This window comes from Bacillus rossius, chromosome 7 (assembly GCF_032445375.1).
Source record: "Bacillus rossius redtenbacheri isolate Brsri chromosome 7, Brsri_v3, whole genome shotgun sequence".
Classification (NCBI taxonomy): domain Eukaryota; kingdom Metazoa; phylum Arthropoda; class Insecta; order Phasmatodea; family Bacillidae; genus Bacillus; species Bacillus rossius.
The window spans coordinates 42,187,619-42,446,482 of record NC_086335.1 but is presented as its reverse complement, the minus strand read 5'-3'; the positions used below and the strand labels follow the sequence as shown (position 1 = coordinate 42,446,482).

Sequence of the window (258,864 nt, the reverse complement as noted above, 5' to 3'; positions counted from 1 at the left end):
ATTTTACTGCGAACACTGTTTTGTGGTGATACAGTTGTTTTCATTTAAATGTACAAATAATTGTAATTTACATGAATATTTCCGTTAAATTTACTAAAAAAAAAATACAGTGTAGAAATCCGGGTTGTTACTCGTCTGTATATCATTGAGAATGCACTATTCATAAAATAAAAAAAGTTTAAAAAATACACGTTATATCTGCAAAGTAGCGTACACAGAAAAAAAAACAATTATTCAAAAGTGTGGACAAAATGAAATATAAATTAATACTTAGAATACAACCAGAAAACACAATTAGAACGAACAATAATTAGTTTTTGATTGCTTTATGAAATACCGCTGGTAGCACATGTTAATTTAATACTGAGAAGCATATGAAAATTTACATTGTTACAAAATAATGAATATACGGTACGCATCGTAGAATTAATTTAAAAAAAATAACATGATAACGCTAACATTAAAAAAATTCTTTTTTGTGTATAATTATTTTTAAAATAATTTTACCATAGTGTACGAACTGTGCACTTGTGTTCCCGCAAAGTCGTAACTCAGCTACTCACACAGAGCAAGTTCCCGACGCTGGCGGAAGGAAACGGGAAGCCTTCTTTTCACAGACGAGAGAGCCAAACGCCCGATCATGCATCTTCGGGTTTTTTTTTTTTTTTGTTCATTGTAAATAAATATGGCGGTGTTGATAAAAGGAAAGACCATAAACTAGGCAACGGTATTTATTTGTACGCCACCATATTTTTCGTTTGTCGTGTTACCGTGAATGTTTATTTTGGACAACTCATGATAACTAATGGTAAATTAGGTTAGATTAGCTACATTATAAATAAGTTACTTTAAAAAACATTGTGGAAGGTTGATTTGGTTAGGATAGCTACATTAAAGATACTGTGAAATCATGAAAACTGTTTCCTAGCGCTGGATAGCTAAATATTAAAAAGTTATTTGCTAAGCAACCATAAAATGATTTCACAGTATTTTTAATGTAGCTATACTTACCTAATATAACCAACCATCCACAATGTTTTAAAGTATTTATAATGTAGCTAACCCATCCTAATCGACCGCAAAATTTAATGCCACACCGGTTTATACAATGAGATAGAACGGCGTATGACGTGTGAGTAAGCTACATCCCAAATAAATACACCTGTTGTGGTACAGGAAAAAAATGCGAGCATGAACTTCAGGGAACTCCAGGTGTGGCTCTCTCGTCTGTGAAATGAAGGCTTCCCAAAGGAAACAGCTTACGCGATCACGAGGCTTGCCGCGTTTTATTTTCCTCGTTCGCTTCCCGGAGCGCCGCACGTTGACGCCTGTCGATACGGTATCGACAGATCGCACTCGAGTCCGTCCCCGCGGCGAGAACTCCCCCCTCCCCCTCCCAGACGACCCGCTAATCCGACATCGACAGGTCGCGACAAGCCGGGAGACGCCCCTGGGCGGTGGTGTCCTTAACTAACTTCCTTCTAATATTTCGCATTCTCGCATATTATTTTTAACAAATCAGTCATACAATTATATAATATTATCCGATTGAGTTTGAAACTTTGCAAACTTCGAAACTAGAGGGATGTCACTATCTAGGTGAGATTTCGATAAACCCAACCCTAAAAGCAGAATTTAATTATTTTTGATGAAATTTCGTCATTTTATTGGTGACGCTTTATTCCTCTGCATGGCAACGGGCTTTTTCATTGTTGATGCCTTCTAAGTATCCATGGCAATTTAATATGACGCTTGAGTAGTATCATATAATTACTAATAAGTATTTTATGATAGTTCCTCTTTTCTATGGTACGAATACTAATGGTAACACACGAGTCGAGAGAGAGATAGAGATAGATAAATATGTAGATATAGAATGACATATAGTGAAATAGAGAAATAGAGATAGAAAAAAATTCAGAAATAGAGGTAGAGATGGTCAGATTAAAATATAGATATAGAGGGATAGATGGAGATATATGGGGGGAGATATAGATAGAGTACAGAGAGAGAGATATGAATAGATATATACAGCTAGAGTTAGAGCGATATAGGGACAGATATAGAGATATATAGGGAGGTATATAGAGATATATAGAGATGCTTTGTATATGTGTACCTACTTAAAACTAATTACAAAAAAATGAATGAAGCATTGCAACGCATGCCGCGTCGGTCGTTTTCATACATATAGTGGCTCAAGACGAAGGTTGCAGTACTCTACAACGAATAATTCAGATGTTTAGAGATCCAATTTGACTATAAACTTTTCAGGACTAAAGGAATGCCGATCTTCAATACAGATCCTGATGGCATCGTCATCGCCGTAGTTTGCATTATCAGTAAAGCCCTCCAGTTTCCAGTGTAGCTGAGTACCACTTGGAGGTCCGACAGATACAAGAAGATTTTTCCCGACTCCACACAACTAGTTCCGGCATTTTATTGTGTGCCCTCTTGCATTATCAGATATTAAAGTTACAAAGGTGCAGGTTTCCATCAAAATGGTGATTAAAATCTCCTTTAACTAGGGTTGTCGTCTAGTATATTAAGGCCTATTTTAAATACATACTAGCCGCCTTAGAATCATATAGTAATTGCTAATTATTTAATAAATTTAGTATATTTTAATCATTTGTATTTTATTAAATGGAAATCGAACTATATGGACCTGACCAATAACTTTATGCGTAGGTACATAACACACCTAATACATACAGTACTGGTTTCAATAGCAACAAGCTCACACTCGCTCTCACACATTCAGTGGCGTGCTAGCTGGAATAACCGCTTGGTAAGTTCACCAGCAGCATCATGCCCTGATGCCAACGAGGGAAGAGAGAGATATCCACAGCAGAACCCGAAACCAGATATTGATCTTCGAGAATTACACCTGAGAAATATAATTAAAAATTATATATAGCTTAGTGATCCCATATTCTGAAAATCCAGGACAACGTTTTTTTATGAATGTTATTTGGCAAATTAAAAAAAAAAAACCTTTAGTAAAACCTAATAAATTCAGGGCAATATATATCTTATATTAGGCTTGTTGTATAGGTATTTGGCTTGCATGTAATGCTCATTAAGTGATTGATAGTATCCTATGTAATTGCATTATTGAGGTTGAACGTATTTACAGCTCGCAGCGCGGGCCAAAGCGATCAGTGATCATCGATGAATGCAATGCACACGAGTTGGGCAGTCGATGGTGTATTGGGTAAGGGAGAGGGGAAATAAATACAGTAGAATGTCGGACGTATGTAAAAATTACTTGCAGGTTATCGTTGACATGTTTGTTCAAATTATGACCTGTGGACCTCTACTGTTTTGTTTTGTCATTCAAGTAAAGTTTAGAATTTTTTGTTTTATTGTTCAACAGGAATTTTGAAGCGCGAAGTATCACATCTAACTTACGTGGTGGTCACGCAAAAACAAAAGCAAAAAAAAAATAATAATTTCGGTATATATATTACAAAATTTAATTAAAGTGGACATTATTATATCAGTAAGAAAAATACTTTAACATGGTGACAATAGAAGTGTCACTAAATATAAATTTATAACGTATTGTTTGATATTCCATTTCATGTCCTATATTTATATTGACGTACAGAAGAAGTGCATACGTAAGGAAATTTAAAGTCTGCTTAAATTTCCTTTAAGTGTCCCACATGAAAGTTTGCACTAGTTCGTACTCGGATACAATACTGATAAAAAAATGTAACAGACCTCCAACCTTAAGTACGAAGTTTCCAGTCTTACGTAATAAATTTACTCAAAGAAAAAAATAATTCGCGAAGCTATAATTATCAGCTAAACTAGTACAACAACAGATCGCGGTCCAATTTGATGTTCACGTAAAGACAATGTTAAACCTGTCTCTTTCCTCGCGAGTAGCTTCGAGGGAAAATACCTGCAACAGTTTAAGTTCACAAAGTCAAGTGTCAAAACTACCCAAACACAAACAGGCACGTAGTAAGTCTATTATTGAAATGGGTGGTTCGACAGTTATTCCTCGCACGGAACTCGCACCATCCTCCGGGTTGGCGACCACCGCTCCTCGAAACGCTATGCGGTGCTCGTTCATCGCACACGGAGGCCTACACTTACCTCGCGAAGTGTGGAAGCAGAAGTCGGCAGCCATGTCACTCCGTCTGCTCCGTCGCCGGGAGCCAAGTCCCTGGCATAGATAAATAGATATAGAAGTGCGACTCTTACAGTGGAAACTGAAACCATGTTAAGCGCGACACGTGTCGCTATCTGTTAGGGGAGCCTATAACTACTAGCAAAACCTAGTTAGGTGTTATCTTTATTAAAAACATTTAACAACTTGGTGACTAATTGCTTAGTAGAATAAATTCAAAGTTAATACCGGTTCGTTCAAATAAAATATAAAAAAAAATCTGCTTTGCCACAACACAAAATATGTGGCTACCAAAATATAATGAATTAATTGTTCACTGGTTTGTTTGCCTGATAACATTTGAGGTATTAGTTTTCACAATAAATGATAGCTATGTTAGTAATATATAAGGAAAGCCAATGTCTAGCGGTTGGGCCCAGAACTACTTCAAAAACAAAGGTCTCAGATTCTCCCCCGTGGTCCCTGGGGCAGCAGAAGCTCTCTGTTCGGTGTTCGCGCGAGACAGCGCTCCCGGCGGCGAAGGCGCGCAACTACAGACATTTCTCCCGCAGCACGCCGCACGCGCCTCAGAGCAAAGCTCCCCAAACACCCACCTTTTTTTTTGTAAAATAAATCTTCATAAGTAAAGTACCATATTAAATTTAAAAAATATATCTAAAAGTTTTTTTTAAGAAACAAAACTAGTTGTTTATTTTATTGTTTTTATTCTATCATTAGCAGTTACAAATTAATTAATTTATAACAAAACTAAATTATATAAATCTTTAAAAAAAAAAGTTATATCTCGCCCGGTTCCCGGATACGAGCGTTTGCCGTGGGACGTGCGTGGATTGGAGGAAATGGCGGAGGAGGGAGGGGGAGTTTATGATAAAGGCCTCGGTCATTCGGGAGGCCAGGCACCCTGCTGACAGTTGCTGACGGCCTGAGTGCCACTGCAAGACCCTCGAGGTTGTTCTGGCGATCGGCTCATTCTCCCGTTACCGCTGTTTCCACTCTGCGAATATCACGTGCACTGACGGGGCGGCGGGAGCAGTCACACGGGCCTCTTGAAAGGACAGTGTAAAGGATGTAACGTGCTAGAACTTCAGGAAGAGTTCTCAAATAATTGTCATGGCGAGGGGAAAAAAAACGTAGCGAGTGAACCCGACCCTTAATATCAATAAATTATACAACTGCGACTTGAATTTAAGTTGTTTCCATGCAATACAGATAGTGTTAATATCACCCTCTTTCCGCAGAGGTGTTCAGAAGTTGAAAGATGAGATGATGGAGAAAAAAAATGGGGGGGGGGGGGGGAGAGATATCCGTGGAGTTTCTATCCATAATTAAATAATAATGATAAAACAAGACAAAACAAGATAACCACACCATTCTAGTCACGTAAAATTAAGAGAGATGATTTCCAAAAGTATTATTGTAATTCTTACTGGACTTTATAAATGCAATTCATCTCACATTTCTGTACTTCGACAATCTTCATACACAGTCGCATGAGTAATATGGTTTCCACGTAGTGTAAATTTGAAGTTTTCTTCACGTGTTACTGTAAATAAGTTGTTCATACAAATTTGACAATTTTTTATTTATTCAATAACATGAATATGCATGATTGATGAAATGTTTACAAGAAATAATCAAACAACTGACTCAATACGATAATATTAAAAATAATAAAAAAAACAATAATTCAGTTTTCTTTTCACAAGCTTAATTTTTACCATCTACGTGTAGATGATTGAGTTATTTTAAAAGTCTTCTATTAAATTATATTGTAGTGTAGTAATCTATTTTCTTTTAAAATCCCATTATGAAGAAAACTAAGTCATCGACAATTTTTTTTTTTTTATATTTGATAGACTGTGCTTACTTTACACATTCCTGGCCGCATCCCTGTTAGTGGTAAAGGAAAAATGGGCGGGGAGGGAGGTGGAACTGGCAGACTGTGTTCCAGAATAGTTGTATCACAAATATTTACTTGGCACTTCTATACGACTAATACGTCCCATGATGTTCACGTTAGCGAATATTCACAGGCTATGCCGCCACAGGTGGTCGGCTGACTGGACGACTCAGGGCAGAAACGAGCACGTGTTTTAGATTTCATCATATTAAACTTCCATCCACTATGCGGGCGCACTTCATCGTATTTCCATTGCTTACGAAAATTTCACATTCAAAGCACCGAAACAATTGAAACATAAACAAAAAATAAATAAGTAAACAACTGGCCAAACACAAAAGTTGTCTAGCAAAAAAAAAAAATAATAACGCGATCTGATTTATTTTACGCAAATGAATGGCGATACGGAATGATTGTGTAGTAGTGCGGTAACTTTAAGAACGCTATTTTAGACTCATTCTAATAAACGATTCGAGTTGTCGGCGATTGTCTCTCGTGGTGCACGCATCTCTCTCGCGGGCTGTTGGCCGGGAGTTCCCTGCGCCCTATTGGGTAACCGAAGGCTGGCGGTGCGCGGGGGATTTGCGGGCCGCCTGGATGCTACTTGGCAGTGCCATCTGCTACCGACCGCGTCCCGCGGGTGGCGGATACGGGAGCCCAGCTGAGAGTTGCAATCTCGCTGGGGTGGCTGTGAATAGCCAATAGCAAGTAGTATAGGTTAGTATGTTCTGGCACAGGCTTCCAGGCTGTGGTGCTGTGTGTCCTTTCCGCCATATTGGATTGTGACGTCACGGCGGCCATCTTGGATGACCTTGACCTTGACCTTTGACCTTGACCTTTAATTTGATCCTCAAAAATCGCCAAAATCCGCCAAAATTGGGCAAAATTTGCCCAAAATTCCTCAAAATTCGCCAAAATTTCCATTTATGTGGAAAAAAATTCCGCCAAAAAATCTCAAATAATTCCACAGTTCAAAAATTAGGATTTCGAAAATCCTCAAAAGTCGCTTTGCCCTAGAAAAAACGAAAACTCCTAAAAGCGGCTTAAAACTCCTAAGAGCTAGCCGCTTATAAGCCGCCGACCTTGAAAATAAGGATGTCATGGCAGCCATATTGGATGATGACGTCACCGTTGCAAATTTTGTTACGGCCGCCATCTTTAACTTTTTTATTTATTATCCGATTTTAATGAAAAAAAATTTAAAAATTATAAAAAAAATCCATTTATTAATATTTTAATAAAAGATTTATAAAAATTATATTTTTACGACACGAAGTTCGGAGTCCTCGGTTCGAACCCGGCGAGGGCAAAAAAATTAAAAATGGCGACCGATCCTTCCCCCCGTGGTGTGTGCTAGCAGACTGACTCCCACCACTTTTTTTCAAAGCATATAGATCGTCATCTAGTATGACGTCATGTTCGCCATCTTGTCTTTGATGCTGGAAGCCATCATCAATGTATCGTCGGCGAGAGTGCGCTCACGCCATGTTAGTTTAGTTCTTATCCGATAGAGTGCAGTAATCATTTATTACTGTGACACCCGCCATCTTGAAATTTGGCCGCCATCTTGAAAATCCGTAATTATTTAGCTAGAAATTCGGGAAAAGTTCCAAAATTCATTAAATAAATCACTCATTAATTTACATATTGATTCGATCGATTCACGTCCTCGGTTCGATACCCGATCGATGCAATAATGTTTAATTTTATGAAAAAATAATAATTTCAATAAACCATGTTAAACTTTCGTAAAGAGACTTTAAATCCTCTACTACCATCATCCTATCAGACGTCAAGACTACCATATTGGAAATTCGTAATTTTAATGCTAGAGATTCGGGAAAAAGTTCAAAATTCATTAAATAAATTTGTAATCAATATACTGATTGATTGGATCGACTAAGGTCCGTGGTTCGATCCCTTGTCGATACAAAACAACATTAATATTTTAAAAAAGTACCACTAAAGTGTAAGGTTTGAGAAAATAAAAAACACCGCAAGTTCTTTTAAAAAAACTTTTATTTCATACATACTACACTACTACAAGTACAAAAAAAAAACACTGACAAATTACTAAAGTTTTGTGGATTTCTCGATTCAAACAGTCTTCTTATTGTACGGACTAAGCCTTTTACATGACTTTAAATGTCTATACGATCCGTTCATCACCACAGCCAGAGACGGACTGAAGTTCATATCACTTATATAGTCTCATTAGCCGGTACAACACATGAGTCGAAACAATAACCATGTTCATTATACGTCTCGGAGCATTTTTTATAATGACGATGTAAGCTATCGAGACGTGAAATTAGTTTATTACATTTTATACGCTGGAATTGTATTCTTTGAACATTATTAGAACAACCGCTCCTTTCATGTCTGCGCGCATTTGAAGTTCTAGTAAATGATGCGTCACAATATTTGCACTGATGCGATGCACGCTCTTCATGAATTGAAGTCTGGAATGCAGATGGTGAAACTTCAGCTGATGGTGGAACAGCACATATCGAAGTCTCCTCCAGCATTGTCAGAGGCGTTGCCAACGGGATCTGCTCCAACATCGTCGGCGCCGACGTCATGGTTCTCGTAGTCGATGGTACATCCTCCATCGAGTACGACGTTTTAAAGTCGGTAAAGATGCCATCGAAGTCTCAAGAACAGGCAATTACGCGACTTATACACCAGAAGAAACAAACTAGGTGATCCGTACACCGTCAACGGCAGTAACAAAATAAGCGTCCTGCTGTATAGGACTCGTTTATATACATTAACCGGTTTGAATAATACGCTAGTCAAATCAAGAACAATTTACTAAAATACTAGAGTCAAAACAACATTAAAAAATAGAAGCACCATCAACAAAAAAGGAAGCACATTTGGAAGCACCTTCAAAAAAGGGAAAACAATAGGAAGCACCGACTACGAAAAAACAGCAAATTTGGAAGCACCGACAACGAAAAGACAGCACATTTGGAAGCACCGTCATCGAAAAGGCAGCACATTTGGAAGCACCGACTACCAAAAGGCAGCACATTTGTAAGCACCGACTACGAACAGACAGCACATTTGACAGCACCGACAACGAAAAGGCAGTACATTTGGAAGCACCGACTACGAAAAGGCAGCACATTTGGAAGCACCAACTACGAAAAGGCAGCACATTTGGAAGCACCGACAACGAAAAGGCAGCACATTTGACAGCACCGACAACGAAAAGGCAGCACATTTGGAAGCACCGACTACGAAAAGGCAGCACATTTGACAGCACCGACAACGAAAAGGCAGCACATTTGGAAGCACCAACTACGAAAAGGCAGCGCATTTGGAAGCACCAACTACGAAAAGACAGCACATTTGGAAGCACCGACAACGAAAAGGCAGCACATTTGGAAGCACCGACTACGAAAAGGCAGCACATTTGGCAGCACCGACAACGAAAAGTCAGCACATTTGGAAGCACCGACTACGAAAAGGCAGCACATTTGGAAGCACCGACTACGAAAAGGCAGCACATTTGGCAGCACCGACAACGAAAAGGCAGCACATTTGGAAGCACCGACTACGAAAAGGCAGCACATTCTTAAGCACCGACTACGAAAAGGCAGCACATTTGGAAGCACCGACAACGAAAAGGCAGCACATTTGGAAGCACCGAAAACGAAAAGGCAGCACATTTGGTAGCACCGACAACGAAAAGGCAGCACATTTGGAAGCACCGACAACGAAAAGGCAGCTCATTTTGGATACACTATCATAAAGGCAGCACATTTTGGAAGCACCATCGAATAAGGAAGCACATTTGGAAGCTCCATCAACAAAAAAAAAAAAAAAAAAAAAAAAAAAGGCAAAAAGGATGCAAAATTTACGAGATCTAAGTCTTAGTTAGAAATCAGAATACAAGAAATAAAAACATTAAATTCTTATAACTTAAATTATTTATTTTATTTCTTTTCATTATACAAATGCAAGTAAAACAAGCCATTATTGTATGTAGCCAGCTTCCCTCAGTTCCTTGAGTATGAAGGATATTTCTTTGATGCACGAATAGTTTCCTGCACAAAGCGAACCATGTAGAATTCTTAACCGGTCAACCAATATGTTTGGATCTTTCCATGATGTGTAATCATTCTCTTCTATCACCATCTTCCTTGCACCTTTATAATAAATATTATGGTCTCTTGTTTCTTCCGTTTTACCACCAACCTCAGGGTAACTTTCATGTTTGAGACGGTGATCAATACAAGCTTGATCAGATTTATTTAATATATCACGTCGTTTCCAACGTTTCGGTCTCAGGACACCGCCACATTCTTCGATCTTGGCAGCTTTAGGTGCTTCATCATAGGCTATGTCTTTGTCAGCAGCCTCAGAGTCACTGTAACAATCACCGTAGAAGGAATCGTCTTCACCCAATTTACCATAATAATTCGATGTTGATGATGTTGAAGTGTCTTCATCGTCTTCATGCTTCCTTTTTAGGAGTCCATCATTTTTACAAAGTAGGAAAGAACTACTTGAATTCGGCTGGAATATATTCTCACTTTTCACGTTAAGGATTCTTCCATTGTCTTCATTCTTCCGTAAATCATCATCCTCCTTCAATTTTAGTTCTTTGTCGAGATCGGAAGAGCCAAGAAAATTATTGTCGTAATGCAGATCACTCTTCCTTAGGCTAGTAGATTCATCGTTGTCCTCTAGCTTGTACGCAGGCTTGGCGCTACAAGTTCTGCCATGTCTTTTTAGGCTCTCTCTCCGCGTAAACGACTTGCTACATCGAACACAACTTATCATATTGCGCAGTGGATTTTTAACACAGTCATTCTTCTCGTGTTGTCTTTTATTCTTTCTCAAGATAAACTCTTTACTGCAAAACTTACACCTATGTTCTTTCGATACAGCGTCAGATCCCAAATCGGAATTCATATTAGTTACTGAACTAATGTCAGATGCAAACTAAGAGTTTTAAATTAGATATATTACTTAAATATAATTTTTTAATTATTTCATCAGCGATAATTAATATATCTCATGCAAAAGTACTTTATGCATGTAGTTCTGCTTTTCAACAACAGATGTCGACACATGTTGCTTGCAGGTAAATAATATTTAGTTCTTTTATGCGGGATGCCTGATGCTCACTAACGATCGCAAAAGAAGGATGGCTCCGATAGACTCCAAGGAAAAGGAAGTTCGTCTTGCATGTTGGTGCTCCACAGATGTCTCATGGCGTAATATTAATTTGACTGAGTAATGATATTTGACAATTCCACCTGATAAAAAAAAATTGCAAGTTTTGATTTAGTAGCAGAAATTATCGAATTAAATGTAACTCCAATTAAAATGACATGTCTCATTAGACAAAAAAAAAATCCATGCAGAGAGCGGTTCCTCAGAATAGTCAGAAACACTTGAAGAAACCACAGGAATGATTGCAAGAACACGGGAAAAACCATCAAAATATTGACATTAATAATCAGGAGCACACGGAGAAAACCATCATAATATTGGCAAGAATAATCAGGAGCACACGGAGAAAACCATCATAATATTGACCAGATTAATCAGAAGTACTCGGAGAAAACCACCACATGTTTTCCTTGATATCATAAAATTACAGGAAAAAATATTTAAAAATAAAAATAAATTAAAAAAAAAATAAAAAAAATGCATAAACAGTTTCTGATAGCTTGTAAACTTATCATTGATGAGCAAAGATAGAGTTCGTGTACAAGCCAGAAATTTATGCAATTTTTTTATTTATTTTTTTAATTTATTTTTATTTTTAAATATTTTTTCCTGTAATTTTATGATATCAAGGAAAACATGTGGTGGTTTTCTGCGAGTACTTCTGATTAATCTGGTCAATATTATGATGGTTTTCTCCGTGTGCTCCTGATTATTCTTGCCAATATTATAATGGTTTTCTCCGTGTGCTCCTGATTATTAATGTCAATATTTTGATGGTTTTTCCCGTGTTCTTGCAATCATTCCTGTGGTTTCTTCAAGTGTTTCTGACTATTCTGAGGAACCGCTCTCTGCATGGATTTTTTTTTTGTCTAATGAGACATGTCATTTTAATTGGAGTTACATTTAATTCGATAATTTCTGCTACTAAATCAAAACTTGCAATTTTTTTTTATCAGGTGGAATTGTCAAATATCATTACTCAGTCAAATTAATATTACGCCATGAGACATCTGTGGAGCACCAACATGCAAGACGAACTTCCTTTTCCTTGGAGTCTATCGGAGCCATCCTTCTTTTGCGATCGTTAGTGAGCATCAGGCATCCCGCATAAAAGAACTAAATATTATTTACCTGCAAGCAACATGTGTCGACATCTGTTGTTGAAAAGCAGAACTACATGCATAAAGTACTTTTGCATGAGATATATTAATTATCGCTGATGAAATAATTAAAAAATTATATTTAAGTAATATATCTAATTTAAAACTCTTAGTTTGCATCTGACATTAGTGTCAGTAACTAATATGAATTCCGATTTGGGATCTGACGCTGTATCGAAAGAACATAGGTGTAAGTTTTGCAGTAAAGAGTTTATCTTGAGAAAGAATAAAAGACAACACGAGAAGAATGACTGTGTTAAAAATCCACTGCGCAATATGATAAGTTGTGTTCGATGTAGCAAGTCGTTTACGCGGAGAGAGAGCCTAAAAAGACATGGCAGAACTTGTAGCGCCAAGCCTGCGTACAAGCTAGAGGACAACGATGAATCTACTAGCCTAAGGAAGAGTGATCTGCATTACGACAATAATTTTCTTGGCTCTTCCGATCTCGACAAAGAACTAAAATTGAAGGAGGATGATGATTTACGGAAGAATGAAGACAATGGAAGAATCCTTAACGTGAAAAGTGAGAATATATTCCAGCCGAATTCAAGTAGTTCTTTCCTACTTTGTAAAAATGATGGACTCCTAAAAAGGAAGCATGAAGACGATGAAGACACTTCAACATCATCAACATCGAATTATTATGGTAAATTGGGTGAAGACGATTCCTTCTACGGTGATTGTTACAGTGACTCTGAGGCTGCTGACAAAGACATAGCCTATGATGAAGCACCTAAAGCTGCCAAGATCGAAGAATGTGGCGGTGTCCTGAGACCGAAACGTTGGAAACGACGTGATATATTAAATAAATCTGATCAAGCTTGTATTGATCACCGTCTCAAACATGAAAGTTACCCTGAGGTTGGTGGTAAAACGGAAGACACCAGAGACCATAATATTTATTATAAAGGTGCAAGGAAGATGGTGATAGAAGAGAATGATTACACATCATGGAAAGATCCAAACATATTGGTTGACCGGTTAAGAATTCTACATGGTTCGCTTTGTGCAGGAAACTATTCGTGCATCAAAGAAATATCCTTCATACTCAAGGAACTGAGGGAAGCTGGCTACATACAATAATGGCTTGTTTTACTTGCATTTGTATAATGAAAAGAAATAAAATAAATAATTTAAGTTATAAGAATTTAATGTTTTTATTTCTTGTATTCTGATTTCTAACTAAGACTTAGATCTCGTAAATTTTGCATCCTTTTTGCCTTTTTTTTTTTTTTTTTTTTTTTTTTGTTGATGGAGCTTCCAAATGTGCTTCCTTATTCGATGGTGCTTCCAAAATGTGCTGCCTTTATGATAGTGTATCCAAAATGAGCTGCCTTTTCGTTGTCGGTGCTTCCAAATGTGCTGCCTTTTCGTTGTCGGTGCTACCAAATGTGCTGCCTTTTCGTTTTCGGTGCTTCCAAATGTGCTGCCTTTTCGTTGTCGGTGCTTCCAAATGTGCTGCCTTTTCGTAGTCGGTGCTTAAGAATGTGCTGCCTTTTCGTAGTCGGTGCTTCCAAATGTGCTGCCTTTTCGTTGTCGGTGCTGCCAAATGTGCTGCCTTTTCGTAGTCGGTGCTTCCAAATGTGCTGCCTTTTCGTAGTCGGTGCTTCCAAATGTGCTGACTTTTCGTTGTCGGTGCTGCCAAATGTGCTGCCTTTTCGTAGTCGGTGCTTCCAAATGTGCTGCCTTTTCGTTGTCGGTGCTTCCAAATGTGCTGTCTTTTCGTAGTTGGTGCTTCCAAATGCGCTGCCTTTTCGTAGTTGGTGCTTCCAAATGTGCTGCCTTTTCGTTGTCGGTGCTGTCAAATGTGCTGCCTTTTCGTAGTCGGTGCTTCCAAATGTGCTGCCTTTTCGTTGTCGGTGCTGTCAAATGTGCTGCCTTTTCGTTGTCGGTGCTTCCAAATGTGCTGCCTTTTCGTAGTTGGTGCTTCCAAATGTGCTGCCTTTTCGTAGTCGGTGCTTCCAAATGTGCTGCCTTTTCGTTGTCGGTGCTGTCAAATGTGCTGTCTGTTCGTAGTCGGTGCTTACAAATGTGCTGCCTTTTGGTAGTCGGTGCTTCCAAATGTGCTGCCTTTTCGATGACGGTGCTTCCAAATGTGCTGTCTTTTCGTTGTCGGTGCTTCCAAATGTGCTGTTTTTTCGTAGTCGGTGCTTCCTATTGTTTTCCCTTTTTTGAAGGTGCTTCCAAATGTGCTTCCTTTTTTGTTGATGGTGCTTCTATTTTTTAATGTTGTTTTGACTCTAGTATTTTAGTAAATTGTTCTTGATTTGACTAGCGTATTATTCAAACCGGTTAATGTATATAAACGAGTCCTATACAGCAGGACGCTTATTTTGTTACTGCCGTTGACGGTGTACGGATCACCTAGTTTGTTTCTTCTGGTGTATAAGTCGCGTAATTGCCTGTTCTTGAGACTTCGATGGCATCTTTACCGACTTTAACGTCGTACTCGATGGAGGATGTACCATCGACTACGAGAACCATGACGTCGGCGCCGACGATGTTGGAGCAGATCCCGTTGGCAACGCCTCTGACAATGCTGGAGGAGACTTCGATATGTGCTGTTCCACCATCAGCTGAAGTTTCACCATCTGCATTCCAGACTTCAATTCATGAAGAGCGTGCATCGCATCAGTGCAAATATTGTGACGCATCATTTACTAGAACTTCAAATGCGCGCAGACATGAAAGGAGCGGTTGTTCTAATAATGTTCAAAGAATACAATTTCAGCGTATAAAATGTAATAAACTAATTTCACGTCTCGATAGCTTACATCGTCATTATAAAAAATGCTCCGAGACGTATAATGAACATGGTTATTGTTTCGACTGATGTGTTGTACCGGCTAATGAGACTATATAAGTGATATGAACTTCAGTCCGTCTCTGGCTGTGGTGATGAACGGATCGTATAGACATTTAAAGTCATGTAAAAGGCTTAGTCCGTACAATAAGAAGACTGTTTGAATCGAGAAATCCACAAAACTTTAGTAATTTGTCAGTGTTTTTTTTTTGTACTTGTAGTAGTGTAGTATGTATGAAATAAAAGTTTTTTTAAAAGAACTTGCGGTGTTTTTTATTTTCTCAAACCTTACACTTTAGTGGTACTTTTTTAAAATATTAATGTTGTTTTGTATCGACAAGGGATCGAACCACGGACCTTAGTCGATCCAATCAATCAGTATATTGATTACAAATTTATTTAATGAATTTTGAACTTTTTCCCGAATCTCTAGCATTAAAATTACGAATTTCCAATATGGTAGTCTTGACGTCTGATAGGATGATGGTAGTAGAGGATTTAAAGTCTCTTTACGAAAGTTTAACATGGTTTATTGAAATTATTATTTTTTCATAAAATTAAACATTATTGCATCGATCGGGTATCGAACCGAGGACGTGAATCGATCGAATCAATATGTAAATTAATGAGTGATTTATTTAATGAATTTTGGAACTTTTCCCGAATTTCTAGCTAAATAATTACGGATTTTCAAGATGGCGGCCAAATTTCAAGATGGCGGGTGTCACAGTAATAAATGATTACTGCACTCTATCGGATAAGAACTAAACTAACATGGCGTGAGCGCACTCTCGCCGACGATACATTGATGATGGCTTCCAGCATCAAAGACAAGATGGCGGACATGACGTCATACTAGATGACGATCTATATGCTTTGAAAAAAAGTGGTGGGAGTCAGTCTGCTAGCACACACCACGGGGGGAAGGATCGGTCGCCATTTTTAATTTTTTTGCCCTCGCCGGGTTCGAACCGAGGACTCCGAACTCCGTGTCGTAAAAATATAATTTTTATAAATCTTTTATTAAAATATTAATAAATGGATTTTTTTTTTATAATTTTTAAATTTTTTTTCATTAAAATCGGATAATAAATAAAAAAGTTAAAGATGGCGGCCGTAACAAAATTTGCAACGGTGACGTCATCATCCAATATGGCTGCCATGACATCCTTATTTTCAAGGTCGGCGGCTTATAAGCGGCTAGCTCTTAGGAGTTTTAAGCCGCTTTTAGGAGTTTTCGTTTTTTCTAGGGCAAAGCGACTTTTGAGGATTTTCGAAATCCTAATTTTTGAACTGTGGAATTATTTGAGATTTTTTGGCGGAATTTTTTTCCACATAAATGGAAATTTTGGCGAATTTTGAGGAATTTTGGGCAAATTTTGCCCAATTTTGGCGGATTTTGGCGATTTTTGAGGATCAAATTAAAGGTCAAGGTCAAAGGTCAAGGTCAAGGTCATCCAAGATGGCCGCCGTGACGTCACAATCCAATATGGCGGAAAGGACACACAGCACCACAGCCTGGAAGCCTGTGCCAGAACATACTAACCTATACTACTATAGCAGTCCGCGGAACACTGGCCAGCCTGGTGGAGTCGTTAATACGGCTGTCGGCGGTGAAAGGTAGCCTGGATGCAGCTCGGCGCGTGGCAGGAAGCAGTTTCGTCGGCGAAGGCCCGCAGGGGAGCTCGAGGTGCCTAAATGTGAAGTGTAGACGAACTGCGGGCTGGAACTTGCGGAGCTGTGAACTGCTGCGCGCGCAACGGAATTGAAAAGCATCGGACCTCCGAAGGAAGACTTCAGGAACCTTCGGCTGGGGCTACTGTATGCTGGCAGTATTAGTAGCCTCGAGCTGCGCGACCTTCAACCGCCTCGGAGATTTTGGGCAGCGAGGTTTCGGACACTCCCCCCACCCTGGCTTGAAAGGTACACTGCTGTCGACTGGAAGAAGGAAGATGAAGATGGAGGATTGCCGGGCTGCCTGGCACCCCGTGCGCCCGCAGTTCGAGCCGGTTCACTGGCTCGTCTGCCCACCGTCGAGAGCACTTGTGCTCTGGGCCATCGCGCCAGGCCTAGCTGCCGGCGAATCAGTGGGTTTACCCGCTTGCGGGGTTTTCCCTGCCGCTATCTGGCGCTGTGAATATTGCTAGAACCGAGGCTGTCCCGCTGGCCTAGCCGCGGCTCCGGCGCTAGGGGAAGGAAATATTTACAGCTGCCCAATTATTTTTACAGGTGGCTGCCTGGGCAGCTGGGCTGGGCTGACGAGTGATTAAGTCGCCCGCCCCTGGGGGCGCATGCGCCCCTGGCTAATAATAACCCAGGAGTGCCCAACTTTAACAATGTGGGACGCAAGGCCCACGCACCCAATCCCTATATGGTTGATTTTTCAGCCCCGCCCAACTCTTCTTACCTGGACCCTCTTTCCTCTTGTCCAGTAGTTACCTGCTTGCTTAATGCATGATATTCCCTGTGTCTATGCAGGTTTTACCTGGGTCACAATAGTTAGCTTTTAAGCTAGACTTTCAATGGGGCGTCAGCCATGGCGCCAATCGCAGCCATGGCTAACCAATAAACCCCACTTAGCACATGATGCACGCGCCCTTGTCCTGCATGGTTAAAAACCCACATGGTAGAGTGTATAGGCTTCGGCCTGGAGACACAATTAGCTCCTCCCCTAACCTGGACCCTCCCATTACACACTTAGAAAAACTTAGGCTAGGAAAAAAAATCGATTCGAGTTGTAAACAATCGATTCCCGTGCAACCTCCTGACAAACACGTCCTTCATATTCACTTAAACCAGGTTAGTTGTGCCGTGCGACCGTGCAAGGAATTTTAGTTTCAAGAAGCCGAGCCCCGTAGGGCATAGTGCTGAAGAGCCAACACTCAGGTGGGAGCAGGTCCTGGGTTTTATGCAGGGACAAGGAAGAGCTTTGAGTGACGTTTTGATTGTAAGGTCGAATTACGTTTGTTTTGTGGACTCTCCCTTCCGATTGGCATGGTGACATAAAACCGCGGGTGTTAAAAGAGTCCAATCGGAAGAGCGTCCACAAACATGCGACGCGTAAAAAAAAAAAATTCTTGGGGGTGTTCGCGAGTCATTAGCGCTGTCCTGATTCAGCAGTGCAGGTAGGCGGAAGCGCTTAAGCGAAAGGGGAGAAAAAAAAATAGGTACGGTGTTGTGGGGGGTGGGGGTGAAGCTAATGAACAATAATAAAAGACGCCGTTCCCCCTCCACCGACGGGGTCATGGAAAAAAAAAACCTCACAAATATGATGAATGGGCGTGTGGGTTGAGGGTTTATTTATTTTTCGCGCGGGTCACCGACCACGCATACAATCCACGAAGGCCTCTCAACCCCTCCCCGATTTTTTTTTTCTTCCTATCCGGAGGCGGCGGCGGCGGCGCACACGTGTGTGTGTGTGTGTGTGTGCTCGCGCGCGTGTGCGGGTCGAGTTATCGACTGGGACCTCTTGGTATCGGGCCGACGCGCGCATGCGCGGGGAACCCCCCTCCTACAGCCACGACTCGCAGCAGCATCCCCTGGTGGCGGCGGTGGGCCCGCCGTGGTTCTGGTACGGCGTCACACAGTTCTGGTGCGCACCATAAAGTACGCGATTGCATCGAAATCTTGCCTTCACGTAAAAAAAAAAAGTAAAAGAGAATAAGAAAGATAACGGTGGCCAAAAATTAAAAAAAAAATACATGAATAATTAAAATAATGCATAGCCTCAAATACTTATTTCGATTTCGTTTTCTTTGTTTCAATTTCCAATTCGCATGCTTTAGCAAAACATGGATTTTTAAAATGTTATAGTGTAAGAAATTTCATTGTTTCTACACTGTTTTGAAATTACAGTAAATTTGCGGACTTTTCATCAAATAAGTTTAACTGAAATAAACTAAGAGGTGTCCATAATTTTAAATAACTTAATCTTCGTAGAAACTTATTCCGTGCTTCGACATCCGAGTTGTTTGTTTCGTTCTAAACAAAGGTACAACACGCACGTGAAAAAAAAAATTGTATTCTTGCTGTGGGCTTAAAAACATTTGTTTGAATGTTTTGTTGATGTACCAAGAATATTCTTTGGGATTCATGCCAATATCCCTGGATTATTTGTAAACCGTGTTCTTCGTGATATGAAGGTGAAACATTTTTAAAACAGTGTAGTTCGGAAACTGCTCACCGATCTTCAATGACATTTCACATTTGGCGGGGGTTGGTTTTTTTTTTTTCTTGAAGCACGTCTGCACGTTGTTTTAAATTTTTTTTTTTTTCCCCTCTCCGAGGTGCGATAACGCGGACTGCGGCGTGCCGTAACTTCGGCGCGCCGTACCGCAAAGCCGGCGCCGGGGCGAGCGGCGGTCCCCTGCAGGGTTCAGTGATGGGCAGAGCGGCGCGCGGGGCGGCGGGCCTCCGTCAGAGTCCGTGAAGGCCGAGGCGTCGTCTCTTCCGCGGGGGGTGGTGGGGGGTCGGGGGCGGGCTAGGGGGGCTCCGCGTCGATGCGCACGGACCAGGGCCTGGCGCCGCCTCCGGGGGCGGCCCGCAAGCCCGCCGCCCACGCCGACCACCTGCTGAGGCCCGAGGACCTGGACCTCATCGAGAGGGCGTCCGAGGACCAGATGACCGCCTTCCGCCACCAGGTCAGTGTCCGTCACCGCAGTAGCAGGCCAGCCCCGAGCTCCCCGATACAACAACCATGCCTTTATTCTGCAGAGCAACCAAGAAGACACGAAAAGAAATTTAAATAATTAAAATACCCTTCTGATATTATAAACGGAAAATTAGCAGAGTTCACGAAAAGGAATCCGTGTTGACGCACTTTCGCTGCTCACCGCGTCTCATGCCGTTTGCTGGTACTCAAAATTTTAAACATAGTATTTGAAAAAAATATATATATAATTAAGAAACATCTTTCATTTAAAGATAATTTCGATTAAAAATATGACGCTATGTTCGCTTTCGGGCAAAATGCACTCTTAATCATAAATCTGACCATCGTTTGACGTTATTTCTAGTGGCATACAATGCTAAGATATACGATATGTAAACAAAATTCACATATTTTTGGTAGAAAATAGTTGAGTAAATAAGTGAGGTTCTCTTTAAATTTTTTTTAAACTGCTCTCATGAAAAATATGGTTTTTGTGACATAGTGTCTTATGCAAATTAGGTTCAGATATATTATATGTATATATACATTATATATAATATTTTTCATTGTATCTTTGAGAAAATGATGGCTTTATAACAGTGTCTGCTGACAACTAATTGTACATAAAGGCCAACATAGATGACTTATAAACGAGAACCGGGCATCGCTGCACGAGACAAATGTATCGCATTACTTCAATGAAACGCAGGTAAAACACGACTACACTCAGGTGTTCAGAAACGCCAGCAGTGCTTCAAGTACCTCGACAAAAATAAACTAAGATGTACGATAAACTTAAACATTTAGTTTTGCCTAAATAACTGATTCTTATCTTTCGTAAATACATCGCCCAAGAATAACTTTTTTTTTGTGCCGAGACAGTGTTGTGAGGGACGATATTTCAAGTTTTTTTTTATTACTAACGAAACTGGCTCCAAATATTGTACTTTCAGAAATCAATCAAATTCATCTAGAGAAATATTTTTTAGTAATAAGAGCCATTCAATTGTAGTTCCTTGGTTAAAAAAAATCTTGAAATTGCACAATTTTAAAAAGCAATAAAGTTATCTTTTAGTGAAATAAAGAATCTGAAAATGGGAACATAATGTCATTATTTGCGGAGCTTTGTGTGATTAGTGTTTTGGAATGTCCGCTGGAAATGTCCTAACATAAAACTACACGCGGATAACGTATAAGCGTTTTTCTTCTCTTTTGATATTAATTATGTCTGACCTGAAGGATCCGTTCACAGGAGAGGCCAAAAAGCCAGCGCCTGTAGTACACAGTGGTCAGTGACGTCACAAGTTATATTGTTCTGCTGTACCCGGAGCTGTTCCGAGCACTGTGTTAAGAATAGATTTCAGGCTTCCTTGGCCATTGTCTAGTAAACTAGCCTGGCTTTCAACGCAAGGCTCCGGAGGAAGTGATACGATAAACAACTTCAGACGGCTGAATCTCTCAAGCCACTGATAGTCCACTTTAGTAGGAGAATCATCATCCTATAGCACGAAGAGAGAATTGATGTTGTGTGATTGTTCACAAATTACCCAGAAAGAAAAAAAAATAATTGAAGGGAATTCGTGTTCGTCCTACGATACGTGATAACGGCAGCAAAAGTACTTCATTTTTTTAAAAAATAACATCCACTTAGTGACTTCGAGCTTCTAAGTCGATTGTAGTATATCCATTGGGAGAGAATCGACCTACTTTGTCAAGTAAATGTAGCTAGTATATATTCATACGATAGCCACAAAAGAATGAAAAAGGCGGAACGTTAGTAAAAGCGGCAATCCGTTATCATAAAATTCGTAGGTTCTTCATGAAGCCACTTTTATCCCCAACTTTATTCCTCTGCAAGTTACTTTAAATAATTTAAATTACTTGATTGTCAAAATTGTTAAAAGATACTACGATTTCTGCAAGTGAAATTTTACTAGTTGAAAATTGAGATATTTAAGTTGTTTCTGATTGACGGATTTGCGACATGCGTTGATTATCAGTACTCAGAGCAGCGGATTAAACCTGCAATTTAGTAGGCGCACTTTAAAAATAAAACTAAAAAAAAAACTACTTGATTATAAATAACTGTTGAAATAACTCAATTCTATCGCAGCTTGGGGTATTTTGAACAGGTTTGCACTGTAATTTAAATGATAGAGAAAATCCCTGAAATATTTGTTTGGAAGATGTTAAAGACATTCGCCTGACGATGGAGACCATTTTAGGGGAAATGACTGAAAAACAATTCGGTAGCCATAGCCCAAGAGTTAGAAGAACGATTTACAACGCTCACTACGTTTCTAAGATCGGCTTGAAATAATCGGCGTGTGGTTTGTTCTTATTTATTGGATATCAAAACTTATTGATTGGATGCACCACTTCGATGTTTCAACTTCAGAGTTCGGCGTATGGGTTGATGATGCTCATCACAGAACAAGGAGGGAGATATATAAGTGCGTCTCTTACAGTGAAAACTGAAACCATGTTTTGCGCGACATGAGACGCTGGATGGGGCCCATAACTACTAGCAAGTCTTTCCCTGATAACACAAATTTATAACTTCGGCTAGACGTACGATAAAAATATGACAGTGGTGTCAAAATGTTAGGTCATAACTCAAGTATTTTTATTATAGGTTCGCAGTAGGTGCGCAGTGTCTGATGGTGTGGTGCCCAGGAACCCGGACATGATTACCAATCAGGAGAAAGCGCAGTGTGTCCTGTGGTACCACAAGACATGATCACCAATAACAGTGCAGAGAAACTTCCAGACCACATATGGAAAGATTCCCCCTGATGTCAAGAGCATTAAGACGTGGTATGAGAAGTTCAAGACCACAGGATTGGTTGCTGACCTTCCGAAGTCTGGTCGACCATCAACCTCAGCTGAAAGGGGGGAAGCTGTCAGACAGTCATTTCTGCGATGTTCGAAGAAATCTGTGAGAAGGGCCTCACGTTAATTACAGATGCCAAAAAGCTCTCTGCATATCTTACACAAAAATTTAATGTTTCGTGCATACAAAGTGCAAATCGTGCAGGCTCTGTTGCCCAATGACAGTACACATCGATATGACTTTGCGGTCGAAATGTTAACACGTATGGAGGACGATAATGGCTATCTCCAACGAATTGTCTTTTCTGACGAGGCAACCTTTTTTGTCAGTGGGGTAGTGAATCGCCATAACGTGCTCATTTGGGGTTCACAGCCCCCTGGCGAGGTGATGTAGTGTACCAGAGGAAGTTCAAAAGTGAATGATTGGTGCGCGCTATTGCATGACAGAATTATCGGGCCATTCTTCTTCGCTGAGTCAACCATCACATCTCCAGTGTATTTGGACATGTTACAACTTTATGCTGTTCCTCAGCTGCCTGATTATCACCGCGATGTCATGTTTCAACAAGATGGTGCACCACCTCATTGAGGTTTGGAGGTCCGTGCCTATCTTGATATGACCTTTCCTGGATGATGGATTGGTCGTGATGGACCAACAGTTCGGCCTCCACGCTCTCCTGACATAACCCCTTTAGACTTCTTTCTATAGGGTTATGTCAAGGACGAGGTCTACCTAACACACATACCAGATATTGCAACCCTGCGACAACGGATAACCAGAGTCATTGCATCGATCCCTCCAACGATGTTGGCTAATGTGTGGATGGAAATTGAATATTGACTAGATGTGCTACGTTCTACCAAAGGTGCTCATGTTGAAGTGTACTCATGTTTGAAAAAATCTTGGACAGTTTCTCGACATTTTATCACCAGTTTCATATTTTTATCTTACTTATAGCTGATGTTATTAATTTGTGTAATCAGGGAGAGACTTTTCGGACATTCTGTATCTCTCTCTCTTTTTTTTTTTGATCGTGACAGCGCCCCTGCGTGGTTCGCCACCATAACATGCAGTGGTGTGCTGCGCGGTTGCATATCACCCGAGAGCAGGCGAAATGCTATTACCGGCTTAGGATTCATCTGTTGTGCAACATACGCTTAAACGCGAGCACGTTATCCTGTACGCTTACTGAAAATAATCATTTACCTCCCGGACGAAGAGGAGCTAAACGCTAATTAAATTCAATTTGCAATTGGAACTAAGAACGAATAAAAATTAAAACTGAAAATTTCTTATTCGTCGTGTGGAAAATAATTAGCGAACTGGCAGAGAAAAATGAACGGTTAAAACATTTCAACTAACCACATGCTAATAACTGGTGGATTGAATGTAATTAACAGAAAATTACAAGGAATCGAAGTTAAATTAATTATTACACAATTCAGAGACGGAAGTTGAATAGTTTCATCGATTTTCAGTCGAATTTTAATATCATGTAGAAGTTATTACTGTGTATAAGAGTGTACTGAAGCTGGTCATAAAAATAACTTATGATCATCCGAATACGGATCGAGTATTCATACTGTTCAACCTTTAAACGCTTGGTTTCACAAAGTACTCTGACACACCTTTTAGAAACTACAATAAAAAAAGTAATGGTAATGGTGTTACTAAAACATTGAGTGAAAACAATGTAAACAACAAACCTGCACTATTTCAAAAAAATTAAATTAAATATTAATATGACCGAAATCTTTCGCTAGGACTACAAAATCACTTTGCCTATATTTGGCAAACGACTACAAGCGTGATCACGCAAGCGAGTCCAACAACACTTCATGTGTGCTCAACTTCTTTCTTTCCAATAGCGTATAACTTAAAAGATGACTACTGCAAAATTGTCTGAGAGGACACTTTTAAATCACAGTATATAGCAGTGAGCCATTTTTAAAGGGACGATTACAAAAAATACGAGGGAACTTGTAAATCCTGTTTTAAATATGTTACAGTAAATCATAAAATTAGGTTAAAATACTATTTGGCAATAGTGGAGAGAAATATATTGCTTTGACCTCATACCTGCGAATGCGTTCCTGTCATCTGAAAATAGAGATACGAGTTTCGGACCATCTGCTGCAGGGGCCATTAGCATTATAAATAAAGGTATTCTGTGCGACCCGAAATGGTTGTATTTCACTACCGGCTTCCTAGATGAACTACTGTTTCGCGCGCACTGGCTGTGAAATATCACAGCGCGAACGTGTTTCCCCCGAAACGCGCTCTTTCCTCGCCGCTTGAAATACGGCAGCCGTCCCCGAAAGCGCGGGCTTTAATTTCCCGAAATGTGCCGGGAGCATTGTTTGCGTCTGCAGAATACTGAATCAACAGAAACAGAACGGGCCGAGGAGAATTTTCCCTCTGCCAATAACCATCGTTTGCGATGACATGAATTATTTTTTGTACAGTCAGTCAAATACTAAAAAAACAGACGTTTCACAAAAAAAATTATTATTTTATCAAATGGCAGCTGTATCAGACAAAAAATATAATTGACGTAATATATCATTGTTTTACAAATTGATTTAGTCAGTTAAAAATATATGGCACACAGAAAAAAAAAATTCTGTAGTTTCACAAAAGATTAATTTGGAAACCAGTGGCCAAGAAATAGTTGGTTAATACTACAAGAAATATATTGTTTAGTTTGTACAAAACTTGGCTATGGTTATTTTTGCATATATAAAATACTTATTTTGAGATAATATTGAATATTTCTTATGAAAATTGGGACATAATTTTATATTTTAGTTCGTGTTTCATTTAAGTATGTTTTAAACGATGGAAAAAATAACAGAAAATTCAATAATAATACTTTATTTTGCTCCACTATGCTTATTATGTGCGCAGTTTATTCCGGAAAGCTATTCAGGGAACGGTTTACAAATAACTTTAACTATTGGAGGTACTCAGACAACGTAAGTAAAAATGCCCGGGTAAGAAATTCTAAAACAGTATTACTGCGAACACAATTCTGTAGTGATACAAATGCTTTGATGTAAATGTACAAATTTACAAATATCTTTAATCTTACATAAATATTTCTGTTTCATTTACAAAAAAAATTACAGTGCACTGGCCCGTTAAACGTAAACCCACCCGCCACACTCGTTAAACGTAAGTCCGCACGTCACACTCGTTAAACGTAGGCTAAGCCAGCACGTGACACTCATTAAACGTAAGCCCACCCGTGATATTCGTTAAACGTAAACCCATCCGTGACACTCGTTAAACGTAAGCCCGCACGTCACACTCGTTAAACGTAAGCCAGCACGTGACACTCGTTAAACGTAAGCCAGCACGTGACACTTGTTAAACGTAAGCCAGCACGTGACACTCATTAAACGTAAGGCCACCCGTGACATTCGTTAAACGTAAACCCATCCGTGACACTCGTTAAACGTAAAGAGGCACCAAGACTTGGCAGTGTCTGAATGCGTGGGCGGGGAGGAACGGGAGTACCAAGAGAAAACTCAACCAGCCAATGGGCGAGGCCACAACATCCCTCGCAATGTGGGGAACCGTGTTTGAGTTTCGTCGAGATTCGAACTCGGGTAAACTGCTGCGGGAGGCGAGATGCCCGACCACCTTAACAACCGCGGCCGCGACTGAGTCGATCAAATTGTTGGTTGTCAACGTAATTACGTCTGTTCGTCAAACATACGCCACTATTGCTAACACTTTTATTAGAAGGAACAAACCGTGGAGCTATTAGTCTATGGCGTGGGATTCTGCACCGTATTTGAAGTCAACTGGCTGATAATTGGATAGAGACACAAAATGTAGTGTTTTAAATGCTGATATTTTAAAAATTTTGTTTTGTATATCTATAAAAGAACTTGCAAGGAAAACTCGAAAAAAAATGAAATAATGTAGTAAATATTGCTAAACAAAACATGATGCCAACACAACTACAAGGAATGGGCGTTAAACTTAATTTTAACCGAAAGTTGTTTTGCTGTGCAGATATAAAACGGGGGTAAGGGGCAGTTCTAATATTTACTTCAAATATTAACATGGTTAAGATAGGGCCACGGTCATATAGCTAGGTCTGGCGACTTACTTTCATTCTGTGTCGACTTAGTGAAGCTCGCGGCGGCCTGCGAACTAACGGCGCTAGTAGCAGGTGTTCCCTTCATAAATATTGTGTTAAATGGAAATTCCGTTCATAATAAAACATTATAGCTAATTCTGCCTGAGTTTTTGAAACCTTTTTTTTTCAGGTTAATATTTTTTTCGTTCGTTTGGATGCTTCGTAAGAACCTAATTCATGCTACTACATTAAAATTTCATTGTTTTTTTCAGTTAAGCAGAAGTGGTACGAGAGAATGCACCTCTCTTGTGCCTGGTTGTAATGAAGTTTACGGCTCAAGCCTGTCATGTTTATGTCAAAACGTAATTTTTTTAAGCTAATTCATATCAATAAACTGGAATATTTTGGGGGTTCATTATAGATATTAAAAAAATCGTTGTTACGATTCGTATATAACTCCTTTGTACAGTAATCCACCCCATGTGTTAGCTTTCCTTACAATCATTCAATGGGTTAAAATTTTACAGCTACACGTAAAAGTAAAAAAAAATAAGTTATTAATAAAAAGTCTTTAAATTTCAACATAGGAGTCTCAAATTGAATTTTAATTTGAAAATCACATTCTGGGAAAAAAAAGTACAACTTGATAATGAATTAAAATAAAAATAGTATTCATTTAAAGATGGAAGATAATAAATTCTATTAATAATAATGATTAAACATTTTACTATATGAAAAACGAAGCTCTTGAGTATAAACGCTAAAATACGATAAGTATACGTTTACCTTTAGGTTATATGACCAAACAAAAAGGAACTTCTGCTTACTTACATTAAAAATAATTACTGGGTCTCAAAAATCACATATGAATTACACTTGATTGAAGATTAAAATGTATAGCAAACGAATCCAACATTTAACTAACAATTGCGGTAAAGTACGTGCTACTGCTACGCATTTAACCCCTACAAAGCTTCAAAACGAATTAAAAATCCTAAACTGTAACCGAAGTTCAAACAGAAACTAGGTTTTAAAAAATATGCCCACTTTAAAACGAAACTCTCATTTAAAGCAATATTAACAATGGGCTGAACCACTACTAGTGCCGTTAGTTCGCAGGCTGCCGCGAGCTTCAATAAGCCGACGTACAATGAAGGGAGGTTGCTAGACCTGCCTATATGACCGTTGATAGGACATACCAAATCCCTTACTTATTACCTCCATGGAACAATCCTTTTTTTTTCATTTCAAACGAGGTTAAATGCGTTTGAGTTGCTTGTCTAATATTCATGCAGCCATAATGTAATATTTTTCGTTTCATGACGATTTGTTCGTTTTTCGAAGTTACACTTCTTGAAGAGCGTTGAGGACTAAATTTACTTAAGTATTAAATGAAATGCGCGCAATCCTTGTAACGGATATTTAAAAGGACGAAGTCCAATGCGAACGTGCGTTTCGTCCAGTTGTGTTCAAACGCAAGATGTACAACGTAGCACGTTTTTTTCTTTTGTTTTCAAACGAATTAAAAATAATTTAAGTAACAAACAAATTTAAAAAAACCTATATATATATATATATATATATATATATATATATATATATATATATGAGTCTCTATTTCTTAAATGCTGAAAACATCAAATATATTTTCTTCAAGATTTTATCTTTAAGTTTTCAGCTTGATAATTGCCTTAGAACACGCACGGCGTTGATGATAAGTAACAGTTTGTTGTTTCTCTTGAATATTACGAGCGCTGAGCTTTAAATTGATTTTGACGTGTATTACACTTATGCTTTATTCTATTTTCATCATCATCATCATCATCATCATTCCGAAGAAGTGAAACCTTCCAAAGCACGAGCGTTAAGTACGTGCTTGAAAGTTACCCCACGCGCCTCGCTATCACGGGAAGCCTACAACTCTCGTAGGTTCGGTTCCCTGCAAGAATTTCCGAAGATTTCCGAAGTTTTGCGTTTTGGTACTAACGCCACTTCAGCCGCTAAATCAGAAGTTTCCAATGAAAACAAGCATGTTGTGACTGACCTAACCCAACCTAACCTAACCCTTCGATTTTTTTAAATTTCAATTTTTGAGAGAAATCCGAAGTTTCACGAACGTGGTAGGGAACCGAAACTACGTGAGTTGTAGGCTTCCCTCGCTAACACGCCGTGATCACCTGCGCTGTGCTTCTGTGGCGGTCGCGGCTGGCTCTCGGCGCCGTCGTCTGGGCTTCTCCAGGAGCCCCTCTCTCGGGCGTGGCTGCCGCACTCGACACCTCGCGGGTCTTGTCCCTCCCTTCTTCCCTGAGCTTTAGGTAGTCAAGACAGGCTTCAGGCTAACGATTAATACCTCTTTTTTATAATAAAGATCTCAGGGTTTCTCAACTACGTTCTGAAGTTTCTTGGCTTGTGAATTTTAGCCACGCAGAGGGCGAAATTGTAGTCACCGTCATCAGGGTAGCATCCTCCTTTTTTTTTGGATGAAATTACTGTGAATGTTTCTTAAGTGATATATATATTTACATGTGGAAAATACTGATTATTCTCACAGCACAATATGGATACTTGATTCGGAATATAAAAAATACCCGTAAATTAGTTAACGAAATAAACTAAAAGTTACAGACAAGATTCCCATCACAAATTTATAAGGTGTGTGAATATATATGAATACGCCTGATTTAGGTGACTTATAAATATTAAAAGGGCCAAATATAAGTGGTTAATAAAAGCAAATACTTTATCTCGGATTCGAGTCGTCCATTAAAACAGTTTGTTTGAGTAATTTTTCATTAAGAGAGGGCCGGTGATAAATCGGAGTGGAACCGGCACTTAAAGATGAGCAGGATCGTAAAACGTCGATAAAAATTTATAGACTCATTTCCGATTCAACGCGCCGCTTAGGAAGCTGTTATCTGACTCCGCGTCTATGAATTTGTAAGTAATAAACGATAGGTACTTCTCATTGATCGAAACAATTAAGTCATTTCAGATACAGGTTTGCGAAAACTTAGGAACTACTTTGAACGTAATTTATGCTGAACGTGCACCACTATCATGATATTTATTTATCTAGATCAATCGCTTGATCGGACCAATAAATTCTTGTTGTACAGAACACACGAATGGATTTTTATTTAATATTTTTAGAAATTAATTTACGTAGACTTAAAATTCTTGAGGATTAGTTAAAATCTGTGTTGAAATAAACATCTGAGGAATTAACAGTGATAAGCATATATGATTGCCTATAAGTTAGATTAATTTTTAGTAGTTATTAAATACTAGGAGGTTGTAAGACGCATAAGGCGGCGGTTGAAAAAGGATAAATATAATCTGTGCTATTAATCGATAATTTTAGAAACAAGAAATTAAGTGAAATTAAATGACCACAAAAGAATAATATAAAAAAAATTCAAATGGGCAGAACTACAAAAAAAAACAAATCTGCCACAAAACTTACATACAAACATATACATACACAAAAATGACCAACGGTATTTTAATAAAATTATAAACTTGAAATATTATTTTTTAAATTTGTTTGTATCTTTAAAGTTTATAATTATATAAAAATAAAGTTTTTCGTAAGGACATAATAACAAAATTCCAAATATCATCAAAATATTCCCAGTGACACAAACTTAGATTTCCAAAATGAGAACATTTTTCACCGTTTTACGTTAGAGCTAAACTTTCTGAGATATAAGCCTTTTTAGTTGCTATAAGCATAGTAATTCGTAAGGCGCCTAAGGCGCGCATTAAAAAGTGACGAATTATTTTTAATAATTATGTAGCTGTATTTAAAATGTTACTCTATTGTTATACTTTCATTTTCTATTTTAAACACATCTCTATGGAGAAAACTAATATTTGTACTACATGAGATGCTTGTCTACAAGGTATACATATCTCTTTGGCGTTACAGAGATAGGATTTCCTAGGTTATACTGCCATGTAACAATGGTTAGTAGTGGTACGCTAGTATATTTCCTAGATCACCTTACCCAATTGCATTTTATAGGTTATACTGCCATAGAACAATGGTAGGCAGTGATACGCTATTATATTTACTATATAACCTTACCAATTGCACATGAGAAGTATTAACTAGGCTGAGGTGTATGGGTAAGTAGCGCTATACTTTCATTTGTAAGGTACTGGGTTAGAATCGCATTTCATTCTTCACGATTTTGTCTACATATGTTCATGGACTATTCCGTCCCCAATACATAAAACATTTTGTGTGTTTCTGTCTTTAATGAAGAGTTCCTAAGAATGTATAATTTATGCACAAATAATACAATTGTTTAATTGTGCATTGTAATATCAAGGCAATCGTATCAACACCGTAACTGTTTTTTTTTTGTAAATTTTACAAAATATTTCTCCGAAAAATAGTAAAAACATTATTTTGATATACAAATAAAAGAGCGTTAGTTGTAGAAACATTCCCGTGCAATGTACGTATATAACGGTTCATCTCTAAATTCCAGTAGTGAAGTCTTTGAAATTATTAGGAACATGAATTTAGAGCGTAAGTTTTGTTTGTCTCACATAAATGTCCTTTTAAAACTTTCACTACATATTTACTGCGTACGTGTGAACAATTTATTACTTGTTCGGAGGACTAAAATATCATGAAGTAACACTTGTTATTCTACAATTTTTCGAACATAATATTGCTTGCGTTAAAAATTTCACAACTATTTTAAATAAAAAAAAACATGAAAACTAACAGCTGCCCTAAAATTCGTATCATGTATTTGAGACTGGCTACACCGCTCTCAAAATTACTTTCAACTAAAGCTTCTTTGGTAGGGTAACAAGTCAAGCAGAAGCCCAATATTAGCAGTTAAATTACACAGCAGAGTAAACGTCAGTTTTATCAAAAGAAACATTATTTCATGGACCTTTCATTAACTTTAAAGATTATGTTTAGATTTACCAGGACATTTTCGTGCAATAAAAAAACCATCACGCTCCGTTCTAACATAAACCCTTCATATACGATAAGCAACTTTAACACAACATTTTACAGTTAAGGTTACAAACACCTATGAATACCCGAAGTAAATATATTTTAACGGTGGTCACCTATTCGTTATTATGCTCGGCTTGGTCTTAAAAAATTTTCAAGTTTATCTTTAAAGTGATCCACCTTTGAACCTTTGGCCCAGACGTAACTTTCAATGAATTGCCCGACCTCATCAAAGTTTTGTTACTGTTGTTGAGTCTGTCGAACGACGACCTTCAGACAGTCAAAATATATAAAAAACTTACTATTCATTAAAGACGAAAAGCACACGTTACATTCACACTGCACTTACTTTATTTAAAGGGAGATTCCCCATCTTCGTACTTAATGTCCACTGAATGAACGTTTTCCCATAATGACGATTTCCAACATGCACTATTACGGTACTTAATGTTGCCTCCAGCAAGCTCATCGTCCTTCCTAGGTCATTTTTCAAGCCAAAGAACCAGTTCTATGTGAACCTACAGGCTGGCCAGCACTAGCAATAAAGTCAGCTGACACACCTCCGAGGCAATCGTTACGGCCACCATCGCATTACATCCACGCGCATCTCCTGTCGCCGCACTAAACACAATGTCCATAAAAGAATGCCCCAGTTCCAAATGGTATAGCCATTATAACAATTTAATTTAGACTATTTACAACAAACCATACATAAAATTCAATGTACAGAACCTAGTTTTCCTTTAAAATGTCCAATGTAACGCAATTTTGTGTGCACCTACATTTATACGGCACACATCGATCCTGAAGTCCAATAATTCTTCCCACACTTAAACACGTCCGGAGTAATGGAAGCAAAGGCCTCTTCAATTCCATTTTTCAACTCTGAAAAATCATTAGGTAGCGGCGGAACGTAGACACGATCCTTTATAAAGCTCCAAAGAGTAGTATAGGTTATTATGTTCTGGCACAGGCTTCCAGGCTGTGGTGCTGTGTGTCCTTTCCGCCATCTTGGATTGTGACGTCACGGCGGCCATCTTGGATGACCTTGACCTTGACCTTTGACCTTGGCCTGGAATTTGATCCTCAAAAATCGCCAAAATCCACCAAAATTGGGCAAAATTTGCCCAAAATTTCAATTTTTTTGAAAAAAATTTCCGCCAAAAATTCTCAAATAATTCCACAGTTCAAAAATTAGGATTTCGAAAATCCTCAAAAGTCGCTTGACCCTAGAAAAAACGAAAACTCCTAAAAGCGGCTTAAAACTCCTAAGAGCTAGCCGCTTATAAGCCGCCGACCTTGAAAATAAGGATGTCATGGCAGCCATATTGGATGATGACGTCACCGTTGCAAATTTTGTTACGGCCGCCATCTTTAACTTTTTTATTTATTATCCGATTTTAATGAAAAAAAATTTAAAAATTATAAAAAAAATCCATTTATTAATATTTTAATAAAAGATTTATAAAAATTATATTTTTACGACACGGAGTTCGGAGTCCTCGGTTCGAACCCGGCGAGGGCAAAAAAATTAAAAATGGCGACCGATCCTTCCCCCCGTGGTGTGTGCTAGCAGACTGACTCCCACCACTTTTTTTCAAAGCATATAGATCGTCATCTAGTATGACGTCATGTCCGCCATCTTGTCTTTGATGCTGGAAGCCATCATCAATGTATCGTCGGCGAGAGTGCGCTCACGCCATGTTAGTTTAGTTCTTATCCGATAGAGTGCAGTAATCATTTATTACTGTGACACCCGCCATCTTGAAATTTGGCCGCCATCTTGAAAATCCGTAATTATTTAGCTAGAAATTCGGGAAAAGTTCCAAAATTCATTAAATAAATCACTCATTAATTTACATATTGATTCGATCGATTCCCGTCCTCGGTTCGATACCCGATCGTTGCAATAATGTTTAATTTTATGTAAAAAAATAATTTAAATAAACCATGTTCAACATTCGTAAAGAGACTCTAAATTCTCTACGACCATCATCCTATCAGACATCAAGACCACCATATTGGAAAATGCTTAATTTTAATGCTAGAGATTCGGGAAAAAGTTCAAAATTCATTAAATAAATTTGTAATCCATATACTGATTGATTAGATCGACTTAGGTCCTTGGTTCGATCCCTGGCCGATACAAAACAACTTTAATTAAAAAAAAATACCACAAAAGCGACAGGTTTGAGAAATAAAAACACCGCAAGTTCTTTTAATAAATTTTTTATTACATAAATTCAATACACTACTACAAGTACAAAAAAAAACACTGACAAATTACTGAAGCCTTTTTGGATTCCTCGATTCAAACAGTCTTCTTATTGTACGGACTAAGCCTTTTACATGACTTTAAATGTCTATCCGATCCGTTCATCACCGCAGCCAGAGACGGACTGAAGTTCATATCACTTATATAGTCTCATTAGCCGGTACAACACATGAATCAAATCAATAACCATGTTCATTATACGTCTCGGAGCATTTTTTATAATGACGATGTAAGCTATCGAGACGTGAAATTAGTTTATTGCACTTATTGCACCGAAATTGTATTCTTTGAACATTATTAGAACAACCGCTTCTTTCATGTCTGCGAGCATTTGAGGTGATAGTAAATGATGCACCACAGTATTTGCACTGATGCGAAGTACGCTCTTCATTAGTTGAAGAATCCAGTGCTGACGATGAAACATCAGCTGATGGTGGATCAGCACATATCGAAGTCTCCTCCAGTGTTGTCAGAGGCGTTGCCAACGGGATCTGCACCAACATCGTCGGCGTTGACGTCATGGTTCCCGTAGTCGATGGTGCATCCTCCATCGAGTTCGACGTTAAAGTCGGTAAAGATGCCATCGAAGTCTCAAGAACAGGCTTATACACCAGAAGAAACAAACTAGGTGATCCGTACACCGTCGACGGCAGTAACAAACTGAGCGTCCTGCTGTCTAGGACTCGCTTATATACATGCACTGGATGGAATAATACGCTAGTCAAATCAAGAACAATTTTTAATACTAGAGTCAAAACAACATTAAAAAAAATAGAAGCACCGACAACGAATAGGCAGCACATATGGAAGCACCGACAACGAAAAGGCAGCACATTTGGAAGCACCGACTACGAAAAGGCAGCACATTTGGAAGCACCGACAACGAAAAGGAAGCACATTTGGAAGCAGCATCAAAAATGGAAAAAACAATAGGAAGCACCGTCATCGAAAAGGCAGCGCATTTGGAAGCACCGACAACGAAAAGGCAGCACATTTGACAGCACCGACAACGAAAAGGCAGCACATTTGGAAGCACCGACTACGAAAAGGCAGCACATTTGGAAGCACCGACAACGAAAAGGCAGCACATTTGGAAGCACCGACTACGAAAAGGCAGCACATTTGGCAGCACCGACAACGAAAAGACAGCACATTTGAAAGCACCGACTACGAAAAGGCAGCACATTTGGAAGCACCGACTACGAAAAGGCAGCACATTTGGAAGCACCGACAACGAAAAGGCAGCACATTTGGAAGCACCGACAACGAAAAGGCAGCACATTTGGAAGCACCATCATCGAAAAGGCAGCACATTTGGAAGCTCCATCAACAAAAAAAAAAGCAAAAAGGAAGCACAAGTTACGAGATCTAAGTCTTAGTTAGACATCAGAATACAAGAAATAAAAACATTAAATTCTTATAATTTAAATTATTTATTTTATTGCTTTACATTATACAAATGCAAGTAAAACAAGCCATTATTGTATGTAGCCAGCATTTCTCAGTTCCTTGAGTATGAAGGATATTTCTTTGATGCACGAATAGTTTCCTGCACAAAGCGAACCATGTAGAAGTCTTAGCCTGTCAACCAATATGTTTGGATCTTTCCATGATGTGTAATCATTCTCTTCTACCGCCATATTCCTTGCACCTTTATAATAAATATTATGATCTCTGGTGTCTTCCGTTTTACCACCAACCTCAGAGTAACTTTCATGTTTGAGACGGTGATCATCACAAGCTTGATCAGATTTATTTAATATATCACGTCGTTTCCACCGTTTCGGTCTCAGGACACCGCCACATTCTTCGATCTTGACAGCTTTAGGTGCTTCATCATAATCTATGTCTTTGTCAACAGCCTCAGAGTCACTGTAACAATCACCGTAGAAGGAATCGTCTTCACTCAATTTACCGTAATAATTCGATGTTGATGATGTTGAAGTGTCTTCATCGTCTTCATGCTTCCTTTTTAGGAGTCCATCATTTTTACAAAGTAGGTAAGATCTACTTGAATTCGGCTGGAATATATTCTCACTTTTCACGTTAAGGATTCTTCCATTGTCTTCATTCTTCCGTAAATCATCAACCTCCTTCAATTTAAGTTCTTTGTCGAGATCGGAAGAGCCATGAAAATTATTGTCGTAATGCAGATCACTATTCCTTAGGCTAGTAGATTCATCGTTGTCCTCTAGCTTGTACGCAGGCTTGGCGCTACAAGTTCTGCCATGTCTTTTTAGGCTCTCTCTCCGCGTAAACAACTTGCTACATCGAACACAACTTATCATATTGCGCAGTGGATTTTTAACACAGTCATTCTTCTCGTGTTGTCTTTTATTCTTTCTCAAGATAAACTCTTTACTGCAAAACTTACACATATGTTCTTTCGATACAACGTCAGATCCCAAATCGGAATTCATATTAGTTACTGAGACTAATGCCAGATACCAATTGAGTGTTTTAAATTAGATGCATTACTTAAATAGAAATTTTTTCATATTTCATCAGCGAGAATTAATATATCTAATGCAAAAGTACTTTATGCATGTAGTTCTGCTTTTCAACAACAGATGTCTCCACATGTTGCTTTCAGGTAAATAATATTTAGTTCTTTTATGCGGGATGCGGGATGCTCACTAACGATCGCAAAAGAAGGATGGCTTCGCTAGACTCCAAGGAAAAGGAAGTTTGTCTTGCATGTTGGTGCTCCACAGATGTCTCATAGCGTAATATTAATTTGACTGAGTAATGATATTTTTTAATTCCACCTGATAAAAATATTGCAAGTTTTGATTTAGTAGCAGAAATTATCGAATTAAATGTAACTCCAGATAAAATGACATGTCTCATCAGACAAAAAAAAAATCCATGCATAGAGTGGTTTCTCAGAATAGTCAGAAACACTTGAAGAAACCACAGGAATGATTGCAAGAACACGGGAAAAACCATCAAAATATTGACAAGAATAATCAGGAGCACACGGAGAAAACCATCATAATATTGGCAAGAATAATCAGGAGCACACGGAGAAAACCATCATAATATTGACATGGATAATCAGATGCACTCGGAGAAAACCACCACACGTTTTCTTTGATATCATAAAATTACAGGGAAAAAAATATTTAATAAAAATAAATAAAAAAAATTTAAAATGAAAACAATTACAAAAATACATAAAATTCTAGCTTGTGAACTTCTCATTGTGTAACTAAGATAGAGTTCCAGTACAAGCCAGAATTTTATGTATTTTTGTAATTTTTTTCATTTTAAATTTTTTTTATTTATTTTTATTAAATATTTTTTTCCCTGTAATTTTATGATATCAAAGAAAACGTGTGGTGGTTTTCTCCGAGTGCATCTGATTATTCATGTCAATATTATGATGGTTTTCTCCGTGTGCTCCTGATTATTCTTGCCAATATTATGATGGTTTTCTCCGTGTGCTACTGATTATTCTTGTCAATATTTTGATGGTTTTTCCCGTGTTCTTGCAATCATTCCTGTGGTTTCTTCAAGTGTTTCTGACTATTCTGAGAAACCACTCTATGCATGGATTTTTTTTTTGTCTGATGAGACATGTCATTTTATCTGGAGTTACATTTAATTCGATAATTTCTGCTACTAAATCAAAACTTGCAATATTTTTATCAGGTGGAATTAAAAAATATCATTACTCAGTCAAATTAATATTACGCTATGAGACATCTGTGGAGCACCAACATGCAAGACGAACTTCCTTTTCCTTGGAGTCTAGCGAAGCCATCCTTCTTTTGCGATCGTTAGTGAGCATCCCGCATCCCGCATAAAAGAACTAAATATTATTTACCTGAAAGCAACATGTGGAGACATCTGTTGTTGAAAAGCAGAACTACATGCATAAAGTACTTTTGCATTAGATATATTAATTCTCGCTGATGAAATATGAAAAAATTTCTATTTAAGTAATGCATCTAATATAAAACACTCAATTGGTATCTGGCATTAGTCTCAGTAACTAATATGAATTCCGATTTGGGATCTGACGCTGTATCGAAAGAACATATGTGTAAGTTTTGCAGTAAAGAGTTTATCTTGAGAAAGAATAAAAGACAACACGAGAAGAATGACTGTGTTAAAAATCCACTGCGCAATATGATAAGTTGTGTTCGATGTAGCAAGTTGTTTACGCGGAGAGAGAGCCTAAAAAGACATGGCAGAACTTGTAGCGCCAAGCCTGCGTACAAGCTAGAGGACAACGATGAATCTACTAGCCTAAGGAATAGTGATCTGCATTACGACAATAATTTTCATGGCTCTTCCGATCTCGACAAAGAACTTAAATTGAAGGAGGTTGATGATTTACGGAAGAATGAAGACAATGGAAGAATCCTTAACGTGAAAAGTGAGAATATATTCCAGCCGAATTCAAGTAGATCTTACCTACTTTGTAAAAATGATGGACTCCTAAAAAGGAAGCATGAAGACGATGAAGACACTTCAACATCATCAACATCGAATTATTACGGTAAATTGAGTGAAGACGATTCCTTCTACGGTGATTGTTACAGTGACTCTGAGGCTGTTGACAAAGACATAGATTATGATGAAGCACCTAAAGCTGTCAAGATCGAAGAATGTGGCGGTGTCCTGAGACCGAAACGGTGGAAACGACGTGATATATTAAATAAATCTGATCAAGCTTGTGATGATCACCGTCTCAAACATGAAAGTTACTCTGAGGTTGGTGGTAAAACGGAAGACACCAGAGATCATAATATTTATTATAAAGGTGCAAGGAATATGGCGGTAGAAGAGAATGATTACACATCATGGAAAGATCCAAACATATTGGTTGACAGGCTAAGACTTCTACATGGTTCGCTTTGTGCAGGAAACTATTCGTGCATCAAAGAAATATCCTTCATACTCAAGGAACTGAGGAATGATGGCTACATACAATAATGGCTTGTTTTACTTGCATTTGTATAATGTAAAGCAATAAAATAAATAATTTAAATTATAAGAATTTAATGTTTTTATTTCTTGTATTCTGATGTCTAACTAAGACTTAGATCTCGTAACTTGTGCTTCCTTTTTGCTTTTTTTTTTTTTTGTTGATGGAGCTTCCAAATGTGCTGCCTTTTCGATGATGGTGCTTCCAAATGTGCTGCCTTTTCGTTGTCGGTGCTTCCAAATGTGCTGCCTTTTCGTTGTCGGTGCTTCCAAATGTGCTGCCTTTTCGTAGTCGGTGCTTCCAAATGTGCTGCCTTTTCGTTGTCGGTGCTTCCAAATGTGCTGCCTTTTCGTAGTCGGTGCTTCCAAATGTGCTGCCTTTTCGTAGTCGGTGCTTCCAAATGTGCTGTCTTTTCGTTGTCGGTGCTGCCAAATGTGCTGCCTTTTCGTAGTCGGTGCTTCCAAATGTGCTGCCTTTTCGTTGTCGGTGCTTCCAAATGTGCTGCCTTTTCGTAGTCGGTGCTTCCAAATGTGCTGCCTTTTCGTTGTCGGTGCTGTCAAATGTGCTGCCTTTTCGTTGTCGGTGCTTCCAAATGTGCTGCCTTTTCGATGACGGTGCTTCCTATTGTTTTTTCCATTTTTGATGCTGCTTCCAAATGTGCTTCCTTTTCGTTGTCGGTGCTTCCAAATGTGCTGCCTTTTCGTAGTCGGTGCTTCCAAATGTGCTGCCTTTTCGTTGTCGGTGCTTCCATATGTGCTGCCTATTCGTTGTCGGTGCTTCTATTTTTTTAATGTTGTTTTGACTCTAGTATTAAAAATTGTTCTTGATTTGACTAGCGTATTATTCCATCCAGTGCATGTATATAAGCGAGTCCTAGACAGCAGGACGCTCAGTTTGTTACTGCCGTCGACGGTGTACGGATCACCTAGTTTGTTTCTTCTGGTGTATAAGCCTGTTCTTGAGACTTCGATGGCATCTTTACCGACTTTAACGTCGAACTCGATGGAGGATGCACCATCGACTACGGGAACCATGACGTCAACGCCGACGATGTTGGTGCAGATCCCGTTGGCAACGCCTCTGACAACACTGGAGGAGACTTCGATATGTGCTGATCCACCATCAGCTGATGTTTCATCGTCAGCACTGGATTCTTCAACTAATGAAGAGCGTACTTCGCATCAGTGCCAATACTGTGGTGCATCATTTACTATCACCTCAAATGCTCGCAGACATGAAAGAAGCGGTTGTTCTAATAATGTTCAAAGAATACAATTTCGGTGCAATAAGTGCAATAAACTAATTTCACGTCTCGATAGCTTACATCGTCATTATAAAAAATGCTCCGAGACGTATAATGAACATGGTTATTGATTTGATTCATGTGTTGTACCGGCTAATGAGACTATATAAGTGATATGAACTTCAGTCCGTCTCTGGCTGCGGTGATGAACGGATCGGATAGACATTTAAAGTCATGTAAAAGGCTTAGTCCGTACAATAAGAAGACTGTTTGAATCGAGGAATCCAAAAAGGCTTTAGTAATTTGTCAGTGTTTTTTTTTTGTACTTGTAGTAGTGTATTGAATTTATGTAATAAAAAATTTATTAAAAGAACTTGCGGTGTTTTTATTTCTCAAACCTGTCGCTTTTGTGGTATTTTTTTTTAATTAAAGTTGTTTTGTATCGGCCAGGGATCGAACCAAGGACCTAAGTCGATCTAATCAATCAGTATATGGATTACAAATTTATTTAATGAATTTTGAACTTTTTCCCGAATCTCTAGCATTAAAATTAAGCATTTTCCAATATGGTGGTCTTGATGTCTGATAGGATGATGGTCGTAGAGAATTTAGAGTCTCTTTACGAATGTTGAACATGGTTTATTTAAATTATTTTTTTACATAAAATTAAACATTATTGCAACGATCGGGTATCGAACCGAGGACGGGAATCGATCGAATCAATATGTAAATTAATGAGTGATTTATTTAATGAATTTTGGAACTTTTCCCGAATTTCTAGCTAAATAATTACGGATTTTCAAGATGGCGGCCAAATTTCAAGATGGCGGGTGTCACAGTAATAAATGATTACTGCACTCTATCGGATAAGAACTAAACTAACATGGCGTGAGCGCACTCTCGCCGACGATACATTGATGATGGCTTCCAGCATCAAAGACAAGATGGCGGACATGACGTCATACTAGATGACGATCTATATGCTTTGAAAAAAAGTGGTGGGAGTCAGTCTGCTAGCACACACCACGGGGGGAAGGATCGGTCGCCATTTTTAATTTTTTTGCCCTCGCCGGGTTCGAACCGAGGACTCCGAACTCCGTGTCGTAAAAATATAATTTTTATAAATCTTTTATTAAAATATTAATAAATGGATTTTTTTTATAATTTTTAAATTTTTTTTCATTAAAATCGGATAATAAATAAAAAAGTTAAAGATGGCGGCCGTAACAAAATTTGCAACGGTGACGTCATCATCCAATATGGCTGCCATGACATCCTTATTTTCAAGGTCGGCGGCTTATAAGCGGCTAGCTCTTAGGAGTTTTAAGCCGCTTTTAGGAGTTTTCGTTTTTTCTAGGGCAAAGCGACTTTTGAGGATTTTCGAAATCCTAATTTTTGAACTGTGGAATTATTTGAGAATTTTTGGCGGAAATTTTTTTCAAAAAAATTGAAATTTTGGGCAAATTTTGCCCAATTTTGGTGGATTTTGGCGATTTTTGAGGATCAAATTCCAGGCCAAGGTCAAAGGTCAAGGTCAAGGTCATCCAAGATGGCCGCCGTGACGTCACAATCCAAGATGGCGGAAAGGACACACAGCACCACAGCCTGGAAGCCTGTGCCAGAACATACTAACCTATACTACTCCAAAGGAAAAAAAATCTTATGGCGTTATGTCAGGTGAACGTGTAGGCCAGCGAAAAAGAGCTCTGTCGTCTCGACCATTACGACCAATCCAACGTTCAGGGACTTCGACGTTTAACCACTCTCGTACAAAGAGATTGCAATGAGGAGGGCTGAAATTACAGAATAACTCTCAGCAAATTGCAGAACACAAAACGCTTTACACTCAGGAGTTGTCATTTTGGGTAGGTGGCGCTACAAGCGAGAAAACAACAATAAAGCAGTATACGTGCATGTGCTTATCATAAACTGTTTTGAATTACTCTTTAATTGTGACCTTAAACCAAAACTCTTAAATGCTTACAGTTGATACTATTAAAATGTATAACTGGGATATTCTTTTATGGACACACTTATGTCTGTCTCACGGTTATATGGAAGTAAATACTAAATAGTAAACAGCGAACACTGTTGCCAGATTGATACTACTCACGCTGTTGACGTAAAAATACTTATTTTGTATACCATCTTTAATCATAAGTTTTAATTTTTGTTTTGTTTTACTATTTCATTTTTATAATACCATAAAATAGTGTCTAATGATAGTTTTATTACTATTGTAGTCATTCTGACAGAAAAAAAATAATTCAATGCTAAACACAAATTTTTATTTTACAGGAGGAACAATTTGTAGCAGTCTGTCACTATTAATAACAAGGCCTTCCAGGAAAGCATATGCTTGACACAAAATATCCGATCTTTTATTTTAAATAATCAAACGTAAACAGATTGTTTAACAAAAACTGTTGAAACCAATATGGTGTCTTTCAACTACGTCTCCTTGGAAATAAAAAATGAAATTATTATATGATGCTGTTGATGAAATGCAACAGGAAAACGTATTCCCACAATTATAATTCTAAATTTTGCTTCACAAAATTCAATTTTTCTTTCACACAAAACATTTTTCGTTACATAACAAAGGTGTGTCTGAAAATTTTTGCGCTCAATGGCGTATATCTGGCAACAGAGCACAGCGATGATGGCAGCAAAGGGGAGGGGAGTAAAAGCCCATTTAAATGCACGCTGCAATGTATGGACGAGACGCGCTATAGCTCGTAACTTAACCTTTGCGACGAAGAGCTGGTCCGACGGTCACTCGCCAGCAGTGCTCCGATAGAGCGCGCCTCTGCGGCTGTTCGCCGAACTAGACTTCACGCTGAGTTATGTAGCTTGCCGACAGAGGTCACTCACTGTCTTGGTGAGTAATGTTCACAATCCTAGCCGCACCAAAAAATACGTATACATACAATACAAGGTTACAGAAACACAAATAAATAGTAATCTATATAAATAATATATATGTAAATAAACTATATATATATATATATAAATTTTGAGGACCAAAAAAATAATAACAAAAAGACGTAAGTCCGATCATAAACGGACACAAATATGTCGCGAGTGCGCTACCCCGTTACAAATATTTTAATCATCACAGAAAAAAGAGCGAGTCTTACTGTACTCGCATAGTGAAGTATAAACTCTAAACTCGGTAACATGTGTTCTCATGTTGTTCATGTTGCAAATAAACTTATAATACGAAACTTGGACACAAGATTTAAAGTAGAATTATTTAAAATGCAGACGAGCGTAATGAATAAACTGATAAAAAAAAATAGTCGCGTTTCAAATATACAAAATTTCTGGATGCGAATCACACACGTACTTTCTGCGCCCGCCGCTAGAATTCGCTGCCTGAATCGTAAAAGTCACTTGCCATCGTCAAACGCAAATAGCAATTAGCAATTAGCAGCACGAAACAACAGGAAATGTTAAACTAGTAGAAACGGCTCCCGGATTTGGGCCTGATTTTCTACAAAGAACTCATATTAAAATACTGCCCATCTTGTTAAAATAAACTAAACAGTTAAAACTATAAAGTTTCTGCTCACAATATATTTTATACTTCTATGGCATTACTAAAATATTACCCTGAAACATTTTAAAACACATATTATAAGACTAAGTATATGTTTTAATAATGGTTTTTGCTTAAACGACTGAACTCATTCTATAAATAAATACTTTATACAAAAATATCTTAACCTTATTGAGCTGATTCAACATTATTATATTATAATATTATTATCTAAAGTAAAAATAAATTCCAGTGACAAGATTTGAGTCTCGCCTCTTGAGGTGTTTGATTGACAAGTCTGAAATTATTACAATTGCGAACATTGTAAACACTACTGATTAAGATAAGGTCAATGTATTTAAGTATACACGCAGATAACACGTTAAAAGCGAAAATCATCTAACCAATTTGAAATTCAATGAATTATACAGCTTTTTCTTTTCCTTAATTTGTTTTTCTTCGGAGGGTGCTTACAAACACCAAAAAAATGAAAGCACACAGACGTAAGTTAAGTGCTTTCCCAACGCAGACTTCTCTCCATACGTAATGCGGCTCGGGGCTAACCGTCAATTTCGGCGCCCGAGGAGTTGCAGATCGCCCCGGCGGGGGCAGTAGCTCACGGGTACCTCGCTTGCCGATGGTAGTTTGCTGTCCCTTGCGCGAGATGTTAGCAGTTCCGCCTTGCGCGGTGTTGGATGACCCGCGGGGGGGGGGGGGGGCGGAGCGGGTCAGAGGTCAGCTGACCTCGCCCGCGGCCGGGGCAGATGAGCCGCTCGACCGCCAGAGCGATTACTACTGGCGACGGCGATTAACACATGACGCATTACACGCCGATCCGCAGAGCGTTTCAGCGGCAATTCGAGGAAGACCAATTCCACCCCCCCCCCCCCCGGCCGCCCCCCAATTGTGGGCGCACTGCAAGTTGGGTGAACCGTCCTGCGCACTCACCGATTCTTCAAAGGTTTCTTCAGGTGTCAGTCAGTTCGTAATCGATCCTTGGGTCGGATTGTGGCCAGTTGCCGGGCCACGATTTCTTTTGGCCGTTTTCGGATGAAATTTAAAATTTATTTAAATTAATAAACTTATGTATCACTTATTTGATATTTTAGGTAGTCCAGCTTTTTTAATATTTGTATGGTTAATATTTCAGATGAAAATTTTTTTTAATCTTTTTGGTTTTGCTTATACGTATTAAAGGAATAATATTCTTTAAGTTAAAAATATATATATATATAAATCGGGAATTTATAAACCGACGGAGTTTTGAACCCGTAATATTTTTTTAGCGTTTCTTTTAAGAATAAATTTATTTTGAATTACCAACTAAATATTTGCTGTGAGGCTAATAAAATCAGGTTACCACCATGCTTCTTGTTTATGAATTTAGGTGTTACTTGCAACTGCGCGTTTATCATAAAATTTGTTAATAATTTTATATGTCATGATTATTTTTGATAGTCACAAGATCAATATCACGCTTCTTAATTTTGCTTTGCCTCTGCTAATGTTTAGTAAAATCATTCCAAATGTTTATTTTAATACTAGCTGGCATGCGTTGCAACTGTTTTTTTTTTTTTGTAATTTGTTTAAAGTAGGGTCACATATATTAAGCACCTATATGCATATCACTAATTATCTGTCTCTTAATCTCTCTATGTTTATTTATATATCTTCATATATACCAACATCTCTTTATCTCTCTATCTCTCTCATCTTTACACCTATATATTGCTTCATCTCTATATATGTCATTCTATAGCAAGTAAAATATTAAAAATCTCTTTTTACCTATATATTTTTAACTATCTATTTACCTGCCAGAAGTGTCATATAAGTACATATATAAAAACACGCTCGTATTCGAATACAACGTTGTATCAAAATTTCATAGCAATCGGGGAAGAACGTTTGGAGAATATGGATTTCAAACGAATGAACATTTACAACTTTATTTATATGAATATTTGCCACTCCAGTGATAGAGAGAGAGAGAGAGAGAGAGAGAGAGAGAGAGAGACGGAGATATTCGTCTTTGCCGGCCGAGTTGGTGGAACGAGGGAACTGCGTACTTGTAGACACAGCCGTACACCGCGGAAGTGTCTTGCGTGCAAAATATTTTTTAGCGCGAAAAGGTATTTGTCACAATATCGCTCTCAAACAAACACAACACTGTGCATTTAACAAACTATAAAGGAAGAAGTACGAAAAGTTAGTGAAAGTAAGTGTGTTACAGCACTGTAAATGCGCTCAGAAACACATACCAAAAATCACTTTTTTCGTACTTTTTCTTGAGCAGCCATGATCATGCCTTTGTAATACAGAGTGCGGTCTATGTTTGAATGTAATATTTAACTCTGTAAAATATTAAAAATCTTTTTTTTTTGGCTCGGCCTACAGGCGCAGGTAAATTTAGAAGGTCAAAGTCATTTTAGAACATTCTGAACAAGTCTGGAAAGTTCTAGGGAACGTTCTGTAAATAGTACCCTTATATGTTCTCAAACATTCCAAATGTATTAATCGAACATTTTCGCACATTCCACGCAGCCAAAATGTTTCGAGTGTTTTATATTCATTGCATCCAGCATTATTGCAGAATTTCTAGCACAGTCTCTTAGAGAACGCCGCGCCTTGGAACGAATGCTGTTCAGAAGTGAAGGGCACTCGTCAGGAAAGTTGCTATTTCCAAGGACTGTGTTGGGTAATCTGCACAGTTAATTATTTTTTGGAGCATCCTGTGGGCGCCGCTGAGTCCGGAACACACTGTGCGCGGCCGACTGCAGGGGAGTTTAATGAGGAAAAATACACCGGCCAGAATTTCCAGTCCAATTCGTTTCGCGGCTCTGGCGAGTCCAGCACCCTGGAAAAAGGGGTTGCCGGAGGGCGGGGAGGGTCAGCTGGAAGCGGTGGCAAAACGGCTTGGTCACAGGGACGAGGAAGAAGAGGAAGAGAAGGAGAGAGAGAGAGAGTGTGTGGTAAAGGAGGAGAGGGAAGGATATGGTCGGGAAATATACGAGCACAGCGCGGCCGACATTCACCCACACCAACCCTCACAGCAGCGAGCGCGGAGGAAACCTTTTAGTAAACGCATCACCACCGCGAAGAAAAATCCCGCATCGAATAAAAGGTAAAAAGAAAAGTCAACTAATCTTTTAAGTTTTTTTTTCATACAACTCTTTGGAGACAAGCGGAGAGCTGGGATGACCTTCTAGCGGAACACGTACGGATTCTCGGTGGTGAGCTGCAGATGGGATATACGATCGCGACCACCTCCGCCCCGATGACATGCCACAAGATTGGCTGAACAATGCGGGCTTTTTCTTTTTTTTTTGTGGCAAGTACGCTCAAGCGAACAGTTGCTAATTTAGATTTAGTGGGTGCGAGACAGAACAAATTAATGAGGGTAGTGGGAATAAATGTTGATGGTTCTGGATTTGTTAAATTTTTCGCGTTAAGACTTAGCCACACTTACCACGTTGGATTGTTTACTTTTGTCTTTGCCAATCATCAAATGTTTGTAATGTAGATATTTTTCCTAAATATGAGAGTTCAAGTAAATTTGTAAGCATTCATAAGTTGCGAAAAATAAAAATAAGATTTACAGTGATTAGTCAAAAATAAATTAGCTAGGATAATTTCCCGTAACTGGTTTAAAAACAGCAGGTAACAAATATTATGTAGCTGGCAAGATCACTAGCTACAAAAAAAAATTTATCTTAAATATCAAAAATTCCGAAACAAAATGGATCTTGATATAAAATAATAATACGAAATTGCAATAATCCAACATGGACGGTAACATATAGTTTTAACTTTAGGTTCAATTTTCAGAGAGAAATTTTAAACTATGTACTGAAACGGCTCCAATAAAAGAAAAAAAACTTTTAAAATTCCTAAAACCCGGCTTTGGAATTGATTTACGACAAATAATTTTATTAAAATACTGCCCATCTTGTTAAAATTCATTAAACAGTTATACTATTAGTTTTCCTTCGGCTTTGTGAACCTCGGTTCGCGCCATCCACCACATATGACAGCACCGTGGTTACGTATTTTCCGTTCCATATAACTTATGTTCCATTTATAAAATTACTCCTACCAAATGCCATACTCGAGAGTTAAGATGTTACACATACAAATTGATATCTATATTAATGTCAAATTAGGGCTATTTTTTTTAATATCCGGTCTTAAATTTCAAATTAATCCACCAATACTATCTTGGTATGGTGGTAGAGATATTACAGAAAGTCTCGACTAAGTTCAGATAATATGGTTCACTTGCGAGGTGTTGCCTATATATAAGACGTATAAGGTATATAAAATGCACAGCATATTTTAAACGCACGTGTGTTCCTAGTCCTACTAGCGACATGATTGTTCGTTACATTTTAAACTATTTAACAGAATAAGGCAAGAATGCAGTCAAATTGGCCGTTATTTTGCCAGTTTTACTTTAAAATATTGCTATATCTTACGGAATGTTTATTTGAAATAATGAAGATTTTTAATGGTGAATAACTTTTTTTTTAAATCGTGTCAGTAGTTTTTGAGTTTACTTCTTGCAAATAAACTCACGCTCTCTCTCTCTCTTCATGATATTAGAATGGAAGAGAACATTATTTATGGAAGTACTTTGTCCCACAAACTGATGTTGACGCGGAATGTTTTTCTGCGGTCCATTTGACCACTACTCAAATCTGCGCCAACTCACTTTGCAAACGGCAACAAGAACGGATCGTTCTTGTTCAAAACTTGTGTTGATTTAAATTTTTTTTGTTATCATTGGTTTGACGTGTGCGATCTGAAGGAGTATTCCGGTCCTTGCATGCCAGTAAAATACTTTCCTTTGTTTTTTTTTTATACAGAAATGCATCTGCACTGCAATTTGCGTGAAGTGCGGCGGCGGTGTGGTTTTATTGCGAGGAGTCTTGTGCCGGTGGTAGAGCGGAGGTGGGAGGAGGGGGGAGGCGGAGACGGTCGTAAAGCTTGAAGCACTCGGCAGGTAATGGCCGCGCCATGCCTGCTGCTGGCGTCCTTCTCGGCGGGCAAGTCATCCGCGACGGAGAGAAGACGTGCTCCGAGTGGAAGATTTGTTTACCGCAGCAACACGTTTCTTAGGATGGCTGCAAAACCGACAGTCCGATAAACTCACGCTCGAAAAAAAAAACATGCGAGCGAGTCTTTTCGGTAACTCGCCAGATATTTGCAACATCTATTAAAAATCTTGGTAACGAGCGAATGCAATGTGTTTTAATGTCGCAAATGAAACTTGGACACGAAATCCAACGTAGAATTCTTTAAAATATACGCAAATTTCGTTTTCAACTGCGAATCACACGTAGTTTCCGCACCCGTAGGAACAGCTACGTCGACTATCGAACTATTCGATTTGTAGAGCAAAATTTCAGACCATATAATCAAACGGCTCCGATTAAAGCGATAAGACATGAGAAAAAAATATATACTAAAACTCGTCTTTGTGGTCCTGACGTTCAACAAGGAGTTTAATTGAAATACTGACCATCTAGTCAAAAATTGTATTTGTGATCTTTGGTTCACTCCATCCGTCACAGATAGCAGCACCGTTCCTTTACTTCCGTAGCATTCTTGAAATTACTCCCACAGAATGCCGTATACCGAGATCTAAGATGTTACACATCAATAACAATTTTGATGTACTGTATGTACCGAGGAGGTAAGAAGTTGGCGCGTGCAATATTTGCCTTGTAAGCGCTAATTCCTTGCTAATGTTCGGTTAACATCTTTGTTTTACGATGTTTACTTCATGTTGACACTTTTGAGATAATTCCTAGCGAGTGCCTTTCCAGAATTGCGCATCTACGGTTTGTTTTGCTTACTAATTAATTGATAACCACAGTGACTCCAACTTGAACTTAGCTCCACTCGATGAACTAACACCGCCGTGGCACGCCGTATATCCGTGAGCCTGTGATCTACGATAGAACCCTTTTGTCGCCATGGTCGATGTTTCATGTTATTCTTTACGTGGCGTGGTAGTACAGTTAAAAGGCCCGCCAGGTCTGGGGTGTGAACGTGTTGTTAGTGAACGGGGCGCAAAGTGCGACGCCCGCTGCTGGTTCTAGCGAGGTGTTGGGATCAACAAACAACACGGCAGCTATAGCTAGAGACCGGAAAAATTCGCGGATTCATTTCGTGATAGGCTGAAATTCAAACATGTGTACAATTCTGCTGGTTCTGCTATTGGCTTGCAGTTTAACTGGGGAGCTCTCTGGGCCAATGAGAGACTATCGACCAAAGAAGCGTCGAATCACACGCTACCCAGTGGAGATGCCTCACAATTTAGCACCCAATGAACACGCATGTTTACTTGAGAAATGCAGAGGATAATGGAGGCTATCCTAGAGGTCATTGAATCCGCGAATTTTTCCGGTCCCTAGCTATAGCCAATGAGTAGAGACCGGAAAAATTCGCAGATTCATTCGACGATAGGCTAGAATTCAAACACATATACCCTTTAGATGATTCTGCTACTGGCTTACTGTTCACCTGGACGAATCTCAAACAATTAAAAACTCTCAACCAGAGAAGGATCGAATCCCAGACAAACCAGCTGAGACGACTCACAAGTCGGCAGCCAATGAACTTGCGTTATTTGCCCAAGTGTACAGGGGAATGTGCAGTCTATCCTGAAGGTCATCGAAACCGCGAATTTTTCTGGCCTCTACCAATGAGCTGTCTATAAGTACATATGATCGAAGGGTCGGACGGATGTATTATATCTATGGTTCTGGCGGTGGAAGTCAATAATTGTAACCGGAAAACAAGCTTGTGGTGTTTGTACTTTAGGTCGTTCAGATGTTTTGTATAGTAAAATTGCGGTTCTTAAAACTTATGTCGAAACAATTGAATCACGACTCTGAATATTCCCGAGGAAATTCTAACACAATACGTACATAAACAGCAAAAAGCCTCTGTATAAATCTCCAAGGGATAAACATGGATAGTTGGCAGCACTTGTCTGACGGACGGATGACGGACGGAGGCGACGGGCTATTGTAAGTCCGGGAGCTGCGGATATTACGGAGGAAGACGGGGTTCGCAACCCAGGAGGCGAAGGCGCGGGCGTGGAAGTGTGCTGTCGTAACGGCCAATGGAGTAGACTGTGATATGTTTGGATTTCCGAATGGAGTTATAAAATCTGGCCGCACGGACGATGATAACGCGCGGAAGAGCAGGGAGGTTGGAAGATGTGGAGAGTTCCGGCATGAGGGGTCCGGCGAGGTTTCCCCAACAGCAGCCCTGAGGGCGGTGTGGAAGAAAATACGGAGAGGCTGCAGTTCAGACGTGTACCTAAGACGGGGGAACAGAAAAAGGAGAATTTCTAGGACATAGATCCGGAGTAAAAGTGATACGGGGTTTGTGTATAGTATTAGTTATCAAATATTTAGTGCGTTTAAAACCATAAGTACACGAACATTAAAACTAAAATTAAGTTTACCCATTATTTTAGTACTCGCCAGAGATGTGTAACATTTAACCTCGTTAAAGAGCAAATTTATGTGTTCCCATATTGAAAATAAACTTATAATACGAAAATATGATAAGAAATTTAACTTAGAATTATTTAAAAAAAAAAAAAAAAAAAATGCCGAGCGTGATAAATATACGCCAATTGTGTTTTCAACTAAACTTTTTGAAGCGAATCACACGTTGTTTCCGCACCCACCGCCGTTGCCGGAGAAGATACGTCGACTATCGAATCATTTGATTAGCAGACAGAAATTTTAAACTATTTAATGAAACGGCTCCGATAAAAACGACAAAGACTTGAAAAATTACTAAAACCCTGGCTTTGGACTTGATTTTCGACAAGGAATTTTATTAAAACACTTCTCATCTTGTTAAAAATTACATTAAACGGTTGATTCTACAGAGTTCCCCTTTGTCTTTGCAAACTTTGGTTGGTACCGTTCGTCACAAGATGGCAGTACCGTGGTTACACACTTCCGTTCCATTCACGCAATCAAACCCTTCCAAATGCTGTACCCCCAAACTCACTCATACTCTCTCTTTCTCTCTGTACAGTATGCATTATTAATCACAGACGTGAAGTGCGAAGGCACGCGAGGAAACGTAACGGTTTTTGTCGCGCGGAAAAGATTTCCCTCGGGCGGTTGGTCCACTCACGCTCGCGAATAGCCGCACGATTCCCGTCACGAACCAGGGCTGCCAATGATAGGGCGATAAATTGCTTTAAGCGCCGCGGGGAGATGGGCGCAGCTGGCTACCGACGTAAACCCCTTCTCCTCCCCCCTCACCCTCCCTCTGATTTTTACGTACGATTCCGGATTATTACCCACCTCAAAGGCGTGAGCTCAGGAAATGATTCCCCATCGAGTCTCCGCTAACAATTCCATCTCTTACGACCCACTCAAGTTCGAAACTCATTTAAATACATGGATCGGGGACTTGTTCTCCGCACTGTGTTGGGGGAACGACAGCAAGTTTCTAACGTGAATACATCGTGTAAATGATACGTTAAAAAAAAAAAACAAATTACAGCAGTTCCAATCAACTGTCTATATTTTAAATATCAATGCTATTTATTAGCTTTCGTTATTTAGTTTGGACCTTTCGGCCCCGGTAAGCGTCATTTATTTTGGAAATCGGCACAAGTTTTTCTTCCTTCTAATCGTCGGTTTTTGCAATTCCGATTGTATGAATTCGCCGTATGGTTCGACATGGTAAGTTTTTCGCACCATAATTCGTAATTTCGCATTACAGTTGTTATATCGTAAACCTTTTTAAAACGTTTCAAATGTTTTATAAAATATTTACCATATTCTGCACAACAATGAGTTTTATTTGATTCAAATTAATTGTTTGACGCGCGTATCCAATCGAACGTTCGAGAAATTTGCATTTTAATAGTATTTACCTGCAAATATACAAAAACATTTTATAATGGCGGATTCGTAAACCCTTAATTTCACTATACATATCAAACTCTAATATAATAAGCCTAGTTTATATATTATAACGGTTTTAAATAATTTCTATTTTCGTTACACTCCACTTTTCACACTGACATCCCTATTTGTATATGACGAATTCACGTCAAAAGAAAATCCACTGTCGTAAGTTAAATATTTACTGTTAAACACTGACTCAGTCAAAACTTACACTTAACTAAGACATCACTGAACATATAATGCATAAGATTTCTGAACAAATAGCTTACCATAGTATTATAGATTAAAATAACGTATTATAAAGTCACAAACCATATTTTATTCATTAATGTTATTTATTAAATGTTGCTTACCGATACTAAGAATGTTTTATCTGGCCATCCGGGGTCTTCTGTAAACCTATTCTTGATTTACAAGACCAATAGTTTCCACATATTTCCCCCAACACTGTTGTCTCTAAATTATTTCTTGCAGGTTATAGTGCTAATTTCTTGTCTTTACATATCACAAGTTCAAACTGTTTTTTTTCTCAGTTAAATGCCACTCATTTATTTCATATTTGGTGTGTAGAACCTTTAAATGTCAAGTTTATATAAATATTCCCTGCGCGATCCGTGCTTGATAGTATTTGGATTGTTTCGGGGTGGTGAGGGGGGAGGGAGGGAGGGAATTGCCTTTGTTTTGTGACGTGTCTCAACCTCGAGGGTAACAGTTAATCATCAGCGCCATCTTCTGAGACAGCTATCGTCCTACATCTGTAAGCATTTCCAGGAGCATCAGCGCACGTCTCGTATCTTCCCTCCTCAGCACTTGCTCCCACAGCTTCTCCTGTATCTCCTCCTCTTCCTCCCACACTTCTCCGCACTTCCTCCACGGAGACGCATGCTGTCACCACTTGAGATGCGTGTGGACTGACACGTCTCGGCAGGCGTCTGTGGAACAACGTTCTTCCGGCGTTGATCCCTGAAGAGACTTCGCTCGCAGGTGAAAGGCTTCACGCTCATCTGAGTCGGCATTCAACTGGTTTGGATCTCTAAAGACCGCCAGTAGATTATAAAATATAAATTGTTTGTTATAAATGGCTGATAAGAATTGCTAATTAGCGTTAATTCCTCTTAAAATTCACAGATAATACATGATTAAATAACTTATTATATTATTCTAATTGTGGTTATTATTTGTTAAACAACGTAAAATCAAGAGTTCTAGAAAAACTTCACTACAGAAAGAATTTATTTTTTTGGTTGGGGAAAAGAGAGGGGATTTAAATGATGTTTAGTTGGACAAAACTTATATCAAGTAAAAAATAAGTTACTTCCCGCAAATGTATGCTTTTTTTGTTAAAATCGTAATTTAAAATAAAGTTACGTAAACAGGTAGTAGTTCAGAAAAAAATATTTGCCACCTTGTTAAGGCTTTTATAAAATATCCTAAAAAGGCATCAAAAGATATTTAAAATTAGTTTTTAAAAGAATTATTGTGGCTAGTAAGCCATTTATACCATATAATAAAGGGGGATTAGGCCTTGCCATATTGCAATATCAAATATTTTGATACTGCTTGCAATAAAACTTCCGTGCTGAAATTTTTCATTTGACTTGGCATAGGACTTAACTTGTCAGCTTTTGTGAACTGGTGTGAATATCATGATAGTTGTAGTCCCCCACGAGAAATTATAAGTTATGTATTAGTTATTGTTTATTTCCTCTTACAGACTGGAGACTACTAGTAAACAATTGGTTGCAACAATGTATAGAAGGTCTGGGAGATATGACATGCCTTGACATGCCAAAAATTTAGATAAATAATTCAAAATTTGAGATACATAAAAAATATGGAAAAATCCAAGATGGCGTGGCCAAATAACCAGACAGGAATTTAAAACTATGTAATGAAAAGGCTCCGATATAAGCGACAAAGACTTGAAAAATTAATAAACCCTCTCTTTGGACTCGATTTTCGACAAGGGATTTTATTAAAACACTTCTCATCTCGTTAAAAATTCATTAAACCGTTGATTCTACAAAGTTTCTCTTTGTCTTTGCAAAACTTTGGTTGGCACTGTTCGTCACAAATGGCAGCACTGTGGTTACATAGCCACTACAGAATACAACAAGGGATAATAAAAGCTGACAACGGAAGCAAAAAACACGATACGATAAAATAAGACGAAAACGTGTTTATAGCATTTACTCTAAAGTGATTATTAATGGCATTATACGTAGCTCTAAATACAATTTTAGAACATTTTTATAAAACTATTTGCAGTTAAGCAAATAATATTTCTTATAAGTTATATTACACTTGCGAAAATATGGTTGAAAAATATCAATTAATTTAGCGCTTAGAGTTATAAAATTACACGCAAAAAAATCTCCATTCGCCGATGTTTTTTGGATGAACATAGTTTCCTGTATTTATTTTATAAATATTTATATAATTTAATTTGGAGTCATCACTTTAGAAAAATAATTGTAAATATATTTTGGTCTTAGTTTCTCGTAAGGAATCTCTTGCCAAAGGTTGTACGTGTTGTTTTGAGCCGGTAGCAGTCAGTATACCAAACGTCATTTGATCGAAACGTCGTAGAAACAAATATCGGTAAAATAATCATGTTAAAATGACATTTTGGTTAGATGACATTTGGCAATATGGCTTTTAGTCTAATGTCTGTCGGTTAGCTGCCAGTTGCCTGGGTTTGTACATCCCTCCCCTCCCCCAGAAAGATGACATCTCGGCTGTTTTGTCAAATGATTGTCGGGGAAAAAAACTTTTCGGTTAAATGACTTTCATAAAAATGACTGGCGGTATACTACTGTCGGTTAAAAAATTTCCTGCCTAACACAGAAAAAGGAGGGAGATATAGAAGTGCGACTCTTGAAGTGGAAACTGAAATCATGTTATCTGTTGGGTGGGCCCATAACTACTACCAAAAAAAACTGCGACTAATTTCTTAGTAAAGGTGATTACAACAGTGCGAAAAAAACACTTATCTAATGCTGTTTTGTAATAAAAAATTCATGTTATGTATATAGAGTAGGAGATACAACAAATTCTGGTATGCCACACCACAAAATATATGACTACCAAAAATAGAGTGAATTAATGTTCACTGATTTTGTTTGCCTGATAACAGCTTACGCATTACTTCTCACAATCGATGTAGCTATGTTAGCGGTATATTATGAAAGCTGCTATCTAGCGGACGGGCCCGACACTACTTCAGAAAACCAGGTCTCGGTCTCGGCAGTCAGAGTTTCTCCGCCCAGGGTGTCCACAGTTAGTACTTTCGTACTAGAGCTAGTACTTTTATAATACTTTTTTTTGTGGTCTAGTACATTTACGCTCAGATCTAGTACTTTTTTATTTAATGTAATAATATTACAGTAACTCCGATATGTTTTATTATTAAGCGTAATTATTTTTAAAAACTATGGAATGTATGTGTGTGGTGTGATATTTAAGTTAGAGCATTGCAATGCCATAATAACTTCCTAAATTGTTAAAACCAAAACAAATTATAATTTAGTACTTTTTTTTTCGAATCTAGTACTTTTTTCTCGCCTAAATTGGTACGAAATATTTTTTTTTTTCCTTGTGGACACCCTGTCTCGGCCGCGCGGTCTGCCGCCTGTCAGTGCGCGCTGTCTCGGACTGTCCGCTAGGGTACCTCGCCTGGTCTGCGGCAGTCGCGGCGCGCGGGGCGCAGGCCGGCCAACCCTCGTCACAGCGACGCGCCGCGGCTAATTAATTAAATCAGCGCCCTCTTTTGACGGCGGTTCCGTGCGCGGTGAATATGAAACGAACTACACTCCCCCCCCCCCCCCCACACACCCTTTGCCCCTGCGGAGTCACGTCCGAGAAGTAATTACAGAAACACCCTCAGCTACGCGGGAAACGGAAATCAAGGAAGATGGAAATGATTCCCCACAAAAGATCAACAGTTTTATCGCGTCTTTCTCAATGAATGGTGCATTAATTAAGCCTCTTTAAGCGTGCAAAAAAAAAAGAGTTAACTTGTCGAGAATTTTCTCTTAGAACATTGTAGTTGTTCCAATATGGGATCCCATTTCCTACTCAACAGTACGAGACAGCAGTTTCACTCCATTTTTTTTTTTTTAAGTGCACGAGAAATTCAAAACATCCCGTAGTTTTTTTTTTTCCTCTTTCCACGTCGTCAAATTAGAAAACACTTATCTCCCTCCCCTCCACGGCAGACTTCCTCCGCTAATTCCACTTCGTGTCGCGCGCGGGGAATCTCATTTCTGCTGAGAGTTCTGGAGCTGGCTCGCCGAGGGGTTTGTTTCAAGAGCGTCTCACTTAGCCTCATCTCGGGGCGGCTCGTTCCACTCCTCGGCCGTTAAAGAGGGCGTGGCCGCGACGTCCGTTCCGTAACGACGTGGCGGTGCGGCCGGCACGCGGTGTCAACACTTCCCCTCCGCCCAAATTACTTTCCTTAAAAAAACAAAACCACGTGAGCCAGTCTTTCGGTGCTCGCCAGTGATGTGTAACATCGGGGACGCACCACAACGCCGAAATGCTAAATTGACCACAACGCCGACAGCTAGAAAACTGCTGTGTACCACAACGCCGAATTACCACAACGCCGAAATACACTAACGCCGAAAAATGTCATTGCAGGACTGCCACAAAGGTTAGGTTAGACTAGGTTAGGTTAGACTAGGTTAGGTTAGGCTAGGTTAAGTTAGGTTAGGTTATATTACGCTAGGTTAGGTTAGGTTAGGTTTGATTGTGGTATTTCGGCGTTAAGGTACATTTAAGAAACACACACAAATTCATTCAGTTGTTATTTCGGCGTTGTGGTACACAGCAGTTTTCTAGCTGTCGGCGTTGTGGTCAATTTTGACATCCGGCGTTATGGTATTTCGGCGTTGTGGTAACGACCCTGTAACATCGTACCTCGGTAAAGAGCGAATTCATGTGTTCTCATGTTGCAAATACGCCCATAATACGAAACTCGGACTCCGAAATTTAACGTAGAATTCTTTAAAATAACGCCGAGCGTAATAAATATACGCAAATTGTGTTTTCAAATACATTTCTGGACGCGAATCACTCGTAATTTCTGCAAACGCCGCTAGAATTCGCTGCCACAGCAGCTACGTCGACTATTGAATCATTTCACTGGCAGGCCGAAATTTTAAACAATATAATGTAACGGCTCCGATAAAAGTGAAAAGAATGAAATACTAAACCCCAGGTTGGACCTTACTTCCGACAGAGAATTTTATCAAAATACTGCTAATCTTTTTAAAATTCACTAAACAGTTTATACTATAAAGTTTCCCTTTGGGTTTGGAAATAAACTTTGGTTCGCACCACCCTCCTCAGATGGCAGCACCGAGTTTGCGCATTTCCGTTCTGTGTGACTTCCGTTCCATTCACGAAATTACTCTTACAAAATGGCGTATACCGAGAGATAAGTTGTTACAGTTAAAAAAGAATATATTCTGATAGCTAAAGGCGTCTGCTCAAAAGGTGAGATTGTCTGAATATAATCAACGCTTAGCTAACTTTACAAGACGTAACGGAATAAGACTAACGCAGAGTGTTCTCGTCCAGAGTGTTCTCGTCAAAATAGTTTTTAAATGTCGAATATAGGGTTTCAATTCGCACCACCGTGCATTGAAAGGTTTAAAGACGAAGGGACTTTCATGACTATATCTGTAAATTTAAATGAAGATGTTGCAACTGCACAATTATATCATAATACCTGTTTGTTACTCGTATTTATGGGTGTATATCATAAAACATATTTATAGTTGTAGTGGCAACAACATAATTCTGTGGTCACTATAAATACGTTTTCTGTCCCCCAAAAACGCATGAGGATGAATATTCAATATGGTTTTGTATGGGCCTCGAACTCTTGGATTATTGTTACTTACCATACCACATCACATGAAACCCAATGCCATAAGTCATCATGACCCCGAAGAATATTCAAAAATGTTGTTTTATGTATGTTCTACTGTCTACAATCATTAAAACAAATTAACTTAACATAATCTAAGAAGAGATTCGGACAAGAGTTTACTTCCAACATTACGAAATACTTTTAACACTGCACAGTGATCAGGCAAAACGTTATGCAAAAAAGCTATATAAACACAGGATAACATGAGGCCTTACTTGAGGCGCTCGGGTTTAAAGCCAGAAATCGCAGCTGGGTAAAAAGGGTAAATGCAGTGAAAAGTACATCCCCTAAGCGGGAAAAGACGGCATGGAAAATAATTAAGTGCATCACTGCCTGTTTGCTATTTAATGTTACGACGTATACAGCTTGGTATTGGCTTGGTACATTGAATACAGGACAACTGACACAAATTTGCAGATCGCGATCTTGCATTCAAAAAAATACATCTAATATAACTAATCATTACAACTACATTTTACACTTAATTTTACAAACATTTAAGAAAGTTTAGATTTTCCCTAACAGCTCCGCTAAAAGTAATCATGGATAACGTAGTTGTCTTTAAATGTTTTTTGCACATCCCCAATTCTTTTCGTCAAATCGGTCTCTAGTTGTGACGCTATAATCCGTGCCTAACCCCCCGCACCACAGCATAAAAACGTCTAAGTCTCACTTGCAGTAAATGTAGTTTTCTCGCACAGCCCAACATGAAAAAGCAATATAGTTTAGTTCGCGGCGTTAACGATTTCTGATGCTATCAAGGTCTCAGTTTGTGATCACTATAGTGGGTCTCTTTTCGTTCCATCGAAAACTCAACCCGATGTCTGGTTGTTAATACCAAGTGCGTCGAGGCTTACTTTTTGTCCATGCGGCGTGGTGGATGACAGCCCGGGCTGGGCACTGCTCGAGGCGTTGGTGAATGGTATCCGTGTTTCCATTTGCTGCAGCCCAAGACGCTTGCTCCCGCAAGCCGATGTGCACTCCACCAGCCGCTAGCACCGTCCCCCCGCTAGTCAACCGCAGTAGTCCCCTCGTTCTCGCCTCCCCATGACGTCACACCGCTCCGCGCGCGGCGCGGTGTTGACTCGTGGAAACACAAATGCAGAGCCGCTAATGTCCGTAATGTTTTTAACCATACTTCAGGGCGAGTTTGAGACAAGCGCCAAACTATCTATAATATCAAATAATACAATCTAAACCAAATCAATTTAAAAAGACGTTAATAATACAAAAGACGTTAAAACTACAAATTAATTATAAAAGTTAAACTAATGGAGGCGTAGCAAACGCCTCAAACATTCAATTTCATCAAAATTGTTTTACGGAAATAATTCCACTGACGTGAATTGCAATACCAGCTGTAGAAGTGTAAGTTAGGGTTTCTACAAGCAACTATACACACGGCTCTGCATAAGTACTAATAATGCAACTAAAATCGAAGTACACATACGTCATCCTGAGGTTGGACCCCAAACGTTTCAATTTTACTATGATTTCCTGAGCAAGATGGACAGTGATAAAGTCTACCGAAACGTGTTTTATTCAGAGTCAAAACAGTGTTTCATCTCTGAGGGGCCATAAACGAACATAAACCTAGCGGTAGAATTTTGAGGGGGTCTAAAACAACAGATGAAATCCGTTAGTTTCAACACGATTGGTGGTTTCGTAGGTGTTCTCCATGGCTACATTATCAACCAATTATTGTTTCGTCGAAAAAAAAACAAAGAGATCCAATGTTTGTTTGAGTCATGGAGTTAGGAATTGTCAGGAGACGACATGATGTGACGTAGAAGTCACGTTTTTACCTCGTCTTCAAAATGTCGTTACACCCAAAACACTGCGGAAATGGAGCTTGATAACGTCTGATGATGGTTGGTAAGTATGAATTAGAATCTCCGTCGTTAAGCACAGCCACTTCCATAAAATGCATATATTTAAAACTGTTTCCACAATGCAGACACTATGCGTCAGCAATTGTTTGGCCGTAAAACTTAACATGGCGCAGACCATTAACTGAAGAAGAAAAAAAGGCTCCTCCCAGTTACCATGTAATCAAGCAGGCGTGGTCACCACGTGGTTGGACCTGCCTGACAGTTATTACTCACCAACTGAATAAAATGCAATCAGACATGATAAGGTATGGCCCTGAACAGGACATTTTGTGCTGTTCCCGGGTTTCTCGATGGCATCTTTCCCATTCATTCACCCACCCGTTCACCGGACCCTTTCCCGTGGATTATTTTTTATTTATGAGGAAATATATCAAAGAAAAGGGTTTTCTGCACACAGATTAAGAATATATATGGCCTGAAGCACAAGATTACGACTGCAATAAAAAAAAAAAATTTGAGGACCCGATGTGGACCGAATGTCAGGATGTGTACCATTTCGAAGTATTGTCGTGCGACCAAAATCTGATACATCAGTACAGACTTTGGAACAATCTTTACAACCGGAGAAATATACGAGCATATTGTTATCTTATTTTCATTTCGGTTTTATTAAGGGTCGGAGTCGTTTGCTGACGCAGACTGTTGGGAACATTTTCAGGCTTCCCACACTCATAGTTTGGACAGTTACCGTGAGATTTCTCTGTTTTACCTATTAAAAAAAAAAACATACATTTCCTGTCACACGGACTAAAATTGCAAGATAAAATGTATAAATCAAATTTAAAATACTCATCGAAAAAAAATTCAATCACTAATAATAAATTAAATGTCAAATTGGCCATCAAATAACTTCTCGCGCAATGCACAGATTACATTGCTTCAGACCTGGGCATGTCGGGCGGGACCCTTAACACGGCAGGGCCACGCTAGAGCTATTGTACCATACCGACGCACCTGTAAAGTAAAACGACTGTCATTAAATTGTAGAACCATATTAATTATATTACGTAAACACAGATTATTTAGATTTTAACAACGATAAATTTTTCTCTATTGTTATTATTTCTTTTATTTTAAAATATAAAATAAGTAAGTTTCTTGACACAGAAAAAATATATATAAAATGGCGAGTACATAACAGCAACATATGAATGTTTACATCTTTAACATAAACATAATACATAAATATGTGGAAAAAAAAGAATTAATCATGTACTTAGAAAAACATTATTTATTTGATTTGTTGATTTGTTAATTTAAATGGCGTAAGCAGTGCAGACATAAAATAAACTACACTCTGTCCTAAAATACTGAGAAAGTAAAAAGTGTTATGGGGGTTAAAAAGATTCTTGTAGTTTAATATTGTTCAATGTTTTAAAATATAAATAAACTTGCTGATATACTTGGCGTTGCCCGGGCTAAACACATCATAATATAAGGAACATAACTACCGAGTTTTAAGTCTGTAGGACATACACTTGAATAAAAAAAGAAATTTTGTTGTTAAAGACCCAATTATTGCACAGCATTAGCAAAACCGAGACACCAATCTTCAGCTTTATTTTGTGAGAAGTCAGATAACCCATTGGCAAGACGTGACGGACGCACTAAAAGATAGCGCGTTACAAATTCAAAGCAACGCCATCTATTAACGAAGTTCTAAACCAAACTGATATTAATGCTTTTAGTTAGCTATCAATCGCGAGATTCACTAATCGGATGGGTTTCGCCAAGGAGAAGGATAGGACGTTTGCCAGACCTTACTATATGACCGTGTGGCGGACAAAGTGAAACGACACAAACTCACTGTTTATGTGTCTACGGCCTACCTCTTATGATTTTCTATTATAAAACTGAATTTACCTCTTTTAATTCCCTCAGGAATGGAATTTCATATTTATATGTAGTCTATGTCATTCTCCTGTCCATAAACTATCTATGCAAAAAATCATGTCTATCCGTTTGCTCCGTTTCTGCGTGAAAGAAGGACAAACAGGCACGCACACTTTCGCATTTATAATATTAAGTCGGGACTAGCAAAACCACCGACAAAATTAAAGTTCCTGGTTGGTTTGAAAATGTTGATTTAAAGAGTTAATTTTTCAATTTTTTTTTTCCGTGAGCCCTCTTTTCTCTGGGAACTATTCTAACCTTAGGCATTTGCAAAAGAAAATGGCCCATGGTCCTGCAAAGTCCAGGGCCACCAGTGAATAATACAGTACTGATTGTGACCAGGTGAATGTCTACTGATATTTGATAGTCCTTCTAATTTATTAACCAATAAATAGTGGCACTTTGTTTCGTGGCACTTTGTTTCACCTATATGTAATCAATTAATAATGCCTTCGATTGAATGTAAATTTTTCATTCAAAAATATTGGTTTTAAGTCCTTAAAAGGCATTAAAAACTAGTACTCAAGTTCAGTAACTAACATTTTGTCAATTTCACTGTGTGTTCCAGGTTTTGAAGAAACCTTTACAATTCCCTGAATTTTGCATGTATTTTTTTCTCCAGATTTTCTCTGGTTTCACGAACCCTGATCTTAACATATTTTAAGCAAAACACGTGGAGAAATTTAACTAACTGGCTCCAACCCATCACACAGTTAGAAGCAAGTGTACAGTACACAAGGCTTTCCTTATAAGCAAGAGAAAATAAAAAGATAATGTGAAATATTTCTCTTTAAACTTAAATAGGTTTTTGTGACAATTACTTTTGTTAATGCGGAATAGGAAGTCAGTACGGTTGCCTCTATTATTCTGTCATCCAGCATAACCACCCTTTAATCAATAATCGATAGCAAAATTCCGTCGTTGAAAGAGACCAAAGCGTTCTCTAAGCATAGAGAAAACACGCATGCTTCAAGCGAACATAACGACGAAAACGCCCGAGAAAAGTGTGCGATTGCGTTTCAAACCACTCTAACATTATATTATCGATAGCAAACTATGAAGAGTCATGGACTATGCAACTGCCGATATCGGTTTTGACCCGTAACCTATACAAATGCGGGCAAGTAAACCTCCATAATTCGGCACTAGCAAGCTTCGTGCAGACAAGAATTTGACAAAGAGTACGAAAGTGTTGGAGCATGATTAGTCGTAAAGGCTTCGGCCTCAGACGCTCTTAGTAGTTTACCTAGTCCAGACCCCTCCCAAACAAATACACTTAGTTGTCGTTAGGTTTGGAAAATTAAAAAAAAAAAATAAACTCCACGGACTTGCCTATGAAGGCGAGAAGACGAGCTAGTATGGAGAAATTTTCCGAAATTCTCGAGTAGACATCCCTAAAAGAATAAGCCAGAGTATTACAGTCTGGGAAGGATTTTTTTTACAAAATATTTTTGGCCAAACGCCAATGTTGTAATAAGGCAGGGATGAAAAAAATTTCAAGTGGAAAGAAGATAGAGGAGGAAATAAATTCTCTTGGACCACATCACTCATATAAGCATACGTACGGCAAGGCTATGCGTCGGTTCAGAAAACTGGTCATCCAACATACCTACTTGACCAAGAAATAATTAGTTAGGAACAATAAATGTGAACACTTGCAAACGAAACGACTTGAATTTGCCTGAGTCATGCGACTACACATTACCTTTCCAAACGTAGTACGATCAGAAATCGTTCGGGTAAACATGCACTTCTAAGTGTATTTACAGGATTTCAACATACACTGCAACATTTAGTGGATGGATGGATCCTAGCTAGCACATGTGGATGGTAAATAATTTTGCAAGCATTGCCATCTCTGTTGCATCAAGTGCAACGATTTCAAGCCAATGTTTGAACATAGCAAAGAAGAATAAAGTGCCACTCGTTCAACGCTACAGCCCACTTTCAAAACGGCGCCTGAAATGCTTCCAACTTTCGTTTGGCAAAGCCCTGCGGCGTGAGAGATACAGAGAGCAAGAGAGAGAGATACAGAGAGCAAGAGAGAGAGATATAAAGTGAGAGAGAGAGATTTCTTCACTCTCCGCTTCAAATGGAACGCAGTTCAACTGCTGCTTTAAAACGTCCCTAGCTGGAATCTGTGTTTTTTCTCGTTCTTTTTCCTCGCACGTCGACTACGGCATCGCTCTGAAACGCAACTTTTTTTCTTTCTTTAGATACCAACCTCCATTTTCCTTTTCACCCCAGAAGAATGCTGCAGATTTACAACGACCACAAAAAGAAATGGCCGCTGCGAACAAAAGACAAGCAGCACGGTACTTCACATTTTGCGGGAAATTAGTTGAGGATAAGAACTGACGACAGTTCGAGCTTATAAATCCTTTGGGACATTATACACCAAACTCTCAATTTCAGTTAAAAACGGTAGTTTCAATAAGAATTATAAACAGTTAAATATATTTCTTGATATTCGTATAGGCATAGGCGTGCGCACGGTAGGTGCCACAGGTGCCTGGGCACCACCATTAGGGTCAAAGTTATTTTGTTTTTTACAAGCAGAAACAATACATACTTACAAAAATCCGTATTATTTCCAAAAAAATATGTTTTCCAATCGTGTCGAGTTACAGATATGTGTTCATAACACTATCAGTATATCAATTATCAATCGAACCAACTATACACACGGAAACAAGCCAGGTGCAATAATTACTTGTGTTGTACACGCGGGCCGCGGCTACGAAACTTCTGAAATGTAAATACTTCTCATAGTTCTCCTCGAATTACATAGAATGCGCGCTCGGTGTCCACTGTTCACTCCACTCGGCAGGCGCACGGAATAATAGCCGCCGTCCGCCAGGGTTTATTTAAAAAAAAGAGAGAGATTTTAGTTAGTTAAAAGGATAGGCTTACGATGACTTATATGCAGTCGCCGACAAAACATTTTTGTTGTATTTCAAAAGTTAAAACTTTTGCCCACTCTTATTTGTGTATTTTTATTATTTTATTATTTTACATATTTTAGGTATGTTACAAAAACTCCCTTCATTTGTTGATTTTAAAACTTAACATTTGAGAATGTTTTTTCTAGCATTTATTTGGCGTCTTCAGAAAACATATAAGTACGGTTTTTCAAAGCCACCAGCATGAATTCCGTGCAAACAATTTGTGCAATTTACTTTATGGCTCAACAAAGCCTAAAACTGTAAACAGTTTAGTAGTTTTCCTGGTGATAATAACGTTCAAAGCCATAATTTGTCATAAAAAATGTTAAAATTTTTACATCTGTGTATTTAGTGTTTTTCTTCGGAAACACCTTAAATAGACCCATTTTTCGCTTTCAAATCCAAATTTTTCCGGGGGAGGACCCCCGTACCCCCCGCTTTAGGCTCGGGGTCGGTGAATGACAGGGCTGTTGTGTAATCTGGCACCACCAATACTGAAGTCCTGCGCACGCCTATGCGTATAGGTGGTTAAAATTAATTAACTTTTAATATTATGATTACGCGTTGACAGTTGCAGAAACGGTAAATTATTAACAATAAAATATTCGGGGGATACATCAAGTTCTCAAAACCTAACCAAAAAACGTTAAAACATATGAAAAATTAAATGTACATGAGTAGTATACCAATGGCGGAACTAGATCTGGCGCCGGCGCGTGGATTGTGATTGTCGGTCCGCCATCTTGGATTGTGACGTCACGGCGACCATCTTGGAGGAGTGTAACGGGACACAGCGTAACGGGACAAGTTTGACCTTGACCTTAGACCCTCAAAATTCGTCAAAAATTCATTTCTGTGGAAAAAAATTCCGCCAAAAATTCTCAAAAAATTCCACAAATTAAAAATTTCTCTTTTCGAGGGAAAAATTCCCATTTCGAGGGAAAATTTCCCGTTTTTAGTCCTTTAAAATCCCAGCGGCTAGAAATGTCCTGATAGAGGCTTAAGCATCCTTAACTCAAGCCTCAGTTAAGCCTCTGACGTCATCATGGATAATTACGTCACCGTTGCAATTTTCGTTACGGCCGCCATCTTTACTTTTTTATTTATTATCCGATTTTAATGAAATTTTTTTAAAATTTATAAAAAAATTCACTTAATAAATTTATAATAAATTTTTTATAAAAAACATTTACGACACGGAGCTCGGAGTCCGCGGTTCGAACTCGGCGAAGGCAAAAAAAATAAAAATGACGACCGATTCTTCCCCCCGTGGTGGCTGCTGACAGACTGACTCCCACCACTTTTTTTCAAAGCATATATAACATCATCTAGTATGACATCATGACCGCCATCTTGTCTTCGATGCTGGAAGCCATCATCATTGTACCGTCGGCGAGAGTGCGCTGACGCCATGTTAGTTTAATTCTTATCCGCTAGAGTGCAGTAATCATTTATTATTGCTGTGACACCCGACATCATGAAATTCGACCGCCATCTTGAAATCATGTAATAATGTAGCTAGAAAAGCGGGAAAAAATCCAAAATTCATTAAATAAATCACTCATTAACTTACATATCGATTCGATCCGCTCCAGTCCTTGGTTCGATCCTCGATCGATGCAAAACATTTAATTTTATGAAAAAAAAATAATAATTCCAATAAACCATGTTCAACATTCTTAAAGAGACTTTAAATCATCTACTACCATCATCCTATTAGACATCAAGACCACCATATTGGAAATTCGTAATTGTAATGCTAGAGATTCGGGAAAAAGTTCAAAACTCATTAAATAAATTTGTAATCTATATACTGATTGATTAGATCGACTAAGGTCCTTGACACGATCCTGGACGAAGCTAAAATAAATTTAATTAAAATACCAGAAAAGTGTAAGGTTCGAGGAATAAAACACCTAAAAGTCTTTTACAAACATAATATTTATTACACAATTTCTATCCTACTACAGAATCACTTGCGAAAGACAGCAATCTTATAAAAATTTAGCCCTGCATAGACGTACAACGACTACTTCTTAGCTCCAAATGGCTCCAAATGCTCCAAACGGCCTCCAAATGGCTCCAAAAGCTCCAACAGCCTCCAAATGCTTAACACAGTTCGAAATGGCTCCAAATGCTCCAAACGGCCTCCAAATGCTTGACAGATCCAAATGTTTCCAGCAGCTCCAAATGCTCCAAATGCTTGACAGCTCCAAATGCTTCAAAAGGCGCCAAATGCTCCAAATGCTCAAAACGGCCTCCAAATGGCTCCAACAGCTCCAACAGCCTCCAAATGCTTGACAGCTCCAAATGTTTCGAGCAGCTCCAAATGCTCCAAATGGCTCCAACAGCCTCCAAATGCTTAACACAGCTCTAAATGGCTCCAAATGCTCCAAACGGCCTCCAAATGCTTGACAGCTCCAAATGTCTCCAGCAGCTCCAAATGCTCCAACAGCTCCAAAAAAGGCTCCAAATGGCTCCAACAGCCTCCAAATGCTTAACACAGCTCTAAATGGCTCCAAATGCTCCAAACGGCCTCCAAATGCTTGACAGCTCCAAATGTCTCCAGCAGCTCCAAATGCTCCAACAGCTCCAAAAAAAGGCTCCAAATACTCCAACAGCCTCCAAATGCTTAACACAGCTCTAAATGGCTCCAAATGCTTGACAGCTCCAAATGCTTGACAGCTCCAAATGTCTCCAGCAGCTCCAAATGCTCCAACAGCTCCAAAAAAGGCTCCAAATACTCCAACAGCCTCCAAATGCTTAACACAGCTCCAAATGGCTCCAAATGCTTGACAGCTCCAAATGCATAACACAGCTCCAAATGGCTCCAAATGCTCCAAACGGCCTCCAAATGCTTGACAGCTCCAAATGTTTCCAGCAGCTCCAAATGCTCCAAATGCTTGACAGCTCCAAATGCTTCAAAATGCTCCAAATGCTCCAAACGGCCTCCAAATGGCTCCAACAGCTCCAACAGCCTCCAAATGCTTAACACAGCTCTAAATGGCTCCAAATGCTCCAAACGGCCTCCAAATGCTTGACAGCTCCAAATGTCTCCAGCAGCTCCAAATGCTCCAACAGCTCCAAAAAAAGGCTCCAAATAATCCAACAGCCTCCAAATGCTTAACACAGCTCAAAATGGCTCCAAATGCTTGACAGCTCCAAATGCATAACACAGCTCCAAATGGCTCCAAATGCTCCAAACGGCCTCCAAATGCTTGACAGCTCCAAATGCTTCAAAAGGCTCCAAATGCTCCAAATGCTTCAAACGGCCTCCAAATGGTTCCAACAGCTCCAACAGCCTCCAAATGCTTGACAGCTCCAAATGTTTCCAGCAGCTCCAAATGCTCCAAATGGCTCCAAATGCTCCAAACGGCCTCCAAATGCTTAACACAGCTCTAAATGGCTCCAACAGCTCCAAAAGACTCCAAATGCTTCAAAAGGCTCCAATTGCTACAAGAGCTCCATCTTCAATTGGTTCCAACTGATTCCTATTACTTTTATCGAACTTGGCATGATTACTAACATGTCTTTATCAGTATACATTTTGACTGGCAGTGGTAACGTTTTTACACCTTTAAGTTATAAGTTTTATTTAGAAATCAGATTTCGATAAATGATAGCTTCCATCTGGAAAGAAAATATATTAATTTATCTTCAAGTTTATACACATACATTTAATTTAATCCATTATTGTATGTAGCCAGCTTCCCTCAGTTCTTTGAGTATGAAGGATATTTCTTTAATGTTCGAATAGTTTCCTGCACAAAGCGATCCATGTAGTAGTCGTAGCCTGTTAACCAATATGTTAGGATCTTCCCATGAGGTATAATCAATCTCTTCTGCTGCCTTCATCATCCTTGCATGTTTATAATAAATATTATCTCTGGTGTCTATCGTTTTAACACCAACCACAAGGTCACTTTCGTCATCTTGCCAGTGATTATCACAAGCTTGATCAGGATAATTTATTTTATTACGTCGTTTCCATCGTTTTGGTCTCAAACCACCATCACAGTCTTCGCTCTTGCATGCTTTTGGTGCTTCAGTACAGTACTCAATCATGTCAACCTCAGATGTGTCACCACAATCTTCAATCATGCCAGCTTCTGATGTGTCACCACAGTCTTCAATCATGTCAGCACCACAAACTTGATCAGGATAATTTATTTTATTACGTCGTTTCCATCGTTTTGGTCTCAGACTGCCATCACAGTCTTCGATCTTGCCTGCTTTAGGTGTTTCAGTACAGTACTCAATCATGTCAGCCTCAGATGTGTCACCACAATCTTCAATCATGCCAGCCTCAGATGATTCATCAAAGTCTTCGACCTTGTAAGCTTCAGGTGGTTCTCCATCTTTCACATTTTCATGGAGACGACTAGATATTGGAGTAAATATATTTTCATTTCTAATGTGGTTACAACTTCCTTCGTTTGTTTTAAATTTTAAATTATTATCTTGATCTAGATCAGTAATTTTAGCATTAGCTTTTTCGCCTTCGTTCCTCTTCCGCGATGTTGTAGCCCAGTCTTCGTTATCTTTATTCATCTTAATTGTACAGGTCTTGTAATGTCTATCCAAGTAATATCTTCTACCAAAGGATTTCTGACACTGACTGCAATGAAATGGTTTTTGACAAGGACCCAAATTACACTCGCTTCTCTCATGTCGTTTAGCATTCTTTCTCAAGGTAAACACCTTGCTACAGTATCTACAGTGATGACGTTTTGATACAGCAACAAATCCCGTTTCAGGATTCATATTAGTTATTGAGTCTAATGCCAGATGCAAACTAAGAGTTTTAAATTAGATATATTACTTAAATAGAATTTTTTAATTATTTCATCAGCGAGAATTAATTTATCTCATTCAAAGGTACTTGTTGCAAGTAGTTCTGCTTTTCAACAACAGATGTCGCCACATGTTACTTGCAGGTAAATAATATTTAGTTCTTTTATGCGGGATGCGGGATGCTCACTAACGATCGCAAAAGAAGGATGGCTTCGCTAGACTCCAAGGAGAAGGAAGTTCGTCCATCCTGTTAGTGCTTCTTAGATTTCTCAGAGATTATTTGACTGAGTAATGATATTTTTTTTTTAAATTTCCACCTGATAAAAATATTACAAGTGCTGATTTATTGGCAGAATTTCAATAATTAAATGCAACCTTGAATAAAAAATGACATGACTCATTAAGTAAAAAATCCTTCATGCTTAGATCGGTTTCTCAGAAGCAACCAGGAGCACACGGAAAAAACCATCAAAATATTGTCAAGAATAATCGGGAGTACATGGAGAAAACCATCAAAATATTGTCAAGAATAATCAGGAGCACACGGAGAAAACTACCATAATATTGTCAAGAATAAACGGGAGCACACGGAGAAATCCACCATAATATTGACAAGAATAATCAGGAACACACGGAGAAAACCACCGCAAGTTTGCTTTGATATCATAAAATTTCAGGAAAAAAATAATACTAAAAATAAAAATAAATTAATAAAAAATTAAAAAAAAATAAAATAAAAAAAATACATAAAATTCTGGCTTGTACTAGAACTCTATCTTTGTTCAACAATGAGAAGTTCACAAGCTAGCAGAATATATTTATGTATTTTTTTTATTTTATTTTTTTTTAATTTTTTATTAATTTATTTTTATTTTTAGTATTATTTTTTTCCTGAAATTTTATGATATCAAAGCAAACTTGCGGTGGTTTTCTCCGTGTGTTCCTGATTATTCTTGTCAATATTATGGTGGATTTCTCCGTGTGCTCCCGTTTATTCTTGACAATATTATGGTAGTTTTCTCCGTGTGCTCCTGATTATTCTTGACAATATTTTGATGGTTTTCTCCATGTACTCCCGATTATTCTTGACAATATTTTGATGGTTTTTTCCGTGTGCTCCTGGTAGCTTCTGAGAAACCGATCTAAGCATGAAGGATTTTTTACTTAATGAGTCATGTCATTTTTTATTCAAGGTTGCATTTAATTATTGAAATTCTGCCAATAAATCAGCACTTGTAATATTTTTATCAGGTGGAAATTTAAAAAAAAAATATCATTACTCAGTCAAATAATCTCTGAGAAATCTAAGAAGCACTAACAGGATGGACGAACTTCCTTCTCCTTGGAGTCTAGCGAAGCCATCCTTCTTTTGCGATCGTTAGTGAGCATCCCGCATCCCGCATAAAAGAACTAAATATTATTTACCTGCAAGTAACATGTGGCGACATCTGTTGTTGAAAAGCAGAACTACTTGCAACAAGTACCTTTGAATGAGATAAATTAATTCTCGCTGATGAAATAATTAAAAAATTCTATTTAAGTAATATATCTAATTTAAAACTCTTAGTTTGCATCTGGCATTAGACTCAATAACTAATATGAATCCTGAAACGGGATTTGTTGCTGTATCAAAACGTCATCACTGTAGATACTGTAGCAAGGTGTTTACCTTGAGAAAGAATGCTAAACGACATGAGAGAAGCGAGTGTAATTTGGGTCCTTGTCAAAAACCATTTCATTGCAGTCAGTGTCAGAAATCCTTTGGTAGAAGATATTACTTGGATAGACATTACAAGACCTGTACAATTAAGATGAATAAAGATAACGAAGACTGGGCTACAACATCGCGGAAGAGGAACGAAGGCGAAAAAGCTAATGCTAAAATTACTGATCTAGATCAAGATAATAATTTAAAATTTAAAACAAACGAAGGAAGTTGTAACCACATTAGAAATGAAAATATATTTACTCCAATATCTAGTCGTCTCCATGAAAATGTGAAAGATGGAGAACCACCTGAAGCTTACAAGGTCGAAGACTTTGATGAATCATCTGAGGCTGGCATGATTGAAGATTGTGGTGACACATCTGAGGCTGACATGATTGAGTACTGTACTGAAACACCTAAAGCAGGCAAGATCGAAGACTGTGATGGCAGTCTGAGACCAAAACGATGGAAACGACGTAATAAAATAAATTATCCTGATCAAGTTTGTGGTGCTGACATGATTGAAGACTGTGGTGACACATCAGAAGCTGGCATGATTGAAGATTGTGGTGACACATCTGAGGTTGACATGATTGAGTACTGTACTGAAGCACCAAAAGCATGCAAGAGCGAAGACTGTGATGGTGGTTTGAGACCAAAACGATGGAAACGACGTAATAAAATAAATTATCCTGATCAAGCTTGTGATAATCACTGGCAAGATGACGAAAGTGACCTTGTGGTTGGTGTTAAAACGATAGACACCAGAGATAATATTTATTATAAACATGTAAGGATGATGAAGGCAGCAGAAGAGATTGATTATACCTCATGGGAAGATCCTAACATATTGGTTAACAGGCTACGACTACTACATGGATCGCTTTGTGCAGGAAACTATTCGAACATTAAAAAAATATCCTTCATACTCAAAGAACTGAGGGAAGCTGGCTACATACAATAATGGATTAAATTAAATGTATGTGTATAAACTTGAAGATAAATTAATATATTTTCTTTCCAGATGGAAGCTATCATTTATCGAAATCTGATTTCTAAATAAAACTTATAACTTAAAGGTGTAAAAACGTTACCACTGCCAGTCAAAATGTATACTGATAAAGACATGTTAGTAATCATGCCAAGTTCGATAAAAGTAATAGGAATCAGTTGGAACCAATTGAAGATGGAGCTCTTGTAGCAATTGGAGCCTTTTGAAGCATTTGGAGTCTTTTGGAGCTGTTGGAGCCATTTAGAGCTGTGTTAAGCATTTGGAGGCCGTTTGGAGCATTTGGAGCCATTTGGAGCATTTGGAGCTGCTGGAAACATTTGGAGCTGTCAAGCATTTGGAGGCTGTTGGAGCTGTTGGAACCATTTGGAGGCCGTTTGGAGCATTTGGAGCATTTGGAGCCTTTTGAAGCATTTGGAGCTGTCAAGCATTTGGAGCATTTGGAGCTGCTGGAAACATTTGGAGCTGTCAAGCATTTGGAGGCCGTTTGGAGCATTTGGAGCCATTTGGAGCTGTGTTATGCATTTGGAGCTGTCAAGCATTTGGAGCCATTTGGAGCTGTGTTAAGCATTTGGAGGCTGTTGGATTATTTGGAGCCTTTTTTGGAGCTGTTGGAGCATTTGGAGCTGCTGGAGACATTTGGAGCTGTCAAGCATTTGGAGGCCGTTTGGAGCATTTGGAGCCATTTAGAGCTGTGTTAAGCATTTGGAGGCTGTTGGAGCTGTTGGAGCCATTTGGAGGCCGTTTGGAGCATTTGGAGCATTTTGAAGCATTTGGAGCTGTCAAGCATTTGGAGCATTTGGAGCTGCTGGAAACATTTGGAGCTGTCAAGCATTTGGAGGCCGTTTGGAGCATTTGGAGCCATTTGGAGCTGTGTTATGCATTTGGAGCTGTCAAGCATTTGGAGCCATTTGGAGCTGTGTTAAGCATTTGGAGGCTGTTGGAGTATTTGGAGCCTTTTTTGGAGCTGTTGGAGCATTTGGAGCTGCTGGAGACATTTGGAGCTGTCAAGCATTTGGAGCTGTCAAGCATTTGGAGCCATTTGGAGCTGTGTTAAGCATTTGGAGGCTGTTGGAGTATTTGGAGCCTTTTTTTTGGAGCTGTTGGAGCATTTGGAGCTGCTGGAGACATTTGGAGGTGTCAAGCATTTGGAGGCCGTTTGGAGCATTTGGAGCCATTTAGAGCTGTGTTAAGCATTTGGAGGCTGTTGGAGCCATTTGGAGCCTTTTTTGGAGCTGTTGGAGCATTTGGAGCTGCTGGAGACATTTGGAGCTGTCAAGCATTTGGAGGCCGTTTGGAGCATTTGGAGCCATTTAGAGCTGTGTTAAGCATTTGGAGGCTGTTGGAGCCATTTGGAGCATTTGGAGCTGCTCGAAACATTTGGAGCTGTCAAGCATTTGGAGGCTGTTGGAGCTGTTGGAGCCATTTGGAGGGCGTTATGAGCATTTGGAGCATTTGGCGCCTTTTGAAGCATTTGGAGCTGTCAAGCATTTGGAGCATTTGGAGCTGCTGGAAACATTTGGAGCTGTCAAGCATTTGGAGGCCGTTTGGAGCATTTGGAGCCATTTAGAACTGTGTTAAGCATTTGGAGGCTGTTGGAGCTTTTGGAGCCATTTGGAGGCCGTTTGGAGCATTTGGAGCCATTTGGAGCTAAGAAGTAGTCGTTGTACGTCTATGCAGGGCTAAATTTTTATAAGATTGCTGTCTTTCGCAAGTGATTCTGTAGTAGGATAGAAATTGTGTAATAAATATTATGTTTGTAAAAGACTTTTAGGTGTTTTATTCCTCGAACCTTACACTTTTCTGGTATTTTAATTAAATTTATTTTAGCTTCGTCCAGGATCGTGTCAAGGACCTTAGTCGATCTAATCAATCAGTATATAGATTACAAATTTATTTAATGAGTTTTGAACTTTTTCCCGAATCTCTAGCATTACAATTACGAATTTCCAATATGGTGGTCTTGATGTCTAATAGGATGATGGTAGTAGATGATTTAAAGTCTCTTTAAGAATGTTGAACATGGTTTATTGGAATTATTATTTTTTTTTCATAAAATTAAATGTTTTGCATCGATCGAGGATCGAACCAAGGACTGGAGCGGATCGAATCGATATGTAAGTTAATGAGTGATTTATTTAATGAATTTTGGATTTTTTCCCGCTTTTCTAGCTACATTATTACATGATTTCAAGATGGCGGTCAAATTTCATGATGTCGGGTGTCACAGCAATAATAAATGATTACTGCACTCTAGCGGATAAGAATCAAACTAACATGGCGTCAGCGCACTCTCGCCGACGGTACAATGATGATGGCTTCCAGCATCGAAGACAAGATGGCGGTCATGACGTCATACTAGATGATGTTATATATGCTTTGAAAAAAAGTGGTGGGAGTCAGTCTATCAGCAGCCACCACGGGGGGAAGAATCGGTCGTCATTTTTATTTTTTTTGCCTTCGCCGAGTTCGAACCGCGGACTCCGAGCTCCGTGTCGTAAATGTTTTTTATAAAAAATTTATTATAAATTTATTAAGTGAATTTTTTTATAAATTTTAAAAAAATTTCATTAAAATCGGATAATAAATAAAAAAGTAAAGATGGCGGCCGTAACGAAAATTGCAACGGTGACGTAATTATCCATGATGACGTCAGAGGCTTAACTGAGGCTTGAGTTAAGGATGCTTAAGCCTCTATCAGGACATTTCTAGCCGCTGGGATTTTAAAGGACTAAAAACGGGAAATTTTCCCTCGAAATGGGAATTTTTCCCTCGAAAAGAGAAATTTTTAATTTGTGGAATTTTTTGAGAATTTTTGGCGGAATTTTTTTCCACAGAAATGTAAATTTTGACGAATTTTGGGCAATTTTTGCCCAATTTTGGCGAATTTTGAGGGTCAAAGGTCAAGGTCAAACTTGTCCCGTTACGCTGTGTCCCGTTACACTCCTCTAAGATGGTCGCCGTGACGTCACAATCCAAGATGGCGGACCGACAATCACAATCCTCGCGCCGGCGCCAGATCTAGTTCCGCCATTCGTATACTACTTACATGATACAGGTAAAGTGCTTACCTTGGATAGCGATCACTAGGTATTTTGAAATTTCGCGCATTCATTTAGTCGCAAGTTGGAATGCAATCCTTCACACTCTCGCTCTGTGTTCATGATTGGAGCTCAGTTATTTGGACACGCCCCTCTACGGCCGTGAGCCAATGATGCCCAGCTAGGAGAGATGTAAGCGAATCAGGTAGTGCCAATTAACAAAGGTGAAAATGTTCTCGCCAAGAAATCAATCATGGAATGAGCACACCTGTGACTTTGAGTTCTACCCTGAGGCCAGACGAATCCGCGAAATCTCCGCGTCTCTAGCAATCACTATCCTACCGTGTGCATCTACGGCTGCTAATGCCGCTGAGCACATAATGACGAGTGATATTTTGGCGTCTGGGCTGGAGTCTGGCTCCTTGCCGAAACTACTGGAATGAGTGCGGGAGGTCAGGTGGTCTCATAAGTACACTGTTAAAAAATTTCCCCTTTAAATTTACGAATAATGCTGGTTACAAATTATACAGGGATCTTCGTAAATTTACGGACAATGAGTTCACTTACTTTGAACATGAATAGAAAAAGATATTCTTAACATATTAAAAAAAAACATTCACTAAATTTCAAAGTCTACAGTAAGAACACATTTTATTTTATCCACGCTTGTGTTTACCTTTCTTTAAATTAAAAAATTGGTTGTCTGTAAAGTCGGTTTACGGACGATAGTTTAACGTGACAACGTCATAACAAAACATTGATGAAATGATTGCATACTTTTATGAATAAAATGGAATCATTTTTGTTTTAATAATATAAGAAAAAATATTTGAAATTATACTAATAATCAGATTTTTAAAATGCAAGAATAATTAAACTTTATTGCCGAAATTGTTGTTGTAATAAGCAATGAAAACCACATTAACTTTTCACTTCACTTTATAAACCCGCAGCTAGGAAAACGCGCCTTAAACGGCTCGCTGCGGCTGACTGCCATGCCAATTACACCAGAGACTGGTGCAGGACCGACCCGAGAACACCTGGCGTTGTTGTCACGTCAGTCCGACAGATGGCAGACGCTATGCCCAATATGAACAACGAATGTTTTTTTTTAAACCTATGGTACCAACATTATAACAACGAAAATAATCATGTTTGACATCAGATAATAAAATTTATACATGAACAATTTAACTTAAAAAAAATTGGTTTGTCGTCGCACCTCTTGCCGCTCGGTTATTTTTCACATTCTCACCTGTGTTGTTAGTATAGAGCTTCCCGGTATTGTTTTCTAGTATATTTGCTGTTTCTGCTAGGTGATTAGGGAATAAAGCGTGTCTGTGGCTTCCCATCATTCCTCTCCCCCCTTCACCAAGAAGCCTAACTTCATAGCACGTCAGCTTTCGGTACGAGGGGTCTTGTGCTAGAGTCCTTGGTTTGAAAATGCATCGTCTCAGTTCATCACAAAAAAAATACGGTCAATAAAAATTTAAAAAAAACGAATTTCAATATAAAGGCTCCTTCCTGATGTAAAAAAAATTACCAGTCTTGGAGAGAAGAGCCCATTGCGATGGCTGAATGCTCTCTCACAGAATGCCGTACTGCTGGAATATTTCATGCCACATTCTATAGCCGGCCGCACTATAACCGACACCGCGAAACCAGTTTTAGTTATGACAAAATGACTTTTTTTTTTTTAGAATAAACGCTAAGTTCTATTTGTATTTACAAAAACTCGAGTCGGTTGAAAAACTCCATCAGATTTAATTCAGACAAGCATACTTAAATATGTGGAGGAAAAGATTAAAATAATGCAATTTTTACATACTCCAGTGAAAACTATATAGGAACCAATCATTTTTGATACGACTAAACTAAGAATTATTTTATTTAAGATAGAACAGTGATTTTCTTAATATCTGACGTGTAAACGAAATAAATAAATATTAAGCAGCATAAGAGTTTCTGGGTAAACCAAGCCAGGAAGAAATGTGAAGAAACTACACTATAAAGAAACAAAACCGCAATTAGTTCCACGACGTGAACGGAAATTGGAAGTGTAGACAAAGTTGATGAAAATCGATGTCACGCGGAAGGCAGCAAGATGATTGAAAACGGAGGCTGGGGAAATGAAAGAAAGTGGAGTATGAAATATGAGAAAGGTCACCAGAGACGCGGTGAAATGGGGTACATGGAAGTTTCGACTCACGAAATAAGAATATTTGAGGGAAATTTTGGTTCTTCTTCAACTGCTAGACGTATCTAAAACTCCAGCTACAGACCGAGACACACTCAGAAGTGAAAGGGAAAACAGAAAACTTAACCAAATGAGTACTGCAAACTAGTGAAGACTGTCGCTCTTTTAATTTATTGAAATTCTTTTGATTATTGCTTACATGTTAAAAGGAATTACTATTTATTTACTTTAGTTTCTAGTGTATTTCACTAATTTGCTAATAAGAGGCAGCTAATATATATAATGTGAATAGCTTATAAACACGTGAACAAATACTTCGCTTATCTCATTCAGTGATTTGATTCTTCAGCGTGTACTTTCGTGGACCAGTTGCACACATCACACCGGACTCTGTGGAAGAGATTTTATTTGATTGAAGTGTTGGCGTGAATGCAATAAATTTTAGATACCATGAATAAGAGAGTTTTTAAATAATTTTTCCTCGCCATTTTTCTTAAATCTTTTTATATTTGGCTGTGGTCCATGAACTCAGCTCAAAGGATTACCTACGTACATATGTAGGCCAACGTAGTAGTATAGGAATGTATTTCCGGGGACACGGGTTCTGGGTGTGGTGCCGGTGCCGGTGTCCACCATCTTGGTTTGTGACGTCACGGCGGCCATCTTGGAGGAGTGTAACGGGACATAACGTAACGGGACAAGTTTGACCTTGACCTTTGACCCTCAAAATTCGCCAAAATTGGGCAAAAATTGCCCAAAATTCCTCAAAATTCGTCAAAATTTACATTTCTGTGAAAAAAATTCCGCCAAAAAAAATCTCAAAAAATTCCACAGTTCAAAAATTCCCGTTTTCGAGAGAAAAATTCCCGTTTAGAGGGAAAATTTCCCGTTTTTAGTCCTTAAAAATCCCAGCGGCTAGAAATGTCCATATGTAGGCTTAAGCATCCATGTCTACAGCCTACGATAAGCCTCTGACGTCATCATGGATTATGACGTCACTGTTGCATTTTCCGTTACGGCCGCCATCTTTAACTTTTTTATTTATTATCCGATTTTAATGAAAAAAATTTTAAAAAATATAAAAAAATTCAAATAATAAAATTTTAATAAAAAATATTTAAAAAATAAACTTTTACGACACGGAGTTCGGAGTCCTCGGTTCGAACCCGGTGAGGGCAAAAAATTAAAAAATGGCGACCGATCCTTCCCTCACAGTGACTGCTGGCATACTGACTCCCACCACTTTTTTCATAGCATATATCATCCGGCAGTATGACGTCAAGCTTGTGAACTTCTCATTGTTGAACAAAGATAGAGTTCTAGTACAAGCCAGAATTTTATGTATTTTTTTTATTTTATTTTTTTTAAATTTTTTATTAATTTATTTTTATTTTTAGTATTATTTTTTTCCTGAAATTTAAGATATCAAAGAAAACTTGCGGTGGTTTTCTCCGTGTGCTCCTGATTATTCTTGTCAATATTATGGTGGATTTCTCCGTGTGCTCCCGTTTATTCTTGACAATATTATGGTAGTTTTCTCCGTGTGCTCCTGATTATTCTTGACAATATTTTGATGGTTTTCTCTGGGTGCTTCTGATTATTCCTGACTAGACATCTGATGGTTTTCTCCGAGTGCTTCTGGTTACTGATGAGGAATTGATCTCTGCATGAAGAATTTTTTACTTAATGAGTCATGTCATTTTTTATTCAAGGTTGCATTTAATTATTGAAATTCTGCCAATAAATCAGCACTTGTAATATTTTTATCAGGTGGAAATTTAAAAAAAAAAAATATCATTACTCAGTCAAATAATCTCTGAGAAATCTAAGAAGCACTAACAGGATGGACGAACTTCCTTCTCCTTGGAGTCTAGCGAAGCCATCCTTCTTTTGCGATCGTTAGTGAGCATCCCGCATCCCGCATAAAAGAACTAAATATTATTTACCTGCAAGTAACATGTGGCGACATCTGTTGTTGAAAAGCAGAACTACTTGCAACAAGTACCTTTGAATGAGATAAATTAATTCTCGCTGATGAAATAATTAAAAAATTCTATTTAAGTAATATATCTAATTTAAAACTCTTAGTTTGCATCTGGCATTAGTCTCAATAACTAATATGAATCCTGAAACGGGATTTGTTGCTGTATCAAAACGTCATCACTGTAGATACTGTAGCAAGGTGTTTACCTTGAGAAAGAATGCTAAACGACATGAGAGAAGCGAGTGTAATTTGGGTCCTTGTCAAAAACCATTTCATTGCAGTCAGTGTCAGAAATCCTTTGGTAGAAGATATTACTTGGATAGACATTACAAGACCTGTACAATTAAGATGAATAAAGATAACGAAGACTGGGTTACAACATCGCGGAAGAGGAACGAAGGCGAAAAAGCTAATGCTAAAATTACTGATCTAGATCAAGATAATAATTTAAAATTTAAAACAAACGAAGGAAGTTGTAACCACATTAGAAATGAAAATATATTTACTCCAATATCTAGTCGTCTCCATGAAAATGTGAAAGATGGAGAACCACCTGAAGCTTACAAGGTCGAAGACTTTGATGAATCATCTGAGGCTGGCATGATTGAAGATTGTGGTGACACATCTGAGGCTGACATGATTGAGTACTGTACTGAAACACCTAAAGCAGGCAAGATCGAAGACTGTGATGGCAGTCTGAGACCAAAACGATGGAAACGACGTAATAAAATAAATTATCCTGATCAAGTTTGTGGTGCTGACATGATTGAAGACTGTGGTGGCACATCAGAAGCTGGCATGATTGAAGATTGTGGTGACACATCTGAGGCTGACATGATTGAGTACTGTACTGAAGCACCAAAAGCATGCAAGAGCGAAGACTGTGATGATGGTTTGAGACCAAAACGATGGAAACGACGTAATAAAATAAATTATCCTGATCAAGCTTGTGATAATCACTGGCAAGATGACGAAAGTGACCTTGTGGTTGGTGTTAAAACGATAGACACCAGAGATAATATTTATTATAAACATGTAAGGATGATGAAGGCAGCAGAAGAGATTGATTATACCTCATGGGAAGATCCTAACATATTGGTTAACAGGCTACGACTACTACATGGATCGCTTTGTGCAGGAAACTATTCGAACATTAAAGAAATATCCTTCATACTCAAAGAACTGAGGGAAGCTGGCTACATACAATAATGGATTAAATTAAATGTATGTGTATAAACTTGAAGATAAATTAATATATTTTCTTTCCAGATGGAAGCTATCATTTATCGAAATCTGATTTCTAAATAAAACTTATAGCTTAAAGGTGTAAAAAACGTTACCACTGCCAGTCAAACTGTATACTGATAAAGACATGTTAGTAATCATGCCAAGTTCGATAAAAGTAATAGGAATCAGTTGGAACCAATTGAAGATGGAGCTCTTGGAGCAATTGGAGCCTTTTGAAGCATTTGGAGTCTTTTGGAGCTGTTGGAGCCATTTAGAGCTGTGTTAAGCATTTGGAGGCTGTTGGAGCCATTTGGAGCATTTGGAGCTGCTGGAAACATTTGGAGCTGTCAAGCATTTGGAGGCTGTTGGAGCTGTTGGAGCCATTTGGAGGCCGTTTGGAGCATTTGGAGCATTTGGAGTCTTTTGAAGCATTTGGAGCTGTCAAGCATTTGGAGGCCGTTTGGAGCATTTGGAGCCATTTGGAGCTGTGTTATGCATTTGGAGGCTGTTGGAGCTTTTGGAGCCTTTTTTTTGGAGCTGTTGGAGCATTTGGAGCTGCTGGAGACATTTGGAGCTGTCAAGCATTTGGAGGCCGTTTGGAGCATTTGGAGCCATTTGGAGCTGTGTTATGCATTTGGAGCTGTCAAGTATTTGGAGCCATTTGGAGGCCGTTTGAAGCATTTGGAGCATTTGGAGCCTTTTGAAGCATTTGGAGCTGTCAAGCATTTGGAGCATTTGGAGCTAAGAAGTAGTCGTTGTACGTCTATGCAGGGCTAATTTTTTATAAGATTGCTCGCTTTCGCAAGTGATTCTGTAGTAGGATAGAAATTGTGTAATAAATATTATGTTTGTAAAAGACTTTTAGGTGTTTTATTCCTCGAACCTTACACTTTTCTGGTACTTTTTTAAAATTAAAGTTGTTTTGTATCGACAAGGGATCTAACCAAGGACCTTAGTCGATCTAATCAGTATATAGATTACAAATTTATTTAATGAGTTTTCAACTTTTTCCCGAATCTCTAGCATTACAATTACGAATTTCCAATATGGTAGTCTTGACGTCTGATAGGATGATGGTAGTAGAGGATTTAAAGTCTCTTTATGAATGTTGAACATGGTTTATTGGAATTATTATTTTTTTTTCATAAAATTAAATGTTTTGCATCGATCGAGGATCGAGCCAAGGACTGGAGCGGATCGAATCGATATGTAAGTTAATGAGTAATTTATTTAATGAATTTTGGATTTTTTCCCGCTTTTCTAGCTACATTATTACATGATTTCAAGATGGCGGTCGAATTTCATGATGGCGGGGGCACCTCGGTAATAAATGATTACTGCACTGTAGCTTGTTAGAATAAAATTATCTAGATGGAAATGTACTCTATAATACAAGTACACACACAAGATGGCGTACTCCAGCAGGTGGTATCCTCTGGTAGCATGTACTGAACATAAAATGTCGGATCCATGATGGTCGACAAGGACAAAGTCAAATTTCCAGGACAAAGTCAAATTTCAAGGTCAAGGCCAAATTTCAAGGTCAAGGTCAAAGTTCAAGGTCAATGTTCAATGTCAACAGTTGAGGACACAAGTATAGTGACCAGATAATTATACTACATGGTATCGGCACACTCTAGCTGACGAAAACAAGATGGTGGTCTCCAGCGGATGAAGACAAGATGGCGGACATGATGTCATACCAGTTGATGATATATACCTTGGTACTGGTGGTGGTAGATCAGTCTAGGTAGCTTTCATGGAGGAAGGATCGACCGTTTACTCTCGCCGGGAATCGAACCAAGGACGTACATCGGTATAATCAAACAGAATTCAAATACGTTAATTTTTTGATGAATTTTGGAATTTTTTTCATTAAAATCGGATAATAAATAAAGATTTTCAAGATGGCGTCCAAATTTAAAGATGGCGTACATGACGTCATACTGCCGGATGATATATGCTATGAAAAAAGTGGTGGGAGTCAGTATGCCAGCAGTCACTGTGAGGGAAGGATCGGTCGCCATTTTTTAATTTTTTTGCCCTCACCGGGTTCGAACCGAGGACTCCGAACTCCGTGTCGTAAAAGTTTATTTTTTAAATATTTTTTATTAAAATTTTATTATTTGAATTTTTTTATATTTTTTAAAATTTTTTTCATTAAAATCGGATAATAAATAAAAAAGTTAAAGATGGCGGCCGTAACAGAAAATGCAACAGTGACGTCATAATCCATGATGACGTCAGAGGCTTATCGTAGGCTGTAGACATGGATGCTTAAGCCTACATATGGACATTTCTAGCCGCTGGGATTTTTAAGGACTAAAAACGGGAAATTTTCCCTCGAAACGGGAATTTTTCTCTCGAAAACGGGAATTTTTGAATTGTGGAATTTTTTGAGATTTTTTTTGGCGGAATTTTTTTCACAGAAATGTAAATTTTGACGAATTTTGAGGAATTTTGGGCAATTTTTGCCCAATTTTGGCGAATTTTGAGGGTCAAAGGTCAAGGTCAAACTTGTCCCGTTACGTTATGTCCCGTTACACTCCTCCAAGATGGCCGCTGTGACGTCACAAACCAAGATGGTGGACACCGGCACCGGCACCACACCCAGAACCCGTGTCCCCGGAAATACATTCCTATACTACTCAACGTATATCATGTGATTTCACGGAGAGAAAAAAATTGTTGCTGTTGCATCGTTAGACTTTTTTTGTTTCAAAATCCTGAGGAAACTATAATTAGGGCGGTATTCCAAGATTTTTGGGCAAGGTAGCGAATAATCACCGCCTTTTTGGGAGACACCATAACCTAACTCGTCGGCCGTATTCCAGAACGTGGCCAAACCAATTCCCAGTGAAGAAACAAATTGGCAACTGTTTTAATAAACGATGCCCTGCGCGAGGCTAGAAACTGGTTTCAACGCATTCTAGCGGACGTTTCAAAATCATTGATAAAATTGTTACGGCAAAAATACTAGTGTCAGCAGCACCATCGCACAAAAATGGATCCGTCTTTCTAATATTCTCAAGTACGTTTTAAGTTACGAATATTTATTTTTATGACCTTTACAGTGTACAGAATATATTCCAGAATAGTTAAGTTACCATAAAGTTACATTTGGTACAATAACACGCTTGGTATGTCCACCAATTATCACCAAAATAAACATATACGAGTTAATGGCGCCAGACGCGGGTTCGCCATCTGGACGAAATCACCGAAAAAGTGAATTCTGCACATGCGCGGAATTTGGGCAACAGATCGACAACGGATATGACACCAAATTCCGTTTCCTAAAAATAAGGGACTGGCCGAGTCCTATCGTGCACAAGTAATATGGTTGGGGTACAAGTGTAACACATTCAACACCTAAACCCTTAATTTTTGTTTTTGAATATCGCCCGTAGTGTTGTTGACCAACATTCTACAGAACAAAGTGCAAAGGGCACATACCATTCAAAAGTCCGTGTTCTACGTGCGTGCCAATTTTCCTGTCTACATGCGCTCACATCGTTAGAGTCACGTACAGTGAACGCAGAGAGAGGCACTGAGCGGACATGGCTGCACACTAGTGATATTTCGTGGTCATTATCAGCCGTGCCTGCAAACACGTGACACGTACGCCAACCAATCAGCATCTCGGATGTACTCATACTGAAAAAATAAAACAACCAGGAAATTTTGCAATTTTTTTTACCATGTGAGGTTCTCATAAAACAGTTTTTGTGTTCACTCGTATTCAACCCCAATTGTTACCCCTCTCGAGTGGCAACACGCTACAGCCTGTTTGTGCCTGAAGACGGGAGCAGATGTCATTTCCCGAAACGTCGGAACTGTTTGTACCCATTAGGAAAGCCTGGTGTGTTCGTCTGTGCTGTAATATTTTCCCGACTCAATTCCTTCCACGGAATTCTCTGTGCAGTCTAGGAATTCAAGTTTTTGACGTCAACAGGTTTTTATCTTGTTCTCCGTGCTTTCGTGTATCTATGTTTGTTATCCGTTTTGGAAAACTTTCTATGACATACGATGTAAACGCGTATGCCAAGGGCCATTTTTATTTTCGCGAAAAATATTTGAACTCTCATTAGACTGCGATCAGCTATGCCTACGCCAGAGGTTTCTTCCTTGCGGTTGGTGATCTTCTGCAAGAGAAGCAATTGCCTTATTTGACCCGGCCAATCGGGACGTATTTTCTTCCACACTGAATGGCTGTGATTCGTGTACCAACAGTAAATTTGTACCTGAAAGCTCAACCAATCACGAAACACAGAAGATGCTCGAGTGTTTTTAACTCTCAGCTATTGTCGAAATCTTTTCGCGGAAAAATACATGACCCTGCGTATGCCCATAAAGTAGTTTTGGATCAAGACACGAAGCAATTACTCAAGGGTTCTAGGACAGCAGCCAAGGACAGACGGGGAAAGTTTCGCCCGGACTGTTTCCTGGAGAGGCGACGAGGAAAGTTGTTGGCCTGGGAGGAGTCAAAGTCCATCAGAGTTTCGGAACGCGGCCCCGAGAGAGGTCGCCTCGGCTTTACGGGAGGTCAAGGCTGCCGGAGCTGGTCATCGCCTGACAGATGGGGTCAGGGATGGGCAGTTGACCCCTGGGGTTCCCACCCCCCGGCCACGATGGAGTCCCCGAACAATCCGCGCAGGTGTGAGGGCCGCCGGAAAACCCCCCGGGGGGAGGAACAGGCTAGTCGCGGGAGTTGTTGAAGGGGGGAAGGGAGCGAACGGAGATCCTGGGTTGGAAGTTCAACCTGCTTGATCGACCGTGTCTCTCGAACCCTCCTATAGGGCCAGACACGGCGTGCCCGGGCGCTGATTGGCTCTGGTGTCAGGGCCGCGACACCTCGGCCGCGTTCCGTCACCTGCACGAAGCGCACGGTCGCGCACACAAATCTTCATCGTTCCGTTGCACTGCGCATTACAAAAAAATAATTGAAAAACAGAATGCCTTCTTAAGCGTTAAAGCAAACTTTGTAAAAAAAATAGAGTAAAAGAAGCTATAAAACCATAAGTTATCAAACACACAGTTTCGTGCTTGGTCTTAAGATGGTCAACGTATTTGGACTTTTCACTTTTCTAATTCATTTGAGTAATAATTTAATCCGATAGCTTGAGTTGAAAAAAAAGTTGCATGAAAATATTCGTACCCGCAGATTTAAATGGGATGTGTTCAAAGCAATCCCACTGGTGTCTGTTTACGAAAATCATTTAAGAATTCACTAATTGTCAGATGCTTATTTCTTTTTCCGTATTTACATTTTTAAAAATGTCTTTTTAGGAGAGTGAAAACGGCTAAATCGCGATTTGTCATATAAATACTTGCATCTGTCATCATTTCTCCGCCATGTAATGTTATGGTTACCTCTCTAATCTCACAGCTACCCTATGCACGATGAGAGGTCTGCGCTGTTTCAGAGCCTTGCGCTGAGAGGCGATAGCGCGCTAGAAAAACCAGCGAGAGTCACACTTATCGCATCCCGCCTCTGTAACACGTCCCTGACTAGGCGAGCCCTTTTAAGTCCGTTTTGGTTGGCGGAAAATTATTCGATGAATGGCCTGCCGTATCACAGAATTACCCCCATTTCGCAGTTTGGATATTTTTTCTCCAGCTCCCCCGAAGCGAACCCTTAAACGATCGGTTGAGCGCAGATTGCCGGTATTTGTCAAACACCACTTCCACCCCCTTCCTCCCATTGCGCTCTTCCTGACATCTCATCACTTCCAACTTTCGTCGGGATCGTCGCGTCGCTGTGATTGGTGGCGACAGCTCTCTCTCCCCTCCTCTCCCCCCTGTTCTTCGTGCTCCACGGCAGCCGACGCGTCTATCAAGTTGTCTTCGCCCAGCCGTCCACATCAGGACGTGCTGTCATACCGCTTTCTTCTGTTAGCATCCTCTCTCGAACCCACGCCCCTTCCGTGTCGAAATCCCGTCTCCTGCCCGACCGAAAGATAACTGAGAAACAAAAGCAAGAGCACATTTTTTTTTTACTTTCACGTTTACGCTGAAGCAGGAGAGATATCAACCAGTTGCGACAGTTTTTAAGCCATATCAACGTATAGTCGTTCAATAATGACTCACTAAAACATTTACTGAGACCATCAATTACCATTTATTGACAGTATTATATCAGTTGAAATCATTCCAAAAAAATAATAAATTAAAATTAAACGCCAATACATTCTATAGGGAAAATATTTTAAGCTGATTAAGTCACTATTAACTTCAGGCATGCCACTAAATGAGAGTGCTACACTGGCAGGTGCTTCTAGTTCTGTACCTGGCTCTGAACTGACGCGCAGTCTTCTCGTCGTGCATGGGACAAGCATGAGATCTGAGCAGTAATAATACTATTATATGTCGGAGAAATGAAGTTAAAGGCGTAATCAAAGTCCCTCGAGTGCTTTCAAGAATCTATACCGGATGTTGAACGAGTATAAATTATTCTTATAGTTAAAATAAAAAAGTGTGAAATTTTTGTATATTTAAAGTACGTCCCAACTAGGCTATAACTAGAAGAGCATAGATAACAAAAGTCAAATAAAAAATTTTATTTAATACACACTCAATTTATATCCTTAATTCCATAACTCTTCGGCATAACATTATTCCTTCATGATATGCATGTGACAGAACAACAAATATAAGGAAGGTATCGTATTAAATTTCCATATATAGTCATAACATAATAGTAATAGCGAGAAAATGAAAAAAAAAATTCAACAAGTCTTGTAATACTGAGCCTTAAAACAGGTTTTTTTTCCCACTCTAGCCACAGACGTTCCTTATAGCCCGCGGATTTTTAACCAATTTTCATATCTTACCGTACCTTAGATTGCACCATGATGTTTTTTTCATCTCCTATTTTCATTATTAACGGTTCCCCTAAGAATGCAGTTTAAACGGAAACAGCGTATTCTTAAATGCTTTTTGTAAACAGGCCTCACTCAGATACTCGGAATATCTCGAGCAATTTTCAAATCGCGTGTTTTTTTTTCTGAAGCTCTGCGCATGACGTGTGTGCCCGGGTAGGCGGGCTCCTTAAGAGGTGCAGATAAAGGATGGATGGATGGCTTAGGTACGACGCCTCATCGAAATATATTTCGATAAAAACCGCACGATGGAGCAACGGTGGAATGCACTGGTGAGTAAAGAGGAGCACCTCGAAAAAAAAAAAAAAAAAAAACACTCACCAAGGCAAATGTCGCATTAGTGAAAACAAAATCGTGGCTTTACCGTGCTCTTAAACCCAGATCGTCTATAGATGGAAGTCACGTGACCTGATGAATCAACCATTGCGTCTCTCCAGAGGAAAATAAGGGGAAGTTTTGTTAAACAATATTATTCTCCGAATTTGCAGTTCGATTCCATGATAATTGTTGATATCTTCAAGATAGACGGCACAGAGTCAAAATGACGCCCGTCTGGTAACTATTGCCTGAACCTACCTTCGTTCAAGTAGTTACAGTCATTCTGTTTCTCAAAAAAAAATATTAATTACATTTACTGTTATGATTATTCTTATCTTGATTTCTATTTTTGGTGGTATTATTAATTTTTTCCTTTGTCTTATTTATCGTTAATACTATTTATAAAATAATGGTTCTTTTTTTTTTGGTTCTTGGATTGGTTGAATTGTTAATAATTTTATTTACTACAAAAATATTTTCATGCAATATTTTATATTTTTGGTGATATGTGTTTTAAATTATGAATTTTTTTTAGCTTGGACAAAATCTTCTGGGTGGGAAGACTACTGTGACTACTTTATCGACACTATAAAAATATCTGGTAAATTTCCTATTGGTACGTGTAGCGATAGTTAGGTACTAATGTAAATATGTTATGGGAAGTATACTATACCAATATCTATGGCACATTTTTTATGAATTTAAATAATTCCCTAAAAAATTAAGGATATATACTATGAATTCATGAGAAATATCTCTACCACTCTTAATTACTTACTACGTCCAACCGTTAATGTGGTTCATTTCCGAAACATAATTTACATCGTACTTTTTTTATTTACATCCGAAAGGCGGAAGCCCCCGGGGCTAATTTCTTAGGCAGCTAATTATAAAGAACATTACCATATTATGATGTGCCAGTTACAGAAAAACACAATATATTATTTTCCTTTCATAATCCACAAAGACTATGAAACGCTTGGAATAAAAAGAAAAGAAAAAAATTATCCGACTAAGCTCACTTTCTTGTTTGTCAGAACGTAATAACATGATGTATTTTAAAAATGAAATTATATTTACAATCTGATTAAGTTAACAATGGGGATTTTATTTTGTCTATTTTGAACCCTTTCATCAATATTTGTTTTAAATAGTACCTATTTAAACAAAAACACTGTACATATCTTGATTCAATACAATCTTACCAAAGTGTTCGGATTCACATATTTTAAGGCCTAAACATATTATATAGTACAATTTTCAATAAAACTTAAGTTTTGTATGTTTTTAATTACCTTGACACAAATTTTCTCAGCAGGGAAAAACTTATTAAATACTGAGATACCTTATATTTCGTTTATTTCTTTGTTGTCCTAATGAATTATTTTAACTTAAGTTGAATGTTTATTTTTAATTCCGCGACAATATTAATCTGCTAGAGCTTAAAAACTCGGAAAAAAACTAAATTATTTTGTGTGTGACATGCCTGTCAAGAACGGAAATATGTTTAATTATGATTTTTAAAAAATCCTTAGATTTTTACGAAAAAAAAAAAAAGTTTGAATTGAACTGAAACGTAAAATTAACCTTTCTTGTGGTTAAGTGTAAGAGAATACGAAAAGTTTCACTGAATAACAGGCAACTGATACATAAATAATTGCTCACCCCGCTATCAAATACAATTTTTTTGTGTTTAATGTAGACGTTATACAACAACAACAACAACAACAACAACAACAACAACAACAACAAATTACAAATACATGAATCGCAGGCATTCGCGGCCATTTTCTTGTAAGTTTCACACGCTTCAAAAGTGAACAATTCGTCAACATTCCGGTAGACACTGCATTCGCCATCATCATCAGGGTAACTGTTTCTTACTGAGTAGGAGGCTGTTACCTAATGACGGCTACTGCAATGTCTACCTAAACGATAGCGGATTCTTCACTTTTGAAGCGTGTAGAACCCGCGAGTCGAGGAACTTCAATCCAAACACATTTTGAAACTTCAGCACGATAGCGTATTCTTTTCTCATTTGAAGTCAGGCAGTAGGTGTGGGTTGCATTCAGTGACCCACAATAACGGCTGAATTCGACAACCAAGCACGGCCACGGCCTGGCATGTGTAGGTACATCGGCGGTGGTGCAATGAAAGCCGACCCGAATAGCAAGCCACCGTGGGCCGCGTCTGCGTGGCAAGTGTGCGAAGCATTTTTTTTTCTTATTCAGCTAATCGTTGCGCCACATTGGTCAGACGCCCAAAGCATTTGCTGAGGTGTAGTGTTTGCAATGTGAAAACAGATTCAAATGAATATTTTTGTGAAGGTCATTATTTTTTTAAACGGTGGGAGATTCTAATTCATGCTCACTTACCATCACCAGACGCGGTCAAGCACCATTCCCCGCAATACGGCGATGGCTATGTTTTAAAAAAAAGTGACCTCAACTGCGTCACAGAATGCCACCTCCTGACGATTTCTAGCTCCATGCCTAAATGTTTTTCGCTGAAACTTCCAAACCGCGCCGGTTGGCAGAAGCGTTGGGCGTAACCCACTGACCTACAGGATTTCACTTCGGAAGAAAATAATTTTAAGTTCCTTCTTGCTGGCCACATGCATATGAAGGTCGATGGACGACTCAACATCACTGAAGAATTTTTTTTAACTTGTCCAATAGTAACTTAGGATCCTTTGATTCTGAGGTACATAAATTATGAAATATGTTACGTACAAAGTGGGTCTTAAATCCAACACACAAAGGCTTATAACAATCTCGCAATGCTAAAATTAGAATGAATTTACTTACAGGTCTACAACAAACCTGGCTTCAAGGAGAGAGAAATATACTGTATCCATGATATGGTGGACATTTCTAGTTGTTATTGTGTCCCTATAGTGAAGTAATTTGATAACGTACCTTACACAAGCCATCAGTTTTGGTTGTTTAGTTTTATCACCTGTCAGATAAATATTAAATAACCCGAAAAGCGAAGTGATTCAATAAATTTATCTTTTAACACATATATAAAAAAGTGGCTAAGATAAATTGTTGACTACCTACATATTAAGATTACCGTCAATAATATTTTGGTATGTGAGCCACCAAACTGTACTTAATTTTCAAACTCACATCCAGTTAAGCCAAATGTCATAATTAAAACATATTAAATACATAACATGAAATAGTATAAGTTAAATAAACGTTAAAATATCAACTATCTTATCGACAGACGTTCTACTGAGGTGAACTTCCACGAACAGGAATCATTCGTTACAAAACTTGCCCAAAAAAGGGATATTTTTTCGAAGTAGGAGTCGTGCCAACTTGTAATGGAGTTCTGACTGCGAGGTGCTCCGACCTTGAGTTATCAAGAGTGAGTTCAGACCTTGACGTCGGCCCTGGGAAATCTTCATCCTCCGATGTTCCCGAAGGCCTCCCGAACCAGAGGGGCGGTAAATCAAAGGTAACGCCTCCCTCCTCGCTGTAATCGCCGGGTTTCTTCCCGGTCGATAACGCGTTTATACCAATTTACTTGATCAAACTATCTCCTCTCTCCCTTCCGATAACACACATTTCAGTTCCATTTATTTACACTTCTGGCAATTGCAGTTCTATGACTTCGGAGAGATTCCGTTATTTTGACCGTATGTCTAGTCTCATGGGATATTTTCCTTTTTTTCCCCTTCCTCTGATATTCCATAGGCATCTGAAAATTATTTTTTTATCTTCCACACCTTTCAACTTACCGACATCAACTTGCCGTAAATAAATGTAATATCGTACTTGGACTGCATTGTTTGTACTGTAACGTTTCGAGGGAATATATTTCGGGCCAACAAAGCAATTATTCGAATAATTGCAATCAAATGGGTAACTGTTTGACTGAAAAAATAAAAATTTTAAAGTCCTAGCATATCTCAGAAAAAAGTACAGATGATTCAATTATAGGCATAGGTAATTTTAAAATTATAAACTTAATTTTGGCTTTACTGGTATTACGTTCAGTTAAGAAAGTATTTGTGTTGGTAAATTATTTGCTGCGAATAAGTAAAAAAAAAGTTTTGTTGTGAAAAACATACCAACACTAATTGTATATACGTTACGGACGGATTTTGGTTCAACATATTCGCAGACAAAGCTTATATCCTTAAGTGATTATATTCTTACATACATAATTAAACGGAGTTCCTTAGGTAGCTCCGAGGAGTCAATGAATACCTTCAGTTGCTGGGTTGTACTTATTGTCTTGGATGATCTTCCATTGTTCCTGGAGGTAAATTAAAGCATTCATACAATAATTGGGGAGGTATTTTTTTTATTAGAAGAAGGGAATATTTTGATTTTTAATTTGCATCCTATTGTGAAAAACACTCCTATTTAAGCAAATTTCTAAAGACCAAATGTCGTTCAAAGGAAAAAAAAAGTACAGAAAAAGAATTGCCCATGACGAAACATGGAGATTATAATTAACTTGAAAATAATCATGGTTTGTCTCGGAACAAAAATAAGTATTTCTCATTAATTTGAGAGGTTTTAAGCGTCAAGGCGTCGTTGATGTTCAGCTCGGGGTATGTACGGGAACTTATTTGAGTATTTTATTTGGTTTTCTGAAAGTAAGGTGGTTGTGAAAAGCGTTAATCAGATGTCTGCTATCGTGAAACATATTTTTTGTGAATTTAATACTGCGTCTCTTTCTGGATTAATGCGTGGCAAATCCACGGCAAGCATATCACATTCGATGCACGACGAGTCGACATTGCACTAACGAGAACAGTCCGTGCCGCAACCACCATCTTCTAAAGTCCCACGGACCTCATGCCTAGAGACCCGGAAAATTCGCGGGTTCAATGACCTCCAGGATAGACTCCAATATCCTCTACACACTCGGGCAAATGCCACCTGTTCATTGGCTGCTGACTTGTGAGTCGTCTCGACCGAGTGTCTGTGATTCGACACTTCTTTGAGCGAGGGTCTCTAATTGGCCCTCAGTCCTCCAGATTAACAGAGAACCAATGGTAGAAGCAGCGCTAAGGTATAATTATTTGAATTGTAGCATAACTCGAAATGAACCCGCGAATTTTCCGGGTCTCTACTCATGCCTAGGGCCAATTTTGTTTTGCGAAAAATTCTGAACGCTCATTAGACTGCAGTAACGCATGCCATAGCTCCATCGGTTTATTCCCTGCGATTGGTGACCGTCTGCAAGAGAAGCAATTGCCTAATCTGATCAGATCATTCAGGACGCACTGAATGGCTGTGATTCGTTTACACTGCTAGAAGTAACGGTAAATTCACATACATTTATTTAAACCAAGAACTCGCTTAAAATGAACGAAGAGTTCTTCGTAATTTCAAATAACCGGAACTTTGTAAAAAAAAAAAAAAAAAAACTAACACGCGTGGAAGACATTCGAGTTTTCTTGCAGCTAATATTTACAAGTTTATGAAGTTTTGCTGATAAACCAAGAGTATTCTTGTGGATTCATGATTAAAGTAAGTAAACTTAGTACCCGCAAATTTATGGAGATAACGTTAAATATACGAAGATCCCTGAATGATTTGTAACCGGAGTTCTTCGTAAATTTAAGGCGAAATTTTTTTAATAGCGTACCAACAGCGAACATTGACCTGAAAGAAACTCGACGTATCACGAAATACAGAAGAATGCTGCGGTGTTTCAACCCTCAACTAGTCTCGAAATCTTCTCGCAAAAAAATACGTGTGGGAGGATCATTTGTAGTTTTCCGACGAGATAGAAATGTTGCAAACGAAGTTAGCCCAGTTTTCTTCCTGCTTGAAACCTCGAGTTCTGACGCATTTACACCTATAGGAGCACGTTGACTTAATTTAAACTGCGTCCCAGCAGGACTACGCTAAACTCAAAACGTTTCTGAAGGTCTGCTGAAATTTCACTTTCAGGCTAACCGCTACTGATGCTTAACTTCCTTACATACTATTTTCATATTCCGAAGGTTTATTTTCGTATCCGATTTACGTTCTGGTAGGTTCGATGGGAACTACACTAATCCAACCAATACGGAGGCAGTTGTAACCTATGGGATATCGCACCCAAGACCTTCTCGCCAACAGATCTAGCAAAATGTTCAGTTGATTCAAGGGTTGAAATTTCTAGAACGTTGCGTATAATTAAATGGGTTTGCCTATCCGGCAGTAAATGGCGATGCAGGATGTTTTAAAAACACATGTTTACAGGAAACAACTGAATCGTATTCACAATCCGTTTACGCACGAGAAGAGAAAAAATGTACATACTACGTAGGTTGCTTTCTTTCAAGACAATTTGCAATGTATTCGAAACAATTCGACAAAACTAAAATTCCGCACTGCTGTATCACATACATTTTAAACGAAACCGCCCAAGGTGTGTGCATTGAACTCTGTAAGACAGTTCTTAATGATCAGATTACAGGATCACGACTTGAAGTCTCATAGTTGTACGCATCACGACGTAAAGATTGTTCGCCTTCTTGGTGCCTTGCACGTAGAGGCTACCGGGCACTTTCTTGTGGCTGTCAAAATAACAATAATAATTACACCAGGCAGGTTGTCATTTGCCTTTGAGGCCTGGATGGTTATTCAATTAAATTGTCACTAATTTGATTTAAGGGTTCAATAATTTGTCAGGATAACACCGCAGTTAATTCTCTTCAAAGCAAATGTTTGATGCTGAAGTTAGTTTCTAGGCTAGACATGCCTAATTTTACCCTGTTCTCTCAATATTTGTTAGGAATTTAGGTAAAAATTACAATTATATTATTGAATATTTGACAAAAGTACTTATTTGGCACAATAAAGTCAATACGACAAAGACGCACATGCACACGCACTGACGTTAGGTAGTAATCATGTAATTAATCTTGAAATTTTACACTTCTGTTTATTTTGCACATTAAAGTTTGTGTCACACACGCTTTCGTGTTTCTCTTTAGAATAAAGTTATCATCTGCTGGGCAATTCTCATGCATTTTAAAGCTGATGTGTTTTCACGCAACACGTGAGGACACTACTGCGTTTTTTAAAACAAAACAAAAGAGCGCACGCTACTTAATGACATCGCGTTGTTCGCGACAGAACTCATCATGCCGAGTCGGACCCTCGAAATGTAATCACGAGATGAAACGCGGTTTGCGGTGAAAGGCGAACCCCCTACTTTTTTCATGGGCTAGGCAACCCGCCTCACTGTTGTGGTCGGCGGGTTGCGGCCTCCGCTACTGTAGGCGCTCACTGCGCAGGGTGAAACCAGTGTCCCAGCTCACAAAAGCTTCTCTGTCTCTCTCTCTCTTTCTTTCTCTCTTTCTCTCTTTCTTTCTTTCTTTCTCTCTCTCTTTCTTTCTTTCTCTCTCTTTCTTTCTTCTCTCTCTCTCTCTCTCTCTCTCTCTCTCTCTCTCTCTCTCTCTCTCTCTCTCTCTCTCTCGAGGGAGTTGGCGCAAGGGCTCGCATCTTTTATAGTACTATTTTTTTTGTTTGCTTCTTCGGTTGCCGGGTTCTTTCAGAATTTGCAGGAGTCGGCGAAGGAGGAAGAATATTACACGATGGTAAACCCGGCACAAAAGCTCATGTTTCGAACGCGACGCGAAGCGGTGGAAAGTTAATATCCGCCAAGAACTTCGTTACGTTATGAAGCGCCCCGGGGCTGGAACCCACGCCATCCTGTTAGGGTCCGTTACATCAGACAGGTTAGATTTCACGAGAACACCAACTTCGCCAAACAAACACACACATGTAACGATTTGCTGACAGCTGGTCAAATTATATTGATGTACACATATAATGAAACTGTATTTTATGTATTATATATATATATACACTAGCTGCCCGACCCGGCTTCGCACGGCTATACTAATGGAAAAAAATTAACCCACATCTCCCATTTACAGTAATGGTAAATAAAAAAAAATTCAGTGAAAATTTATTGCAATGCTGTATAATGTACCGGAGAGAAAATGAATAGCACCGTTAGTTTCCCGACTCGTGCACGCAACGTACAACTGATGTACCCGAACTTCGCTACGGCAGTCTACAGGCAGATCACTCTTGCGCCGCTCATTATACATGCCCCTCCTTGTGGCTAAGCCACTGCCGCGCGATGCCCGTTGCCATGGAGACGCAGAAGGCATGAACAATGCAAAATCCTGTTTTCATGCAGACAAAGTACCCACTGTTGCCTGGTTTTAACCACCCATGGGATCTAATTTTCGGAAAATGTTATCCTGCGTAACATAAGGAACATTACTGTGAAGTTTCAAGTCTGTAAAATATATATACTTGAAAAAAAAAGGGCAATAAAAAAACAAATTAAACACAGAAAGAGAAAAAAAAAACAATGTTTAGGTTTCCGATTTAAAGTGATAAAAAGTATTTAAGTACTAATTGAACTCTTATGAGGGTACTGATTGCTTCGTTGTTAATATCACACGGGTGTTTTTTACTTGTATGGGAAAATTAAGAATGATAAGGCATCTAGTGCATGGCAACAATGTTAATAGGCAATAGGAAATAAACTTCTAGCGCCTGCGGCATTGTCAACACACACTTCGTACGTGTACTGCATTTTGTATCTAACCCCCTCCAACGCATTTGATACTAAATTGGACTTTTAGTAAGGATCCCTAATGTTATTCATAATATAATGTAGCCTATAGCCTTCCTAGTTAATGTACTATCCAACACTGAAAGAATTTTTCTAATCGGACCAGTGGTTCCTGAGTTTAGCGCTTTCAAACAAACAAACAAACAAACAAACTCTTCAGCTTTATAATATTAGTGTAGATTGGTAGAATTAGTACCAAAAAAGTGATACATTCACAGAATTAATTCAACAATAAATTTTTTTCTAAATATCTATTCGTATATTAATTTGTTTCATAATCGCGGGAAAAAATAATTTATAGACTGTGATTAAATAAGGTACGATTGTAATATATCTCGTGAAAAAAAAAATATTTTTTGAATAATTTTCAAACCGTTAATTTGTACCTAAGGTTCGCGTGGGAAGCACATATTAGTTCTTGGAAGCTATAGAGGTCTAGGCATGCACAAAATTATTCCTATTCTTCAGCACACAATTTATAAAATTAACACTAGGGATTAAAAAAAAACATATGGGATTAATAAGTACAGGAAGATATCCATACGCTATATACCACAGCGGAAAGGTGAGAAATGCATTTGTTTGACCAGTTGCCAAGAAATATTTTCTAATACTACAAGAAATATATCGTAACATTGTACAACACATATGAATAACATTTTTTCGAGATGATACTGAGTAATTTAATTGATGTTTCATCCAAGCGCATGAAAGATAATTGTTCAATAATTGGACAATTGTTTTTTGTTGTATCATGCGTATCACTTGCGCAGTTGATACTGAAAAGCTATCCAGGGAACCGTTTGCAAATCATTTAAATACTGGAGGTACTGTGACAACACAAAGCATAAATGCCCGAGTAAGAATAAAATCCAAGTATTACTATTAGTGCTGCAGTTGTTTTTCATGTCAATGTATAAATATCTGGAATTTTACGTGAATATTTCTGTTCCATTTACAATTAAAATGTCTACTCTGTACGGCACGTGCTGCCCCGGTGGTGAGAGGGTGGGGTGGCGTGTGTAGGGGGCGGTAAGTGAGGGAGGAGGGGGGGGGGGGGTTGTGGACTGAGTGAGGTCGAGGGAGGGGAGACGGGGTGACAGCGCGACCTACATTTTATCTTTCCCTTTTTTTGTTGTTTCGACGACGTCGCTCGCGGTGCGGTGGCTGTGTCGGAGCTGATGAGCCGCGCTCTGTGATTACGCCCGGTCATTGTTATCTCTCCGCCCCCCCCCCTCCATCACCCCGTCGGTCCGCGAGCTCTCGACAAATTTGAAACTATCGCTCAAAACACCCTGGAATCATCTCTCGTTTGCTGCGCGGGGAAAAAAAAAAAAAAAAGTTAAATTTGTTTCACACAGGAAAAAAAAAACTTTTCGATCATAAAAATGAAGGACACTTTGGATAACGTAATGCGTTTTGCTCTATTTATGTGAGCTTAAATCACTGAGGTGCCATAGGGCCCTCTGAATATAAATTTTTATAATGAGTTACTACTGACTGGTTAGTCAGAGACCAGCAAAGAATATTGCACAGAAACGGTATAATTGATACGAATATTTTTTTTTAGGCTAATGAGTTCTTTAATAATGTGTAGTTTTATAGTAATCTGAGAATAATTTTACATTCTTTTTCGTTAATATAAGGTTTAAATGCGGTTGAATTAAAAATCAGATATTTCCATGGTTTACTTAGAAATATATGCGCTTAATCTTTTTTAGTTATCTAATCAAATAGTTAAAAATATAAAAAATATATATTAATTTTGGAGTAAAAGAGGTTTATAATGTTAATTTTATACGAAATTTATTCTCGAAAACGCACTTTATTGATCAAAAGGTATATAATTGATGAAGAGCTATTCAGTTACACGAGAGAGCTGATGATATGTTGCTAGCATACTCTGGGAGGAGGAGCAAGCATAATCTCACGCGACTATTTAGTAACAGTAATCACCTTGAATGACCTTCAAGTTCAACGTACAACTTATATATTTTTCTTTTATGCATACGTCTGAAACTGCATAGCACTCATTATCGGACTGGAAAGGTTTCGTTCAGTGTACAAATAAACATATATATTTATATATTATTAGCGAGTCTTTCAGTACTCACCAGTGGAATGTAACACATAACGAGAAAATTTCTTATGTTCTCATTTTGCTAATACACTTAGCCTATAATACGAAACCCGGACACAAAATTTAACGCATAAGTCTTAAAAATAACGCAGAGCGTCATAAATATACGTAAATTGTGTTTTCGACCAAATTTCTGAAGATGAATCACGCGTAGTATTTTTTTTTTTTTCATCCGGCGCTATAATTCGTTTGCCTGAGCAGCTACTTCGACTATTGAAATAATTTTTTTAGCAGGCAGAATTTTTAAACTATGTAATAAAACGGATCCGATAAAAGCGAAAAAATACTTGTAAAAATACTAAACCCCTGAATTTGGGCCTGATTTTCGACAAGGAATGTTATCAAAATACCGCCCATCTTGTTAAAATTCATTAAAAAGTTAATACTATAAAGTTTACCTTTGTCTTTGTGAACTTTGGTTTGCGCCATCCACCACGTATAGCAGTACATTTCCGTTTCATTACTTCCGTCGCGTTCATGAAATTACTCCCACCAAATGCCGTACAACGAGAGCTAAGATGTTATTCATCAAACATCTATTTGCTTATACCCTCTTTGCAGAAAACATTACCGTTAATTACAATTTTAAAGCGAAATGAAACTTCTCGCTGTATTAACGACAGTTATCAGAATGTTATTTTGTGTGTTTTAAATCTCATATTAATTTTTGTAATTGTTATAGTTATGTAAAATTCATTTAATTTTTTTTTTCACGCTACCTAGTTGTTTTTCATGAAATTTACATGATTTTTATTTTCACGTCAATTATATTTTTTCTTTTCTGATCATTCTTGTTTTTAAGCCGCACGCATTTGCGAATTGTTTGTTTTCAAAGAATTTTCTTTGCTGTTACACGCTAATAAAATATTCACCTTTACCTGACTTTATATTCCCTCTTCTAATTTTCATTTGACAAAAACCCCTTTTTAAACACAAAGTTTTTTATTAGCGACAGCCGAGAGAATTAGTTTTAATTTTCTGCCCTTCTGCACAACATCCATATGAGTGTAACACACGAAAATGTAGTATGCAAATTGAGGCACCAAAAGAAGAAAAAAAAACATTACGGAACAGAGAAAAGCTATACAATAACTTTTAATGTCCGTCCCTTTAGTATCATAAAGGTGCAAGTTTCTTTTAACGTTAATGAACAAGGAAAACTAAGGAGTTTCTAATCAACTTCTTTTAGTTTTACTATCTCTAATATCACAACTTATTAAAAAATACTATTAACAACATGTCTACCCAATTAATACTTTATTGTGAATCCTACCAGACAAGCAGATAATCCCCAAAATATTTTATTACCTCTCATGAAGTGCAATAACAATACTAAACAGAAGTGATTTTTTTTCAAGTGCACTTGTTTGACAAACGACTTGTCTCTTTCGTTATGTAATCTATACTAATATATAAATCTGTAGCGTCTGTCTGTGCATTTGAGCAATTTTACCAATTATGCCTGAAATTTTATGACTCACTGATCCCAATTCTGCAATTTTTAAAATTTTTGTCTGTCTGTATGTGTGCTTATATCTCAAGAATGGCTTCACCGATCGTCCTAACATTTGGAATACAGTAAGGTCATGCGGTTGCGCCAATGATAAAATGTATGAGAACCATCAAAACCTATTTTTTTTAATTCAACAGTTTTCTTTATTTATTAACGACATTTTGAATAAACATCCGTTCCGGCACGTACAGAGCTGCAGCCTTGCATTCACTCTCACCACGCTATATGATATCCCTCGCAACATCTAGCAGTGTATCTCGTTGTACACAGTAGCGGCTCTAGCGATGAATAGAATCACTTCCGGACATACGCCTATGCCTGTTGACATTTCTGCCTCCTCTATAAGTTCTGAGCATGTACCCACGGTTTTCAAATGTTAGATACACGGTGTTTGTAAGAATACTGCTCTATTTCATTTTTACGAATCATATTATGGTGGTATTTTTCTCGTATTGACGCTAATGGAACTTTAAAAGTTTTCCAACCACATTAGATGTAACCTGCATGCGATGAATAAGGAAGATCAAAGTTAAAAATAATAGGAAGATAAACCTGTAAGCAGGCCCATGTATCGCACAATTAATAAAACAATTTCAATAAATTTACGACGTTTTGGAAGTGATAGCCATCTTCAGCCAGCCATCGTTGCGTAATGATGACCACGTTGTGGCCAGAGATGATTCTGCGGTGGCCCACCATCGCCTTTCGCAGTATGCAAGCGAAGAGATAACACAAAAACACTCAGTCGTGAACCTGGTAACCAAATTTTACAAATGCAAAAAAAAAAAACATTCCCACCCTGCCCACATTCACCCGGGAATCGAACCGTGGACCCTTGACTCACAAGCCAGGTGATGTAATCAGAGACTCGCATCACGGCGGACCAAGTTTCGAGTCCCGGCCAACCTGATTTAGGTTTCTCGTGGTTTCCTCAAGTCATTATAGATGAATGCTGGAATGGTTTCTTACTATAGGATCTGTGTCACGTGTTGCCAACGCTAAAGACCTTGAAACGGACGAGACAGAAAAAAAAAATAGAAAAAATAAAAATAAAACCGGTGCGTGGTCATCACCTGCGCTAGAAGTGAAACTTCACACTCTGGTTGTAGTTCCATGTCAGCTCACCGTCGGCGCTGCAGGCCTACCCTGCAGCTGCCATCTGTGTTTTCAGAAAGTAACTTGATGACTTATATATTATTCATAATATTTTCCTTTCGAAGGGCTACATTTCCGATGCTAGTACAGTGCAGTTACAGGTTAAGTGTTAAGTTATGAGTTTTAAAATTAATATAAAACCTGAAAAAATTAATTAGTTTAGTTCATGATAGTGTTAAGTGGGTTCAGAATGACGTGCGTGATTTTTTAATTCGCGCATCCGCAGCCGGAAGGCCACTCGCCACCCGAACTGCTCGTTATCAGCAATTTGAACAAACATGGCGCCAAGTAGCGAGCTGATTGCGCTCCGACGGCGCCGCTGCCTCGTCTCCGGGTCGAACGAGGAAGAAGTCGAGGAACCGGCCGTCGAGCCGGCGACCCCACGCGACCAGACACGGAGTCCCGGCGGTGGATGGTCATTGGCGTAGTTGTGTTCATAAAGTTAGGGGGGGACAAATAATGATTTTGATGTCATGTAAACCCATTCCCCTCTTACTAAGACGGGGGGTCCGGGGGTCCTCCACAGGAAAATTTTGATTTTAAAAGAGCGAAATAGCGCTTTTTAAGCAGTTTTTGTATCTAACCACTGGATACATCGATGTTAAAATTATTATTGTTTCCTTAAGATAAAATTTGATGAGTGAAGAAATTACAAATAAAGTTGGGCAGAATAATATTATAAAATATAAATATCACGGTCTAGAAAGTTGGGGGGACAGTCCCCTCCACCCAAAAAGTTCAAGGGGACACGTCCCCCCTGTTCCCTCTGGTTCCTACGCCCCTGATGGTCACTCGCCGGCCCGGTGACGGCGAGAATCCTCAAAAACCGACGCAAAAAACAACCGTCAAACCATCTCGTCGCCAACGAGCATAAATCAAGTCCCTCAGCGCGGCGGAAGCAATCTCCCGGTAAACAACTGCAACCGAAGAGGAAATCGATTATATCGTTTTTAGTCTCCCTCCCCCGCTCCCCCCCGGGTCCGATCCCTCGCGGGGTTCGCTGTCAAACCCTGCAGATTACCACTCATTGGCCACCGATCGTTTAACCCACCCTTCGACGTTTCCCGCTCCGGCACTAGCTGCCGCGCTTCTGCGAAGGGAGCCGGCTCTCTCTTTGTGATGGGTGAGCGGAGGTGAAGGGGCCCGACATGAACCCGTTTACCGGGGTTTGCGTAACATCCCCCCCCCCCCCCAAATCCTCCCGCCTCATCCCCCCCAACGACCCTTCATATTAATTGTGCTCGCGAGCATATTAATTCCGCTCCGGAGTACATACCCTCCCCCTTCCCAAGGGGCGGGATTATTAATGAGTTGGCGCATTAGAAGGGCTTTAACTCTCGGGCTTTATATCGTCATCAGGACGCGAGGGCGACGCGTCGATGGCGACAGTTTCTGGCATGTCTCTATCACGTGGCCCATTCCCAACGTAGATAACCTCTTTCCCCCCGCCACAATCCGTTTACAGCTTTTTGTATTTGTATAGAATGGTTAAGGAAAACTTGTAGGTATTGTTACTGACCATAGTAGAAAAGCATTGTGATGATAGTATATAAAAATCACATTGTAAAATCAAAATTATTTGGGTCTGGATGAAATATTATATCCTGATAAGAAATGGTAAAAATATATACTGATAAAAATATCTTAAAAAAACTGACGAATTAGTAATGCCTTAACAATACAAATCATTAATATAATTAAGAATGATAGTGGAAGATTTCTTCAGTAAATAAGAGGCTACGTATTTGATACATTATGAATGTATCAAAATGTTACTTGGTCGACTTTGAGGCCTGCAGGCGTGAAAGGACGAGTTATGGCACCGTTAGAGTCCAAGTGTGATCTCGTTTCACAAACCATGCGCGTGCAGTCATCTCAACCATGAGGTTTGGGCAACAACCGTAACATGAGACGACGGAGAAATTAAGATAAATGTGTAATGCAAGGCCCCTTGAGTGGTTTCAAGAATCTGTCCCGGGAGTAACATGTCTAAAAAATTATTCTGAAAACACGCGTTTCAGGCTTCTTTTTTTTTAAACTCTCCTGAAAATAAGTTTTAAAAAAGAAATAACTAAACATAAGTACTCTACTCGTGCGTCCTCACCGTATCCATAAACTTTTTTTTTTTTTTTTTTTTTTTCATAATCTCAATATCTTGAGCAGTTTTCAAAACGCGTGTTAGTAGATAGAAATAGAGAGTTCTGGTTCTGGGTCAGTGCGGGGGAAAGACGTCGTCCAAGATGGCGGCCGTGACGTCACAATGCAATATGGCGGATCATAGTGGCCGTGGTCCCTGCCGAAGCTGTGCACACCGTGGGCCGGGCGCGGGCCAGGGGAGGGGGGAGAGAATGGGGAAGGGGAGGGACGATGATGCCAGCTCGCGTGCGCTCCGGCAGTTCCGCGGCCGGGCGACGAGCCCGGGGCTGGAAACGGCGCGGCGTGATTACGGCGGGGGTGAGGGTCGTGCATATTCATCGCGGACTCCCTCCCCGCGATTGGCCCTGGGGCCCGCGCCGTTTGCCCGCCGCCGCCGTCATTACCCGCGCACGGGCCGCGTCCGGCGCCGGGGCCAGACCGCGCGGGGCGAGAGGATACGCCCCGTGCTCGCGGGCTCCGGCCATCGCCGCGTCACGTCACAGGTAGAACAAACACGCGATAACGTCACGTGGGGTTGGAGGGGCTTGCGTGTCTTGAGCCCAGCGCTACAGGGGTGTGAGCTCTGAAAGCTCGGAGGTGATAAAGGCGTCACCGGCTCTCGCCTCTACGTGCAAGGCAGCGTACTGGGAGCAGTCCTCTCGCGTCGTTAAACAGCATGCCTATAAATACCTGGTGAAGTGGCGAACCCAGGGGTGGGGGGGGGGAGGAGAGACAAAAAGGGGAAAAATCCCCCAAGTTACGGAAAAATTTCGCAGAATTTCAGTGAAGACAGTATGTTACTGTGTTGTAAGAAATAAGTCACCCCTTGACTTCTACTGTAGGCCCATAACCAGTGTGTTAGTGTCAATAGTTAATGGTGTTGTGCCCGAGAGTAACAACAAGTGAAGTAGTAATGAAGATCGCAGGTTTTCACGGCCATTGTCTGCATTTTTTTTGGCTTCTGGGTGTTGTCAGACTTATTCTACATGATGATAGCAGCTGCAATGACTGCCGAAACGTCGCAAGACAATTAACCGACACGGCCTGCACCCAGAAGCCAAGAAAGTGAAGTAGATTTTAAAGTGAAAACGTTTTTTAAAAATGCTTCCATACTAAGGTCCCGCCTCAGTTAGCGATGAAATGCTTTCGTTGTCGCCAAAATTTGTAATACATCTTTTGACTCAAGGGTTGTAACTGTCGAGTGTTTATATATATATATATATATATATATATATATTCTGAAAACAGACCACTGTACGTTGACTGCATGTACTGGCGATAAAAAAATTTCTTTTATTAATTGTGTTTTCGTCACTAGAAGTTAAATTTATCTGTTCCCATATCCGGATAATGAAGACTACTTAATTATTTCAGACTCGTTTAAAAAAATATATTTATATATCTTTACAAAATATGGAATCCAAAGACCCAACACAACAGACGATGCTACTAATTTATTCGTTGAATGCCTTTCATTTTACTGTGAATAAAACAAGCTTTATGCACATATATTGTATTTCCCTGTATTTTAGGAAAAGAAGAAAAGCAGCTTAATACTATCGCATAAATTAATTTTTATATTATGTGTAATAAATTGGAAAAAAAAATACACCGAAAGTGATTTTTTCTGGTAAAAACCTGATACCTATAGCATCAGCTATGAAATATGACATTATGACATAAAACGACTTTTCTGTTCACTGTTCCAATTAAAATGCGTACATAAAACCCTACTGCCAGAGTCGCTAAGGCGAACATTCACCTGATCAACATGCGTAGGTCGACCTTGTTGCCTTCCCCGCCCAAGCCTAGTCACATTGGAGTTTGCACGCAACCAGTAACAATGGTAGTTATTGATCAAACTTCAACTAGTCCTTTATTTACATGAAAAAAGTTATTTGATAAATATCACCCAAGATTTCTTTACTCCTCTTGGAATGGCATCAGAAACTTACATCAAATTCGCCGTTATTAAATTTCCATATTCATTACGGAGCTGTAATCAGAAACTGAAACTGAGGACTAGTTATGGCATACTACTTATTAGGAAGAACGTAAATGTGTCTAAACAAATGTTCATGCAACTTCCTGCTGTGGTTGCCGACATAGAACTGATAAACTGATACAAAATCTTTAAAGAAATATCATGAACTAGGCTCACATTCAGTTTCTCTACACTTCATTTTTATAATTAAATCCTTGGGCCACTTTTCCGCCACGGTTTCAGGATCACGCTATAATTCACTGGATCGGAACGCATGGGGTGAGGAGGAATTTCCCAGTGCTGTAATTAAAATCAATTATGCGACCATGCCACTCAATTAAAACGTCCACCGGTGTATTTTTTTTTTTTTACCTCGTGAGTCTCCTCGTTATACCGCCAAAACGCTCGTTCTTTTTAAAACAATGATTCATATGTCATCCTGATCAGCCTGGATGGCGTAACGAGAGCGGTGACAAATTAAGAATGGAGAGGGCGATTGTAATTAATCCACGGGACACGCATAATCCCTGCTTAAAAACATCGCGAATTACCGACACACAATTGATTCGAACAAAAGTGTCAGTCGTAAACAATTTTCAGCCTATTCTCTATTCGTCAATACTGTACAAAAATAAAACTAGGAAGCTTAAAAAACTTTTCACAAACCGTATTAATAGTTAATTCTTAGGAAGTATGAAAACCCTAACTTATAGTAAAATTTTCAAGAGAAATAAATATAACACAAAGGCGGTAAAGTGAAAGACAACAAAAATAACCAAAAAAAACTCTATATGAAGTTGCAATATCTCAGTGCAATGAGGTTCAAAATAATCTTGCCATCGACATAAATTCATTGAATATTACTTGAGCGAAAAGTAGGGAGAAAGTACTAAACTCACATAATGATACAATTGTTCTCTTCATTAAAAAAATTCACCGTAAAAGTTACATTTTTGGTACGTATATAGGCTGCGTAACATGTTAAAACATTCTAATTCATGTGCATTATTAGAAAACTTTTTTTTTGTAAAGTTCCATGAGATATTTAATACTGTTGTCTTTGCAAGAATTTCACGATTACTTATTACGTATTGATTGTAACTAATCGAGTTGATTGTTTTTAGAATCAAATCACCGCCATTTGAGCCTACGAGAAACTGGTGGACGTAAAGATGCTCCACCCAAAAGCTTACATAAAGTTAGCTTAAATAAAACTTGTTGAAATAAATTATCAGATATTTTCCCAGTACTATTAATAACGGTTAAAATGATTTTTACAACTTAAGTTATACCATTAAAAAGCTTAACGCTTTTACACAACTTGAAATCACAGAGAAAACTTTGATAAATGAGAAACTATCTACCACGTATCTGCGTAATTGTGTTCTTAAAAGCTTTACAGATACCGTGAAAGTTAAACTTTGTTAATTGTCTGAGGTGTAACGAGGGTGCCAAGTTTGGTCATGATCAAGTAATTAAAACAAGAAGATGTGTTCAGCAGTGTTGAACATAATAAAGTAGAAGAAATCATGAAAATCAAAAGCGGCTAAGAGCCGTTTAGCGGGGCAAGCACTTTAATCTTACACTTTCTCTCGGCGAAATTGGGGTCTTAACCTTCTAATGTTTGAGATGGTGTAAACAAAACAAAGTTATATGATTATTTCAATAAAGTGACATTGAAATAAATAAAAACCTAATACAGAAATAGAAGCCTAGGGTTTATTTGGAAATTCTGATCAACAATTTCAGGTAAAATATACATATATATTACTGGACCACATTTAAGTTAAAATACAACAACGAAAATAATGTCTGTTTTTGTATATTTCAGTACGGTGTCCTGATGAAAAAAATGCTTGCACGAGCTTATGAATGCACTGACACGTCATTATTCGAACTGAAATGAATCCTATGAACATGATACCATTGTAAGTTGTTATTCACGGGAAAACAAAAGTGAAAAATGTATTCGTCACAAAAAACAAAGATTGAATAATGTTTTCCACAGAAGGATTTGGGTTAGTATAGCCTGTGCCATGTAACATGACTCATACTTTATAGTTCTCAAAAGTAATTCAAATGTTCTTCGTATCCTTCTTTCAATTTTGTTCTGTCGACAGTGTTTGTAAACAACTTCATGTGATTGTCAGCATTCGTTAACAAAAATCATGTGAAGCTTTGCAAGTGACAGTTGGCACCACTTTGGAAAACCGTCAGTTTTGAGAAGAGTTACGTGACACGGACGTATATTCCTCGCTCGCCTGGCGGTCTTGTGGAGGAGGGGGGGGGGACGATCTGTTGTCGCGGTTGATTAAGATGAAGGCAACTGTACACAGAAAAAAAAATTACGAAGAAATAGCTTGTAATACTACAAGAGAGATATTATAACTTTGTACAACACATGGCTGTGTTTTTTTTTGCATATATGAAATACTTCTTTAAGATAATACTAAGTATTTCTTAGGAAAATTGGCGCATAATATAATATATTTATATATGCTACATTCAAGCATAATTTGTTTAAACCATGGAAAAGATAATAGAAAATTCAATAATTTGACTTTATTTTGTTTTATTATGCTTATTAATGTGCGCAGATAATACTGGAAGGCTATTCGGGGAACGGTTTACAAATATATAACTTTTAACTATTGTAGGTACTGCGACAGCACAAAGCATAAATTCCCGGGCAAGAGTTCAATCTCAGTATTACTGCGAACATTATTTTGTAGTGATAAAGTTGTTTTCAAGTAAATATACAAATTAACAAAAAAATTATCTGCAACTGTACACGAATATTTCTGTTATATTTACAAAAAGAATATATGTAATAAGGTTTACTATTTTGTACAGAGGCACAAGGACCTCCAAAACTGCAGTGGGCTCCGAACTACTTGGTTAAAAGACTGGGTGCTCGTTGGCTGAGTCGTGTCGGGGGAGTTATTTTTTTCTCCCCTCCAACTCCCGACCTAGCTCAGTAACAGACCACCAGACTGCTGCCTCCTATTCCTCCTCCCCCCCCCCACACAAATATATAACACACTTGAAATGCCTATAAATCAAGTGTTTATTATCAAATATACAACTATATATTTTGGAGTTAAAATTAAAGAGCCTCGACTCAGTCCACTGACAAAAAGAAGTGAGGGAGATGTTCGCAAATGTTCATTTATCATCATTCCTAGCATACATTTTTTTAAAATAAATAAACACACATCAGTAGTCACACACACTCGTGCAGAAGAAGAAGTCTACAGTTGGTCGTCACAAAGAGGCCCCAACCGGGTTTAGCGATCAATCAGTCCTGCAGGTAGCTTCTGCACGGCTTCGACGTCATCGCCAGAATTTTGCTTCGCGAACAAACCTCCGCTTGCTGACGCAGCTCGACCGTTCGTTGTAAGAAACCTTTAGTTGCATTTGTTGTAATTTTTTTTTTTTTCGTGGTGCTGGTAAAGGGTTTTTTCCCCTACCAACTCGTCGAGCAATTCCGTGCGTTCACTCGTCACACTGAGTAACATACGGCAGAAACGATTTTTGAAATTCAATGAATCGATTATTGTTTTGTGATTGATATAACAATTAGTAACTTTTTTTTTACTGTTGACTGAGGCCAAAAAATTTAACTCGCGAAACTTTTCCATCTAAATAGTACATGTTAATAGTTTTCGGGAATGAGGAGAAAATGAAGTTGCAGAGTAGGGGGGAAAAAAAAGAACTCTCAGGTCCTGAAAGGCATAACACGATCTGTGTCGTGAATCGATTTCATAAGAGATGATTCGGACAACGCGATTACGCCCGTCACCCGCGCGCGGGGCGCAGAAGGGGCGCCCCGAGAGTTACGACCTCGGCGACACGAGAGGGCAGGCGTGGTCGTGCCGAACACGAGGGGAGGGCGGTTGGCAGGGGGGAGGGGTTGTGTTATCAGGTTACCAGCGGCCCGTCAGCGCGGGCGTCGGCGTGATGGACGGCGCGAGGAGGGCGCGTCTGTCTGGAGCCGTCCGGGCGCTCGGTGGGCGGGGGTAGGGGAGGGCGAGTTATAACTGTTGTCCCGCCGGCAGAGATCACGAGCTCCGAGCCCGGCGCCATTTCCTCCGCGACCCCCCCACTCCACGTCACGCCACTTCCCTTCTGGAGAGCCGGCGGCCTGAAGACTCGACCAGACGTGTCAGCGCCCTGCCGCTAGCCCAGCCGACCGCGGCGGTTATCAGCTGCCAGCGTGACAAGAGCACTCTAGTTCCTCGCCCGCCCGGGTACACACAAGGCGCGCAGAGCCTCTGTGCGAAATAGTACACTTTATTATATATATAATTATTTATTTTTGTAAATGTAATAGAAATATTCGTGTAGTTGTACACTTTTTTTTTGTTGGTAAATGTGTACATTTACCAGAAAACTACTTTATCACTACAAAATAAATGTTCGCGGTAATACTGAGATCGGACTCTTGCCCTGGCATTATGCTTTGTGTGGTTCCAGTACCCACAATAGTTAAAAGTTATTTGTAAACCGTTCCTTGAAACGAGCTTACCAGTATTGGCTGCGCACATTAATAAGCATAATAAAACAAAATAAAGTCAAATTATTGAATACCCGATTATATTTTCCGTGGTTTGAACAAATTATGCTTTAATGTAGCATCAATTAAAATATGATAGAAGAAAATACGCGGTTTGAAAACTGCTCGCGATATCCGCGTGGTGTCTGTTTACGAAAGGCATTCCAGAACACGCTGAGGGCGAATGTATAGTTCTGTTTCCGTATTTAGTTTTTAAATTATATTATATTATATTTTCATAAGAAGGGTGTTTTGACAATAATTTTGAGGCATGAAACGCCCGGTACAGATTCTTGAAAGCATTCGAGGGACTTGAGATACATTTTCATCTTCAAATTTCTCCGAAATAAAAATAGTCATATTTACCGTTCAGATTTCATACTTTCCCTATGCATGACGAGTAGACTATGCGCCACTTCAGAGCCTTGCTCTCAGAGGCGATACTGAGCTAGAAGCACCCGCGAGCGTCGCACTTATCAACCCGCTAACACAGATTCGCCCCTGAAAAACAGTGCGTGTTGTATATTTGTAGGAACAAATATTAGATATTTTTACAGTATTTATGATTAAGGACGAAGTACAAGAGGGCGTAATGATGAACATTTTCTTGAAACATGACTCATACTTTTGCAGTGTCGGAGCAAAAGATCAAGATTTGAAGCAATAATTAAAATACTATTTATATTTTGTGAAAAAAAAAAGAGATCTTCAGAAGATTATTTAGACTATGACCTAGCAAATATTTTGTTGCTCTTTTTAGTTTTGTGAGTGACGATATTTTTTTAGGAAATTCAATACAAATTCCGTTCAAGGCTTTAATTTTCAAAACAAAGTTACATTTTAAAATTGTGTGCCAAGTTTTAAATTAATGTAAGGACTCAAAATATGTACCAATTAAGAATAAATAATACCAAATAAAGTTATTAAGATAGATAAGCAAACAATCTTTCCTTACTGAATTTACCACTTTTTTCTATGAACAATTTTTGTTTCCACGTTGCGGACGCCTGTGTCTGCATGGTCGCAAAGCTCACGATGAATACTTACACGCCCGGCAAGTTTTCCATCACTTAAATTAAAAACGTTTTTCTATACATCAAAAAACTTCCGTTTGTAAACACAAGATACTAGCGGAAGTATTGAGCCGTGATGGCTTAATGTCCTCCAAATATTTCCGGATTTTCTTTCCATTAAAAACATAGATTAACATAAATTAAGATAGGTTTATGTACGTTAGACTATATATATATATATATATATATATATATATATATAAGATTAATAGGTACTGTTTAGACAACAATATTTTGTTCCCATCACTAAACATGCGGGTTATACCTACTTTCAAACGCTAAGTGAGCCATTACATTTTCAAGAAAGACCAACCGTGTATATAATTTGGCTCTGTTTGTTAAAAATAGTAGATAAAATATACTTGCGCGTTTCTCTGAAAGTACAATCAACTGGGAAAATTTCCTGCTTCGCAGAAATTTGTCTCGTTATTGACCGGAAAAAGTTCCCAAAAAATACTTTTTCCAGAATTCTCTCATCTCTAACGAACACCCAGATTTATGTTTCCCGTGGTTTCCTGAAATCACTCCAAGCAAATGAAGGGAAGGTTCTCTATTAAATGCTAATGCCTTGTCCCCACAAGGTTTGTCTGCGCAGTCGCACGTTACCATCTCTCACGAAATAACATAAAGCTATAAACTCTATATCTGTCAGTTATATATGGTGACATGGAATTTTCATGGCATTCATTTAGTCGCAAGTTAGAATGTAAACATTCACACTTTCGCACTGTGTTCATGATTGGATCGCAGTTATCTGGACACGCCCCTCTATAACCGCGAGCCAACGATGCCCAGCTAGGAGAGAAGTAAGCGAATCAGGTAGTGCCAACTAACAAGGATAAGAATGTTCTCGCTTAGAAATCAACCAATGGGAAAGCAAATATGGGTTGAGCACACCTCTGACTCCAAATTCCACCCTGAGGCCAGACGCAACCGCGACATTTTCCGGTCTTTATATAAGTCATAACAATCCGTTTCTGGCCAATTTTGAAGGACTAAAATTTCAAGTGTTTCTTTCAGCACGTGTCAAATTAAAAAATCACCGACATATGTCGACCGAATAAAAATTGCTTCGCTCGAATTTATAGTACTGAAATACGAGGGGTGTCTGTAAAGTAAGTACCGATTGGTCATTAAAAAAGAAACTCGCTGGAAAAAAAAGTTTTTATTGGCAGTTTAAGTTTACTATATAACTACTTCACATTTTAACATAATCACAATCGATTTTGGAAGCACTTTTCGTAACATGCACCAGTTTCTTCAACTCCTCTGCATTACAGTTCGCCGCCTGCGAAATGGACTTCGAATACGCAATGCGTGTAGCCTAAGTACACGCGCTCAGTAAACATCTCAAGAAAACGTTTGAATGATCTCCGTACTAGAGTCAAGAATTGATGGCTACCGTTTTCTGAAACGAAAAAGGTGTCATTTTGGATGATTTAATGAAAGGTGGGTCGACAATTACCGCAAAAAAAAAATTACAAAATCACGGTTGCCACCTGGTTTAATTTCCAGGCGGCGAAATTCTATGAAGTGTGGTTAAAAAAACTGGTGCAGCGTTACGAAAAAAGCTTGGAACTGATTGATGACTATGTGGAAATGTGAAGTAGATATGTAGTAAACTAAAACTGTAATAAAAACGATTTCACACGCGTTTATTTTTTAATGACCAAACGGTACTTACTTAACGGACATCCCTCGTACTTTTGGCAGTTTCAAAAAAATAAGGCGAACTTCAAACACGCGGCAACGCAGTTAAACCACCCAGAAGCTGAGGTGACAGCCAACTGAAAGCTTTTGTTCCAATGGCTGCATGGCAACAACCCTTACTGACTGCTAATCCATCTGCTCCTGTCACTGGTTCTTATTGGAAAGGTCGCATAGTGCACGAATGACGACAATATAAAAAAAAACAATAAGAGAATCTTAATGACTTGAAGGAATTCGATGTGGTTTTGTTTTGAGGGCTAGATATTTTCATCACGGAGACCTGAATATAAAGAAATAGCCAATACAGTGTACAGTTTAAAAAAAATATACATGTAAGTCGTCTGCAGACGATTCGAGTTCCTTCACCGACCCTCATGCCCATGGTTGACCACCAGAAACAAAGGGACACTGTGTCCGATGAATCCTCTGGTGGCTCACAAGGGCTTAGTGGGCGGCCGCAACCCGTACGGAACCGCCTAGTATAGTTCTCATTAGCCTTCCGGCTCAGGAACTCTTAATTATCGTTTTCTCTCAGAGGGGATGCTGCCTTAGAGGCGTTAAGTCGTAATCCCACGGACGGCAGCTTCGCACCACGTGTCGTACGAGCGAGTGCGTGAGCCAGTGTCTCGTACCTGCGGTTCCTCTCGTACTGGGGCAACGACACTTTTCTCAGTGGGGTAAAACTAACCTGTCTCATAAAAAAAGGGGGCCTTGAAAACAAATAAAAAAAACACAAATGTGACAAACATTCGCTATTAAATTAATTTAATCACGCATGATAAACCTCTATAATAACCTAATCTCATAACGAACAATATAGGTATTTAGATTTTTAGCTCATTTTAACTTTTCACGTAGTTGTAATGTAAAATCATTTCAATATATTTCTTTATAAAAATTTGATTATCATAGAGGTTTTCTATGTGATTTAAATAATTTTAAAGGCAATTTTTTATATCTGTTTATTATTACGTTTAAAACGCGTGTATTATGAATAACGATTGGCAATTTAAAAAAACACAACTAATCATTGTTTTGACTATTTCTGTACATTCAGGTCTCCGCAATGAAAATATCCAGCTGACAAATCAAACTTCATCGGATTCTTTCAAGTAGTTCAGATTGTATTATTGTTTTTTTTTTATATTCTCGTCATTCATGCACGATGCATGCATTTCATTTAATCTGAAGACTTTAATAATTATTCTTACAGTCATTCCTATCCACAACTGCACAAAACTCTGCTAAAATAGCTTTTGTCATACATGTTCCCACTGACAGGAGAATAGAACAAGAAGATTAATATTTTACCGCCTTCTTGCATGGAGGAAAACAGTTAAGCAAGTTTTCAAAAGTGTTTCGTTCGAGACAGAAAAATGTGTGTTGTCAGTAACTAATGGCTTTGTCACACGACAAGCCAGTTTGTATTTGATAGCATATCATTGTCTCTATTTTTCCGCAAGTCGCATAGGTTTGTTAAGCGCTATCTGCTGACATTTTCACCTTTTATTTTTTTATTTAATTATTACCACGTTTTGATTCTCGCTTTTCTTTAATCAATTATATATTTAACGATCATACACAGCGTTATTCCTGTAGTTAAGTCGTTGACCAGATTTGTTTTCATCTTTACTTCGCCACGTGTAAAAAAAGATGAAATTAATAAATGTCACAATTGTATTAAATAATTTCCACCTTTTAAACTTAAGAAATGTATTCTAAATGCATTCAGCCACGAAATAAATTGTAAATTGTTACTCATCATCTAACTATGAGGCCTTGTGTTTTTTAGTTGAAAATACTACAAATTTTCTTACTTCCGAGGTTTCAGGAGTTTTGGTCTTATTATCCCTCAAAGAAGAGTCTTTTATAACGTGGACTTATCTAGCTGCACGTCGCAGACCATTTATATCCTTCGCAGTACACGAACAGTCCTATCTTATCATCTCATTTCTACTTCTGTCGCTTTTTTGGTGTCACCTTTGTACAACAAGAAGAATACAAATGGTGTAACTTATCTGAGAAAAAGTTTTACGAAGCATAAAACTTTGTTTTGCGAGTGCATCACTTCTGTTAAAAAAACACTCAATGTGTTATAACACGTAAATTAAAATTTATTATCATAAAAATAGTAACCATTAAAAATATTCTATTGGTTAAAGATATTTGCGGGATTAATTTGTGATATTAAAAGGCCACTACCACCAATTTAAATAAAGAACTAATATTATAAACTGTGATATTTCATAAAAAAATCTATACAACTGAAAACTAACATCCATGAAAATTATATCTAAGTGACTCAATCTTTTTCACCTAAAAGTAACATTGTTCATTGTAATTTTTTAACAAATTATAAAAACGTCCCCATCCAAAACAATCCGTGTGACTATACAACTAACTTCACGTTACTTTTAAAATAATGACCAACGAATTCTTAAACTTTGCAGTTCGTGACATACAACTCTAACAAGCATACTTGCCATCTACTGGACGATTGTACTCATAAATTGTCCAATTAAATGTTCGTTGTCAGTTACGATACATAAAGTCCTAAAACTACCTGAGACGTCTTAATTGCAATTAGCTTGCTTTGCACACCAGAAGAAAAAAAAGCCGATTTTCGGCTAAAATGTCAAGACATTTGCTCTGTTGTTATTAACAAGAAGTCTTTCCAGAAAAAAAAATTATTCCCTAAAGAGTTTTATTTTGGTCTCGCACATTCATTGCGCTATTTGGAACAATTTTGAAATCTAAATTTTGAAAATTATCATCGTTTACGTCTTAACTTATACAATAGATATCTTACACTCAGTTCGGCAGAAATTATAAAATATAAGTTCGGTATCTTGAAGTTATAAAATTTTATATGAATTACCCACATAAATGGCCTGGCACCTACAATACGTGTTTCTTGTTTAATGCAAATTAGAGTAACAACTGACAAACTAGTAGCCGGTTTGTGTTATAACCACTGCTTGGATTTTGTGTTGAGACCACATCCGAGGAAATAATGATTTACGCGACATTTCAGCTTGCCACGTTGCAGCCATCTTCAATAAGGCCTGTTGTTCTGGCATGGTATTTGTTTGTATGTAGAGCCATTCACAACTGAGCTGCAATTGGTCCCTGTGAACTGCCATGATTATAAGATAATCTGGCCTTAAGGATGAGCTAGGTAGGCAATTAACTGAGCTTCCACTCAGCTGACCTAGAAGATGGTTGCAACCGAAACGTCGGGCACATCATCAATTCCTTGGAACTGGTCTTAACCTAAAAGCCAAGCAGTTACAAACTCTGGTCACGACAGCCTGCAGTAAATACTTTCTGTACTTTTATTTTTATTTTTTAAATGATTGGTGTTTGTTCAAGTCAGAAAATTCAAGACAAAGTAAGTTTTTTTGACAGGTGGAGAAAGCACACGAAAGTGCTTGAGATGTAAAGACATAAATTTAAAAGTATATACAAAAGAATGCCTACTGTTGTGAATCAATTATCATATTAACCAGTGAAAAATTCTGGTTTAGGCCTATTGTGTTCTAGATTATATTGGTGAAAAAATTGTGAAAAAAATGAAACAATAATGAAATTTGCGTGAATAATATCTCATTTATATATAACTGTTCAAGAAAATAATAAAACGCTATAGCGATTAATTTTTTTCTGGGAAGACTTATTTTTAATAACAACAGAGCAAATGTATTGACATTATAGTCGAAAATCGGCTATTATTCTTCTGGTTTTCAAAGCAAACAAATTTCATTTAAAGAAAAAATTCTTAATATTATTTCTTTATTTTGTAATAAATGACTTGGTTAATCGTAACGGAATAATTAACATGTCCTCCCATATACCAGGGCGTACAGTTCCTGACAGACAATACATAGGTTGGGATATTTTTTTCCTCTCGCCCAGTCTGTTACAAGAATTTATTCTCCTCACATATTAATTTTTTTAATGGTTTTAATTTTGAATGAAAGAAGCTATCTCTGGAAATATCATACTATTACTTGCAAATGAAATGATTTTTAATAGTTGGATTTAAAAGTATCTGAAGAAAAAAGGCAAAGATTCTTCTATTGGAAAAAAATTAGGACATTCAATTCTTTTTTTTTTTTACGATCTCTTGGTTGCATGCGATTTTAAAACGAATAACAAAAAATCGTATAACTTTTTCCAATCGGGATTTTATCTCAGACCATTGGCAGAGTCGAAGTGATTGATATGTCTGCAAAAAAGAAGAGACTTGAAAATAACTTAGCTTTTGAATTCATATTTTCATGAAAACGTTAACTTAAGTAAGATTAGAAAAATAACTAGTAGTTTTAATATTAATTTCAATATTGAAAAATGATTTCAGTTTTTTATCTCTTAATTTTCGGAAAAATATATTCAAAATATTAGAAAATACTTAGGTAAGTAATAGGTTTTGGAAATTAAGTTAGAGTTTTAGCAAATCATTTACAGACTAACTCAATCAATTCTCAAGTGTGATGTTTGCCATTGAAAATCCTTTTTACGAATGGCGTTTGTGAAAAAATATAAATATATTTTTTTTTTCATTGTAATGTCAGGAAGTAATGTTATATTATATGGTTTTATTAACCCTATGCACTTTATCAAATTACTGCATTCTATGTTATGGATATTTAATGCTTTTGATTGAGATTTATCACCTAATAAGCAAAATCTCCCTCTTGTTGCAAATCTCGTCGTAAACAAATACGGAGTAATAAGAATTGGCTCTGGGATAAGTATCACTTACTTAGCCGATTAAATGAATTTTCAGATGTGTGTAACTAAGATAATTGGTTAAAGTGGTCGTCCAAAATTAGTGGGCGTGCAGACGTTTCGAAAAATCGGGACTTTATTGGCCTTCGAACATGGACATAGCCAGCATTTGAGGGAGTAGGGGGCAAAATGAAGGTATAACAAAAATAAATTTTTGATAGGCCTGTTTTTGGGGGCCTGAGGGGAGTGGTATAGCATGTTCCCCCCTCCCGTTCAAAGAAAAGCTGCTAGTCGGGTGTTCCTCCCCCAGAACATTATTCAAATATATTACTTTAATACGCATTTTTGGCTATCGGGTAACATATGAGTGCTTTTTTCAAAATGTGAAATTTTTAAATAAAACTTTTAAACTTATGAACAGTAGATCCTTACACTATGTACTACTGCTGATGATTGTGTTCTAACACGCGTTCAAATGGAAGGCTATTACTCTAAAACTTTTCATAACCAATGACCATAAAATGATTAATATATTCGTTATGTTAAGCTGGTTAATGAGTTTCTTTAGAGGCGTCCTCTCTGCCCCTCCGTGACTACGCTCTTGTCTCAAAAGAAAATATATAAAATATAAAATACGAACATAAAAATATATTGTTTTGTTAATTATAGCGAATTTATTTTCAGTTTGTATCTTACTGCTAAATTGTGAATTCAGGTGGAAAAACTGGGGAATGTGATTATGGAGTGGGGAAATGGGTGGGAAATGGTGAAAAGGTTGATGGTATACATTACAGTTTTGCAGAGTTAAATAATAATTTAATATTTACATTAATCGCCGTTTTAATTTAACATTTTATAATTTACATAATTTAATCCAATTAAAATATTCCTTTGTATAGGTTTAGGTAGATTTCAAAGAAATACTACCTACTGTAGCCCTTACATCAAAACCATCGTCAACTCAAAAGTTTATATATATTTATATATTTAAATATATCACATTTTTATGGACACGATAACTGCCATTTTTTTTACAAATCACTTCCAAACTGATGCATAGTATATAATCATGGAATATCTCGGTCAAGTTCCTAATGGACAATATCCGACCAAAAGGATAAGTAAAAATGGGGAAGGTTTTTTTGTACATTAAGGCCTTAAAATATTCCAGGGTTTATAGAAGTTTTCAAAACATTTAGAGAAGAAATTGTATGTTTAAATCTAATCTACGGCTGTAGGCTATGCCGAAAGGGATTTTTTACTCGATCACCTGACAAAATCACATTTTTAACATTTGGAATCTACACCTAATAAATTGAAAAATTTCAGGTTAATATTCAATAATATCGGCTGCTTAAGAAATATGTATAGCAAAAATTACTTTCAAATAAAATTATTTACATTTATTTGTTAAAACAATGTAATTTCATTCGGAAATAACGAAACGTAATGAAAAACCGGGTTTTAACCTGAGGCCTAGTCATTTTCTAACCTGGTTTCCCGTGGTTTGCTTGCACGGTCAAGGTTGGGTCACTAACCCATTTCCTAATGACCCCACTGTATTTTTTTTTGTAAATATAACCGAAATATTAATGTAAAAATTACAGATATTTGTCAATTCGTACATTTACATGTATAACTGTATAACTACAAAATATATTTCGCAGTAATACTAGGTTCGGTCTCTTTCCAGCTCATTCATGCTTTGATTTGTCCCAGTACCTCCAATTGTTACAGTTATTTGTGAACCGTTCCCTGAATAGCTTTGCAGTGTTAACTGCGCACATCAAAAAACATTAAGAAATCAAGTCCAATTGTTTAATATGGTTTGAAAAAATTTATGCTTGAATGAAACATCAATTAAACTATAAAATATTGCGCCAATTCAAGTAAGAAAATCTGAGTATTATCTAAAAAAAAGTATTTTATATATGCAAAAATAAAAAATATACATATGTAATACAAAGTTAAAATAACTTTCTTGAAGTATTACAAAACTTGTTACTGACAACTGGTTTCCAAAATTATATTTTGTAAAATTACAGAATAAAAAATTAGTTTGTGCACTGTGAACCACACGCTAACCAAAAGCACCGTACGAATAAATAAATAAACAAATAAATATTTACAAACGACGCGGTGTAGCATCCTTCCCTCTAGATTAAAACGTTTTCCAGCAAAACACACGTGAAGGGAATGAAAATTAATTATTCGCATCTTGTCGGCAATGAACTGCTCGCCGCTCGACCGCGCGGGTGGTTCGACACCGCTGCAATCACGTGAGGGCGGGGGGGGGGGGAGGACTAATTGGAGACGCAGACGTACACAGTTTCCAAATGACAAAGCTATTTTTCAAACTCAAAAACAAAACACAATTTTTTTTTAAATTAATTTTAATCATGTTTAAAATGCAAATCATCTTTCGGTGGACATTCCGTTTGTAGAGACATTCAGAATTAAAAATAATAAATATATATTACATATATATGAATTCTTATTTATTATTAAAAACAATAGCAAAAAAATTTTTACAAAAGGTATTTCGTTTGTGCTTCACGTGAACGTATGTTTTACGCCTGCACGTAATGAAAGCAATGAAATGCCTTCAAAGGCCACACTATATGCAATGAGTTCAGTAACAGAGTGTCGAGTATCTTCCACTTATTGGTTGTCGCTGCTGCAGCGATGTAAAATGTCACCGTGCTGTATGGGCAAGTAACATTTAAAATCAATCAACTGATATTGGCTTGTTCTCATGGCGTTGATCCATGCAAATTTATTGCCAATTCTTGAAATTTTCCTATGTCAGCCAGTGTAAACCAGAAATGACATATCCATTAAATCCTTTTTTAATTTATTTTTTTCAATCGCAAGAATCATTCATAAAACGTGTATCTCTGTGTTCGAAATTTAAGATCATGAAATTCTCCTTAATTAAGTGACTAAGCCATTTACAAACAATCATTTCTAGTTAATTTATTGATTGGTTTTAATCATCGACAAAAATACAAATTTCATTATCAGCATCAATATCATCATCATCATATGCATCACCATCATCAACTGCTTCCAGCCTGCATTCGGGTCGGCAAAGTAAAAATGCCTCCATCTTCCCTTGTCCTCCACCATTCCTGCTCCTTCACTCTGTCTTATTCTTTTCCTCTCGTGCACGCCTTTAGCTATCTGCTCTTCCTACCTCCACCTCGGTATTCCAAGGGACCTTCTCCCTACGTACTTCAACTCCATAATTTCCCTAGGCAGCCTCTCTTTCCCCATTCTCTGGACACGGCCATACTATCTCATTCTTGCTTTTTTTTTTCCATGATCTCGTTCCAGTCCTGTACTCCTGCTCTTGCTTGCGCCTTCTCGTTCCCGAACCTGCCTCAGTATCGTAACTGCCAACATGCTCCTCACGAAGTTCTGATCTTCTCTTGTCTGCAGTCCAAGTGTCTGCTCCGCAAGTGACAACGGATGCAAAGCCACGGGTATACACGCGCGTGTGAGAGGTTGGATGATAAGTGCGACGCTCCCTCGTGCTTCTGAACACGGTGTCTGTCGCCTCTGAACCGGCGCGCAGTCTTCTCGTGGTGCATGGGGCCACTGATGTGAAACTTGGGCGGTAACCGTGACGCTATCAAGATAACTTCGTAATGCAAGTCTCTTCATTGTATTCAATAATTTGTACCGCATATTTCATGCCTGAAAAATAGTCAGCAAAACAAGCGTTTAAGCCATTTTAACCCCGTATAAAACTAGAGATTAGAAATGAAATACGGGAACAGAACTAATCAACCGTCCACAGCATATTCTAAAATGCTTTTTTTTTTTTGTGAAAAGACACCACTGTGATGTCTTGAGCAGTTTTTTTTTTCTCTTCCCTGTAGCTCTGCGCATCGTACATGTGTGCCCGGGTAGGTGCGGGGGCCCACAAGCTCGCGTGAAATGACCAACGTTCTGGCTGCTCTCGTGTTCGGAGCGCGCGCAGGGCCGGCTCGTGCCTGCTCTTTGAACAGCGCCTCTCGTGGCCGGAAATTCCTGCGCACCCCACACGGCCCCTGTTCCTCCCGGAACACCCGTCGCTTCGCCAAATCTATTTTCTGGTCGGACGACCCGAACCCGAGGCAGCGGAGTCCTCCCCTCCCCCACCCCCCAATTCTCAAGCCGCCGGCCACGCCAACGAGAATAAAAAATGGGATGCTGTTTCTCTCCTTCTTCTTCATCCTGCTCGCATTCTGTTCGCTCCACTAGCGCCGCGGGAAGGGGCGGCGGCCACGTTACGAACTTCCACGGGCGGAGGTTAAAAGTTTTCCTGGGGGGGCCTTGTTCCTGCCTCCTCCCCCCCCTCCCAACCCAACCCACCATCACCATTTTTTTTTTGTTTGCACTCTTATGTGTTTTCAAAGACGAAGAGGACGCACTCACGCGTTAAGTTACGCGATAGAGAAGTTTCTTCTTTGGAAAAAAAAAAAAATCTTTTTGAGGTCTCTCAAGACGCGCATCCGGGGCGATCTTCTTAGCAAACAGATGCCCTTGCACTTTGGTGTTCGGGGTGGTGGTCTTTTAATATTTAGCGAGTTTTTACCGAGGAGTGGAATGCACATTGACTACAGCGAGAAGAAAAATCTCTAAAAGGTTTCAGAGAAAATTCATTTCAAGTAGACACGCTTATTTTTTCGCTTCCGAAATTATTCATGCCAAGTTGGTCTCTGCTTCAAAAGTATTTTCACACATTACAATTGCCATTTTCAGGACAGAATATTATCTTTCTCTGTGGCATTTATGCCAATCTGAAGACACGAGAATTATGTCACTATTTTATTCTGCAGTTTATACGGTAATTGTGGGAATAAGTCGTTTGTCATAATTTATTCTAAATTTGCTTATCCTAATAAATAATAACTGATATTAAGACAAATAATTGTAGGGCAAATGTCTTTTTGGAAAACAAATGCATGACAGACTACTATATGATGAACGACTTTAAGGTACTCATTAGCATTAACAGTTTGTTAGGGAATGATTATGTAAGATTAGTTTTTACTAGTGAAATTTTAAATAAACAAACTGTACGCCAGTGTTTGGTTATGATTTTAAATTATTTTGGAAGTTGCGAATATTATTAGACATTTTACTGTGCATTTATCATTTCTTTAAGCGTAAATTCAACCATGACTGTTTTGAAATTTCCGTTATTAACTTTTTCATGTTATTTCGGCATTATGACTAGGTGTTCGAAATTGGCTTTAAAATATTTTATTCATTGTTTTAACAAAGTATGGTAAGTGTAGGAGATATTTTATATACGGTGTTATTGTTTAAAGGCTTGGTCTCACACGCGATATTGATTTTTTTTTCTTTGGTTTTTTCGTCATTACTTTTTTAAAGACTATTCACAAACTTTAAATTCAATAACTCACTTTCATTTTTGTTGTTCAGCCCAAAATATTCTCAACAGATATTGCTTTGGTGTAAAATTATGTGTGTAAAATGCGCGGAAGTCTTTCTAATCATCATCAATTGCGTGACTTTCACAGACGTAATTTTATTATACTAAGTGAATTTCTGTTCAATATATTTGTGGCGGAACAAAAAATACAGGGGAGGTCAAAACAGATAATCCCAACGATGAACCTAAACAGGTATTATGGACAACACAACAACGACAGCACAGATGAACACATTAATTACTAGACAGCATTAAATATCAATGTAATTAAATATCAGACAGCACAAGACACAGCACAATTACGACGACACAGGTTCAACAACAACAGAAAATGCAGACAGACAGGACTACATGACGACGACGAAGAAATCGACGAACACAGTAGGATTCCTATGACAAGAAAGTTGCGACGTTTCGGGATCTGATATATATTTCCGTCATCAGGCACAACAGACTGATGTTTTTTTTTTTAAATTTATTATTTTGCATTTATGAATTTTTTTCCCGTGAAAAACAGTGCAAAACTGCAATTGCGTTGTTCAAGAAATTTATTGTATCGAATTAAAAATTCCTCATTGCATGAATCGTTTGGAGAACGTACTAATCGAACACGTCGGCAAAGCACCCTCTCGGGAGTTTCCGGTCGATTCCTGCCGTCCTGTCGGCCCCGACCGCGCCGTCATCGCTCCAGGCGGGGATCAAAGTTGATTAGATTGAGTGTTGCCGTGGTTTGACACCGCCGCCGCAGTTCCCCTCCCCCGCCCCCCTCCCGCCGAGGAACTGCAGCCCCTCGCCCATCCCTCCCCGTCAGCCCGGCGGCGCCGCGGGCTGTTACCAGGCCTTAGCCGCGACACCCGCCCCCCGACCACCCCCTGCCCATGCAGCAGTGGCGCGGCATCTGTGAGCGACTCGGGGGCGAACTACTCCAAGTGGCCGAGCTTAGCAAGGTACGAGCGCTTGTAACTCAGCACACGTGACACAAGTGTGAAACTTCTTTGGCAGTTTCGAACCTCGACTCGCAAGTATATTGCAAGGGGTAAAACAGCAGAAAAGAGAGAGAGAAGACCCATTTTCTAAGTAAATATTACCCACTGTTGAAATACACCATAAAGAAAAAAACTGTGCGTGTTACTGTTTCTTCAAACAATTCTGCCATTTGTAAAACGCCAAGTCTCTGAACGAAATATGAATATTCATAACGGGTAGCGTTATCTATGCGGGAAATGCAGGGACTGTCTCAACAGCGCTCTCTGCGCTGCTGGTTGAACAAAGAGGAACGCGAGCGCGCTGGTAGCAAATATAAAATTCAAGGCATTCACAGATGATTATATAGGACGCCTATACGTATTTTCTGAAACAAGCGCATGCGCACACACACTCTGTCTTATTCTTTCGTTCATTTATCTCTCTCGGTTCTTTTTTTTTTTTGTGGGGACGAATCATCTCACAAAGTAACTAAAACAAGCACAGCAACGTATATATCACAGTTCTCTCTTTATATTTGTTTGGCCAAGTACTTATCCTCTGTCCTTTTCGTATCACAAAAATTTCAAAGTAATGTTTCACGGAAACGTTGCATTAAAATTCAGCCTTCAAATTTTGCTCTCATCACGCCCAAAAAAAATTTATTTCAAAAATTGTCTTGTATTTTCTAGAAGATTACTTTAGAAACCAGTTGCCAAGAAATATTTTGCAATACATTGTAAATTTGTGCTTTGCATGCATGAAATACATTTTTACAGATAATTATGTGAATTTCTTATGAAAATTGGCGCATAATTTTATATTTTAATTGATTCTTCATCCAAACATAATTTATTTAAACATGAAACAGATAATGAAATATTTAACAGTTTGACTTTATTTTGTTTTATTATGCTCATTAATATGCGCAGTTAATACTGGAGAACTATTCATGGTACGATTTGCAAATAATTTTAACTATTGGCGGCACTCAGACAGCACAAAAATGAATTTCCGGGTAAGACTCCAAACCCAGTATTACTGCGAACACTATTTTGTAGCGATACAGTTGTTTTCACGTAAATGTACAAATTTGCATACATCTGGATTTTACCAAAAAAAAAATACAGTATAGCGTTAAGGGCGTCACTGGCTCCCACATCATACGCCTCATGGCCTCTATGCGTCAGGCACCGAACTAGCGTGCAGTCTTCGCATCGGTAACACGTCTATATGTGACTTTGGGCGGTGGTCCTGTAATTTCTAGGACGAAAGCATTTTGCACGTACCAAAATTGTTCACAATAACAAAGAATTATAACTTTTTAAATCTTAGCGTGATGAACCTAGTTCGGCGGCGCTGTGCTGGAAGCCACGACACACCTGGGGTTCTCATTGGCTGCTGTGATTCTGCAGTGGTTTTCTACAGCCTTCCGCGAAGGAGTTGTACGTAAACCAAATAATAATTCCCGGACCCAAAAAGGAACATTTCCACATCGTAAAAAAAAAAACTTCGAATCGTACGGTAATCGAATCCGTGGTGATTTATTCTTACTTCTGTAACAGGTTTGCCAGAGACTCAAACCCCATAAAGACATTCTGGTGCAACTGCAAACATTAGTTTAAACCATCAAACCTCTAAGCGTTTTGTAAGTTACCTATTTGATAGACATATTCGTGAAATTTTCCAGCCTCTATCGATGTATCATCCATTTTACTATTAATAGCAGTCACTATCAAAGTTTTTAACCTTCAGATTAACCAGAAACTTTTTAAATAGCAATTGTTGTTCTGAAATATTCAGACTTTTTTTTAATACATCCAGATAATCAACTCTAATTTTAAACAACCATATACAAACTTTGAATAAGAAAAAATACATTTTTTATCTTTTAATTCTGTCGTTGAAAATACCAAGGAATGCTTTTATTAGGAAAGAGCTGTACATCTTTTACTGGGCGAGTAGTTTACATAATGTTCCTTTGAAGCGAGACGATAACTACGCAATCTAAAAAAAAAAGATATAAGAAAAAAGATAAATGTAGGATTTAATGTGGCGTGGAAAGACATTAGAAGAAAAAGAAAGAAGGCAGAGATAGAGAAATATTGGACACATGGTGTTAATGGTTTGCCACTATACCAAAGAGGAGAAATTTTTTTATTTGGTCTCGTTTCACGGAGTTAGAATTTAAAAGAGTAACATAAAATTCATTTTAATAAAATTACACATATAATAGAGTATCACCCCACACCGAAGATAAAATAAAATAAAAGATAATATTGTTCTCAATTATTAACATGCTAAATATTCAGACACCCTTAGAAACGGACTCAGGGTTAAGTTAAATGGAGTAGTACCACAGTACATTGGCGGGAGTAAATAGGAACACCCCGAGAGAACCCACCAGATAACGACAACGTCCGCCATGTTTGCAAATCGCAAAAAAAAAAAAAAATCCATGGGCGATCCAACCACTCAAACACCTTGCTTACTCCTCCCCCTTTTCTTTCTTTTCAAAATATCAGCCGGATAGGGCCAATGTAGCTCTCCCGACAACCCCAATAACAGAGACCTGCAAATCTGCGTTATTTAATAGTAGGCCAGGGGTGGATTGGGGATGAATCCCCCCTTCCCCGAAGTTATGAAAAACTTTGCTAAATACCAGTGACTACAGTGTGTTACTGTGTGAGAAGCATCGTCGCCTATGGCTACTACTGTAGGTCCATTATATCTGTGCGTTAGTGTTTATAGTAATGCAAGTTTTTTTAATACACGTGTTCAATTTTTTTTTTAAATCCCTCCCGGAATATTAAATTCCTGTATCCGCCACTGCTATAGGCTAGACTTCACACTCTTCCACATCAGTAAACCACCGTCCTTCGTGACACATTCTACCTTTTGTCCCAGTGAAATATGGTTGAATCATATGGACTTTCGTTATCTTCTTATTGACTTGTATTTCAGAGCGCATCAAACACCACTGGTTCGATAATGGTTATCCAAATGTATAAATGATATGCATTTAAGACTATCTTCCAATCTCCACCCATTGCTACAAACCCGTAAATTTCGCAAATCCTTCGGGTCACGAGGTAGACCGTAAACGGTTGTGTTTTTACGTTACTTTTAACGACTGCACCGCAGCTGTTTCGGCAGGGCTCTTTTCAACCGGCGAGCTATGACCATTACCAGCTAACTGTAGTGTGTCCGAGTCACACTAACTCGTCCGAAAGAATTCGAGCGGTCTAGTTAGGAGAACACTAAGATAAAATGTAACTGAAGTCTGTAAGGGACTAGAGTTTTCAGCATGGCGTAGGGCCGTAGCCACGATTTTGTGAAGGAGAGGAGTCCAGTATAACCATTGTCTAATTTTTATTTACTACAAAGTATTCTTTACTAGCTGCAGTACCCGGCGTTGCCCGGGATGAAAACTGGTTGAAGGGGACCTTTTTAGAAATCAGATGTAGTTAGTAATTTGTATTATAAATTTGAATTCAAATGTGCAAAATAATTTATATCACTTTCATATCCCGACAGACGTTGTTCTGCCAGTGTATAGTTATTTACCTTTATATATCGAAAAATTGGTGGTCTGTATGTAATATAGAATTTATAAAGCACTATAGAAAAAAGCTGAAAAATAAGAGATTACTAATATTGAAATAATTCCATTATCTAGCTAATGCTCAGCATGCATTGCAATGCCTCATTCAGTTTTGTTTTGTAATATGTTTAAAGTTGTTACACATATACAAATCATCCATCCATATCTCTAAATATATATTTATCTCTATTTACATCTATATATATGTATCTCTCTATCTCTATTTATCTCTATAAATACACATATACATATATACATCCCACTATCTCTATATCTTCTATATATAAATCTCTATATAGCGCTATACATCTATATATATCTTTATCTAACCCATTTCATTCACTATACCTCGCTCTATCTCAACTTATCTCTCTGTCTCTCTCAATCTCACTCTGTATATATATCACTCTATCTCTGTCTCTCTTTTATATTTAAATAAATTATCTCATGCGTGCGCACTTAGACAACAAAAACAGACGAAGTGCTGCTATATAATATGAAATAAACACTTTTTTTTTTTAAACGATTCGTGCTCCAACTATTTCAAAATAGTTATACCGTCTCAGAAACCTTCACGGGCATCCGCATAACAACTCACCAAAATTTAATCGCAATCGGATAACTGGTATAGGAACGCATACGGCAAAAACAAACGAAAATTAAAGACATGACAAACGCATCGAACGAAGGTGCGTTTAAAATTCAGGGCAACTCTATCTATTGACGAAGTTAAGACCAAACTGTTATTAGCACCTTTATTTTTCTAGCCGCTGCGAGCTCCACTAAGCGGGCTGGTCTCACCAAGGAGAAAAATATAAATTTGCAAGACCTTACTATGTGTATGATCGTGTGGCAGACATAGAGAAATGACACTCACTCACTATTTGTATGTCTATGACCTATGATTTTCTCTGTTATAAAATTAAATGTTCACTTTTTCACTCACTTAAGGATGGGGTTTCATATTAATATGTAGTCTATGTGTTATTCTGATGTATAAGCTATATTATTGTAAAGTTTCATTAAAATCCATTCAGTAGTTTTTACGTGAAAGAGTAATAAACATCCATACTTACAAACTTTCGCGTTTATAATATTAGTAGGATAATCCTTACTAATATTATAAATGCGAAAGTAACTCTGTCTGTCTGTTTGTCTGTTTGTTTGTTTGTTACCTTTTCCCGGCTGAACGGCTGAACGGATCGTAATGAAATTTGGCAAGGAGATAGATTATATCCTGGGGATGGACATAGGCTATCTTTTGTCTAAAAAAATAAATTTTAAACGGGTTAAAAAAAATATATCTTAATTTTATGTAATGTGTGTCATAGATATACAAACTGTTAGTGTCATTCCTCTATGTCTGTCGAGCATTAGCTTTCAAGCCATTACGTTACGTTTTGCTATTGTAAGGAACTAAGTAGAGAGTAAGAAAAAAAAAGATCTTAGTTTGTAGTGTCGCCATATTTGTTTCAATTTTCAATACCGTTTTTGTATATTACAATTTAAATTGCAGAAAAAAATAATGTTTCATAGACACATAAATAGTGAGTGTGTGTCATTTCTCTATGTCCATGAGGTCTCGCCGCGTCAATTTTCTCCTTGGGGCGAACCCGTCCGCTTGATTAAATAAACAGCTTTTATCGTTGAATGATTTCATGATTTATTTCATGAAAATCTGCTCTCATAAAAAAGTTAGTTTTATAGACATTCAATAGGCGTCTCTCGCTCTCTGAAGATCAATCTACGAGGGTTATTTTTTTTTCAACCTCCGATCGGCTGTAATAAAAAAACGGGAATCAATTGGGAAATTATTTTAATGTCAAAAGAAACGTATATCTTTACTCTATTTTTCCACATAATCACCGTGCAGATTGAGGCATTTGTCGTACCGATGCACCAGCTTTCCAATACCCTCTGCATAAAATGATGCCTCCTGCCTATTCAGCCACGTTTTAACAGTGCCCTGCAGTTTGATTACAGTTTCATTTCTCCATGGCATGCCCATTAATCGATACCCTAATCGCTCGTACACGAATCGACACGTCTCGTAGTGTTTACCCCCTTCCACCAACCATGTGGAGCGGCCAACTCACACCTCAGTTGTGTTTGATCACCCTCCTTACAGTCCGGATTTGGCACCGAGTGACTATCACCTTTTCCCCACGTTGAAAAAGTGGCTTGGAGGACGACGCTTCAACACCAATGATGAACTGCAGAGCACTGTTAAAACGTGGCTGAATAGGCAGGAGACATCATTTTATGCAGAGGGTATTGAAAAGCTGGTGCATCGGTACGACAAATGCCTCAATCTGCACGGTGATTATGTAGAAAAATAGAGTAAAGATGTACGTTTCTTTTGACATTAAAATAATTTCCCAATTCATTCCCGTTTTTTTATTACAGCCAAACGGAGGTTGAAAAAGAAATAACCCTCGTATGAATCGTTACAAATTTATTTCCTTTATTTTTTTAGTTTGATTTGATACAATATGATTTCACTAAAATCAATTTCTACCCCTTCCTATTTTCATTTCCACATTACGGAGTTAAACTTCTTCCACGCGGAGGGACTCCACGCAATATTTTTGCATGCAATTAAAAACTATTTTTTAATGATGCCAAAGAAGTATAACTTCTCATGCGCGTACCTAAGTACACGCACCCATTTTTTTTATTTAATTTCTTCTATATATATTTTTTCCCCCTACCTAGGGCACTCATAATTCTTTTAAATTTCACGTGTATGTTTTCAATGTCATTCGAGTTGTACAATTTTTTTTTTGTCAAATTGGTCATTATTTATACTTTGTTTCATTTTGGAAACATACGTATTTTAGGTATTATGACAAATAAAAAAAATTAGTTTCACTAACATTCTTAGGTTTTTATTGTGTGGATATTTTCAAGTTTAATAATATGTAGGTACATAAATTCTTTAAATTATAAATATCTTCGAAATTGATTCATAGGTTGGTAGGGCCTACTAATATTTTCTATTTGTCAATATTGTTATTTTTTTTTACATTACCTACTTATTTGCAAGGAGTTTGGTTTAGTGTTTATAATTTATCTGCTGAGCGTCAAGAGTCTTAGGGCTGCTGAGACCAAAGACCAGAAATATTTATCAATTATGTAATATATTGTTGAAAAATTTGAATTTTACTAGTTCAGGAAAGTTGATTTTTTTTTATTAATTATAATAGTTACGTGTAATTGCCATCTTCCTTTATTTCATATTAAAAATTATGTTTGGTTGAGTGTGAGATAATTTTATTTATGTATTTTTTAATTTTATTTAATTTCTTATATATATTCTTACCTACCTATTCTATTAAATTTCAAGCGGATGTTAACATTGTCATTCCAGTTGTATAAATTTTTTTGTCAAATGAGTTGTTATTTATACTTTTTGTTTAATTTTGGACTATATATTTTTTTTTTTACTTAATTCAAAGATTTGTGGTGTGTACAGGGAGTGATATCTCAAATAAATTTCTATACTCCTTTGGATAAGCGTAATATTGCCACCACAGTTTTACATATAAACAAATCCTACAAATGTTTTAAACATTATGACAAATAAAAAATAGTTTTACAAACATCCTTAGATTTTTTGGTGTGTATAGTTTGAAGTTTAATATTATGTATGTACGTAAATTCTTAAACATAGAGTTATTTATTAATTTATTTAGATAATTATTCATAGGTAGGTAATAAGCTGTCTATTTGTCAATCTTGTTATTATGGTAGATAGGAGTACAGTAAATGCCTACATTCTTATATTCCTTTATATCTCTTTCGATTTGGAGTGTTTCCGAGCCATTCGGGGTCTTCAACGTCACCCCCCCCTCCTCCTCCCCACAGGTGGTTAAAGCCCCAAAATTTCGAAAGTTTAAAAAATTTGAAAAATCTATCTCTTTCGATTTTAAGTGTTTTCGAGCCATTCAGGGTCCTCGAACCCCCCGCCCCCCTCTGGGAACAAAGCCCCAAAATTTCGACGATTTCAGGAATTTCAAATATCTATTCTTTCGAGATGGAGTGTTCCAAACCATTCGAGGTCCTAAACATCCACTTTCCGCAAAAGTGAAAGCCCCAAAATTTCGAAATATAAGAATATATATAAATTGGATGTTGGCATGTATGTCGTTGATAAATTCTTACACCGTTTGACCGATCGCCATGAAAGTTGGCACATCGAAGTGTTTTTATCATGGAGAAGGTTTTTATGCTAACCATTTTTTTTTTTGTAACTCGCCGCTAGATGGTGCTGTAGCGCATCAACTTCTAAACCTTTCAACAGATCGCCATGGGTAAACAGAAAACCATAGGTCACAGATACACAAACAGTATTTATGTGTCATTTCTTAATGTCCACTACACTGGACATATCGCTATCCATTTTGCTGTAACTCGCGGGCAATATATCACCCGGTGTTCAGCCCGGGCAAAGCCGGGTACTGCAGCTAGTGGAATTATAAAAAGCAAATTGTTTGTCATACTAAGATCTCGGTTATAGTAGACTTTTAGTACTCCAACGTTTACACATAGAATTTTGAAGTAATGATTTTTCTTGAGAAAAATACTGGAAACTTTATAATGAATTTATTTTATTTTTTGGTATAATAAAAATGGTTTATTTCATTAAAACAATTCATAAAATATATATTAACGTTAATAAATATCGGAAACACACATGTCAAGTTTGTATGAAAGACATGCTTACACATGTGAAAATTGGCATGAAATATAGACTGCACTTGGAAACTCAATTCCTGCCATTTCAGTATTTGAGGACTGTAATGTGGAGTATGCACATACATTAATGTTGCCCACTAAGGATTACAATGATATTTTCAAAAATAGTTTATTTTTAAACTTATGTAGATAAATTGCTGTTACATTCTAATTTTGGTTTTTGCATGTTTTTCTTTTGAATTCCGGAAGGGAGGAGTCCGGATCCAGGATCTCGTCCCTGCGGTGGTGGCAAACGACGCCCGCGCGGATCCATACCAAGTGACGTGTCGGGCCGTGCGGTGTATAGTGGCTTTGAATATATATACTGTATAGAAGTCGCGAGTGGATAGGATTTACTCTACGTTTTTCAGAAGCGTATGATGAGCATGTTGGGAACTTCACCGCTGCAGTGCGCCGCCGTAACGCCCTGTATCGTCTTAGTTGTTATTTACACGTTAGAGCGCAGCACTGTCGCCCGCTGTCATTCCCCGCACCCCTCATCCATCATTCACTACAGCTCAACATCGTTCAACGGGAGGGGGAAGGGGTGTTTGAAGAGTTCGACACTTGTCCGCTAGGGACCACCACAAGTCGATGCCCTAGAGATGGTGGCGATTGCGGCGGTGAATCAACCAACTACCTCAAAACCGTATTAGAAATTTTAACCTGGGCTGGCGACTTCTATACAGTATATATATTCAAAGATAGTGGTCAGGACTGGCGGATGATGGGTCGGGGATTCTCCACTTGGGGAAATATTTCCCACCCTGGGCCCAGGATCGTGTATCGTCTCAGTGCCTTCATCGCCATACTGCCGAAGACAATGGTGAACCGCTACAGAATTTCCCTGCCAACTTCATGAGCGTAGTTGTCTATCTGGACTTCACCGACATTCGGAACAGAGCTGTCGGGGACTCTTCACCAAGGAACATCAAAATTCGCGTAATGACACTTGGCGAAAGACCAAACTGCAAAACTACGTTCTTTGAAAGATTTTTTGCAATGGATAAGCTTTATTTCAAATATCTTCGTGGACATTCGCCATTGCTGGTTTTAACTCCATTCCATAGAGTAACCGCAAGAATGAACCAGAAAGATGAATACACAAACACACAGAAAACAAGCCAAAATAAGGCGATGTAAAATGTTAACACTTAGCACAGAGATAATTCCGCGGAAGACATATTTTCCCTGGGAAAAATATAATCGCGGTATAACTAATAAAGTATTTAAAATTCAGCGTATTGAGAAATGAATCCTAGAAGAAAAAAAAAATTCAGTGTCCACGAAGTTATTTTTTTTTATTCATTTGGAGTGACAAGAAATATTTTTTTTTTTTAATTTTGTAGGAAACGAAAAAAAATTTCATTGAACTGTAACTTCTGACGGGGTGAAAACGTTGCCATCGTTATTCCAGTTCCGCGGAGAGGGGAAAAAAAAATTTTTTTTCAAGGTTGATTTTTTCCAAGGAAATAAAAGAAAAGCGACCCCTCCGATTGGCCAATGAGCCGGGGGAAGGGGGGGGGGTAGGACCGCCGCTGCGGGCCCCGGAACCCGGAGCTGGATGCGCCCCGGAGCCGCTCGATATCGACAGGGGACGGTTCCGCCACGAGGGGGGGGGGAAGGGGGAGAGGGAATATCCGCGCTAGGTCGGGTGTGGCGTCGAGCGCTCGGCGGCGCGGCATGGGGGCAGGGGGGGGGAGGAGAGAGGAGCGGGGAGATCGATGCCGGGGCGGCCTTATCGCCCCCCCGGGTGGGTGTCCTGGGAAAGGACGGCTTCGGGCACGCACGCTCGTGTGTGTGTGGGGGGGGGGGGGGGGCGAGGCGGGCGGGAAGGCAGGGAGGGGGAAGGATGCACGCAAGCATCGCCCGCGCAATCTCACCCGACGACGTCCCACACCTGTTACGAGTAACGCGGCGCGTGTGCCAGGTTGCTGCGCCGGTGCGGGCCGCCCGTCCGATACAGCTCCCTCTCTCCTCTCCTCTCCCCTCCTCTAACTCTCCCGGCTTATCTTCGCGAGGGAAACCAGTTGCTTGTAATGCTGCGAGGAAGATATTGTAACTTTGTGCAACGAATGACTATGGTTATTTTTTGCATATATGACAGGAGTTTTTTTTTTCTTTCGAGATACTGAATATTTCTTACGAAAATTGGCGCATAAATTTTGTGTTTTACTTCATGTTCCATTCAAAAAAAAATATATTTTTAACCATGTTAATATCCGCAGTTAATACAGGAAATACACTGAGGGAACGGTTTAAAAATACCTTTTGACTATTGGAGGTACTGGGACAACACAAAGAATAAATGCTCGGATAACCCAGTATTACTGTGAACATCTATTTTTTTTTAGTGGTACAGTTTTTTTCATGTAAATGTACAAATTTACAAACATCTGTGATTTTTCATGAATATTTATGTGCCCTTTACAAAAAAATAATTACAGTACGTGCATGATTCCGCTTGCCAGACCAAACATTAGAAATATATATTTTGAAAATAAAAGTACAAACATAAAACAAGAAGGTTAAACTGTGTTCGCGTTCAATATGATGCTTTTTTTTTTTTTTTTTTCCAGTTTTGGTGCAACCACCTTTGAAGTTTCAAGGGAAAACAATTCTGAGAAATTAACTTTGAAATTTAAAACTTTATGTTGTAATTTTCTACAATACTTTTAATAGTGTTTTTTTTCATACACATGATTTGGATGTTTTCAAAAAAAGTATTTTGTTGCCATCGTCTACTTTACAAAAGCCCGGGTGGGGAAGGGGGGGGGGGGCGCCTCCACCCTTCAAAAATATTTTACGCTTAAATTTGCATAATAACGGATAGATGAACTATTCTGATCAATTTAGTATTTTGTCAAGATACGTGATTTGCAACATATTCTCTAACACAAAATTACTAAGGGAAAATTTTAAATAAAATGTAGCTCTACTTTTAATATATCACAATTTCGATTGATTTACTTTTGTAAGGATAAATTTATAAAATTTAAATACGTCCTCTTTAGTGAAATTTTGAAAACATGTTCAGTTATGTTTAATGAGTTATGAGAATTTTATTTTCTGATGTTCATTTAGCAACTTGAGTTGCACCCATACGGCTTGGTGTAGCTAATTATCAACACAAGCATTATCTAAGTGAGATCACACACGCGGCATAGGACCCTTGGAAGGAACGCTATAGGTTGTAACCAACTTGCCAAACTTGACTCACTCGATGTTCGCTGAACCGAACACACACAGCGCCTGGAAGTCTGGTATACTTCCGGGGGGCGAAACAAACACCGTTCACGTCCTAATGAAGGAAAATTATGGGCCGCGCTCGGGAGCCAAACTTGATGTCGTCGGTTCTTTAATGAACCCAGAGGGTTCGGGAGTGCTTCTCGACTTTGTGACTTCCCTTCCTCGCCGGCGCATTAAAGGAGCGATTACGCGGCAAACGGGACAGCGACTGGGACAAGTTAGAAAAGTCGAGCTGCTATCCTCCTGTGGACTGTTGGGGAAGTAGGCCTACTTGGGAGAGTGCTAAAGCTACTAGTTGGGAGAATCGAACGGGATAGTACGTGTGGATAGTGGCTCGTCCACTCTGCCTCCCCTCCACCACTGCATTTTCCACAACACATCTCACCAGCCCACGTACTTCACCTGTGTGAACCGGTGCTGTCTAGCAGAGGAAAACTGATGAGCCAGTTGATGAACTCGCGGTGCTCATATTGCTGAACAAAATGAGGTGGCCAGAAGCAGAAACTATTAAATTAGTATCATTGTACCACGAAAAAATTGTATGCATGATATAAATTTCCATTTAGTGCAATGTTTGAAAACGTGTTCAATTTTGTTTAATGGGTTATTATGCGTTTGTTTTCTTAAGTTCATTTCCCAAAGTTGTGCTGCACACATACTGAATGGTGTAATTTAATACACAAACGTTATGTAAAGTAGATCACACACGCCGCCTAAAGCCCTTGGAAGGAACGCTATGTGTTGTAACTTGTTGGCAGACTTAAGGATAATGCTTTGGCACTGATTTTAGAGCATTTTCTTGGAGCGCGATGACGAACACGCCCCTGCGCTTTGCATTCTAGAAGCCACTTATGCACTGAAATATCCCATTTCGTAATTCATTGCCACGAATAGGATAGTGAAGCGGTTAGTAGAGTTCACTTGCCCATGTTGATATCCGTGTAATCGCCACGTATTTGTACCATTCGACAACTGTCAATAGATAGATATAACGTCTTGTGAGTCAACACATCAAGTAATGCAGAAAGTTTGTTGCAATATATGACCAATTATTAACTATAATAATCTTTTCATTTTCATGTAAACTAAATACATATCTTGATAACAAAATTTTGTGGGGGTGTGTCGGGACACACTGCCGTTGGTTTAACGTGAAACGTCCATGTCAGCGAGTCGCTCTTAGTGCAGTGGAAGCAGTCTCGCTCGCTCGGCAACGGACTCTGGGGTACCAGTGCGTGGTCCATAGCCTCCTGTCTCCAACGATAGGCGCGATTTATATTTTTGGCTGGCTCTTGCACGAGATGAGACGGACATATTGTATTTTAATAATATTTAAAGACTTACATATAAATATTGTCGAAAAGACACTATTTTTGGCTTAAATAAATCGATTTAAATAAACTCTACACAAACACACTAGTCACCGCGCTACCACGAGTGAGTCTCGAGCTGCACTGAGTAGAAAGGAGCGAGAGCGCCGGTTGTGACCAACCGCGCGGTTCCCCTTCCCCGCCAACCCCACCCGAACGTCCGCGACGCGAACAAAGGTCGTATCAGCGAGCTGACTATACACATTAAATAAAGACACCGCACTTACGTCCCTAAGACTAATAGTTAGAGAATTAAGGCAAGGAGATATAGACCTTTTCGTTACGGCACAAATTTCTGTTCTGGTACCCGTATGTTTCGGTGTGATTTTAAAAACGTTTCAAATCGAAAAAAAAAAAAAAATGTGGTGTGGCTGTGTCATGGACACGGCCATGTGTTGTACGTGAATACGTGTACGTAACAGGTGATATTTTCTATACAAAATATAAAATACGCTATTTTATGTATGTTATAATCATATTTTTTTTAATTTAACACCATATATATTCACTGTAACTATTTTACACTAATGTTTAATATATGCAATCGACAGATTTTGACGAGAGCTGACGATTGAAACCCAAAAGAACGTCGCAGCTTCTCCGAGTCAAAAGTTATACTAAATGGAAATCTCGAAACGCAACAAAATTACCTCAAAATTGCGGCGCTATCCCCTCCACCGCACGTGGTGTGTCACAGTCCTCACATAGCGTAACGAATTCTTTGGTTCTTTATCTATTCAGTGGTGTAATTAAATTTTGCATGGAGATGATAGATATGTAGCTGCAGCACCGAACTGTATCCCCCGATTTTATCATTCGTTTTTTTTTTAATTGTCTCCCACTGTGGAAGAAATTTGAAAGACGTATTCACGTCAAAAATGACGAATAAAAATTCGCGTGTCCTCGCCATACACCAGTTGAGAGCTAAGCAAGAGGCTTGTGGGGAGGAGTGTGCTGGGAGGGTTGGCAGGCCCGGGCCTGAGCGGGCGCTTGCTCGTGTGTTGGCAGACCTGCGTGCAGCTGCCGGCGCTGCTCAGCACGGAGCTGGACGTGAAGCTGCCCAATGGCGACGTGGCGGTGGACAAGCCGGCCCGGGAGGCCGCGGAGAAAACCCCCGCCAGGAAGGAGAAAGGTAGGGAAAAAATGGAACGAGGAAAGGAAGGTTGTGTTCCTCGTGGCTGAATTCCGAGTCATCTTTCAACGGCTATCCACTTCACCGAAATGATTTTTTAAATTGAAACTGCTCGGCAGAGATGTCTTTTGGTTGACTTGCTGTATAAGGAACACCAACCCCTTGAAAGTGAATGTGGTCTGAAGCTCATTCGAATGATTATTCAGATTAAAGTCGACTTTTTTGAAACATATATTTTTTTTTCACATAATACTTTTTTTCATATGAGCTTGTTATTTATATATGCTCAAAAAATGTTTGCCAGATGACAGAACCGTAAATTGAATGTTCTGTAAATATCTGTTTTGAAATTAAACTGGCACGGGTTTAAAAATGGTTTCGCCCATAATGTTTTCATATGCACCGTGAGTTGTGTAGCGATGGCAGAATATTTACAGGGCATATGAAATAACATTGACGAGGGTTTTGAACACTTCAAAGGCAGGAATATTAAATTCCAGTTTCGAGAAGATATATTCAAAATGTGGGAGATCCGTTTGATTTTTGGGCTTGAATCGGGATCAAATAGATCGAATGAAAAGTATAGTTTTTCAAAAGCCATCCTTAAAACATTTGGAGTAGTATTAATATCGCGTTAGTTTTTTTTCTTCTATTTTCCATCGTCACAGAAGTTACATGTACCTTCAATAAACAAACAAGCGTGGAATTTTTTGGTAGGACAATCGAAAATATATAAGTCGTTTTTCCACACGCACTCTGAGCCACGGTCATATAGATACGTCTGGCAACTTACCTTCATTCTCCGTCTGCCTAGTAAAGCTCGCGGCTGCTTGCGAACTAACGGCGCTAGTAGTACTTCAGCCCATTGTTAATATTGCTTTAAATGAGAGTTTCGTATAAAATAAGATATTATTCCTAATTCCGACTCTATTTTTTTATTTTTTTTATTCGTTTGGGAGCTTGGTAATAAATGCCTAATCCGTACCAATGCCTTAATTTTTTTTCCCCGAATTTTTAATTAAGTTGCTATAAACTGGTTTCAACGCATTCTAGCGGACGTTTCACAACCATGGATACAATTGTTACTGCAAAAATACTAGAGATAGCAGCACCTCCTCACAAAAATAGAACGGCCATTATAGTTTTTCAAGTACTTTTTTAAGCTGCGATGATTTCTTGTTCTGGCCATTAACACGCTTGGAACGTCCCTCGAAGATCACAAAAGTGGCTATATACGAGTTAATGGCGCTAGATAGAGGTCCACCATCCGGATGAAACCAACGAAAAAGTGAGCACTTTGCTTGCGCGGAATTTGGACAACGGATTGGACACCGAAATTCGTTCCCTAAAAAGAAGGGACTGGCCGTGTCCTATCGTGCACTAGGAATACGGTAAGAGTACAGGTGTAGCAAATTCAACACCTAAACACTTATTTTTGTGTCTTGGAATACCGGCCTAAATGACTACTGCAGAGTGAAGTTGGGACGGTGGTAAGACCTTAAACTCGCAACTCAGAGGACCCAGGTTGCACATTCCAGTCCGGGAAAACCTGTAGGTCATGTTTGATTACTTCCGTTACCGTCTCTAATCACCTCGCTGTCGACATGTTACATGTAATATAAATTTTTTAAAAATTAAGATTACCTCAAATAGAAGTTTTACTGGAAAACTGTTAAAAAGGCTCCAAACTAATTCGAAACGGAGCAGTTTTAAAAAGGGTTATTTTCAATCAAGTTTCAGAGATTTCCTATAGTTTTCACAGTTGCGTGAATTACAATGTATCAAGAGGAAAACAATTCCTACATTGTAAAAAAAATGCAGCCAAAAACATAAATTTAAATCACGCTGTTCTAAATGTTTGCACGACCATGAGTGTATATATGTATATATAATTACTAGATTTTAAACAATTTTATGAATACGATAAAAAAAATTAAAGTCAGTAATACAGTGATTATTATTTTTAAGTTTATACAGATCTCTCATCAAATATAATGTTGGAATATAAATAAAAGGTTATATGAGTCTTGAACCAGTAAAAAAAACTGAACTGTGCGTAGTGAAAGTATGTATACTAGTCTATAGCAAAACAGTTTCACGTAAGTCAATGGACGGAAGCAACGCAAGCTCAAAGCCGCTTCCCGTGACATGAAGAGCAGCCCCACGTGTCTTGCTTGTTTACGTAGGCTACCTCAAAAGGACGTTAGTTAAAGTCACCTCTAGTTGGGTTTTGAACTGTTCGTATATTTATACTTTAGCTTCGCATCCACAAACCTTAACTAGGTTTACAAACAGAACTAAATCTGAGCTAATAAAATGAGGTATTTGCTGTCGGAACGTTTTGAAACATCCCGCAATCTCAACTTTTCCCATTTCATGAGCGTAGCACCAAATGCTTTTTTGAATCGTTTCTGCTAAAACGTGTTCACAAATTGGGTGTGCGTCTATATATATATGTGTGTATGTATTTACATATCTATTTCACGCAGCACTACTTTCAGGACAAACCGACTAGTTGCCGTTTCTATTTTCATTAATTATAATTTTGTGTCGCTAGTTCTCTTTATCTCTGGACCAAGTTACAGGTACCAAATTTTTACCGAGATATTTAGATTTTTTTCTTCAGAAAATTGTAGTTTATTTTCCATAAAAAAATACTATATATAATTATCATTGAAAATATATATCAATCTGGATAATCTGATTCTGGGATTGTTATAATTTTAAAGAAGTGTTTTCTTTTCTCTGGTAACTTAGGTAGACTTATTTTATTTTAAAAATTATTTTAATGTTAATATATATATTTAATTAATGTATTACTTTATCTTGCATAAAAATTTAGTTCGTTTTCACACATCTAGCTTTTAAAGCAGAGTCACTCACAAAAAAGATAGCTTTTGTGAGTTTTATATTTTCCATAAAAATTCGTATTTGTCATACTGGTTAAACTTGCTCATTCTCTCACAGGTGAATCAAAAATTCTTCGAAGAATCTGCAATAAAAAATGCACTGTAGTGAATTAGAACTAATTTGAACTCGCTAGACTCTTTGCTGAATGTTTTTTTTTAGTCAATAAGACATTGAAAATTGGACTTTTTTCTTTAATGCATTGTTTATTGGAAAAGTGCAGTTGTGTACAGGAACATATTTTTTTATACATTCACATATATATAAAACTGTTAAGTAAACTATAAATAATTTATCTCAAAAAATCAACTGATCGCTTATGATTATTTTCATCGACAGTGCGAATAGAAAACTATAAATAAATATGTATATATATAAATTTCCGTTACTATGTTTTATTGCAATATAACGCGTGGAAAACCATTTACTTGACGTAGCTGAAGCCACGGTGACCTATTTCCTCTCTAGTTTTGACCAGCCCTGACTCTGTTACGCTCATGCATGAGCACGAGTATGCGTGCATGTGTTTGTGTGTGTTTGAGCGTGGGATGGGATGAGGAGAGGCTTCAGTACCAGCACAAACGGCTGGGTGTCGGGACATCGCCTCATTAACGTCCAATTGTCCGACGGCTGTGACGCCGCCCCACCCGGTACATGTGGGGGCGGGGGGTAGGGGTTGGGAGTGTGTGGCTGGGTGAAGAGCAGGAGGGATCCTCTTTCTCTCTCTCTCTCTCTCTCTCTCTCTCTCTCTCTCTCTCTCTCTCTCTCTCTCTCTCTGGCAGAACGTCACAAGCGCAGACGCGTTCGTTGCCATGGCGACCCCGAGACGCCGTCCCATATTTGTGGGATCCACCCGGACTGGTATAGAGCATCCCGCTCTTAGTCTGCAGGACAGAGTAAATGGCTCGCCATGTTACCAGAGCTACACTACTCCGCCACACAGATTATTAGCTGCGTTCCACTAACTAATCACATTACTTATTTGCACAAAAAAAAAATATATATTTTTTTTTTTACCCAATTGTAAATCATATTTATGTAACTAAACTTGTAATTGTTCGTTCGTTCAAAATCTTAAATCTCCGAAAGTTCTTCACCGTATGCTTTGAAATTTTGACGCAACGTTGCAGTCGAATACACGCGTGTTTTATACACCTATGTCACACATGTGACGGGTAGAAAGATATTTAAAATATATATAACGGTAAAAAAAATAGATTTTTATTATTTTTATTGCTATAGAGTGACACATACAGTGTTCGTAAAGTCACGGTGCACTTTCGACAAGTCACAGGAAAGCAACGAAACAAGATGAATAGAAGCGTGGAATCTTCGCCAAATAAATGGTGAACTCTTCAAGTTCGCATGCATGCTCAGTGCAGTTCGATGTGGCCTCCATTTGTTACCCTACACACGTTGAAACCATATTCTAGTTCTTAACCCACATGGTTAAGGACGTCCCGTGAAACAGAGTGAGCAACACTTGTGATTCCCCTTTAAAATGATTAATTTCACTGATACGTTAATAACCTCACAGGTAAAAGTGTAATGGCGTAAGTTCCGATGGCCATGCCTTGACAGCATCCATGCCTATCCACCGCTGGGAAGGGGGGGGGGGGGGAGGGTGGTTGTAGCCAGAAACTCACGAACAATGTTGACGTTGTGCGAAGGAGCTCCGGCCTGTTGAAAGATGACACCTTCTGGTAGTTGTGGCACTGCGTACAACGACAACATGTCAAGGTAGCTGTTTGACTTCACAAGTCCGCTCCGCAAAGACAAAATTGGGCTATAACTTTATCAATGCTTCAGAGCACACCACACGTTTACCTTAGGGGAGTTACGTTCGCACTCAACGTATGCACGAGGATTTTCAGCAGCCCGTCATTCGGACGTTAATGGCGATGGAACCATTTTCACAGACGTGGAATGTGGCCTCATCGCTAAACACGATCTTCTTCAGAAATCGTTCGTCCTTGTCGATCTCATGAAGCATGTCTGTAACAAACGGGAATCGCGCGGGTCTTTCCACTGGCTTGATGACGTGGGACAGCTGCATTTTGTAGCCCGAAAAACGGAGAAGTTTCTTTACAACCTAGTGAACTGTATTCTTGGTTAGGCCTGATTATCGAGCACTCGTATGTCCAAAAAATTGTTTTGAATATTTGAAAGTTCTGTAGTACTTATCTAGATATTGGTTTCTACCACTGAACTGAAGTTCAGTTTTTTTCCAAGGGGATGCTAATCAAAGTGATTTGAATTTATCCTGAAATAATCCGTATATTTGGTTTCGTCCTCACTAGCAACTGTTTCATCAAATGATGAAATTCTTCTAAATCTTTTGTTTTTAAATTAAATTCACGAACCCAATTCTTGTTACGTTCACATACTGCGAGAGCCCGCAGGATATAATCATCCCACAGCATGCGTCTCTCCGACACCGCGAACTAGACTATCCTGTCTGGCCGCCTGGCGCAGCGAACATAGCGAAACACCGCGAACATAGCGTAGCTTTCTGGTGTGGCCTCGGCTTTAGGGCTCATGAAAACACCTCTGGGGCAAACGCCGTGCTCCCAAGCAATTGATTTAGTGTACACTGACGTAGTTAGAAACTAATAGAATTCACTCTCCAGTAGAACCTTTTGTCTCGCATCCGGGTTCCAGGAAAACACGTGGCGAAGCTATTAGCTTTGCGGTGGATCGGACGTAGTTTCAATGGCGAATGTAATTCCAGGAGGTTGACGAACCCGATGGAGTGATTTCAAACGGTCGTGACCCGGGGCCATGGTTTTCGTGATGTGTGATGGGAAAAGTGGAGGGGGGGGGGGGAGGAAGCTGACCGCGTAGCGCTTCAAGCTAGCGGGTCTCGGGTTTGTCCAGTAGACAGGGGGGAAGGAGGGGTAAATTGCGAATGTGTCCGGCCTTCAGTTGCGGGCAGCGTGCGGGCGACAGGCCTACAAGAGCCCTCTGGCGTGGGTCGACGCGAACTAGGTGTTGTTGAGAGAGCGCACACACACCTACACACACATATACACAAACGGTCTGGTATACAGCTCGCTCTATTATCTGTACACTGTTACATCACTCCGACATTAAATATATATGCGAGCGACACCAACTACACATAATTAAAATCATTTTTTTATTTAATTTTTTTTTCATTGTGGAAATATATTTGCTTCCGTTAAATTTAAGAATGCCACGCACTCTTGGAAGTTACAACGAAGAATTCATCTCAAATAAGCGAAGCGTTCATCGTCATTTCATACAACTGGAACCTCATTGAAACTATACCGTATTTCGACATCCGAGTTCTGTTTTTAGACTAAGCACTCACACAAAAGAAATAGCAGTAGATGTGCAGGAGTCTGAACTAGTTTTTGAATGTTTTGCTTGTATAACAATATTATTTTCGTAGATTCGTGTCCAAAATCAAATTAACGTTGTACCCGTAAATTTACGAAGATTTCTCTATAATTTGTAACCAACGGTTTTCGTAAATTTAATGTGATTTTTTTTATATTTTAACAGTATGGAATAGTGTACGAGCTATTCAGTCCAGCGAGAATAATGTAAATTATCAGGATGATAAGTTACATATTTTACTATCGTGCTTAATTGTATCGACAGTTTTGCGCGAGGCTGAACAGATAATAATTAATGATATAATTTGTTATTTTGCCCTTTTGATAATTTCTTTCTTATAACAGAATCCATGACTAATTAGGAAAAAAATATTTTATGTACAGACACTACTCCGTTTAAAGTTTTACTGTATTTACTTATATATAATTGAACATCGAGGAAGTGAATTGATATAAAATTTCAAACAATCGCCTGTTATACATTGTAAGTTTAAAAATGTCGTCACCATCGCTACTTTACTAATGCGTAATTTTTGTAAACAAATATTTTGTTAGGTATTCCTCAAAAATTCAACAAAATTAAAAGCTAAAATTTCTTATTTTTTCCTATTAATTATTCCTCATACTTTAAATGTTGAAAATTTAATCTGAAGTGTTGCCAAATATTTGATAGTGATTAAAAAAGAATATTACATACATCAATATCAGTCACAAATATGTCGTAGTGACTCTTGTAAGTGTCCATCTGCGTTGCTTTGTTCTAGCTTTTTTGTTTTGGTTTTGTGATACATGTCAAGAAATGAGGATTTTGAACTGGCTGCTCCGACGAATCCATATCCAAATTTTCTGGCAATCCTGATGCCAATCACAGCAAGTCGAAGTTACGTGTACCACGGTGATAACGAAAACAGACATAAGTGAGGGAGTTAATTAAAATATCTCACACGTTTATTACGTAATTTATAAGCTAATATTAATAACCGACTAATTTATTCTTAACTTCACACTTGTTTACGATGTTTTACACCGTTACGTTAACTTAAAATTTTGAAACAATGCTTCTACAAAAATTATCCTAGCTTAGGTCTTAAAAAGGGAAAATAATACATGGTATTATGAAATTTTTTTTGTGTATCTTTACGTACAGTCGAGAGCGAAGTCCTTAGATGTGGCTACACCTAATTTCTTAGCATTTGCCTGTGGTGATTTCCGGAAACCGCTGAAGAAGCAAACTGGCATGGCTTGATCAGGAAGCAAAGGAGGGTCTTCAGGTACAATCCCACTATAAAAATTTTTTGTACTGATTACAAGGAAAATCTTGAAACTCTGCCTTGAAATTTTACAAGTGATATCGTTGCCAAGTGAGTTTCCAATGACTATCCTTGTAAAAGTACAAAAAAAATATAGTTCATATGCAGTGCATTACCAGCGCGCCACCACGCCATCTTTACGAAATGATAATGTGCACGTTCTTTCCAACCTGGGAAGTGGTAAACATGGATGCGATAGGCCTTGTGCTTGAAGACCCGTGACTTAGGGGCTCAAGCTGTGTGCAGAGCTTCGAAAGAACCCATGTGATTGGTAAATATCCCCATGGTGTCTGTTTGCGAAAAGGGTTTTAAGATTATGTTGAGGTTGGAATGGTGGTTCTATTTCAGAATTTCAATTTTGAGCCGAAGTGAAAAATACTCAGATCATTTTTTAGGCATGAAATTCTCAGTACAGATGATACTTTTAAGCACGATGCGTGGGTGAATTGAAACTTCATTTTCATTTCTATGCCATAAAAGTTATGGAAAACGAAAATACCCCGTTTGGATCCTTGTGCACAGAGGCGCTACCGCACTATACATAACTACGAGTGTCGCCGTTATACCGTGTAACACACACATACCTGGCTAGAAGGACCCATTAGACCCCTTTCACACGAGGTGACTAGTTGGCTCCACTATTTGAACGGACGGGTGTCAAAGGATTGTAGCGATGTATCGCGAACCCCTTCACACGCAGTCAAGTCGTCCGCTCTGGCGGGCGGCCAATAGACACCTGTGTCGCTCACGTTCTCATCCCCAGCAGTAGACTCCGCACAAGACACTACTCGGCATTCGTCCTTCACACCTGTCGCCTAGTCGAGTCCACCGAGATCGCAGTGGAGGGCGTTACACCTGCCGGCTCCAATGTGGAGCAGTTTAGAGAATAAGTATCAGTCCCGCGATGTGGGATATGAGTAGTGACCTGAAAAATTCGCGCGTTCATTTCGTGTTTTGCTAAAATTCAAATAATTATACCTTAGTGCTGCTTCTGCAATTGGTTTACTGTTAATCTGGAGGATTGATGGCCAATTAGAGACCCTCACTCATAGAAGTGTCGAATCACAGACCACCCAGTCGAGACGACTCACAAGTCAGCAGCCAATGAACAGTTGGCATTTGCCCGAGTGTCTAGAGGATATTGGAGTCTATCCTGAAGGTCATTGAACCCGCGAATTTTTCCGGTCTCTAGATATGAGGCGTAGGAAACACAGAGATAAAATGGCGCAAATATTGCTATGCCGATTTTAACAGCATAAACCCTGCCAAACAAAGTGCAATCGGTAACAACATTTAATTCAAATTACTAGAAATATTTACTGACCTACCGTTGGGAAGAGAAGTTGATTCCACAAGTTTCCTGGTGTGAAACTCGGCCTTAGAAAAAAAAGCACATGGCAATGCGTTACGTTGTTCAATGCCGAGCGTGACAAATATTCAGTTTTCAAGTACGTACTACTATCCACCCGTCGATATAATTCGCTGCCTGAATCGTAACCGTTGATTGCCATCATCACGCGTAGATGGCAGCACGAAACAACTCGAAACAGAAAAAAAAAATTTAAAACAATTATAAACGGAATCGACAAAATACTTAAGAAAATACTAAACCCTGGCTTTGGACCAAATTTTTGACAAGCAATTTCATTAAAATACTACCCATCTTGTTAAAATTTACCAAACTGTTAATACTATCAGGTTTCTGCACACGTTATATGACTATAAATTATTGCAAAGTATTGAAGGATAGTTGTACTACTATAAGTTTTATATTTTTATACCTATGCAAATTAAAATAAAATAATTTTCTAATAAAAAATATTAATTTTATTTTAAGTAAAATAAAGGATATAGGGCTACCTAGTATCAAATAATCCAGTGGATTGATCTATGTATTTGATAATATTATAGCACTAAGATAAACGAATAAAATTTATTGAGATATATTTGCTTAAGCCTAATTTTAATAAAAGTTAATAATGTTTTCCAGTGACGAGGTTTAAACCACGTTAAAAATTACGCCTTCAGCAGTTTCACCGCGCGGTCTACCACTCCGCTATCGGGACAATCTAAGTGATTGAAGAAGACAGTGTGTTATCAACAGAGTAATGCTAGTTTTTTTTAAACATCAGATTACTTTTATGTCATGTGTATTTTAGTTTACGAAATATATTCCAGTGTAGTTTCACTATCATAAAATTTTCTTTTGGCACACCAATACGTTTGGTATGTACCCTAATGTTCACGAAAGTGACCATTTACGTATTTGTGTTGTCACAAGCGTGTCCAACCATCTCTGTGTCAAATTTCCGTTTATCTACTTCCGTCCCATTTTCACTAAATGGCTCCTGCCGAGAGCTGAGAGGTTTGCGCATCGTAGAAACTGAGGTAGGAATACAATGCCAAATAGCACACCGGATCCAAAAAAGAAATGACGTCGTGATGACATCTTTGAGAAGGTTGCGTGTCCGGTCGAAGCATCGCCATGACGAACGAGGTTTCGCGGGAGCTGGCATCTCCGGCTCGTGTGGCGGCGATAGCGGTATTGGCGGCCACGCGGAGGTAGTCCTCGTCTATCCTCTTGACGCGTATTTTCGCGGCAGGAGGGAGTTTCCCACGCGAGCATATTATACCGCGGGGGAAAATACGAGTGCTGAATAAATTTCTTTATGTATTTTTCTTTCTCTCGGTCGGGGATTCGCGGCGACGCCTAGGGCCGAGAGCCTCGCACTTCGGCCCGTCGTGCAGTAGGACGGCGTTTACTTCAAGAGCCGCGGACTCGGCACAGCTCAAGAGTGCTCGTCCCCGGCTGTTGGACCCGAGTCTCGCGTCTTGCACAAAACAGTTTTCATCTTTGTGTTTTACGGAAGAGAAAAAAACACACATTTTCCAATTTCTGACGTGACGTCTAATAAATCGATTAACGCCGGCTGAACGCACGAAAAAGTGTCCCGTTACGCAAATTGTCCCGTTACGCTGTGTCCCGTTGCGCTGTGTCCCGTTACACTCGTACGCTTGCACCGCATCTATGTCTCTTCCACTTGATTGGAACAACCATCGATTTGACTTTTTCGAGGCAAATTAAACTTGAAACACTCCCATTCGTTTCCTACTTTTCCTATCATCGTCCTATTCTTAACAGAATAAGACAGATTGGAAGAAGTTAAATAGCAAAAATATATAAAAGTTATAGTTAAAATAATCTGTTCGTTAAAGTAATAAACATATTTGATTTAATCAATGCAAATAAAAGTAAATTTATCAATTAAATGGTAGATTTCATTTCACTCCGTCTTTGTATCCATACAAAATAGTGATAATTCAATAAGAATTATTCAATTGTATTCATAAAAGTATGCAATCATTTCATAAGTGTTTTATTATGACGCCACGTTAAACCAACGTCCGTAAACCGACTTTACATACAACCAATTTTTTTTTTGCCCAATTGAGAATTCGATAAGTTTCCACTTTATTTTTTCCCGTTCTTTTGAAATTTTGTTTCTCTTGTTTTCTCGTCGTGGTAAGAATTTTGTGACCAGCTTGACACCATTTTTGTCCTTTAAATTGTTTTTGAGTTCGATTTTTAGTTTTAATTTTTAAAAATAAAAACTAGTAACTTGAGAAAACTGGTTTCCACTTCAATCATTACAAGAGGCAGCGCCATATTGTATTTAAAGTTTTTTTGGCAACAGCTTGCGATACAGCTTCGGTATTATATTATTTTTATTGAATTAACACGAAACAGCACTGAGGTCTAGGCACTTGTTGGAGGCAACATTCGATGACTGGGGAGTCTTGGTAAATATGATATTGTAAACAGGCAGAAATTCTTGTGTCAGAGGGTAGTAAAAAAGTCGCGAAAGTGATTATAATTACTCAAACTTGCGTGCCATTTTTACACTTATATATTACACTTGATGAATTACTGTTGAAAATATTTGTGGCAGAACAACTAATGCAAGGGTTGCATCGAGGTGAGATTTTTAGAAATAACCCTTAAATAAAAGTAAAAACGAAAAAAAAGGGGAAACAAATAAATTTGACATATGGAACAGGTCGGGATGTATGTATGTTAGTGAAGCGGGATGATAAGTGCGACGCTCGCTGGAGCTTCTAGCGCGGTGTCGCCTCTAAGCGCAAGTCTATGAACTGGCGTGAAGTCTTATCGTCGTCACAGGGCAACTGTGAAAAATTTGAGAGGTGACCGTAACATTATATGGCGGAGATCAAGGTGTAATGACAGTCCCTTAAGTGCTTTCAAGAATCTTTATCAGTTGTTTTACGCCTAAAAATTACTCTAAAAACCACGCCTTTCAGCCATTTGAACCCTTCCAGAAATACTGTTTAAAAACTTTATCAGAAATCAAAATTACTTTTTTGCCATCAGCGAATTCTTAAACTCTTTTCGTGAACAGACCCCACCCGGATGATATCATGAGTAGTTTTGAAATCGCGTTGTTTTTTTATTTTCTGAAGCTCTGCGCTCCGCGTGTGTGCCCGGGTAGACGGCACCCTTAAAGTGGGAAATATGGAGTAAGTTAGTTGGGGTTTTCTCGGAGTACTCCCGTTCCCACCCCAAAGCTTTTGCGGACGCTCTCTCCTGATACCATCACCCCTCAGCGCCTCTTTTGACCTAGAGTCGACCTGAAGTTTAGCCACAACTCGTTCATCAACTCATCACTCTACGAGTAAAGAGGACAACTAAATAACTGTTACGGTGTTTGGAAAGTCGCGTGCAGTTATTTACGATTCGACTGCCCTGACATCAGTTACTAATGAAAAATTGAGAATAAATAGGAACACTGGTTCGCCAATCTGTCTTCCCGACGAACGCTTCTCTCGAGCACGGAACTCTGAAAATGAAATATTCCTATACACACGCCGCTTTTCAACCGTTCCCAATTAACCTTTGGGGGTTAGCGACTAATCAGATTGGCGCGAATTGTTCGCGCGGGGAATAGGGTCGGGGAGTTGCTTCTATGCACTTCAGTGTAAAAGAGGGGGGTGGGAACTGTTCCCGAACACAATTCGTAATTATGACGCTCGTGTTGACTACAATTACTTCGCGGTCTCGCAAACTGGCTTTGTTAACACTAATCACTTTGCTCGCGAGTTATTAACAATCGTTCATTTACTTATTGATTGTGTTTTTTTAGGAGTGGGAGGTTTTGGAAAGAGGGTGGGGGGGGGGGGGATTTCGGAAGGCGTAGGATAATTGTCACTGCAACGTGATTTGCAGAGGTTTTTTCCTTATCTATGTCACAAACGGCATGAAAAACATGTATTAAAAAAGAAAAAGGAACACGTCGTTTCATACATTTTCGCGAACATAAATAATTATAATGTTATATTACATATAACATTATCCTAAGTATAAATTTATATGTAGTGACCAAAAATTTATTCCTTATTATACTCTAAGTGTGGATGCAATTTTCAGAGGTAACATATTAGTCATATGCGTAGAAATCTTAAAATAAATTTTAAAAAAAAATTGGTTATCTCTAAAGTTGGTTTACGGACGATAGTTTAACGTGACAACGTCATAACTAAACATTGATAAAATGATTGCATACTTTTATGAATAAAATTCAATCATTTTTATTTTAATAATAGAAGAATAAATGCTTGAAATTATACTAGTAATCAGATTTTTAAGATGCAAGAATAATTAACCTTTATTGCCGTTGTTGCAATAAGCAATGAAAACCACATTTACTTTTCACTTCACTTTATAAACAGTCGACTAAACAGTTCACGTGTAGATGACTTGTAATTAATTTTAAAAACTGGCGTTTAGCTATAAAGTTTAAATATAATTATGAACAAGTTTCCATATAAATAAAGTGTAATAAAATATCTATCATCAATTATATGAATCACCATAGTTTTTTAGTCAATTGTAACATAACCTATTATTACTGCACTCGCCGACAGCGTAACAGAACACAGCGTAACGGAACAATGTGCGTAACGGGATACTTTTTCGTGCGTGCAGCCGACGTTCATCGATTTATTAGACTTTGTCACGTCAAAAATTATTTTGTATGAAGATTGGTTACACGTTCCATCACTTAATGTCAACTAGGCAATACATTTGCAAGACTTAAACGTTTATTATTATTATTTGCTATAGGTCTGTTGAATACTGCAGCTATGGGTATTTTCTTATGTGAGTAAAACTTAAAACGTGTGCAATGGAGTAGAAATAAGGTGGCCACTGAAACCGTATCACAGTGGGCTATATTGGACCTCGCGGTCTTAGAACACAGTGAAAGGCTATGAGATGATAAATGAGTGTTGACGGAATGAATGTGAGGGAGAAACGGGAGTACCCTGAGAAAACCTACCGGCTCACGGCAACGTCCCCCACGTTCACTACTTGCGAGGATTCCTTGTTTGATCCCGCCGGGACTCGAACCCGGATCGCCGTGGGGGGAAGACTGTAACTGAAATTACATTGATATTTAAATTTTAAACAGTTAATTGTTTTTGCATTTTTTAAAAAACTTCCTATTTACACGACGTATTCACGTTAAAAATAAAAACCTGCGGCCTAGTCCACACAGAACCTACCCCAATTTTGCGAGTAATTTTAATTTTAAGATCGGATGAGGTTAGTTTTTTAAGCTGCCCCAAGATCTCTGGCATAGCAGCCTGATGACACTGGTTTCCGAGTCTAAAAACTATGGAATGAAAACTATATAGAAATTCAACAATATATAGTGTTTCTTGGAGGTATACTTAAAATAAGTTATTGGACTCATTGAAAACGTACTGAAACGAAACCCATATATATTTTAATCTACCAACGAAACGGTCAGTTTCACAAAAATTGTTAAACGTTTAAATAAATTTATAAATAAAGATACTTAATTATACATTTAACGTAATTTTTTTTCAAAATTGCTAATATCTCAGTTGAAAGATATGAAAAACAGCCTGAAACGAAGTAATTTTACGTAATGAACCTCTGGCACCGAGAAATAAAGATTGCCTTCATTAATTAATGTCCAAGCAGTTGTACTAACGAGGGCTCGATTAAGGGGAACTGCCGACTGTTCAGGAGCGCGTTAAAGATTTCTTCTTAGCGCTGCTAATTAAAACAGACTGCGCCAAAACACCTTCCGACATCAAACCCGGCATTACAAATTTACGGTTTTCAAGTAAATGAATCGGTGTATTTCACGCGGCGCTAGGCATTAAACTGCACGTGGAAAGGAAGAACCATCCGTCTTACGCCAGTTAAATAACTTTGGGAGATAAACAGTGGCGTAGCCAGGATTAGCGTATGGGGGGTGTTAAGAAGCATGCCCCCCCCCCCCCCCCCCCCCCCGTATTAAAGCGGGGGGTCCGGGGGTCCTCCCCCGGGAAAATTTGGATTTTAAGGTGTAAAATAGTGCTATTTTAGCAGTTTTCGGTTCTTAAATTTAAACATTGTAATGGTAAAATTGTTATTAGTTTTAATATTAAATTTGTTTGAGTGATGAATAAGAAATTAATTAAAGATTTGGTGATAAGGGGGGGGGGGGTTTGAACCCCTAAAACCCCCCCTGGCTACGCCCCTGGAGATAAATAACTGATATTGTGGCTGAAGTGGCACAACTCTCACATCGGACTCGGCCGAGAAAACAAAGCGAAATGCGTTAGAAATGACTCGTCAAGCCACCTGTCCGCCCAGTATACCGACTGTAGACCGACAGTAGGCCAGGGACAGCTCGAGGGCCGGGCAAACCAACCAGAGCCCCGCGGCTGGTATGGCCCCGCCCCGCCCCTCCCATTCACATTTTACTTTTTTTTTAATTAATGAAAAATAATTGAAGCGTGTACTTATGCACGTGCGTTAAAAGTGATACTCAGTTGGCGTGATAAAATACTAAATTTAATTTTGCATGCAAATAATTAATATAAATAAAATAATAAAAGGACTAGAGTGATGTACAGTGTATTTATTGTTGGTAAAGTATAAATTCCATCAAATTATTTTTTTTAATACTCAGTATTCAATATTTATATAAACACGTGTATAAAATTATTTATTTGATCTAGTAAAATAATCGAGATACATTTTAATTAATAATGCAAATAAAAAAAAATATTCTGAATAGATATTTTAATTTGAACACAATTTATATCACTAATATTCACATTAAAATTTTGTAATTATATGGAACAGTATTCAATATCAACCACTAACGTATAATATTTAAAAACACCAATATAATTTTTATTTGTATGTAGCCTTTTTTTCATCCTGTGAAAATTTCGTTGAATGGTGCACATGCATCATAAAAATTCACTCTCATCGTTTCTTTCATAACGCCAAAAATTAATTATTACAAATTTAATAGCATGTATTTTTATTGGCTGATCATTAAATGACACGATTTCATCAGCATTTGATCGTTAGCAGTCATAAAACTAGCCTGAGTATAACTTGTCGGGAAAAATTGATATTTCTTAATATAAATCAGCAAAACCTTCGTCGAAATTTAAGTTCCAGTTTGACTTAAAAACATTTGGACTCTTTCCTCCTCCCACCAGCCAAACTTTTCTCTGGAGGCTGTTCTATAACTCCAGGCCCTCCCATAAGACCCTTCACCAAAATACAGTATGTGCATAAAATAATGTCACAGTTATAAATTGTAATAGTATCAACTGTAAGCGTTTTAGAGTTTTGGATCAAGGTCACAATCTAAGAGTAACTCAAACAGTTTAAGATAAGTACAATGGCGAGTAGGAACTGCTTTGTTGTTTTCTCGCTTGCAGCGCCACCTACGCAAAATGGCGACTACTGAGCATAAAGCGTTTGTGTTCTACAATTCGCTAAAAGTGACTCTGTAATTTCAGGTTGTAGCCCCTCCCCATCGAAATCTCTTTGTACGAGAGTGGTTGAACGTCATGGTTCCTAATCGTTGGATTGGGCGTAATGGTCGAGACGACAGAGCTCTTTTTTCGCTGACCTCCACGTTCATCTGAATTAACGCCATTAGAATTTTTCCTTTAGGGCTGTATAAAAGACCGTGCCTACGTTCCGCCACTAACTAATGATTTTCCAGAGTTGAGACACAGAATTGAAGAGGATATCGCTTCCATTACTCCGGACTTGTTAACCAAAATGTGGGAAGAATTGTACTTTAGTCTGGATGTGTGCCGTATAACTATCGCTATCCTATGGCGAGTTACTGGCGACAGCCACTAGCATTGTACTGTTTGGAACTTTAGACTACTTATAATGTAAAAATATTTAATAATTTGGAAATAAGTTGGTGGTGGCCATATTACCCAGTGTGATGGATGGCTTCACATGATGGTGCACTGCTAGCGATTGTTGTGCTTTGTACTAGAGCTCTATCGGCTCTAATTCCTGATTCTGTGATAAAAAAAATTGTAAGTTTTAGCAGGACTCCGTATTCAGAAACAAGGAACAACAAAAAAAAATTTTCTTTTAGAAATTACATTTTTTGGAAATTTTTTAATGTTTGAACTGATACTGGCTCCTTTTAAAACAGACTTTGAAGATTAAAAATATGATTAGCTGACAGATAATCTAATGCTCTTTCAAGTGGTGCAACTGTATTTGTTTTAGCTTCAGTAGGTACAATTGTAAGAAGAAATCTGCTGTGACTTAAAGACGGCGAGCCGAGACGTATAGAGGCCGGACAAGCCCGTACATTAGCAGACATGCTCGCCCAGCCAGGTCGGCGAGCACACCCGCCAGTGTGTGGGGCGCTTGGAGACGGGCGAAGGGGTTGGACGGGGCTGCGACGGAATGCGTCAGGCGGGACGGAACGGGAACATCCCGAGAAAACCCCCGCAGGCTCGTGGCGGCGACGTCCAAACCTCTTGTCCCCCACTCGCGGGGAGCAACAATCCTGGGTTCCTTCCCACCGGAGATCGGCACGCGGTTGTCTCCCCGGGTGGGAAGGAAGCGAGGAAACGCAAGTGGAGGAAAATATAAGTGCCCTAGTCTTTCACTACTCGCCAGAGATGCGTGACATCTAACCTCGGTTGCGAGCAAATTCGCGTGTTCTCATTTTGCAAATACACTAGTAATACACGAAAATCAACGTAGAATTGTTTAAAATAATGTCGAGCGTGATAAATATGTGCAAACAGTGTGTGTTTACAACCACATCTCTTGACGCGAATCACATGTGGTTTTCCGCACCCACTGCTAGAATTTGTTGCCAGAGCAGCTACTTCGACTATCGAATCATTTGATCAGCAGACCGGAATTTTAAACTATATACTGAAACTTCTCCGATAAAACCTAAAAAGACTAAAAAAAAATACTAAACCCGGGCTTTGGGCCTGATTTTCGACAAAGAATTTCATTAAAATACTGCCAAACGTTTTAAAAAAATCTTTAAAGTTAACCTTGGACTTTGTGAACTTTGGTTCGCGCCATTAGCTACATATGGCAGCACCATGGTTACACATTTCCGTCCCAAGCGACTTCCATTCCAGTCACGAAACTACTTCTACCAAATACCGTACACCAAGAGCTAAGATGTTTCACATCAATAATTATTTTAATTTATAAATCAATAATACATTAGTATGAACCTTAATCTTCAAAATAAAATTAGTTTATCATAATAAAAATACAACTATATTAACTGTTCTTGCTATAACTTCAGGCAGTAGGCTACATTTTAACAGGTCTGATAGTTCAGGACTGGACTATAAAAGTCCAAAAAGTCCGATAGCACCACATTTCATGTCAATTAATAAATAATATTGTCACAAGCTCTGTTAGGTTGATATGACATGATATTTATACAAGATGTCTAAGTTTTAAATAGAAAAACTCTAGGAACTATCTGTACAGTTTAAAATCTTATATTTATATAGTTACACTGGGGCTAAAACAAATCGGATAGCAACATTGGAAAGTTTGTTCGATTTATGTTAGACAATATTGTTTTTATTCACAGAATATTTGAAAAAATTGGCTAATTAAGTTGATTTTTTTTTTAACTTTTAAAAAATGCAATTGTGTTATATTTTGAACATTTACTGGATAAAAAAAATCCTCTATTATTTACTAACGAGTTGTTATTAATTTTCATTCCTTCCCCCAAAAATTCATTTGGAGGCCAATTTTCTACATTCAATTATTATTATCTAATCCTACTACACAATGTTATTCACTTATTTAGGTATACCAAAGTAAAGTCTATTAGATAAAGATTGTTTTATAAAATGTTATATGTGGTAAGTTTTTTCAATCCAGTTATTAAACAAAAATTTTCACAACTTAAATTGATTAAAAATTTCAAATGTTTGAACTGATATTGGAAAATATTTTAAGTGATTCTGAAGAATGAGAAAAATATTTTCTGACACTAAATCTAACGCTCTTTCTAATGATGCAATCGTTTTTGTTGTAGCCTAAGTAAAAATGTATATATAAACTTTTTTTATGGCAAAGAAGTGAAAAAAAAAAATAAAAAAATTTGAAATATCTTCGAACGAAGGATTTTTTTAAAACATTTTTAAAATTCGTTTTTTGTTGACTGTAAACTGTGGAATTGATTTACAGAGTATGGTTATTATGAATTTAGACAATACAGGCTCTATTCAGGGAGGAAATTGCTGTTTATTTCATGAAGGAGACGACAAGTTCCACAGTAGTTGCACTACTTTGTATGAATAAAAATGTTGTACTAAGCCCTACAGAGCATGCGGAAGCTCTACTGCAACCTTGATCTTTTTTTTCCTTTCAAAAATCCAAGATAGAAAAAAAAACATTGTATCTTTTAACGTGGCGAGTGCATAAATGTATAAATGAGAAATGTTTCGTACGTAGTCCTCGTCTTTATCGCCTACCCTCTCCGCTTCCCACCTACTCGTTTTACACACTTTTCCGCAGTGGTATACTGCAGTACTCCATCAAACACCGACAATATGCAAGGGAATTGAAAAAAATATAAAATTGTTGGGTTTGTGGAGAAGGGGGGGGGGGGGAAATGGAGTTGGTGAATGTGAGCAGTAAAAAGGGAAAGGAAGGGGGGCGGAACAGAACTCCTCGCGGCGTTATAAAACCTCCCCGACATGCCAGCTAGTTTCAATTTCCAGCCAGTTCTTCCTCTATTCACCCGCCCCCCCCCCCCCCAAACCTTTTTTGTTTCCGAGGTCGTGTGTAGTTGCTCATCCCGTGACCCCCTTCCCCCCCCCCAGCCCCCACTCTTGCGCGCACAGGAGGGTTACGACCTGTTTGTATATCTTCCCGGACTGCGGGGATTGGCACTTGGCTCCCCGGCCCAATATCCTCCCGGCTCGGCGCATGCGCAGAAGCACGATTCCGAGCCCAGACTGAGACGGGCTTCGCTGTCAAGCGAGGAGGACAGTGGGGGAAGGGTGTGGTCGTAACTGACGCGGCGTGAGAATAGGCAGCGATACTGGAAAACTACTCCCACGTGGATTAGAACCCGGGTATCCTAACACCACTTGTTCAATTACTCTCTCCGACACATGCGCACAACCCTTTGCCCCCGCGAGTTTTGTATTTTATGAATGATTAAGCAACGGAAAAATCCATTATAATTTATACAGTAGTTGGAAGAGAATGTTTTACTTCACAATTTTACAAATCTTAAGACCGAAGAACATGTGAATAAAAAAAATTAAATTCCTGAAATGAACTGTAACTTTATAATGGGACTATCTAATAAAAAAAACTATAATCAAGGGATATAAAATTAGTAATTCCGTACGCATATTTTATTGAAATTCATTAAACTGTTAGGTTTATTTTTGTTTTTGTGAACTTTGATTCGCGCCATCCGCCACAGATGGCAGCACTGGGGTTCTTACGCATTTATAATTCCTTGACCTCCGTCGTATTCCCGTAAATTACTCCCGCCAAATGCCGCATACCGAGAGCTAAGATGTTACACGTATAAAATCTAACTGAATTTGAGAATATTATTTTTGCTATAACTTGTAAGTGTTTTATTGAAGGACAAAGAGGAGCGACTCTGAGAAGATGCAGAGGGTGTAGTGAGCTGTCCTTGCTGCGCAGGCGCGGAGCTGGACTGCCGCCAGTGGCTGGCGGTGTGCGGTCTGCTCGTGGTCGCCGCGGCGCTGGGCGTCGGCGTCGGCGTGCCGCTGGCGCTGGAGCTGCGCTCGTCGCGGCTGCTGGAGGCCAGGCTGCAGGTGGTGCGCCGCATCCTGCGCGAGGTGCCGCTCGTCGACGGGTGAGCGCCGCCTTCTCCGTCCACCCCCCGCTCTTTCCCTGCTCACCATCACTCTCACTGCCCCCACCCCGCTATCACCAACCCTCTCCTGTCCTTCCCCGCTCTCCCCTACTCAGTCCCGCTCTCCCCCTGTTCAAACTCACTCTCCACCCGCTAGGATCTATTCTCTCCCGCTCACCCTCACTCACACTCCCCCCACCCCGCTATCACCAACCCTCTCCCGACCTACCCCGCTTTCCCCTACTCCCTCCCGCTCTCCCCCACTCTCTCCCACTCTCCCCGCTCGCCCTAGCTCACTATCACTCTCTCCCACTCCCCCCAAACTATCACCCGCCCTCTCCCGACATACCCCGCTCGACTACTCTCTCCCACTTCCCCCCCCCCCCCCACAATCTATCACTCGACCTCTCCCGTACTACCCCACTCTCCCCTACTCATTCCCGCTGTATCCCTGCTACCACTCTCACTCTCCCCCGCTAGGATCAATTCTCTCCCGCTCACCCTCACTCTCACTCGCACTCCCTCCACCCCGCTATCACCCACCCACTCACGACCTACCCCGCTCTCCCCTACTCACTCCCGCCCTCTCTCTCCCTCTCGCCCCCAAATTCTCTCCCACTCTCTGCCGCCCTGCCCCGCTCGACCCCCGTCGTCCCAGCCTTGTGTTGCGTTAAATTTTGCGGTGTAGTTAATATGGAGGCTTACTAAACCTAAATTTTATCCAATGTGTCACATTCGGTTGTCAAGCTAGAAATATTTTGTTATTACTCTTATCAGCAGTCAAGGAAAATAAACCTGTGAGAAAAGGACTTGCTGTTACCGTACATCACAGCTTGGTTACGTACTGATTCTATTATCCCCCCCCCCCCCCACTTCTCATTCTGTCGAAAGATTACACTATGCTAACTTAAAACTCAATCAAAGAAACACAAGCTGAGATATTATTTGTGTCCGAGTGGCGCAGCTCTGCATCTAGATTCTCTGTGTTCGACCTCACAGCCTCAGAGACTGAAGCTGTCCTGCCTGGACACGCCTGTGTGTCGGTCTGTGCGCCCTGCCTCGCCCTCCTTTCAACCCACGCCACTGCGCGACTCTTCACACGCCGGTTTCTCGGCAACCACTCGGCCGATTGCAGCAGGCTTTTTATTTTTTTATTTTTTGCCGACTGCATGATTGAAAGTTCCCCTACATTCTAACATCACGCGCTCCATTGATTGAACCAAAATAAGATAGCCTTCCTATACTGTATGTTGACTGCGTGTTTATTACTTTCCACAACAACAACAACAAATCATACTCCAAATTTGACCGTTGTAGACAGATTTTCCACTGTAAAAATGACAGCCCGACACTTCCACGTAAAAAATTAACCATCAAACCAATTTTTTTCTTACTTTGCTACAGTCATTACGAACGCATTTTTTTTATGTGTAAGCATATTAGCTCTCGGTATACAGCATTTGGTAGGAGGGATTTCGTGCAATTATAACGTAAGTAGACGAACGGAAATGTGACACAAAAATAGCGGAACCACGTGGAGCAACATATAAACCCGTATATAGTCACTTTCTGAAACACTAGGGTACATGCCAAACATATTGGTGTGTTAAATAAAACTTCATGATAGTGAAAATACCCTGGAATATATTTTGTAAACTAAATTAATCATACTAAAAGTAATCCCAAGTTTTAAAATACCTAAGAAAACTGGCAACACAATTTTGATAACACATAGTCTCCTTCCCTAACCTCAATTGTTCTGATAGGCCGACCTCCATAGCGTAGTCGAATGCACACTGGCTTACGGTACGAGGGGTTCTGGGTTCGAGTCTCGGGTAAAGCTTGGTGTGAAATTGTAAACGTTAAAATTTGTCATCGATTTGTTAAAGTCAATAAAACTGTCGTACTATAAGAAATAATAAGTAAATTAAACGGGGAATGGTTGGCTGGTTGGTGATGAATATCACCAGCCAGCCAAACATTTAAAATTAAAAAATAAAATAAAAATATAGCGCAGTGTGAAACGCGTGGTTGATAATTTCAAGCGGTAATCATTAATCATTGACGTAGTTCAAACTCGTCACTGGAAAACCGTATTTTTTATTTACTTTTTTAGTAACATATTTTTGTTTTATTTAAATTGTGCTTTAAGCAAATATATATGAATATAATTTATTTGTTTATCTCTTTGCAATAATATTCTTAAATACATAACTCAGTCCATTGGATTATTTGATACTAGATAGACCTATATTCTTCCTTTTACTTAAAATAAAATAAATAAATTTTACTAGGTAATGGATGTCCTTGAAACCAAAAATGTATTAATTAAATATAAAACCTTATAATAGTACAACTATTTTTAATACTTTGTTATTATTTAGAGTCATCTAACGTATGCAGAAACTTTATAGTAGTAACTGTTTAGTAAATTTTAAATTATGGGAAATAGTTAAATAAAATTCCTTGTTGAAAATTGGGTCCAAAGCCAGGATTTAGTATTTTTTCAAGTCGTTTTCACTTTTATCGGATCCTTTTATAATTGTTTAGAATTCCCTTCCATTTCAAGCCGCGTCGTGCTGCCATCTATGCAAATGGTGGCGATCAACGTTTACGATTCAGGCAGCGAATCCTGGCGGGTGGAGAAAGTACGTACGTAAAAAAACGAATATTTAACACGCCCGGCATTTAACAGCGCCACGCATTGCCATGTGGTTTTTCTAAGGCCGAGTTTATAAACTACGAAAGAAACGCAATAACGAAAGTGACGCATATCATCAGTTCATTTGAAACACGAGGACACATGAATTTGCTCGTTACTGAGGTTAGATGTTTATCACTGGCGAGGACTGAAAGACTCACTCAAATTTTTTTTTCATACTTATCGTTTGGTTCTTCGAACTAATTGTAAACCTGCAACTTATAACTAAGGAATCTTATTAGACGTCTTCTTTCATCCACGCTAACATTTTTTTTTTAAATTTTCCTTCCAAAATTTAGAATTATAATATTATTTTCAAAGTTTTCAGGATTATTTAAATTTTCTCATAACGCTTGGCCATTTTAACTGGCATTGTATAATTCATCACAGTATGGACAATTTTGTGATAGATTGTTAGCAGTTATTTTATTGTCTGAACGCTAGTATGTGCACAATTAGTAACTAACGAACACTGATAGACTGCACGACTGAAAATCATTTCCCCATCAATAACTAATGACCAGTAAATTTTGCGAACAGGTTAATTGAAGTTATTGAATTCATTATCTTGTTAATTTATAATTAAGTGTTAGTGTAATTTGGTGGTGCCGTTCAAGAATCTCTGATATTAATCAATATTAAAACTAATATAACGTGCACATAAAAAAATTCTTTTTTGAAATTGTAACGAACAAAAAAAAAATTCACAGATACTGGAGTTAAAATAAAACTGTAATTTTCAGCGGAATTTTTAAATGAAAAAATATTTATTTCCAGGCTCCATGGATAAGTGGCATGAAAATGTATGAACTAAAAAAAATTCTTCTACGGTATCATTTTCGTTCTCGTAACAGGAATTTCAGTGAAAATTACGATGATCCTCGCGAGAATAAAGTTTCAAAGCAATGTTTGTCAGTCCAAGTGTGTTGTGAGCTGCTTCCTCTCCGATGTTTTTGACCCAGAGATGAAGTACACTTGCATGTGGGTTGTGAAGTGAGTTCGATTCCCGGCCAATCGCGTCCCCGCTTTGATAAGCGTTCTTTCAAAGTAGTCTTCTCTCGGCGTCCCGGTCCAATGGGCAGCCTGCAACCCGCGAGCACTGAATTAAGCTCTGCGGAGCTGCGTCTCTAATTGAATCGCAATCTGCTCGTCGCCGCAAGCTCACGTAACTGAACTTGATTTCCTGCGGCACGCGCGCTGGGTCAGCATCGGATTTGCGTTAGTGCCTCTAATGAGATTTACAATCACCAAGTTTACGCTTGCAGAACCGGCATTCACTAAACATAGCGTTTGTCGCATCGTTTTCACACAGAAAAATTAGTTACGGAACAAAACTATCACCTATAAAATTATTTAAAGTTATAATAAGCAAAATTCTCACTCCGGAAAACATGCCGACAGGGAAACAACTTCTCACATATAAATTATATAGAGTATTTACTCAATAAATTATTTAAAAAAATAAAGACATTGTGAACTTGACTGGCTAGCTTTTGTTATTGGCTGGGGAGGTAGAATACCGCAACTACTCATGCGTAGTCTGTCGTCTACATGGTCTGGACACCTGAGTCAGTGCCGTAGCCAGGGTTTTGTGAAGGAGGGAGTCCAGCATAGCCATCATATCATTTTTATAACTAAATGTTATCTGTAATTGGATTTTTAAAAAAACATTGATTACCATACTAAAATCACAGGGAACAGCTACACACAAAAATTTAAGTAATTATTTTTCTTAAAATAATAAAACTGAACTTTTAATTCAATTGTTTTTAATATTTCGTTCTTAAGTCAAATATTTGATGATTTTGTTAGAATAAATAATAAATACATATATTAATGTTGTTAAATACATAACACATCAATGTCAAGTTTGTATGAAAGACATGGCTTACGTTAACACCTGTGCAAATCGACATTAAAATATAGATGACTTGGGAAAACAATTCCTACCGCTTCTGTGTGTAAGCCATGTAGGGCTATGATGGGGAGGAAATACGTATTGTATCCCACTAATGAGAACTACATCCTCTCTGTAACATCGTAAAGCTAATTTGCCGTAATTGTCCTATACTGTCTTTACTAAATTTTTTTGTTATTAAACCCTGGAAGGGGGTGCCTGGACACACGTACCTCTCCAGGGGCTAAGCCCTCGCCTGAGCTACGGGACATAGAACCCCGCAAAATTATGTTTCTCATAATTTTTGTGGTAACAATAATGGTGTTTGGATTTATCATAAATGATTTTGTGGTCACGTTAAGGGTAATCAGTTTTAGGCTACTCATCAGGTTTACGCTAGAACCATCGGTAGGGCCTATGATGAAAAAAATGTAAGCAATCTCTTAACTTTCGTTACAATATGTATTTGTTCTATTTAGTAGCTTTTCAGCGCCAGGAATGATTCTTAATAGATTTTAAATCCCGTGAACAGTACTGAACGGTAGTGAAACAGAATGAACAGGAGTAAAACCGAGTAAACGTAAGTGAAACAGAGGATCAGTGATGAAACAGAGTTAACAGCAGTGAAAATTAGGGAAACAGAATAAACACTAGTGAAACAGAATAAAAAGTATTTAACGTTATTCCACAGTAGTGAAACCAAGTGAACGGCAGTGCACAATAGTAAAACATAGTAAACAGTATTGAACGGTAGTGAACAGTAGTGAAATTGAGTTAACAGTAGTCAAACCAAGTGGACAGTGGTGAAAAAGAGTGCACAGTAATAAAACCGAATGAACAGTAGTGAACAGTAATAAAACCGAATGAACAGTAGTGGACAGTAATAAAACTGAACGAACAGTAGTGAACAGTAATGAAACCGAGTGAACAATAGTGAACAGTAATTCAACCGATGGAACAGAAGTAAGACTGAGTGAGCAGTGGTGAAAACGAGTAAACAGTAGTAAATACGATTGTACAGTAGTAAACAGTAAGGAGACCGGGCGAACAGTAATTAACGGCAGCGAGCAGCGATACCTAAAGGAGGAACTGCACCAGCAGTAGCCCGGAGAAGGAATGGGTAATGACACATGCACATGCCACCGCGAGACCAAACACGCTCGGTCAGGATCGCAGGCTTCTGCCGCCATTGGCTGAAGCTTCTTGGCTCGTGGTCTTCAGCTGCGTCCAAAGTCAGTGGATCGCCGTTGTAACGGTCGACATCGCAATCGCCATCTTAATCGGAATGGGCGGAATGGAAAAAAATATATTTTTCCGAACATGCAGTAAGCATCTGTTAATAGGTATGCTTGTAAAACACAAATTTAATATCACTTCAATATTATTTAAAGTAGCTAAATTAACTCTTAAGACTAACAGCAGAGGATTTTTTTTTAATCAACGTACTGTGGCCGGCAGTTATCTTAGCGTCTCTCAGCACGTTGGTGCGGGGACAGCGGGACCGGGGAAAGAAGAGGGGGTAAGCAGGCGACACGTAGCCGAGAGCCGTGTAGTGGCTGTTAGGAAAATATCGTCCTTCAGTGTATACCCGAAAATGGAAGGCGAAGGTGGCAGCTCACAGAGGCGCGGTAAAGTGATACATAGCGGAGAGCGGGAAATAATAAAAACCGTGATGCAGTTTTGTGATGAAGAAGCGAAAAATAAATGTCTGCTCGAGCCTTTACAGAGACAGACGGCGAACAACCACATGACCCACAGACTACGCCAGGAAAAAACAGATATTTTAATTATTTAATAAACAATTGAAATATATCTTTACTACGTTACTGTTACGTAGTGTATAGTGGAGTAAAATATTTTGGCAGTTAGGGTGTGTGTAAGTTGGTCTTGATAGCCTATTAAGGAGAAATGATGAGTATGAAGCGTTGACGAAATGACAGAACGGGGAAAACGGGAGTACCTAGAGAAAGTAATAAGAATAGTAATAATAGTAATTCATTTTAACTTAATTTTGTTTTTCGTCACCTAATACAATCAATTATCATGGAAAGAGAACTTCATACTTACATTAAACAAATCATAATATATATATATATATTTGGTTTTCAAGGTTATAATATGCATTCTAAAGTGGAAGTACAATGCAAATTGTATTTACATTTATAATAAATAATCGATTATAGGTGCATTAAAATATAAAGCCACACATACACAAACATTTTTTAAATGCCATTAACGTTGGTAGTCAGGTGTTTCCTAAACGACTGACATGAAGTTAAAGCAGCAAATATAACATAACAAGCTCCATGTTTACTTAAATGTACATCCAGCGCTAAATTGAACGTTTTAGGTACGGAAACCGGAGAACGATAAGGGCTAGACTGGCTCCTGCGTCATCAACTGTGAGATAGCTTTCACGCGGAGAGCTACAATTGCGTAATATTTTGGTCGTTTGCTTTTTCTTGTAAGATTTTTGTTTTAATTAACTTTGAGAACACAATGAATTGAGAAGCATAGTTTTAAATTTATTTTACATACTAAGTGATCTAGTTTTCGAAAATAAATCGTGACTGGTTTTCGCTAGTTACTGAGTTAACATTTCAATTAATTTTGGTTAGCATAATAATTAGCAGACACCGTAAGTATATTTAATGGGACAAAGTTAAACGTTGCAGGTTTAGATAATAGTTTGTTACTTTTCCTGACATGAGTACAAATATTCGAGCACAACCACTGCAATTTACACAATGTTACACTTATGTAATACAAGTACAATTCATAGGATTTCTCACTTTTGGTTTGGTAACCCAGCGCTCTTAGCCAAAAGGCCTTACCGCCCTGGGGTCCCCACGGACGTGGATACAGACTTACGTAGTGTAGGAAGTCACGCGCCGAATGTATTCTGTTCTGCAAGTACAAACCTGGCCGCTGACCTTGACAATAGGGTATCGCTTCCTCTTCACCCTCCCCTCCTCACCAGACAGGACTAGGGAGCTCAGACGCCAAGATAACTGCCGGGCATAGTAAGTAGACAAGAATAGGCTACATCAGCTATGCTGTATTTTTATTTTATTTTATAATGAAAACTTGCCCTTTGTATCACTGTTCTCAATGGAAGTTCAGTTATATGTATTACCAACTTCACCCTTGTTTTCATTCACACTCTCGTACGAGATTACAAGGCATTTGCATTAACAAGTTACTGGAGCCAGCTCTGGGCGAGCGCTGCGAGAATACCAACATTTCCTCTTTGTTCGCACGCGCGACACGGTACATTAACATTTACACCGGCGATGAGACAACGACCAGCTATTAACGACGCTAAAATAATTCTAGAGGAACAGCGGGATTGACCGTAAACACGAGAGCCTCCACGGCCCAAGAGATCGTAAAATAAAAATAAAAAAAGCAGTAAAATAAACACATTTACGAAATACATTTAAATTTATATTTCAGTTTGTGTTATGTAGTTACATGTACACTAAGTTTTATTTAAGACTAGCAAACCCGGCGAACTCCGTTTCGCCACCAAATGGCTTCGTTTTATGTAACATTTCGTTTGGTGATTAAAAGATGAAGAAAAATTTTTTTTTGTTTTATATTTGAAAAGGAAAAATTTTATTTCATTTCACAACAGTAATGAATTCATTTCGATTACAAAAATGAAGTGTTATTTAGTTGAACTTCTCTAAGTAAATGAAAGTGAATCCAAAGTAAATACTGAATCGAAGCGTTATACGTGTCCGCAAATTATCCGTTTCATTGAAGTGCTCTTTGGTAAACCACATTTTTTGTTTTTTGGTCTGACGTTAACACAAACAAAGCGGATGGTTTCCCAACTCGTGAACACGCAACGTATAACTGCCCATGTGAAAAACAATGATTTTCTAAATTTATTCCGCAAACAATAATTGCAGCAACATCATTAACGGTGGGTGCATTGAATCTTCGCACATGTTCACCTGTTGGGGTACAATCCGCTCTTATGACAAATTTGTGCGTATCCGATGGCATTCGTTCCAATGCTGTTTTGAACATATTAACCACAGCATTATTAGCGTGAAAAAATGCTTGCAACTGTTCAATAATTCGTCTCTTTAACTGTTGTGTTCCCTGTATATTGCACCGCACATTCAGCTGATCCACCATCGACGAAATGAAATATATTTGCAGAAATTGATGCGGTTCATCTGGTGTTGGCACCATTGAACCATGCAAATGATATATTTGTCCTTGTATCTGTAACTGCAAACAATCATTTGTTTAAGAATACGGTGTAACTTCTGATCGTGTGATGGTGTAGTGTGTGGTGTATATGTAGTTGTTATGTATTGAAATTCATTGTGTTGGTGTGAGTGATACTTTACCTTGCAAGTCGGCATGAAGCCGCCTTCTCGAATGATATTAGCTCCAAAGGAAGTCATGCGAAAGCAGTTATTGTATTCAAGGATGTGTTGAAGAAAATGGCTGGAATCGGGATCACTTCCATCGAACAATGGTTTCAGTGGCTGTGGTGGTGTAAGTAATGGATCCAGTTTGACTTTTCCACTTGCGCAGCACAATCCAGCCGTTTCTCTTTTGAACTTTAACGCATTGCAATATCGGCATATAGTCGTCATTGGTCCAATATCTAAAATTTCATCATCACTGTAGTTCGCAGTGGGATCATATTGGAATGCCAAGCGATTGTATGATGCCAATGATCTTCGTGTGCTCACGCGTTGTCTCAATCGGGCATTTTCTCTTATTATATTTTGTCTTTCTTCGCTTAAGTTCTGTGAATACACTTGTTGCTGGCTTGCATGTCTTGTGTGGCGGCCGATGTTGGCACGTCGTCCTCTAGGCATTTTGGGCTATGGACAGAGTGGTGAATTTAACCTCAAATGCACGATCCACATAATTTACACAGTTCAACTTACGACCTTAAAGACAAATGCCTGCTGTTGAAATTGAATAAAAATTTGCACAATATACGTTATATGTTTTTTTACTTTTTTTTCATAATTTCACAGTAAACACAATACCGGTTTGTCACATGAAATTAACTGAGCAGAGAACAATGAGTAGTTGATTTGATGGTTTCCAATTGAAATGTTAGGAAACGAATAACTTATTTTTTTTTCTTTTTTTTCACAATTTCACAGTGAACACAATACCGGTTTGTCACATGAAATTAACTGAGCAGAGAACAATGAGTAGTTGATTTGATGGTTTCCAATTGAAATGTTAGGAAACGAATAACTTATTTTTTTTCTTTTTTTTCACAATTTCACAGTGAACACAATACCGGTTTGTCACATGAAATTAACTGAGCAGAGAACAATGAGTAGCTGTCAAACAATGTATCACGCACCGGCGCCATCTACTTAAAATGTTGGTTTGTCCTGAATTTTTCCTGAATTTTCTTTGCTATAAACCTCACGGAGCCCGAGACCTTTCCAACGACTGCAAAACCGTGGAAATCGGTTCGTGCGTTCTGGAGTTATAGCGTCAGGAAGGAAAACCCGACTTATTTTTATATAGTAGACTAGCTAAACCCGGCCACGCTTTGCTGTGGCACAGTTTAATATTAATTCATTGTTTAATTTAATATTTTACTGTGCATGGCTGTGGAATGTAATAGAAGAAATAAAAATGTGTTTAGCTTAAATATTTTTATTGTAAAGCTAATGGAAGGACTACATTCCTTGTTTTCCCATTTTTTGCATAAACATATAGATCAGATGGTTTACCGACTCTGGAGCACCCGACATATAACTGTCCATGAGAGAAGCATTCATTTTCTAAATTCAAACCGCACACTTGCAAAGATTGTCCTTGTGCTTTATTGATGGTCATAGCGAACGCAAGGCGTATTGGAAATTGAAGTCGTTTGAACTCGAACGCCATATCTGTCGGAATAAGTGGCATTCGTGGAAGTAATTTTTTTATAAAACATAAGTTTACTCACTTTACAGATGAAATCCAACCAATTCCATTCTTTAATTAAACATTTATAAATGATACCATACACATAAACTGGTCACAGTGACACATTTTGTGCTTAATCAATATTTGGCTTATTAGAAAACAAAACAAAAGTGTAAAAAGATTATTGTTGGAAAAATCAACAAACACATTTTGCTATGACAACAGGGTTGATATGACAACCGGTTTGATATATCAACAATTATCATAACAACGTACGTGATTATAACAAATTATAATAGCAATATATAAGATATAAGCTATAAGATAAGAATTATTTAATTTTCAAATGTATTGTACGAAATGTATTTTTTAATTTAAACGTATTTTTATCAATAGAGTCGAAAGAATATACTTTCAAATTAAATAAAGTTTTTTATTCTTTCTTGAAATATATATGCTTATCATTTTCTTCTTTCATGCTCGCCGTTCGAATTCATCCTTCCTAATAAAAATTCTCCATCTAACTTGTAACAAATATTGTAATAGGATAATATGGGAAACAGACAAAAAAAATGCGAGACATGTTGTTCAGCGAACCTGGCGGCGTGGACTGAACCTACGCTTTGGAAACGGCGGTAAAAGGCATTGAAGTGTGTTTGGTGCTATAAGATGATGGTTCTATTTGCGAATAAATAAACACATTATTATGTGAACAGTAATTCAGAATGGCCGGGAATATTTGTGCGGTGTTTGGCTGCAAAAATTACAACGTTACTAACTGCTCAAAGTCTTTTTTCAGATTTCCAGCGGACCCAACGCAGTAAGTGTTTCGCGTTTCGTGCATTCACAATTTTAACCCCTTTGTTTTATATTTTTGTCTCTTATTATAAAGTAATTATTTATTATAATTCCTTACCATTCTTGTAACATGATTTGTTTGCAGCAGTTTCTTTCGGTTTAATTAAGGATTTTTATTTAAAATGCAGTCACATTTTCAGGTGAGAAATTAATTTCATACATACAATTTACTTCCGTCAAGGCACAATGGTCGAGTAGCCTGATGTGCTTGAACTTCGACAATATGGTATAGCATCGTCGAGCGTGGTCACAACTAAGTTGGGTGACCATGATATTTAGTTATAGAAACTTTTTTTTCCGACTTTTCCGGTGGATTTTCCCAAACTTTTATTTCATATAAACACTCTTCTGTTAAGATGCAATGTTCTGTAAAAATTTCAATCCAAACCATCGTATACTTTCCGAGTTTTGCGGCCAAATACATACGGAAGCTAAAGTTTATATATATAGATTTGTACATGATATTAAAAAAATATTTTCAAATGTTCAGGTAAACAGTTAATTTTAAATTATTCACTGAAGGAAAAAAAAAGTTCTCTTGTTAGACTATGTATGAAGTAGTTTCGTTGCTTTGGCCTTACGAAGAGTATTTAGGGATAATGAGGTAGTTGTATTGTTTTTTTTTTTTTTTTTTTTTTTTTTTTTTTTTTTTTTTTTTTAGAAATCGCAGGTAGACAGTGATTTTTTTCACTCACGAACCCAGTAAGTAAATTTAAGAAAATGGAACATGTGAAAACTAGCATGATAGAAATCACAGAGCAGAAACTGGCGTGACACCGGCCTGATGCGCTTTAAGGCCGACCCCCCCCCCCCCTCTCCTCCGGGAGCCACACACTGATAACTCACACAAGCAGACGCCGGTGTTCCATAAAGCAGAAAGCAATCTCAGCGGCGAGAAACGTCACGAGGCCGAGCCGAATGTGTGGGGGAGCGTGTCGAGTGCCGAAGAGGAGTCAATCCCGGCTGTTAAGCTGACGGCGGATCATCGCAGATCCAGACAGAGACGTGAGGCGTCCGTGGATGCGCGGTGAACAGACAGCGACAACAAAATTGGCAATATCTCCCGCAGACTTGCCCCCCCCCCCCCCGCCCCCCCCCCCCCCCCCCCCCCCCCCGTTCCTTCTCAAACTCCTTCACACTCCACTGCGGTAGGAAAATTGGAAAGCGATCTTGCCACGCGAAGAAACTACCTTTCCTTTCTTATCGGGAAGTCTTTAAGATTCACCGACATGGAGTCAAGGTTCCGATCATAATATCCGAGCTTCGACGCTCACCCGTGCATCTTTGTAGTCGGAATAAAAACAAATTCCCATTTTAAGAGAATTGATAAAAAAAAATTTTTTTCCCCCGTTTAGGAGTAAGTTATTTTAAATGTGTCTAATCCAACACAACAAATCTTTCATTTTAGTCACGTACGAACACCTTACCCTGCCGGGTTGCAAGTAATTTAATACTTGAACAAAGATTTTACGTATAAGTTTGTAACGCACCAAACCTAAAAAAAAAAAAAACTTTTACTTTCATTTTACAACGGAAATTTAAAATGTGTGAGATACACACATATCTGAAACACGTGTCGTGTAGTACAAGTCTGAAAGTATGTGTACAAGCAAACATTCTAGTGAACAGGTGCGCGATTGAGAAAGAATGTGTGGAAGTATCCGAATGCGAAAGTTTGCAAGTATGCAAAGGGTTCAAGTACACGAGTGCGCAAGTATGCGATATCACAAGTATGCAAAAATGGTAAAGAGCGCCGTTGCCGCCATCGGCGTTTTCGGCAAGTGATTTCATAGCTGGAATGAGATAAATAATTTTGTCTTCACGCTGTAGGTTCATAATTTTTAACAAAAACGGCGAAGAAATAACCTGTAAAGTTTCTTATAGTTGCTTGACTCTCCACTTTATTCATTGTTCTTCCTAACCTTCAACGCTTTTCGTTTTTCGTTAGGCTCTGATCTCGACAAAAACTACCGACTGTAAAGAAATATCACTTAGAAAAAAAATCCGAAGATGCACGAATGCAGATTATTTGGACGTCTGACTCCACTTCATAGTGGATCTTAGGTTTCTCTTTAACATCGCGCCTTCCCCCGATTTGATCAGGCGATGGGCCCTAATGAAGAACGCAGGGAACGGTTGCGGGAAACTAGCAATTTCCGGAGAACTCCTCACGCGTTCGGCCTCGGCTCGGTCTTAACGCGAGAGACCACGCGATTGAACAGAGGCATCACGCCCCTCGTAGCCCTCCAGGCCAGACGTCTGAGCGAGGCAGCGAATATCCCACGAAATTATTCAATTTAATTTAATTGGCCATTTTCAGTCCCCAATGCTTCGCAGCAAAATTTTCAGAAACACTGTATACAAAAACGCCAAAACAGAGTTCTTACAGAAACCAAAAAACAGGAGGTTAGGGGGTTGCAAAAGGGCGACCTGGTACTCTTCCACGGGCCTCGGGGTTCGATGCCGAGTTCAGGTACTCGGGCCCCTAGGCCCGCACTGGCGATGATGGTATCCCTGTTAGCCAGTCGTGATGACTGCTTGGGGTTGCTTCATTAAGCAATGATTCTGAGCCCTAGCGCTTCCTTGTTGGGACACGACTGTAACACAACTCGCGGGCCGTATTCCAGGACGTGGCCAACCTGTAAGATTTCAAACCGGCGATCGTTTTAATAAAACAGTGCCCTGCGCGATGCTAGAAACTGGTTTCAACTCATTCTATCGGACGTTTCGCAACCGTCGATACAATCGTTACGGCAAAAATACTGGAGGTAGTAGACCCATGGCACAAAATAGAACGGTCTTTGTAATTATATTTTTAAGTTGCAATTATTTCTCTTTTTAGGACCATTAAAGTGTACAAAATGCATTCCAGGATAGTTCCGCTATCATAAAACTTTCATTTCGCACACCAAAACGCTTGGTACGTCCCCCGATGTTCACAAAAATAACTAAATACGAGTTAATGGCGCCAGACGCGGGTCCGCTATCTGGACGAAATCAACAAGAAAAATTGAGCTCTGCGCACGCGCGGATTTCGGGCAACAGACAGGTCACGGATAGGACACCGAAATCCGTTTCCTAAAAATAAGGGACTGGCCGTGTCCTATCGTGCTCTAGGAATACGGTTAGGGTACAGGTTTAGCTCATTCAACACCTAAAAAATTATTTTTGTGACTTGGAATACCGGCTTTAGGCCCGTTCCACGACATTGAAACGTAAAAACGTAAACGGATCACAGGTCCAAAAGGTGTTTTATGTTTCACTACCCGTCTGTCGCTTCTACAATGCACGGAGACGTAACAAATGACAATCAATTTGATTGAATTTAATGGTTGGGAAAAAAAATTTTAGTTGATAATATTTTTATATACGAGCACATAATAATACGGTAAGATTTTACACATAGAATAAAAATAAGCCACAAGTTAATGATAAAACGGTCAATTTTTACCGCATATGTAACTTAAACAATCTGGAAAACCACTGCGGCCAAATACTTGGCTTCTATTGGTTGCACGGAGTAGCGTAAAAGGAAAAGACTGGCTTTGGGGAGCGTGCGTGCCATTGTGGATATCCCGTTCCGTGGGATCCGTCTCCGTTTACGTGATCCGTCTCCGTTTACGTGATTCGTCTCCGCTGCAGTTCCATTGTATGACGGGCCTTTTGGGCGGTTCTTGTGTGTCTCGTACTTAATCATGAGCACAGCCAACTGTCTGCTTGCTCCGAGTCAATAGACTACCTTTCATTCCACGTCAAAAAGTATCGCGAGAGAAGAAGAAAAGGTGGTATCGTGGGAGAAATAGAGAGAGAAGGCCCGTATTAAAGATAACGAGAGCAAACACAGGGAAAAGAGAAGAAGTTTTATTTGAAGGGGGAAATAAAGTAAAAAACTAAGCAAGCAAAAGAAAAAAAATCAAGATAGACCAAAGCACTTTGCCCGAGCGGTGGGAGACGACAAACAACATAATTAAATAAACCTTTCTTCAGAAAAAGTAATTCGACTTCAATTTTTATTTAAGTATTTTTTCATCATTAGAGTTTCTCTATCTTATGCGACTACAAACGAAATTTTCTTTTCTTTGAAAACTTGCTTTGTTTCAAACGTAATGAAAATTAATACCTTAACACGTTTATAAGAGTAAATATCTATAATTATTCACAGACGAAATAAACGAATAATACGATCTAGTCTGTCTGTACTAATTTAAATATCACATGCATGAATTAAAAGCATATTTGTATTTAATTAGTCAATTTAATTAGAAAAAAATATATACATGCATTAAAAATCACAGGATACAGTTCAACTATTCATTTTGCACGTTTAAATAAATTACCAATAAGTCTGAGCGGGATTAGTTTTTTAGGAAGTAATCATTCTGAAACCAAAATAATGAAAGTACGGTTGATTCATGTTTGAAAGTCAACTGTATAACTTCTTGTTCATATGATTTGTTAAATCTTAAGGCAACACAAAGTTTATGCTTCTTTCTTGTTCATACCAACTATATTATTTCTACGTTCTTTGAATGAGTATCGCAATAGGGAGGTACAAGTAATTGGCGCAAAAAATTTAAACCTCAGTTTCGTAGCTTTTGCACTTACTCTTAACTGAAAAATAACACTGCATTAAACTTGATCACTCAAATATAAATTTATGAAAATAAAGAAAAGGGCTTCTATTTATTTAAGAATAAATATATTGTGTTATCTCCGATAAACCTGTATGCTCGAAAAACTTTAAATATAATGCTATTGGGACAAAGGAATTTTTTTGGAAGCTAATGCATTAACTTAAAGTTTTTTAGTCAAAGCAGAGTTCTCCGTGCTCATGATTACGTGATCCACGCTGTTGCACATTTGTGGAAATACTCAAATTTTGCAAAATATATTAAACACTGTTCGGGAAGATCTTCTCTTCTCACTGAACTCACATGCTTTCATAATGTTTGAAAGACAAATATGAGGCTGGACTTTTCGAAGCACACATTTAAATCAACTTCTGGCTTTAAAAAACACTGTAAGTGCAAATGTTTACATATAAATAACATTTTAGCTTAAAGCTTTAGTTAGAATGTGTTCTATTGATGTTTCATTTAGGAATCTAAAATCATCTGATTCTCTCGTGGGCCAATTGGGTTTAAACTGTCCAGTACAAAACAGCAAAGAAACCTACAACTTTAGCTATACATTTTTTCTACCTTGCAACATGCATATATTAAAACAAAATATTTTATTTTTGAATGTGATTAAATTTCACTATATTTATATCCAACCTCAGTTGAAATATTACTTGGCTAAGTCACACTGTGTTTTATTACAAACGCTTGTAATTATTGAGTTATCTCAACTATAGAGATGTCGTTGGGCTACAGTTCAACAAATGAACGACCGAGAGCCAAATTTAAATTTACATAAATTAATATCACCAAGAAGAAAAAAAATATCACATGGCCACCTCACGCGTTAGAAGTGAAATTCCATACTTCAGTAATTCACTTGAACGAAAAAACAAAACAATATAGTATAGAGTGGAGGTTCACACTAGAGGTTCACAATCGTATCAAAAATTGCTGCGAAAACCGGCAAAGAGTCAAACAGTTATCCGACCATATTTCCCTTTCCCCAAGAGTTGCACTATTAGTTTCCGTGACGCTCTCTGATGAGTCATCGCCTCGACTTAATTTTACCAACTGTTAAGGCCGGGCACACACAGAATGAGTCGCGACGCAACATATGGTATGTTGGCAGTTGACTTCCATGTGTTCACACACGAGCAATGCACACGCAGTCAGACGCGGCACGACGCCACAAAACGGGAAGCCTAAGATGCACATCAAGCTCTGTCCCTGCCCGAACACGCCCGAATATTCACTTTCGGCCAACCTCGGGTTTATTTATATATATTTATATTTCTCTGTTTATTTTACTGTAGCTATACTAACCTAACTAACCGTCCATAGTGTTTTAAAGTGTTTTAATGTAGCTAACCTAACCGACCACTTTTAATATTTGAATTCATTTTTCCTGCGCAAAAATAAAACAAATCCCGAGGTTGACCGAAGGTGAATATTCGGGCGTGTTAGGGCAGGGACAAGCTTGATTTACATCTTAGGCTTCTCCCACATTTACATTCTGTATTGCACAGACCCGAACAAGCCCGAATATCTACCAACGTCAGTTTTTTTTTTATTAATTTACAACATTATGAATGATTGGTTAGTATAGCTACATTAAAAATACTGTCAAATCATTGTAATGCTGACGTTGGCCGAAGGTAGATATTTGGGCTTATTCGGGTCTGTGCAATACAGAATGTACATCGTAGGTTTCCCCCCACAAAACTGTCGCGATCAGACACGAGGCGACAACATCGTGTGGCTGATGGCTGCCGTGTTCAGCGCATGCGCAAGTATAAAGAGAAATGGTCAACAAAGGTATGCCGTAGCGTGATTATAGCTGGCTAGTTACAGACTGTCTTCCATCGTTAATTCAATTTCAGCAAATATTCACGTGTAAAGTCTTTCAATTTAATTTTTCTCAATTGGATGCTGATCGATTTGAATGTTTAGGACAGGGAAGACATATTTTATATTTTTATCCCTCTTTGAAGGAGTATCACGACAAAAATTTGATTTCAAGAACGCGGGAAGGAATAACGTAACGGAAGGCCGTGTCGCGTCGCTTCGCAACATGTTTGATTCTGTGTGTGGCCAGCCTATGAAGTTTAACCTCAAAGAAACAGTCGATGGTGGACACAGCCTCTTTGCTGGTTGAACTGCTTTCATTTCTATTGGTTGGTCAAAAATTGGCGAGTATTCGATGTCACCTCGGAGCTTTGAGCTAGCGCCAGACGCCAGTTACGGTCGCACGAAACAAAGAGAGTGTTAATGGGGCGAGAGAGAGAAGGAAATTACAGGGCTGTGCTTAAATCACAAGGGAAGTGACAAACAAAGTAATTTTAAAAAAAATTGGTTGTCTGTAAAGTCGGTTTACGGACTATAGTTTAACGTGACAACGTCATAACAAAACTTTGATGAAATAATTGCATACTTTTATGAATACAATTGAATCATTTTAATTTAATTATCACTATTTTGTATGGATACAAAGAAGGAATGCGATTAAATCTACAATTTAATTGATAAATTTACTTTTATTTGCACTCATTAATTCAAATATGTTTATTACTTTAACGAAGAGATTATTTTAACTAAACTTGTATACATGTTTGCTATTTAACTTCTTCCGATCTGTGTTATTCTGTTAAGGATAGGACGATGATAGGAAAAGTAGGGAAACGAATGGAAGTGTTTCAAGTTTAATATTCCTCGAAAAAGTCAGATAGATGGTTGTTCCAATCGAGTGGAAGAGAGATAGATGCGGCGCAAGCGTACAATGAGCGTAACGGGACACAGCGTAACGGGACAATGTGCGTTATGGGAGCCTTTTTCGTGCGTGCAGCCGGCGTTCATCGATTTATTAGACGTCACGTCAAAAAACATGACCCTGGAATGGGTGCAGTCTGTAACGAGACAAACATATCCACGATGCATTTGGAACTCGGGAACACGAGAAGAGTACTGCAGTACATTCTTGAATATCAACTAAACAAATAAATTTAAGTAACTGCATACAGCTATACAGTACCTACATTCAGGCTTAGCTGAACGCTTTTGAACTCAATTCACTGTACAGCGATTCAGGAACGGTCACGCTCTAGCATTACTTCCGTTATTTAGGGCAGGTTATATAGGAAAGAAGTTCCTTAAGATGTAATGTCACATTTGTATATTATTTATCTTATTAAGAAGTACCTGCAGTGCGCAGCTTTACACGGGAGGATAAAGAATTTAATATATATGTTAAAATTATCACTATAAAAACCAGATATCTAAATTATTGTGAAGTTAATACTTGCTTTTTTTTCGTATCTGGCTTTGAATTAGAAATTTATCTAACCAATACTTTCCAATTATGGAAAGACTGAAATAAGACCCGAAAATGATGTTCATTAGTGAAATATATAAGTTATGTATGACTATATAAATTATGTAGATTTGAACGCTATAAAACCACGTGCCGGCTCACACGGCAGTGCCAGTACTGCATGGTTGTTTTGTTTAACCCCTAACGGTTTCATCAGCATAAGGCAAAAAAAAAGTCATTATGGTTGTAATTCTACGGTTTTGGTTGGATATTGCCATCTTACGGAACCATAATTTCAAAAAAAAAATAAACTTTAAATGTGCCTATCTGGAATAATATTGTTACTTTATATCAGCTCAAAACTTTTTGAAATCGTTCCAGTAGTTATGATAATGGCTTGAAAATGCAAGCAGAACCACAGATTCACGCCTTATTAAAAGACACTGTAGTTACTTCTGATGCAATTATACCGGTGATTGGCTGTGGGTTTCGCTCAACGACATGCAATGATACAAAGCTGGCTGGAGAGGGAAATATTGTCGGTTGCGTGTTTCGGTACGGTCGTTTCAGATGATGCTATCGCAAGTGTTTGTGAATACAAGCTGTGTTACTGAAAATTGCACAGGCGGTAAAAGTCGATCTTATCTGGCCTGATGTGCACCACAACTAGGTAGCATTTTGTTATTCGACGTCGAATCCACAATATTTACCCGAGGTTGATTCCGGGCGAAAGAGCGCTTATGTATAAGTAAACTGCAGTAAATCACGCAACTCTAAAGGACAGCTACTCTTAATCCCGATGTTCACTCAAATAAATATTTTTTGTAGTGTTGGACTCTGCTTTAACAATATAGTAAATTTCTTACGAATATAACTTCTTTCTAAACAAATATAAGATAAATACCATGAATTCTTGGGCAATAAATTTACCACTCTTGATTTTGTACGACGCTTAATACATTATTATGGTAAATTCCTGATCAATTTCTCACAGTGTAACTGATTACAGTGTATGTTTAAACCCCCCCCCCCCGGGCCACCCTGATTCTAACACACAAATACAATTAAGGGACGGTGTAAGTTTAGGTTGAATTTAAGTTTAAATTTTGATAGCATCCATATTACAAGCTTCAGTTATTATGCAAATAGCTACCGCCAGCCGTGGCAACGATACTTCCGTAAGTTCCGGAACATTTCCAGAAGCAAGGAAAATCTACTAACGTAAAGCCTACTTATAAAGTTCCAGTTTCACACCAACATGCTCTTCAGCTATAATATATTATTAGATTAATTTTTTTTCATAATTTGCACAAATATACTATATTTTACATAAAATATAACATTAACAAACGCTTACTTCTGTGAGAGTTCTGCTAACTGAGTTTATATCTTCGTGTGCTACTTACTACTATATAGGTATATCTGAGGTACCTACTTCAGTGAAAAATTAGTATTTATCACTCTCATACTGTTTTTTTAGTAGAAAAAATACAGCTCAAGAGTTTGCTAATGTATCAAACAAGCATCGAAATATAATTGTTTTATCCACACAAAAATTATCATAAAAATTACCTCCAAATTTGGAGGAATGACTCCAAACCCTTTTTTTTATTCGTGTCAAAAAGCTGGGTTAAATTTGTACTCTAACAACCTGTAAGTTGAAATTTAAAAAAAAATTTCTTGGATATTTGCGTCGTTGAGTCACTAGGCCGAATGCGAATGTGTTACGCCAGGGTAAGGTGAACTTGTCATTTTAGTCCACTCGCACAAGTATGTAACCCTCTCCTACCTTCATAGGTGGAGTTATCGGTAGCCGCAAACAATAGGACAACGCCGCAATACTGATAAAATGTTTGTATTTATGAAGTACAGTTTTATTTAGCAGGAGCGTATGCGGGGATATCCCCTCTTACAATTCCAAAAAAAAATTATCATTCCCACAAACAAAAGGAAATTAAATTCTGCGTACGCTCCTGTTATCTGGTGTAAAATCAAATATATTGTGTTGTGTGTGGGAAGGGGGGGGGGAAATTGGGTCCCTGACCACTGCCTGGAATAAGTTCGTTACATGAATAATCCATCCTGAAATGTCTTGCTTCCACGACAGCCGAGCCAATCCAAGTCCAGTCGTCGGCTGAAAGATGGATCAGTCACAGCGAGCGGGTGTGGCCGTTCCTAGATCCTTCACTGCCGGCCGCGACAATGACAAAGGGGATCTAGTATAGAGGCCTTCCATCTTGCCAACTGTCGTGCGCGGAAAACCTCCTGCTATGTTTTCATTAAACCCGAGTCAGACGCCAGAATAATCCGTATCGTGCATTGTCGGAATTGTGTAAGTGATTATAACTAAAAATTTTAAGTTAGTAAGTTTACGTCAGCGACATTTGAAATGCTCAAATATCTTATAAAGTGTATTAAATCTCACAAAGGTTTTTTTTTTTCTTTCTCCAACCGCAAAGTTTCACGAGCGAGCGGCGGAACTCCGAATACGTTCGGGACTGATGAAGGGTCAATGAAACGTACTTGGTTCACGAGGGACCCCAACTAGAGTGGAAGAATTACAAAAGGTCTTAACTGCATATTTATCCGGATCGGGATGATAAAAAAAATATTGACCACATTTAGAGCCCAGTGTTATCGAAAGAGGACATTTTTTGAGACAATTTCCCTGAAAATGTCTAAAAATTTACCTTCAAGCGGTTTCACAATTTAAGTTAGTTTTAACAAACATATTGTTGCGTCTCAGTCAAATTTCTCATGATTTTAAAGTGTTGGATAAGTGTTACATTTGAAACTATCGAGCCTTAATTAAACGTTTAATTTTATCCGTGTCGCTACACCACTGGTCGCCGACAAACCAAGAGAAACCGAGCAACAAGGATAAATTGATAGAGACAGTCCAGGGGAGGGCATTTTGAAATTATGAAAGACACTTCCCCGTACTACCTTATATTCTTCTGATCGCAACACACACTGAAAAAACGGTACGTTTTCTGGGAGAAAAAATACTTTTTGAACATGAGACCCTCTTCCCCCTCCCCCTTGGCCAGTTAGAATATATATTCATGTGCAGCACGCTATATATACTTACATATACAACACATATATACAATTACACACACAATCATTCACAAAAACACAAAGTGATTTTCTTAAAGGTTTTTCTTTGAGGTTTTTGAATTGGTATTAACAATATATGTTTACATTAAAAACACACACATAACAAATCTACCCAGACTACACGTCAAATATGCGGGTACACATTCGTGGCATGCAGAGCAGGCAGAAATTTCAGAAACCACAGGTCCGGACATGCTTATGTTTGTCCTAGAGTCGTTACCGTGTTCAGTGAGATAAATTCGGAGTATTGTTATTTGGAATGCCAAATTGTCTTTGTACACAATTGACCTTGCCGAAACACAAGTCTGGGACAGTGTACTGTAATGTCCGAAGTCGTGTTATCTGTAAACGAATGTAAACTCCGGATGAATAAAACCCCATAAAACCAAACCAAAACATGCCATGTCGAGACCTGTGATAAGCAAACAATGGGAAATGCATGAACAGTGAACGTGAGGATCGCATTGCTGCCTTCCATGCCCTTGAGAACTATGTGTAGCTACTGCCAAACTCCACAGTATACAGTATACAGATCTCCGGATTAACAGATTTTTTAATGATAATTTTTACATGTGTTTCTACAGCGTCCGAATTGTGGACATAAGGTGATGTTCACTGACTGGGCCACATCAGATTTTATTCTATGACAGAAACCACAATGTTTCTAACTCTGTATAATGTTTTATATCAAAAAGCAACAAATAGTGCAACCATCGATGAATAAAGATATATTTCAAACCAAACCTATAGACAACGTTCGCGTTCATTCTACGTACGTAGGTTGTGTTGTGCATCGTGCACACGTTTCCCGATATGGCATTCCACACAAGAGGGATCCAAAGTATCCCACCGTACACCGTGGTGAGACCAGCGAGAAATGGAAGCATTTCCAGACCTATGTTAGTTGACACTTTCTGCCTCCTTTGAATGTTCCGCATGCGTGCCCAAAGTTGCGACGTGAGGTTTGGATACAGCGTGTATATCACTACATGTAGGGCACTCCTCGCGAACTTCATTAATTCAAGTGCGCATGATTTATCAGCGTGTGGGTATCACGGTCGTGCGTTGTAGGTGAGGAGGATGTAAAAAAAAAAAGGAATGGAGGGCTATGACCGTGTGACCGACTATACCTCATGACGGCTTCTTCTCTGCGCTCGACAGCCACGGTGACATGATTATAACTCGTGACACCGCAGATTATCGTTCATTACCGCAAGCATTCAAAATGACACGCATGCAATGCATCACAAGCTGGAACCGCGTGAAGGAGGTGCGGAAGGGGGGGGGGGGGGGAGAAGGCAATTAACACGACTCCTGTGACGCGGCGGTACCACTACTGATCTCTACTGGAGAGCGTCAGCGCAACAACGACACAAGAAGATCGCTTCAGTTTAATTTATTGCATCCGTTCGATATTGTAAAGTTATACACGTCTGTACGAATTTATTGGACAGCAAATTATAAAAAATACAACAATAAAATTGTAACAGTTGCGTGAGAGTAAGAAAATTTATTTAACTGAAAGGTAATGAAATAAAATTAAGTATATTTTTGCGCATAGTGTTATTTGTAAAAGTTGTATGTGGCGAAGAGAGAATGTATTTGGGAGTTGTTTATGATCGTACATAAATTTTATTTTCGTATTTCTTTGAAAATTTTTATTCTGGAGTGCGTTTTTAAGTCAAGCCAATGGTCAAATTAATATCAAATTTAAAGTAAAAGTTTTTTTTTACCTCTCGTATTGGTTAATTAAAAGACTATCGTTTGAATACACGCGCGCGCGCGCACACACACACACACACACACATACATATATATATATATATACATATATATATACATATATATATATAAGAAATCATCCAAGGGTATAATATATCCTTGGACGATTTATAATTACCAAACGTTCTGTATTTTAAAAAAAATGCTTTGAAAATTATAAAATTAATTGATTTCTGAACACGATGGTCGATATCTGAATGTACATTATAAAATTTATTTCATATATTCATATTAAAGATTCAATTTTTATTTATATCGTCTCTCAACGTTACAATTATTGGGAAACAAGGAGATGAAAATAGTTTTAAGAATTACTTTTTCTTAGTTTTTTTATGGTTTCAGAATTATGTTTGTCCCAACATTCCCTTCTTTCAATTCGGAGGTCTAAGGTCTCGATAAAACGTTTTACAGCTCGGAGGCCCTACATCCAGGAAAGAGGTGCGTAAGAAGTTAACGTTCAACGATGTAATTCGAAGTCAAGATGTAGGAAATACTGAACCCTGTTGCAAGACCAGACAAACTTCTAGAATTCCAAAAAAACAGTTCATGCTGTTAAGCTGGTTTTTTATGGTGAATTGTAGGAAGAAAAAGAGGAGGTGTTGTTATAAATTTGAAATGTAACGTTGATTAACATATTACTACCCTTAAGAAATCACATAAACAATTCAGCTCCTGAAAACGCATGCTGGAGTAGCGTTTCTTAGCTCCTGATACATTACTAATTTATGAATCGACTTGACATGTAACCGTACTTTGTAAATACGCCTTTCGTAAATATTTTAATCTTGTTTTGGGAAGGTATTAGGCACGTCAGTTGTTTTCGAAGTGATTAAAAAAATTCATAATATCCACATTCGTCATTAAAAATATACTAACACGTTGAAACAGCGGTTGACGTGTGGCGGATCACTGACAGAAAAAAAATAATAAAAAGTTTTCAACAATTAAAAAATAAATAAGAATAAAAAATAAGAAACAAAATAAGAATAAAAAAATTACAAAATATTCCAACTTGTGCTAGAACTCTATCCACGCAGAACAAAGGAGAAGTTCGCAAACTGACAAAATTATTTTAATTTTTTTTTTAAATTTTCAATTTAATAGACTTTTTTTTAGAATTTTTAGAATTTTTTCCGAATTTCTAGGTTAATTATTACGAATTTTCAAGATGGCGGCCAGTATGTCATCAATGACTTATTGGAGGATGGTAGACAAGGAACCTAAGCTTCATTTAAGAATTTCCACCATATTCATTGAAATTAATATTTTTTTTCATAAATTACATTTTTTGCAATGATCAAGTATCGAACCAAGGACAAGAATCGAGCGAATTAATCAATATATTAATGGCAGATATTTTTAATGAATTTTTAAGTTCCTCCCGAATTTATAGCTAAATAATTACGAATTTCCAAGATGGCCAACAAGATGGCAGGCGCCATGGTAACAAATAATAACTGCACTCTAGCGAGTGTAAATTAAACTAATGTGGCGGTAGTGGCCTCTAGCAGACGAAAAAAATATGTATGATCCAAGATGGTGGCCTCCAGCAGACCAAAATAAGTTGACGGACATGACGTCATACAAGCTGGCGATATGTATAACGTGGAATTAGTGGTGGGAGGTCAGACTGGCTTCTGTGGAAGAAGGATCTGTCGCCATTTTTATTTTTGCTCTTACCTGGTTTAAACTGAAGACTCCATGACATAAGTGCGTTTTTAAATTAAAATTTATTAATGAAATTTTTTAATTAAATTAAGTTATTTCATAATTTTTTGGATAAAAAACGAATTTTCAAAATGGCGGACATAATGTCATAACCCAAGATGGAGTCATGTTTTTATTGAAATTGTATTTATTAATTGGCGGTCATAACGAAGATTGCAACGATGCTGTCAGAATTCAAAATGGCGACCATGACATCCTAAAGGTTGAGTTCATGGACCTCGGCAGCTTATTGCGGCTTTTAGTTAAGCCGCTTTGCAGACTTTTCAATCCACTAGCATTTTTGAGAACTTACACAGGAAATTTTCCCGATTTTTTGAGATTTTTGGCCGATTTTTTTCTTATAACCGGGAAATTTTGGCGGATTTTGGACAAAATTTTGAGGAATTTTTTAGTCATTTTTTTTTGGCAATTGTTAGTACATTTTTAAGGTTAAGGACAAGGTCAGAGTTCAAAGGTCAAGGTCATCCAAAGTGTCCGCCGTGACGTCACAATCCAAGATGGTGGCCGACACCACACCCTGAACCCTGCTGCCGGACCGACCAATGTATACTACTCACAAGCCTTGCAACACACCTGTATCCTCATTTCTCCGCATATAATGCTATAGTTACTGCTTAAATGTCATACTTAGTTGTCCTACGCAAGGTCAGATCTTTTCGCTTAGAGGCGATATCGTGCTAGAAACACCAGCGAACGTCGCACAAACACAGATTACACCCCTGACTAGGCGGTCCCCTTGACACTTCACATTCCTCGCGATAAGCTCGTTATACGGCTCCGGTTTCTACGCGACTCCACAACACCACGACACAGGCCTCCACTCCAACTGGCGGATCTCATGAGAAATCTTGAGCGAAAGCCACTGCTCGACACGCCGTTGAATTTCTCATCCGCCCATCCTCCACCCGTTCCTCTAGGAAATGGCGGTTTCTTTTCTTGCCTCGTCTTTTCCTCCCCTTCATCACCCCTTCCCTCACCGACTTGTAATTATGTATTCCCTTTGACAGTCTTTTCGAGCCAATTTTCGTCAGGCACCAACACCATTACAAGTGACTCGGTTCAGTACTTTCTGTTTAAATCTTCTCGGCAGATGTCGTGTCGCTCATCCTACTTTCTTTTATTTTGCTTCGTCATGCCTTGTACTTCATCCGTGTTTCAGAACCCTTCATAAATTTTTCCACGCGTTGCAGAATCTCGGTTCAAGAAGTTTTTCTTCGTTTCAGTTACTGCAAAGCCTGATATCAACTCAAAAAATGAAATGTACCTGAAATCATTGGTTCGCTAGATAGTATCACAAAGAAGCGATTGGGATTATTTGAAGGAAAATTTGATTAGAAATTTCAAAAAATGTTTATTTCTTTCGTTACGACTTATTAATGTTCTTAAAAAAAAAAAAACAAGAGAAAGGCGCAGTTCGGGTTCACTTGAAAACGTTTTCGTGAAAATGTTGAGAAAAATCACAGCAGGATTATTATCAGTGTCTTTATTAAAATGGTTACCCAGAGTAGTCAATTTTAACTTATACTCCGGCGAATATTTTTATTGTCTCACTTTGAGTCCTAGTAGTGCTCCACAAATTCTTCACAATGTTACCCGAATCAATGTCCCAGCTAAACGCGTTGCCAAGCTACATCAATTTAAAACTTTACAAAAAGATAATTCGTAACAATCACGCACATGCGCATACACTGGTATGTCACAGAAAAAACTAATACTGCGCGACAAACACGCACGGACATGGTATATCCATCGTGGTCTCAACCATAGTTGACGCGTTATTAGTCTCGTAGCTATTAGCGATTCGAATCTGACGGTGATTTGTCACACAAGGAAGTTCGACCGTCTATCAAATGTAACGAGCGAATAGGCGTTTTCACGTTAAACGGTGCAAAGGAATAATTAAGTGATTAGAGCGACCACAAACTTGCTGTCTTATGAACTCGATGATCATTAACAGTTTGTCGTTCCTAGAAGTAGCGTTCAAGCTACTTTCAGGTCGATGTAGGCCTACTCTTCGAGAAACAGTAAGGGACCGGAATCAGAATGATTGAAGTTGAATTTGAACATCAGTGCTTCAAAATACAATACTAGCGTCACCTATTCTCGGTTTTCAACACGGTTTTGATATAAAAACCAACATTCACTGTAAATTCATTATAAATATTTAACGTTTGCAGTAGAAACTCTAACAAGAAAAAAAGATTTTACTTTACTTCATAGAAACTATTTTGTAAGTTTTTATATCGTTTTTTATGTCTGAAGATTTTTAGGTAGCTTATTATTTTAAAAAATATAATTCTGCTTAATTAATTGCAAAAATTACTCTTGTCTGATGTAATATGACGTTTTATTACATGACAAAGATTAAAATTAAGCTCGGAATATTAAAAAAAATTGGTGCTGAAATATCCCAATAAAGCCAGCTAAAAAGCAATCTAAAATTCAAAGGGACTATTAAAAACATAATTGAATTACAATATTAAGATATCAGCTCAAGTGTTTTTTTATCATGGCATCGCAGGTTAACAGTCAGGTGAGGAATGCGCAATTCAACAAAAGGTATGAATTTGCTATTTCGTCTAATTTTCCTTACAATTCACGTAACACCAGCTATAATTTGAACAGCTACAGAAGTTATGCGATGTCGCGACATCATTTCCAAGCGTTATCGAACAGGTTTTCACCCAAGCTGTTGGAACTTTCCCGTTCAGTTCACAATTGCGCAATTATACGACTGTGCTGTGCAAAACGGAACCATAACTCGGTAATTTGTCATTTTTGGATCTTGCAGCAAAGATCTCATTATTACGTGTCCTGAAATTATTAGAGCATTTCGCGCCAAAAGGTGAATTCTGTATCTAACGGATTCTTCCTACATTCAGATAACTTAAATATAAAAAAAACTTATTTGTACATGGTATATACAATAAGTTAATTAGCTTCTTTATGTATGGTTAAATAAAATAATACTGTGTATTTTACATAAGTTTCATTTTTTTGTAAATTATAGATTTTGTTCTTGTTTATCAATCTTTGTTTGCAAGTTTTGTATTTACACTGTGTGCATTTCTCTGTACGATATCAGACCACCATTTAAGTGCACATATTGAGAGAAAAAATTATTATACATTTTTTTCATAGTTTAAATGTAAACTATATTCTTAGTTTAGTCTCTTTTTTTTTAACTGATTGCTCCTTTGGTTTTCTATTTTATGTTTATTTTTATTTGTAAAAGAAATATTTGTTTTATTTTTTTTAATATATAGTTACGTGTAAGACAATGTGGTGTACACGCCTTAACCTTGTTACATGTAAAAATTAGGCAGTTAAATAACATAAATAAATAAGGTAACCAACACGTGACCTACCGTTTGTTACTACGACACTGCGTTAATGATCTGATTTCAAAGGGAACAACCGAACATTTTTTAACTCCCTGTATTAATAGCACAATGTGCACGATGGATAGGTCGTTAATTAATAGTTGCCCTGATTAAAACTTTCTGGGTGAGAAGTAGAACTTTGAAAAAGAAATTCAACATGCCTGCCGAGCGTCTATATCCGAGAGGCGAGCGGCTTCTAAATTAATCCAATTAGCTCAGCAACATGTACGTCCAGCTACGAAGTTCGATTGCGAATATAAAAACTTGAGTGGCAACTCCATCGCGAGTTCAGCTCTTCGGGACTCGTCAGGAAGAGTTTCCGGTCCACAGTTTGTTACAAGGGCAGCGGGAGATTTTAATTACCAAAAGGAAGAACCGGGTTTTCTTTCATTCAAACACCCACACGCAGATCCCTTTGTTTCATTTGCCAATCTGCGAAATTTTAAGTGCCTTTAAATAATGTTCTTGAAGGTCTGTTTTTTTTTTCTCTTCACATTTTAAACTGTTTTGTGAACAACTCCCCCCCAGATATTTTAAGAATATTTAAGTTTTTTATAAGTTGAATATTATAATAAAATTCACTAAAATTCACTAAAAACATAAGCTTACATTGTAGAAGTAACATGAAAACTACTATCTTAACATTGTACTTAAAACTAGTGCAAATTGCCCACTGCAATATAAGTAACAACGTAATATCACTAATCTCATAAAGCCAGCTGATATGATTTATCTTGATTACCGAAATGGTTTTTGGTCAAAAATATTTCCACACATATAATTTAAAGACTTTTCTCTGCTCATAAAAGCAGTGTAACATTCCAAAAACAGTTTCTAGAAATGTCTTAAAAAATTTACGAATACGTTAAATATTAACTGTTTGAGACTTAATTGTAGAGAAATGTAGCGTAAACTATAGTAATACTGATTCACCAATAATCAAGAGGTATAGCCTTCATTAAAATTTCTAGAAAGAAGCTTTTGCTTCGTTTACGTCATACAGTTATAAAGCAGCATGTGCTTGCGATATATCAGGAAAGTTTTACCCTTTCGCTTCTCTTTATATACTCGTATATGCAAACTGACTTTGTATATTATATACTATGTAAGTGGGCTCAGTATTTATCAAATAAAAGATAACGTTTTTTTTTTGCGTAAATAAATTCATTTATATTCAGTGCGCGGTAGCTAATCGAAGGAATAACGTGTTAGTGCATTAATCTTTTAATTTTTATAGCTACTCCAACAAAACGGTTGATGTCGAATTAGTATCGTTTCAAATTTTAAACTTGGTCCAGAGAAACAACTCACCTTTATTTCAAACCCCATAGGACGAACAAACAACTCCAGACATAGACAGATTAGGAATATTTTCAACAGTGTTTCTCAGGTTTTAGCAAGTATGCCGGTAACCGAAATAATAAAGGTGAAAAAACGCAGCTTACTTATAATCCGAGCTTCATCACTGCATTGAGGTACTTGATAAAATGAGTAAAATCGGACGGATGGAATCAGCTTCAAAGCGTTATTCGACGTCTTCGGAACGAGAAGACACCAGGAAATACTTACCTTCCGGAGTAAACGAAATCCCATTTCGGGTGGCTCAGCTCTCGCCACGAGCTCTTGCCGCGAAACACTCTCGAGTCATTACAGGAGGGTCTACCTGTTGCGGGCGGCGCGCCGAGGAGGCCTGTCCCACTAGCCGGGGAGGAATGGGGCGTGTTCCAAACACTGGCAAGCTCCTCCGTTCCTTCTCACGTGTTTACGAATTCCCGGGAACACTTCCCAAGCCTTGGACGCGCGAGGAAAAGGGATGAGTGGGGGGACAGCAAGGAGCGAAAGAAAAAAAAAGAGGGTGGCGCTGCGAAGAAGGTGGTTCGGAAAAGAACAGGATCAGATTAAGAGCACACGCCACGACGACCCCTTATATCCTAGACCCTCACCCCTCTCTCCACCTTCGTTCTATCTGCTCTTCCGCCTCCCCCCTTTCTTGTACACCAAAACACTACTACCCCTCCGCAAGCGCCGCACTCGAAACAAGAATAAAAGGTGACGGTCCCTGGGGGAAACGTCACTGCGACCGAACGAACAACCCCCCCCCCCCCTACTTCAGGGGGGCGTCAGCAATTTGGAAAGAGGGAGTTTATGTCCTCCGTGGCTGGCAGTTTGAGGAGAGGGAACGAGATTCTCACTCGCACGAAAATCCTTGCATTTATTTTCATTTGAAAAGTTTCTATTTTATACATAAACATAAAATAATAAAAATAATACAAAAATAATACGGCATGACCTTCCAAATTAACATTGATCAACTTGAAGGACGTTTTCCATAGTAAATGTAAATTGTTATATACGAAAGGTTTTTTTTAGTTCTTCTCTTTGTTTTTCGTTTCGTAATTGCTTGTTGTCTGCACATAAAATATTAAATTTAATATCAGGCAATTTTTGAAAACATGTTTTTTTGTACACTGAAAATTAAGTGTATTATTCTGTAATAACTATGTGTAGTTAACAAAATATTCTTAATCAGAACCGTTGTTGATAACAAGGGAAAAAATGTATCTTTACTGTTAAATAACAACTCCTGTTTCTGCAGTTTTATAGACGCCTTCACACCTTTGAGCATACCCGGGCGCCATTGTTGTGTATGAATAACTAACTGAAATAAACAAATTAAAGCAGACTTTAAACTATCTGAAAAATCCCAACCCATGAACATATTCTAACAAATGATATTGCGAGGGTCAGAATTATTAACTCTATTCAATTATAATTTGACAATAATACCAAATGAATCTCACCATTCTCACTGATCTCAGTTCTTTGGTCGATCAACACAACAAATTAAAAAATTACTTAAATTAACAAAGTGACTCGACTGTGTGGAACTCTATCTTAATTTCTACTTTACTCAACGGCGAACTGAACCACTAGGTTTAGTATACAAATTAAATCAAGACAAAAGTATTATTTCTCAAATTCAAACAATTGCATCATAGATATATCTGGTGTCAACTACAAAATTCAAAGCGTTCAAAAATATTAAACTATTATATTACAGCTTAGCAAAGCTAACCCCCAAAACAAATTTGAGTTCATGGTGCTTTCATGTAACATTTACTAAGACAAACCAAACAAAATGAATATCTTTAAATAGACATCCCAAGTAGTATGAACTGATCTTAGCAGTCTAACAATAAACATCAGCATTAGTATTTAAAAGAGATTAGACATTACTCCTACCAAATGCCGTATGCCGAGAACTAAGATGTTGCACATGGAAGAAAAAAAAGTTATTATATAGCTGTCTGAGTATAGAGCGGGTCGTACACGCACGATTCTGGCTCGCGAGTCCTGGTTTGGCTCGGGTTTCCACACGTCAGGCACTGCAGTCTGGGTGATTCGGTGAACAAGGTACCATGTCGAAGGCGTTCGCGAGTACCCTGCCTTTTATTTGTTAAGTTTTGAGACAAAAAAAAAGGTTGTGGCAGGTTCGTAGGGCATATTGCAAAACGGGATGAAGTCCCAGAGCACAAAGTTCGGCGAGCCAGACTCGTGCGCGTCCGGGTGTGTGCCTCGCTTGCAGAGCTTCGCTGTCGTCGCCGCCACACCCGCCAGTGTTGATGTTGTTGGCTCCCGTCCGCAGGCACAACGACCTGCCGTGGAACCTGCGCAAGTTCCTGCACAACCAGCTCAAGGACTTCCCCTTCTCGGAGGACCTGCGCAAGCTGGAGCCGTGGTCCGGCAGCCCGTGGTCGCACACGGACCTGCACCGCCTGCGCCAGGGCATGGTCGGCGCGCAGGTCAGTTACACGGCAAGCCTACAACTCACGTAGTTTCGGTTCCCTACCACGTTCGTGCAACTTCGGATTTCTCTCAAAAATTGAAATTAAAAAAATCGAAGGGTTAGGTTAGGTTATGTCAGTCACAACATGCTTGTTTTCATTGGAAACTTCTGATTTAGCGGCTGAAGTGGCGTTAATATCAAAACGCAAAACTTCGGAAATCTTCGGAAATTCTTGCAGGGAATCTAAACTACGTGAGTTGTAGGCTTCCCCAGTAACACCGCCCCCCCCTCCCCTTTCCCTGGCACTCCTGGCCCACGCCGGAGTTGCAAGGCGGTGAGCAACCTCGTTGGGACGCGACCGCAGTAGAGGAACGACGGCGTACCGGGACAGGGTAAAACATTGATTACGCAATGATGGTGGCCCCCCGGCGGCGGTCGTCGTCTGCTGAAGGTCGCCATCTTGTTGACGTCCGCCATCTCAGTTGCACCTTTCGCTCCCAGACCACGCCACCGTTGATGTTTTCAACCGGTCGTTGTCTGCTGGAGGTCGCCATCTTGTTGTCATCCGCCATCTCAGTTGCACCTTTCGCTCCCAGACCATGCCACCGTTGATGTTGACAACCATTCGTCGTCTGCTGGAGGTCGCCATCTTGTTGTCATCCGCCATCTCAGTTGCACCTTTCGCTCCCAGACCATGCCACCGTTGATGTTGACAACCATTCGTCGTCTGCTGGAAGTCGCCATCTTGTTGACGTCCGCCATCTCAGTTGCACCTTTCGCTCCCAGACCATGCCACCGTTGATGTTGACAACCATTCGTCGTCTGCTGGAAGTCGCCATCTTGTTGACGTCCGCCATCTCAGTTGCACCTTTCGCTCCCAGACCACGCCACCGTTGATGTTTTCAACCGGTCGTCGTCTGCTGGAGGTCGCCATCTTGTTGTCATCCGCCATCTCAGTTGCACCTTTCGCTCCCAGACCATGCCACCGTTGATGTTGACAACCATTTGTCGTCTGCTGGAGGTCGCCATCTTGTTGACGTCCGCCATCTCAGTTGCACCTTTCGCTCCCAGACCACGCCACCGTTGATGTTGGCAACCGGTCGTCGTCCGCTGGAGGCCGCCATCATTGTGTAATCAATGTTTTACACTGTCCCAGTACGCCGTCGTTCCTCTACTGACCGCAACCTGACCCGCGGGCCCAGAACCCCCAAAACGTTTTTTTTTTCCAAACCGCATCCCGGCAAGGAAACAAAAAATGGTGACCGTTTTAAATAAACGGTGCCCTGCGCGAGGCTAGAAACTGGTTCCAATAGCGCATTCCAGCGGACGTTTCGCGAACCATCGACATAGTTGTCACGGCAAAATTCCTAGAGATCGCAGCACAGTCGCACAGACATCTAACCCTGTGTTTATGGGTTGTAGCCACGTCCTTGGCGAATAATTAACCGACATTTCGGTCGACATTGCAGTCGCCATCATCAGGGAGCAGTTGCCTACTATGTCCCTGATGGTTGCGACTGCAATGTCGACCGAAACGTCGGTGAATTATTCGCCAAGTACGCGGCTACAACCCAGAATCCAAGCTACTTCAGACAATGGCCGTGAAAGCCTGCGAACATTATTAAAATTAGAACCCGCCTTTCTTATTTTTTTCAAGTTCTACTTAGGTTTCGATTATTTCTTATTATAACTATTAAAGTGTACAAAAAATGTATACTCCAAAATTGTTTCGCTTCCATAAAGTGCTACTGTACTAAAAATTTTTCATAAAGTGACATCATTAATGTTTCCTTAAAACATTATGCAATGTAACATGTGGTTATTTCAAAGAAAGAAAATTAGGCTAGTTGTCTTTACAAAATGAATTAATCTGTTATTAATTGTACTGTAGAGCAAAGTCAAGTCATGAAAACAGTCATGAAAATGTACTGTATATTACACAGATTACAATTTTTTTTATATATTTTAATAAAAAAAAGACAGATTTTAATCCAAAAAATCAGATTTTTTTTTTAAATCAGTATTTTTTCATACCCTGCTTGACTCAGCAATGCGTGCGCCGCACCCTGGCGTCAGTCTCCGAGCTCCGGCCTAACTACCCCGTCGCACATTTCCTTCCTGGAACCACAGAGGCCTGCAAGTGCGAGGGACAGTGAGGGCGAAGTTACAGAATAAGCGAGTAAATGCTAAGAGAGAAAAAAAGGTCTATGGAAGTAAAATTACGTTGTCTGTAAAATTTAAAGTAGTTTCTTTAAATGATAATTGTCTCTTACAGTATAATAAACAATTCGCCGCCATCTGACGGATGGTTTACAAATTCATAGAAAAATGCCACACTTAACTATCTAATGTTTGACACTACCACCATCTTAGTGAATTACTACATTATCAAATGAGTGAATATGTAATTTTGCGAGTTTTCTTGATATTTTCTAAAAATGTTACTACTCTATAAATTTAAAAACAATGGTAAAAAAAATATTTACCTATGCTGTAGTATTTCACAGTGTGTTGTTCTCTACACCGCAGTCTTCTGTAAATCTAGAATAGTTGTTTAACATATTTTAGAGAACTATATGCACATATTGTCCCATAACTCAACGTTAAGCCACAAACAGTTGATAGGCCTGTAAATTACGGTTCTGAAAAAAAATATTAAATAGTGTCGTAGTTTTCGAGTTGTATTTTTTATTTATTTATTTATTTATTTAAAAATATTTAAAACCCAACCTTGAATCAAATTATTAGTCACTGCGACTAAAAATGTTTTGGTGCGCACTCATGAATATTGACAACAATTTAACATAAAACAACATGCTACTTATAGGGGGAAATATTTTGTACGACTTACATGGCAATCATTTTTAATTGGGTAACCTAGACTATTCTTTGCTAACCAAGCAAGTTATTTGCTTTAATTAGCCACATATTAAAAAAAAACTATTTTACAGTATTGTTATTCAAAATTACGTGATTAAAATGTTTTGTCGCATAAGTCTTTTCAGGATGGATTTTTAAATTTTTTGAAGGAAAACAAATCCTATAGCTCAAAACCTACGACCCTTTTGGGATTTTTATTTTCTGATTCATAACCGTGGTACACTGGCCTATCAATGTTTTGGGATTGACTTGAGTTACGGGACATTCTATAGATTACATATATCGAAAACCTACAAGGAACATAAAGTTTATAAATTCGTCTAGAATTATCTACAACAGTTCCGCCACCGGGTTCTCTCTCAGGCGCGGAGTGGGGGTGGACGGGGTGAGGGTGATTCATGGGTGCAATGCCCTCCCGCCTCCACAACCTCCAACCTTCGACCGTAGTTCCAAACCTCAACTCGTAAAAAAATTTCTAAGTCTCAAGACTCATCATTAGAATTTTTTTTGACGTGACAACGTCTAATAAATACATGAACGCCGGCTGTACGCACGAAAAAGTGTCCCGTTACGCACATTGTCCCGTTACGCTGTGTCCCGTTACTCTCATAGTACGCTTGCGTCGCATCTATCTCTCTTCCACTGGATTGGAACAACCATCGATTTGACTTTTTCAAGGCACATTAAACTTGAAACACTCCCATTCGTTTCCTACTTTTCCTATCATTGTCCTATCCTTAACAGAATAACACAGATTAGAAGAAGTTAAATAGCAAACATGAATAAAAGTTATAGTTAAAATAATCTCTTCGTTAAAGTAATAAACATATTTGAATTAATGAGTGCAAATAAAAGTAAATTTATCAATTAAATTGTAGATTTCATTTCACTCATTTGTATATCCATACAAAATAGTGATAATTCAATAAAAATGACTCAATTTTATTCATAAAAGTATGCAATCATTTCATCAATGTTTTGTTATGACGTTGTCACGTTAAACTATCGTCCGTAAACCGACTTTACAGACAACCAATTTTTTTTTTTTCAAGTTCCGAAGGGAAATATCTGAATATCATATATTTTGAACAATTATTTTATACAATTATAAAGGCTAAAATTGGAATTACCGTTCTATTTCTATCATATTAGAATAAATCTGCATTAGCTTTACAAAAGAAGTTAAAAATGGTTTTTTGTTGTTAAATTCCAGTCTTTTATTTATAAGCACTCAGGCTGAAAGACGCATTAATAAGCTTTTTAAGCTTAAATAATTAATATCCCGGCGACTTTCACAACACAGATGTGTATTTTGCTTTTTAGACGAACAAAGTAATACTAACTTTAGACAGCGTCGGCCAAGGAAATGGAGGACTTGTCAGAACTCGACGAACACGAGTAAAAAAGTAAATAAATTTGCAAAGTCAGTGTTTTCTTGTTATTATGTCTGAGACAGACACGCTACCAGTCTTAGAGTAAGACCCTTTTTCCTGGGACAGATTGCAGACATTCCAGAAACGGGCAATGTTAGTAGTATACAATAGCCGGTCCTGCGCCTGAAGCTGGGCAGAGGATTGGACTGTGTGTTCGCCATATTGGATTGTGACGTAATGGTGGCCATATTGTATGACATTGACCTTTGACCTTGTCTGCCATATTGTCCAGGTTGCGTACGTAACGAAGAGTGCGACGATCTTGAGTGGGGAAATAGATTTCAATATGGCGTATTCCAAAATGGCGGACAATATCAAGGTCAAAGGTAAACGTCATCCAATATGTCCACCGTGACGTCACAATGGCGCGCAGTCTTCTCGTCATCACAGGTAAACTGTGAAATTTTATCGGTGACCGTAATATTATATGGCACAGAAATGAAGACAAAGGTGTCATGAAAATCCCGTGAGTACTTTCAAAACTCTATGCTGGATGTTTGGTGCCTAAAAATTACGCTCCAAACAATTTTTTCCCAACATATTCCATCTCCAAAAATTACAGTTAAAAAACGAAATCCGGACAGAGAACCACTCATCCACACACAGCGTACTCTTAAATGTTTTTCGTAAGCAGACACCACTCGGATATGTACAGCAGTTTTTAATTTAAATGGATATTCTGAAGCTCTGCACACTGTATGTGTGCCCGGGTAGATGTGGTCCTAAACGCATGAAATTAAATTGATATAGTACTAACTTATAAGTCTATTGCTTGTTAATGTCACTAGAAAGAACGTCAAACGGTGGTCAAGTTTATGTTTAAAAGTGCATTTTGCCCAAAAGTGGACAAACTGTCTTATGCCTCCGAGGTACATATATGTATGTGTTTGTGTGTGTGTATATATATAAATATAAAGGGTTTGAAAGTTTTGAATTAAGTAGTGGGGAGTAGAAACGACCACATTATTTGCCTCCCGTGATTCTAGTTGTTCTTGACAGCCTCTGGTGTCCCGACTCGAGACGTAGCACAAATGTGACGGTGTTTGAATACTAGCCTATCACGCCTGTCTCTAACAATGAGTCTCTTGTCCTCGAAGGGCGAATATCAGCGTCCTGCGTGTTCCGAAGCAACCCCTTTCTTTCCTCTTCGCTCGGGGGAATGGACGGGGGGAAAAAAAGTGAACCTTACACTGGAACAATAACATGAAGCATGCGAGGGTGAGGTTATATATATGTGTGTGTGTGTGTGTGTGTGTGTGTGTGTGCGTGTGTGTGTGTGTGTGCAACCGCCTCAATAAACAAAGACCGGAAAAAAAAGGAAGAGACAAGCAAACATCCCTCACGGCATGGTCACGATATTGACCTATAAAATATAAATCCAGAGATATAAATGTAGCGGTATTTTCTGTTGGCCGCTAAACGAGCGCCTCTTCGAAATTGCTACTAACAGAGCGGCTCTATGAAAATATTCGTATTTTTCTGTACGCTTAACTGTGGGAAGGGATGGACAGTTTACTTACGGGCTCAATGGGAAAGCGTTTGAAAATCAGTATTTTCGTAAATCAAGTATTAGGATAAATGAATCCAGAGTTAGATGAGTGAATATAATAAAACCGTTTCCTCTTATGTTGTATTGGATGTGCGATTGCATTAAATATACTCGAAAAGCTTGAAGATATCATAAAAAAATCTTGCATGACATACTATCATATATTATATATATATATATATATATAATATATATATATACATATAAACCGACACGTGTGACAAGAACTTCTGTAACTATGACATTTTTCCGGTAGTATATTAGTTTTGAATTGAGGTCGCTAGCTAATTTATGTCAAACTAGAAAATTTATTTAAAAGATGAAAAGATAACTATTTTATAAGATTGCGTTATTGAAGTAAAGAAAGTAGTAAATAAAAGGGAGTCCTGCTATACGTTCCACGCTGTGGATTGTAGACAGTGTCCGCCATTTGAGTTGTAACGTCACGGCGGCCATCTTGGACGACTTTGACAATTGACCTTGACCCCGGCTGCTATATCCGCTTTTTTATTTTTCCGCATTCTGGGTTCCGCAATTTTGTATTGACACCGTTTTTAATTCTAGAACATCCACTATCTTGGAATCGAATGCCTCACTCATTAATGTTTCAATTTTTGTTACAGCCGCTATCTTTAAAATCCGTAATTGTTAAGCTAGAAAAAGGGGAAAAAATAAAATTTATAAAAATAAATTAAGTAATAAAATTTTAATAAAAATAACTTTCACCACTTTGATATATTTCTTTGAAATATATCTTGAAAAGCCATACATATTAAGCTAGAAAATCAGGAACAATATTAAAATTAATAAAATAAGTACGTGATTAAATTTTGAATACAAAATTTTTTTAAAGTAATGGGTTCAAACCCGGTGAGGTCATTCGATTAAAAAAATAGCGTCAGATTCTTCCTCCATGGAAGCCACAGGAAGACTGACCTCCCACCACTAATGCCAAAGCGGATATTACATATGCCAGTATGACATCATGGTGGCCAGCTTGTTTTTGTCTGCTGGAGGCCACCATTTCTGATCCGAAATATTGTTTTCGTCCGTTAGAGTGCGCTGCCACCATATTAGTTTATTTTTTACCCACTAGAGTGCTTTATTGCCAGGGCACCCACCATCTTGTCGGGTGTCTTGGCCTCCATCTTGAAAATCTGTAATTATTAAGCTATAAATTCGGGGAAAAGTCTTAAATTCATCAGAAAATCACTCATTGATTTACTGATTGATACGATCAATTACAGTGCTTGTTCGATTATATATTAAAAAGTCTAAGGTCCGGGATACAATAACTAAAAAACATCAATATCACTTTTTTTTTCTTATTTACACTATTCTTAATTCAAATTTATTAAAAAAAATTCTAGTTTTTAGTTGGATTTTCTATACAAGCATGTTTGTTATTTTATTAAACTATTATTTATTTCTTCATTTTTTAGTTGGATTTTCTATAAAAGCGTGTTTTTTTAGTGTTTTTTTAACTATTATTTATTTTCTTACTTCGCGTAGAAAAATACTTTCCAATACATGTGAAGTTACAATTATTCACGTTTGAATAGTCAAAGTACCTAAATTCAAGCATCGTAGAAGTCAGTGTCTTCGCCTGGATTATTGTAAGAATTCGAAATTTGACGTCGAAGATTCTTCGTGGTCTTCAAGCATTCTTTTTAAGAGTCCATTATTTTTACAAAGTACGGAGGATCTACTTGAGATTGGCTTGAATGTATTCTCACCTTTAATGGTAATGATACTTCCATTGTCTTCATTCTTCCTTAAATTATCAACATCCTTCAATTTAAGATCTTTGTCGAGGTCAGGAGAGCTATGAACTTAATCAAATTCAAGAAAAAGAAAATTATTTACATCATGCTGCACACTCTTCTTCAGAATAGTAGCTCTATCATTGTCCTGTATATTGTGAGTGGGCTTGTCTTTACAAGTTCTGCCGAGTCTTTTTAAGCTATCAATTCGTGTAAACAATTTGCTTCACCGATCACAGCTTAACATTTTGCGTAGTGGGTTTTTAACACAATTATTCTTCTTGTGACGTCTAGCATTCTTTCTTAGGACAAACTCCTTGCTACAGTACATAAGCGGTTTCCTTTTGATACACTTGTAGGCAACGAACCTGGATCCATATTAACTTCTGCGACTTATACCAGATGTATACAGTTAATATTAAATTAGAACAATTACTTAGATAGAAGTTTTAATATTTCATCTGCGAGAGTTAATTTATATCATACAAGAAACTTGTCGCAAGTAGTTCCTATTCCTGCCAACAGATATCGTCACTAGTTGTGTTGAGGTAAATATTATTTATTTTTCATGTGGGATGCGGGATGCTCACTCATAGTCGAAAGAGAAGGATCGCTTCACTAGATATCAAGGAGAAGGAAGTTTGTCTTGCATGATAGTGTTTCTCAGCTGGTTTAAGGCACAGTATTCGACTGAAGTAATGAGTTTTTTTTGTTTCAATTCCTCCTGATTAAAATATGAAAAAAGCTGATTTAAAACACAGGAATTCAGCAATTTATACGAAACTCTGAATAAAATTACATGCCTCATTTTAAAAAAATATACAAGCAGGGATTGTTTTGTCGAAAATAACCAGAAATACTCAGAGAATATCAGCAGAAGTCTCGCCAGGAATAACCAGGAGCGCACAGAGGAATACAACTAAATATTTACAGGAATAATCAGAAGCACACAGAGAAAAACCAACGCAAGTCAAGATCAGTGAATTACAAAAAAATATAAATTTTACAAAATTACAAACAACTTCTGTCAGCCACTGAACTTCTCCTGTCTTCAGCAAGGATAGAGTTCTAGCACAAGCCAAAATTTGTTTTGTAATTCACATCCTGGAACCTGTAGCAGGAGCCCCTTTTACATACCACTAATTTAGTGATGCTTTTCACAAGAATGCAGTGAGGAGGCGCAGTAGTAAGACTCCGGGCTCGCATTCCAGAGGAACAAGGTTCGAATCCCGGCCCGACTATCTTGATTTCGTTTATCAATTGTTTACCGAGATCGTTCCCATCAGGCGAAAGCTAGGGATGGATGCTTACAATAGGTCGTGGCCTGTCACACCCTTAATGTTCATGTTCTGTCGTCATGGCAGGAGTAAAAAATCTGTTTGAGCCCGGGTTGGGGGGAGGGGAAGAGATTACGTTTATCATTCCCTTTTCATAGTTACGATTTATCAAGCGCCAAGTCGCTGTCTCTGCGACGCAGAGCCCACCGCCTTCTCTGGATTCCAGTTCCCCCTCCACCCCACCCCCTCCTACACACACACACACACGTCTTCCAGGACCAGCTGACAGCCACGACTTCCACCGGACTTGAGATGCACCGAGTCGTGCGAGATTACTTGTTCTTCTCGCTGCTCTAAGCTGCCGCGAGGGGAAAGCGGTAACACGAGGCACCCAGCATCTTCACTCGGAGAATTAAGAATGATGTATACTAAATTATTTCGTGTTATAATCATGTCAGTTTTTTTTTTTTTTTGTTTTTTTATGATTTCAAATTATTTAATAATGTAACCATTGCTATTTTTTTTTAAAATAAAAGCACTTAAAACATCAAATTAATAAGAGTTTATTTAATGGTTTGGAGAATCTTAAATTTAATTTCGAACCTAGTATCAGCTAAGAGCATGTGATATACAGTTTTGAATTAAAACTTCGTGTGTATCCTTTGTAGCAAAACTCTTCATTTTTAGTACATCATTTGTAAATTCGATAAAAAAAAATGTCCTTACTGAATTTGTATAAGCTTTCATAAAGCGTGATAATATTGTTATAAATTTACTTTAATCATGAACAAATTAATAAAATTATAGAAGCCAAATAATTACTAGAAAATATACCATGAATAAGGTCATACTTTCCACGCACTTCTAGAAATTTTAGATGTTGCCAGATACACCAATTTTTTGTCGAACGAAATAAGACGAGCAAACCGGAAGTTTAAAAGTAATAATAATAATTTGTATACTATCTAATGGCTGGTCTAAAAATACTATAAACCGCATAAAGTGTATTCATGTCTCATGCATATTAAGATACAGTAAATTAGAGATCTACTAAAAGAAGTACAGTATGAGAGTATGTCTTCGTTAACACGAAGGAGAAACTATATAGTGAAATGATATAGGGCCAGAACACCAGGCCTTCAGTTGCGGATCACCCTTTGAAGATAGCAGCAACAAGTAATGCCGAAACTTCGAGTACACCTTAATTTCCACGGAAATGGCCTCAACCCCAAAAGCCAAGAATAAATTATAGAATACATAGGCTACACGAAAGCCGGCGAAAGAAAACACTTCACCAAATTATATGAAATTGACTGAACATGACATGTTTTCTAGACCCCCGAGGTTCCCGTGTATATCCTGCCAAAGCCATAATATATTTTTTTTTCCACGGTCGTAGGAAGCTTAGGCCGGCCACACACGCTCCGGTTTTCCTCAGAGGTCTGCCTCAAGGTACGGAACCTTAAGGTAAGACCGGAGTGTGTGTACGTTATTGTACCTTGAGGTTTCTTGGAAAGAGACGAACCGGAGTGAAACTCGGAAAAAAAAAAACCTTCGTTCGCCTCAAGGTACATCCCTCCCTCACACGTTTCCGGTGCGTGTGGACCAGAGATGAGGCAGACCTTGAGGCGACCTGTTAGTGGCTCGCCCTACGTCCGCGAGTGAGGTTAGTCCCAATACTTTCTGTGGTAACCATGTCTTCTCGAACACGCGAAGTATTGGAGGAATTTATTAATCTGTACAAGGATTCTCCTTGCTTATGGCAAGTAAAATGAAAGAATATCATGATCGCGGAAAGAGAAGGGGGGGGGGGGGCTGCTGACGATTAGTGGAAAAAAAAATTTGAAGAATTAGAGCCTACTGCCAACACAGATGTAGTAATTAAAAAAATTAATAATTTTAGAAGTAATATCCGCATAGAAGCGAATTAGAGAAGAATTCGAATAAAAATGGAAGTGGTGCTGACGAAGTTTATGAGCCGACATTGTGGTATTTCCATCTGTTTGATTTCCTGTTGGGTGTCTTATTTCCCTATTATTGGTGCCACAAGCTACAGGAGTTTCAAGTATGTATCTTCGTCCATCCTTAAGAAATTATGTCAATCTTTTGGCACGAATCTCAGCTCATTCAACAAATTTATGTGTGAATATTTTTGTCTTTTTTTTTTTAACCAGTCTTTGTACCACACTTTTCGTTTCACTTTCTGTTTCTTCATTTTACCCGTTGCTATGAGCAATCCAATGACAGGGAGAGCATCGTCTGCTTACGCCATAATTGCAGGTATGCTACTGACACATACGCCTCAAGGTAACTCTAGGAGACCCGAACGGGTGGGCGCACCCCCCATTTTAGGTCTGCCTTGAGGCGAGCACCTTGAGGCAGTCCTCTGAGGAAAACCGGAGCGTGTGTGACCGGCCTTAAAATAACTTTTAGATGGTGGTTAATTTTTTTTTGTTTACTTAGTTTCGAAGTTTTTAGTTTCGCCAGCTCGAGAAAATTTTCCGACATCGATTTCGGCGCTTTATTTACCGCCTGAGCGACGCAACTCCTGGACATTTGCGCTCGTTTTGCAAACTCCCACCCCCTCCCCCCAACCCCCGTATATTCCCTCCTTCCAGGGCCAGACACCAACCCATAACCATCGGGGGGAATTCCCGGACAGCCCGCCATTAATAATACCCTCGCAAATTGGCCGTAAGAAATAGCGAAGCGTGGAGAAAAGGCTGGCCTGGCGAGGAGAAAGGGTGGGAGGGGGGGAGTTTTAGGGACGGAAGTTCCTGGTAAGGACTTTGGATAAAGTCGCTGCTTTTCGCCGCTGTAATCGGCTCAGACCTCTCTCTCTATCTCTCCGGCGACGTGTTTTTATTGCCGTCGTTAAAAGGTTTCGTAGAGGTACCGTGATGGGGGGAGGGGGAGAAGGGCTCACTGAAACCCCGCGACCTGTTTCAATATCTCCAGCGTGATTTCCTTGTTCGGTATGGCCGTTAAAAGCAGCCCGTCGGGGCCGAACCTTAATGACTCCTTCAACGTATCTATTGCCGACTAGTCGTTAACAACTCTAATTCAATCAATCAAACTGTTGCTCAGTTTACAAAATAAAGAACTCAAAATGCTCAAAAAAATCATTTGAAGTCCATCCTGTGCCTCTGACCGAACTCGAGAAATTTCCAGGTAGACAGCTGCGAACATCTGTTGGAAAGTGCGGCCCGCAGCGCGCATCCCGGGAGTGAAGTTTTCCGTTTCACATCCCCGTGCGCCCGGAAAAACTGCGCGGACTCTTCAAAGCTTTGCGCCGTGTGCAGCGAGAGGGTTGGTTTCAAACCGCCGCGCTGCCTCCCCTTCACGACTAAGTGCGGTGTGTTTACCCTGGGGCATAACGATCGATGGAGTGAATCCAGCACTCCAACTTCGCTCTCCTGCGCGCGAGAAGGCCATGGGGGCGGGAAGAGCTCAAAGAGACGGAGTAGCCCTTCTCCCCCCCCCCTACACCCCCACCAACCCAAACGCTAACCCTCTTATTTTACTTTCGAAATCGACCACACGGAAGTTCGCCTGGAAAAAAGAGCCTGTTTGAACAACCGATTTACAAACATTTACAAACAAATGTGTGGTGCGTGTTACTCAATGTTGTTTGAATGTGATGTGAAGATAAAAAAGAATCACTTATATTTTCTTTTTTTCACTTTATCTTGAACAATTTTGCTGTAGCATGTAAAACCTGATAAATCTTTCTATCGATGTTTGAGGTTTAAAATAATAAAAAAAAAATATATGCTGTGCTAAAGTTGACGTAATATTTACGCATGTGGCGTATGCCAACTAATACGATATGCTACTTTCAGGTAATTGTTACACTATTTTTTCGCCTGCTTACGGCAAACGCAGTTTTCCCTCTGCCCGCGTTAAATCTTCCCCGGCGACCCCCTTTGCCTGAGCACGTTCTAGGGGGTCCCTGCTTGGGCTCAAGTGATGTCCCGCTCGAGTTTTCAAATTTTTAGTTCTACCGACCTTCTCTCTCTCTCTCTCTCTCTCTCTCTCTCTCTCTTCCCCTCTCTCCCCACTCGCCTTAAAACTGCACTATAATCTGGACTCCGGAGGAAGGACTTGTCTGTGGTCGACGTCCCCAGCGGGGCATCACGCCGCCACTGACTTCTGTTCCTTCTTCCGCCGAGACATGTCGACTTCTCTGTGCTCGCCTGTTGTTAGTGTTGTCCAACGATAAACGAAACAATTAGCTCGGCCACGACGTGACCACGTATATTCGGGAATTTTTCTCCAAAAACAAATATACTTTATTCATCCTCCTAAATTAAGTAGTTGCTGGTCGGCGAGTTTGATTTTTGTCGCATCGTGTGTGAGCGGGCTGTGTGCTCCGCGCCGACATGACCACTTTGGGTGTGCCTGAGCTGCCGTCTACATGACATGTGATTCCTGTGTCTTGCGGACGTGATCCGAGCCCACGTAACTGGTACGTGGAATCATTCATATCTATCTAAAATATATCATCTTAAAGTTCACGACCGTTTTGCATTTTAGTGTCCTTTTTTATATATATATATAGCCACTGTTTTGCTTCTCGTGATCCGGTGGGTTCGTGAGAATGGGTTGGTAAGCACCATCTGTGATTTCCCGTGCGCCTCCCCGGGTGGTTGAGCTACCTTCACTGACTCCCGCCGAGCGCCGTGTCACTTACGCCGTATTTCCAGGCGCCACGAAGCTCCGACCTGGGGAAAATAATATTCTTCTTTAATACAATAACCGCCACCACTGAAAAATATCCGATAAGATTTTAAACCGGGGAAGCAAATAGATGCAACGTAAAAACGTAAATCAAACTTAAATAAACATGTGACGGGAACTGTTTTCAAAGACTTTATTATTAATTCTGTACTGATATCGTCCAGCATTAATACATTATGTCTGAAACTTCAAATGTTTGACCATTAAAGAAGATAATCTTCAAACTTGTTTTGTTATTTCTTTAAACCTGATAGTGAATATCATATCTTTCCACGAGTAGTTTCAAAATTAAGCTAATCTATCTTGAGGTATGATTTTAAACGTTCTCTCAACCTCTGACTTTATGGTTGTAGTAAGTTGTTTTTTTTTCCAGTATGCATTCAAGCTTTGAATTAAATAAAAATCAGCAAATGTATAATAAATACGTGCGTTACAGTAAACAATTTTAATCAACTTCTGACAACTATCCCCGTTCGTAACTAAACAGAAGATATTGAATTAGCTACCCTGCACTGTATGTACTTCCGTTACTTGCAGGTTTCTATAGTGCAGTCCCAAAAATCTGACTTTCTATACAGAATCCACAAACAAATGCGAATATCCTTTAAAGATTGGATTCAATGAAAATGAAATTTTTAGGGAAATGCATCACACACACTTTATTCAATTAGGCCTACGTGAACGATTTTCTTGAAGTATTAAATTATATTAACTTTTTTTCTTCCATTAGTTAGTTTATTTTGTTTTATTTAATTTTCCGAGAAAGAAAATATTTTGAAACCGCGTATTGTTTATGAATAACTTAATAGATATTAGTGACAGTAATGATTTAGCTTATTACACATTTCATAGACTTAATTAGTTCTTTTAGGGACACGTTCGATTGTCCCAAAAGTACTTCAGATATTCTAAAAAAAATAATATAAATTTTTCATGTAAAAAAAAGGTTGTACAAGTCTGAAAGAAAAATATTTGGTGAAATCAGAACAATCAGTCCATTAAACGGATTTTAATGACATCCGCTAATTCAATGAATTGAATTAAATTCATATATAATGAGCATGTACGAGCTTAAATTAGTCACGCTTGCCCTTAACATAGGTTACAGTTCACACATGACTTATGAGAAATGTGATGCAATGCAGACTGTTTCGAACAAATTGTTTTTGTATTCCTAAGCATATAGAAGAGTAGTATATAAATGTATTTCCAGCTACTGGTGCTGGTGAAAGGTGTTGGTGTCCGCCATCTTGGTTATTATCTCATGGTGTTAATGTTGAATGACCTTGACCTTTGACCGACCTTCAAAAATTGCCATAGACTCCAAATTTTCCAATATATGCTAAATATTCGGCAAAAATACCAGTTTTGGAGAAAAAATTCAGCAAAAAATCTTATAAAAAACCGGGGAAAAAATTTCCGATTTGAAGGGAAAATCCCCTCTGGAGGGAAAAATTCCCATTTTAATTCTATAAATAAATGCTGATGACTTAAAAATTCCCCAAAGCAGCTTAAATTCCCGTCCAAAAGCCGTCCTAAGCAACCTAGGAAATGACCTCGGCCATTAGGATGGCATGGACGTCATTATGAAATGTTATGTCCGGCTGCAACTATAGTTACGGCCACCATCTTAAAAATCCGTAATTATTAACAGAAATAAGAGTGAGAAATTGTAAACTTTATAAAAAGTGTATACAATAAAATTTTAATAAAAACATTCTACCAATTTAAAATTATGTCATGACGTCCACCATCTTGCAAACCTGTTATTATCCAAACAAGGAAAAATTTTTGATGAATAAATCATTTTTTTAACACAATTTTATAAAAAATTTAATTTTGAAAAAGTTCTTATATCATGGTGTCTGTGGTTTGAACCCGATGCTAGCAAAAAAAAAAATCGAAGTATTTTTCCTCCAAAGAGGTTACCAGCAGACTGGCCTCCCACCACTTCTACCAGTGCGTATAATACATAATCCAGTATGATGTCACGTCAGCCATCTTGAATTCCACATCTTATTTTCGTCAACTGGAGGCCACCATCTTTGATTATGACATAACAGCCACCATCTAATATTATGACATTATAGCCGCTATCTTGTTTTCGACTGCTATAGGCAGCCATCTTTATTTTCAGCACTTGTTACCAGGAGCCTAGTGTCATGTAGTACAACATCGTCTACTAGAGAATGCTGCCGCCATATTGACGCTATAGTCCAATAGTAATTATGACCGTGGCATCTGAATTTTTTCTGCCATAATGAAAATCTGTGATTATTAATCTCTAGATTAAAAAAAGTAAAAAAATCATCAAAACTTCATTTATAAATTTACTGATTGTTTCGATTAATTCTTGATCTTGGTTCGATCCTTGGTCTATACAGAATAGGTAATTCAATTAAATATCTCATGAATTTAACATAAAAAATAAAAACCACAAAAAATTACAAAAAAAAAATTAAATCTTATACTTCTACATGAGTACTTGAAAAAGTAATCCAATAAACATTTAGTTCTGCGTTGGATTTATTTGACTAATTCTCAATTCTAAACGGTTTATTGAAGACAGACCAGACAGATCCTTTTTCTGCGTAGTATTTTATTCTTTTAAAATATGTCATATAACATGAAAGTTCTGATTAACGCGAACACGCAACTTTGACCCGAATCAAACGAATTAGAACGACTTAGTTCCGGTTCGGCAAGCCGCTCTTTCGCGCGGGCAAACTCAGGGCGTATGTGCCTGTTGGAGCAGTTTTAATCAATTACAGAAAAACCTTTCAGTTGGGTGAGAAAATTGGTTTACCGTTTTAATGCTTTGATTTGTCGCTAAAATAAGCTACATTAAACATGTTTCCAATGGCGGCTCCGGGAAGACCTCTCGGGCAGGGCTCTCACACGCAGGAGGATGCAGTTAATAATCATGACGTTGCCCTTGGGATATTCACAAAATATATGGCCTCAAATACTGAAATTTAGTATTTTCGTACAAATTTTGATTGAAAGAAGAGTTTAGCACATTAACGGAAGTATTTAAGTTAACATTAATATTCCATACAAAGAAATTAGAAGTAAAATTTGGGCTCGGAAGGGGCTATCGCCCCCTGCGCCCTTCCTTTGGAGCCACGCTTGCATGTTTATATAATAGAATATAAATATCTAACTATGTCCAATTTGAATGAGGTGAAATGTAATTTTTTTTTCAGTAAATATGCAATTTTTTTAAATCACTCTCATTACTTTAACCATAGCCAATTAGTACGTTTCACACACGCACCTCATTGACCTTGGCACGAAAGCCTATAAAACACACTTTACAGCGGGTAATTTGAATTGTTCCAGCATTACTAGCATTCTTTTCATAAAACCGTATTCTCGTGCAAGAGTGTACTCAGAATTTCATTTTGCTTTAGAATCGTTTCCTGTTTTAGTGGGATTTATGTTTTTTTTTTTTTTAATTCAGCCAGCCGCGCACTTAACCACGTGAATTTGTTTTGTTGATTGCTCACTCGGTTTATTTACAATCAATATTCTGATACAATGGGCACGGGACAGTTAATCCTTCCGATATCAAATCTCAATGTACTTGGATATCGTAGCGTGCCATGCATGTGTTATTATTCCCGGCAAATGAAAAAAAAAAACAGAACTGTAACAACGTCTACTTTCAAATTCCCGGCAGGCTACTTCAGAGGCCACTCTAGTGTTTCAGGGGCACTACGCAACCCACGTTAACCTTATAAGATTCAATGCTATTTACATTTTCCTTATAACTAATTAACTAATTTATATTTCGATATGATGCTTGCTTGATATGTAAGACAACGATGCTCTCATCAAAGCCACTTTCTTCAAAAACGTGCATAAATTATGGTTCAAACCTAGACAATACGCTTATGCATATTAGTAAAGATTAGTATAAAACCATAATTTATGCACGTTTTTGAAGAAAGGGGCTTTGATCAGAGCATCGTTGTCTTACATATCAAGCAAGCATCATTTCAAAATCTATATTAGTTAATTAGTTATAAGCAAAATGAAAATAGCATTGAATCTTATGAGGTTAACGCGGGTTGCGTAGTGCCCCTGAAACACTGGAGTGGCCTCTTCATGTAGCGAGTTAAAAATCACGTGTCCGGTCCCTCCGCACGACCGCCAAGCAGAGCCATCTGCACGGCGCTCCGCGTAAATACTTGATCGCCTCGCCCGCGCGGCAGTTGCCTCGCCCGCCGCCAGGAGCGCTGCGACCGCGACTGCCGGGGTCCTCGCGGTCCCTGATTGGTCACGGCCATCGCGTCGAGGGACGCCGCTGTGAAATATTCATGCCGGACGCAGAGTCCCTCCATCTTCCCGAGAGGCGTCCTTGGGGGGTTACACCCCTTTTTTTTTTCGAGAGTTTCAGCCCCCCTTTTTCCCCAACCGACACGAGTGATAAAAGTTTCAAAAGATCGGGGCGGCCATCGGTAAACTTAGACGCGGCGCCGCGCGGGAGCCGTGTGGTGAAATTTTAATCGCGCCATCAACGTAAACGATAATGGCTTTTCACGCGTGCGCGTGAGAAGAGGCAGTTAAGGGAGCTTACGAAAGGGCCCTCGAGTGCGCGAGGGTGATTCGATATGGTTCGCTATCTACGTGTTCTCGCCTCTTCCTCGTCGGTCGTCGTTGCTCGTGGTCGCTTAACGAAGATCCGTGTCCTCGCCATATTGGATCTGGTAATTGCTGTGTTGTCATTACATAAAAAAAAATACATATGTCGCAATTATGTAATGACACGGAATGATTAAAAAATATTTTTTCTAATTTTTTTTACGCTTTTATCGCCTGGTATCTTTGAATATATATACTGTATAGAAGTCGCCAGCCCAGGTTAAAATTTCTAATACGGTTTTGAGGTAGTTGGTTAATTCACCGCCGCAATCGCCACCATCTCTAGGGCATCGACTTGTGGTGGTCCCTAGCGGACAAGTGCCGAACTCTTCAAACACCCCTTCCCCCTCCTGTTGAACGACGTTGAGCTGCATTGAATGATGGAAGAGGGGTGCGGGGTATGACAGCAGGCGACAGTGCTGCGCTCTAACGTGTAAATAACAACTAAGACGATACAGGGCGTTACGACAGCGCACTGCAGCGGTGAAGTTCCCAAGCTGCTCATCATACGCTTCTGAAAAACGTAGAGTAAATCCTATCCACTCGCGACTTCTATACAGTATATATATTCAAAGCTGGTATTGACTAACAGACTCTAGCGTGTCAGCACCTGGAGAAAATCACTGATTCTATCTGAGCGTTTGCACTCGGCTACGAGTGTTATATTCAGAAATGTTCCAGAGCTAGATTCTATGGTACGTTAAGACATTAAAACTGAAAAATTAAGCATGTTTACTGCAAATTGTAAATATCTTTTTTTTTTTGGTTCATCCAAGATGACGAGTTATAATCTGAACTACTTAAGAGCTACGCTCAAGTGACGATGGTCGTAGGTTCTATCCACAAACGCGGCCACATTACTTATGAGTCATCGAGTTGATAACGCATTTCGAAGTCCATTGTAACCTGTGACGTCATATACTTACATTTAGGTCTACTTTGCTCTTGTTTCTTATTGTGATTGTTACTCTCATTCTCTCTCTCTCTAAATGTGTCTATGGTGACCGACAGTACCTACCTAACATTACCTGCCAAAATGAATGATGGGTGAATATTCAGGGCCTTTAAGGGGGTGGGGAATGGGTATGAAGATAGAGAGAGATAGGCTGTATCGAGTCTTGAAGCCGAAAACATGGCTGAGATTTTTCAAACGCAACATGTTTCATGATGGGACGGTATAATTTAGTGCATTATTTGAAAGAAAGAAAAAAATTATGAGAATTCACCAATAACACTAGCTAATTTAAAACACAAGCGGAAAACACATCTTAGTACAATGCTTATTATTATCTTGTTTTAGCAACGCCGGAAAGTGTTAATTACTTTTCAGCAACTGTATGCCTATGATTAATGTTTAGTTTCCTGTAAATAAGCCTTTTTTATTAAATTTTGTAATGGTTACATCTTATCTTTGAATATATAGTTAAAGCTTTCTTCTGCTTTGTATCTTATAACCTATTTTATCATCTATTTTGTTTATGTTAAAGTTATTTTTTGTAAAATTTAAATGTATGTAAAAACAGAAAATGTGTTTGAGCATAAGAAAAGGCTTATCGCCTCACCGGAACTTCACCACCAATAAAGACAGTTATAAAATAAAAATAAATAAATCGACTAAAGGTTAAAGTTGTGAACATTCATATTTCGGGATTTAGTGGTTAGATTTTCAATTTACCGAGCTAAAATATTACGCTAAATCTCAAATAGCTCCATAAAAATCATATCCGGCTGTTTTCCAGCCTAAAATGTTTTAGATGGAAAAGTTTTAAATTATTGCAGTGGCTAATTGAAACTGCCAACCTGAAATTATTAGAAGGTTCAAATTAGACCGAATTGTAGTTCCTAATTTCAATGCAAGAAATAATGATGTCACGTAAAATCTCCTGCATCCTGAATCCCCAAAAACCTAAATCACCGATTTGGAGTTATTTAGGTTGGCTTTACTAACTATTTCAACCAGTTGTATTTACCTAAGACAAGAGAGTATATTTAAGAGTGATTCAGCTATCTCCGAACTACATGGTTACCGACTCGGTGTTCAGAAATCGAGTCTGCCAGGAATTTGTTTCGAACCATAGACCTTCACCACAAAGGCTACAAAGGTCTCAGCTATCACCACCCCTGAGGAGTACCAATGAATCTAAAATGAAAATTATTTGTCTTTTCGCAAGATAACTGATAAGTCACGCAGTCTATGAAATGAGTCTTATCAGTTGTATATTCTTGTCAGAGAAATGCAATCTACATTCTTATTTTCTGTATATATAAATTTCAGGACACTGCTTGCTCAATATATTATTTTTAAATATACAGTTTGTAGAAAAAAATATAAAATATCTAGCAGAAAAACATTTTCATTTAAGAGCATACAAGTGGTTCAGCCGAACTCTATAACGCAGTCTGATGCACGGTAAGGCATGGGTATAGATTTGTATCGTCTTAATTTTTCTGGTAATTTAAAGTCAATGGAAGTGTCAAAACAAACTGGTAAACAGTCCATCATATGGGAAACGTTGCGGTTTTGCCATGAGACGGTGGGTTTTCTCGGAGTATTCCTGTTTCCCTCACTTCCATTCCGTCAATGCTCCAGCAGCTTAAGGTCACAGGAGAAGAATCTACGTCATGACTTGTTATTACTGACTGGTTCTCAGGACCGGCTACTAATTCTACTACCACCAGTCCGAGATTTTAATTTAATTTTACAACTATGCCTGCGTTATAATTTTATTTGGTAATGTTCTTAAACATTTAATGGAAGTTATAAAAATTGTTATGGGGTTAAATGCATTTCCCCCCCCCCCCCCCCCCAGGACGACAAACTTATAAGTGGAAACTCGCCGTATTGGCGATATGCTGCCTGGTATCTTTGAAGCCTGCGAGATAGACCACCAGCGTTGCAGTTGATGCCTGAGATATAGAGCACCCGCCGTACGCGACCAAAAAAAATGTTCCACTGTATAAAAAAAACCATCCAGTGACAGGAAATGACGTCGTAGCTCTGTCGTATCGACCATTACGACCAACCAAACGGTCAGGGATTTAGACGTTCTATCACTCTAGTACAAAGAGATTCCAATGGGAAGGGGCTCGCTCCATTGTGTTGCCAAATATAGTTTACAGGTTCACCCTCTACTAATTGGGGAAATAGCCATCCATTCAACATAGGTGGCGCTACAAACGATAAAACGACAAAGCAGTACTCGCGCATGCATTTATCTAAAACTGTTTAAGTTGCTCTTCAATTGTGTTCTTGAACCAAAACTCTAGACAACGCTTAGAGTTGATACTATTAAAATTTATAACTGGGACGTTGTTTTATGGACATACACTGTATACAAATACATGCATAGGTATGTAAATTACACCAACAGCTATGATACGATTACCAAAACATAGAAATTTTACTTATACACCTTTGACAGTTTTTTTACTTGAGCACAAGAGTAAAAATACTAACATCGGTGGAGACTCTACTGCCACATACATTTAGTGTAAAATTACACAATGGATTTTATTACAGTGCAACTATGTGAGCGGGCCTCGATTTGCTTCGCGTGAATGCCACGTGCGTGGGAAAACGGGGGAAATTGAAGGTTGGTTGGTTGGAAGGCGTGGCGCGCGCCTGTAAATCGAGGGAAGCCGAAAATGTACATCAAGTTCTGTCCCTGCCTGAACACGCCCGAATATTCACCTTCGGCCAACCTCGGGTTTATATATATATATATCTGTTTATTTTAATGTAGCTATGCTAACCTAACCGTCCATAGTGTTTTAAAGTGTTTTAATGTAGCTAACCTAACCGACCACTTTTAATATTTGAATCCCGAGGTTGGCCGAAGGTGAATATTCGGGCGTGTTCGGGCAGGGACAGAACTTGATGGACATCTTAGGCCTCTCGTAACTCGAGTCCGCGCGGCCGTTTGCACTGCGCCGACGTCGACGGAACTCGTCAGCAGACGGCAAGCAGGTCTGTCCCTTGGAGTCAGCGGTCATCAACTAGACGGGTGGGTTGCGGATGTTCGCTCGCCCGGATGCAAATCTCCGCTGGGATCCGACGCGCCTCGACGCCTCGCCCCAGATCGCCACAAGAGCAGCCGCGAGGACCAGACTCGATCCCCGCACACCGGCCTAGTGATTCGAAGCCTTCCTCTCGCATTTCCATTGGTTCATCCCACTGAGCCTAGCGTTTCATTTCTTAACATTCACAACTTAAAACTTTAAAACTTGAAACATGGACAGTTAATAACAAATAGTTACAATCAAGAAACTTTGCTCAGAAGTCTTCTTTGATAACAGCACATAACTCTTAAGGGGCCCGCCTCGTCAGGGGTGTATTTGCGACAGCGAGGCGGGATGATAAGCTCGAAGCTCGCTGGTGCTTCTAGCGCGGTGTCTGTCGCCTCTGAACTGGCACGCAGTCTTCTCGTCGTGCACAGGACAACTGTGAAATTTGACCAGTGACCGTGACATTATACGGTAGAGAAATGAAGATAAAGGTGTAATGCTTTTCAGGTATTATCTTTGACAGTTGCATAACAGAACGTTTAAATAAATTAAAATTAGCTTAAAATTGAAATTATTTTTCGTTATACGATTCGGTTATCAAAGAGGTTTTGCTTATGTGAATTTTAATAATTTACAGCCAAACTGTTTTCATATTTATTAATTTTTTGGTTTTCAAACACTTATTTTATGAGAAACAGTTTGCAATTTTTTTTAACTGTACATTGTACATACTATTTTCTACATTCAGGTATTCGTAATGAATATATACATCCGACAAAACAAACCCCATCGAATTCTGTCAAGTTGTTCAGATTAAATTATTGCTTTCTTATAAACTCGTAGTTTATGCACGGTTCGACCTATCCTATCCTATTAAATAAAGGCATCGGCCATGGGCTACACATATAGTTTCGGGGTACCGCATAAAACTGCAATCAAGAGTAGTAGGACCGGCATTCGAACTCATGCTTCGGTGGGAACAAGAGACTTTACTCTCCACTCCTCAAACACACACGCATTCACTCACCAACACATACACACACTATTACTAGCATCCATTATTTATTTAAAAATTAGCTGTCACCGTATTGAAATAAAGGACGATGCACCCATTGCAACTCCTTAAGGTATAAATAAAAATACAATTTTGCTGGTCACCCAGATTTTCTTTTAGCAGATGCAACAGTATTTATTAAAATATGCTGAGATGCTGACAAACAACACTTGTAAACCAAAAGAAAAAGAATATAAACACAAAATATCGAAATAAATCGATACAATTGAATGTTTTGAACACAGAGATGATTAGAATTTCACTACTAATTAATTTAGTACAATTTATTACACTAGAACAACAATTGTATGTTTCCATCGTCGTCTTGGAAGAGAGTGGTGTATTAACATTGCTACGTAGCGCCATGTTGGTTCCACTTGCACTTCTATGGTGACTACGAGAAATTGTATGTGGCGAGGCCTTATAGCTGTAATATTGGAAGTTAATTACGGATACGTCAATTGCACATTGCACACATTATTCTCAAGCCTCTTAACATTCATAGATTTTTTTTTTCAAATGAGTATGTATTTTAAAAACACATAAAACCTATCAATGTACTGAACAAGCATTAACGCTTAAGCCCCGAAGATGACGATGAAAGGACTTCACACAATTTCAGTGTCTTGCTTGTTAGAACCCTTCTATACATATAAAAATTAATACTTATTTGTTTGTCTCGTATGCGTCCTAAATCATCCATAAGATCACGAAGAAAATTTGCACACTTGACCTTTCAAACTCGAGAAAGGTCACTGTCTGGGTGATATGTTGAAAAACCACCTTTATTCCCCGTTCCCACCCTCTTAAAACAGAACTTTCACACTACTTAATGGAATTTTGTTCACTTTGAATTCAAAATAAGGTGAAAAAAAGGGGGCAGGTCACTGTCTTCATGAAGAATATCCCAAACCCTTTCCAACCCCTAAAACAGAATTTTTGTACTTTTTGATGAAATTTTGCACACTTGGCGTCAAAATTAAGAGAAAGATAACAGTCTCTATGTCCGATTTAAAAAAAATTCTTCCATCCCCTTGTCTACATGCGATTTCGAAAAACCCCCTCTTATTTCCCATACAACCCCTAAATCAGTATTATTGTACTTCTTGATGAAATTTTGCAAACTCGACGTTTATATTAAGAGAAAATTAACTGTCTTGGTTTGATTCAAAATCTACTGATATAAAATTATCATATAAGATTCCAAAAACCACCCTCATCTATCTTTCCCGCCACTTAAAGTATACTGGTACAACTTAAAACAACTGGCATACTTGACATTCAAAAAAAGGAGGTGGTAAATTATTTTATAAATCTGTTTTTCATTAAAAAAGTTTATTAATACATTATATTTAAGAAACACCATTCCATACCCCTTTCTAACCCCTTTAAGGAAAATGTTTTACTCCTTAAATAATCTTTTCACATTTGATGTTAAAAATTAAAATTAATTTTATCCCTAACCTTTTTCCTGGCTATATGAATTTTATAAATACGAAACTACCCATGTTCCACTTTAAAACCCTTAAAGCAGATTTTTGGCTCTCCTTGGTGAATTATGAACAATTCACGTACAAAAAAAGAGAATTTATAGTCAACATCCATTTGAAGAAAAAGATCACTGAAAACTTGCGATTACGAAAAACCACCCCCGTTTCCCTTTCCTACCCCTTAAAGCATTATTTTGGCCTTTCTAGATGAAATTTTGCACGTTTGGCGTTAATAATAAGAGCATTACTAGCTACTTCTGATTTTAACGAAAAGTTAATTGAAAACATGAGATTTTGGTATACTACTTTCCTCCGTCTTTTTCTCCCACACTCTCCCCCTCCACACTTCACCTTCTACCCCTTGAATATGAATTTGAGTAACTCTTGGTGAAATTCTGCAAACTTGACGTTAAAATTAAGAAGACAGCAATTACCGTCATATACGATTTTAAAAAAATCCCCTTCACTCTGTGTTCAGCCTGGGCAACGCCGGGTACTTCAGCTAGTTATAAATTAATAATGTTCTTTCCCTGGCGAGCTCTATTTTTTTTAATGAATTAGCCCCATGCTTGGAATTCTACGTGGAATAGTAAACAGCTTTCGTGAAGAATCTGAACTAAATAATTCAGTTGCGAACTGATTTAATGATCATAAATGACAAAGGAAGTTCTCTCTTTGAATATGGGTAGCTTTGTTACAGACTCGATTACTAACTTCGTTATGTCATTTTACAATCGACAAGTCAATCCAATCAATTTTTTTTGGGAATGAAGGCAGCAAAATAATCAGCCAATATGCATGCGCACGAATCGTGACTCTCATGCAAAGTGTTTCAGAACAAAAAAGCCAGACTTATCGTGAGTGAGACCACAAATTGTGGTTGTCATACTGGTTTATGTTTGCAGCAACCCCTGGCTGTCTAGCGGTTGGGTATTGCGAAACCAGACACCCGACCAGGCAATACACGCTATTCAAACCAAACTTAAATATTAAGCACACCGCAATTGTCACACAAATTAAGGATTGAGCTGTAAGATAAAGATCTCGCAAATTTCCGACACAAATATAATTTAATATTCTATCAGAAAACTAAGTGATGCTTACCAAAACTTACAAAAAAAAAATTTTGATTTTATAGTTACCACAAAAAAGTATAGCTATAAAAAATACACCCTCAAAATTATTGTTATTGACTAACTACACACTGTTAGAAATAACAGTAAAATTCCGGACTTTTCAACGACGAATTTAACTCAAATAAACGAAGAGTTCTCCGTAATTTCAAATAACAGAATCTTCGTAGGAACAACGTCGTATTTAGACTTCAAAGTAGTATGATTCGTTCTAAACTACGGTGAACAAACACTTATACAACAGAAGATTGTTCTTACTGTAAACTTGACCAGTTTTTGAATATGTTGTAAATATACCAAGAATATTCTTTTGGACTCGTGTTCAGAGCAAGTTAAATCTGTGGCCGTAAATTCACGAAGATGGCCGTAAATTAACGCAAATCCCTGGATGATTTGTAACCAGCATTCTTCGTAAATTAAAAGTGAAAATTTTTAACAATGCACGAACGCGGGGCTAACCACGACCATTTTCTACCTTAATTTCGCTTTACAAAACTTATTTTTACCAAAAATTTACAAACTTTTTTTTTGTTGGTGGGCCTCTTTAGGCTTTGGTCTCACTGAGATTTTGACATAACTCCCTTGAATTCGTTTTTCTGCCCCAAATATTTTTAATAGAAATGCGCTTATTCTTTTATACATCAACATATACTCATTAGTTCATTACGTGTAATATAATGGGTGTAAAAGATGCGTAAGTATTCGTGATTATTATAACTTGCGCGACCTTTTACATTATACTGCACTCAGGGAATTTTCTGTTGAAACATTCGTGCCGTAACAGCAAATGAAAGGGAGGTATCATGTTAAATTTTCAGTTATAGCACTTAAGTAATTGTATTTACGTAAAATAAAGTAAAAGACAACTTGGCGTGTTAGGCCGAACCTTAAAATCTACGTTCATATCATTCCGCCATGAGACAAAAAAAAACGAAACAAAGTTATAAAGCCAAGTTGTCTGTAAGAATGTGTGCTGAGCTGTTACAACATAATGATGATGTTAACTATCCAAACCTCTTGTTGACGCAAGCGTTCTTTGTATACAGTATTTTATTTTTTTTCATCGTCTCCCGTGAGGAATGGCTGTATGCGCCACGTGTGTGCTGTGCGCAGTTCTGGTCGGCGTACGTGCCCTGCGGCTCGCAGTACCTGGACTCGGTGCAGCTGACCTTGGAGCAGATCGACGTGATCCGCCGCCTGGTCGACAAGTACCCCTCGCAGATGGTGCTGGCGACCACGGCCGACGGTGCGCCTCCTGTCACAACTTACAAACACACAACTTAGAAACACACGACTTAGAAACACATAACTTAGAAAAACACAAGACAGAATCTTCTAAGTTATGCCTGTTCTAAGTTTTGTGTTTCTAAATTATGACGTTTCTAAGTTGTGTGGTTCTTCGTTGCGTGTTTCTAAGTTATTACACTTATAAGTTGTGTGTTTCTAAGTTGTAATAGTTCTAAGTTATGACTTTCTAAGTTATGACGTTTCTAAGTTGCGTGGTTCTGCGTTGCGTGTTTCTAAGTTATGACAGTTCTAAGTTGTGTGTTTCTAAGTTGTGATGGTTCTAAGTTATGACGTTTCTAAGTTGTGTGTTTCTACGTTGTGTGTTTCTAAATTGTGTGTTTCTAAGTTGTGTGTTTTTAAGTTATGATCGTTCTTTCTTATGACAGTTCTAAGTTACATGGATTTTTTAGAGGTTTCTAAGTTGTGACTGTTCTAAGTTGTGTGTTTCTAAGTTATGTGTGGTTCCCGCCTCCGGACAGACCCTCGCGGCTGTCGCCCGCCTCCCGCGAGTTCTTCACCCCCCCCCCCCCTCCTTTCTCTCTTGCAGCGCCACGGAGACGGAGCCGGATCCCCGGGAACATTCCACCTTCGCGTCTGCTGCCTCCACTGTGCGCGGAAACGTTAAAAAAAAATGCCAACAAATGAGACTGTATTTCAAGGTTACGAAATATTAATTTAATTTCAAATATATATATTATGCTTCGAGGTAATAAAAGGTAGTCCTATAACTGATAAAACTCTTACTAATGATATTTTATTATTGTTAAAATTTCTTCTTTTATTATTTAATTTATGTTATGAATTATATAACATTAAAGTTTAATATATAATTCAAACGTAATAATAAAATGTAATTAAGGTTATTATTACTATTGCATTACTATGGCATTTACGTATATAATTTATAAAAAAAACACTACTGAGTAATAATATAACACTTGATATTTTTAACATATTTAGAACATAAACAAACATGGCTACCACCGCAGTCAAGTACTCGGCTTCTATTGGTAGCACGGAGCAACGTAAACGGAAGAGCTCAGCATTGCCGAGCTAATCCGTGCGGGTCCGTCTCCGTTTACGTGTCGTTACAGGATGGGCTTAAGGGCAACACCGGCTGGTGTACTATACGCCTCTTCGCCTCTATGCGCCAGGCGCCCAACTGGCGCGCAGTGTTCGCGTACCTGGTGACGCGCCTGTAGGTGACCTCAAGCGGTGACCCTCATATTTTGTACCGGAATATTCAAGATAAAGGCTACCTGCACTTTGCTATACCACTTATAATTCCGTGTTTAATTTTTTTCTTCTTAAAAAAAATCCGCGAAAGCACCCGTTTTAGCCTTTTTCCTCTGTCCAAAACTTAAAGACATAACCATTAAATGAACGAAACTTGTATGTATAAGTGCAATGGCTCTTAAATGTTGTTCGTAATTAGACACTATCAATAAGTCTTAAATGGTATGTAAATGGCGCGTTAGTCTCACACGCAAATTTTGAATATTTCATTTTCTCAAATATTACTATTATTTTTAAGGACTAATGCTTAAATTTTATCACGATACTTCCTTTGAATTTGCTGTTCATTCATAAGTTTTTTTTTTTTTTCAACAAATTTTATATCCAAGGAGTCTATATTTAATGTCGGTTGGCTTATGTGTAAGTAACTGTCAGTATGTCTTTCACACAAACTTTACATATATGTTTTACATATTCAACAGCACTAATGTATATAGGCTATATATTATATTTATTTATGACTTGTTTTAAGAAAATAACCAAACAAAATTGACTTAAAAAGTATTAAATCATTAAATAGAAACTTAAAATGAGTGTACAGTTATCTTGTCTCACGAAAAACCACACCTGTTGGCGTTCAAAAAGTCTACTATTCACTGGGATTATAGTGGACGCCCTCGTTCACTAAATCCTGGCTACACTGTATCGTATTTTTTTATATAAATGGAACAGAAAAATTCATGTAAAATTACAGATATTTGTCAATTTTGTACATTTACGAGAAAACCACTGTGTCATTACAAAATAGTGTTCGCAGTAATTCTGAGTTCAAATTCTTGCCCTGCCCTGCTTTTATGCTGTACTGCCAAAAGTCCATGATATTCCAGCGCACATTAATAAGCACGATATAATAAAAAAATGAAGGTCAGATTATTAAATATTCCGTTAGCTTTTCCACGGTTTAAAAAAAAATGCTTGAATGAAACGTAAAATTTAAATATATAATTATGTGTAAATTTTAGTACGGAATAACTCAGTGTTACCTCGAGGGAAAAAAAAAAAGGTATTTCAGACATGCAAAAAAAAAACGGATCCATGTGTTACAGTACTACAGCTGGTTTGGGAAAGGAATCTCCTGTAGAAGTACAGGGGGACGCACCACAACGCCGAAATACCACAACGCCGAACGTACAATAACGCCGAAAACCATAACGCCGAAATGCCAAATTGACTACAACGCCGACAGCTAGAAAACTGCTGTGTACCACAACGCCGAATTACCACAACGCCGAAATACATTAACGCCGAAAAAATGTAATTGCAGGACTGTCACAAAGGTTAGGTTAGGTAAGGTTAGCACACAAATACATTCAGTTGTTTTTCATTTTGCTCCAGTGCCATCCCCCCCCCCCCCCCCCCCCCCGCAGCAACATTTTTCAGCTTTACTGTATTTCGGCGTTGTGGTACGCAGCAGTTTTCTAGCTGTCGGCGTTGCGGTCAATTTGGCATTCGGCGTTATTGTACGTTCGGCGTTGTGGTAACGACCCGAAGTACAGTCCCCGGTGGAACGTTGCAGGCATCGAGGAGGCGCACCGGTCCGGGAGGGTGGCGAGCCTGATCGGCGTGGAGGGCGGTCACTCGCTGGGCAGCAGCCTCGCCGTGCTGCGCATGTTCTACCAGCTGGGGGCGCGCTACATGACCCTCACGCACACCTGCAACACGCCTTGGTGAGTGCAGCCCCTGCCTCTCTCTCTCTCTCTCTCTCTCTCGTACTCATGGGGGCGCGCTACATGACCCTCACGCACACCTGCAACACGCCTTGGTGAGTGCAGCCCCTGCCTCTCTCTCTCTCTCTCTCTCTCTCTCGTACTCATGGGGGCGCGCTACATGACCCTCACGCACACCTGCAACACGCCTTGGTGAGTGCAGTCCCTGCCTCTCTCTCTCTCTCTCTCTCTCGTATTCATGGGGGCGCGCTACATGACCCTCACGCACACCTGCAACACGCCTTGGTGAGTGCAGCCCCTGCCTCTCTCTCTCTCTCTCTCTCGTACTCATGGGGGCGCGCTACATGACCCTCACGCACACCTGCAACACGCCTTGGTGAGTGCAGTCCCTGCCTCTCTCTCTCTCTCTCTCGTACTCATGGGGGCGCGCTACATGACCCTCACGCACACCTGCAACACGCCTTGGTGAGTGCAGCCCCTGCCTCTCTCTCTCTCTCTCTCTCTCTCGTACTCATGGGGGCGCGCTACATGACCCTCACGCACACCTGCAACACGCCTTGGTGAGTGCAGCCCCTGCCTCTCTCTCTCTCTCTCTCTCGTACTCATGGGGGCGCGCTACATGACCCTCACGCACACCTGCAACACGCCTTGGTGAGTGCAGCCCCTGCCTCTCTCTCTCTCACTCTCTCTCGTACTCATGGGGGCGCGCTACATGACCCTCACGCACACCTGCAACACGCCTTGGTGAGTGCAGCCCCTGCCTCTCTCTCTCTCTCTCTCTCTCTCTCTCGTACTCATGGGGGCGCACTACATGACCCTCACGCACACCTGCAACACGCCTTGGTGAGTGCAGCCCCTGCCTCTCTCTCTCTCTCTCTCTCTCGTACTCATGGGGGCGCGCTACATGACCCTCACGCACACCTGCAACACGCCTTGGTGAGTGCAGCCCCTGCCTCTCTCTCTCTCTCTCTCTCTCTCGTACTCATGGGGGCGCGCTACATGACCCTCACGCACACCTGCAACACGCCTTGGTGAGTGCAGCCCCTGCCTCTCTCTCTCTCTCTCTCTCGTACTCATGGGGGCGCGCTACATGACCCTCACGCACACCTGCAACACGCCTTGGTGAGTGCAGCCCCTGCCTCTCTCTCTCTCTCTCTCTCTCTCGTACTCATGGGGGCGCGCTACATGACCCTCACGCACACCTGCAACACGCCTTGGTGAGTGCAGCCCCTGCCTCTCTCTCTCTCTCTCTCTCTCGTACTCATGGGGGCGCGCTACATGACCCTCACGCACACCTGCAACACGCCTTGGTGAGTGCAGCCCCTGCCTCTCTCTCTCTCTCTCTCTCTCGTACTCATGGGGGCGCGCTACATGACCCTCACGCACACCTGCAACACGCCTTGGTGAGTGCAGCCCCTTCCTCTCTCTCTCTCTCTCTCTCTCTCGTACTCATGGGGGCGCGCTACATGACCCTCACGCACACCTGCAACACGCCTTGGTGAGTGCAGCCCCTGCCTCTCTCTCTCTCTCTCTCTCGTACTCATGGGGGCGCGCTACATGACCCTCACGCACACCTGCAACACGCCTTGGTGAGTGCAGCCCCTGCCTCTCTCTCTCTCTCTCTCTCTCGTACTCATGGGGGCGCGCTAAATGACCCTCACGCACACCTGCAACACGCCTTGGTGAATGCAGTCCCTGCCTCTCTCTCTCTCTCTCTCGTACTCATGGGGGCGCACTACATGACCCTCACGCACACCTGCAACACGCTTTTGTGAGTGCAGCCCCTGCCTCTCTCTCTCTCTCTCTCTCTCGTACTCATGGGGGCGCGCTACATGACCCTCACGCACACCTGCAACACGCCTTGGTGAGTGCAGTCCCTGCCTCTCTCTCTCTCTCTCTCGTACTCATGGGGGCGCACTACATGACCCTCACGCACACCTGCAACACGCCTTGGTGAGTGCAGACCCTGCCTCTCTCTCTCTCTCTCTCTCTCGTACTCATGGGGGCGCGCTACATGACCCTCACGCACACCTGCAACACGCCTTGGTGAGTGCAGCCCCTGCCTCTCTCTCTCTCTCTCTCTCTCGTACTCATGGGGGCGCGCTACATGACCCTCACGCACACCTGCAACACGCCTTGGTGAGTGCAGCCCCTGCCTCTCTCTCTCTCTCTCTCTCTCGTACTCATGGGGGCGCGCTACATGACCCTCACGCACACCTGCAACACGCCTTGGTGAGTGCAGCCCCTGCCTCTCTCTCTCTCTCTCTCGTACTCATGGGGGCGCGCTACATGACCCTCACGCACACCTGCAACACGCCTTGGTGAGTGCAGCCCCTGCCTCTCTCTCTCTCTCTCTCTCTCGTACTCATGGGGGCGCGCTACATGACCCTCACGCACACCTGCAACACGCCTTGGTGAGTGCAGTCCCTGCCTCTCTCTCTCTCTCTCTCGTACTCATGGGGGCGCGCTACATGACCCTCACGCACACCTGCAACACGCCTTGGTGAGTGCAGCCCTTGCCTCTCTCTCTCTCTCTCTCTCTCGTACTCATGGGGGCGCGCTACATGACCCTCACGCACACCTGCAACACGCCTTGGTGAGTGCAGCCCCTGCCTCTCTCTCTCTCTCTCTCGTACTCATGGGGGCGCGCTACATGACCCTCACGCACACCTGCAACACGCCTTGGTGAGTGCAGCCCCTGCCTCTCTCTCTCTCTCTCTCTCTCGTACTCATGGGGGCGCGCTACATGACCCTCACGCACACCTGCAACACGCCTTGGTGAGTGCAGCCCCTGCCTCTCTCTCTCTCTCTCTCTCTCGTACTCATGGGGGCGCGCTACATGACCCTCACGCACACCTGCAACACGCCTTGGTGAGTGCAGCCCCTGCCTCTCTCTCTCTCTCTCTCTCTCTCTCTCGTACTCATGGGGGCGTACTACATGACCCTCACGCACACCTGCAACACGCCTTGGTGAGTGCAGCCCCTGCCTCTCTCTCTCTCTCTCTCTCTCACGTACTCATGGGGGCGCGCTACATGACCCTCACGCACACCTGCAACACGCCTTGGTGAGTGCAGCCCCTGCCTCTCTCTCTCTCTCTCTCTCTCGTACTCATGGGGGCGCGCTACATGACCCTCACGCACACCTGCAACACGCCTTGGTGAGTGCAGCCCCTGCCTCTCTCTCTCTCTCTCTCTCTCTCGTACTCATGGGGGCGCGCTACATGACCCTCACGCACACCTGCAACACGCCTTGGTGAGTGCAGCCCCTGCCTCTCTCTCTCTCTCTCTCGTACTCATGGGGGCGCGCTACATGACCCTCACGCACACCTGCAACACGCCTTGGTGAGTGCAGCCCCTGCCTCTCTCTCTCTCTCTCTCTCGTACTCATGGGGGCGCGCTACATGACCCTCACGCACACCTGCAATACGCCTTGGTGAGTGCAGCCCTGCCTCTCTCTCTCTCTCTCTCTCTCTCTCGTACTCATGGGGGCGCGCTACATGACCCTCACGCACACCTGCAACACGCCTTGGTGAGTGCAGTCCCTGCCTCTCTCTCTCTCTCTCTCTCGTACTCATGGGGGCGCGCTACATGACCCTCACGCACACCTGCAACACGCCTTGGTGAGTGCAGCCCCTGCCTCTCTTTCTCTCTCTCTCTCTCTCTCTCTCGTACTCATGGGGGCGCGCTACATGACCCTCACGCACACCTGCAACACGCCTTGGTGAGTGCAGCCCCTGCCTCTTACTCTCTCTCTCTCTCTCTCTCGTACTCATGGGGGCGCGCTACATGACCCTCACGCACACCTGCAACACGCCTTGGTGAGTGCAGCCCCTGCCTCTCTCTCTCTCTCTCTCTCTCTCTCTCTCTCGTACTCATGGGGGCACGCTACATGACCCTCACGCACACCTGCAACACGCCTTGGTGAGTGCAGCCCCTGCCTCTCTCTCTCTCTCTCGTACTCATGGGGGCGCGCTACATGACCCTCACGCACACCTGCAACACGCCTTGGTGAGTGCAGCCCCTGCCTCTCTCTCTCTCTCTCTCTCGTACTCATGGGGGCGCGCTACATGACCCTCACGCACACCTGCAACACGCCTTGGTGAGTGCAGTCCCTGCCTCTCTCTCTCTCTCTCTCTCGTACTCATGGGGGCGCACTACATGACCCTCACGCACACCTGCAACACGCCTTGGTGAGTGCAGCCCCTGCCTCTCTCTCTCTCTCTCTCTCTCTCTCTCTCTCTCTCTCTCGTACTCATGGGGGCGCGCTACATGACCCTCACGCACACCTGCAACACGCCTTGGTGAGTGCAGCCCCTGCCTCTCTCTCTCTCTCTCTCTCTCTCGTACTCATGGGGGCGCGCTACATGACCCTCACGCACACCTGCAACTCGCCTTGGTGAGTGCAGTCCCTGCCTCTCTCTCTCTCTCTCTCTCTCTCTCGTACTCATGGGGGCGCGCTACATGACCCTCACGCACACCTGCAACACGCCTTGGTAAGTGCAGCCCCTGCCTCTCTCTCTCTCTCTCTTTCTCTCTCTCGTACTCATGGGGGCGCGCTACATGACCCTCACGCACACCTGCAACACGCCTTGGTGAGTGCAGTCCCTGCCTCTCTCTCTCTCTCTCTCTCTCGTACTCATGGGGGCGCGCTACATGACCCTCACGCACACCTGCAACACGCCTTGGTGAGTGCAGCCCCTGCCTCTCTCTCTCTCTCTCTAACTCTCTCTCGTACTCATGGGGGCGCGCTACATGACCCTCACGCACACCTGCAACACGCCTTGGTGAGTGCAGCCCCTGCCTCTCTCTCTCTCTCTCTCTCTCTCGCGTTCATGGGGGCGCGCTACATGACCCTCACGCACACCTGCAACACGCCTTGGTGAGTGCAGCCCCTGCCTCTCTCTCTCTCTCTCTCTCGTACTCATGGGGGCGCGCTACATGACCCTCACGCACACCTGCAACACGCCTTGGTGAGTGCAGTCCCTGCCTCTCTCTCTCTCTCTCTCTCTCGTACTCATGGGGGCGCGCTACATGACCCTCACGCACACCTGCAACACGCCTTTGTGAGTGCAGCCCCTGCCTCTCTCTCTCTCCCTCTCTCTCGTACTCATGGGGGCGCGCTACATGACCCTCACGCACACCTGCAACACGCCTTGGTGAGTGCAGCCCCTGCCTCTCTCTCTCTCTCTCTCTCTCTCTCGTACTCATGGGGGCGCGCTACATGACCCTCACGCACACCTGCAACACGCCTTGGTGAGTGCAGCCCCTGCCTCTCTCTCTCTCTCTCTCTCTCGTACTCATGGGGGCGCGCTACATGACCCTCACGCACACCTGCAACACGCCTTGGTGAGTGCAGCCCCTGCCTCTCTCTCTCTCTCTCTCTCTCTCTCGTACTCATGGGGGCGCGCTACATGACCCTCACGCACACCTGCAACACGCCTTGGTGAGTGCAGCCCCTGCCCTCTCTCTCTCTCTCTCTCTCGTACTCATGGGGGCGCGCTACATGACCCTCACGCACACCTGCAACACGCCTTGGTGAGTGCAGCCCCTGCCTCTCTCTCTCTCTCTCTCTCTCTCTCTCTCTCTCTCTCTCACGTACTCATGGGGGCGCGCTACATGACCCTCACGCACACCTGCAACACGCCTTGGTGAGTGCAGCCCCTGCCTCTCTCTCTCTCTCTCTCTCGTACTCATGGGGGCGCGCTACATGACCCTCACGCACACCTGCAACACGCCTTGGTGAGTGCAGCCCCTGCCTCTCTCTCTCTCTCTCTCTCTCTCGTACTCATGGGGGCGCGCTACATGACCCTCACGCACACCTGCAACACGCCTTGGTGAGTGCAGCCCCTGCCTCTCTCTCTCTCTCTCTCTCTCTCTCGTACTCATGGGGGCGCGCTACATGACCCTCACGCACACCTGCAACACGCCTTGGTGAGTGCAGCCCCTGCCTCTCTCTCTCTCTCTCTCTCTCTCTCTCGTACTCATGGGGGCGCGCTACATGACCCTCACGCACACCTGCAACACGCCTTGGTGAGTGCAGCCCCTACCTCTCTCTCTCTCTCTCTCTCTCTCGTACTCATGGGGGCGCACTACATGACCCTCACGCACACCTGCAACACGCCTTGGTGAGTGCAGTCCCTGCCTCTCTCTCTCTCTCTCTCTCGTACTCATGGGGGCGCGCTACATGACCCTCACGCACACCTGCAACACGCCTTGGTGAGTGCAGCCCCTGCCTCTCTCTCTCTCTCTCTCTCTCTCTCTCGTACTCATGGGGGCGCGCTACATGACCCTCACGCACACCTGCAACACGCCTTGGTGAGTGCAGTCCCTGCCTCTCTCTCTCTCTCTCTCTCTCGTACTCATGGGGGCGCGCTACATGACCCTCACGCACACCTGCAACACGCCTTGGTGAGTGCAGCCCCTGCCTCTCTCTCTCTCTCTCTCTCTCTCGTACTCATGGGGGCGCGCTACATGACCCTCACGCACACCTGCAACACGCCTTGGTGAGTGCAGCCCCTGCCTCTCTCTCTCTCTCTCTCTCTCTCGTACTCATGGGGGCGCGCTACATGACCCTCACGCACACCTGCCACACGCCTTGGTGAGTGCAGCCCCTGCCTCTCTCTCTCTCTCTCTCTCTCTCGTACTCATGGGGGCGCGCTACATGACCCTCACGCACACCTGCAACACGCCTTGGTGAGTGCATCCCCTGCCTCTCTCTCTCTCTCTCTCTCTCTCGTACTCATGGGGGCGCGCTACATGACCCTCACGCACACCTGCAACACGCCTTGGTGAGTGCAGCCCCTGCCTCTCTCTCTCTCTCTCTCTCTCGTACTCATGGGGGCGCGCTACATGACCCTCACGCACACCTGCAACACGCCTTGGTGAGTGCAGCCCCAACCTCTCTCTCTCTCTCTCTCTCTCTCTCGTACTCATGGGGGCGCGCTACATGACCCTCACGCACACCTGCAACACGCCTTGGTGAGTGCAGCCCCTGCCTCTCTCTCTCTCTCTCTCTCTCTCTCTCGTACTCATGGGGGCGCGCTACATGACCCTCACGCACACCTGCAACACGCCTTGTTGAGTGCAGCCCCTGCCTCTCTCTCTCTCTCTCTCTCTCTCTCGTACGCATGGGGGCGCGCTACATGACCCTCACGCACACCTGCAACACGCCTTGGTGAGTGCAGCCCTTCCTCTCTCTCTCTCTCTCTCTCTCTCGTACTCATGGCGGCGCGCTACATGACCCTCACGCACACCTGCAACACGCCTTGGTGAGTGCAGCCCCTGCCTCTTTCTCTCTCTCTCTCTCTCTCTCTCTCTCTCTCTCTCTCTCGTACTCATGGGGGCGCGCTACATGACCCTCACGCACACCTGCAACACGCCTTGGTGAGTGCAGCCCCTGCCTCTCTCTCTCTCTCTCTCTCTCTCTCTCTCTCTCGTACTCATGGGGGCGCGCTACATGACCCTCACGCACACCTGCAACACGCCTTGGTGAGTGCAGCCCCTGCCTCTCTCTCTCTCTCTCTCTCTCTCTCTCTCTCTCTCGTACAAATGGGGGCGCGCTACATGACCCTCACGCACACCTGCAACACGCCTTGGTGAGTGCACCCCCTGCCTCTCTCTCGCTATCTCTTACTCATGGGGGCGCGCTACATGACTCTCACGCACACCTGCAACACGCCTTGGTGAGTGCAGCCCCTGCCTCTCTCTCTCTCTCTCTCTCTCTCTCTCTCTCTCGTACTCATGGGGGCGCGCTAGATGACCCTCACGCACACCTGCAACACGCCTTGGTGAGTGCAGCCCCTGCCTCTCTCTCTCTCTCTCTCTCTCGTACTCATGGGGGCGCGCTACATGACCCTCACGCACACCTGCAACACGCCTTGGTGAGTGCAGCCCCTGCCTCTCTCTCTCTCTCTCTCTCTCGTACTCATGGGGGCGCGCTACATGACCCTCACGCACACCTGCAACACGCCTTGGTGAGTGCAGCCCCTGCCTCTCTCTCTCTCTCTCTCTCGTACTCATGGGGGCGCGCTACATGACCCTCACGCACACCTGCAACACGCCTTGGTGAGTGCAGCCCCTGCCTCTCTCTCTCTCTCTCTCTCTCTCGTACTCATGGGGGCGCGCTACATGACCCTCACGCACACCTGCAACACGCCTTGGTGAGTGCAGCCCCTGCCTCTCTCTCTCTCTCTCTCTCTCGTACTCATGGGGGCGCGCTACATGACCCTCACGCACACCTGCAACACGCCTTGGTGAGTGCAGCCCCTGCCTCTCTCTCTCTCTCTCTCTCTCTCTCGTACTCATGGGGGCGCGCTACATGACCCTCACGCACACCTGCAACACGCCTTGGTGAGTGCAGCCCCTGCCTCTCTCTCTCTCTCTCTCTCTCTCTCTCTCGTACTCATGGGGGCGCGCTACATGACCCTCACGCACACCTGCAACACGCCTTGGTGAGTGCAGCCCCTGCCTCTCTCTCTCTCTCTCTCTCTCTCTCTCTCGTACTCATGGGGGCGCGCTACATGACCCTCACGCACACCTGCAACACGCCTTGGTGAGTGCAGCCCCTGCCTCTCTCTCTCTCTCTCTCTCTCTCTCTCGTACTCATGGGGGCGCGCTACATGACCCTCACGCACACCTGCAACACGCCTTGGTGAGTGCAGCCCCTGCCGTTCTCTCTCTCTCTCTCTCTCTCGTACTCATGGGGGCGCGCTACATGACCCTCACGCACACCTGCAACACGCCTTGGTGAGTGCAGCCCCTGCCTCTCTCTCTCTCTCTCTCTCGTACTCATGGGGGCGCGCTACATGACCCTCACGCACACCTGCAACACGCCTTGGTGAGTGCAGCCCCTGCCTCTCTCTCTCTCTCTCTCTCGTACTCATGGGGGCGCGCTACATGACCCTCACGCACACCTGCAACACGCCTTGGTGAGTGCAGCCCCTGCCTCTCTCTCTCTCTCTCTCTCTCTCGTACTCATGGGGGCGCGCTACATGACCCTCACGCACACCTGCAACACGCCTTGGTGAGTGCAGCCCCTGCCTCTCTCTCTCTCTCTCTCTCTCTCTCTCTCGTACTCATGGGGGCGCGCTACATGACCCTCACGCACACCTGCAACATGCCTTGGTGAGTGCAGCCCCTGCCTCTCTCTCTCTCTCTCTCTCGTACTCATGGGGGCGCGCTACATGACCCTCACGCACACCTGCAACACGCCTTGGTGAGTGCAGCCCCTGCCTCTCTCTCTCTCTCTCTCTCGTACTCATGGGGGCGCGCTACATGACCCTCACGCACACCTGCAACACGCCTTGGTGAGTGCAGCCCCTGCCTCTCTCTCTCTCTCTCTCTCTCGTACTCATGGGGGCGCGCTACATGACCCTCACGCACACCTGCAACACGCCTTGGTGAGTGCAGCCCCTGCCTCTCTCTCTCTCTCTCTCTCTCGTACTCATGGGGGCGCGCTACATGACCCTCACGCACACCTGCAACACGCCTTGGTGAGTGCAGCCCCTGCCTCTCTCTCTCTCTCTCTCTCTCGTACTCATGGGGGCGCGCTACATGACCCTCACGCACACCTGCAACACGCCTTGGTGAGTGCAGCCCCTGCCTCTCTCTCTCTCTCTCTCTCTCGTACTCATGGGGGCGCGCTACATGACCCTCACGCACACCTGCAACACGCCTTGGTGAGTGCAGCCCCTGCCTCTCTCTCTCTCTCTCTCGTACTCATGGGGGCGCGCTACATGACCCTCACGCACACCTGCAACACGCCTTGGTGAGTGCAGCCCCTGCCTCTCTCTCTCTCTGCGTGGCGAGGGTTTCCCTTCGGAGAGTTTCAGGAACGTTTAAACCTGACTTTTCATATATAAACACAGTCAGTAGTACATGTCTAATGTCATTAAATTTAAAAAAAACATTTATATTGTAAAATTAAATTAAAATTAAATTAAGTAATAACCGAGAGTAAGAAACTAAAATAAATATGTGTACGTGGAGTTTACGCGTGACAAGTGTGCAAGTATATGCTGCGTCATTTCTACCTCTCCCCTGCCGTGTCCACCTCCATAGGTCTCTCCCCCCCCCCCCCCCCCATCCGTACCCAAGTCACGTACCTATTTATGCACAAAAATTATAACAGTCCTGTGGATAGACAAAGAGTGTAGAGAGGTCATGCTGTTGAATGCCGTTATAAAAAATCATTTATACTAAAAACGTTATTATTTAACATAGATATAACACTTTTTTTTTAATTAGGCTATTTATTTTTTGGAAAATGCGTATTATAATGAAAGGTAAGATTAGATGCTCCTGGTGCTTCTTGGGGGTATTTATGCTTGAACTATTGCGCTACCAAAAAAAATGTTTTTTCCTTGCAAACGAATTTCGACTCGTAGTAAAATATTCCGTTTTTATTCCCCCCACCCCTTTTTTTTATTCTTTCCCGAAAGGTAGGGTCATAAAGATATTTTTATAAACCCTCCCTCTCGAGACCCTTACGTAATTAATGAACGGCGCCAAAGCGTAAGAGAGTTGGCATTATTTTTTTTTTTAAATAGATTGGTTAACAAGTCCAACAAGTATAGCTAACCCTTTTTCATGAAGTGAGTTTTAAGAGCAAGGGTAGTTACAACGACATAGATGTCCGAACCACGCTTGACCTCCATGGTGCACTGAGCGTGTGGACCTCGCGGCAGCTGAGAGACGATGTCGACCGGCGATCGCACATCTCCCTCCTGGCCCTGGTCCTCGCCGTCTTGACAGCGACGACGACGAAGGGGGAAGACCTCGCTTCTATGCGCGTACCCGCGTATTCGTCAGCTCTGGGCTCGCGCACAGGGTCATTGCTTCCGCGGCGGTCAGCAGGGGCGCAACAACCGGGGGGGGGGGAAGCAAGGGAATTTTGCCCCCCCCCCCCCTCCCTTTGAAACCTTGAAGTGGGGGGCAAACGGGGGCAAAGAAAGTGCTGTGTAATCAATTTTTAGACAGTAAAACTGCTTAAATAGCACCATTTTCCACCTTGAAATACAAATTTTCCCGGGGGAGGACCCCCCCTCTTCAATAGGGGGGATTGATGATTCTTTATAAAAAGGTATATTGCCCCCCCCCCCCCCCTTTGGAAATTTAGTTGTTGCGCCCCTGGCGGTCAGGCCTGGGTCAGCGTCACCCCCGAGGGCTTGCTGACAAACATTTGAGAAAAAAAAAAAAAATGTTTGATATGGTAAAGGCAGTTATAAAAGTGTGTGTTTCCTAGAATAATTAGTCCGACACTTTGTCTTCTTGGTGTTGATAGCTACCACGTGCAGCTAGAATTCCGATAATGCTAATTTGTGATTGGTTGTGTACTGCCAGGGCAGACTCCTCACTGGCTGATGAACCAAGCGAGAATCTGCCGATGGACTTCGTCCAACATGGTGGCTTGTCCAGCTTCGGAAAGGTATTGAAATGTTTACTTGCTGTTTCATTACATTTAGTCATTATTTGTGCAGCCAAAATATAGTTACCTGCATTTGCAATAGTGTGTTGAACTAACAAAGACATTAAAAGTTAAAACAGAACATTATGTGTAAATACGCTCAAATAATAAATAATTATAGATACTGAAATTTAAACCTTAACACAAGCGTGATATTAGAGTAACAATGGTCTACAAACACATGCTACAAAGTTAAATTGCATTTTGGCAAAAAAAAACTATCTACTTTGTCTTCCTTACAAATGCTTTTCTTTCAGAAGTTTTGTATGTGCATAATGCATCTGATTGGACTCGATCATTTGCTTACGTTGTTATGTTGATCATATAGCACACGTATCGTTTGGGTTAGCATATCCATATCCTCCCCAACTTATATTATCTGTGCCTGTTGCTAAACAAAATAAGAGGGATCTCAGTTCCTGTGATTTAGCATTTCTACTCTTAAGACAACTTGCGTAGTGCAGTTCGTTGAAACGACATCTACTGTAAGATAAGACGTGGATTCGAATTTGTGGTTGTAAATGTACTTGCGTAGCTTTTTATAAAATTAGGATTAGATTAAATTTAACTTGAAAGTGAAACTTGATCAACCTTCCAGCATAAAATTTGAAATATACAAAACTAAAAAAAAAATTAGCTTTCCTGTCCATATGAAAATATATAAATACCCTAAGAGCGTGAGACTGAACAGGTTAAAAGTTATCCACAATTTCAAACCAACCAAACAGCTCTGAATATTGTCAAACAAATACTGCCTGCCAATGGGTAGAGAGTAGCGTGTCTGGCATTGAGTACGATGATACAGCCCCAGTCCGAAAGCAGCGCGGTCAAATACTTAATAAATCTAACATTAAACGGATTATTTGTTGTTATAACTGATGCAATTGACTCAGAGGTGCCTCAATAAAACCTCGTAGCACATTGTATGTCAAGAGTTTTCATTTCTGGGATAGTAGTCTTGATACCTCGTAACTATCAGACTAAAATATGAAAACCGAGTGAATTTGAAATCTCACATTTAAAATTTTAACGCAAGCGCATGTCTACTTTAAAACAAGTTTCAAACAAACAGTGCTTCTTCGAAACCTGAAATTCTTAGATAAGCGTTTCCACTTACGAAAGGTAGATCTTCACACTATGTGCCACTGCTTGTGGTTTTTCAGTCCTAATGCGTATCTAATTGACATTGCTACTCTCTCGTTTTACATGTTCAATCCCCTATAATTGAGCCATACCTACTTGACTCATTTGTAGCTTGGATAAGGGGGATTAGGCCTCACCATCTTGCAATTTCAAATATTTTTTTTTAATACAGCTTGGGATAAAGATTCCGTGCTAAAGGGAAAAAAAATCATTCATCATGGCATAGGACTTAGCTTTGGCGACTTGCTGAAGTCCACACTTGAGAGCTGGTGTGATTATCAGGATAGCTGTAGTCACCTGCGTGAAATAATAAGTTTTTTTTTTCTCGCGGTGCTTACAAAATAGAGCCTGATAGTGAACACGTGGTTTCAACAAGGTGTAGAGGGTCTGGGAGATGTGATTTATGCCTTGACATGCCAAAAAATTCGGATTTATAGTTCAAAATCGAAATTCTAGCAAGTGAAAGATGTAGAAAGCCCAGGATGGCGGGGGTGAGGTGTGGTGGTGGAGGGGTGGGGATTGGCCGTGGTTGTTGTTGTTGTCGTCGTCCCTGCAGCTGGTGGTGCAGGAGATGAACCGGCTGGGCATGATGGTGGACCTGTCGCACGTGTCGGCGCAGACCATGGTGGACGCCCTCGAGATGACGCGCGCACCCGTCATCTTCTCGCACTCGTCCGCGCTGGCGCTCTGCAACTCGTCGCGCAACGTGCCCGACCACGTGCTGCGCCAGCTGGTGAGTGCTGGCCCCCCTTCCCCATCCGCCCAGGTTCCCGCCGTGCGGCTCGCGCGGATCTTAGCTTGCCGGGGAACGTATTTTTTTTTTAATTTTCGGTAATTTACCTGATTTCAAATAAATGAATATATATTAACCGTTCAGTGTTAACGTCGCGACAGTGAAAACCACTTTTCACAATATATTAGTCCCTGGAGGGAGAAGGGGGCCGAAATTAGTTATAAGAATATATTCCGGCTGAATCTGTTTCTGAATGTTGCAGCAAACAGGCAAAACCGGAAAATTTCCCAAACTTCTTTACTTTCACAGGACACATAAGAATAAATTGTGCCAGATTATTTTATATACAAAAATAACCAACCATCTACTTTAAAAAATTCTTGACACTGGCTGACAGACAACGTACAGGTTAAACCGGTGGATATAGAAGCATGAAACTTTTGCACATGAGTTCCTTATACAACGTAGGTGAGCACTAAGGAAGGATTGTTGAAAGTTCATCCCCTAAGGACGTTAAATAGGGGATGAAAGTTTGAATGGAAGTTTGTAAATTTTGAAGCCAGAAATATGGAATTATGCTGTTTAGGCTTTTGTTTGTAAATAAAAGTAAGTTGTGTCAGCGTTTCTGGTTATTAATCAAAAATTAGGATCAAAAACCTTCATATTGGGCAATGGCTAGTAAAACATAAACTTGGTCTTTCTTTATCACATAATGGCTCACTTAACTTTTGAGAGTTGGTAGAACCTATCCTATCCTTTATCAAAAAATATGAATACAAAACTGTTAGTTCAAATAAATTATTGGATGACGTGTATGAGCCTAAATTATATATATATATGAAAAAAATCCTGATACATGTGTGGTTTCCTCACATAATTTCCCCACTAACATTTCTACTGAAATGACTCAAATATAAGAAAACCAAAGTGTTTCGCAGCCCAATGGTATCTTGAAATCAAAAGCCACGTTTCTGAGCTGTGTGGCGAATCGCAACACGCGACAGACACTTCAAGACACTGGATTCGCATTCCAAAGAACCTCGAGTGCTGCAGACTAGCAATACGGGCACAACGCCTTCTCATCACTCCAAACCTACTCAAGGGGAGGTTCTTGGACACGGGGGGGGGGGGGGGGGGGGGGGCCGCGTCCTTTTGTAGGATGCATCAGTGAAAGGGTTCTCCCCCGTCCGAGGCTAAGTAGCGAGCAAACCACGGGTAGTAAAAGGTCTCAACGTGTTCACGCTTGCATGCTTTACTTAGCTCTCTCCCTTACCACGCTCCGATCATGTGGAGTCGTGGCTAATGGCCTCTTAGAGCGTAAGAGACGGGAGGAGACCACGTGCCCTACAGTCTCTTCATCCGGTATCCTATTCCTGATTGGATAGCCACAACCACACCCTGAACAGTTCCGAATTTTACCGAGTTAAAAAATTAGGTTGTCAGTGAAATAAACAATATTTATTTATTTTTTTCCGGGAGCTTAGGTTAGCGTCAGCGTTATTTAAAACACTCTATAACCGTGTATATATAAATCCTTGCAATATGGTGTTTATTTTTCCACGAGCGATCGTCAAACTTCGGAGAACTTCGGAAATGTCTTGGTGTGACTCTCTTCCCTGTGAATTGTAAGCTTACGACCCAGGAAATATTTTGGTCAGCCAAGACCAAAGTTTTATAAGGAATAAAGGCTTGCCATTTTATATTTAAATTTAAAATCCAAGCTAAGCATTTAAAATTCTGTTATGACAAATATATCTTCCCAAGCTATTATACTTTGTTTAATCATTATATATTTACTAAAAAAAAAGGCCATGAGTCTGGAACCGTTAGAAGAAAATATCTACAGTATTTCGCGTAGGTAAATAATTCGGTCATAACAGTTCCACATTATTGACGTCAATAAGTGTCCAGTGCAGAGAAATGAGGTACCATAAAATGCAATAAGTAAGGCTGCAGGCCTACTATGAGCTAAGTCTGGTATTTGGGAAACCAAGATGGCGGGCCCTAATACTCCCGTGAGGGCTGCTCGACATCCTGGCTATCAGCGACTGGTGATACTCAACGTTGAACTCTCTCCAGAAGGCGCCCTAGGGACGAGGAAGAGGGGGGGAGGGAAGAAGGCTGCGAGCACTTCCGCTGCAGGATGACATACGGCACTCGACGAAGACGGTCAATATGAGCTCCACGCCCTTTCTTCACGCCCAGGAAGTTAAAGCAGCCCTTAACCAGTTGGCAACTCCGGGGGGAAAAAATCCTCAAGTGAGAGATTCTGTAGCGATGAAGGGAAAAAAACACGTTATCATTAGTAATCGTCACAGGCATTCTAATGTTTATTTTTTTTTACTCATTATCTTCCAAATGTAAAGTAAAATACAAGCACAACAAGAGAAGTTTTCGGCAGGGACCTCAAAAATAATATCTTCCTTCAAACGCGCATAGAGACAAGAGGTCATATACATGTACGTATTGTCTGGCGAGAACAGAAGCCGAAAGCAAAGAGAGTAAACGTCAATTAGTCAGGAGAGCTCTCAGGAGACAGAAGGGACAATTGAGGATGGAGAGGTTCGTGTGACAGGGGAGGAAAAAAAAAATCCAGGGGCTCCATTCGTGACCTGGGTTCTTAAAAGGACCACTGAACGCTTTGAGGGTTCTGATTTAGAGACTGCAATTTGCCTCACGGGATGAAAAAAAAAAATTTAGAATGCTTGTTAGGTTTCAACAAGGTTTAGTTGGAGTGGAAGCAGAAAAATCTCGACAGCTCGTTATATGGTAAAATACATTTCAAACAGTTGTGTTCTTTGCTACCTTTGTAATAAAACTGAGGGTGTTTCAACCCCACTTTTCAGGTATATGAACCAATAAGAATAAGCACTTACGATAAAGCGCAATAATGAAATGTAGTCTAGTCTACATCATATAGACTATTATACTATTACAAAACTGTAGTTTGACTGTTTGTTCGAGGTTGAAGCAAAAACTACTGGACCTATTTTGATGAAACCTTTTGTGTATAAACGCTTATTATTAAACCTAAAAACTAATTTATGTATATATATATATAATCTCGCTACGATGAAGGAATCCAGAGATATGACAATAAAACCACATTATTTCACAAACCAAGTGCAAACAAATATAAGGTGAGCTCCCGTTCCAAACTCACTCATATTAAAGAAGAGTCAGTTCTGAGAGCCCTTTGCACAGGATTCCACGGAGCTGTAATATGCCATAAAAAAGATTAGCATTATTTTATGAAATTTTGCCATTTCATCGACAATGTTTACGTCGTTTCCATGGCTACGGGCTTTTGCAACGACAGTGGCGCACCCTCGAGGAGGGGTTTGTATAATTAGCAGTTCGAGTGTTTTCTGCCTGTAGACTGCCGTAGCGAAGCTAGTACATATATATGTATATACAAACACACATACACACATGCTGTTTTCGTCTATGTTATAGACATTTAAAGTTTGTAATGTGAAAAATATAAAGATATTTTGAAATAAACTTCAGAAAAAAAATTTTTTTTCCTCATCGTAATAAACCGGACTGGGAATGGTCCAACTGTTTTAAAATAAAAACATGCCCAATAGTAGTTAACGCACGGCGTGAGCAGGTCCCTCGAAGCTGCAGGTACTTCAAACAAACAACGGCTATAAGGTTCAAACTACTGTTTTTTTTAATGACCGCGCAATATTAAACTGGTCTTTTGTCGTTTGCGCCGGAAGCTATTCCCTTATTTATACAAAAGGCGCGAACAGCCAAGTCGTTTTTAAAATTTACCTAACATCCACTAAAATAGGCAGTAAGACACCCAACAGTTGGAAAACGTTTATCAGTACGATGGGCTACATATTTTTCGATAGAAAAAAAAAAGTAGCTTTCGCAAGATCTATTGATCATGTTGCCGCAATACAAAACCTTCTCGGATAATTTTTTTATTAACAAAACATGTGTTGGTGACGTTAAAAAAAACATCTTAATTACGCTCAGTTTACTCAACATGTAGGATTTTTAAAATTAAAACTTCTGTTGTGTGCATTTCCCACCAGTAAAATTACAGCAAATGAAGTCAAATTGTGTGATCATGATTTATTAATGACTACATACAGAAATTTCCAAAGTTGTTAATTAACGCGAAGCGAATATCCGGTTAAAATTCTAGTGTCCGATCCTAGGATTGGCGTAGCTCAGAGAAAGAGTCAGCACCCACGGAACACGACGTAGATGCTTCTGCTGTGACACTGCAAGAGGATACCGTAGCAGTGACGGAATGAACGGGTTGGCGGAAAACGGGAATACCCTGAGAAAACTCACCGGATCACGCACGCCACGTTTTACACAAAGGGGCGTGACTCTTCCCCCCTCCTCCTTGACGCGATTGGTGAAGTTAAACATGTTCAACTAAACCGCAGCTTAACTATGCTACTCTGTAAGAAATTACTGTAGATTTACGAACTTTTCATGGGTAAACAGAAAACCATAGATCATAGACATACAAACAGCAATTGTGTGGTTTTTATATATGTCCACTACACTGTCATATAGCGCTATCCATTTTGTTTAAACTCGAGGAATATATATCACCCTGTGTTCATCCCAGGCAACGAAACTCCAGATAGTGCAGCCAGAAATATTTATAATGTTATGATATTTTAATACGCTCATAATAGCGTTTGTAATCCTGTGTATGTTCAAAGCTACAATTAGCTCATATTTATAGAATTTATAATACAAGAAGATAATTTAATGTATGTAAAAAAAAACACCTCGTAGCCCCATTGGCCCTAGTATATTACCAGCATTATTGGCAGCATGGGACAGAATAACAGTAATGAGAATATACAAAACTCATAATACGCCGTCACTCAGGAATACGATCTAGGAGGCAACAAGAGCTAAGCCGATTTGTTAACGAACCGGCGATTCAGCCAAGTTTACAGAAAATCTCGGGATGAAATTGCAGGCCGTGGAAAGACAAAAATTTGAGCAGATCTTTTTACCGCTTTTAATGTCACTCGTTTGGAACAGTTCCTGCTGTTTGTAATTCAGGAAGGAAACTCGCGAGCAAGGTGTGTTACGTTGTCAGATGTTATTTCGCTCCGTCGGGAGTCGCAGTTCCTTTCCGCGCGCGTCACGGCCCCGGGATCTAAGCGCGGGATGGACTTTGTCTTCATGAGGCGGAGGAAGCCGCCGGCTTACGTGCCCGGTCGCGAGGAGGGGGGGGGGGGGTCGTCGGGATTCCTGGACCTCGCCGAGGGAAGAATCTGTGCGCCGAGTTCCTACCTGATGTCGTCGTCCCCCCCTCGTTCCCCCTTCACCCCTTCACGTTCTGGGCGCGAGTACGTGCAGACCCTTGCCGACGCGGTAAGCCCGTCCTCACGAACCTCTCCTCCCCCCCCTCTTCCACCAGCCGCTGCCCGACTGCGACTGACTCCAAGGGCGTAATCCGCCCCGCAGCAGTCGCCAAGGGCCTTCGGGCGCACATAAACACCCCTCTCCTTGTCCCTTCGCCCCCCCCCCCCCCCCCCCCCTTCAGCAACCCGCTCTCTCGGGGCAGCGCCGTGGGATTTCCGCGGCATTACGACCTATCCCGGATAGCGCGCCGGGCGACGGAGAGTAAATTATACGTTACGTTCCCGCCTCCTTCTCTCTCTCTCTCTCTTTCTCTCTCTTTCTCGCTTTATACGGAGACAATTTGGGCGGTAACTTATAAGTTCCCGAAATTCTACCGAGATTACAGACGGAAAAAAAAAAGAATCACGGGGTTTTTGGCCGCCACGTGCGCGTCAGAATTGAAAACTTCGCGATCTGGTTGCAGGTCGACGTCAGATCGCTAACGCTGCTGCCATTCCCACTTCTCGTGTTTTCGGCAGGTAACTTGGTGGGTAAAATATGATCGCTGGATAAATTTGCTGTTCGAGGAGCTTTTTTAAAGGTCCCCGTCTAGTCAAAGGGTGTATGTGTGTGCTGGTGAGCAGGTACGATGAATGCGACGCTCAATGGTGCATTCTAAAATGGTATCGCCCCTAAGCGCAAGACTGTCAAACAAGATATTATATTTGGGAAAAATTTTCTTCGTGTAAAGCATGTATTCGTAAACATTAAAGATATGTTTTTTTTTTTAATTTGAGAGATGCGAAAATAATATTGTAACACTTTCTAACTTTACATTTTGTTCTGTTATACATTATTATAACATAGTTTGATTTTTAAAATTTTGAATTAATATTAACAAATAAATTTTGTCAGCGTAACATGTTTAAAAACTTATTTAAGCGCTAACATTCAAAATTGTTAGATGGCAGAGTTTGAAATCAATACATATTTTAACAAACATTGATGACTTAATTATATTTGACAGTGTGTTATGAACTTTTCGATAGGTTTTAAGTTATATCCCAACTGGCAGAATTTTTTTTCTGCCCAGTAATATTTTGTTTGACCCCTTCAAGCCTTAATTTTTTTTTTCAAAGAAACTTTTGTTTCCAGTCTATGTACTGCAAGATGATTCATTATTATCAAAGGGGAGTTGTCATGAATACTGCTTGAAGCCGCCTTTTCGTCTAGCCATGTTGGTTAGACTCCAAAATATTGGCTGAAGTGTAGTATCTGAGATTCTTTTATTTCAGTAACTGTGTTTAACGAAAAAAATGTCTAACGCATACTTGCCTATCATCAGAGGTGTCAAGAACCATTTTCTCGATGTTGTCGGTGTCGTAATACAGCGATTTTCAGGTAGAAAGTGACTTCAACTGTGTCACGGGATGTCATATCCTGATGATGAATTTTCTACCTCCGTGTTTTGACCATGGCCGCTAAAGTTTATTGATCAAATCGAACCAAAAACTTTCTGTTACGTAAAGCAACAGGAAATTTGAATGATTTTTTTATTCTTATCAATCATCACCCTTTTTTTTTTTTTTTTTTTTTTTTTGCGATGTTAGATTCAAAAAGATTTCCTTTGAAATACATAGCTGGGCTTTCTAGAAAGAAGAAAAATAAACGCAATCTTTTTTTTTTTTTTTTTTTTTTTTTTTGGCATTCAGTCTTGTCTGTTTCCATCCTCTCGTAGTAAATTATCTGTCGGCGGTTAGCACCGCCCGCATCTATCAGCGAGTCCGCTGGTGTAAGTGTGGCGCATCATTTCCGCCGCTGTCGCACCCGCCACTTCTTGCTGCGCCGTCAGACGGAACAGTCCCCCTGCCATTGAGGCCCACAACTCGGGAGCTGCCGCTCCAGAGAGACACAGAGAGACAGAGAAGAAAAAAGTCACAGCCGAGTGATGAATTGACTTCATGCTCCGCTGATACGCCTTTTGATACGGCTTCCATTTGCAACGTACGAGGCTGTTTTCAAACCAAAGAAATGTTACATGAACGTCAGGCGGGGGGAAAAAAAATCCTAACCAACTTAGCACCGTGCTTTTATCTACTTTTATTTTTTCCAGAATAAACATTAGCGGTGTTCTTGATTTCGTCTTTTAAATACACCGACTTTACAGGTATTTTATTGAAATAAAATTTGTTTCAATTTGTAAAAAAATTAAAAAAATACTACAGCGTGTAAACAGTATGATTCAACATAACTCTTTAAGGCTGTTTTATGACTAAATTTAACAAGTGTTGGATTCGTGCGTGAAAGTGCCACTTAGCCTACAAGATGCATAAAAATATAATTTAATTTAAAGCTTAGTTTAACTTATTTTAAATATATTTCGTTTAAAAATTTGGTTATTATAGAGGTTTTTCTTGTGAGTTTTTAATAACTTTAAATACAGATTTTTTTTAAAAATGTGTGAATTTTATTTTTAAGACAATACATAGTATTGACTAATTCTGTACATTCATGTCTCTATATTGAAAATATATAACCGACAAAACCAACCACATCGAATTCTGTCAAGTCTTTCAGATCCTACTATTGTTTTTTTTTTTATATATATTCACATCATTCTTGCACGATGCTACCTTTTCCTATCCTCTTAACTCTCGCGTAGCTACATATGATGTTTGTTTAAAAACTGCTTGGCGTGTGCGGCAAAGTTGGATATGTTCGACCTTACTGCAACGACCGCTGGACGCAGCGTTTTGCAGGTTTTACAAGCGAGTACGCCTCCTGCCCAAAGCGAACAGAAGCAGCTCCGTGTAAATCTCCCCGGATAGTCACAGCAGAGCTCTGGGGGTTCACGTGTCATTTACAAACCGCTCAAGATGTATTGAAAATGTCTGGTTACAAATAGAATTTAAGACCCGTTGAACTTGCCTATACTTGTTTCGTGTTTAACGCAGATTTTTTTAATAGTGAAAAAAAAAGCTAAAATGCGTGTTTGTAAGGACTTTTTTTTTGACGGGGGGAGGGGAGGTTGTATAAATAATTCGAAACACAGTTTAAATTCCACTACCAAATCACAGGGTCTCAGAGGCACGGTAGATGTAAAGGCTGTAATGCGTGTGAAGGGCGTGCCAGTGTCGCCCTTAGCGGCCCCGGGAAGAGGGTCACATGGTCCCCGCAGGCACGAGTCTCCACACTGCCTCGCGTTCGGCGGGGAATGCCTGCATCCAGGCGCCGCACTTGCGAAAACACGCGCGGGGTAATTTGCACTTTGTCTCCTTCCTTCCTCCCTTCCTTCCTTCCTTGCTGTTTTAATTGCGTCTCTTCCTCCGCGTGCCTGAATCCCTCCCCCTCCTCCCCCCTTTCTGGCCCCGCAGCGGGGGCATTGTGGTCGTCGACGGGGTATGCCTGCAGCTTCTTTGACGTCGTGTCAGACGGAAGAGAGACCCCCACGTCGTTCGAGCCGCGAAGAGCTTCACAATGCCCGCCGCCGCTACTCGCGGCTCTCATTCGTGAAGCACAGGGCGTTCTGCGGCGAGATCCTAGCCAGGGGGGGAAAGAGAGAGAGATAGAGAGAGAGAGAGAGAGAATGAGAGAGAGGGGGGTCTGCTATGCGGCGAGGACCTAGCCAGTGAAGCGATTGAGAAGGGGGAGGGGGTGTTTCTGTTATGCGGCGACGTTCCATGGGTGATGGGATGGGATGGGTAATTTCTGTTCTTTCTTTCAGGGTGCTGTAATATTCCCACTTGGTTTTCACAACAGAAAGTGTTTCAGGAACAGGCACATTAGTAAAAAAAAAAGACTTTGAACATCAAAGCTTTACGAGTTGGTGCGCTATTTTTAATGTCTTGGTTATGGAGATGAGGTGACCGGTATCTTTGACGAAGGTCGGTGTTTGTCCGGTGAGTATGGTTTCAACAATTTTTTAGCAGAAATTCGGAAAGGTTTTTTGGTATGGAGAATTTGCAAGAGCTGATGATAGATCGCAAAGGCAGGCCTGGTTTGCGGATTTGTGGTAGACCTTATAAATGTGAGGTGGCTTACTGCTGTGAGTTGTTAGGGCGCACCTATGGTTTTGTCTGGTATGTGGCTCTGGTTGTTTTTAGGGTCTGGTATACTTTGCGTTTAATGCTATATGTTCGATCTTTGTTCAGATGTACATATTTGTCTGAATTAATCAGATTGGTAATTTTATCGTCATAGTCTGTTCTGTCTGGTATGACTGTAGCCCGGTCATTGTCATCGGGAAGGATGACAATGTCAGAATCTGCTTTTAGTGTTATGATGGCTTTAAGCTCGTCAGAGGAAATATTTGGTTTTGGTGACCTGGTTGACGTAATGGCTATCCGAACGGTCCACCGAATCTCCTCTGTTCAACTGCTGGCAGTTTGCTGGCAGATTCAAACTGTTAGCAGTCGTTTATTAGCCCAGTGTGTCCTTCGGTGTTGCTATATTATTCTTCATGACTAAGTTCCTTCAACGGAATTCTTGTGTTGTCTGATGCTTAGAGGTTGAGCAATTTTGTCCGTGCTGCCGTCGTTGTGTCGTCCATAATACTTGTTTAGTTTCATCGTTGGTTCCGTTTGTCCGGCACCTGCTGTTTCAGTCTCGCTTTCTGTGAATTTTTTTATCTTCATATTTATTTGATTTCCGGAATTTTTCCATGACAAACAATGCAAAACTGCGATGGCATATGTCAAAATACTGCATTTAATCAGATTAACTATAGTTTTTTCAGGTATTTAAGGAATACTAATTTTTATTGATTTTTAAATGATAAACTAAAATGAAAGTGTATAAAGACGAAGACTACATATGAACGGTTAATTCAGAGCTGTATACCACATGATTACAAGTTTTTAGTACATGCTAGGACTGACATAATAATGTTATTTTAGTTAATAAAAACCATTAAATATGTTATCACTTGTGTAGTAGACAACGCCTTGTATAAACAATTTAATATTGTTTAATATGAATTTATTTAACATCATATGCAAAAAGAAACGAATTATTAAAAGCAAAAAAAAAAGAATTAGGGCAGCACGTTCAACAACTGCCCGCACTTACATCAACTTAAATGCTGTGTTACATGTATGTGTTCCAACAGTAAATAGAACATCTTGTTTTCAGTGCCTGTCTCTTGTAACGTGGTGACTTCACGGAATTGGAATGCATTCATTCCTCACATATTACGTGCTGAATTTTGTATATTTTATACATAAGCTTTTGAGATGACAATGATTTTGAGTAAAAATGTAAAACATTTCCTGGAGTGGCACCATTTTAATGTCTAAAATAGGTGGTCTTTCTTCGAAATAAACCGAAAAATTAAAGAAACTAAATTTTATATTTGCGTTTTTTTTTTTCCAAATAAGGTACAAATTCCGTTCTCACTTGATAAGTTGAAAGAAATCAGTTTTTAATATTTTACTAATAATTTTTCAATTTCCGTAAAAGAATTATAGTGTTTGACGTTTTTGTCCATACCAGTTCACTGTAGATGGATGAGGGGTATATTATTTATTATCGACGGAATGCATTTGTTCGAGGTTTAGCGGGAGCACCCCGAGAAAGCCCACCAGCTCTGACGTTTCCAACTTGAGAAATAAAATAATTCTGGCTCGACACCGCCGAGAATCGCCATTGTACTTACTGCAGTTTCCAGAAGATTGTGAAGATTGATATGAGAGCACTCCAGTCACACTCGATGGACTGAAACTGCTGCTTGTTCTTGCAGGCGATAAACGGCGGTATCGTGATGGTGAGCTTCTTCAACCACTTCCTCAGCTGCTCGGACACCGCCACCCTCCATGACGTCATTGGTGAGTTGCTGTCCTCCAGGGTTGGCAGTGGCGGATAGAGGCCTGCAGGTTTGCTCCCCCCCACCACCAATTCCTTTCCAACCTACAACAGCTATCGCCTGAAGGTCACCAGCCAGAAGACTCTAACAAAACCGACCAAACGAACATTTATAGAGACACTGAATTTCCAGTCCTTCTTTTTCGGAACGGTTTGATCTGCAATGTTGGATTTGAATTGGGTTTATTGTTTTGAGCATCTCGTGCGGGATGCAATATGGATAATACAATAACTAAACCGTCACTAGAGTTCTAGTTGTACGCATTTTCTAGGTCTGGAAGCATGAAAAATCAACCTCCGATGTACAACCATGACGCAACTGGCATAATATTTTATTTATACAGTCAGGAAATAAAATTGCATGTACAAAACTTAACAGCAAAATAAAAATAAAATTATATAATAATACAACAGTAATATATCCATAAACATTGTCCCTTTAATAATTAAAAAAAAATTCTAACATATCGAAGTACCAATGTTAATGTGACTATATAAAAATAAAAATTATGCTACAAAATTAATTACTATGAATTATATTTTATGTCGGCAACAACCAATTTATTATCACTCCTAGCCAAAAAATAATTTACGACGTACCATTAAATTATTTGATATTAAAAAACATTATATACTTACAAAGTTTTAGAGATTTCTTTTAAAAGTCACAAAAGTTTTAGATAGTTCAAATATACAGCATGTAAACAAGACTAGTTTATTACAACATTACGTTCAAATAATTGGTGGTCTGGTCTGTTCCAACAAGATATTTCTCTTTATTTACAATACTTTTTTTTGAGACCCCAAAAAATAAATTTAAATTTCAATTTGAAAAAAATTAAAGCGCTGCGTTTGGCGCGGACTAAATTTGTGTTATTTCCCAGACCTGCCACGACTTCACGGGTTTCGTGTCTCTTCCATTAGCGGGGCGGGTTGGGTATTCCGTGTTTTCACGTCTGGCGTCCTCATTTTCTCATTCCGCGCGGGGAAAGATCGGCGCGACCCTAGTTCAGCGAGCGGCGAAGTTACAAGATCAAAGAGTCCGCAAAAAAAAAACGGAAAAGAGCTGCTGCGAAGTCGTGATATCATTTCCTGTCGTTCTTAATGTTCTTTCTTTCTCTCGTCTTCCCTCCCGTCCATCCAGACTAATACTTAACTGGATCACGCAGCAGTGTCACTTTACGTCACACTATGTTGTCGTGTTGGCTGCATTTACCAAACCTCCCCCAGAGTGCAGCTGGGTTATTACCGCATTGAGGTTAGGGTAAACGAGATTTCTTATTCTCTCTGAAGTATATGAAGGCAGAGAGAGAGAGAGAGAGAGAGAGAGAAGTTAAACAGTAAAACATGACATTGCCCAGAAACATGTTTTACTAATTTGAGTACCTAATAATTTTAGAGTCAACAATTTATTTTAACCGTTTTGAAGTGCTTTAATTAAGGTTGTGTATACAAACATATTGTTTATACTTTAAACAAGCACTTGTGTTTCATTAGGTAGTTTATTTCTATTTTGTTATTTTGGAACATGAAATTTAATTTCAAGATCACTTTAATTTCACAGTATGCGGCAACACTATTTTCGTATTTCAAACATTATCTTTACGTGACTGCCAAAGAAATACAGAAAAATCGTTGGCTTTCTCAAACACTTACAATGAAAATAATTTTTAATTAATTTAATTTCCCTGAAAAAAAAATAAGAAAAACTATGCCTGAGGAATCACAAAATTAAAATATTACGTTTCTTAGTTTTATACCGAAAATAAATATGAATTTCCTGTAAGATGCGTCGTTGGGTCATAAGGCCAAGAAAGGGAGCGTAAGAAACGACAGTGAATATAAACTTTATTGCTTAAACTCACTCGAATGGCCTTTATTGACACAATTTTTACGTGAGCATAAATCGTGTTTACATTATTTAGGTAATAATGGATTATAATCTTTTACTTTGTCACATACATAACTGATAAACCAAGCCAAAAGTTTAAATTTCTTGTTTTTACGTCATTAACCATTAGTGAAGTTTGTAAAATAATAATGTTTTTCATGTAAGGATAATGTAGAATTACTTTATTTTTCCCCGTAAGCTGGGCTGAAATTACGAATATATTTTATTTAAGAAGTATTAGCAAAAATAAGAAAGGTTTGTTTCGGAAAGCTGGACTGGCAATTCGAAACCCCACGTCCATGAAATATGATTGTGTGGTAATGCCCGTTACAAGTTAGCTGACTACCCATTCATCCCGGAAAAGAGAGATTGGTGAGTTTTTGATGTGTAACATCCTAGCACTCGGTATACTGCATTTGGTTGAAGAATTTTCGTTAGTGAAAAGGAAGTCACATGGAACGGAAATTTGTAACCACGGTGTTGTCATCTGAAGTGGATCGCGAACCGAAGTTCGCAAAGACAAAGGGAAACTCTATAGTATTAACTGTTTAATGAATTTTAACAAGATGAGCAGTATTGTAATAAAATTCCTTGTCGAACATCAAGTCCCAAGCCGAAGTATATATTTCTTCAAGTCTTTATCGCTTTTATTGGAGCCTTTTTATTAAAAAGTTTACAATTTCTGTCCGCTAATAAAATGATCCAATAGTCAAAGTAGTTGATCCGGTAGCGATTTATAACGGCGGGTGCGGAAACTACATGTGATTCGCGTTCAGAAATATATTTGAAAACACAATTTGCGTACATTTATCACGCTCGACAATATTTTGAAGATTTCTACGTTAGATTCCGTGTCCAAGTTTCGTGATATAAGTTTATTTGCAACATGAGAACACATGAATTTGCTCGTTAGCGAGGTAAGATGTTACACATCACTGGCTAGTATTGGAAGACTCGATCTTTTTTTTTTTTCCTTTCCAGCACACATCAACCACATACGAAACGTGGCGGGGGTGAACCACGTTGGGCTCGGAGCAGGCTACGACGGGATCAACCTGTGAGTTACCAACCACGCAAAAACAAAAAACATACGAAATTCTGAACACACAAGATTCCATACACTAAACAACACTACATCACACTACACCTCACCACACTATACCACATCACACCACACCACACCACACCACACACAAAAGCGTAACATATTTTACTGTACAAAATAATTTTAAAAAAATGTGATAATTTTTCTCACTATCGCTATATACGTTGAGGTAAAATTAGGTTGTGTTTCAATATTGGTACTTTTTGATAACAAATCAATCAAGTTACAGGTGTTTTTAGTAAAAAAAAAAAAAAAGTAATTAGTGGCGTTTCCGTTCCATCAGCATTTGAAGTCTAGCCTTCTTTGGAGATAAAATATTAGCAAATACAAAGTATTTACTGATAAGTCGTAAGCTTTTGTTGAGATTATTACTGCATATTCAATTCGAACTAAACGGACATTATTTTTCAAAGAAGTACTTGGATCACAGTAACTATTTTGAAAACTATACAAATAAAATATTAAAAATATATAATTATTTCAGTACACAACTGTAGCATAAAAATAAAATGTCATAATTGTTTTAATTTGAAAATGATATTATATGGCGTCTAAGACTCCAACTGGAAACCCTTTTGCCGGCCTGCAAAAGCTTTTTTTAAAAAAAAATAATAATAATTTCAAGATAATTTTAAAACATATGTTACATAATGTTAAAAAAAATTTTCAATGCCATATTTATTTATCTTAATACCATATTTGTTTGTCTTTAGTTTAATTTTTCGTTTTGCAGTTTGTTAAATATTAATTTTAAAAAAAACTGAAAATTATGAGTGGTTCTCTTCAACATTCATTTGTTCTGATTTTGATGTGTTTATTATAATTTCATTCTTAATTTATTATTTAATAAAAAGTTATTAAAATGATTAATCATATGCATATTATTTATTACTGGTACATTTGTTCTAATTGCGTAATTTTAATTTCATGTCAATTGGCTTAGTATTAAAGTGCGGCCCACAATCATAGCCCTTACAGTTGGTAGATGTAAGAGAGAAATTCAAAGACTTTATATATATATATATATATATATATATATATATAATATTAACACTTCAACACAACTCCTTTACGTCTAACTGTTTTTCACGAAGCCGGTAAGCATGCCGACGGAACGACCTGCCGTAAAGGGCACCGGCCGTCTCCTGCAAGTGGTTCCAACAGCGGCCGCTAGATAGCAGCACCGCGCGCTGTTGCAGCACTCCGGCGGGGCTGGAGGACGTGTCGCGCTACCCGATGCTTCTCGCCGAGCTCGCCAGAGACCGCCGGTGGAGCTCCACCGACATCAAGAAGCTGGCCGGGGCGAACCTCGTACGTGTGTTTCGAGAAGTCGAGAAGGTACGGCCGGCCGAGTTTCTACGTATTCCAATCGAAGTTATTAAAATGTAATGGAGGTTTGTTTGGGTAAAAACAACATGTTAACCGAATAATCTTGACTTTAGACAGCAACACAGATTTCTCCAATAAATAATAAAGGCATATTTCTATTGCTTCGTTCCTATATGTAATCCCTGTTAGGGTATAATAGGAGATTTATCAATCTAGTAATAGTTTTATCTTCAAATCATATAATCTCTATATTAACTTATTTTCAAAAGGTTCATCGGGGTTAGTGAGAGATTATATTGACTTGTCCCCATAGTTAATGTTATATGCATATTATATATCTTCATGTAAGATTAATTTCCTCTATCCAAATAAATGTTAAAGTAAACAAAATAAATAATATTAAACAAAAGTTTTCTTCTTTCTTCAGAATCTTCTGAATATATGCCATCACCAAAAATTATAATAAATATTTTCTTCACCTAAAAAGGGGGTTTAGACTATTATATTTATCACATCATGAAAGTGAACAAATTTTCCTTCTTTCTTCAAAAACCTTAAATATATTCCATAACCAGAACTAAATTTTCTTTATCTATATTTAGAGTTTATCTTCATAACGTTTATCACATAAATCAACTGGAGAGAAATTCTTCTAAAATTTTCTTACAGTCAATCTTCATCGCTGTCCGTTTCCACAGATGCATACCACCGGTCAAATTCTTCTAACCGTTTCCCCATTTCTGTTACTAGGTTTCTCCAAATTTCAAAAGAATTCTTATTATGGATAAGACTTCGAAGATCTTGAAAGTCATATCCTTGTGTCCGTAATTCTTGAGTATATTTTTCTCTGATATCTTCTGTCTTCTTACATTGATTTAAAACATGCAGTACTGTGTCTTCTACTTCACAAATCTGACAAAGAGGTGACTGTACTAATCCGAGTGAATAGAGTTTTGCTTTAAAATTTCCGTGGCCACTGAGAAATTGCGATACATAATAGTCCGGTGTGATCCACCGACATTTAAGTCTTGCGTTAATGTCAGGTATAATATTGTATGTATGTCTTCCTGTTGTTGAGGAGTCCCAAGTTTCCTGCCATCTTGATATAACATTCCGCCGAAGTTCCTTCTTCTCTGCCACAGAAACACAGCATAAATAAATAAAAATCGATTCCGTAGTTACTATAATGACACAGAGGCAGAGAAGGATCACGTAGATGAATACAGCTGCCGCCGCCGATTCATCATATTGCCATCCGGGGCAGTAAGCGTGGGCGAGGCCAGAAACCGAAGTTTCTATAACTCGCTAAGTGCATAGTAATTCAGGTGCACCCCACACTGGTGAAGAATCATTTGAATCGACGGCGGGGCTGCGTGTCTTGTGGGATAAGTTTGGCACACGGGCCTGTGTGTGCGCTGGTAGATTGTGTAAGAATACAACTGCCGCCGATCCATCATATTGCCAACCGGGGCAGTTAGTGTGTGCGAGACCAGAAACCGAAGTTTCTATAACTCGCTTAGTGCATTGTAAATCAGGTGCACCCCACACTTTTGTAAAATCACTTGGATCAACGAGCGGGGCGCGTGTCTTGTTGGATAAGTTTGGCACACGGGCCTGTGTGTGCGCTGGTAGGTGGTGTAATGCTATAAAAAGTTACGTGTACCTGTCATCGGCGGGGAATACAACTGCATTGCTAGCTCCTCCGTATATATTACTCCGTGTGACCAATAGAACCCGAGTATTTGGCTGGATGGTTCTATTTTTGTTTATGTTTAAAATAAATTAAAAATTGTTTCAAGTATAAATATATCTACAATTACATCATTAATTTGTGTGTGTGTTTTTTATTTAATTATTTGTGTACATTTTGTCCGTGTTATATTCTCGTAGGTACCTATCTCAATATTTTTTCAGTTAAAATATGTGAAACTGAATCTCATTGGTAATAATTTGTTACGTTTCCGTACATTGTGTAAACGGTGAATGGATAGTGAAACGAAAATAAGTATCTTGCGGGTCTGTTTCCGTTTGTACGTTTCTGCGTCATCGCGGAACTGATCCAAGCAGTGAAAATAAATCTTGTTCAAAGTATGGTATGTCACAATTTTTTCACAAGTGCTCTTGCGAACTTTCAGACGTTGATTATTGTTACATAATGTACAAAACAAGATAACGAGTAGGTAGCTAATAACGTACCAATATTATTTAGTTATTTTATAAGAATATTTAGCCTTCAAAGTCCGAATGTTTAGCTGAAGGATCTGTCAAAAAGATGTGACACAATGTCTTGAACAGGGTGTAACAAAATCGACGTCGCTGTCTAGTCGTGGGAATGAACAGACGCCTGTTTGGAACCGCCTGGCGCCGTGCCGGTCACGCGAACAAAACAGTTTCGTAACCAGCCACTGCTTGTTTCATATATATATATATATATATATATATATATATATATATATATATATATATATATATATATAATGAACATGCAACCGAGTTTTTTCAAGTCTGTTGAAAAACGGTAATTTTTTATTTTAAAGTCCCATTGATTGCACAATCACGGTGCATCAAGGCTTCACATCAGCAAAACCGGGACGCCAATCTTCAGCTTCACCCTTGGGAAAGCGGGTAACACCTAGGCAAGACGTGACGGACGCATAAACCTATAGCGCCTCAAAGGGAGACACTAAGAGAATTTATCGTTTCACGCAGACGCTTATCGACTTTCATAGCCATCGCGCAATATGTATTCATGTACAGCGGACGACTTGCGAAATGTCGAAAGCCCGGTTACACGGCACAGCTGAAATAGGTTGACTAAATAAGTTTAGGAAGCTATATTTGACGATATTCACTTGATTTAAAAGAAAGTGCTTGTCACGGGAATCGATTGTTTGCAGCTCGAATAGGGTGCAGTGTTAATTAGAATGGGTCTTACCAAAACCTCAAGAAGGATTGATCACTATTATTTTCGATTTAAAAGTTTTTTTTTGCTATTTATCATTATGCTAAAGCCAAGGATAGACATAAGCAACCAAATTCCAAGTTTGCTACTTTGTTAGAGTCGGGTTCTAACTGACTGGCTAAAAAATAAATAAATAAAATAACCAATCCACGTGAGCCTGTGGTTTGTGGATCCATTAAAAAAAAAAAATTAAAAAAATTATGTAGGCTGTTGTATTTTGGGCTTCAGCCACGTCTGCATGACGCATACCGCCCTGTAGATGGCTACTGCAACGTGCCCCGAAACGTCGGCAATGAGCGACATCCAGGTGTGACTAAAGCCCAGAAGGCTGACCGTGGCCGCTGAGAGCCTGTGTGTATTCGCGACGCTCGCTGGTGCTTCTAGCGCGCAAGGCTCTGAACTGGCGCGCAGTGTTTACGTCGTGTATAGGGCAACCGTGAAATTCTGTGGTGGAGAAATAAAGATAAAAGGTGTAATGCAAGTGCTTTCGAGAATTTGCATCCGGATGTTTCATGCATAAAAACATGAAATCAAGTAGCCTGTTCTAAAAAAAAAAAATGTTTAAAATCGAAATGTGAAAACAGAAATTCTGAGCACCCCTCACGCTATTCTTACATGCTTTTCATAAATGGACACCACTGCAGGGGCGTAGCCAGGGGATGGGGTTAGGGGTTCAAACCCCCCCCCCCCCCTTTAGCACAAAATCTTTAATTTCTTATTCATCACTCAAACAAATTTCATATTAAAATTAATAAAATTTTTACCATTACTATATTTAAATTTAAGTACCGAAAACTGCTAAAATAGCACTATTTTACACCTTAAAATCCCAATTTTCCCGGGGGAGGACCCCCGGACCCCCCGCTTTAATACGGGGGGGGGGGGCGGGCATGCTTCTTAACACCCCCCATACACAAATCCTGGCTACGCCACTGCACCACTCTGATATGTCGAGCAGTATGTGCCCGGGCAGGCGGGGCCGGTGTGTGAACATGCTCGGTCGGCGGCGCAGGTGCGCGAGGACTCAGCCTCGGTGGGCCCGACCGAGGACTGGATCTCCATGGAGGACCTGGACGGCAAGACGTACTGCCGCTACCCGGGCACCTGAGCCCGGCGCGGCGTCCTGGTGGCGACCAGCTGCCCCGGGGACACTGGGGCCCCTGGCGAAGGACCCGCGGTCGGTTCCCCGGGGAAGGACCTCAACGGGAGTCTTCAGTGCACGGACGTGCGACGAAGTGTCGAGACCCCCCCTCCTTGTCCCTACCGCATCCCCTGTTGACGCAACCCCTTCTCCGCCTCTCCACCCGTCACCCCTGGTCCCCCGACACCCCTCGGTCGCACCTGCGACTGCGCCCTCTCGAAGAACATGGCGATTAATGTAAATAACACAGCAGTTTATTTATAAATATAACTACAACCAGAAAATGAAATAAGTCATCGATGCCCAAGTGCGACACGCTCTCTCTGTCTATCACACACACATCTAAGCTTATCAAGTGTTAATTTATTACGTAAGTTAGCACCGGAACAGTTTTCACGGGTTATTTTTAAAAAAAATCACCGAGAAGATATATTTTACTTGATTAAATATTGGTCTAAATAATTTCATTCGATCTATGTTACTAAAAAAACAAAAATTTGTTGACTTAATTTTTTTGCAAACAAAATACCCGTTTGTTACAACAGCAAAATCTGACACAAACTCATTCTTACATGTAGAGAAAACTATCAAAAAAGAAAGTGCTTACGTCAAATAAATTGCGTTCTTAGAGCTGTCACGGCTAAATGGAAACACTTGGGAAAACTTTCAAAAGTAACGTTCTCTTTTATCGTTGGGTACGTAATCATAAAGATGAGCAAGTCGTGCTGTATTTGTGAAACGAAGAAGATACCATCGCTGATATAATGATAAGAGGCGTGTCCGGAAAGTAAGTGCCTTTTGGTCATTAAAAAATAAACTCATGAAAGTTTTAGTTTACTACATATCTTCGTCACATTTTAACACAGTCGTCATTCAGTTCCAAGCACTTTTCGCAACGCTATACCAGTTTATTTAACTAATCTGCATAGAAGTTCGCCGCCTGGAAATTAAACCAGGTGACAACCAAAATTTTTTACATTTAGCTGTAATTGTTGACTCACATTTCATTAAATCAACCAAAATGAAGCCCTTTTTTGTCCCAAAAAAAATGGTGGCCATCATTTTTGATTCGAGTACGGAGATGGCTTAATTTTTTTTCCGGGGATGTTTACTGAGCGCCTGTACTTCCGCTACACGCATTGCGTATTCGAAGTCTATGTTGCCTATGGCCGAGGCGTCTATTCCATTCCCAGGCGGCGAACTTCGTTGCAGAGAGGTTAAATAAACTGGTGCAGTGTTCCGAAAAGTGCTTGGAACTTAATGGCAACTATTTTAAAATGTGATGTAGGTACTTAGTAAATTAAAATTTTCAATAAAATATTTTTTATGAGTTAATTTTTTTAATGACCAAACGGTACTTACTTTTCGGACACGCCTCGTAGTTAACTGACTAACCTGGGTCGTCACTTGATGTAATTTTAAAAGAGAATTGTGGCGGAGAATTAGTGGTAAGTTGTAGCTTGCACTGGGTCTTTGACAAGTAAAGCATTAATTTCAGGCACTTAAGTAGAACCCACAGTTTTACGTTCCATTTTAAATAAGTTATTCTAGTTACGCCACCCCAACCCCCCCCCCCCCCCACACACACACACACACAGAGTTTTACATGAACAGGCGTAAGTATTCAAATTACTTAGCTACATTCATGTATCCTAGAAAACTTTATTTTTTGAGAATTTTTTTTTAATACTTTAACAAAAATGTGTTTGAATATTCCATACTTCCCTATCTACTGAAATGTGCTATCTGTTGTGCTGCGTTCACGCCAATACTAAAAATAGCATTAATGAATACAAAAAGATTTTTGATTGTGAGCATGGACCTGGAAGATAAATAATGACTCTCAAAATAAAACAACATTGTTGTAGACATAATACTAATCTGTGTTTTTTTATAAACTGTTGTAGTTGAGTGCTTTTACTGAAGTTAATGCAGAACTACATGGATATGTAAAAAATAATTGAAGTATTTAGTAACTTTTAATTTACTCATAACATTGGCACATATCCGAGTTATACATTTTTTATGAAAATTAATAACTGTTAACATTTATATTAAAATATTTGAGTAGTAATTTGTTAAGTAGAAAAATTATTTATACAACCTAAGTTACTGGAAAACACTCATGGTTGAGTATTTAATATTTCGTCGAATATTCAGGGAACTTAAGTATAAGGAGCAAATATTATCGTAATGAAACTTAATGGCAAGTAAGCTTATTTACAGGACCTGTATTCTTTTTACTGACTTAAATTGCCATTGATTACATGATTTGATTACCTGGACTTTCAGTGCATACGGAATAAAACTCCCCTCATGAATACTTATTGTAAGTTCGAGGAATTTTTTTAATCGCTTATCAAGTATATCAAATATGGCCCATGCGCAGGCAGCTGCTTAAATATTTTAAACACTTCAAGATATTTGTTATAATATTATTTTGACAGTAACAAATTATGTAAATAGGGTGTTGATTAGATTGTAACAAGGGACCACTGATATCAGACTTCTTGATAAAATTTCTCAGCTTGCACTCTGAAAAGCAATTTTCGCTTCAATTTTGGGTCTTCTCTAAGATATAACCAAACCAACAATCTGTCGTAACTCCGTTTATTGAATACAGTGGTTATATGTCTTCTCGTCAAGATCATTTAAAAAATAAAACATAATAAAGCTCCGAATTTGATTAGGATTATGGCTACGTACCAGCGCTAAGTCTTTCAAATTTCAGTTTCTACCGATATTACCAAACAGCGAGCAGTATTATTTTAATTACAACTTTGCCTGCTTTTATGACAACGTCCCTGATGCTTTGATTAAAAAACTAAGTTTTTAACTGAGAAAGAAATGAAATGTTAGTCTATGCTTTATTTTTCCTAAATAAAAAAAATCGTAGCAACATATGTAAGGCATTAACATCTGAGATGCTATAGGCCTACATACCAATAAGTGTACAGAATATATTGACTGTTTTCTATCTTTGCTTAGTAAGCTACTCAAGAATAATTTTATATCGCATTGGAATTTATAATAAATTTACAAATGTTTTATGGTTTGACACAAAAAAGGTTCTGGAATATACATTAGCTATATAGGTAATACCTTGCTATTTTCACGCAAGCGAATTGAAATTTTCTGTGCAAGCAAAAAAGTGGGTT

At 39.5% G+C, this 258,864-nt stretch overlaps 1 protein-coding gene across 1 annotated transcript; it reads left to right on the top strand.

Annotated features, from left to right (window-relative positions):
• Positions 1-102,230: 102,230 nt before the first annotated feature.
• LOC134534540 (dipeptidase 1-like) lies at positions 102,231-255,945 on the top strand. Its single transcript, XM_063373023.1, has 14 exons — positions 102,231-102,367; positions 104,255-104,591; positions 109,892-110,081; positions 138,481-138,642; positions 159,255-159,429; positions 192,384-192,540; positions 219,609-219,741; positions 222,595-222,745; positions 234,086-234,170; positions 235,909-236,085; positions 247,157-247,241; positions 250,151-250,226; positions 251,474-251,612; positions 255,578-255,945. Exons 1-14 carry the CDS (start codon positions 102,231-102,233, stop codon positions 255,671-255,673), a joined length of 2,100 nt encoding a protein of 699 aa, XP_063229093.1. The 3' UTR covers positions 255,674-255,945.
• Positions 255,946-258,864: the final 2,919 nt, after the last annotated feature.

Excerpts from the sequence above, each read along its gene's own strand:
- LOC134534540 (XM_063373023.1), top strand. The coding sequence starts at position 102,231 with ATGGCGCCAAGTAGCGAGCTGATTGCGCTCCGACGGCGCCGCTGCCTC. Across the intron at positions 102,368-104,254 it reads CGGAGTCCCGGCGGTGGATG|CTGTGCACACCGTGGGCCGG; the intron begins GTCATTGGCGTA and ends TCCCTGCCGAAG. Across the intron at positions 222,746-234,085 it reads CACACCTGCAACACGCCTTG|GGCAGACTCCTCACTGGCTG; the intron begins GTGAGTGCAGCC and ends GTGTACTGCCAG.